At 45.2% G+C, this 288358-nt stretch overlaps 1 protein-coding gene and 1 long non-coding RNA gene across 4 annotated transcripts; both read left to right on the top strand.

The window, feature by feature from the left end:
- The first annotated feature begins 34565 nt into the window (after positions 1-34565).
- On the top strand, positions 34566-55940 carry LOC310713261. Of its 2 annotated transcripts, XR_014529159.1 has the most exons (5): positions 34566-34681; positions 36210-36325; positions 37624-37856; positions 50611-50637; positions 55522-55940. It is a non-coding gene; the product is annotated as an uncharacterized lncRNA (long non-coding RNA). The 2 variants fall into 2 exon arrangements; XR_014529160.1 differs by lacking the exon at positions 50611-50637 and having other exon boundaries at positions 37624-37869; positions 55535-55940.
- Positions 55941-162262: 106322 nt separating this feature from the next.
- KHDRBS3 (KH RNA binding domain containing, signal transduction associated 3) lies at positions 162263-283307 on the top strand. 2 transcript variants are annotated; one of them, XR_014529097.1, is made up of 11 exons: positions 162263-162801; positions 210146-210267; positions 221166-221282; positions 227759-227905; positions 231727-231866; positions 244707-244899; positions 247853-247935; positions 269849-269907; positions 276628-276777; positions 278320-278379; positions 283070-283307. XR_014529097.1 is itself a non-coding variant. In XM_083516931.1 (9 exons), the coding sequence occupies exons 1-9, from the start codon at positions 162714-162716 to the stop codon at positions 276717-276719; spliced, it is 1041 nt and encodes a 346-aa protein (XP_083373057.1). In that variant the 5' UTR covers positions 162263-162713; the 3' UTR covers positions 276720-277288. The 2 variants fall into 2 exon arrangements, 1 of the variants encoding a protein (XP_083373057.1); XM_083516931.1 differs by lacking the exons at positions 278320-278379; positions 283070-283307 and having other exon boundaries at positions 276628-277288.
- Positions 283308-288358: the final 5051 nt, after the last annotated feature.

The following is a 288358-nucleotide window of genomic DNA, read 5'->3' as shown; positions in this document are numbered from 1 at the left end:
ATCAGTTATGTCTATGTCTCATCCAGAAAGTATAGCCAGAGATGTTTGGGCAAATTTTAAAAAAATCCACCTGGACAGAAATTCTACCCCCAAAAAAGAGGTCGTGTCCTGGAAAATGAGGACACACGACCACCCTTTGATACCACTTTGATAATAGCTATGGCTTCCCCTAAATGTGAATAGGCGTGGAACTTTCTCTGTGGTTTATTACTGTAGATTATCTTCAGAGACCCTTCTTTGTGTGCCTCTTCCCCCAGAGGTCCAGAGGGTGGCAACACGAGAACAGGGCCTTCTCTGCAGTGGCTCCCCATGTGTGGAATGCTCTCCCCAGGTAGGTTCACTTGGCGCCTTCATTACAGTGGTGCCTCGCAAGACGAAAAGAATCCGTTCTGTGATTCTCTTCGTCTGCAGTTTTTTCGTCTTGCAAAGCAAGCCCATTGAAGGATTAGCGGATTAGCGCTATTAGCGCTATTAGCGGCTTATCTGCTGATCGGATCAGCTGATAAGTGGCTTAGCGGCTTAGAAAAAGGGGGGAGGAAAAAAACCCAGCAGGAACTCGCAAGACATTGTCGTCTTGCGAAGCAAGCCCATAGGAAATTCGTTTTGCGAAGCACCTCCAAAACGGAAAACTCTTTCGTCTAGCGAGTTTTCCGTCTTGCGAGGCATTTGTCTTGCGGGGCACCACTGTATACTCTTTTAGGCGCCAGGCAAAAATGTTCCTCATTAACCAGGCCTTTGGCTGAGAGACATCCATACCCTTTCAAAAATTGTTGAGGATGGAGGGTGGGGTTAATTGGCTTGTGCTGGTCTTTATTTTTATCATGTATTTTGTTTTTCTATATTGTGATTTTATCTTGTAACTGCCTCGAGACCTGCAGGTATAGGACAGCATACAAATTTATTTTTGAAGAAGAAGAAGAAGAAGAAGAAGAAGGAGGAGGAGGAGGAGGAGGAGGAGGAGGAGGAGGAGAAGAAGAAGAAAAGGTTGGCTTGCTGGAGCATGTTCCACAGCATACAATTCATACAGGGTGGTAGTCAGGATAGGATGGTTGGGTTTCACTGGGACCCCGAAGGGGTGGAAATATTCCACAGAATATTTCCCATTTCAGGGAGCAGCTGACAGTGGTGAGGAACCTCTGTTTCAAGGAATTGACTGTTGCTGCTGATTTCTATTTGAGGAACTCCTTGGAAGTTTCCAAGAACTCAGAGGGTCCTTTAGAACACAACTGAACAGCCAGTCACACAGAGATTGGATTTCTGTTTTGGGTTGTTGTTGTTTTTGTCAAGAACCGTCTTGATTTCTGCTTCTACTCTTTGTGCAATCTGGCCATACGGGGCTGGGAATTTTCTTTTTTTCTGAAATCTTCTCAATTTCTCTTTGGCAAATGGAGAACAAGAGTCAATCCCTCTCTTCCAGAAGTGTTTTTGAGGCTGACAAGCATGTCCAAATACCAGGCTAATGGAGGTGACGCAGGAGTCAGAACTTAGGCAGTAATTGGCATTGCTTGCCTGACTTGATTGGGGGGGGGTGAGAAAACAGCACAGTATTAATCTTGGCACTTTCCGCTGGAGGCGGAGGTGGGAAGGGAAAAAAGAAAGAGTTTAGTGGAAGGAAGAAGACAAGTCCAAAACACAAATCCAAAATTGCACATCGGGTTGAGGTGATGCGTGGCCTTTGGTTGTTGTTTGTGACAACGTTTGTCCTGACGGGAGCTCTGGGGTTGAATCAGTAAACCTGTATTCTGTGCACCTGCTGAGTCAAGTGGAGATTCAGCCAACTGAGCTATCATGGAACATAGGAAGCATTCTTAGCTCAGGCTTGTTGGAAAAATGTCCTGGGGGTGTCTGCAAGCCCCCAAAACTCTGAGCGTCCTCTGGTACGCGCAGCTCTGGAAAAGGCATTTCCCTTCTTCTCCAGTGCACTCAGTGACATATACTGTTACGGAAAAGCAGCAATGCGAGAGCGAGCTGCAAGTTGCTGGAATGCAAAACAGGATGTTGATGTTTGGGACTGTACCATGGGAGAAAAGGGGCAGTCTATTCACTGTACTGAGCACCGGATGTTAGCTCAGAGTGTCATCTGACCTGTACTGGAAGTACAGGGGTGGAGTTTACTCTCTCTACTGTTGGAGTCTGATGAGTACAGACGCGTTTCTCTGTACTGCTGCAAGAACAGAAATAAAGACATGTAAATACATTTCTGTCTGTCTCTTTCCCCTCCCTGGGGGAGGCAGGGAGGAGGGGAGACTGGTGTGTTCTTCTCACACTTGAGGAGGATCGCCGATAGTGACCTAGCCTGTATCCTGCCGGGAGACGGAGACGGGGAGGTCAACAAGGATCTTAAGCCAAGTGCCTGGAGAGTGGCCAGTTTCCTCTGATAAGGCTTAAGAATCTGACATATACCAGCTGGTATATGCACACTAATCTTCTGGCAGTACACAGCAAGAAGAGCAAGACATCGTAGAGCTAATCTACTACAGTCATACCTCGGGTTACAGACACTTCAGGTTGCGCGTTTTCGGGTTGCGCACCACGCCAAACCTGGAAGTACCAGAACGGGTTACTTCCAGGTTTCGGTGCTCAAGCATGCGCAGAAGTGCTAAATCGCTCTTTGTGCATGTGCAGAAGCACCGACTCATTACCCACGCATGCGCAGATGTGGTGCTGTGGGTTGTGAACGTGCCTACGGATCACATTCGCAACCCAAGCATCAACTGTATTTATTTACACACTATATACAGACAAGGGCATAATGGCGTCTGTTTTCTCCAGCTCCAAGAGAACAAACAGAAATAAATAAAAGCAAAAATACAGTGTAATAGTACCCACAGCAGAAAAGATAAGACATTATTCCTTTCCCAGACTTGTCCCAGACAGGCATGTGATTTACAACAATCTCATCTGCAGCATTGGAGGAGTGAAATTGCTAACAAGTCCATGCCAGGGAATGGGGAATTTCCAGCCCATGAGCATCATTAAAGGTAAAGGGACCCCTGACCATTAGGTCCAGTCATGACCGATTCTGGGGTTGCGGCGCTCATCTCGCTTTATTGGCCGAGGGAGCCGGTGTACAGCTTCTGGGTCATGTGGCCAGCATGACTAAGCCGCTTCTGGCGAACCAGAGCAGTGATGGAAACACCGTTTTCCTTCCTGCCAGAGCAGTACCTATTTATCTACTTGCGCTTTGACGTGCTTTCAAACTGCTAGGTTGGCAGGAGCAGGGACCGAGCAACGGGAGCTCACCCTGTCACTGGGATTCGAACCGCCGACCTTCTGATCGGCAAGTCCTAGGCTCTGTGGTTTAACCCACAGCACCACCCGCGTCCATGAGCATCATTAGGGGGTCCTAATTTGGCCCATGACATTGTTTTCCCCAGACCAAGCCCCACTTCCCCACACCTTACATTGTCTCTGGCATCCAGTACGTGGCAGGTAAATACATGGCTGTGAAGAGGAGACTGAAGCGTGTCTCTGATGGTTTAGTAGGGGTTCCTCTCATGTCAGTGAGAGGCAAACGGGAAAAGATGAAAGGACAGAAACCAGCAGTTATAGAGAGCCTAAAGAGATTATCAGCAGCTTGTCGTCTGAAAGGGGGTCTGACGTAGAGGGGGAGGAGGATGAGCCTGGCACAAGTCAGTCGGTACACAGAGGAAGTAAGGGGAGGAGTTTTCGCAGACTTGCATGCTGGATGCGGAAAAGGAAGAAGAAAGATTAGAGGCAGCAACTGCGCACAAGGGGAAGGACGCTAACTGAAATGCTGGAGAACTTGTCAAATAAATCAAATTGTTTGGAACTGGCTGGGAGCCCGGAGTCTTATCTATGGCCAGCTGGACAGCATTAAGCCTCTGACATCTCAGTACCAAACAGCTGATTGGTGCTGAAAGGGAGCCTCACTGGGATTGGCTACAATGGGGAGCTCCCCATCAGAAACTCCCTAGTGCAGCCTGTTGAGGCTTTAGTGCTGATCAGCTGATAGGCACTGAGACCGTTTACTTTGCAGCCCACATCCAAGAGGTTTGAATATGAACAGCTTGCAAATCGACACAGATCCTCCAAGTGTTCCTATTTTCCAGGGGCAGCCCCATATTTACAGAAGCCGTCCCTGTTTCTGCTTTGATCCCAGAATGTCCCGCTTTTCCTTAGGATGTCCCTATTTTCATTGGATAAATGTTGGAGGGTATGGAGTTATGTGACCCCTGAGTCATCTTTATGGGGAAGGTCTTTTTTTTAATGTTTAATGTTTTATTATATGACTGGTGAGACCCAGTCAGATGGGTGGGGTATAAATAGTAAAATGATGGTGATGGAATAGGTTGTCCCTATTTCCATTGGAGAAATGTTGGAGGGTATGGAGTGGTTCTTAGTACCCAATTCTTAAGAGTTGTTTAGCAGTTGATCGCTCTTCTCAGGGAACTCTGTGTAATGATCTCTGGCAGGCAGGCAAGCCCCTGATAAGAAGTAATGACTCTCTGACAGTTTTATGTATGTTTGCAGTGGTACCTCGGGCTAAGAACTTAATTTGTTTTGGAGGTCAGTTCTTAACCTGAAACTGTTCTTAACCTGAGGTACCACTTTAGCTAATGGGGCCTCCCATTGCCGCCCTGCCACCGCCACACAATTTCTGTTCCCATTCTGAAGCAAAGTTCTTAACACGAGGTACTAGAAGAGTTTGGATTTGATATCCTGCTTTATCACTACCCGAAGGAGTCTCAAAACGGCTAACATTCTCCTTTTCCTCCCTGCCCCACAACAAACACTCTTTGAGGTGAGTGGGGCTGAGAGACTTCACAGAAGTGTGACTGGCCCAAGGTCACCTAGCAGCTGTATGTGGAGGAGCAGAGATGCGAACCCAGTTCCCCAGATTACAACTCTATCGCTCTTAACCACTACACCACTGGGTTAGCGGAGTCTGTAACCTGAAGCTTTTGTAACCTGAAGCATCTGTAACCCAAGGTACCACTGTATTTACAAAAAGACAGATTCAGAGCACAGCTTCTCACCTGCTCACATTTACAGTAGTTGGTCAGTCTGAATTTTCGCCCCTCCCACAACAGGAAAGATGCCAAATTTCCGCCTTTCACCTCTTGCCCTTCCATTGCCATTTGATCTTATCCAGACGCCTAGAATGGGGACTGAGAGGATGGCCTGCCTCCTCCCCACTTCTACTCAACACAGACTCATACCTCTGCTTATCTGATGATTGCCTAGCAATGCTCTGGCTGTCCTCCAACTCCTCCTCTTCTTGAGAGCTAACAGGGTCTTCCCCAGAAAGGGGGGTCAAACTGCCCTTTCTCGACTCTGCCAGACAGCTCTCATCTGCAGAGTCAGCCCCTTGTTCACTTTGTTCGATTTCTGAGTCTAACTCTTCCCCTGCACTCTGGGGGGCCACATTCCTCTGTGAGGGGGATGAGAGGGGTCTCCTAGCACCTCTTAGCACCATTAGCAAACTACACTTCCCAGGATTCTTTGGAGGAAGCTATTACTGTTCAAAGTGGTATGATATGGCTTTATATGTGTAGTGCACCTGGGGCCTTATTTCATCACTCTTCCTTACCTTTTCTCGCTTCAGGTGGCAAAAGAATCTCTGAGTTCTGTGCAACGGTTTTCCCAGAAGCCGCCGCTATTGACTCTGTTCAAGGACGCAACCTTCAGACATTGGGCTTGTCTACGTGTGGATAAAATGCCGCAAGAGCACTGGCTGTGTATCCAGCTAAAATAAACAGAAATTAGGGATGCTGAAAGCCTTATTAATTCCCTGTAATGCTCCTGGGCTCTCAAGCCAGAAGAAGGCAAACAGTATTGAGGGGCCGGGGAGGCTGCAGTCATCTGTGAGGCTGATGCTGGCAGCAGTGGTTAAAACGAGGGAAACCTGGGCCAAAAGAGAAAAGTGGAGGGAAAAGAAATCCAGCTAATTCAGCAGCCACATATGTGTGATCTCCTGACTGCCATTTGGCTTCTTGCAGAAGACACAGGAGCCAGCTGGGTCTAGAAAGCAGAGTGTAGAGAGGAAATGACAGGTACTGTGTCTTTCCCATCCTCCATCCCATAAAGAGCTTGGAGTAGGAGCTGATCCCAGAGGGACTGCCGACAGATACTGCTTTAGTATCTCCTGGGTCATTTCTCCTGGGTCTTGTTGTGCTGCTCATCGCTGTTATCAGTATGTAGTGGTCTAGGTGTTGGACTCAGGCATTGGAGTTGTTTAGTCGTGTCCGACTCTTCGTGACCCCCTGGACCAGAGCACGCCAGGCACTCCTGTCTTCCATTGCCTCCCACAGTTTGGTCAAACTCATGCTGGTAGCTTTGAGAACACTGTCCAAGCATCTCATCCTCTGTCATCCCCTTCTCCTTGTGCCCTCCATCTTTCCCAACATCAGGGTCTTTTTCAGGGAGTCTTCTCTTCTCATGAGGTGGCCAAAGTATTGGAGCCTCAGCTTCAGGATCTGTCCTTCCAGTGAGCACTCAGGGCTGATTTCCTTCAGAATGGATAGGTTTGATCTTCTTGCAGTCCATGGGACTCTCAAGAGTCTCCTCCAGCACCATAATTCAAAGCATCAATTCTTCAGCGACCAGCCTTCTTTATGGTCCAGCTCTCACTTCCATATATCACTACTGGGAAAACCATAGCTTTAACTATACGGACCTTTGTTGGCAAGGTGATGTCTATTTGTAGACCAGGGCTCAAATCTCCACTTATTGAGCGACCTGGGGCCAGTTATTGTTTCTCATCCTATGTGGTGAATCTCTACAATACACACACCATTGTGATGTTGGAGACAACATCACTCGTCACTTAGTCAGAACAATAATAGGCACTTGGCATATTACTACTACTACTATTACCCCGCCCATCTGGCTGGGTTTCCCCAGCCACTTTTGGGAGCCCACAAAAGTGGAGTCCACAGGTTTACGAATTACGATTTATTCCTTAGCTTCACACATGTGTAGAAATTAAGTCATGTTCTCAGAGGGAAGGCAAGATTAGAGTCGGCTGCCTAATTCTGCGAGAACAGGGAGAACAGGGTGCCTACTCTCTATCAGACTAGCTTAAGGCTGAGATTTTCCTGCACAGACATTCTTAATACAGTCTGAGTAAGCAGATTCTCCTAATATTATCCTTTCACAGTTTCTCATTTACACTTCTTACATATTTTCTCATGTAGGCTATCAAAGCATATACAGGTGCTCCTCTTACTTAAGAAGAAGAAGAAGAGTTTGGATTTGATATCCCGCTTTATCACTACCTGAAGGAGTCTCAAAGCGGCTAACATTCTCCTTTCCCTTCCTCCCCCACAACAAACACTCTGTGTGGTGAGTGGGGCTGAGAGACTTCAAAGAAGTGTGACTAGCCCAAGGTCACCCAGCAGCTGCATGTGGAGGAGCGGAGACGCGAACCCAGCTCACCAGATTACCGCTCTTAACCACTACACCATACTGGCTCTTAAATGAGAGTCACATTCCACACCCACCTACACCCTCTCTGCTAGTCTCTCTTCAATCCGTACCAAAAAATAATGTCTCCAGAAATATCCACAACTCAAACTGTGGCAGGAGGCTGGTGGATGGGCAGGAAAGTGGCTGTAGCTACTGTGCTGCCCCGTGAATCAGCTGTTAGTCAGGGAGTCTGAGCAGCCTAAACAAAGCTCCTCTTTGTCTCAGGTCTCTTCTCCGCCTTCAATGCTGTCCTCTTCAGGCTCCGGAGAGGGCCTCCTTGCAAACTGTGAGGACTCTCCTGGAGCCACACATATACACGACTTTGCCCAAGTCAATCGCACGTAAGCGGGGGGCTGTAATATAACTTCCACACCCTCTTCACAAGGTTGATGTGAGGATACCTCAACTGCCTTGAGATGGAGCCTGGTGTATGGAAATCCCACAGGTGCCAATCCAAACTTTGAGGCAGAGTTGTTGGCCAGAGACACAGGCTGAGTCAGTGTCATTTTGTGTGTGTGTGTGTTTAAATGGGGCATTTTAATTACATCCCCACAATTAACATCCGATTTAATTCTCTTCTACCTCCCTCCCATCCAAAATGCCTGAGGTATTTTCAGCCAAAATTGGGTGAGAGCAAAAGATGGAATAAACCTGAAAGGTTTTTTTCCTTCCCTAAGATGGAAAATCTGAATGATTTCAAGGAAAACCAAAGAATGACAAGCCAACTCAGGAAATTCCTCTGGGGGTTGTGTGTTTACATGCCTCTTTAGGTTGTCACTGGATTTCTCTCATGTGCAAATTGCAAAGCTTATTTGGTGGTTCCTCCTCAGCCAAAATGTCTGAGGAATTTTGATGTGAGCAAAGTAAGAAGTTCAATGAGACTAGAAGAAATTTCTCAGAGGGGGCTTCACTCCTATACATCTGGATTCCCAAGCCCTGAGAGATGTTAATTCAGAACAACAAACCCCATTGAGGCAGCCTATGAACTGAAGGGTACCATCCAGCCAAAGAGAAATATTTTTCATTCTCTTTGATTTCAGTGAGATTTACAAAGGGCCTCGTTGGATCAGACCTAAGGCTTATCGACTCCAGCTTCCTCTTTCCCACAGTGGCCAATTAGATACTTAGGGCAACTGTTAAAGCAGAACATGAGGGAAATAACTTAGGTCCGGCATACCTTAAGGACAATCTTAACCTGTACACCTCAAATCGATCACTAGGATCAACAAGGGGAGTATTATTAGTGGTTCCCTATGGGTGAGAAGCACAGCTCATGTCAATGAAAAGTTGTCTCTTTGGTGGGGCCAATTCTATGGAACTTCCTCCCTCAACAAGTTAGACAGGTACCATCCCTCCTGAGTCTCAGATGCCCAGCCCAAATTTTTGTTTCAGGAGACCTTTGTACCCTGAATGCTTCTTCTGTGTTTTTTCCTTGTTTTTCGTTTTTCTTTTGAGACTTTTAAATTCTTGAGGTTTTAAATTTTGTACACTACACTGTTGTAAGTTGCTCTGAGACTTACATGGTGAAAATCTCTCTCTCTCTCTCTCTCTCTCTCTCTCTCTCTCTCTCTCTCTGTGTGTGTGTGTGTGTGTGTGTGTGTGTGTGAGAGAGAGAGAGAGAGAGAGAGAATATAGACCTCTCATTCTGTTGTTCAGAGGGATGCAGAGTTTAAAACACCATCTCTTGCAACATTTACGTGGAAACTTTGGGACTAGGCTGTGTAGCCTTCTTTCAATATACCCAGGCTGTGGTAACAGACTGGATTTCCCCCTTTCCCCTCTTCATTAAAATAATTGCACAACAGACTGCAGATTAAGCATAAAAATAGTCTTTACTTACATAAAGTATTGCACTTGATTCCAGCAGTAACAGTAACAAAAACAAGGCAGGAAAATTCTACTTCCAGATTACAAAATACATAGGTAGGGATAAAATAGGGTCTCCAACGTTAAGTTCAGCCAGCATTGCTATTGGAAGTAAAGAAACATAGGGCCAAATATTACAGACTACTTTATCTTTCTTTCTTTTTTGGGATATTTTTTATTGGTTTTACAAAATAAATATCTCCCCCCACCCCGTTTTATTTATGCTTTGTTGTAAACACCAATAAAAATCGAAAAGAAAAACCATACATCTACAAAATAAATCTCACAATTAACACAATTAAATTTTAAAATAAAACAAGATTCTTCCAAATCTTAGAACTTCCCTCCTCCCTTCTGTGGGTCCTTTAAATATCTTAATCATCCAAATTGTAGTCCTTCAATATATCCAAAGTCTTTGTAACATTGCAAGATTTGTTCGAAGCCTGCCCGAGAGTTCAAGTGATTACACTGTTCTTTTAAATACAGTCTATATTTGCCCACAAGAGACGTGGGTGGCGCTGTGGTCTAAACCACAGAGCCAAGGGCTTGCCAATCATCCCCGCGACGGGGGTGAGCTCCCATTGCTCCATCCCAGCTCCTGCCAACCTAGCAGTTTGAAAGCACGTCAAAGTGCAAGTAGATAAATAGGTACCACTCCGGCGGGAAGGTAAACGGTGTTTCCGTGTGCTGCTCTGGTTCGCCAGAAGTGGCTTAGTCATGCTGGCCACATGACCCGGAAGCTGTCTGCAGACTAACACTGGCTCCCTCGCCTGTAGAACTAGATGAGTGCGCAACCCCAGAGTCGTCCATGACTGGACCTAACGGTCAGGGGTACCTGTACCTTATATTTGCCCCATTCTCTATTGAAGTTTTTTGGGGGAAACATACTACTTTATCTTTATCTGCTTGGTGGCAGAGTCTTCAAAAGGGAAATAGTTGGGTGGCAAATGTATAATATTTGATGCATACTTTCCTTGCATTCTTGGCTGATAAAGGAAGGCAGAATTCTTTGCAATGGACTAGATGCTGGCTCTGTAACAGGAAAATAAAATTAAAGTTGAAAGCAATTTGAAAGCAACAGCACCACACAATGATTTTTTTAAAGGTGTTAGCGGAGATGATGAGAGAACAATCAGAATTGGGCTTAATTGTCTTCTGCCAACCTGTTGCTGAAGCTGCCTCAGCACAATTTGGCTGGATAATCCTTGCGCAGCCTGTCGAGCTGCAAGCTAGCTTGCCAAAGCGCTCTCGAGCAAAGGGGGTCTGGGGTCATTTGTATATCTTCCCAATTATAGAAGGGATGTTAAACCCAGATAATGCACGAAATAAAGTTAAGGGTGTGTGTGTGGATTTTGCCGGAATCATAATTAGGTGCAAAGACATTACATGGGGTTAATGGCTTAGAGTTATATTTAGCTTGCAGGGTAATAAATTGACCATCCTTATCTGGATCTCTCCCTCTCTCTTTTAAAAAGCTTAATTGGAAATTTTCTTCTCCAGCAATTAAGACTGAAACCTTTCACTGTCCCCCTGAGCTAAGTGCTTAAAACTGAGACTACTACACAAGACAGCACATTTTGTGATAGTATGCTCATACCCCACAGCAACACCCCCCAAAAGGTAAAGGGACCCCTGACAGTTAAGTCCAGACGCAGACGACTTTGGGGTTGCGGCGCTCATCTCGCTTTACTGGCCGAGGGAGCCGACATTTGTCCGCAGACAGTTTTTCCAGGTCATGCGGCCAGCATGACTAAACCGCTTCTGGGGAAACCAGAACAGTGCGCAGAAACACCATTTACCTTCCCACTGGAGCGGTACCTATTTATCTACTTGCACTGGTGTGCTTTCAAACTGCTAGGTTTGCAGGAGCTGGGACCAAGCAACGGGAGCTCACCCCATCGCGGGGATTCAAACCGCCAACCTTCTGATCTGCAAGCCCAAGAGGCTCAGTGGTTTAGATAATGCCAGTATTTCTGTGCAGCAGTGTAGGCAACAACCCGGGGCCGTATCCTGAGGGCAGAACACTTGTTTTCCACAGAAAAGGTCTCACATTCTGCCCTCGACATTCAGTGTTGCCAGACGGAAGGAAGAGGCAGCTAGTGGAAGGCTGTACTGCCAGCAAACCTTGAGTAAAAAGAGGCAGCCTCGGTTTTGCATCTGGGGAATGGGAATTAGAAAAAGAGCTAACCAGAAGCACCCAGCTGGAGCAGACCAAAGGCCCATCATCAGTTCCCACATCCTGTGCCAAAAATGGCCACCAGATGCCAACATGAAAACCACAAGTAGAACCTGAACACAATGGGTTGTCCTGCTGGAGGTGTAGTCAGAGTACTACATAGGTCTGGGTCAATACTGTCAGAATCAGTGGCGTAGCGTGGGGGGTGCCGGGGGGGTCGGCCGCACCGGGCGCAACATCTGGGGGGGCGCTCGCACTCGCAGCTCTCTGCCCCTACCTGGCTCACTCACTCTCTCTCACTGCAGTGCTGGCTGTGCGAATCCGATCCGAGCCGCTGGGTCGCCGCCCACTGTGGAGGGAGTGGGTGCCAGGAGTGCGGTGCAGAGAGAGAGCGAGGGACTATCTGGGGGAGGGACAGTGCAGTGGCCGCCCAGTGCAGCACTGAGTGCGGGAGAGAACAACACCAGACCAGGCAGCAGCAAGAAGAAGCTGGCAGCGGCGGCAGGTTAGGGGTTAGGTGGCGCAAATTACTTGCCTTGCCCCGGGTGCTGACAACCCACGCTACGCCGCTGGTCGGAATCTCCACTCGGCCAAGCCAATAAGGCCTCATCTTCCTCCCAGCCGAGCCTTTGAAATCGCCTCCGACGAATAATTAATAACCTCGAGTCTTTGATAAGGCTCCAAGGCACATTCTTCAATCAGCAGAGTTCCCAGCAGCATGCGGAAGAGATGAGAGGTTTGGGCTACATTGTAAAGAGTTTTATTTCTAAACTATGCAGAACAGAAAAGACATCCTCTCTCTATAGAAGCAGAGAGCAACTGAAAACAAAGGAACAAAGGAAACAGGAAACCACTATCGTCATATCCCGTCTCCCTTTCCCATGAGACTGCAAGGTCTCTGGAATGTAAACAGAGTCCTGTGACTCCACGCAGCTGCACAGTGATAACAGAAACTAACAAATACAACTGAGATTAAGACTTACTTTTTTTTATTGACTTAAGAAAATTAGACAGCAAAACGAAGAAGTCTAAACATTGCTTTCTACCGATAAGAAATAATAATAACTATTACAATAATGAAAATACCAAAAATGCATTTACTTCCCCTTTTGAACTTCTATTCTGCTTACAATTTATTAATATTCTATAAGAATCTATTATATCCTTTGCAGTCCCATATATTATTTTATTTCCCAAATTCAACCTAACCCTCCCCTCCTCCCCACTGCTTCCCTTCACCTGTGTGAGATCTTCCCATCATAATATTTTTTCTAGTTGCTTTAATAAAATAGAATAACATGAAAACTGTTAAATTATAATTACTTCTTTTGTCCTTACACGCTTAACAATTGCCTATTAAGAGTTCTCCTTTAACACCATGTTTCCTCATGTATTCCCCTATTCATTCCCATTCTGTATAGAATTTTTGATTGGAGCAGCTCCTGATACAGTCATTTTTGCCATTAAGACTTACTTGAGGTGATAATATTTAGAACATACTGGACCCCATTACGTTTGTTTAAAAAAGGGCTATCTAAGGTATCTAACTGTTGGAGATGAAATAGGGATAATGCTTCTCTAAAACATACATTTTTTCATTGTCCTATATTGCAATTTTTTTGGCAGAAGGTAACTGAAACCATCAACAGAACTGTATGGTACAACCTTACATTTACAGAGCAAAGTATCCTCCTGAATTATATACCCAGCATGGGGAACCTTACGAAAGGACAATAGGAGTGGACCTCTTCGTGCATTTACCATTGCAAAAAGACTGATACTGATGAAAATGTGGCTCCCTTCTACCATTGGATTGAAGACTTATACAAACTTGCAATGTATGAACAACTTGCATATAAACACAGACTTGCCATGGAGAAATTCAATGATATTTGGAATCCATTCCTACAAATACTGTAATAGGTTAAGAGATCTACTTCTAAAGTATATAGTTTTGGGTCCCCCCTTCCCCCCTTTATTTTCCCTTCTACCCAAGTTCTGTTTCTCTTTCTCTTTCTTTTATTTGTGTCTCACAGTGTTTGTATGTGATAGACAACGCAATGATATGTACAATTTTACAACATGCAGAGAATAATATGTATAAACAAATCAGAGAGGGGAGCTGAGGGAAGTCTGTGGAGGGTGGAAAATGTAATTGGTTATATTGATTTATAAATTGATTTGTTAAAAGTGATTAATAAAATATATATTTTTAAAAAGATATATATTTGTAAAGTATCTAGTTTTGGCCCCCCTTTCCCCCCCCTTCTACGCGAGTTCTGTTTCTCTTTCTCTTTTTCTTTCTCTTTTTCTCTTTCTCTTTCTCTTTTTCTCTTGTGTGTTTAGCGCACATATAATTATGTACTTTTGGAACTTTTAATATAATAAAGATTTTAATAATAATAATAATAATAATAATAATAATAATAATAATAATTTTAAAAAACCTTACCTGTGGATAGAGGGAAGTTTCAGTATTTGTGCACTGTTTTGTTTTTTTAAAATATATATTTTGGATACCCAGGTGCAGATTTTCTCCACCCTTCTTTTATATGCTGCCTCTCTTTTTAGACTCTGCAATTTATTATGTATCACTTATTTTAAGAATTGTATTTATATAATCATTTTGACCTTTCTATTGTAAAGGTATAATGTTGTGTATTGACATTTGTGTTCTGTGCTGTAATCTGCCCTGTGGTCTTTTGACAGAGGGTGGTATATACAGTACATTTGAATACGAATGCTAATACTGTAATATGAAGGTTTCCAATGCCAATTGGTTAGGGCTCAGGACCCCCAAATCACCTCATAAAAATAATAGAATCGTACAGTTGGAAAGGACCAATCGGGTCATCTAGTCCAACCCCCTGCCTTGCAGGAATCTTTTGCCCATTGTGGGGCTCAAACCCACAACCCCGAGATTAAGAGTCTCATGCTATAATCAGGGGTCAGCAAACTTTTTCTGCAGGGGGCTGGTCTACTGCCCATCAGACCTTGTGGGGGGCCTGACTATATTGGAGGGTGGTGAACGAATTTCTATGCCCCACAAATAACCCAGAGATGCATTTTAAATAAAAGCACACATTCTACTCATGTAAAAACACGCTGATTCCCGGACCGTCTGCAGGCTGGATTTAGAAGGCGATTGGGCCAGATTCGGCCCCCAGACCTTAGATTACCTAACCATGTGCTATATTGACTTAGCTATCCCACAGGCATCTGATATGATAAGATAGCCACTTCCACCTTAAGGAGGAGGTGGGGTTGCAGGCTTCACGGCCTCTCCACGCGCGCAGTGGGTGGAGGCCAGCCCTGCGCGATTGGGGAGATTCCCTGCCGTGTCACACCCTAGCTGGCCAATTGGCTGGCTTGGGGGCGTGGCCTGCCCTATATAGGCGGGACATGGCCGGGGATCTCCCTCTTTGCCGCCCGCCAGCTGTTCCTTGTTTTCCCACCCTCCCACCCTATAAGGTTTTGTTCTTTGACCTTGCTGTGGACCTTGGTTGGTCACCATTGAGGGGCCTGGTAGGAATTTTTCCACTTGGCAAATTGGTACCAGCCACTTGGTTTTTGCCTACCTCGTAGCAAATCGTTACAACTTTCTGGGTATTGGCGGTTAGGCAATGGTATTGATCTGTAGATGGAAGAGGGGAGGTAGCGCCATCACCTCTCCTGCATATTGAAGGGTAGTCCATTAAAGGATTCTTGGGGGGGGGTGGCCCTGTCCAAAACCTAGGGAGGTTCGGGCCTAAGGCACACCCCCGAGTGGTGATCGCGGGGGAGTTCCTAGTTGATGTGCAACAGGAAGACTCCCCCGACTGGTGGTTAACCCTTCCTGGACTTCAAGCAGATGGGCTGGAATTGGATATAGTCGGTTAGGACCAATGCCCAAGCCAATACCGCTCATCACCTGTAACCAATAAAGTTGCGGCCTTTTTTAGCCCATTAAAGTTAATAATTGCGCCATGTGTCATTATATCCACCTGGGGGGGTCGGGAACTCGCCACGCAAATGAGCCTACCCTTAGATCTTCTGCTAAGGCCCTTTTCCAGACCCTCAGAGGGTTGTAACAAGGGAGAGGGCCTTTTCAATTGGAGTTCTCCATCTATGGAATGCTCTCCCCAGTGAGACCCACCTGGCACCTTCACTGACATCTTTCAGTAGCAGGGCAATAGTTACATTTTCTTCTATACTTTTGATAGATTTGTATGGTGGTGTTTGGTTACTAGCATGTGGCCAAAGCTTCTTGTGATGTTATGGTGAAGTCTCTATCTCTATCTCTTATAGGTACATCTCCTCCAACATTTCTCCAATGAAAATAGGGATGCCCCATTCCATAATGATAATTTTACTATTTATACCCCACACATCATACTGGGTTGACCCGGCCACTCTGGGCAGCTTCTAACATATATAAAAATATTTTTTAAAAAACATAAAGAACACTTCCCTATACAGGATTGCCTTCAGATGGCTCAGGGATCAGATAACTCCATACCCTCCAACATTTCTCCAATGAAAACAAGGACGTCCTAAGGAAAAGTGGGACAATTCGGACTCAAATCAGAAACCGGGACAGCATCTTTAAATCAGGGATGCCCCCGGAAAATAGAGACACTTGGAGGGTTTATAACTATAGCCAAATAGCCAAATAAATGGTAGATGTTTCTATGGATTCTTTTAATGGTATAACATATTTATGTTATTAAATGTGTTGTGATTTGCTTGGAGACCTTTCAGTAGCAAGGAACTATCACAAGTCGAATAATCATCATCATCACCATCATCTTATTTGAGAGGTGATGCTTTTGAAAAGAAAATGATAAACCTTCTTGCACTTTGCAGGCACTGCAGCTTGAGAGGCAGTAGAGTGCAGTGGTTAGAGTGTTAGACATAAGTGGGAGAGACATGGTTTCTAATTGCTCTTCAGCTGTCAATTTAACACAGTGCCCTGTTCCCGTCTCTCAGCAGGGTTGCCATGAGGATTAAGTAAAATAAACCCAATGTATACCATCTTGAGCAACACGGCAGAAAGGTGGGAAATAAATTAAATGTGATATGATGGAGACATAATTATCTGTGATGCTCACACTTATTTTCCCTTACTTAAAATATTTCTAGCCTGCTTCTCAGTATGAAAGCATATACACTCCCAGAGCAGCTAACAGCAAAAATGAAATAGCCAATTAAAATGTAAAATAAAGAACAAAAACCAGGAAGCAGGTTTTTAAAAATATTTTTTAAAGGAAGCCGGTCATAAAAGAATGAACAGCCATAGATGGGTAGTCAGCACTAGTGGGCACAGCACTGAAATCATCCATTAAAAACTCATGAGTATCAAATCGTCTTCAGCTAATAGTCTAAAAATGAGTGCCCCCAGAGAAGGATCTGCTGCAATGGCAATTCATCTGGGGCAGGCATAGTCCCAAAACATCTGGAGGGCCGAGTTTGCCTATGCCTGATCTGGGCTTTCCAGATGTTGCTCAGTTAAAACTCCCTGGTATGGTCAATGAATGGTCAGGAATGATGCAAGTTGCAGCCAAACAACATTGTGAGGCCCATAGGTTAGTCACCTCCAATCTATTGCAATTAGGGTGCCACCACTGAGAAGGCCAAGCTTTGGTCAACACCATCTTAACTTCTGAAGTAGAGAGGGGGCAATGGCAGCTCAAGGCACTCTGCCTCCTCCTCACCTACACTGTTAACATACTCAATACCCATCGGCTAGACCAGGGGTCTGCAACCTTTAAGACAAAAAGAGCCACTTGGACCTGTTTCCGAAGGAAAAAAAAACTGGGAGCCGCAAAACCATTGCGACATTTAAAACAAATATATCTCCGGAGCCGCGATCTGACAGCGGGCGGGAAGGTGACGTCGGGACGGTGCATGACTAATGCACGCACCGCCCCCATGCGACGTCACAGCCAGTACAACGCCCGCCACAGTGGGGAGTGTTGGGTCGTACAATGCGCCTCCTCCCCTCGCTAGTATCTGCACCGGAGCCGTAGCAAAGGTGTAAAAGAGCCACATGCGGCTCCGGAGCCGTGGGTTGCAGACCCCTGGGCTAGACTATGGGATGCAAACCTTTTTCTGGCCATCTGGCACATTTTGAAATCAGAGGAAGTGTTGTGGGCCACAGCCACAAAATGGTCACCATGGGGTACAGTCTAACAATAAATGCATACCAAAGAGCAGAAAAAAGAGAAAATATGATGGGGATGCCCTGCCCCCAATCAGCTGCCCATCAATGGGGGATATTGCACCTACACCAGCTACCACATGGCCCTGGGCACAAAATTTTGAGGAGGTGCAACCAGGAGCTCCCACCCAGGCACCAGCTTCTACAAGGATTCCCACCACGTCCTGGTGAAGGCGGCAGAGCAGCTCAGGCCGACAGTGAGAGGGTGTGATGGCCTGGGATCCCAGCCTGCACAGGATTCCCCGCTTCCAGAACAAGCTGAGCCAGGGCTGGGGCATGAGCCTGAAGGGTCCTCACCTGTGCTGGATCCTCAGGTGCAGGCATCAGCTGAGTCTGCTCTGGCTCCTGAGGTGATGGAGGACCCATTGGCTGCAGGTGCTCCACTCTCAGCCCCGTCAGAGGAAGCTGAGGTTGCCTCTGGGTCTGGTAACCCTCCAGCCTCTCCTGAGCTGCAGAGGCTCAGGGCAGAGAGGTGGAAGGAACTAAGTTCCCACAGGAGGAGTGCTCGCCTCCAGGCCAGGAGAGGCGAGTCACCGGAGGATCGGGGCCGCCTTACGCCTCGGGGCAGATAAAAGCCAGCCAGCCCCAGTCCCAAGTTGCGGGAGCAACATTGTTGGTTCCTGCCTGAACCCTGTCCTGCTTTCCTGCCTGAGCTCCTGACCCGCCCTGGCTCCCTGCTTGCAAACCTGTTCTTGACTTCACCCAACTCCCTGCCCTGCACCCAGCTTCAGCTACTACAGACTGCCTCCACGTTGCACCTTGACCATGGACCGGACTCGGAACTTGCCTCTTGGGTAACCCATGGGACCAGCACAGTGGGCATGAATGGAGGGTGGTGGGCAAGGGGCAACCACAGCCCAGCCCAGCACTCTTCTCAACAGGAGTCGGAAGGATTCGCTCACCAAGGGACACGTTGGCCAGCCAGGCTCCCCCCTGCATGGACAGGTGGTGAGACGCAGCCCTGCTTGGCTCTGTTGTGCGGGGGCTGTGTTGTCGTCAGCAGCTTGCCTGCCCCGGGTGCCGGCAACCCACGCTACGCTGCTGCTTGCACCCCTTCTCTGTTCCAAACCGGTGGGAGGGTGGACACCGAGTCCTGGCTTCCAATGATAGGTGGGTTGCATGTTTCATGTAGGAGAGGCCGAGTTAGTGCAAAGAGGAACTGATTTTCCCAAGCCCAACCCAGAAGGGCGGACAATGTTCAACAGTGGCACAGATGACTTCGGAAGGTGGAGGACTCTCCTCCATTGGTGGGTTTTAAAGGCTGGATGGCCATCTGTCACAGATTCTTAGCTGTGGTTCCTGTGGGATGTAAACCACTGAGAGCAGTCAAGTACAACATTCCCTTTTTTCCCTAGAGTGGACCTGCAAGGGAATGTTTGATCCAGCCAGTCGAAACTTCCTCCTGGCCTGGAGCATCCTTCCTTGCATGTGACTAGTGGGTGGGTGTGACCTTTCCAGACCTGGTAAAAGGACTAGGCTGTTAGGATATAGTTCCATTCCACCTTTAGAACAGTTGTTGTATGTCACATGTCTGTTTGCTTCCAGCACAGTCTGCTGGGAGCTTCTGTTATATATAGCTTTTGCCTATAATGTTTGCTTGGACACGAAGGGAAGCAGACATGTTTTCCTTTGTCCTGATGCTGAATAAATATGCTTACATATGCCTCTGTCTGCTACTTCTGTTGCAAAGAGTTCTTATCTCTGCTGGCTTGCGTGCTCAGTCTCTAAAGGTCTCTGAGGCTTGAGTCGCAGTTTTGATGCGGTTCTGAGAACCAGAGTTCGCTTGGCTGCCGGCCGGTGGGCAGGAGCCAGCCGGGGGCCTGCCAATTGTCCCTGTCTCCCCGGACGCATCCCAACATAGGCATGCTACCACTCTCCCTCTTTTCCATCTTCCTTTCGTCCTGCGAACTTCCTGGAACGAACTGCTAGCTGCCAGCCAAGCAGTCCCCCAGCTCATCTCCCTTATAAACCTGTTAGTATAAGTTTGTAACTTTAAGCCGAAAGCCTGCCTTCAGGGATCACACTGTGCTCTGCCTGATCATGAGTAAACTTTCTTTTTATTGCTTATGAATAAGACTGTGGTGTCTCTATTCTTTTAGGAGGGATTCAAGGGGTCCCACCAGGAAAATATTAGAAAACATTTCAATCTGGACAAGCCAGATTGAACTGTGCATTGTCTTAAGAAACTCACATGAGTTTGCAACTGGTTTTTTGCTGTGTAAAGGGGAATGCACTCTGCTAAGTAAAGGAACTTGATAGCACAAGTTAGGAAGGATATTAATAAACAATATATCCTCTCCTGCCACCCTGAACATTCCCACAATTCCTACATTGCAGGGGATTGGACTTCATGGTTGATGAGGTCCCTTGCGACCTTACAATTCCCTGATTCCATGGCACAGTGTGTGGAGGTTTCTGTGTTTTGCCTGCTCATTTACCTGGAGAGACCAAGGTGAAGAGGGAGCAACAGCTAAAGGCAGCAGGGGTAGTAAGATAGGTAGCTCCAGGGATTGGCACAGTGGGGCATGGTCCTCAGCAGATACCTGGTGATGCTGATGTTTTTTTCTGGTCCAGCAGGTTTGTGCGTAGGGCTTCCATATGTTGCGTTCACAAAGTAAAGGAAGGAACTCTGATTAATAAGAATACACACAGAGACTTGAACCAGCAAGACTCTGGGAAGGGTGCGTATAATTGTGTCTCTCTCTGCTTGTCCGTTGTCTGCAACCCCTCTGGCCCAGGCCGTTTTATTCACAAAAGAACTTTTTACAGAGTGTTCGTAAGAACCAATCAGATTTCTTCTGAGCATTTCACAAACCCACGTGGGGAGAAAGTTAAACACTAGTTATCCATGCATACTTTTGGGGTAAATAAGTTGAGAACTACAAAGGGGAGCATCTGGCAACCCCAGTGGTAATAAACAAGCAATACACATGATAAGGAGGATGGCCAGGAGGACAGTGAGCATTATCACCTTAATGTGAGATCTGTTTCCTGGCCCTAAGATTAACATCCTACATCAGAGAAACTTGCCCACTGTCTTTGATGACCCAGGACGCCTGCCTGTCTAAGTGTGTACGTGATTTGTGAAGAGCAAGGAGAAATGGGCAGCAGAGGCAAAAGGGCATCAAAAGGGCATGAATGTAGAATCTTATGGGATTTAATCAGAAATTATCGTCAACATATCAAACCCAGTCAACACAATGCTTTCATCGTGGACACGATGGCTTGATGTATATTTTATAATTCCTCATGGTAATCCCACCCGATCACTACATCTCTGGATATTTGCACTCCTACACCATACACAAAAGTGGGACAAGAGGAATACATGCCTGCTACGCAGGCATTAAAAAAGCAACGTCTCATCACTCCAACTTTTATTCTGTTGGAATAAATATATATATCTCAGTCTTCAGCTTCGGAGTCTTAAAGAACTTTTCTTAAAACTGTGCAAGTTTCTTTTTTCCACAAGGAAGAAAGAACCCCCAGCCACAACCCACAAACAATCCGAGCCCCCTCTGGACCGTTTTTGAGCTGGAAATTTTATTTATTAATTTCCATCTACATTCTCCCCCCCCTCCCCAAATCAACCTCACCCTCCATCAGCCATCAAAATGCTTTTTAGACATGACAGGTCTACTTCTCTCTCCCCCAAGCCTATCAATCTCCATTTTAGACAATGTTACTTGGGGGGGAAAGGAAAAAGATTTATGCTTCCTCTCCAACGATATTTCAAAGGGGAATTACTAAATCATAACCGCTCTTGTCTCCCTGCGTACTGACAGGCTTGCGGCTTCTCAGTTAAATCAAGTAAATGGGTTTCTACTTTTTTTATTTTATTTCTTAGATTAAAGGGACTGCTTTGAATCTTCCTTAGTTTAATGTGGGGCAGAAGGCCCACTTTGCTGAACCATTGATTTGACCAAGAGTCGCATGATACATTAGGAACTGGGGAAATTAAAATCGGATTTCTTGGCTCCCCTCTCTTGAGCTGAGCTGTTTTGGTGTCAGGAGGATTGTTAATATTTCACTTGTAATGTGACTTTCATGCTGTTAGTATTACGGGAGAGGGGGAGAGATCTAGGAATGGGGTTCATCCTGAATTTGGGGTGTTGATGGTGGGGACAGGTCAGTGATTAATATCAAGCCACAGTTTAAATCATACTTCATTCAGCACATGTTGATCTCTCTCTCTCTCTCTCTCTCTCTCTCTCTCTCTCTCTCTCTCTCGATCTCTCTCTCGGTGGGTAACTGGAACATTTATTTATAGAATGAAAAATTCTCCCCCAATGGCCAACCCTCCGTCATTCTCTTATGTCCGGAATGCCAATGCAAGCACTAAACGAGTGTTTCCTATTTGTTTGACACTCCTACGTAACCAGACATCGCACTAACTTCTCCTTGGCTGCACTTGAACGTTTGAAGGTGCCTTTTGCAGAGTTAAACCCAGGGGCCAGTACCAGTGGTTGGCATCGGGGGGGGGGGATTGCCAAGGTCTGCATCCCATTGGGGCCCCCACAGTTGGCTGCTGATGGAGTTCGATTATGTGGATGTCCTTCCTGTTTGCTATTGTTGTCTTTTCACCTGACTTTATTTGGACAAGTGAGTGGAGTAGAGAAGGATCAGTAACCTGAACATACCTCATCTCCTTTCTCTGGGAGGTGCTGTTGTTTGGGATCAGATAGAGGGGGGGATTCATGGTGTTTATTCAGATGTTTAAAGCCCAAAGCAGCTTGGGTCCCAGTACGTTTCTGAGCACGATTCAAAGTGTTGGTGCTGACCTTTAAAGCCCTAAACGGCCTTGGTCCAGTATACCTGAAGAAGCATCTCCATCCCCATCACTCAGCCTGGACACTGAGGTCCAGCTCTGAGGGCCTTATGGCAGTTTCCTCACTCCAAGAAGTGAGGTTACAGGGAACCAGGCAGGGGGCCTTCTCGGTAGTGGCGCCCTCCCTGTGGAACGCTCTCCCATCAAATGTCAAGCAAATAAACAATTATCTGACTTTTAGAAGACATCTGAAGGCAGCCCTATTTAGGGAAGTTTTTAATGTTTGATATTGTTGTTGTTTAGTCATTTAGTCGTGTCCGACTCTTCGTGACTCCATGGACCAGAGCAGGCCAGGCACTCCTGTCTTCCACTGCCTCCCACAGTTTGGTCAGGCTCATGTTTGTAGCTTCAAGAACACTGTTCAACCATCTCGTCCTCTGTCGTCCCCTTCTCCTTGTGCCCTCCATCTTTCCCAACATCAGGGGCTTTTCCAGGAAGTCTTCTCTTCTCATGAGGTGGCAAAAGTATTGGAGCCTCAACTTCAGGATCTGCCCTTCCAGTGAGCACTCACGGCTGATTTCCTTAAGAATGGATACATTTGATCTTCTTGCAGTCCATGGGACTCTCAAGAGTCTCCTCCAGCACCATAATTCAAAAGCATCAATTCTTTGGCGGTCTTCTTTATGGTCCAGCTCTTACTTCCATTCATCACTACTGGGAAAACCATGGCTTTAACTATATGGACCTTTGTTGGCAAGGTGATGTCTCTGCTTTTTAAGATGCTGTCTAGGTTTGCCATCGCCTTTCTCCCAAGCCACAGGCGTCTTTTAATCTCGTGGCTGTTGTCACCATCTGCAGTGATCATGGAGCCCAAGAAAGTAAAATCTCTCACTGCCTCTATTTATTCCCCTTCTATTTGCCAGGAGGTGATGGGACCAGTGGCCATGATCTTCGCTTTTTTGATATTGCGCTTCAGACCATATTTTGCACTCTTCCCTTTCATCCTCATTAAAAGGTTCTTTAATTCCTCCTCACTTTCTGCCATCAAGGTTGTGTCATCTGAATATCTGAGGCTGTTATTTCTTCCGGTGATCTTAATTCCTGCTTGGGATTCATCTAGCCCAGCCTTTCACATGATGAATTCTGCATATAAGTTAAATAACCAGGGAGACAATATACAGCCTTGCCGTACTCCTTTCTTAATTTTGAACCAATCAGTTGTTCCATATCCAGTTCTAATGTTTGAAGTACTTATTGTGTTTTTAATATTCTATTTGGAGTGGCTGGGGAAACCCAGATGGGCGGGGTATAAATAATAATAATAATAATAATAATAATAACAACAACAACTACTACTACCCAAATGTCTGCAAGAACACCTCCTCCCATATCAACCATGCTTTGAAATCAGCAGATGAGGCCCTCCTGGTGGTCTTTATGCAATATGAGGTACAAAGCAAACTGGAAATGTGGAGGTCTGAACATGAGTTCAGGAAAATGAGAAGCTGAGAGACACTGAACTTGACCGGTGCTCCCATTCTTGGTCTCAGTATGCCAGTGGCCCAATGCATTGTGAAGGGCAGGCCATTGATTTGGCCTTTGTACCACATCAAGAAATGGGTGGTTTAGAAGTGGCTGTGCCATGGTCAGACAAACTCTGAGTGAGGTTTGGACTAATGATTGCTCCCCCCCCCATGCAAGGGTTGTAGGGGATCCATTAAGATGGTCTGCCCCAACAGACCTACCGAGTCCAGTTCATTCCTGAATAGTCTGGGGAAAATTTCTGGGCAAAATGACTAGTGACCCTTTGGAAGCCCTAGTGAAAAGATACCTTCTATGTCAGTGGTAACCAAACTTGGTCTTCAAGCTGTTTTGGGACTACAATTCCCATCAGCCCTGGCCACTGGTCCTGTTAGCTAGGGATGATGGGAGTTGTAGTACAAAAAACAGCTGGAGGGCCAAGTTTGGCCACCACTGTTCTATGGGGTGGCTCTGGAGTCAGCTTTGCCTGCTGAACAGCAGGCAGAAGGTAGAGGAGGCAGAAGGACTCTACCTGCAGCTGATCAGCCTTCACAGAGGAGAAGGCACTGAGGAGAACCAGCTGGCTTCAGCCTTCTTAAACAGAGCTCTCAGCAGCAGTCAGATGCTGGAAACAAGGCATGTAGTTTCAGACCCTTGGTGTTTCCTGTGTTCCATCTGAACCCTTGGTTCTGTGACCATCTAGATTCCCTGACCTTTGGACTGTATATGGATTCTGCTCTCGGGTAAGCATTCATTGGAGACCCCTAGCCCCTGCTTTCTTGGCAACGAGACTCAGAGCTACAACACCATGAAACACGCCCATGGAAAGGAGGAGGCAATTTTGGTAATCCATCTTTCCATGGGCAGCCCTTTGTGCCTTCCAAAAATATTCTCTAGAGCAGTGATGGCTAAACTTGGCCCTCCAGCTGTTTTGGGACTACAACTCCCATCATCTCTATCTAACAGGACCAGAGGTCAGGGATGATGGGAACTGTAGTCCCAAAACAGCTGGAGAGCCAGGTTTGGCCATCACTGCTCTAGAGGGTTGGGGAAGCATCTGGAGAAGTGTGGGAGGTGGTTTGGGGTAGGGGACATTGATCAAAATCTCCACCCCCATTCCAAGAAGGGCAAGTCTGGATCCAACCTGCTAACTGCCCCCACATTCTCCCCAAAGGATGTTGCAATAAAATGTAAACACTACTTTGGGTTTTGCAACACGTTCTGATAGAGGGAATTGTTTTTGCTAAATGCGGACGGTGATTGTGTTTTAATACATCTTTTAATTTTTATAAACACTGCAACACACGCACGTAAACACACGCAATCTACCTGACATTTCACGGAAAGGTTGGAGGGGAGCAACATTCCAGCATCCTTAACTTGGTGCTCAGCTGACAGAGAGCTGATATTTAAAAATTAATTGAGCTGAATATATTCCCTCTGTTTGTTTCAATAAGAGAGCGTTTTTCAGTTTGTGATGATAATCACTTCCCTTATGTTCAGCTCTCTTTGTTGACTGAGATTTTGGAGTGGGGCGTGTGTTGTGGGGGGGATTTAATTTGCTGAGGTTTAAGACATTCAAAACTTCACTAAAGGTGGCCATTAGGATAAAGTCTATTATATTCCCTGCAATGAATTCCATTCTGATAAGGGCACCGCATGCAGCCTTCATGAAAAAGCTGTGTAAAATGAGTGTTGGGACTAGATAACATACTTTAAACAAATCCTGATTGCTTTAGAAAACTGGCCATAGGGTTTTTTTCTCTCTCCCCTAACTAAGGGGTTTCCGAAGTTGATGATGGGTACTGAGATTTCATTTTATTATGCGCCAGCCAGCCAGCCAGCCAGCCAGACTTCTTGGGTGGGATTATGCAAACTTCGTCTGATACAGTGGAACCTTGATTCTCAAACTTAATCCATTCCAGAAGTCTTTTCGACTCCTGAAACTGTTCAAAAACCAAGGCACAGCTCCCAATTGGCTGCAGGAGCTTCCTGCACTCAAACGGAAGTCGCTTCTGAAAAACATTAGAAAACCAGAACACTTATTTCCGGGTTTTCGGCGTTCAGGAGCCGTTCGAGAATCAAGGTTCCACTGTACATATTTCTGGTAGCCTCCTTGGGTCAAGCCATTGGGCGTTCCACAGGGTGGGTGCCACTACCAAGAAGGCCCTCTGCCTGGTTCCCTGTAACTTGACTTCTTGCAGTGAGGGAACCGCAAGGGAATATAATAGACTTTATCCTAATGCCCACCTTTAGTGAAGTTTTGAATGTCTTAAATCTCAGCAAATTACAGTATTTTTCGCTCCATTGGATGCAGTTTTCCCCCTCCAAATATTGAGGGGAAATGCGTGTGCGTCTTATGGAGTGAATGCAGGCTTGTGCCAACGGCAGGGAGAGGTCACGGGGCTATGGCTTCTTTAGCCCTGCACAGCTTCTCCCGGGAGGGAGAGGTTGCATGGGGCTAAAGAGGAAGCCAAAGCTGCCAGCGGGATCCATCCCGCTCACTGCCTTGGCTTGTGCCATAGCTGCGCGCAACCACTCCGGCAGGGAGAGGTTGTGGGCGGCCTGTACGCTGCTCTTTGGGGCTGGGGGGGGGGAGATCTTTTTTTATTGATTTCCCCATCTAAAAACTAGGTGCGCCCTATGGTCCGGTGCGCCCTATGGTGCGAAAAATACGGTAAATCCCCCCCAACACATGCCCCACTCCAAAATCTCAGTCAACAAAGAGAGCAAAACATAAGGGAAGTGATTATCATCAGAAACTGAAAAATGCTCTCTTATTGAAACAAACAGAGGGAATATATTCAGCTCAGTTCATCTAGCCCAGCCTGTCCACTTTGATTGACTCTTCTTCCTCATTAGCTATACGAAATATTTTTGATAGGAGAAGGGACATAGCTCGGGGACAGAGATCTGTTTTGCATGCAGAAGGTTCCAGGTTCAATCTCTGGCATCTCCAGGTTGGGCTGTGAAAGGCTGCTGGTCTGAAATCCTGGAGATCCGCTTCCTGTCTGTGTACCATGGATAGCACCCATCTGTCTTGAGAGACAATGAAGCATGCCTCCAGGGGTGAAGTTAGCAGCACTGAAGCGACCTTCTCAGGGTGCAAGCCTGGGAGTCTGCATGGAGCACAATTCAAAGTGTTGGTGCTGACCTTTAAAGCCCTAAACAGCCTCGGTCCAGTATATCTGAAGGAGCATCTCCACCCCCATCATTCTACCTGGACACAGAGGTCCAGCGCTGAGGGCCTTCTGGCGGTTCCCTCACTGCGAGAAGCCAAGTTACAGGGAACCAGGCAGAGGGCCTTCTTGGTGGTGGCGCCCTCCCTGTGGAACGCCCTCCCACCAGATGTCAAAGAGAACAACTACCTGACATTTAGAAGACATCTGAAGGCAGCCCTATTTAGGGAAGCTTTTAATGTTTGATGCATTACAGTATTTTAATATTTTGTTGGAAGCAGCCCAGAGTGGCTAGGGAAGCCCAGCCAGATGGGTGAGGTATAAATAATAAATTATTATTATTATTATGGAGGTCCTGGGCTGCCTAGATGACAAGACCCCACCTCTCAGCCTCATTGATGTTGTCCAAAGGAAAGGAAAGTAATAGCTTTGGCACCAGCTTAGTGGCAGGAGTTGCTGGAAGGAGAAGAGGAAACTGTCTTAGGGACTCCACACTGGATTTGTATAGGGTTTACTCTTTAGTCTTTTGTTTTCCCAAAGGTATCCTGCAAAGTTTAGGAAACGAGCTTCCCTTCTCCAAGATGGACTCTCTTCCCAGGCTGATGAACCCCATCTGCTCCTCATTTCTCTCTACATCTTGTGCAGAAACCACCTTCTTGACTGTTGGGCCCACTATTGGTCTCATCTGCTCATTCCACCAGAGCCTGTCTTCACATGCAGGGGAAGAGTCCCCAACTCATGGAGGGTTTGAGACCCATCGGCTACCCTCACCTGGTTTTGCCAGCCAGTTGAAGCCATTTCCCAGGCTTTACATGCTGTCCTGACTCATTTGGAGAAGCAAGGGAACTATGAAAGACTGTTATTTGTAGACTTTAGTTCTGCATTTAATACTATTCTTCCGCATAGATTGGTGCCCAAATTATTAGACCTGGGACTTCCACCGTGTTTGTGCAGGTGGATATTAGATTTTCTATCAAACTGTTCCCAATGGGTCAGGATGGGTTCCCACGTCTCTGCGGATCTCATCATGAATACGGAGATGCCGCAGGGGTGCATGTTGAGCCCGCTTTTATATATGCTCTATACAGCTGACTGTGCCCCCAAATACCCCAGTAATAAGATCATTAAGTTTGCAGATGATACAACAGTGGTTGGTTTAATCACGGCTGCAGAGGGGGAGGCGGCCTATAGGAAGGAAGTTGAGCAGTTGGGGGAGTGGTGCAGGAAAAACAGCTTACTCCCTAACTTAAAGAAAACAAAAGAGATTATTGTGGACTTTAGGAAATGTAAATTGAATATTCAGCCTCTTATTATTGAGGGGAAGTATGTGGAACAGGTCTCGGTGTTTCGATTTCTTTGGGAATGGAGTTGAGAGACGACCTAACCTGGGGAGAAAACAGCAAAGACCTGATGAATAGAGCACAGCAGGGGTTATATTTTCTGAGAATCCTCCAGAAAAACAATCTCTCAAGGGACCTGTTGATGGCATTTTACCATTGTACTGTTGAGAGTGTATTAACTTATGGCCTGTGTGTGTGGTTTGGGAGCTGCACGGCCAGGAAAAAAACAATGCTGTCCAGGGTTGTAAAGACTGTGGAGAGAATAACTGGGTGCACTCTTCCCACCTTAGATCAAATCTATGCTTCCAGGTGCCATAAGAAAGCTGCAGAGATAGCGCAGGATAGTGCACACCCCGGAAATGATCTCTTTCAGCTTCTGCCTTCTGGAAGAAGGTCCAGGGTTATAAAGACCAGGATTAGCCGCCTGAGAAACAGTTTCTACCCAAATGCAATTCTGGTTCTAAACGCAGTATAAGGAGTCTCTACAGTATATTGTATTTTAAAATGGGGTTTCAGAGTTTTTAGGGGTTTTTGAATGTCATAGAATCATAGAATCATAGAGTTGGAAGAGACCCCAAGGTCCATCGAGTCCAACCCCCTGCCAAGCAGGAAACACCATCAGAGCACTCCTGACATATGGTTGTCAAGCCTCTGCTTAAAGACCTCCAAAGGAGGAGACTCCACCACACTCCTTGGCAGCAAATTCCACTGTCAAACAGCTCTTACTGTCAGGAAGTTCTTCCTAATGTTTAGGTGGAATCTTCTTTCTTGTAGTTTGGATCCATTGCTCCGTGTCCGCTTCTCTGGAGCAGCAGAAAACAACCTTTCTCCCTCCTCTATGTGACATCCTTTTATATATTTGAACATGGCTATCATATCACCCCTTAACCTCCTCTTCTCCAGGCTAAACATGCCCAGCTCCCTTAGCCGTTCCTCAGAAGGCATCGTTTCCAGGCCTTTGACCATTTTGGTTGCCCTCCTCTGGACACGTTCCAGTTTGTCAGTGTCCTTCTTGAATTGTGGTGTCTTATGTAGATGGTGAGAGCCAAGCACAGGGTGCGGACCAAAGGTGGACAAAATGCCCCAGACGGAGCACGATGTGTCCCCCACCAGAGATGCTACCCCTTCCTGACTGTAAGATGCCAGGGATGAAACCTGGGTCCTTCCACATGCAACATATGTTCTCAGCCATTGAGCTATGCACCCTCCCAAACTAGCAAGCCACTTGTACCTGTGGTTTTGTTTTACTTTTTTGTAAATCATTTTTATTGGTTTCACGAATACAAAATACCAATAAACACCAATTAGTAGAAACATATCCATATAAAGAGATTCTCTGAATCTCAAGACTTCCCCCTATTTCCTCCATGGAGTCTTATTTTAAGAATCTGCAACTGCATATTCATAGGTACTCCAATTTTTATATCAGATCATATTTGCCATAATATTCTTTACACTACAAATGAGTCAAAATCCTGCTTGTTTTGATCTGCTTACAGTGGTTTTCTAGTTAACTTTTAATTTTTTTCTATTCTTTTATAAAGTTTTAATCTTCTCGGTTTCTACGTTTTCCAGTCAGCTTTGCCATCTCAGCATAGCCCATCAGCTTGGTTTGCCATTCTTCTCTGGTAGGGACTTTATCTTCTTTCTAGCTCTGGGCTAATAACTTCCGGATGGCTGCTGTTCCATACATAAAAAGTACTTTCTGAAAACAGATTCAGGTGACATCCTCCCGAGCCCACCAACTTAGTGCATTATCATTCATGCTCCTTTTGCATTTCCTTTTTAATTTCCGATGGCCTAATGAACGAGGAGGCAATCATTCCATCTAACTAATCACAAAGCATGCATATGACTCCGCTCAAAGAACCTGGCGAGTCTGCTAAGCCGAGCCGCACAAAGAAGTGTGTTGTGCAAAGAACTGCATGAGTAATATGTCTTGAGGGGCCGGCACAGTTAACTGCACAGTAAGTAAGGTCAAATTATGTGTGAAGCAAAGACATTTAGCATAAAAACAATATTAATAATTCAGCGGGCGAGCAGGAGTGTGGAATGATAAGATACAGAGATGGAATAATGCAGCCAGCAAACAAGGGGGACGCGAGGAGCTGGGGCGAGGGCACAGGGCAGAAATGCCAGTTGAGGCTCCTCTGATCACGGGGCCACACAGCGCTGGGCTTGCAATAGCCTGCAATGTCACCGTTCCATTCGGCTAACGGTTATCTCCGGCTAAAGGAAAGCAGGAGTCCAAACTTGATCTCATCTGCCAATAATGCAGAACAGAACTCTGTCGGTAGTCTCTCCGTTGGACACTAGCTTCAAAAGCAGTGCTTTTGAGGCAGCCCCCTCCGAATCATGATAGTAATAATAATGGAATAAACATTTCACTTTTGGTGTTCTTGTTTGTGGCTGTTTCGATCCAGTCCAGCGACCTTTCGTTCTCCTGCTTCTGCTTCTGCTTCGCACTGTAAGAGCCAGGGTGTCTAGCAGGGGTCCCGACTCCTAAGGCTGGAGGTGTCTTTTGCCCCCTCCATGATGAGGGCATGGAGGAGCCCAAGCGCACAGCTGAGCATGCCACAGTTCAGTGGTTGGTTCCTCCTGAGCACAAGAGATGAAGCCAAAATAGGGTGGGCTTTGTGCTTGGCCTCCTCCCAACAATGCGATGTCACACACGCATGACGTCACGCATGCACCATGTGCAATGGGGCTCCTCAATCTTGGGCGCAAGACAGAACTGTTAGAATTCCTGCTCCACGATTGCAGTCATGAGATTTTTTGTCTATCACATGACAGTGTATGTTTTGACTCTAAAGAGTGGGAAGTGACGGAGACAGGATGTTTGTGTTACTGTGTTCCGTGAAGTGGGACTATTGTCCTTTGTCCTTTTTCTCTTTGCTGTCTCATGCTAGAGAGAGGGGGAGCCATGTTGCAGTGCTCCGTGTGTGTTTATATGTAAATAAAGTAGATTAGCCAAAATACTGAGCTGCTGAGGTCTGTTACGCAAGCTGCGAAAACCCTGTGGATCCCTAAGTGTGTTGATGTCTGTTGGCATTGGTCGCTGTGATGTTCGGGCTGAAGAAAGCTTTTGCAGCTCCCGAATGATCGGCCAGGAGGGAGGGAACATGCCAGTCAGGCATGTGTCTCTGCCAGGGTCCTACTCAAGAGCAGGACAAGCTCCTGACAAGCTCCTCTGGTCCACAACTTCCCGGGGGAGTCTGTTCCACTGTCAAACAGCTCTTACTGTCAGAAAGTTCTTCCTGATCCAAAACACCCACCCACCTCACTCACACACGAAAACAAGGATCACCACAGCCAATCACAAACAAACAATCACACCCTAGGCCAACCCCAACCTCTCTCACCACCAAAGGAACACAAGTGAACAACACAAGCACGCTGACACCAATAAGCATAGCTTTTGGTATGGGCTCAGCTACACATGGAACTAAGTGTGGAGATGCTGTGCTAGTTTCTTCTTGGCCAAAATATTGGAGGGATTTTGAGGGAACCAAAGAACAGAGACAATAGCAACAGAAATCAAAACCCGCTTTTCAGCTGGACTTGCAAAATGTCTGAAGGGAGTTCCGCAATCTGTAGTTGCGTACACTATGGGGCCATTTATGCTCATGTTTTCCAGAGTGAAAGACCTTCTGTGCTAGACTTGTTTGCTTTCCGCCCACATTTCTGCAAGTTAAGGGCAACGCAACTGCAACCTCTTTCCATTCAACGCCAGCTTCTTCTTATAACACAGGGCAATCAAATTCACAATATTTGAATCATATCCAGTATCTGTTAATATTGGAAAATAGCCTTGTGGCACTGAGTGTGGGTGGACCAAAGTCTACCAATAGGTTTAATATGTGCTGTTTCAAAGAGGCCTGGCCCCATCTGTTACTATTCTTATATTACAATTATAATGATTGTGAGGAGGCAGCTGAGGCCGTTGCTCCCGGCCTCTGTGTTGTCCTGTTTTTGCCCTGGCCAGATTGAATACGTGCAAGCCACATGTGCTGGGTGTGGGCTTAGAGATGCATGCCATGAACTGGCTGTGTCAGGACAATGCAGATGGAGGGTTAAGGACCCCAAGGAGGGGTCCAATGGGATATGCCACAAGTGGGGAAAATCTGCCATCAATGATTTTGGGGAACGGGCTTCCTCGGCTTGTTCTCTTGCTTCATCCATCCTCAAGATGGGAGCTGCAAGCTCAACCCCTCTCTCTGTCCTCCCTTTGCTATCCAGGCTTTCCTGGCTTGGCAGAGTCACCCCCTGACATGTCTGCCTTCACACCGTCAGATACTGGGAGTAACTCTCTTTCCAGAGGGAGTCAGCTCCCTTGTCACCCTGGTCTAGGAGGAATCTACTGACAAGGGGGCACAGGGCATTTTGATGACAACAATGCCATCTGCATGCTGCAAGAAGCTTGCATGCATGAGGAACTCGCATCCCATAATAGACATTTGTCCAGAAGCACCCTAAGAAGTTCAGCCAAAAGCTTCATGGAAAAGGTGGGTTTTGTGGTGGGATATGGATTTGGAATGATGTTCTAGGGTGGACCATGCATAAGAAAGGAAGAGTGGATAATGGGTGGAGTCATTCAAGTGATCAGGAGAACTTTGGATGGCTGAGAATGGTAGAGCAGGAGAAGTGAAGGCCACAGGAATATATGCCCAGAATAGTAGGCCAGAGATGTTTTAACAGAGGTGTAGTGAACTTTTGGCTTTCCAGATGTCATTGGACTGCAACTCCCATCAACCCAGCAAGCGTGGGCAATGGCCAGGGATGGTGGGAGTTGTGGTTCAGCAACAACTAGAAGGCCAGGTGCTCTTCATACCTGATCTCGAGTATTTGGAAGAAGCAACTGTTTCTTCACCTAACTCTTTGTATATTGCTGTAGGCTGTGTACATCTGGTTTAGCAAGTGAGCTAATCACTGCTTCTTCAAAGCTGCTGTTAAGGGGATTATCTCAATTATCAGAGTTTTTTAGCAAGCAGGTTTGTGAGGGCAGCAGGAATGATAATGGGATTAGCAGTCACCTTAGCAGTGCCCTATAAACATGTTAGCTTCCTTGATGAGCATGGAAGAAAATGACATTCAAGAATATGTGTTGAGATGTCTCCCTGTGCATCTGTTGATGGTGATTAAAACATAGCAGAGGGATTTCCCCCCACTATGCCACTCATTTTTATTTTATTTTATTAAAAACCCCAAGTCAGGGTGTATGAACACACACCTTGTATTGTATACAGTTCTGGCCCACCCATAAGGCAGGGTGAAGCAGCTGCCTCAGGCCGCAGCCCCACCCCATCCACTACCAGATAAGGGAGATGTCAGCTGTGGCAGAGCAGGACAAGTTCCCCATCCCACAATAATGCTGAAGACATTCCCACTGGGGCTTATTCTTTGTAGGGGTGTTTATGATCACAGCTACAGTGTTGCAATTCTAGCATTTTAATGTAGATAAGTCACTCCTTTGCAACATGCATATATTAAATTAAGAAACTGGGGAGTGCTAAGTCTCCATTTCTTATCATATTTTGCTAAATGCCCCCCTATTCCTAGCTGTCATGGGCCAGGAGTCAGCTTCACTTGCTGAACAGCAGCCTGAAGGAGGAGAAGGCAGAAGGACTCCACCTGCAGATGATCAGCCTTCAGGGACAGAAGAAGACACTGATGTGGTGCCAGTTCTGGGCACCACAATTCAAGAAGGACACTGACAAACTGGAACGTGTCCAGAGGAGGGCAACCAAAATGGTCAAAGGCCTGGAAACGATGCCTTATGAGGAACGGCTAAGGGAGCTGGGCATGTTTAGCCTGGAGAAGAGGAGGTTAAGGGGTGATATGATAGCCATGTTCAAATATATAAAAGGATGTCACATAGAGGAGGGAGAAAGGTTGTTTTCTGCTGCTCCAGAGAAGCGGACACGGAGCAATGGATCCAAACTACAAGAAAGAAGATTCCACCTAAACATTAGGAAGAACTTCCTGACAGTAAGAGCTGTTTGACAGTGGAATTTGCTGCCAAGGAGTGTGGTGGAGTCTCCTCCTTTGGAGGTCTTTAAGCAGAGGCTTAAGCTCTCAGCAGCAGTCAGATGCTGGAAACAATGCCTGTGCTTCCCGGTCCTAACTTGCTACTCTCCATCCGGCTCTTTTGCTCTGTGATCATCTGGATTCTCTGACTTCGGATGTGGAGCCTGCTCTCAGGTAAGTGTTCCTTGGTTATTCTTAGCCCCTGTTTGCTTGGTAACAGGACTCTGACAGGGCTGTGGCACTAGTCCAGAGAAATGTGTTGAGATGCTGCTGTTACGTTCTCAGTTTGCATTAGCAGTACAGTCATACCTCTGGTTGCAGACGCTTCAGGTTGCATTTTTTCAGGTTACGGATGCACAGAAACCAGGAAGTACTGGAACGAATTACTTCTAGGTTTCGGCGGCCGCGCATGCGCAGAAGGGCCAAATCACAACCCACGCGTGCGCAGATGCGGTGCTGTGGGTTGCGAACATGCCTCCCGCATGGGTCACATTCACAACCTGAGTGTCCACTGTATATGTCAGAAGAGTCACAGCAAACAACAAAGGTATATTTGAAATTTGAAGAGAAGGGGGTAGTTGTAAACATGCCCTCCTAGTTTAAAAGCACCGTATCCCATTCTGAATTTGCTTCAAACTCCTCGGAAGTTAAGGACCAATTCGGAATAATACCAGGACTCCCTGCTGCTAACATCCCCACCTTCCTTCCTTTCCTACACGCATCTACCTGCAAGAGGGGAAGAGGAATATTCTTGACAAGTCTTCAGTGTTGCTCTGTTACATTAACTCAGCAGTGTCCTGGGTACCTGGGGAAATGTAGCATCGGTTTATCTCATATGAATAAAGGTAGAGATGGGAATCTCCAGCCCATGGACTTAATCCAGGCCAAAGGACTTCTCATTTTGCCCCCCCCCCAGACCCTCTACAGGCTGATTTCCCAAGAATCCTGGTCAACAACAGACCCCTCAAGTGTCCTGAATTAATCGGGACACCCCAAATTTTCAGAAGCTGCCCTGGCTCCTGAACTTGATCCGGGATGCCCCGATTTTCCCAGAAGTCACTCTAGGCCATGCTGTGTCTACTGACTTGGCAAGGGCTGGGGCAATCTTCCCAGGGCCGCTCTAGAGCCCTGGGAGAATGTGGTGTAGTGGTTAAGAGCAGTAGACTCATAATCTGGTGAACCGGGTTCGCGTCTCCGCTCCTCCACATGCAGCTGCTGGGTGACCTTGGGCTAGTCACACTTCTCTGAAGTCTCTCAGCCTCACTCACCTCACAGAGTGTTTGTTGTGGGGGAGGAAGGGAAAGGAGAATGTTAGCCACTTTGAGACTCCTTCGGGTAGTGATAAAGCGGGATATCAAATCCAAACTCCTCTTCTTCTCTTCTAGGGCTCGCAGCATCTGGAGCCACAACATCTCATGAGCAGGAGGCTGAAGATGGGGAGGGGAAGAGCAGGTGGGCAAGGAAGGGTTCAGTGGCAGGGAGAGGGCAAGCGACAGTGATGAGGGCTCATGGGGAGGACCCCCGGGTATGAAACAATATACTGCTTTGCAGCATTCTGGGACACAACGGAGGTCCCACAACTCCTCTCCATTGTGCAAGATGCATGTCCATTGCAACCTCAATATGAGTTCTTATTTCAGGGTGGTGTGGTGTTTGTGCTTGGTTTTTGTGGCACTCCTGCAATATCATGTGGTCTATGAAGGAATGAGCTTCAGAATGGCCTCAGAATAAAAATGATGGTTTTCCTTTGGTGTGGGGATGAATAATTTTACCTAATCCCATTCTGAAGTGCAGGAAGAAGTTCACCCACCACTACAGGTATTTGGAAGACAAGTCAGACATATTCTTGCATGATTAATAACCTGAGATTTCCAAGATTTCCCCACTTGACCTTCACCCGTCTGTTCATATTTAATGCTAAGATATCAGATGTTTCCCAATTAACCTTCTAACCAGAGACTTTGCTAAATACGCTAGATATCAAGAGTGGTTCTTGCAAAGATCTTGGAACTCATTCAGTCTGTCATCATTGCACAACAATGCTATAAATGCTATAGCTATGTCATCCATTTAGTCAAATTGTTGTTGATTTTGAACCCCCAGGTTATGAAAGCCATCGCTTTCACCAAAAAATTTCAATATGCCCTCCTTAACACTTCTTGATAATCCAAAAGCAGCTTGCAATGAGATATTCTCCAATGAGATGACTCCTATACCATTAAAGGTAAAGGTACCCCTGACAGTTAGGTCCAGTCGCGAATGACTCTGAGGTTGCGCGCTCATCTCGCTCTATAGGCCGAGGGAGCCGGTGTTTGTCCGCAGACAGCTCATGTGGCCAGCATGACTAAGCTGCTTCTGGCGAAACCAGAGCAGTGCATGGAAACACTCTTTACCTTCCCGCCGGAGTGGTACCTATTTATCAACTTGCACTTGATGTGCTTTCGAACTGCTAGGTGGGCAGGAGCTGGGACCGAACAATGGGAGCTCACCCCATTGCAGGGATTCGAACCGCCGACTTTCTGATCGTCAAGCCCTAGGCTCTGTGGTTTAAGCCACAGTGCCACCCGTGTCCCTTATTTCTTTATTACTTTTCCTTATTTAGTGCAATGCTATGCATGTCTTGGGGGACACGTGTGGCGCTGTGGGTTAAACCACAGAGCCTAGGTCTTGCTGATCAGAAGGTCAGTGGTTTGAATCCCTGCGACAAGGTGAGCTCCCGTTGCTCGTTCCCTGCTCCTGCCAACCTAGCAGTTCGAAAGCATGTCAAAATGCAAGTAGATAAATAGGTACCGCTCCGGCGGGAAGGTAAACAGCGTTTCCGTGCACTGCTCTGGTTCGCCAGAAGTGGCTTAAGTCATGCTGGCCACATGACCCGAAAGCTGTACGCCGGCTCCCTCGGCCAATAGAGTGAGATGAGCGCTGCAACCCCAGAGTCGGCCCTGACTGGACCTAATAATCAGGGGTCCATTTACATTTACCTTTACGCATGTCTATTCAGAACCACAAGTTCAACTGGTCTTACTCCCGAGTAAGCAGATATAGAAATGCAGCTTTATTCTCTGGTGCTCATCACTGGTCTCACCTCCTATATTCCTGGGTTTATTTTTGAGCAACAGTTGCATTTGCCCAAAACAACAAAGCGGCTCGAAAGAAGGTGACAACCTTTCATATGCAATTGAATGAAATCCGCAGTCATCCAACTGGAGAAAACCAGCAGCCAGCAGTGACAAGCATTCATTGTGTCTGCCTTTCAAACAATCAAGAGGACAATAAGGGTTGAGCAATCAGTCAATCAAGAAGACAATTGGAGAAAACCAGTGTCTGGAAATCTCAACATGAGTATTGAAAGGTGGGGTTTGTGTGTGCGAGTATGGAGGGGTGAGAAATGCAAATGTTGGCTCCAAAACCAAATATTTGTGTGGGCAACTCTTAACCAAATTCTGCAGTGAAGAGACAGTTTGTCCCTGCCCCATCTTCTCTGAATAGCAAGAAGTTTCAGAGGTGACCTATTTGAAGAGAGCAGTGATTTATAGTGGATTTTAAATACCTATTTATAAAAGTAAAGTCAGGCTGCTGAGTGCCAATCCATTTGGAAAAAAGGATTCCCTGGAAACAAGGTAGAATTTTCCTGTATGCTTGATGGACTCCTAGATATTTAGAAATTCGACCTTTGGAAATTATGGATGGTATTTTAACTGCTTTGGTTCAGCTGTATTTTTGCATTGTTTTATCTTGTTAGCTGTCAAGGGTTTATATCCATGAGTGGCAGCTTAGAAATGTCTTAGAGGTGGCTAGATATTGGAGGAACACCTGGAATAGAGACCAGGGAAGGACATCATCTCTCTGTGTATCCATTGTCTCATCTGCCTTGGTACCAAATTCTGCTAAGGAAGAGCAATGCTTCATTGTTCTTTCCCATTTGCATTTAGGGGCAGGTTTGAATATATTTTGGGGGTTTCAACATGATGCGAGACGGTAGCAATTTAGAGAGAGAATCTCTTACGTATGTTGGTTTCCAGGCTGTGGAGTGTCAAATTAATCCTGACCTGGGGAGAACATGGTGACAGGAATTCCCCCCTTGACGTTCTGCTTTGTTTCCAATCAGCCTAGTAAATAGTTTTCAGCAGATGCATTTGCATGGAAGTGGCTGGGTCTGATAAATCAGCCAGGCTGGAGTCAGATTTGCTTCCTGGCTTCCCACTCCTTCCCTCCCTCCTTGCCTTTCTATTTCCCTCCATCCAGTACATTAATATTGATTACTTGGAAGTAATTCCATCTCTGAGTGTGAAGGGTTACACCTCATTGGCTCCAACAAACCTTTAATCTCTGTTAAGATAGTCTATGGTAAATTAAGTATGTGTGTGTAGACATCATAGAGATTTGGCAATGTGGCATTTGTGGGCTTTCTTGTAAGAACCTGAAAAACAAAACTTCCTGAATCAGGCCAATGGCTCATGTAGTCCAGTATCCTGTTCTCACAGTGACCAACTAGATGCTTATTTTCATTTTATTATTACATTTTATTAAGAGAATTTCATTTATAAAAAGAGTAAGGGGGGAATGAAAGAAGAAAGTGGGGAAGAAAAGAAAAAAAGTTACATTACTATGCATTAATATACAGATGTGTATATTATTCTAATACACATATAATTGTCAATAACCTAATGTATTCTGTGCAAACTCATTCCAAATATCACTGTGTTTATCCAAAGAAAGTTTGCATCTATAATCTAGCAACGTATGAACAGACAATGTTGTCATGTCACCAAGCCATTGATTAAAGTGAATTGTATCTCTATTCTTCCAATTCATCAGTATCACTAGCAGTTTCTTGGCCACCTTTAGAGCACATAAAATTTATTTTCGTTGTCCTGTTGTCAGTATCCATACAATGGGTATGCAGTTCAAGAGCATATAGTGTTATCTCGGGTTAAGAACTTAATTTGTTCTGGAGGCCCGTTCTTACCCTGAAATTTTTCTTAAACTGAGGTACTACTTTAGCTAATGGGGTCTACCCAGATACCTGGGACGCGGGTGGTGCTATGGGTTAAACCACAGAGCGTAGGGCTTGCTGATTAGAGGGTTGGCGGTTCAAATCCCCACGATAGGGTGAGCTCCCATTGTTCGGTCCCAGCTCCTGCTCACCTAGCAGTTCGAAAGCACGTCAAAGTGCAAGTAGATAAATAGGTACCGCTCCAGCGGGAAGGTAAATGGTGTTTCAGTGTGCTGCTCTGGTTCGCCAGAAGTGGCTTAGTCATGCTGGCCACATGACCCAGAAGCTGTACTTGGCCCTTGGCCAGTAAAGCGAGATGAGTGCTGCAACCCCAGAGTCGGTCACGACTGGACTTAATGGTCAGGGGTCCCTTTACCTTTACCTTTTACCCAGATACCTAGAATGCTGATGCATATTCAGTTTATTGCTGGTTTTCATTTTTTTAAAGTGTCTTCATACTTTTTCATAATTTTGTTTTACTCTTTTCATAAAACACTTTGAGGTTTTTCACACTCAAGCGGTATATAGTTTCAATGAAATAAATACATTGCTTAATTTTAAAAGGCTGGTGATACCTGCTATATAATGTAAATAAAGGGTAATAACCTCATAAGACAGTTTATTTCTTATCTTTACAATACTTTAGTTTATGGTTGCCATCAATTTTGATTTTAATTAATTCTTATGATGTTTTTATAATGTTGCACTATTTTAGTGTTGTTAGCCGCCCTGAGCCCGGCTTCGGCTGGGGAGGGCGGGATATAAATAAAATTTATTATTATTATTATTATTATTATTATTATTATTATTATTATTATTATTTAAAACCTCACCGGGCACAGCTTTCTTGGAAACAAAACATCCATTTCCCAAAACCCTTTGGCAGTTGGAAGTGGGCATCTAGGTTGAACCTCTGTATAGAATCATAGAGTTGGAAGAGACCACAAGGGCCATCGAGTCCAACCCCGTGCCAAGCAGGAAACACCATCAGAGTACTCCTGACATATGGTTGTCAAGCCTCTGCTTAAAGACCTCCAAAGTAGGAGACTCCACCACACTCCTTGGCAGCAAATTCCACTGTCGAACAGCTCTTACTGTCAGGAAGTTCTTCCTAATGTTTAGGTGGAATCTTCTTGTAGTTTGGATCCATTGCTCCGTGTCCGCTTCTCTGGAGCAGCAGAAAACAACCTTTCTCCCTCCTCTATGTGACATCCTTTTATATATTTGAACATGGCTATCATATCACCCCTTAACCTCCTCTTCTCCAGGCTAAACATGCCCAGCTCCCTTAGCCGTTCCTCATAAGGCATCATTTCCAGGCCTTTGACCATTTTGGTTGCCCTCCTCTGGACACGTTCCAGCATTATGTGGGAGGGATGGTAGTTTTTAAGCAGAATTTAAGAAATGGGAATTCACTCTGTTCCTTTATGTTCCAGCTTCCTTGTATCTTTTTAAAGGCAGAATCCCTTCTGAATCATGTCCCTAAGGTGAAGCCTCTTACATCAGCCATGATGGACAGTACAATTTTCCCCACAACTCCCCCCAAGTAATATTTTGACTTGTTGTTAAAAAGAGAGAGATTGCTTTACAAATATGGGAATGGTTAAGCAGGTCTTTGAAAAAAAGTTGCGGAAGGTCAGGTCTTTCAGTGGGGAAGCAGCTGTGAGAGAAAAGCAAGGGAGTCACCTGGCAATTTTAGCTTCTTTAGGTATTGTAAAGGCAAAGGGACCCCTGACCATTAGGTCCAGTTGTGGCCGACTCTGGGGTTGCGGCGCTCATCTCGCTTAATTGGCCGAGGGAGCCGGCGTACAGCTTCCAGGTCATGTAGCCAGCATGACTAAACCACTTCTGGCGAACCAGAGCAGCGCATGGAAATGCCATTTACCTTCCCACTGGAGCGGTACCTATTTATCTACTTGCACTTTGATGCACCTTGATGCACTTTGATGTGCTTTCGAACTGCTAGGTTGGCAGGAACAGGGACCAAGCAACAGGAGCTCACCCAGTCGCAGGGATTCAAACCGCCAACCTTCTGATCGGCAAGTCCTAGGCTCTGTGGTTTAACCCACAGTGCCACCAGCGTCCCTTTAGGTATTGTAGGAAACAGCTGAAAACCTGACCTGAGCAGATTTGAATGTCATTATGTTAGGTCTTCTTGCCATTTGCAGCTTTCTTTAAAAGAATGGTGTAAAGGGATCCGAGAGAAATCCAGTAGTACATGGGTTATTTTGGTGTGTGTGTGTGTGTGTGTGTGTTATTTGTACGCCACCTTTCTATAATTCAAACCATGCCCAAGGCAGCTTACAGCATGAAAAAATACAAACATAACAAAAGTAGTTATGAACAATAAATAAAACGCCCAAAGTATACAACCAAATTAAACAATTTCCACATAAGATCTGAATTAAAGATAAAAAGCTTAATATTAATAATGGCAACAGCCTCTGCCTGCACCCAACAATGCCCTCTAAACAATTCCCCAACCGAAGGTCTGTTCAGCAGCCTCAGCTTTTGTAGCTGGAGACAGTCCGGGCCAGGTGGAAAAACGCCTGGGAGGCAGAGAGCAGATCTCACAGCCAAGATGGTCTCTGGCCTCTACAGCGGCCTCAGCTTTTGAGGCTGGAGTCAGTCAGGGCCCAACCCTCCCAGGCCAGGTAGAAAAAGGCCTGGAAAGCAGAGAGCAGGCCTTCAATGACTCACAAACAATATGGTTTCCACAGATTAAAATTTGGGCTCAGCAGAACCCTATTTCTCCTCTCCCTTTCTCAGTCCATATGTTCAGCACCTGCGTCTGGTAAATGGGAGGGATAGGGATATGGATGATGGGAACTGGAGTCCTGGAGAGTGACAGGTTCATCACCCCTGCTGTTCTCCATCTATCCATGCTTGTATATTGGACCCATGCAAGAAATTGCTGAAGCAGAGCATGCATAATGATGCGAGCAAGCCATTCATTACCTGCTGGCCAATAGTGCGTTCAGCAGAGTCGAATAAGTATTGGTGGCATATAAGGAAGGCCTGGCAATTAATCTCTATTTAACATTAACATATGCTCATTGACCCTGATACTGATTAAATTAAACATGCTTCTTCTGGCACCTACTTTCCAAATGAAATATTCAGTATCCCAGCCTTGCTACATCTTATTTATTTAAATAGCTGATTAATTAAGTGGTTTTTCCTAAAGATGAAAGAATGGGGGCGGGGTGATGGATAATAATCATGGTGAAACCCGTTGTGTAGGATGAAGGCCATTTTTTAAATTATTTTTTGCATAGACTGTAAAATCAAAGTTGAAATTAAATCTGGATCTGTAGGCTGCTACACACACATGCGTGTAAAGACACACACACACACACACCTCATAACTCTCAGAAACCGACAAGGGCATGATTAATAACTCTGACCTTTTAATGCAACAGGGCTTATTCGTCTAGTCTTTCTGCAGTTCCCTCCTGTCGGGAAAGGAGCTATAGCTCAATGGTAGAGCTCCTGTTCTTTCATGCAGAAGGTCCCCAGTTCAGTTCCTGGAATCTCCAGCTGAAAGGCTAAGCTGGAAAATGGCCATTGCCTAAGTTCTTGGCTGCCAGCTGGGGCAGCGAATACTGCCTGGTGCTCCTTGGAACTGGCAGGGTGGAAAATGGGAAGCCCAAGAGCAGGTGCAACCAGCGCCATTGATAAGTCTAGTTTCTGTCCCATCTTCCACCCAGTTCTACAAGGGTGATAGTAGACTGAGAAGGAGGAAGCTGCCTGAAGTTGACGGGGCAGTGCCACGTTTGCCCCAATAGATCAGCCTTTTGTTTTTATCTCATATTTTTATGCTGTGAAAATTATATGTGTGTTAGAACAATATACACATTTGTATATTAATGCAAAGGACGCGGGTGGCGCTGTGGGTTAAACCACAGAGCCTAGGACTTGCTGATCAGAAGGTCGCGGTTCGAATCCCCGCAACAGGGTGAGCTCCCGTTGCTCGGTCCCTGCTCCTGCCAACCTAGCAGTTCGAAAGCACGTCCAAGTGCAAGTAGATAAATAGGTACCGCTCTGGCGGGAAGGTAAACGGCGTTTCCGTGCGCTGCTCTGGTTTGCCAGAAGTGGCTTAGTCATGCTGGCCACATGGCTCCCTCGGCCAATAAAGCGAGATGGGCACTGCAACCCCAGAGTTGGCCACGACTGGACCTAATGGTCAGAGGCCCCTTTACCTTTACCTTTATATTAATGCATGGTAATGTAACAGTATTTTTTTTCCCTCTCACTTTCTTCTTCTTCTTTCATTCCCCCTTACTCTTTTTATAAATGAAATTCTCTTAATAAAATGTAATAATAAAATAAAAATAAATAAAGAGCGTAAGGATTTGCTGAACCAACAAATTGAACTGGAATACAAAAAAGGGAGGCGTGAGGAGGTCCGGGAAATAAGCTAATGAAAAATAAGTAATGGAAAGAATGAGGTTTTTTTAACCATTTTTATTTTGTACTTTCTTATTTTTTTAATTTTTACTTTGTAATACTTTGAAAATCTTAATAAATATCTTATAAAAAATAATAATAATAAAATAAAAATAAGCATCTAGCTGGTCACTGTGAGAACAGGATACTGGACTAGATGAGCTATTGGCCTGATTTAGGAAGCTTTTTTTCCCATGTTCTTACAAGGATGCCCACAAATGGCACATTGCCAAATCCCTATGATGTCTACACACATACTTAATTAATTATGGATGAAGGGCAGTACAGTGGTACCTTGGGTTAAGTACTTAATTCGTTCCGGAGGTCTGTTCTTAACCTGAAGCACCACTTAATCTAATGGGGCCTCCTGCTGCTGCCGCGCCGCCAGAGCACAATTTCTGTTCTTACCCTGAAACAAAGTTCTTAACCTGAAGCACTATTTCTGGGTTGGTGGAGTCTGTAACCTGAAGCGTATGTAACCCGAGGTACCACTGTATACAAATTTAACAAATAATAGCTCAGTTGGTTATGGTGTGATGCTGCTAACACGAAGGTCTCAGGTGTCCATGAGGGACAGCTGCATATTCCTGCATTGCAGAGAGGTTGGACTCTAGTCTCTAGATGATCCTTGGGGTCCCTTCCAACTCCACGAATCTATGGTAAAAGTAACTTGACTTCTCTGTGGGATGATAGGCCATTCAAGCCATGCAAGGAGGTCAGAGGAGCTGTCCAGCACTGTCAGCAGCCAGGAAGCCTCATACAGAGTAGGACAGAAATTTTCCTGAAGGTACAGTAACTAGACTACCAGCAGGCTTATGAAGACTCTCACACCAGTAGCTCCCCAACAAAAACTGAATGCTCATCTGGACATCCTCCACTTCCTGGTTTATTAGACGAACCCTGATCCTTCATATGACCGTGCTTCCTCTAATTATTAGGATTCTGATATAGGATGCTTTGTGCTGCCAGGCAAGGGGTGCACTGGTGGGACTGAGTATTGGCTCAGACCGATTGCCACCTCCTCCTTCAATATCTAGTGGTGGTTCTGGAGCTCCAGAACAGAGAGATTATGTATCCAGCTGGGTACATAAGTTCTCCTGGTTCTCTGGCTGAAGTGATGTCCTGGAGTACCCCATCTCCTCCTGGATCTGTTTGGTGCTGGGGCCCATAGTGGAGTCCTATTCATAAGGAAGTGAGAGCTGGACCATAAAGAAGGCTGATCACCGAAGAATTGATGCTTTTGAATTATGGTGCTGGAGGAGACTCTTGAGAGTCCCATGGACTGCAAGAAGATCAGACCTATCCATTCTGAATGAAATCAGCCCTGAGTGCTCACTGGAAGGACAGATCCTGAAGCTGAGGCTCCAATACTTTGGCCACCTCCTGAGAAGAGAAGATTCCCTGGAAAAGACCCTGATGTTGGTAAAGATGGAGGGCACAAGGAGAAGGGGACGACAGAGGACGAGATGGTTGGACAGTGTTCTCGAAGCTACAAACCAAACTGACCAAACTGCGGGAGGCAGTGGAAGACAGGAGTGCCTGGCGTGCTCTGGTCCATGGGGTCAGGAAGAGTCGGACACGACTAAACGACTAAACAACAACAAATTCATAAGGAGGTCTTGCCCAGTTCCAACTCAAGGTCCTGACAACTCCCAGCAGTAGGCTGGTTGCCACACTGCAAAAGGAATAATCAATATGTGTCTATTAATCTGGGCAGATGAAAGGAACATGGTAAGATTCTTGTTGGGGGGGGGGATGAATGGGAAGACAGCTGAGGGTTAGGGTCACATTGCAACATTTGCTCCTGCAAGTCATCAGGAGACTCATAATTTAATGATGTGTTGACTTATATTGCAAAGAAACCAGTAATTGGAGCACTAATTAAGGAAGAAAGTGCGATGAGGTACAAAAGGTTTTCACTGACCAATGCTGGGGGGAAATGAAGCTGCTACAGTTAGATGTTTATGCATCCGTTGTGCAGACTTAGTTGACCATGGGGCTGAGGGACAGGGTGGAGATGGCATTTCTGCATTTGCAATGCTACTCTTTTGGGTTTTGCAAACTGGATATATTAGACGTGTACAGAGACCTGGATGATAAGGCTATATTCTATTTCAAGTGTCAGAGAAAGTATGTCTCTGAATTCCCATTTCCGGGAATCAGAGGTCGGAAAGTGCTGTTCCCCTCAGATAGGCTTGCTAGACTAGATGAGACTTTGGCCCAATCTAGCAGGACTCTTCTTAAGAAGTTATGGGAGAAGAACTAACGCAGTGAAAATAAGAGTTGGTGGATACGTAGCTTTTGGGTGGAAAAATCGGCATTTTCAAGTCTGGTTTTAAAATTCTTTCTGCATATCTAGCTTGGGCTTAATTGTGTGAGAATCTAAATCCAATGATTGATGGGGTCCTAAGGTGATTTAGGTTTTTATTTCCTTCCTTCATTTCTAATTACTAGTTTGGATGCAATCCAAACCAAGTGAGTGATGAGATAAATAATCCCATTTATTCTGAAAACATGAAATAGCTTTCATTACACCGTGTGTGTTTCTTTTGCTTTTGTTTGATATTGCAGGTATTGTTAACTCTTGTTCTGGTACTGTACTCATAATTAAAGCAACAATGGGCATTTCCATTAAAGAAACAAAAACCTACAGAATTGTGGAAACAGAAAATTATGTCTTGCTGGGCTGAAATTCTGTGCTCACTGCATCAGTACAAGAGCAAATATTTCCCTGAAGTTGAATGCAGATTACTTTAGAAAAACACAAAGCATCTGCATCCAGATATTAAAAACAGATTTCTGCAGATGTATCTCCAGTTACAAGCAAGAAGGAACCTGCTGTGTGTTGGGCAAAGGACTGTATATAGTTATTTGGTAGGGCCTGAATCACTCCACCGAGATGCGCCGAATTTCTTAATCAAAACATATGGTGCAGCCACATTTACAGAGTACAGTTAAACCAAAGGCTGTCACTCAGTTGGAATATGGTTGGGAAAGGGCAGACTAAAATGATCCAGGGAGCCTCAGGTTCACCCACCCTGGGGATTTTTTGAATGGTTTTTCACCCTGGCTGTCTGTCCTTCCTGCCTAATGTCCAACCCCCTGACAGCCACAGTTTGTGCTAGCGCATCTGAGACCCTCTGATTATGTCCACTTTGTTTTGGCCCTCAGATAAATCCATTGCACAGCCTTAAAATATATATTCGTTAATGCTTCCATTCTCTCTGTCACCTACTATTCTCAAACTAATAAGAGCGATTTCATTACGTATTCGAGGAGGAGGGTGGGGGAAGGGAAGAAAGAAGGAGGAAGCCAAGCTTTTGTGTGAAGTTAATAATTCCCACTGATTAATCAAAGGTAATTACATTATGAGAAGTTATGTCTTCGCGTATCCCGAACCATAAAATGAAATTCTCATTAAAATTATATTACATTCATTACCTGTGTATACCCAGATTCCCCGAGATATACATTATATAAGAATCTCCACTCCAATATTGTTCAGAAAAACTCATTACTATGATTCAAGACAAGATCTTGTTTGGAGGAACCATGGAGATTAGTGTAGGTGAAGCCCCCTCGTTGTTCTGCTTTGAATATAATTTTGCAAAGGCCACAAAGTTCCTTCATCTACAAGTCAACGCTCTACAGATTTCTGTCCAGGATTCCCCCCCCCTCAAAAGACTATTATATTTTCATTCACCGAAGAACAGAAGAAGCTGTCCATGCAGCTCAGTACTGCCTACACCAGCAGGAAGCAACATCTCAGGCCAGGGTCTCTCCCAGTCCTGCCTGGAGATGCCAAGGTTTGAACCTGGGACCTTCTGAATACGAAGCAGAAACTGAGCTATTGAGCCAGAGCCTTTCTTCTTCACCTATGTATTGTATTGCTTTTATACAGCACACCTCTATAGGCGCAACATTTCAGGAGCCCAGCAAAAACTAAATGGTACATATTCCAGTTTAGGGAGAATGTCCAAAAATGTGTGTGTAGGTGTTTCTGTTATTCTTCAGAAGGAGGGTATAATTCTTTTGCGAATTTGTGACATTTGAGTGTGTGGTGTTGATATCCACAGGTAAATATTGGCAATCCCAGTTGGGTTTGTGAATGCCTGGAAACCAGCAAGACCTCCTACTTTTTGAATGCTGCGCTGGCAAATGCTGACAATTATGAGTAGCTGCAGTGCTTTTTTCCCTAGGAGGTTGCAGGTGTACGCATACCGCTAAACATTTTGTGAATCTTTGTACTTTTGTCCATTTACTGTATTTATTTTCCCTGATTTGAACTGTAAAATGGTGATTTTCTTGAGCCAAAATGAAAATAACATTTGACCCATAACATTTCTTTTAAGAAAAAAAGCACTGAGTAGGTGACATGCTCAGTTGTGTCCCATCTCATTGAGTTGTCTCCCTAGACTTGTGCTCTTGGTCCCATGGACGGTGTCCACTAATTGAGGAGGCCGTTTTTGCTGATTCCCTGAAAATTGGTTCTTGGAGGTCCCCTAAGCTTTTGGAACTGACTCCTGGGGAGCACTGAGGAGGGAGAGGGAGCTAGCTGGTATCACTACCTCTCCCATTAGTGGGTGCGTCCTATCGAAGCAACAGCACTAGGAGGACCATTTTGGCAAATTCACAGAAACATGGGGTTATCTTTAAAATAATATTTATTGAGATTTTACAAACATTAAAAAGTTTCAAAGTTTAGACTTAACAAATAAGAACAAAAAATAACCTTAAAAAAGAAAAGAAGGGGAAAAAGTACAAAAGTACAAAAACAGAACGCATGAAAAATACAAAATAGAAAACAGTTAACAAAAAGAAAAAAAAGAAAAGTAAAAGATCAATAATTTCATATCTTATACTTCATTTACTAGTTTCCTGACCTCCTCACACCTCCCTTTTTGTATTCCAGTTCAGATATTTAATTCAGCAAATCCTTACCCTCTGTCATTTATCTTTACTCAGTATCTTAACCTATTATAACCATTTACAGATAGGTAGCCGTGTCGGTCTGCCATAGTCAAAATAAAAAATTCCTTCCAGTAGCACCTTAAAGACCAACTAAGTTAGTTCTTGGTATGAGCTTTCGTGTGCATGCACACGTATCTGAAGAAGTGTGCATGCACACGAAAGCTCATACCAAGAACTAACTTAGTTGGTCTTTAAGGTGCTACTGGAAGAATTTTTTTATTTTTATTATAACCATGTGTTTATAACCATTGTCAATCCATATTTACATATTCTTGATAATCTTTTTACCACTTAGTTTCCATCCAACATCATTTTAACATTCCTTAATTTTACAGTATTTCTGCAAGTAGTCTTTAAATTTCTTCCAGTCTTCTTCCATCTACTCTTCTCCCTGGTCATGGATTCTGCCGGTCATTTCTGCCAATTCCGAAACATGGGGTTATCAAAGACTGCCTTCTGCAAAATCAAACCCATCGTCCACCTATCAATCTTGTCAACACAGACAGGCGGCAGCTCTTTGAAGTTGTTGCTGTAAAGAGCAGAGAGTAACTCCACACACACACACACACTCACACACACACACACACACAAACGTGTACCCTGAACAGAACTGTGTAGGTACGTCCCCTTTAAAATGTAAATGGCACCCCTAAAAAATAATAATAGCTTGACATTAAGGAAAGATAGATCTCGCAAGATGTTAATGGTTACAATGAAGTTCTAGAAATATCACGCTTGCTAAAGCCATTATGTTTTTGTCAGAAATTAGCAAAAGAACATTCTGATCTGACATTCTCCTTTTATGCCCCAATCTCTTTGCAGCTAGACACTTGTAACTTTATAGATGATAGCTTATAATTATCCGGTGTGTACCTGTTGGTTTCTTTAAAATATAATTGCCAGGTTAGCACTTTACATTCTCCTTTCTCACCGGATCATTTCACTAATAAAGTCTCAAAGTGTTTTTTTGTGAAGAAGATTGCAAGCACCAGGCTCATCGTTATTATCTGGATGACATCTTCTGCAAATACATCTACAGGGGCAGATAAAATTGTTGGGGTGATGTGGGGGGTGGCAAATCTGCTTCCTAGAATGCCAGTTAGCTCTTCAGACTTCACATAATCTCCCTGGGATTTTGTTGTTGTTGTTCTGTTATTGTTTTTCTTAAATTGTATGGGGAATTCAAATTTCCTTTGCAACTGCTTTATTCTCTGGGAAGAAAGGAGAAATCAGTTTTGAGATGACGTAGCTGAAAGACAGCGAGCAAATGAATGTATGGAACAGATGAGTGTAGCTTAAGAAATCCCAAGAGGACCCACTAATTATACTTCACACAGAATTGTTAAGATTATTGTCCTCCTCCATCTCAGCTAGAGAATCGTGCCACAAAATGATTGACGGAGGAGAACCCATTTCTCTGCACCGCAGAGACACAAACAGGCTCCAGAGTTGCTGCTCGATTGCAGAATTTATAGTAGTACCACTCATGCAACACGTTGGCCACTAATATAGACACAATAATTACCAAAATAATTATATATTCTTTATCAATCTTCTGAGAAAAATACAAAACCTTGTGCAAAGCCACAGAAACTTGCGAACTACCCAGCCTAAGATGAACTTATGATGTCTGATTTCAATAGATTTTTCAAATGCTGAACTCAGTCTTTTGTTTTCTTTATCTTTTTAGGTAAGTTCATGAAGATACCAACAAAAGGTAAGTTTGGTGTTGTTCACAATACTGAGGGATGCCAGTGAAGTTGTAAAGGTAAAGGTAAAGGGAACCCTGACCATTAGGTCCAGTCGTGGCCGACTCTGGGGTTGCGGCACTCATCTCGCTTTACTGGCCATGGGAGCCGGCGTACAGCTTCTGGGTCATGTGGCCAGCATGACTAAGCTGCTTCTGGCGAACCAGAGCAGTGCACGGAAATGCCATTTCCCTTCCCGCCGGAGTGGTACCTATTTATCTACTTGCACTCTGATGTGCTTTCGAACTGCTAGGTGGGCAGGAGCAGGGACCGAGCAACGGGAGCTCACCCCGTCATCGGGATTCGAACCGCCGACCACCTGATCAGCAAGGCCTAGGCTCTGTGGTTTAACCCACAGCGCCACCCGCGTCCCACTAATGACTATACTTAGGCCCATTACCAAGATGCTGGTCTGGCTACTTTAAGAATTGAATCCTCCATAAGATTTTAACCCTTACTGGTTCCAAGGGATTAGAAGGGATTCGGGCATCATACAACCCAGCCCAGCCCCCAAACTCACAACAATATTTAAAGTGAAATATCAGAAATTTATAAGTTTTAACAAGAAAATAATCTGTATGAAACACTGCCCCTCAAAAGATAGTATTGCACCCCTCTGAGGTTCTGCGCCCTGGGTAGTGATAATAAAATGTTACTCATGCTTATAAAAAGTTGCTTCCCTGTTGGCAGCCAGAGCTGGGCCTCTGCAGCAGAAGTTCTTTGAGGTGTTTCCTGGCAGAATGAGACTGAGACGAAGCCTCTGGGAATGTTGTGTTTGTTGTTTGGGCTGAACTTGTACAACCAATAAAGAGAGGTTTCCAGTCTCCTCGGTTGTTAATCTCAGAGCTTGGCACAAACAGCCAGCATTTTTACTGTGCACAAATTCTCTTTCTTCTTTAAAGTCATGTTCGACTTGCTTGAGGTTACTTTTTACGTGCCCCTGGAGTGTGTGGCAGGAGAGGCCTAATGAGTGAGAAGCAATGTGAAACCTTTTTTATTGCCGTGTGTGAAGGCTTACAGACTGACGTGCTGTGGCAGGGGATATGGGACCTGTGGCCCCGCAGACGTTGATGGGTTTCTATTCCCATCAGCTCCAGCTCCCAGCATGGCCAGTGGTCAAGGCTGATGGAAGCCATAGTCCGACAACATCTGATGTTCCCCACTCCTGTGCTTCAGGAAACATAATCCTGGTGGTGTTTACCTCTGAAATCTCAAATGCCACAAATCTACTGATGGAACTCCAGGTTGGGCTGTGTTACTCACAGATTCTATGTCCAGTTCTGGGTACCACAGTTCAAGAAGACACTGACAAACTGGAACGTGTCCAGAGGAGGGCAACCAAAATGGTCAAAGGCCTGGAAACGATGCCTTATGAGGAACGGCTAAGGGAGCTGGGCATGTTTAGCCTGGAGAAGAGGAGGTTAAGGGGTGATATGATAGCCATGTTCAAATATATAAAAGGATGTCACATAGAGGAGGGAGAAAGGTTGTTTTCTGCTGCTCCAGAGAAGCGGACACGGAGCAATGGATCCAAACTACAAGAAAGAAGATTCCACCTAAACATTAGGAAGGACTTCCTGACAGTAAGAGCTGTTTGACAGTGGAATTTGCTGCCAAGGAGTGTGGTGGAGTCTCCTACTTTGGAGGTCTTTAAGCAGAGGCTTGACAACCATCTGTCAGGAGTGCTCTGATGGTGTTTCCTGCTTGGCAGGGGGTTGGACTCGATGGCCCTTGTGGTCTATTCCAACTCTATGATTCTATGATTCTACTTAGACAGCATTAGAAGTCATGTGGCTGCCAATTAAGTGCATGGTCAGGTGACCCAGGGAACCAATAAAGTCCACGGCTATCTGATGCATGGATGAAAACTAGAAAAGATTGGGGAAGGGCCTGACCACAGTGCAGAGGTACCAGCTTGCAAGGGAGATTGTGGGGAGGGGTGCTAATGACATGTGTAATGTTGTGCACAGCATCAGGATGTTGGGACTCATAGAACTGTAGAGTTGGAAGGGACCCTGAGGGTCACCTGGTCCAACTCCCTGCAATGTAGGAATATAACAAAATAATAATAATAATAATACATTTTTATTTATACCCTGCCCTTCCTGGTTCAAAAACCAGGCTCAGGGCGGCTAACAACAAATTTAAAACACTTAATTATAAAAGCAGCATAAAATATAGTATAAAAACATGAGTAACAATAAAATTCAAAAATTCAAAAATCAATTAGATAATCCCCAGGGCTAGCTGGCTGAATTGGTCCTACTTGGGCCAGCGAGGAGGCCAGGGGAGAATTAGCTGTGGGGTCTCAGAGCGGGTGATCTTCATAAAAGGGGAGGGAAGAGAAAGGAAATAAAAGATCATGCTGAATTCAAATTAAAGGCCAGGTGGAATAGCTCTGTCTTAAAGGCCTGACGGAAGGAGGTTAAATCCTGAAGGGCCCTAGTCTCATGGGATAGAGCATTCCACCAGGTCGGAGTCATCACTGAGAAGACCCTGGCCCTGGTGGAGGATAGTCTGACTTCCTTAGGGCCCAGGACCTCTAAACTATGGTTATTCATGGACCTCAAGGTCCTCTGTGGGACATACCAAGAGAATATGTAGCTGTCCCCAAAAGGGATTGAACCTGCAGCCTTGGTGTTATCAGCACCATGCTCTAACCAGCTGAGCTATCCAGTATGGCTCTTTCCGGCACTTGGCCTCTTCCTCCTCCTGCTGCTGCCATCACTGGCCAGGGGCCACTTCCCTTCTCTTTCCCTTACACAGCAGGAGGAGGAGCTGTTGGCCACTGGGCTGAAGCCATGCTGCTCTCAACTCCATGCTTGCCCTTCTCTGCCCCCTGATTTTATTTTGCTTTTTGCCAATTAATTTTCATTGCTTTTCAAAAACGTTAACCAATTTAACATCGCATTAATTCAAACTGAATGCAAATTTTAAAATGACTTCCTACCCCGCCATCTTGATGTTTCAGTTTCCACCCTTATTAGCTGCTCTGTATGACATACCTTTTCAAATGACATTTCAAAAACTTAAAATATTTTATTTTTGATTTGTTCAGTTTTCGTCATCTTCATTTCCCATCGGCTGCTCATTTTCGATTCCTGCTAGACTTAACTATAACGTATTTGCTAATGTCCCTGTTTTGAACATTGGTGGGGCCTGCCCCCTCCCCCCCAAAAAAATACCGGAGGGGCCAAAAGAGCTGGGCCCCAAGGATTTGGTCCTTATCCCTCAGTGAACAAGCTTCTGATTTGCACCCAGAACTTCCTTGTTACCTGCTATCTTAGATCATTTTAATGGGAGATGCCACTGGTGAAACCTATGGCCTTCTGCAAACAGAACATGCAGCCACACAATCATGCATTTTCCTAAACTAGCAGACCACTTGGGTCCTAGGGTTTCCACCTGGCAACTAAAAGATTTCCCTCCTCCCATTAACTTCAAATGTGCTGCCAAATCATGAGATGGGGGCCCTGTAGTTTGCATGGGGAAGAGGCCATAGCTTAGTGGTAGAGCATCTTCTTTGTGTACAGAAGGTCCCAGATTCAACCCCCAGCCTGTCCTCGTTGGGCTGGGGAAGAGTCCCTGCTTGAAACCCTGGAGAGCGACGTAGATGGACCAATGGCTTGACTCAGTAGAAAACAGCTTCCTATGTCCCTGTGTTCCAGTTGACTTTAAAAGGAACTTAGATTGCTAGAGGATATATCTATCACTAGCTCTTAGTCACAATGACTAAATGCATTTTCCAGATTCAGAGGCAGTATTGACACTGAATGGTTGGCTATTGGGGAGAAGTAGAATAAGCGTTCTAAGCCACTATGTCTCATTTGAGAGGTTCTCAGATGTTTCTGAGAACATTTGGCCATTGTGGTAAGTGATACAGTGGTGTCTTGGTTCTCGAACTTAATATGTTCCGGAAGTCCGTTCGACTCCTGAAACCATTTGAAAACCAAAGTGCAGTTTTCGATTGGCTACAGGAGCTTCCTGCACTCAAGCAGAAGCCACGTTGGACGTTCGGCTTCCAAAAAACGTTCGGAAACCAGAACACTTACTTCTGGGTTTTGGGAGCCAATTTGTTTGTCAACTAAGCTGTTCAAGAACCAAGGTATGATTGTACGTTGGACAAGATGGCTCTCTGGTCTGATCCAGAAGGTTCTTCTCAAGTATTCTTGTACATTCCTGATGGCTGCACATGGCCATGGGTGACTAACATGATTTTATCTAAGTTCCCTTTACTCTCACAGGTCATGAAAAGGCTGCCTGTGTCTGACCTTGCAGGTCTGGGGCAGAATCAGTGCAAAGGCAATTTTAGCCGAGAGGTATTCAGCATCAACATATGCATTTCTGATGTTTGTTTATTTAAAATTTATAGACCATTGCTCTGCTCCATCAAAGCTTCCACGGCACTTCACAGTTCAAACAAAAAACAAATGTGGTATTAAAATCAGTTCTACAATCAAAGCCATGAATACTAAAGTGTTTGGAATTAGATGAACTTCTGTTTATTGTTCTGTTCTCCTAAACGAGTTATTGTTGCATATTGTGTAATGCTACATTTTAATAAGCGCTTGATGGTTCAAGTGTTTATATGAACCTGTAACTTAATTTCTTGAGGGGGGTTGTAAATTGACTTAAGGAAAGGCAGGATATCAGCACAGAAAAGTAAAGTAGCAGTCATCACTTGAAGTTATAGTCATCAGCTGATAAATATTCTGGTTGAACATATCCTTGTTTCGGACTGAACAACCTGTTGGTTTCAAATTCAGCCATTTGGCCAGCATTTGCATCAATGAAACAAAAAATGCTGGTATGAGTAGCTGGGCCAAATACTGAGTTTTTTCTCTTCCACTTAGGTCCTCCAAGCAGAAGTTTCCTAACTAAGCCAAGTGGTTTAGGATCCAGGGATCATGTCAGGCGGTGCTTGCAAAGAGCAAGGGGAGTACTCACAGGTGATCTTGAAAAGTTTGGTCATCCATTTTTGCTAGAATGTGTTTAAAAATAGGAATGGCCTGATGAATCGATCTGACATCACTGCCTCATCCATCAATTGTTTGTTGACTTAGAAGGAAAGGCAGCAGCGACTGTCATTTATCATTGGAGAGGATCTTTGGCCATAATGAAGGTCAAGGAATAGGAAAATGTGTTTATATGGATCCCTATAAATGGGTTTTGAATTGTTAAGTCCTTGGACTTTGCTTGGAACTCAGAGTAATGCATCTGCCCTTTGCAGCCTTTGACTTATTTCCCCATCAGTCCTGTCTAGCTCCCTTCATTGTCTCACAGCTATTTGCTTATTAATTAAAATATTTTTTTCGAACACCCACAACCATAAAACAGGAGAATCTCGTCCAGTTTCCTGTTCTCACAGTGGCCAGCCAGATGGAAGCTTCTTCCATTCAAACCTTGTCTGAGGAAGCTGCACTTCCTGAGCTCTGGCCTATTCCTGTATCCTTGGCTATTCCTCAGTCTTGACTTTGCCCTCTTCACTTATGATTTGATGCATGCCTAAGATCCTCGTACCTACGGGACCGCCTCTCCCGGTATGCCCCGCGTAGGACCTTAAGGTCCATAAATAGCAACACCCCAGAGGTCCCGAGCCCTAAGGAAGTCAGATTAGCCTCAGCCAGAACCAGGGCCTTTTCAACTCTGGCTCCAGCCAGGTGGAATGCTCTGCCTCATAAGACCAGGACCCAGCAGGATCTGATTTCTTTCCACAGGGCCTGTAAGACAGAGTTGTTCCGCCTGGCCTTTGGCTTGGAGCCAATTTGATTCCCTCCCCTCTTTCTTTTTTCTTTTCCTTTCTCCTCCTGCGATGAGGCTACATTTTAATATTTTAATGTTTTAATATTTTAATGTTGTATTTTAATTTTGTTTTTAAGTTGTAATCATTCAACTTATTTTTATTATTGCTTGTTAGCCGCCCTGAGCCCAGCCTTGGCTGGGGAGGGCGGGGTATAAATAAATATTATTATTCTGACTTCTCGCTCGACTCAGACCACAGAGCCTGGCAGGTGCTCATCTAGCAACCCCTCAGCACAATTGCTGAATTCTCCTACCGTTACCTATACTCCTAGACACACAGTAGACCAAGGATAAGAACTTTCCCCCAACTGAGGGCCATATTCCCTCCTTGGCAGCCTTCTGGAAACCAGATACCAGGGATGAGTGCGGCCAAAAGCAAAGCATGAGTAGAACCAGGAATGTGACTCTTGTACAGTAGGCAACATTCCAGGCATGTGAAATATACTCGGAGTCGAGAGTGGATTTCATGCTGTTTATTCAGCTCATAGTGGTGATGAGGAATGGAAGTTCCCTCGAAATGTCTGCTTTATATACATTATTTACACAATGGGCCCCACGTGATTGGCTAATTCCGAGATTCTTCTGTAGGCCAGTCAGGTTGCGGATTCACTTCCACCTGGAGCTGGATTGGGTGGCCCCTGTGGACCAATCAGACGGCTGCATTCTAAATCCTATTGTTCTAGGACCAATCAGACTGCTGCATTCTGAATCCTATTGTTCTAGGACCAATCAGACTGCTGCATTTTGGATCCTATTCAACCCAGTACATAACACCATGCAAATGTCAAAGCTTTCTATGAACACACAGCTATCTTTCCACCCTCTGTCCGGGCAAGCAAGAAGCATTAGTAAGGTTTAAGAACACATTCCAGTCTGGCACAAACACTGAAGGTGGTGTGGAGCAAGGACAATGAGGGGCGTGGTCTGGAGGGGAGGTGTGGCCCAGGAGAGTCCCAAGGGCCAGGAAGAGAGGTCTGGAGGGCTGCATGAGCCCCTAGACCTGAGTTTCTCCACCTCTGCTGAATACAGAGTAGAAACAGATGTCCTACGGCCTCGCTAACATTTTGGGAGAGGGTAACATCCTGTCCCGGACTCAGGAGAGTCTTCTCTTATAGGAACTCTACACCACAGTCAGGAAAAATGGCACCTCTCCCCAATTTTGAGACATGGAAAACACAGCAAAGCAGAGGCTCATGTGCAGTAACTGGGAAGCTGTAGATTTAGCGGACGGGTCACATTTTTAACCTCCAAAATAATGTCTTGCAGCACTAGGGAGAATAAGGATCTTGATACATCCCGATTAATGGGTGATAAATGATTTAGAATCCACTGAAAATGTAGCTGCAGGCGATCTTGAAGTCTCTAGAGAGGATTATCCAACAAAGATATTTCATTTATCACTTCCCCCTCCCATTCCATACAGGACTGAGAATGAATTCTTTTTATAAAGTAAAGCAGCCAAGTTGTTAACTGGGATCTGCTGGACTGAGCATCAGTGAGCATCTCTGGTCAGTCCTTAAAGATTTCCATTGGCTCCCAGTTTGTTTCCCAGTGAAATTCAAAGAATCTGGGGTCAGGGTATCTGAAGGAGTATCTTGTGGACTTTCCAGTCCACTGAAATTGTCACCAGAAGTCTAATTCTGGGTGCACCCACCTTCCTTGGTAAGATGGGAAGGGGTCATCAGAGACATCATCTTTTCTGCACCTCAATTGTGGAGCATACATTATTTACTTACTAGATTTAGATCCTGCTTTTCAACCAGATCCCTCAAAATGGCCAAGAACATTTTAAAAACACAACAGATACACCAAGAACCACATGTTCACAAATGTTCCTTCCCATAGGGCAGATTATGTCCACTGGCCTGTGATGGCAAGGAGGGCAGTCTGCTAAACATATTTACTCAGGAGTAAGCCCCATTAAACCCAATGGGTGTTTCTGCCAAGTTGACATGCATAGGAATGCACTCTTTGCTTTTGCCAGAACTTCTCCATGATATACTTCAGTCTGATTAGTTTAATTGGGTTTAATTGTTTATTTTGACTGCTTTCTGGAACTGCTGGCTAAACCACTTAGAACTACCTATGGTGGAAAGGAAGGGCAGAAAGAAAAAGAAGAAGAGGAGTTTGGATTTGATATCCCGCCTTTCACTCCCCTTCAGGAGTCTCAAAGCGGCTAACAATCTCCTTTCCCTTCCTCCCCCACAGAGACTTCAGAGAAGTGTGACGAGCCCAAGGTCACCCAGCAGCTGCATGTGGAGGAGCGGAGACGCGAACCCGGTTCCCCAGATTACGTGACTACCGCTCTTAACCACTACACCACACTGGTTTTATATTCCATTGACTGTTGGTTAGAGCATGGTGCTGAGAACACCAAGGTCACAGGTTCGATCCCCATACAGGACAGGTGCGTATTCCTGCATTAAAAGACTAGATAATCCTCAGGGTCTCTTTCTGCTCTGCAGTTCTATGATTCTATAGGGTACCACTGCCCATGATGAAGGATGTTGCTTTCTTTTTCTGTATCTGTTTGGTGTTTGTTTTTTTTTTTTTTAAAAAAAACCAACAACATCAGAAGCTTCCTCTCCACACTGAGAGTCAGTATGGTGTAGTGGTTAAGAGTGGTAGACTCGTAATCTGGTGAACTGGGTTCGCGTCTCCACTCCTCCACATGCAGCTGCTGGGTGACCTTAAAGGTAAAGGGACCCATGACCATTAGGTCCGGTTGCAGGCGACTCTGGGGTTGCGGCGCTCATCTCGCTTTACTGGCCGATGGAGCCGGCGTACAGCTTCCAGGTCATGTGGCCAGCATGACTAAGCCGCTTCTGGCGAAACAGTGCACAGAAACACCATTTACCTTCCCACCGGAGCAGTACCTATTTATCTTCTTGCACTTTGACGTGCTTTCGAATTGCTAGGTGAGCAGGAGCTGGGACCGAGCAATGGGAGCTCACCCCATCTCGGGGATTCGAACCGCCGACCTTCTGATCAGCAAGTTCTAGGCTCTGTGGTTTAACCCACAGCACCACCCGGGTCACTTGCGACTCCTTAGGGTAGTGATAAAGTGGGATATCAAATCCAAAGTCATCGTTGTCGTCGTCTTCTTATCTCAGATCAGACTCGGGTCCAATATTGTCTATAGCATAGCATTGGTGGTTCGGAGATGTTGTCTTTAGCCAGCATCAGTAGTAGGTGTATAGCAGTCTAGGAAACAAACCTGGGGGCTCTAGATGTTGTTGAATGATATTTCCCATAATCTCTGGCCACTGCCTACGCTCACTGGGGATGGTGGGAGTTGAATCCAGCTACTTCTGGAGGGGCCCCAGTTTTCCACTCATGGCCTAAAACACTAGCAACTTCTCCCCAGGAGGATCTTACCCCGTCCTGCCTGGTTATGCCAAGGGTTGAACCTGGAACTGTCACCATATGAACCATGTGCTTCACCACCAAGATGCTTTTAATGCCATTTTTGTGATCTCCATGTTGATGAAAATTTCTGCATTGCCAGAGTGTGTGAAACAAACACTAAAACCTTTTGTGATGCAATTGTCTTTTGAATACAGTCTTTATGAAAAATTCACAAGGAGTTTATGTTTTGTATGTTTAGTGATGAATCTCGTTTGAAGATCAAGGAAGATTTTGGGGGGTTGGTAGGCAGACAAGATCCTTCTAAAGTGACTATGGATTTGTCCTGTCTGTTCATGTACTGCAATATTTTTCCCCCGCCCATTTTTTATTCAGGTTCTCATTTATGATGAAATATTATTTCATTTTTAATTTCCTAAATATAATATCACACACACGCACACAATTCTAATCTCTAATGTCATACACAGGAGTATTGGGGGGGGAAAACAAATGTTATGAGCAAAATGAATGCTTTCTTGAGGATTGCCTGTAATATATTATTTAGCTTGATATCTCCCATGATGGCAGAGGGAATATCACGGTACGCTTAATTCCTGAAGACAATTTATACATTAAAAATAAATTGCGAAAACCCCAGTGGCTTCCAGCATGTTGACACATTTTAAATTAAGGATAGTAATGGGAATGACTGCTACCTCTTTAAATGAGAAAAGAGCAATCATTAGCAAGGACTCATTTCGATAGTGCAAGGGGAAGAAACATCTTTGTAAAAAGTATCCCCTGCAAAAAAAAATTTAAAAAAATTCACCTGTCAAATTACACCACTGCTCTTTTGTCTTTGTAGTGTGGAGTCTTGATGCTGACAACAAATCTCTCAGCTCTTTCTCCTTTTGCTAAAAAATAAATAAAAATGCTATGTCTTCTTTTGACACATAATCAGCACGCCTGCTTCCACATCTTCATAGCTTGATCAGTGGTTATAATAACTGATATAATAACATATCGGAAGAGTACCTGGGCAAGATCAATGGGCTGCCCAGCTGATAACCCTATCTGTGCCAAAATTATTTGGGAGGAAGTCGTTAAAGTGGTATCATTGCACTTCAGTCGTGTGATGTGAAATTTGGCCAAAGAAAAGCTGCACAGGAAAGATCAGGATAACGGGGGGGGGGAGATTGGGGACAAGTAAGCCACTTCCCTCCACCCCCAACCCCCATCTCCACTACCCCTCGGCTGAATTTGACCTGGAGAAATATGCCTTGCAAATCACTCAAAGAGGACAGTGGTCCCACTCCCCCTGGAGTGCTGTGAATTAGACGAGTTGCATGAGATGAGGACCACGCAGTAGCTGTCACCATCAGCATACCCCGAGGCCTTGTATGCAAACAGAGTTCAGCCAGAGCTCTGCTGGGAGAGACACAGGTGGGACTCCTCGCTCAATTATTCCTTTTTCCTGGCTTGGAGGCAATAGAGGCAGAGAAAGGTAAGGATGCTTTGCAACAGGAACGAATAACCTTTTCCCTGCTTGTGGGTCTCATTGCCCTCCACGGAGCCCTCTGAGGGCCAGACACCTGCAGCACACAAAGACGAGTGAGATGAAACCTCTCAGCCGGGTACAGCAACAGGGAAGGAAATCTCCCCTCTCTACTCATCTGATAAGCAAGAAAGGGGCCATATGCATCCCAATTTGGGCAGATGAGGAATGAGTCCATTGAAAAGGCAACAGCTGGATTTTGTAATCTCCACAAACATCAACACCTCACCCATTGCTATTGCACATGGGCTGTTGGCAAAGTTTATTTGTCTCAGGCACAAATAATGGTTGGGGGTCCAGAACTGGTCTACTGACTAGAGCAGGCATCCCCAAACTCTGCCCTCCAGATGTTATGGGACTACAACTCCCATCATCCCTAGCTAACAGGACCAGTGGTCAGGGATGATGAGAATTGTAGTCCCTAAACATCTGGAGGGCCGAGTTTGGGGATGCCTGGACTAGAGGTTCTCCACCTCTCCTTTTCAATCTAACCTCCCTTCCTCCAGGCTCTTTGAAAACTTTCCTTGAAAAATAATAAAGTTTCTGCTAAGGTTAAGACCCTGCCTCACGGCCGCCAGCTTCCTCCTCTGCTCCTCAAACCAGCAGGTCTGCTGTACAACGTCTAGCCTTGATGAAGAGGTGCTCATGGAGATGGTAGCTGTGGTGAGTTGCTTGAGGTGGAAGAAGAGAGGACAGCTAGGGTTCAGTCAGTATCAGGATTCTTAAAAACAAGGGCAGTCAGAGGCAGGTCTTTCAGGACCCTGGACAGAGCTAGGAGATCAGGCAACCTGTTCCAAAAAAGAGAGCCCATTCTCAACTGAACACAGGAAACTGCCTCATGCCACCTCAGACAGTTAGTCCAAGTAGCTTGGTACTGTAAATATTAACTGGCAGCAGCTCTGTGGAGTTTCAGGCAGGGAGTTTTTCCCAGCCCAGCCAGGAGATGCTGGGAATTGAACCTGAGAATATCTGCACATTTCTACAGCTGAACAACGCTCCTTCCCCTCAAATACTGTCGTTGGTATCCATCTGTCTCAAGAGGAAATGGAATGTGTCTCTGTGGGTGAAGTCAAACCGCAATGTTGGAAGCACCAAAGTGACTTCCCCTGGGCAGTGTGTATGGAAGTCGTGGCCTCACTGATGGGCTCCAAAGGAAAGAAGAACAATACATTTGGCACTAGCTTGGCTACTGGAGTTGCAGGAAGGAGCCGTCCAAGGCACCATCCAACCGTCTTGGATTTGTGTAGGCCGCTTCCTCCTCACTCTTTTATTCTCCTGCAAGGCAGCAGTGGTTTGGGATCAAAGTTTCCTTTTCCGATTCTAAACTGCTAAAAACTGGAAAAAAGGAACTGTGCCAACAAAAAAGGAATGGTAAGACAAACTGTTAGAGTACATCAAACTGGCTAGAATAACAGAGGCAATTAGAGATCACACTAGACAAGAGTTTCAAAAAGCATGGGGGAAATACAGAGAACATTTCACAAAACAGTGCTCTAAAATACATACCTGGACTTGTTTCGATTAATGTCTGCAGAAGACTTTGTGGATATTTAGGTTATAATTAGAAAAATCATAATAATTATTCATAAAGGAAACAGCTTATAAGAAGTAAATAAGGAGGGCAGATAGAGGATAAAGGAAGTCTTTTATTTGGTTGTTTGTATTGTTGTATGTTATGCTCATTGTATGTTATGTTCACGTTTAATGAGGGTGGATTTCTGTATTGGGGGATGGGGGTTTATGTTATGTTGTAAATAAAATTTCCAATAAAAATTAAAACAAACAAACAAAGTTTCCTTTCCCTAGATGAGCTGCCAACCCAGACAGATGAGCCCCATCTGCCTCTCTCTTCCCTCTACAGTGGGCAAAGGCAACCTCAGCCCTCCAGATGTTTTGGGACTACACCTCCCATCATCCCTGACCACTGGTCCTGTTAGCTAGGGATGATGGGAGTTGTAGTCCCAAAACATCTGGAGGGCCGAGGTTGCCTATGCCTGCTCTACAGCATGAGCAGAAACCACCTTCTTGACTGTGGGGCCCCCTATTGGTCTTGTCCATTCATTCTGCTGGAGCCCATCTCCATATGCAGGGTATGTCCCTAACTCAGAGGGTTCGAGACCCATTGGCTACCCTCACCTGGTTTCCCAGGGTCTGGTTGCTGTCACATGTTGACTGCTTCTAGGACCCACAGGTGAGAGCTGAGTGGAGGGTGGGGGCTAAAGGTGAACAAAGGGCCCCAGGTGGAGCACGGTATGCCCCCATACCCTCCATATATATATATATATATATATATATATATATATATATATATGAAAAGCCTTTCATTCCTAAGACAAGTATGACAACCCCTCCACTACAAAAACTTTGTTGTCGTTGTTTAGTCTTGTCCGACCCTTTGTGACCCATGGACCAGAGCACACCAGGCACTCCTGTCTTCCACTGCCTCCCGCAGTTTGGTCAAACTCATGCTGGTAGCTTCAAGAACACTGTCCAACCATCTCATCCTCTGTCATCCCCTTCTCCTTGTGCCCTCCATCTTTCCCAACATCAGGGTCTTTTCCAGGGAGTCTTCTCTTCTCATGAGGTGGCCAAAGTACTGGAGTCTCAGCTTCATGATCTGTCCTTCCAGTGAGCACTCAGGGCTAATTTCCTTCAGAATGAAAAGCCTTTCACTCATAAGACAAGTATGACAACCCCTCCACTACAAAAACTAGGGAGACCAATAAATCCCAGCACCGCCTTCGTTGTCGTAACTGCAGTGCAGTTTTCCCTGCCTTGCATTTCCACAGCTTTGGCCTGGATCCTAGCATGACTGAGACCACGCGAACTTACAGCCTCCCCTCCCTTCACCTGCGTTCAAGTAATTCAAGGCCTAGAGTCAGAAAACAATAAAATCTCAGGCAGCTGAGTCAGAGCTTTTGCTGTCACACTGAAATCCCCACATCCCTGATGCAAAGCGGAGGCAGAGGAAAGCGTTTCTCAGCAGTATTTGGAAACTTTCAGGGGGTCTCCCCCCCTTCTGGGTCCTGAAAATGCTTTTAGTAGTCAGGTTTCTATGTGGGGAAATCCGTTGGGGCTTTTATTTGTCAAATTGCATGTACAATATATATCCCAGTGGACTCCAAGCTTGAATTCCCTCAGGAGTTAGCTTTCAAGTTATTAAGTGGGGAAATCTTGCGTTTTCTATGTAGCTTTGTATAATTCAATCTGGGTCTTCATACGACCTTTTTCCTTTTTCTTTTTACACAAGCACCCCAGGTCACTTAGCTTAGCTTTGTCCAGAGACATCGCTTTGCAGGGTCATTTTCTAAAACTAATTCCGGCCTTTTGCTACATGGAGAGAAGGTTGAGCCATCATTTCTCCCTCCTTCCTTTCCCCCTCATCTCCTTCTGTCGCTAAGCTCACGGAAAACATTGTCCCGTGGAATATATTATTCACGAATTAACCGCAGCTCCCTTAAGTTAACAGCGCCGACGCTGCATGCTGCCTCCGTGATTGTCGGACAGGCAGAAAGACCCGAAAATCCCAATACCCATCATCTTTTTAGTTCATCACCATCACCCTTCATCAACTGCTGTGCCACATATCACAATTCTTCCCTCCACCCCAGAGTGCAGGGCTGGTTTTGCTTCATCTTGATCGCACATTGATTTAGGACTAGCAAGAAATAATACTTAACACACTGGGTTGCTGAGTGAGTCATAACTGCACCTGATTGACTGAATAACTTTTGGGTGGACACCTGCGGGGATTCTCTCTGCAAGGAAATGGAATCCTTCCTCACATCCCAGGTATTTTCAAGCTGCCAGGACAACCGTTGTATATTTTATTCTTCGCTTCCTCTCTAGCAATGTTAAAATGAGAGTTGTGCTGAAATTTTTGTTTCAGAATTCTGAGCTTCCAAATGGATAGAATTGGGGATGGCTCCAGGTATTTTGCAGGAGGTAGGGGACTCGAGAAAGATGCTTTCATTAAAAGGAGTCGGGGAGATAATTGCTCAGTTAGCATTTTAATGCAGATTTACAAGTTCCTGAACTACAACGTGCAAACTGAAACATAGCTATCCTTCGAATTCTGTAGTGTGGTTCTCCAACCTGAAATGCAGATATGACCTCGCCCCCCCCCCCCAAAAAGGAAGTAAAGGTAAGGGTAAAGGGACCCCTGACCATTAGGTCCAGTCGCGGACGACTCTGGGGTTGTGGTGCTCATCTCACTCTATTGGCTGAGGGAGCCGGCGTACAGCTTCCGGGTCATGTGGCCATCATGACTAAGCCGCTTCTGGCGAACCAAAGCAGCTGGAGTGGTACCTATTTATCTACTTGCACTGTGTGCTTTCAAACTGCTAGGTTGGCAGGAGCAGGGACCGAGGAACAGGAGCTCACCCCATTGCGGAGATTCGAACCACTGACCTTTTGATTGGCAAGCCCTAGGCTCTGTGGTTTAACCCACAGTGCCACCTGCATCCTTAAAGTACTTTGGGGTAAAGAGTGCCATTGATTCCTATGGTGTATAAATTTAAAATTTAAAATAAATACATAATTTACAGTGTGCATGTTAGTAAAAATATCACCTGGCGTGCATAATGCTGAGGGGGAAATGCTTGAGGAAATGTGTATATTAGGCAAAGGTTGAGGCACAATTAGGAGAGATATGCACACTGGTGCATGTGAATTTGCATTTGGAGTTGTTTTAAAAAAATAATAATCACAAACTGGGGTAGTAATGAGGTGGACTGAGTTTCAGACTGGAAAATGAGAAACTGATAACAGTTTCTCAAAATAAGCTGTGTGGATATTTGGAATTTGCTAAAATGACAGCGGTAATCAGGCAACAATCAAACAAAAACTTTAAAAAGAGTGGAGAAGTGGGGAAGAATATATGATCAAACATTGTTCCCAAATCAAACCCTTGATATGCACTGACTTAATTTCACAAAGTAAAAATTCAGATAGATAAGTTATTTATTGTGTGTAAATGAGATAACGCGGGTGGCGCTGTGGGTTAAACCACAGAGCCTAGGACTTGCCAATCAGAAGGTCGGCAGTTTGAATCCCCGTGACGGGGTGAGCTCCCGTTGCTCGGTCCCAGCTCCTGCCAACCTAGCAGTTCAAAAGCACGTCAAAGTGCATGTAGATAAATAGGTACCGCTCTGGCGGGAAGGTAAATGGCATTTTCATGCACTGCTCTTGTTCGCCAGAAGAGGCTTGGTCATGCTGGCCACATGACCCGGAAGCTGTACGCCGGCTCCCTCGGCCAATAAAGCGAGATGAGTGCCGCAACCCCAGAGTCGGTCACGACTGGACCTAATGGTCAGGGGTCCCTTTACCTTTAAATGAGATAACAAAGGTAATCAACACAATTGAAAGAAAATAGAAAAGAAGTAGCTGTAATGGGCTGGTGGGAAGTCATGGGCGAAGAAATGCGGATATTTATTATTTAGATTAGTTTTACACTTAACATATGTTGAAGTATACATGCAATTGTGTAACAACAGAAAATCAAATAAAAAGCATAATGGGGGAGGTACTGCTTTGATCGCTGGAACTGGCAGTTCGATGGGTGTCTCGTTATACCCGCATTACGTTGGTAAGAACTCAATTGTTTAGTGTGGCAGCCCCGACACTTTGGAACTCCCTGCCAATTGATATCAGGCAGGCGCCTTCATGGGCAATTTGAGCTCATTCCCAGCATCCTATGAATTGTTGGAATTGGCTTGCCAGATCAGGTCAAAGAAACGCCACCCAATCCGTCATCTGGCACATCTATACTTGTGGCCAGCCATATGCTCCTGGGAATGTCGCTGGCAAGCCATGTCACGGGTAACTGATTGCTCCCTGAGCATGGCAGCCCAGGGTTCTGCTGTTGTGAACGCCACATTGCTCTTTCATGCTGCGATAGTCTCTTCTGTTCCCTAGGCTTGCTGCCGTTTGGCCTTTGGCACCACACTCTGAAAGAGCTGTTTGGCAGCTCCTTGTCTGAGTTGCTTTGCAGTCCACCAGAATCACCCGCCTACCTAAAGGGCACTGGCAATCTGCTTGGGCCTGGTTCTGGGGAAGGCATGTGAAGGGCATTTGCCAAGAGAGCTGCAGAGAACAATCTGAGTCTGTAGTAACTGGGCTGCAAGCGAAACAAACAAACAAAAAAATTCCTTCCAGTAGCACCTTAGAGACCAACTCAGTTTGTTATTGGTATGAGCTTTCGTGTGCAGACCAACATGGCTACCTACCTGTAACTGGGCTGCAAGTGTTGCTGAGAGGATGGCCACATTTTGGGGTGCTAAGATTTCTCTAGAAGCGGTGCAGCTTGCAGTGCGCTTACTTCTGCTGCCCTAAGATCCCGTGTACACATTCATTTACAAACACGCCATCTAATAACATGCCTATCCTCCAAGGAGTTTTAGGTGGCATTCACGGCTCTCTTCCTCACCAATTTACCTTTACGACAACCCTATGAGGTAGATTAGGCTGAGAGGCAGTGAGTGACCCAGAATCACCCAATGGACTCCATGGCGAAGTGGAGATTTGAACCCTGGTCTCCCAAAGTAGGGATGTGGGTGACGCTGTGGTCTAAACCACAGAGCCTAGCACTTGCCGATCAGAAGGTTGGCGGTTCGAATCCCCACGACAGGGTGAGCTCCCGTTGCTCGGTCCCTGCTCCTGCCAACCTAGCAGTTCGAAAGCACGTCAAAAGTGCAAGTAGATAAATAGGTACCACTCCGGCGGGAAGATAAACTGTGTTTCCGTGTGCTGCTCTGGTTCGCCAGAAGCGGCTTAGTCTTGTTGGCCACATGACCCAGAAGCTGTACGCCGGCTCCCTCGGCCAGTAAAGCAAGATGAGCGCCGCAACTCCAGAGTCGGCCACAACTGGACCTAATGGTCAGGGGTCCCTTTACCTTTACCTCCCAGACTTTAGTCCATCCCGCTAACCTCCAAGCTACATCACCCCCTCCAACATTTCTCCAATGAAATAGGGATGTCCTATTCAACAACAACAACAACAACTTTTATTATTTATACCCCACCCATCTTCCTGGGTTGCCCCAGCCACTCTGGGAAGCTTCCAGCATATATATAAAAACATAATAAAACATTAAACATTTTTTAAAAAAACTTCCCTATGCAGGGCTGCCTCAGAGGTTGTATCATTACTTATCTCCTTGGCTCGTGGGTCGCATAACTCCCTACCCTCCACCATTTCTCTGATGAAAATAGGGACTTCCTATTTATAATGAGGACATTCCAGGATCAAATCATAACCCAGAATGGCTTCTGCAAATCCGGGACTGTCCCTGGAAAATAGGGACACTTGGAGGATCTGCTACATTGGCTTCAAAGAACACACACACATATTACTGATCCATTTTACCTATTACTTGGTAAGAAAGCCCAGTGGGGACCCCTTCACAGGTGCCATTTTTCCTGGAGCCTCAAACTTGGCTCTGAAGTTGGCAGTCATCGTGCTGCTTCTAAACATGTTTCCAAAGCAGAAGATCTTTGTGGCCTTGCTATGAGAGAAAACAGGAGTGTTGGAGTAGGTTACAGGCAAACTCTCTTCCGTCACCCTTCTAAGATTCCTGAATGAAAAATGTGAATGGCGAGGATTTGAACAAGGAATCTAGGATGATAATTGGGAATGGCTGCTAAGGAGAGCTCTGCGCACATCACCAGACTGTAGCTTAAATTGGTTTCACTCTTGTTTCTGCCTCTGAAGGACCTTGAGAGTTATTGTTCTGGGCTGCGGAGAAATCTGGGGGAAAGTTATTATCATGCCGCAAACCCCAGGATAAATTGGGGGAGTGGGCAGAGACGACAGTTAAAGTGCTATGCTGGGTGTAAGTTGGGCTGGAGGGACTTGAGCTTCCTTACTTGTGGGGAATTGGAGTTGGCAGAATACTTTCCTCCTGGCTGTGAGGCGTGTCTGACTCTGTCCCAGGAGGAAATAGAGAAACGTCCCCTCACACAACCAGGAGGCAGATATTGACAGTAGGCTAGTCTATTCACAGCATATTTCAAGGTGGGGAACTTTGGGCCTATGAATGTAGCCCCCTATACATCTCTGTGTGGCCCTCAGCACTCTCTCTCTGCCTTGCCCCCACCTCAGGTCATGCCCCTTCCTGACCATATCCTGACACTTCCCCAGAGAGCTTTTGACTGACTGGAATGTGGAGCGTCTCCACCCCCATCGCTCAGTCTGGACACTGAGGTCCTCCTCCGAGGGTCTTCTGGTGGTTCCCTCACTGCGAGAAGTGAAGTTACAGTGAACCAGTCCAAGGGTCTTCTTGGGAGTAGCGCCCTCCCTATGGAACACCCTCCCTTCAGATGAGATAAAGGAGATAAAGAATGAACCAACTTTTAGACTACACCTGAAGGCAGCCCTGTATCGGGAGGTTTTTTTAATGCTTGATGTTTTTATTATGTTTTTAGATATGCTGTAAGCCACCCAGAGTGGCTGGGGAAACCCAGCGAGATGTGTGGGGTATTAATAATAATAATAATAATAATAATAATAATAATAATAATAATTCTGTAATAAAGTATCTTGCTGGCCTGAATAAGAGTCAATGTTGTGCAGTGGCTAGAGTGAACTTGGGTGAGGAGCCTGCCTCAGGCTGCAGGATCTACAGGGCAGCAAATCTGGCCTCCAAGGAATGCATCACCTGCCACTGCTTCTGCTGCGGTGACAATGGCTGTGGCACACACCTTGGAGGCTGGATCTGCTGCTTCCTCGGTACCCCTCCCCCAACGCCGCTTCTACAGTGGCCTGTTGTTGAATAGGATGCTCTGCGAGGACATGGTGGGGTCTGTCCTCTGTGTTTTCCTGGTCCCTGCACCCACATGACATGACTCAGAGCAGGGGCATCACAAGGGGGATGTGGTCTGCCCCGGGTGTCATGCCTGGGGGGTGACAAAATCCCCCCGGGCGGATTGGTGTGGCGGCACTCGCACCCCCAGTGGGTGGATTTTCACGATTGTCACCGTGAAAATCTGCCCGTTGATCAGCCTGGCACCCCCTGGTGGGCGGCATATCTGTTTCGTGGCCAACCCTCCATAAAAAAGGTCAACTTTGGGTGGGCAATGTTCCCAAAAATTGCAATGGGGGGCAAAAAAAAAATGTACCGGGGACCACCTAACCTTGCTACACCTCTGACTCCTTCCCTCCCTGCACAATGGCCTTTGATTCCCACTTCAACCATTTGATTTGATTCCCCACTTGGTTTCTTCGCTCACCCCTTCTCATAGCTGTCAACTTTCAGATTTGAAAATAAGGGATCAGCAGCCTCGAAAATAAGGGATCAGCAGCCTCACCTGTCCCGGGGACAGTCTATGGGATATCTAACAATCCGGGATAGCAGCAGGAAGCAGCGGGAAACTGCGCTGGAATAAGGGAATTTCCCACAGAAAAAGGGAAGGTTGACAGCTATGCCCCTTCTTCCTTGGCAGGGAGGGAGAGCACCATTTTGTGGTTGGTCTCAGGTGCCAAAATGTATTGGGACGGCCCTGCCTGAGACCTTCTGCTGCCTTGCCACTCAGCTACGAATTTTGTTTGAATGCCCCCGCAGTGAAAAATGGAAAGCATCCGCTTCCAAAGGAGAAGCCATGTAGCCACAATTGTAGCTTTAAAAATATGGAAATGGATGCAATACACAGTATGTTCCACGGAAGTTGCTACTTCACGACATCAACTTGGATATACATCGCCAGCAAAGAAGGAGTGGGGTGGCGGCGGAGGGGGGGGGGAGAAGAGAAACTAGTGGAAATGTCAGCCATGACCCAAATAAGCAGTGTTTTGCTGAGATGAAAATGAAATATGAATGCAAAGTGGGACCTCCATGTTCATAGCCCTGAGCTCTGCAGAGCCACAAATGGAGGTCGTCACTTTGAATTTCCAAATCAAAGTTGCTCCTTAAAGAGAGCAAAGGAATAATAGGAGCTGAAAAAGTTGCTTCTCTCTTTATGGGGCCTCTCTGCGAGCGAAATGCTTGGGAACGAGGCAGTAAACACCGTACAGCGAAGTTTGAGAGGGAAAGTGGGTGATGAGACGGAAAACATTTCAGAGTCTGCATAGCTTTGTGTGTGGGTGGGTGTGGGGAGAGCGACTTTCCTTCCCAGTTCTCTTCCTCTGTGTCTGGTGTCTGCTCATTCTAGGAATGAGAACACATCCCAGAGGAAGAAAGAGACTGTACACAATTAGGGATATGGCATGCCCTTTTTGGACCATGCATTATGATTCGGTACAGTGTACCTTGGGTTACAGATGCTTCAGGTTACAGACGCTTCAGGTTACAGACTCTGCTAACCCAGAAATAGTACCTCGGGTTAAGAACTTTGCTTCAGGATGAGAACAGAAATTGTGCGGCGGGAGGCCCCATTAGCTAAAGTGGTACCTCAGATTAAGAACAGTTTCAGGTTAAGAACGGACCTCCGGAATGAATTAAGTTCTTAACCCGAGGTACCACTGTATCTGGGATTGGGGAGTTTAGAAGAGCTTAGCTGTCAGGGGGAGACATCACCTTGCCAACAAAGGTCCGTAAAGTTAAAGCTAGGGTTTTCCCAGTAGTGATGTATGGAAGTGAGAGCTGGACCATAAAGAAGGCTGATCACCGAAGAATTGATGCTTTTTAATTATGGTGCTGGAGGAGACTCTTGAGAGTCCCACGGACTGCAAGAAGATCCAACCTATCCATTCTGAAGGAAATCAGCCCTGAGTGCTCACTGGAAGGACAGATCGTGAAGCTGAGGCTCCAAGACTTTGCCCACTTCATGAGAAGAGAAGACTCCCTGGAAAAGACCCTGATGTTGGGAAAGATGGAGGGCACAAGGAGAAGGGGACAACAGAGGACGAGATGGTGGGACAGTCTTCTCGAAGCTACCAGCATGAGTTTGACTAAACTGCAGGAAGCAGTGGAAGACAGAAGTGCCTGGCGTGCTCCGGTCCATGGGGTCACGAAGAGTCGGACACGACTAAATGACTAAACAACAACAAGCTGTCAGGGACTGGGCAGAGAAGGAATGGTAGAGGCCGCCTCCCCAGCCTGACCCTCCCAGAGGAGAAGACAGTTCAGAATTACAACAGGGGTTTGAGGGAGGTCACAGCTCAGAGGAAGATGAGGGGAGAAACTGGGAAATAATGGGAGGAGGAGGAGGAGGCAGTATTGGTGTCTTGCAACTTTGACGTGTTGTAGGACCTTAGCCAGACCTTAGCAGAGCATACACAGAGTTCCAGAAAGCAATCAGTTGCAGGCAGGATGGATGAAGCAGGAACCAGAACGCTGTTACTAGTAACTTGGTTACTTAGAGGTGTTTATTATTTACAGCAGGCTCTACAAGTTACTATATACATGAACAGAAACGCGGATCTTAACTAGCTCTCTCTTAACAAACTCCAAACGACTCTCAGACTCCACCCTGACCAAAAAACACATTCCAGTCAGTAGGTCATAAATCATGATGCCTGTGAGAGACTTCAACCAATGATAAAGCTGTTTCCAGGCTCCCATATCTCTAGGCAGGTAACTTCTCTCTGCTCAGGCATCCTTGGCTGTCAGCCAACTCTTAATTGACTCTGCGTGAAGCTGCACAGAATTGCGCGTAGTCAAAAATCCCAACAGGCAGAGCTGGAGCAGCTGGCTGACACGTTATCACTAGACAGCATTCCAGACCCACCATCTCCCAGAACCTGGCGAGCCTTAAAAGTAGGAGAGCAAAATGCTCAGAAGCAAAGGGCCCTCAGTGCCTCCCATAGAAGGGATGAAGAATGAGGAAGTGGGAGAGAAGGGGGATGGAATATTTACTCGGGACAATGCCATTATTCCAAGAGACTGCATTCCCAAGCTTCTCTCTGTGAATACTGAATAAAAGCAGATGGTAAGGACTTTTCCTTGCCTTATCCGTTCCTGGCAACCTGCCACTGGGGTTGGTTCACCTGCCACCTGCCGCCAGCTAACAATGAATGGGTCCTACCAATTCTGTGTCACTGCTACTCTGTCATTCTGAAATCACTTGGATCCCAACCTGACAGGCATCCAGCAAGGCTAGCAGATACCAGATTGCTGAAAATGAATATGTGCACATACCCCAGCTTTTAGATTGTAAGCTCTTTGGGGCAGGGATCTTCCTCCTCGTTACTCTGTAAAGGGCTATGAGCACTGATGGCAGTATAGCAAATAATCCTAGAATCATAGACCCAAGGGGTCCAGCTCCCTGCAATGAAACTTGATACATTCCAAAAACATTTTTTTAAAAAAACCCTTAAGAGTGCAATTGCACTCCTGTAGGAGGAAATAAATAAACAAACCCCACATTTCAGTACTGTTAGGAAACCAAACTTCTGGCAACCTGTCTCCCATTTTGCCCACCCATGTGAAGGCCACAACACAAGCAGAATATATTAGTGAAATAGCTATCTCTGGGCATAGTTTTGAAGGAACTGGCACTCAGAGACATGTGGCTTCTGATACAGGGAGTAGTGCATAGCCACTGTGACTGGCAACCATTGATGGCCACAACCTTCATTGATCTCCTTCGTTGGCCACCAGCACGTTCTTGTGGCCATGAGTTCCATAAATTAACTTTTTTACTGCATGGCAATGTGCTTTTTTTGGTCATCTTCTAGCATTCGGGTTAATCCCAGACCCCCCCCCCTCAGTTTCTATCCCCTCCCATCCATAACTTGACACATCTCTATCATGTCCACCTTTGCTTGTTTTAGCCACCCCACAGGATAGGAAAGCCCACAGATTGTATATTTTCCTCTTAGGGGAATTGCTCCAGCACTCTGATTATTTGGGCTGCCTTTTTCTAAACCCTTTCCACCTTTACAAGATTCTCCCCCACATTATTCTAAATGCAATCACACTGTTAATTTGTGTAAAGGATTTCCAATATTGGCAGTGCTACTTTTGAACACTCTCCTAATGGTCCTTAACATAGAACCGCCAACTCCCTACCCCGTTTTCTGCAACCAAAGCATTCTAGGTCACAATTTTCACTGAACTATCCAGAGAATCCAGAGAATCCCAAGATTTCTTTTGTAGTAAGTCATCATCACTAGTTGAGACCCCTCCACCCCCATCAGCGTATATATGGTTAGGAATTTTTGCCCCGGCGTCCATCATATCACACTTACTTAAACTTGATTTGCCCATTCACCCAGTTGCTCACTGCAGAGACTTGAGATGGTTTTACATTTTATTTCCCCCCCCCCCCACCTTCCTGCAGGAACTCAGTTGCAATCTTGGAGGCTGGCTTGCTTAACGGAACTGGTCTGCAGAGGGCACTTGTACTCCTGCAGTAAGAAAAATACCAAAACATTAAAATACCAAGAGTTGGCATTCCTTAATTGCTGAGACAAGGGCGTTTAATTTTCATTTTTTTTAATCATCCATCAATTGCACTTTTGTAAGTCTCTGCTTTTCAAGTCCAGGAAGTTTTTGATTTTGTTTTCTGGAAGAGGTTCAAAGCTATAGCCGCACAAGGCATATGTTCTAGATATACAGCTCTGGAAGAAACACAGATTTTGATGTGCATTGCTTCCAGTATGGGCAGGTAAAGCATGAAACAACATGACTGGGGGAGGAATCTGGCAAAGGTGCATCCTATAAGATAGATCAGGAAAAATAACACTGCTTCTGTCCCCAGTCCCCATGTGTTCCATAGAGATCACGTGTTCATTTACACACGTGTGCTGCCTCCTTTTGTGAGCTGGTACTCTGTGTGATACAAGGTACCACATTGTGCCTAAGTTAGCTTGGCCCTGACTGACTCCAGCTACAAAAACTGCTGTTCGTGCCGAAGGGGTCAGAGACCATCTGACCTGTGAGCCCTGTGAGATCATCAGGGGGTTTGGGCTGGGTGTTCATCAGTATGCGGATGATACCCAGCTCTACTTCTCTTTTAAATCAGAACCAGTGAAGGCGGTGAAGGTCCTGTGTGAGTGTCTGGAGGCGGTTGGAGGATGGATGGTGGCTAACAGATTGAGGTTGAATCTTGACAAGACAGAAGTACTGTTTTGGGGTGACAGGGGGCGGGCAGGTGTGGAGGACTCCCTGGTCCTGAATGGGGTAACTGTGGCCTTGAAGGTGAGCAGCCTGGGAGTCATTTTGGACTCACAGCTGTCCATGGAGGCACACATCAATTCTGTGTCCAGGGCAGCTGTCTACCAGCTCCATCTGGTACGCAGGCTGAGACCCTACCTGACCGCAGACTGTCTGGCCAGAGTGGTGCATGCTCTGGTTATCTCCCGCTTGGACTACTGCAACACGCTCTACGTGGGGCTACTTTTGAAGGTGACCCGGAAACTGCAACTAATCCAGAATACGGCAGCTAGACTGGTGACTGGGAGCGGCTGCCGAGACCATATAACACCAATCCTGAGAGATCTGCATTGGCTCCTGGTACGTTTCTGAGCACAGTTCAAAGTGTTGGTGCTGACCTTTAAAGACTTAAACGGCCTCGGCCCAGTAAACCTGAAGGAGCGTCTCCACCCCCATCGTTCAGCCTAGACACTGAGGTCCAGCTCCGAGGGTCTTCTGGCGGTTCCCTCATGCAATAAGTAAGGTTACAGGGAACCAGGCAGAGGGCCTTCTTGGCAGTGGTGCCTGCCCAGTGGAACTCCCTCCCACCAGATGTCAAGGAAATAAACAACTATCTGACTTTTAGAAAACATCTGAAGGCAGCCCTGTTTAGGGAACTTTTTAATGTTTGATAATTTATTGTGTTTTTAATATTCTGTTGGGAGCCACCCACAGTGGCTGGGGTATAAGTAATATATGATGATGATGATGATGATGAACCTGCTCCTCGGACTATCAGGCTCTTCAGGAGCTTCTGTTGAATTTTGAAGTTGCTGAATTTTTGCTGTTATTGCACTGCGTTTTTTAGACAGTTCTTTCCTGATGTTTTCATGGGGGGCATCAGAAGCACACGTGTGGAAAGTGGGCAGGGGGGAACCATGATGTTGTCCGATGACATTCATTGTTGTGTCACATCACTTCCACTGGAGTGACTGTAACTTAGTGAGACACGCCGATAAATTGGTCAAAAACTCTTCAGTTCCACAATACAGCAGGTACTGTAGGCATTATCATCCAATATTCGCCAAATCTGAAGACTTGAGGGACTCTGAAATAATCTATTGAGCTGGTACATACTTCGGGGCAATACATCCAGACACCTGACTCCTGAACATGTTGGCTGGGACTGACAAGAGTTGGAGCATCTAGAGCAGGCACCCCCAAACTCAGGCCTCCAGCTGTTTTGGGACTACAATTCCCATCATCCCTGACCACTGGTCCTGTTAGCTAGGGACGATGGGAGTTGTAGTCCCGAAACATCTGGAGGGCCGAGTTTGGCTATGCCTGATCTAGAGGGCCACAGGGTTAAACTAAAGGATGAGTTGTGGTCAAATCATAAAATTTACCTAAGAACTGAGTTATACGGGGGGGGGGGAGAGATAGGTCTCAGGATTTGGTCTGACAAGGTGCTTATGGTTTGGTGAGGCGGGGGGAGGTGAGAAGGAGCAAAGGGAATATCTGCTGCTACAAGACATCCTTATCTCTCTGCTCCCTCTGGACTGGAGTCATGCCATTGGGGACATTTCTTTCCTTTGGCCTTTGATTTTTGCTGCCGTCATATTTTCCCCTGCTGTGCTTTGACGGCATACCGCTGCTGGCACAGCTGAGCTCATGCTGGGATGAGATTCCTTACAGTTGGTAGCAGGTAGCTCTGTGAAGGCTGACTTACCCCTGGAGGGCAGCAAGGTGAGGGTTTGTTTTTCTCTCTCTCCTTCTTCCTCTCCTCTCCTATCCCTTTAGAACCGTCTAACTTGGGAGCGCTGCTCTTGACCGCATCAAAACCTTTGATTTCTTTAAATTAATAGCAGACGAGACACGCCAAGCTTCAAAGCCTAGCCCTGAGGTTATCTATATATTTAAATGGAGAAGCCAGGTTTTTCAGAGGATGGGATGTTAAGGCACTTCAGGAAGCTCACATAGCCAGGGCTGCACACCTTGTGAAAGACTATGGCAAAATTGCAGTACACCATCCATGTATTGTGACCTGTGTGATGCTTTGTGTCACCAGACTCAGCGTCAAGATTAGGCATCATCAGGCACCTACATGTGGGAGACGCACTGAGGATTAAATTTGCACATTAAAATTTAAACCTTTTATCCCACATGTGTGGGAGAAATACAAAAAGTAAAGAGGCCGTGTAGCCTTTTTTAAAAGAATAAAACACTTATACATTTTACAGCTCGCTAAAGCTTAGGAATAAAGAAGTACACCATTTTATCCCCTTTATTTGTGGTCTGCTGAACTCCCCCTCTTCCCTCCCATTGCAGAGAATGAACCACGCATTTTTAGTAAGCTAAACAAAAAAAGGTTTACTTACAATTCCATGCAGGCAGCAAATATAATACAGCTAAGAAAAATTCTCAGGTACAAAATGAAAAAAGTTGGCTTCAACATGCCTGATCTGTCTGAAAGCATGGTGGAAGGTTATGCCTTGCCTAAACTGGATTTTTCTCTGCAATTGCCACCTGTCTGAAAGGGTTGTCCCAGCCACCCTTGGCAGCTCCCAACAGAATATTAAGACCACAATAAAACATCAAATATTAAAAAGATCCCAATACAGGGCTGCCTTCAGATGTCTTCTAAAAGTCTGTTAGTTGTTTGTTTCCTTGACATCTGATGAGAAGCCGTTCCACAGGGAAGGCATCACTGCCAAGAAGGCCCTCTGCCTGGTTCACAGTGAGGGAACTTCCAGAAGGCCTTTGGTGCTGGACCTCAGTGTCTGAGCTGAACAATGGGGGTGGAGATGCTCCTTTAGGTATACAGGACCAAGGCCATTTAGGGCTTTAAAGGTCAGCACCAATGCTTTGAATTGTGCTCTGAAACATACTGGGAGCCGATGTAGGTCTTTCAGGACCGGTGTTATATGGTCTTGTCTGCCACTCCCAGTCACCAGTCTAGCTGCCACATTCTGGATTAGCTGTAGTTTCCAAGTCACCTTCTAAGGTAGTCCCATGTTGCAGTAATCCAAGCGAGAAATAACCAGAGATATTGCTTCTTGTATTCTGTTATTGCTTCTTGCTTGTGTGGATGGAAGGACAGAGAGGGGAGTTTGAGTTGGTGTGGAAAACCAGTCTACTGTACAAAGATAGAAGCAATGCATTCATTGCTCCACCCACTTTTCCTTCTGGCTCCACCCACTACTGGCTTTTGATCCCAGGAAAGTTGCCCAGAGGGAAAGCATTCCCTGGGCTGGAAAAATGCCCCCGTTGGGCATCTTCAAATGGAATCTGTAATTTAAGACGTGTGATGATCAGCATGGAGGAATTTCATCTCTAGTGAGAAGTACTGATGGTATTTGTTTGTTTGTTTGTTTTCTCCCTTGCTAGTCCTTGGGAATTATCAATAAGTCTCTCTTTGGGGTTAATGGGACATTGGCGTGTGCTTTTGCCCATTCCTGTTGCCAGGAAACCAGGCCATTAAAGACTCAGGAGGAGTTTGGGTGATGAACTGAATAGGGAAGGCACGTCTCAATGTGAAGCCTTGCTTATTTACAGGTACAGCTTCCTGTGCTTTAAATCATATTGACATGCAGGTAACATTTTTTTTTTTTAAAAAAAACTATTTCTATAAATTAGCCCTGATATGACACCTGCTAACTTCTGCCCCCATTCTGAGCCCAGGCAACAGAACAAAAATACGAGTTAAAATATTAATCTATCTGCAGACAGCCAAACAGATCAAGAATGAGCAGTTTTCTGGATTAAAAGGGAGGGAATGCATTTAAATTGGGCAGAATCTCGATCTTGGCTGCAGCAGGTTCTGCCAATAATAATAATAATAATAATAATAATAATAATAATAATAATAATTTATTTGTACCCCACCCATCTGGCTGGGTTTCCCCAGCCACTCTGGGCAGCTTCCAACAAAGATTAAAAATACATTAAAATGTCACACATTTAAAACTTCTCTTCTTTGCCAGAACAAAGGTGGCAACCCTAGCTTCACAGTAGAAGGGGGGATTTGAACTCTGGTCTCCCAGTCTTAGGGACGCGGGTGGCACTGTGGGTAAAACCTCAGTGCCTAGGACTTGCCGATCGTATGGTCGGCGGTTCAAATCCCTGCGGCGGGATGAGCTCCCGTCGTTCGGTCCCAGCTCCTGCCCACCTAGCAGTTCGAAAGCACCCTTAAGTGCAAGTAGATAAATAGGTACCGCTTTATAGCAGGAAGGTAACGGCGTTTCCGTGTCCAGCGCTGGTGCTGGCTCGCCAGCTGCAGCTTCGTCACACTGGCCACGTGACCCGGAAGTGTCTTCGGACGGCACCGGCTCCCGGTCTCTTAAGCGAGATGAGCACGCAACCCTAGAGTCGGACACAACTGGCCCGTACGGGCAGGGGTACCTTTACCTTTACCTCCCACTCTTACATCTAACCACTACACCACACTGATTCTAGATGCCTGTCATCCTGCCCTCACCATCATTCCCACTCCTCCCCCTTTCCAAAATTTGTCTCACCCCTTGTCCCCCAGAGGTGTGTTTTTCTGGTTCCTTTAAAAGCTGCAATACCACACAAGTATCACCTTGGGGGAGAGCATGGGGGACTTCATAAATATTGAGAGCCAGTTTAATCTGCAGCCTTTACACATGAAGCCATGAATCAGACTTGACTCTTTTTTTCTTTTTCCTATGGACCACTAAAATAAACAGACCTTCTGTCTCCAGCACAAGATGTCTTCTTTTCAAGCCAGCCATGGGTTTGGAAATACGAGACAAAAGTGGAGTGTGCAGAAAGGAAAAGGTGCTGGAATGAATTGGTATGGGCCTGCAAGATCTTCTTTGTATTCATATTTTCACATGATTCTTTCCTTTTGTAAAGTGCCTGAAAGGCTTGACGCCTCATTGCCTCTGCTGAATTCAGGAAGACTCTCTATGCAGACAATAGATTATTGTGTGTGTGTGTGTGTGTGTTAAACCAACATGGAAAGAGACAATTACCTTCCAGGTAAATCTAAACAGACAAAATGTGCCTTTCTATGACAATGGGCACAATAAGTTCCATTAAACCTTAAGGGCAGGGGAAGTTAGAAATATGTTCGGAACTGCATAAAATAGTCTCAGCTGTTTCCCCAACACATCACTTGTTTGTTGCTTGGTTTTTCATTCTACTGAGATATATTAATTTACAACATTGAGGGTGCAATCCTACACCCAATTTCCTGTGTGTAAACCCACTTGGACTTTCAGAGACCCTCCAAGTGTCCCTATTTTCCAGGGACATTCCTAATTTAGAGACAGCACCCTGGTTTCTGATCTGATCCCATAACGTCCCGCTTTTCCTTAGGATGTCCCTATTTCCATTGGAGAAATGTTGGAGTTTTATGGAGTTATCCAACCCCCAAGCCATCTGATGGCAATCCTATATAGGAAAGTATTTTACATGTGCAATGTTTTATTATATTTTTTTATATGTTGGAAGCTGCCCAGAGTGGCTGGGGCAACCCAGTGAGATGTGTGGGGTATAAATAGTAAAATTATCATTATGGAATGGGACATCCCTATTTCCATTGGAGAAATGTTGGAGGGTATGCTTTCAAACGGGTGGCGCTGTGGGTAAAACCTCAGTGCCTAGGATTTGCTGATCGTAAGGTCGGCGGTTCAAATCCCCGCGGCGGGGTGAGCTCCCGTCGTTCGGTCCCAGCTCCTGCCTACCTAGCAGTTCGAAAGCACCCCTAAGTGCAAGCAGATAAATAGGTACCGCTTTATAGCGGGAAGGTAAACGGCATTTCCGTGTGCGGCGCTGGTGCTGGCTCGCCAGCTGCAGCTTCGTCACGCTGGCCACGTGACCCGGAAGTGTCTTCGGACGGCGCCGGCTCCCGGCCTCTTGAGCGAGATGAGCGCCCAAGCCTAGAGTCGGTCACGACTGGCCCGTACGGGCAGGGGTACCTTTACCTTTACCTTTTATGCTTTCAAAAGGTATATAAGAGAGGCAGGGAACCTGCGGCCAGGCAGATGTTGTTGGACTCGAATTCCCATCAGCCTAAGCAAGCATGGCTGGTGGCCAGGGATGATGGGAGTTGTAGTCCTTCAACACCCAGAGTGCCACTTGGAGATTGGGATGGCATGAAACACTAGGTTCAATCCCTGGCGTCTCCAGGTAGGGCTAGGAGCATCCCTTATATGAAACCCTCAAGGCAGTAGGCAGGACTACTAATGTAGTCCTGTCAAGTTTGATGGCTCTCCTTCTCCTTCTCCTCCTCCTCCTCCTCCTCTTTCTCCTTCTCCTTCTCCTTCTCCTTCTTCATATCTCACCCATCTAATTGGGTGGGCCCTTTTCCTTTACATAACGGTTGTTGATTTCTGCTATAACCATTGGTTTAGGATGATTTGATTCCCCACTTGGTTCCTGATGTAGATCTTCACTTGCCTCTTCTTCCTTCTTCCTCTTCTTCCTTGGTGGGGGAGGGCATTTTTGTCGACATGCACAGGGCCGGGAGGCCAGCTGGCTAGCCCCGGCTGGGCCGTCTCCTTCTAGCTATCCCGCTAGAAGACCCATCGGCTTCTGCTCTGACGTAAATCAGCAACCCGGGCTTCAAAGCCAGGACACACTATCAGCAGATCGAACTGTGCACAGAGAATAGGCTTGAGGCTTGTGGAAGCATACTACAACTACAGATTTATTAATCATAAATCAGGACGAAGAAACATGTCCTCTCTCTCTCTCTCTCTCTCTCTCTCTCTCTCTCTCTCTCTCTCTCATCTTCTCAGAGAGAGTGTGAAAAGCAAAAGCTATACACAAAGGAAGTTCCCAGCAAGCTGTGCTGGAATGTAAACAGACATGTGACACACAACAGTTCCACACGTCTGCTCCTTAAGGTGGAATGGAAATCTCAACAATTTTATGGTTCCCCTCAGTTGCCCAAATGTCTTGAGCTAGCCCTTCTCCATCTCTGTCAGTCTGCCTATCTCCCCCAATGCCATTCTAAATCACTGCTGCATATTTCACAAGCTACTGGATTATCACACAACAACTTCTGCTTCTCATGGCTGCTCCACACACACTAACAAATCTGCAGCGGGGGAAAAATCACAAGTTCTTTGACGGGGGTGGAATGCTTATCTGCAGAAGCAAATATCAGAAGTGGGATGTGTGTGTGTGTGTCAGATAATCCTGACACCCCTAATTATTAGCAACCGCTGACATGCAGATCGTCGAGCGCCGTCTCCTTCCAGACAATGCAAAGCAGAATGTGTGGAAAAGTTTACCTACAGATATGAGAAGAAGCAAATGAGCTCCTGCAGATGGAGACGACTCTTGCAAGTCTATATTTGTACTTGTCTACCAAGACAGGGCAGATAAAGTAGCTTTTTACTAGATCAACAAATACCATAACAGACATTAAAGGTCAAAATGGATAAATATCAAGCTCCACATATCTCATCCTTAGCTGAAGGGAACTGGAGAGGATGGTGCTGTTTTTTCCTATGACGACCCGTATTTTGATGTGTCGTGGCTGTTGTTGCAAACCCATCACAGGGAGACTGCAGGAATTCTGTATATCGGAGCCTTATCCCCCAAACTATTAATAAGGCAGCACAAGGAGGAACCCAACAGTGTTTTTCAACCATTCTTCATTCTTTTATTCCTGAGGCCGACTGAATTAAGCTTCTATTGATTTCCCCGTTAGATACAATCTGATCCATTTTTACCGCATTGACCGGGGAATGAAATCGCAAGAGGGGACGCGCGATGTTAGGAGGCCTTTCTAACAAATGGATTGGGCTTGTAGATTTTGTTTATTTAAATGTTATGAGCATTGATTTGACAATTCCTATTTCTGAGAGGAGGCTGCTTTTAGGACTCGAAGCAAGAGTGGACAGCACGCAGGTGATTTCCTTGTGGTCTGATAGTGACAATATGCCATTGTTTCCATAGTCACCATGGCGTACCTTTCATAGAAGAAGTACACCTGTGTCTGAGCTATCCCAATTCAGACTGCAGGAAGGGCTCACATGACATGTTTAGCCTGGAGAAGAGGAGGTTAAGGGGTGATATGATAGCCATGTTCAAATATATAAAAGGAAGTCACATAGAGGAGGGAGAAAGGTTTCTTCTCCCATTAGATTCACAAAATGTTTAGGGGTATGCGTACCCCTGCATACCCCTCAGGAAAAAAGCACTGCTCATGCTTATTTTTATTTGAGTTTATTTTATTGCATTAGCTGTGTGGCCATAGCATGATATACATTGAGATAACAACATAAAATAGGGGTGGGGAGGTAAAGGTAGATATCGTCCTGGGCGATTACTTAAACAAAGAAAAAATAATAAAAAATAATAATCCCTTCACAGAGAATCCTAACATCATTGCAAAGGATTCTAGTCTCATTTTCCTTGACGTAATAGTTTTCTATGTGCGGGGATTTTTGTTTTCAGAGGACCAGTCAATCATGTAAGGCATTTACCTGTAGAATTAAACAGAACCCTAAACTCAGATGAGAGCCACCTATTGCTATGAAGATGGATGAGGCATGAAGGGTTCTCTAAGTTATGTGTGGAATATGCCATGAATGTCACTGACACCTTTAGTAAGACTCTTACGCTACTTTAACAGCCCTGCAGAGAATCCCAGAAATTGTAGTTTTCTTTTCCTCCCAGAGCGCTGAGTGTTGTTTTGTTTTGATTTATTACAGTTCTATGCCACTTTTCATTCAAATGCATTTCATAATGACTTAAAAACAAAAAACAAAACAAAATAAACATGATGGAACATCACAAATACAGCATAAAACATATAGAATAATTGGCAAATCATCAGTGAAACAATTACAATCCGCAAAGCACTGTTAACAAAGCAACAACTGAAAAATAAGCAAAAGTCATATTATACGATTAACAAATCAATACAGGATTTTAACCCATAAAACAATATTAACAACATTAACAACATAGCAACCCAAAAATTAACCATGCCCTGTTAAGTTCATACACACACTCTCTGCACTCCCGTGACTCCTAATCTTTTATTTCATTCAGTTCATTAAAATACGCATCCATCTAATTGCCTGTGGCAGCAACCCCTGTCTGAAGGTTTCTTGGGCAGCACAGGCAAAACCAATCACCCCCTGATGGCAAGCAGAGACCCTCTCCCCTCACAGTTCTTCCCATGGAAATAGCTCTGTTATGAAGGCTCCTAGGAGACCCCTCCCAGAGCCACAATTCCCAGCACCCCCAGAAAAGCACCTCATAATTATTTGTCGCTGTTCAAGTGGTTCAGGCGGTATAAGAGTGCTTTACATGCTCGCTCTCTCTCTCTCTCTCTCTCTCTCTCTCTCTCTCTCTCTCTGTGTGTGTGTGTGTGTGTGTGTACGTTTAAAAGACATCCATAACATCTTCCCAAATGATTAAATAAGGACTGCAATAGACCAGAGAACAGATAACAGAATAAATGGACCATCCCCCACTCAACAGAGGCTATTTAATTGTACAGTTTACAGATAGGAGGGGACTGAAATGTGTTGGATTCCAGCAATTTGCTCCCTGCCATCACAGGGGGCAATACTTGAACTGCAATCACTTTGCCCTGGGAAGAGGATGACTAGAGTCGCTTGCAAGCTGACTCTGTGCTGCTCATCCTGCCTTGAAAACCGCATTGTTGTTTCTGAGACCTTACTAAACTTTTAAATATGGATGAGCACAGTTCATTCATACGTGTCTGCAAAGGAAATCAAAACTGTGTTTCAGCCTCGCAGTCGCCCGGACCCAAAGGTCAGTGACGTTGCGCCTCATCGCTGGGATGCTCAATCTCCCTGGCTTTTGCCTTCTCTGTTCTTGCTTTGTTTAATAAAGCGAGTTTTAAGTGACTCCCAGGCCCCCCCCCCACTCTTCTTATAGCCAGATGACCTTTCTTGGCTCCTAAAATTTTGATATTGCATATTTATTATGGGAAGCAATAACTCACAATGCTGTTGCTCGCTGATACATTCCTTTGGCACACCCAGATGCCTATTAGACTATGGAGGCTAAACTCATCGAATGCAAACACAAGGGCTATTTCATTCAACTGCGGCAGACTCAAGCAGAGGAAAGGTGATTTTTCCCACAATGAAAATTAGGGATAGGTAACCTGAGGGCTTGATTTCTTTCCCCGCTCCCCACAGTGTCTTCCCATCTAGCCTTCAAAACCAAACCCAGATTTCTTGTGCACCTTAGGCTGCATTCACACAACTGTTCATTCCATCTTCCTGACGTTCCCCTAGCTGTTAATTTCCACAGTATATTTGAGCTTTCCCAAGGCATAAAATGCTTTTGAATTATGGTGCTGGAGGAGACTCTTGAGATTCCCATGGACTGCAAGAAGATCAAACCTCTCCATTCTGAAGGAAATCAGTCCTGAGTGCTCACTGGAAGGACAGATCCTGAAGCTGAGGCTCCAATACTTTGGCCACCTAATGAGAAGAGAAGACTCCCTGGAAAAGACCCTGATGTTGGGAAAGATGGAGGGCACAAGGAGAAGGGGACGACAGAGGACGAGATGGCTGGACAGTGTTCTCGAAGCTACCAGCATGAGTTTGACCAAGCTGCGGGAGGCAGTGGAAGACAGGAGTGCCTGGCATGCTCTGGTCCATGGGGTCACGAAGAGTCGGACACGACTAAACAACAAAGGCATAAAAGCTGGGACCAGAAGATCTCATATTCAGTGACCAAATACATCCAGTTTGTGTTGAACATTTGCAAGCTGCAATCCTACTGCCCTAGTATGTCCATTCAGTTTATACCAACACAGCCTCTGTATGGTTCTAGAGTCCTCCCCTTATGTTCTTCATCCGCTCTCTGGGTCACGCAGAGGAATTAGCAACTGACATGTACAGGGACGGAATTGCGACACATCCTCTCTTCCTATTCATATGGAGAGGAAAGTGAATTGCAAAGCTCTTTGCCTGCTTGGAAACATCTTTTATTTCATTTCCTCTCCCCTGGACTGCCCACATTAGGCTGCTTGGAAACTCACTTGTTCACAAACACACTTAGGGGGGGGGGAATCCTATGGCAAGATCCACCAGGATGAGCAGTTTAAATAGGCAGCGGATCTCCAGCTCTGGCAGGAGCTTCCCAGCTTAGCTGGTGTTACATCCCCAACCCCATCTTAGCTGAAGACATGCCAGCACAACTTGCACATCCCAGCTCAGTCTGGGCTGGTGTAAATCTCCCAAAGTGGGTATTCTGGGGGCTGGAGCAGGCAAGCAGGACTTAAGCTGGATCTAATTTCTGGTAGTTGCATCAGAGGTGGGTTTGGGCAGAAGGATCCGTTTCCCCCCCCCCCCACTGGGTGCTGAGCCAAGGTGTTGGGAGGTGCCACAGGGTGCTGCAGATACAATGTAGTGCATGCACAGAAAGGAAGGCAAGCGGCAGGGAGTACAAATTTTTGGCCTTGCACAGGGCGCCGCTGAAATTGAAAGGACCCAAGTCCGCCCCTGATTGCATGGCCAGGAGAAAATGGCAGTGTGGGTCAAACTGTATTTTAAAGGCTTGTTTTCCCACTGACAGACTAAGGATGGCTTGGCAAGCAGTGCCCTGGCTCCTACACACTCTCCAACATCTCTCTGACGAAAATAGGGATGTCCTGTCCCATAATAATGCTGGCTGGCAACAGCGTATTTATTTATTTTGCACTGGTTGCAAAATTTGCCTTGGCTGCAAGTAAGTTGAGAGCTAGGCACCAAGACAAGAATGATAAGGGGGAGTGTGAGATGTGGAGTGCTTAAGTTATACAGGTGTGATTTTTGCATTTTTGTATGTTTGCTTTGCTGCTGTTGTTCAGTTTTAAAACAATTATTTGTATTTTATGCATTGTGATCAATTGTGATGGCTTATAGCTTTTCGCAATAAAGATTTCATTGATTCATTCATCATCATCATAATTTTATTTTTTTATAATCCACCCAACATAGGTGACTTCCAACATATATAAAAACAAAATAAAACATTAAACATTAAAAAAAGAAACCTTCCCTATACAGGGCTGCCTTCAGATGTCTTCTAAAGGTTGTATGGTTATTTATCTCCTTGCCTCGGGGGTCGCACAACTCCAACCCTCCGATGAAAATAGGGACATCCTATCATACCCTCCAACATTTATCTGATTAAAATAGGAACGTCCTTAGGAAAAGAGGGACATTCCGGGATCCAATCAATCAATCAATCAATCAATCAATCTTTATTACGGTCCAGAGACCCAACAAATCATTACAAAGCAATGCACAATTCAGACAGCCTACCTTCAGGTTTGGGACGTGGGTGGCGCTGTGGGTTAAACCACTGAGCCTAGGGCTTGCCGATCAGAAGGTCGGTGGTTCGAATCCCCACGATGGGGTGAGCTCCCGTTGCTCGGTCCCTGCTCCTGCCAACCTAGCAGTTCGAAAGCACACCAGTGCAAGTAGATAAATAGGTACCGCTCCGGCGGGAAGGTAAATGGCGTTTCCGTGCGCTGCTCTGGTTCACCAGAAGAGGCTTAGTCATGCTTGCTTCACATCAGCTTGCTTCACACCAGCTTTTTGAGTATAGGATTGCTCCCATTTTTGTTTATTTTCTAAGTGACTATATAGCAAATCGGGGGGAGAACTTACCTGAAGCTTTTGATGTGATGTGTTAGGTTTGTGTGTGCGGAGAGCTTTAGCATTTACGCAAGGGAAACAAGCCATCTAATTGTGAAGGCTCTGCCATTGCCTGTCAAATGACCTAAAAAAGCAAGAGAATTGTTCGGAGGCCGACATAAATGTCCTTCTGGCCAAAACTATTCTGCATCTGCCGTCAATAAAAGATTCAGGAGCAGTGAAGGACTTTAAAGCTGGGGAAAGCAAAGCCCAGACTGATCCGTAATGGAATTCGATTCACTGCCACAGAAGGACCATTACTAGTGTCTTATTGTAGCATTGATGGCTTTGGGGTAACCACCGTGTGTGCACAGCCCCAGAGGAGAGCAAGTTTTTCCTCCTTGATGAAAAGGACATTCCAGCTAAGGAGTGAAAGGACAGCAAGGGAACGCCATAGCAAGTGGTTCTTTTTATTGCCAGCAGATCAATATGTCATAGTCCGTGGCATTTCTAAAAACAGAGAGCAGGAAAACACCGAGGCAGCAACAAGGAACAGAGGAAGCTGCCTTATCTACTGAGTCTGAGCATTGGTCCATCTATCTCAGTATTGTCTACACTGACTGACAGCAGTTCTCCGGGGTTTCAGGCAAACAGGAGATTGTGGAGAATGAACCAGCTGGGTGGCTCAGCTGGTTAGACCATGGTGCTGATCATGCCAAGGTTGCAGGATCGATCCCTGTGTGAGACAGCTGCATATTCCTGCATTGCAGCAGATGATGCTCAGGGTCCTACAAGTCTATGATTCTGTGATTCTAACCTATGGAGTGCAAAGCAGATGCTTTATCACTGAGCTTTGCAACAGAACCATTGAAATAGGAGAGACTTGTAGTTATTTTACTGAGACACAGTTCTCTTCCCCACCCCACCCCTCCTTGTGTGTGGGTGGCGCTGTGGTCTAAACCATTGAGCCTCTTGGGCTTGCCGATCGGAAGGTTGGCAGTTCGAATCTGTGTGATGGGGTGAGCTCCCGTTGCTCTGTCCCAGCTCCTGCCAACCTAGCCGTTCAAAAGCATACCCACGTGAGTAGATAAATAGGTACCACTGCGGCGGGAAGGTAAATGACGTTTCCTTGTGCTCTGGTTTTCACAGTGTTCCATTGCGCCAGAAGCAGTTTAGTCATACTGGCCACATGACCTGAAAAGCTATCTGTAGACAAACGCCAGCTCCCTCGGCCTGAAAGCGAGATGAGTGCCACCACCCCATAGTCGCCTTTGACTGGACTTATCCACCCAGGGGTCCTTTACCTTTTACCTTTTTTGTGTGCATGCAATTGCCAAAAATCGACAAGGAGTCCAAATAAGGTTTCTCATCACACGTGTTGGACTAGAATTACTGGCCATCATGTTTTTTCCAAACCCCCAATTGATGCTTTTCATGGCAAAACCAGAAGAGAGGTATTTGCAGCAGAGAACCATCAATCAGCTGGAGGGTTACTTGACCCTTCCCTCACTTGTTACCTTAGTCATGCAACTCCCTCCACCCCAGCAATCTTTTTTCACTAGGTCAGAGGTGGGGAAAGTACACTGCTCACAGCTAAACTATGACACTCGCTCACACAGGAGGCAGTGACACTCACCAGTGGCAGACCTTGGAGTCTCAAATTTCAGCGGCGCCCTGTGCGGCACCAAAATTTGGGGCCCCCACACTGCTTCTTGCCTTCCATTCTACATCTCCGTTGGTCACCCTCCCCTAAATCTGCCTCTGCAACCACTCACTTTCATGGCTTTAAAAGAGGATCGGACCAATTCATGGAAGATAAGGCCATCAATGGCTGCCAGGCATGATGGCTCTGCGTTGCATTCATGGCAGGAAACAGCAATACTTCTGAATACCAGTTGCCAGAAGCTGCAAGAGGGCAGAGGGTTCTTGTGTTCAGGTCCTGTGTACAGGTTGATCAGAGACATCTGTTTAGCCTCCGTGAGAGTGGGGTGCTGATGTTAGAATTCCTGCTCCATGATTGCAGTCATGGGATTTTTGTCTTTCACATGACGTGATATGTTTTGACTCCACAGAGTGGGAAGTGATGGAAGCAGGATGTTTGTGTTACTGTGTTCCATGAAGTGGGACTATTGTCCCCCCCCCCCTTTGCTGTCTGATGCTAGAGAGAGAGGGAGCCATGTTGCAGTGCTCCGTGTGTGTTTATATGTAAATAAAGTAGATTAGCCAAAATGCTGAGTTGCTGAGGTCTGTTGCGCGCATGCTGCGCACACTCTGCGGATCCCTAAGTGTGCCGATGTCTGTTGGCATCGGTCGCTATGATGTTCGGGCTCAAGCTTTTGAAGCTCCCGAACGAAAGACCAGGAGGGAGAGAACATGCCAGTCGGGCATGTGTCTCTGCCAGGGTCCTACTCGAGTGTAGGCCAAACTTCTGACAGCTGAGAACTAGATAAGCCATTGCCTTGACCTCACAGCCTCTTCCTATGTGCTTTTTAATGCGCACCTCCCACACTGCTGTAGAGGAAACCTTCACAGAATGTTATTCCAGGGGGTGAGCAGCAAGGAGAGAGAAACCCATTTGCTATGTTGGTACATCGACTTCAGATTGGGATGGATTGATTGCTCTGATCACTCATTACATTGACAGAGATGTGATCAATACATTCCACCACCACCCACCACAAATCGCTCCCGATATTCATTCCCTATAGTATGTCTGATGTGAGCTTTCCTTGCCGTTTGACGCTTGCAAAGTGTTTTGCTGCAAGTGATCAGATTAGACCTGAAATGTTTACTATTTGCAAGCTAATTTCAGTTCCCTCGCAGAGCATACGCCGGGGGTAAGCTTGATTAAAATAGACAATTGACTTTTTGATTTATGCTGTACTTTGAGGGGCAACGTAACGGCCCCCGACGGATAATTAGATGAAGCGTGCAGAGCTCGGCATGCAGGAGGGAAGGAGTCCTCCTGGCCAGTCTGCCACCTAACATTATGGAGCTGAGCAGAGTATGAAGGGAACTGTCACCAAGCAAGGCTTTGAAGTCAAAAGGCACAGAGGTAACATGCCCAGTCTCCGGGTGCTGGAATATGACCTTGAGACATCTCCTGTAAATGCTAAGCAATCTGGCTATATCCACCAACTTATATGGCTTGCTATATTCTCTGCATTGTAAAATGCAGCTCTTGAAATATTGCTCCTGGACTGCAGTGCCTCTATTAAAAGAAAGAAAGAAATCCATCAGCAAGGGGGATTTTACACACTTTACACACACACACACACACACAATAATTTTCAAGCCTTATGCACAGGGCTGAGTGTGTTCAGCAGTATCAGATCACTTCAATGCCATATTTCCATGCCAAAAGTTTTGCTAAGGAGATCCATTACATAAATTAAGTATATCTTTTACGATGGCTCCAATTTATAAGGTGCATAGCACTTTAAATATGCAACATGCAGGTGAGAAATTGGAGGGCTTGGTATATTGTATCCTTTATTGCATTCACCTTCCTAATACCCTTGTTATGTTGGCCACTACTTCCATTCTATACATGGGAAACAGAGGCAGGCAAAGTGTGTGTGACATGGGCAAGCCAACACACTTCAGTGGCAGAGGTGCAATCTGAACACGAGTCTCCCAGATCAACATCCAGGTGTTTAGCTTCTGGGTGACACATTTATGCCTTTTTGTTGCCTCTGGCAATAGTACTTTAAAACAAAACCCAACCATATTGGAAGATACAAACCATGGAGATTTCAGTATTAAATCATGGTTACAAGGTTGGGTGATGGACATGATCAGAGATGCCTTTGAAAAAAAGATGATGCTTCAACATCCCTCTCTCATAATACAGTGGTACCTCGGGTTAAGAACTTAATTCATTCTGGAGATCCATTCTTAACCTGAAACTGTTCTTAACCTGAGGCACCATTTTAGCTAATGGGGCCTCCCGCTGCCACCGTGCAATTTCTGTTGTCATCCTGAAGCAAAGTTCTTAACCCAAGGTACTATTTCTGGGTTAGCGGACTCTTTAACCTGAAGCGTCTGTAACCTGAAGCGTCTATAACCCGAGGTACCACTGTACTAGAACCTGGGGTGATCCAGTGAATCTGAATATTGAAAGATTCAGGAGATACACAAGGAAGTTCTTCATGCAGCACATAGTGCGGAGTTCTCTCCCAAAAGTGATGTCTACCAACCTCAATGGCTTTAAACGAGGATTGGACAAAATTATGGAGCATAAGGCTATCAATTGCTTCTAGACGCAATGGTTGTGTTCTACCTCCAGTGTTGAAGTGCTATGCTTCTGAATAACAGCTTGCAGACTTCCGATAATCACCAGGTTGGCCAAGGCCGTCTTTACCTGAGGTGTAAGGGGTGCGGGGCACCTGGGCGCTGAATTCTGGGGGGTGCCGAAACTGCCTAAGCTCTTAACGATCTACCTGTTATGAAATAATAAATGATTTTGATCACTGCTGCCTCCACTCTGGTGGCTTTCTCCTCCCCGGAGTCCCACCCTGCATGGAGAGGCGTTGCGGCTGCTGCGTCCCTCTTCTTCTCCTTCCTCCTCCTAGGAAGCTTTTAAAAGTGCCTGGATGTGAAGCCGCGCGCCTTTGCAGAGCTCAGGCACCCGGTTCTTAAGGGGCGAAGGCAGCAAGACTCGGAAGAGCAGGCCACTGCCACCACCACCATGACCTTGCCTGCAACTATGGAGAAGTATATCTTAGGTGTAGGTGTGGACAGCACTAAATTTGGGGGTGCTGGGTGGCTCTTTGCACCTCAGCGGTACATAAGCTAAAGACGGCCTGAGGTGGGCCATTATGAGAACAGTGTTCTGGGCTACATGGACCTTTGACGTTGATCCAGCAGACTTCTGAACTTTAACAGCAATTAGCCATAACTGCCACAAATGGAATAGCCATATTGTATTCTCCTCTGATAAATTAACACAAGGGCAAACTCACAGCCTGTCTGCAGTAATACATATATTGGTAGCACATTGTTTGATTACCGTAATGCATTATAATCAATGCATTGCATAATGTGCAAACCAAGAAACATCAGTAGTTAGGAAATACAGCTTCTTGATTCTTGACTGAGCTCTGGAAACATGAAGCAGTTTAGTTTTTATCTCCACTTTTTTAAAACAACAACAGCAACAGCAGCAGCAGCAGCAGCAGCAACAACAACAACAACAACACTATACTGGTTCCAGTAGTAGATAGGTAGCCGTGTTGGTCTGCCATAGTCAAAATAAAAAATTCCTTCCAGTAGCACCTTAAAGACCAACTAAGTTAGTTCTTGGTATGAGCTTTCGTGTGCATGCACACTTCTTCAGATATACAGTGTATCTGAAGAAGTGTGCATGCACACGAAAGCTCATACCAAGAACTAACTTAGTTGGTCTTTAAGGTGCTACTGGAAGGAATTTTTTATTAACACTATACTGCTTCTCCTTTTCCATTTCTGAGGCGAGTTTACCTCCCACAGACCTATAGTTCCCAGCAACTTTAATAAACTACAGTTCCCAATATAACTTGGGAATTATAGCAACAGAACCACCTAAACTGTATAGAAATTTATTCATGTATGCTACTACAGGGGCAATAATGATACTCGCCCCAAAAAGGAAAGAAGCAGAAGTCCCAGCAAAGGAAGAATGGATATGAAAACTTATGGAATATGCAGAAATGGCGAAACTTACCAGAAAAATAAGAAATCATGATAACAATTTTTTTAAAAAAAGAATGGAAATGGTTTATTGAAGATTTACAGATAAATTGTAAACGGTTATTGTAATAACCTGCAGTTTTATAAGAGTATATATTTAAAGTAGATGAATAAATGAGCAAATTAAGTTAATTTGGATGTGCAGAAGATATTAAAAATAATTTTAAGGAACTGCAAAAAGAGGGTGAAGGAAGTCGAGATTTGAAATGTTGAATGATTGTAAAATTTGTGAAATGTATAAACCTGAAAAGCATAAATAAAATTTAAAAAAAACCAAGCAAAATTATTTGGTGGAAGTCAGGTGCTTTAAATGGATGGTGTTTATGCAGCCATAGCTTCAGTGGATGACTCTGGGTTCTGGTGGTGACCCTTGTCTGACTCTCAGCGTTGTTGGAAACATAAAGTTCTGAGCTTTCTGCTTTCAATATGTGGTGCTAATCATTTTGGAATGGCTCCTAATAGAGCCCGCAAATACTACACATCTGATAGCACAAGTCGTTCTCTCTATTTGCAAAGGGGCTGTCACAGAACATTTTGCTAGCTGATAGCAATGACTCCCTGGCCACATTCTCCTTGAAAAATGCCACTCTTGCCTTCAACACTTTGGGGATCTAAAAGTCTGTGGGATTTCCAATGGGCTGTCCCTGGGTTCTTCGGTTTACTGCCTCCATTATTATTCATTTGTTTGGCCGCCTCCTTCCTTTTCTCCTTTCATAATAATCAACAGCAGCCGGTTTCTTGATAGAGATGGGAGATCCGTATTGGCAGCTGCAACAATTGGATCACAAAACAGTTTGATTAGTGCATAATGAGAGTCGCCGGTAACTGATAAACAGCTCATTCTTGTGTATGAAGGATGGTGCCATCTGGGAGTTTTTACTCCCTCTTTCTTTTTTCTGCACACCCCCCCCCCTGAATTTCATAAATGAAGCAGTCATAGCATTTGACTAAGAAGAAATGTGTTGACAACTTATTAAGACTCTGCAAGTTTCTCCTTCCCCTTTTCTTATGTCATTACAAATTAAGGTGGGGAGGGTTGCATCAGTTAGAGAGGTACAAATAACCCAGGGGAAAACATTGGCGATCCTTTCATGGAAAGCGAAAAGAATCTTGTTAAGACTGATAACATTTGCTGGGGAAGGAGGTCAAGGCCTCTTTTGCAGCAAGATGTCAAACCACCTAGGCCAGTGGTTCCCATTTGGTGGTCTGTTGATGGTTCCCGCAGGGTGTCCGAAGCACCATTCCCATAACAAAAACTACCATAGAGATATGGTAGGGTGACCATGGTGTGGCTTTTGAAAAACAGGGGGTCCACTGTACTTGGCTAATTGGGAATCCCTGACCTAGGCTGTATCACTTCAGGCAAAAAGTCAGAGGTTCACAAGTCTGGATTCTCAGTACAAAACGAGTCCCTGCAGATAAGAATATCATCATCATCATCATGAAGTGTGCAACCTGGGAAGAGGGTCCCAGAGCCCAGATAAAGGCACCAGGAGAGAATCACCCAGTCCCCACCGCTCGCCTACAGTCACTATCAGAGAAAGAGGTGGGAACTTATATCCCACAAAAACTGGCCTGTGTAGCAAAACCAAACATCCTAACTCTTTGACCCGATGCTCCTTTGTGATTTAGGTAAGACGCTCAACTTCCCTGGCTCAAGGTAGAGGGCTGCCAGATACCACCTGCTTAACGTAGCTCCTGGCACCATTTCCACAGTGTCTTTAAGCTCTCCTGGCTTTTAACCAGCTCACTGGGATAACAGCAGGTGCAATCGCCTGATGCCATGAATCTGCAGTAGAGCCAGGTTGAAAATTCAAGTATCCCTGGCTCTCGCTGCGTTTTGATTCCAGATGTCTGTCTGGGGTGGCCCCAGGAGCTCTATTTTCTCTTAATCAGAATCTAGCAACAGTCCTGGCTTAGGGGGAGAAAAAACACACAGAACCATATATATCCACCATTTGGATTCAATTTGGGAGAAACTCCCAAATACTAAGTGCCTCTCCAGACATAATGAGCCACTAGAGGCTGAAAAATTGGAGCAGAGATTTAGCACACGCAGAAGTTTTGTGGGAGAGTTTTGAGCCATTAGGTCTCTCTTGCAGACCGGCTCATATCAAGATCAGGGGGACGTTTAGCAGCTGTGCGGTGTATTCTGATCCCTGCCTAGTTAGAAAGAGAAAGGCAAAAAATACTGAATAGACTGGCAGTGGAGGGGAAGGCAGGATTCCTGGACTTTTCATGGAGGAAAGGGCTACCAGCCATGGCGTCTATGTTCTGCCTCCGCAGTTGGATGCAGCAATGCTTCTGAACTCCAGCTGCTGGAAACCACAGGAGGGAAGAGTGTTCAAATCCTACTTGCGGGTTTCCCAATGGCATCTGGTTGGCCGCTGTGAGAACAGGATGCTGGACTAGATAGCCCTATAGCTGTCAACCGTCCCTTATTTGGCGGGAAACTCCCTTATCCCAGCGCTGTGTCCCGCTGCTGTCCCTTATTGATGATGTCCGTTAAATTTCCCGGGTTTCATGCTCGCCCGGCTCGGGAGGAAAGCAGCGGCTCGGGGTCCTCCACCGTGAGAGAGAGAGCGCACACAAGCTGCCATTTCTCTGTCTCTCCCTTTTCCCCCTGAGGGGCGCGTCGTGAGGAGATGGGTGGCGGCGGGCGGGCAGGCAGCCAGCCCCTCTCTTACGAGACTTCCACCGTGTTGCCAGGGGAAGCCGGAGGCAGCAGCGGCGGTGGCGGCTGAGGAGGCGGCCTGGGGTAGGAGGAAGAGGAGGGGATGGGGAGGGACGCAGAAGGGCGCCTCATGCCAGGCTCGCAGACGGCGTGGGCGAGAGTCTCTCTCCCTCCCTCTCTCTCGGACAGGGAAGGGCTGATGGAACTCCTCGTGCCAGGACGATGGCAGCCCCGATGTGCTGCTTAGCATCCCCTCCAACCAGTGCAGCATCTTAATGTAGTAATTTCCCCCTCTGCATCCCTTTCATAACTCTATTTTTATAAATCATTTGTCTATCCATAGTTCAAATTTTTACTACAAGTTTTCTGTCAATCCTACCAATGTATGTAACTCTTTACAATAGCTTTTCAATTAAATTATAATCTTTCCCCATTCTTTATTAAAGAGGTCCTCTTCCTGGTTTCTAATTCTGCCTGTAAGGTTTGCCATCGCAACGTCGTTCATCAGTTTTGTCTGCCACTCTTCTTTGGTCAGAGTTGTAGACCCTTAGGATCATCTAGTCCAACCCCCTGCAAAACACAGTCAGTGGCAGCAAAAGCAGCATGGCTCCATGAGTGCCGGATTTATGTACAAGCTAAGCAAAATCCCTTATTTTGGCTGCTGGTCCCTTATTTTCAAATCTGCAAGTTGACAGCTATGTATGATAGCCCATTAGCCTGATCCAGTAGGTTCTTCTTACACTCTTATGCTGAGTGAACCCACTTCCTCCCATGTGAACCTCCCTACCTATTAAGTCAGGGGTCACAAACGTGGCACTATGCCCACCAGAACTGTCCATGGCTTCTGAAAAGGTCTTAGAATAAATCCCGTTAACAATCCAAAATGCACGAGAAACTTTTGCTCTTCCTGATCAGATCCTGACACAACATCCCCTACATTGAACACACACCCCCTTAAGCATGTCCACGTTTCACTGGGTGCAAGGATTGGGTGCCCACCTTTGCCTTCTGTTCTGAACAGAGGACAGATACATAGAGCTGTTGCCTGATGTAGTTGCCTTACCTCCCTCTGAAAGGGTGTCCACTGGCCCCAAAAGACCGATGGTCCCTATTTTGACATCATTATTGGAGACTGTTTTCTAAGACCATTTCCATGTTAAACTGAGCAGATGCAGTTGCTAAGAAAGGCCAATATAATCTTAGGCTACCTTAACAGAAGCATAACATCTAAATCGCAAGAAGTAATAGTTCTGCTGTATTGTGAGTTTTTGTTGTTGTTGTTTAGTCGTTTAGTTGTGTCCAGCTCTTCGTGACCCCATGGAACAGAGCACACCAGGCACTCCTGTCTTCCACTGCCTCCCACAGTTTGGTCAAACTCATATTGAAAGCTTCGAGAACACTGTCCAACCGTCTCGTCCTCTGTCGTCCCCTTCTCCTTGTGCCCTCCATCTTTCCCAGCATCAGGGTCTTTTCCGGGGAGCCTTCTATTCTCATGAGGTGGCCAAAGTATTGGAGCCTCAGCTTCAGGATCTGTCCTTCCAGTGAGCACTCAGGGCTGATTTCCTTCAGAATGCAAATGTTTGATGTTCTTGCAGTCCATGGGACTCTCAAGAGTCTCCTCCAGCACCAGAATTCAAAAGCATCAATTCTTCGGCAATCAGCCTTCTTTATGGTCCAGCTCTCACTTCCATACATCACTACTGGGAAAACCATAGCTTTAACTATACGGACCTTTGTTGGCAAGGTGATGTCTCTGCTTTTTGCTTGTGAGTTTTAGAATACTGATATTCCAAGGTTCTAAAGCACAATCCATAACTACAGAAAGCTCTTTGCTTCAGACTTTCACTTCCCAAGAACTAGAAGGTGAGAGGAATGGCAGCAGAGGGGCTGGAGCTAGCACACTGTCCACCTTGCATTGAATCAAAGAGGGCTTTAGTCTTTTCATCTGGTCACCCACTACATTTGAGCCAAGTCATATAACTGGTGGGAAACCTGCAACCTGTGGGCCTAATCAGGCCCACCAGTCCTCCTCATTTGGCCCATGAGGCCATTTTTGCCAAGCCATATCCACACACCCCTGCCCCCCTGAGTGATATATACAGCTGATTGTCAATGCCTCCAAAGCAAGTTTTCAACTGAGCCACATCTTTACCTGCCCCACACTTTGTGGCGTTTAGAACAAGTGGTATGGCTTGGCCAAACTGTCCACCAACCTGCTCGTTGACACTGGGGCATTACAGCCAATGATCCCAAAGGAAAGGGGCTTGGCACACAGTGCCCATCAGTTGATCAGAGGAGTTTGCATAGGGCACTTCACCTGCCCACACAATTTGACGTAAAACTGTGCAGTGTAGTGTCACATTCTGGTCTGATTCCAGCACCTCCAGGGAAAGCAGCAAGGCTGCAGGACCATGGACAGCTCCAAATGAGCTCTGACAAAGCTTGGGTGTGGACTGAGGTATTTTATGCGTCTGTCTCTAGACCACCTCCTTCAGGCTCCAACCACTTGATAGAACCTCAAAGCCTTAAAACGCCAGCCCTCTGGCCTGAAGATGGGTGCTCCTCCTGCTTTCCATAGCCTCCCTCCTGGTGTGCTCCTGGACTGATGATGTGTTATTCATCTGGTTATTCAGGTGCAGGAAAGAGTGTCCATGGCAGTCCAGGCTCTGTCCCCATAGGCCCTGGGATTATGGGAGGTTCTTGTGGTAGCTCTTCTCCAACTGACTCAGGTGCAATGGTCACCCTATCTTCTGCAGTCAGCTCCGAACCCTGATCCAGACATGACCCCCATCTGGTACCCCAGCAGTCCCTGGCTCTATGTCCAGATCACAGCTGGATAGAGGGGCAAAGGAAAGTGGGTCATGTGCCATCACTGTGACATCAGGGGATTGGCAAGCAAACAGCCTGTCAAACTTGACTCACATGTCAAACCAGGCTCAAGGTCGTGAGGAGGGGAGGTAAGGTTCCGGGCCACAATCCCAATCTAGTTCCCTGCCCATATTTTAAGTGAAGGGGAATAAGGTGGAAATATTACTTCTCACCAACTTTTATCTCCTCAGAGCAATTTTGCAGAGAAAACATTTTTTTTAAAAAACAAAGTCTTTCCGCAAAGTCTTACATAACAATCAACTGATTATATGAATAACCATATTTTTTCAGACACTTTCATGCAATTATGAATAAATCAATTAATGAGCTCAGCTGTGCATCCACATTTACATGTCGATCACTTACCTGATTATGTCAAATTCTTAGCTGGAGAAGATTTAATAATGGGAATCATCGGAAATTTTGACAAAGGGTCGGGCCTGTTGGTTTTTATATATTAGTAATGTGTTCTATTAGATTTGCCCCAGCTTTTCACCAAGGAGGGTCCCTTATTTTACCCTAGCAAAGGGTGAGATGTGGCAACTGTCTCAGGGTAATCCAGTGAGCTTTGTGGCTAAGCAAGCCTTTGAATCTAGGCATTGTTAGAAGATCTCTGTTCCCCTCATGGAGCTACAGTTTCCACAGTGGTATAACCACCATTCCCTCTTCCAGGGGAACTTTTGAAACTCTTAGTGGGGGGAACCATGACTGTGGTAAGATACTGCTTTAAATGAATAGTGCCAATGAGGCCTTAGGTAAAGGCAAAGGGACCCCAGACCATTAGGTCCAGTCGTGGCCGACTCTGGAGTTGTGGCACTCATCTCGCTTTATTGGCCGAGGGAGCCGGCATACAGCTTCCAGGTCATGTGGCCAGCATGACTAAGCCGCTTCTGGTGAACCAGAGCAGCGCACAGAAACGCCGTTTACCTTCTCGCTGGAGTGGTACCTATTTATCTACTTGCATTTTGACGTGCTTTCGAACTGCTGGTTGGCAGGAGCAGGGACTGAGCAACGGGACCTCACCCCATCGCGGGGATTCAAACCGCCAACCTTCTGATCAGCAAGTCCTAGGCTCTTTGGTTTAACCCACAGCACCACCCACATCCCTAATGAGGCCTTAGTTGTTGTATTAGAAAGCTGCCAAGATGCCACCTGGCCCAGACCCTGGAGAGACTTATTTGGAAGAAGAACCTTGTAGCTCATGGAGAACCATATCCCACCAAAAGACCTGGAGGAACCTAAAGTAGCCCCAAGGAAGGCTGAAGTGCCCCATCTCAGGCATGCTTCATATGGGGCCCCCAATAACCCTTTCAAAGACATCCTGAGACCTGCCTTGATACATTATTGTGCCCCAAGATAGAAACCAGTAGCGGACCCAACAAAAATCACCGATTTGCCAGATGAGTGCGTATTTGGCTGCCAGGCAACACTCTCACAATGAATCTACAGGTTGACTGGTTCTGATTGTAACTTAGTAGGGCAGGGAGACTAACAGCAGGTGGAGCAGTAGGCAATGACAGACAGAGCCAGGTAATTCTAGATTTGCCCACATCTTCCTCCCTGCTGAATTCTACAAGGGCAACGCTGAAAGTTGGATGTAAGTAAGAAGACAGGCAGGTGGAGGTGATGAGCAGCACCCTAGTTAACCTGCTGCACCAACCTCCACTGGCCAACTTCAGAAGAGGTAGAAGACCATGGGTTGAGAAACTAAGGCCCGGGGGCCAGATCCAGCCCAATCACCTTCTAAATCCAGCCAGCAGACAGTCCGGGAATCAGCATGTTTTTACATAAGTAGAATGTGTCCTTTTATTTAAAATGCATCTCTGGGTTATTTGTGGGGCATAGGAATTGGTTCATTCCCCCTCAAAAAATATAGTCCTGCCCCCCACAAGGTCTGAGGGACAGTGGACTGGCCCCCTGCTGAAAAAGTTTGCTGACCCCTGTAGAAGACGAAGTTGCAAGGAATGACCCAAAAGAGGACCAGATAGAGGAGGCTCTGGCGGTGACTATATAGAGACTCATCTGAACCTTTGCTGGGCAAATAGTTCCCTTCTGAGCTCACTAGCCCAGAAGTTCTTCCAGGTTCAATTTGCCCTTCAGTCTCCACACCAGATGCTGATCACAGGCCAGGTGGTCAGAGAATGACTGAATGAGCAGCGGTGCTCCTATTTTACAATGGCCCTGCTCCCAGGCTCATTACAGTAGCCACTGGGCTAGAAGAATGACCTTCTATATCACAGCTTTTTATCTTCCTAAAACATAGGCCACTTCTAGAATGGCAGTATTTTGTGGGAGGGATATTTAAGCTTGGATCGGAAACTGAGGTTGGCTCAATTAAAGTGGAATAATGTACTCTGTTGTTCAGGAGTAGCAAGGCCACCTTTTTTTAAAAAATAAACATTTTGCTGTTAGGAAAGCGATGGAGGAAATGCTCTGAAGTGTGGACAAATGATTAATGAGAAGACATCTAAGCACCATACAAGCAAATCAGGATGCTTGTTGATTGTCATACAACCTGTCTGCAAGCAAAACAAAGACCAGACATAGTCTAACCTCTGCAGAAACTTTGTGCAAAGAAATTTGGATGAATGCTCAATAAGCAGGTTTTCTGAAAGAGATCATGAGAGAGAGAGAGAGATCATGAGAGAGAGAGATCATGAGAGAGAGGGAGAGAGCGCACTGTTGACTGTACTTTTGTACAGTTCCTACTACACTGTTTTGTAAATAAAATATGATGATAATGTCTGGCGCAAACCATTTCTGGACTAAATCAGACATTATTTCAGATGAGATTTGGATCAGGGCTATGGATGCAAGATTTGGGGGGGGGGGCGTTTAAACCTTGTTCCACTGCCAATCCAAGTCACTCCCCACCCCCACCCTGCAATGCATTTAGCAAAAAAGAGAGAAGATAATTCACACACTTCCAACATCTCCTCTGGTTTGGCCTCTGTATAAACAAGGATGTGCCCTTTTTGCCGAATGAAACAAATTGCTCAGATGTTTGGGCTACATTTGAAAAGCAATTGTTTAATTTTGGATTTATTTCATGGGGTGTTTGTTCTCTCTCTCTCTCCTGGCTGAGAGTGCCATTGCAGCCAGGCTGTTCCAAAGGACGCTGAGGATTTGACAACAAGGACATTTAAATGTCAATTCATTACTGCATGCAAATAGTTGAGGCTTGTGATCCACTTCCCTAAATTAATCTGAATTGGTTAAATGCAATCCAATGGCCAGAAGACAGTTTACTGATTGCAAATTGATAATTACAAAACCAGGAGATCGACGGTGGGCCTGGTGTGTCCATTTCTGGGGGAAAGCAAAAGGGGAAGAGACTTTGCCATTTGTTTAATGAACTGCTAACGTGCCCTTGCAAGGGATTCTTTGGTAATACAGGGGGAATCTGTGTGTTTAATCTTGTAGACAAATTATATGAGCTGCTGCTGCAACAGGGATCTGAATGGAGCACAATGCCCATTACTCTGGAATGCTGAACTAGCCGAATTCTTAGTCATACCATATACCGTAATTTTCTCTCCATAAGACGCACCTGACTATAAAACACACCTTGTTTTTTGAGGAGAAAAGGGGGAAAGCCCTGTTTTTTTGGGATCAGCTCAGAGTTGTGCAGCTTCTTTTGCAAAGCGGAAAAGCCCCCCTTTTTTGAGGATCAGCTCAAAGTTGTTGAGCTTACTTTGCAAAGGGAAAAAATCCTGTTTTTATGGGGTTCAACTCACAGTTTTGCAGCTTCTTTAGGAAAGGGAGCCATTTCTACAGTTTCCAGACAGATAATCAGATCAGCCACTGGGGAAACAAACAGCCTCCATCTGCAGAACATTCAACAATGGAGGCCCGGGCAAGGTGGCGGGGCCGGAAAGGGAGCCAGACATATAAAACGCTCCATAAGACACACAGACATTTCCCCTTCCTTTTTAGGAGGAAAAAAGTGTGTCTTATGGAGCGAAAAATACAGTATATAGCTCAGCATTGCCAACACCAGTCACCTGAACCTGGTGCCTTCCAGTTGTTGTGGACTATAAATCTCATCTTCCCTAACCAGTGGCTGTGCTGCCTGAGGCTGATGGGAGCTGCAGTCCCAAACTTCTGGAGGATATCAGATTGGAGGAAGATGCTTTAAGGTTTCTAACCTTAACGTCAGGGACTCCCTGGATGAAGCGGGAGGGAAGGCACCAATCAAAGAACCCCCAAGGGAAACCCCAGAGGAGGAAGGCTCAGAGCCAGGGGTTTGGTGGTGGGACACTGAAACATCAGACTGGGAGGAGGTGCCGGAAGCTGAAAGGGAAGCAGGGTTTAGAGAGCAGGAAGCACTTGTGACAGGGAGCAGTTCAGATTCTGAGGCTGAAGCAGAGGAGGGGCGTGAAGAGGCTGCTGAAGAATCCAGGGAGGGTCCCTCACCCCACTGATCTCCAACGACACACAGGATTGTGAGAAGAGCAGGACAGAAGCCAGAAATGCACAGACGCAGTATGCTTGGGAAATATCTGGGAGAGGAGGAGCCTTAGCGAGGGTAGAAGGCAGGAACCCTCAGTCCTGGCAACTGCCCCATAGGGCCAAGACCTACTGAAAAGTGTTGCTGAGACCACTAGGCTGAGCTTCCTTTTCCTTAACTTCACTGACAAGGGAGATCTGCTTCCTTTATTGCTAACCTGCATCTGACTCCAGCCCTGACATTTACCTGCAGATGTTGGAATCGGAACTTGAAACTTTTGTGTGCAAAATAGATGCTCTACCTTGGAGCTATAATCATTACCCTCCAGCTCTGTATCATCTGCACCGATCAACAGTGGACTTCCAGGGTTTTAGACATTGGTCTTCGCCAGACCTACCTGGAGATTATGTCGATTGAACCTGAAACCGTTTGCATGCATAGCAAATGCTCCACTGCTGAGACTTTCTGCTGCTTTCTGAGACTCTCCTCGTCCCCTTCAACCGACATGGAGAGATACATTCTTCAGCTTTCCTTCTGAAGATTTGGAGGGCTCAAAACCCTTGTCCTCGCTCTCAACCCACTTCATTTCCTCGTCCTCTGCTCGCTTCACTGTCCCCCCTGATAAAAATCCAGCCTCAGCCTGAAGTCATGATGTGCCTTAAAAATCAAGACATTGGAACGTGCACCTTTGCCGTAGATGATGTGCTCCTCATCGCATCTCCAGACATTGCAGGGGGTCGGGGGCTGACAGGATGGATATCAAATCAAACTGCTTCTCTTAAGTTTCGTCCTTGGCTTCATCCTCCCCAAGTGCAAAGGTAGCAAGTGCTGGAAGAGCAAATATCAGAGAGAAAGCTTGAAGGGAGCCTTTATTTATGGGGATTAAACTGCCATCACATCATTCTCTCTCGCTCCCCCCCCCTCTCTCTCTTTTTCAGCCTGTACTTTAAAGAGCAAGATGTCCTATTTTGGTAATCCCCTTAATTTTGAGCAACACACGCACATTATCTCTCCCCCCCACTGCCCTTTCTCGTCGCCTTAACAAATTATGCCTCTCTGTCCTACTAGAAAGGCCAAACACCGCACAACAACCGCTGTTCACAATCCCCATTTAAATGGAAATATTTTTTGAAACTATATATATATATATATATATATATATATATATATACACACACACACACACACACACACACACACACAAACACACACACATATATATATATATATTGTTTCTTTTCTTTGAACAGGTACCAGAATGGTAATTTCAAATGAACCTAGGAATACACGATCGACATGAACAAAGCCCTTGCATCTTCAGTCGGGAAGAATATATAGAAGGCTTTTACACAAAACCATACTCAAAGGAGAAATTTAAAGGGAGCAAAGGCACCGGAACAAGCTTTGTTTCCCTGTGTTTCCTGCTGAGACATGTCATGCACTTTTGTACTCTTAATTATAATAATAGCTTTCTACTGATTTGGCTTCCTTCCACTGCAAAGTTTAAATCAGGGATGGGGAACCTGGCAATCTCCAGGTGTTGTTGGACTCCAGTTCCCATGAGTCTCTTCCAGCATGGCCAATAGTCATCACTGATGGGAATTGGAGTCCAACAACATCTAGAGCAGGGGTGAGGAACATTTTCATCTCCAGCAAGTGTGGGGAACCTTTGGTCCTCCGGGTGTTGCTGAACTAGAACTCCCAGCAGTGCCAGCAAGCATGACCATTGGCCCAGACCAAAGGCTCCCCACACCTCATTGAGAGGGTCAGCATGGCGTAGTGCTTAGAGATACTAGGGGTGAGTGTTATGATATGGATGCAATGCGGCAGCGAGCTGCAGCTAGCTGGAAAGCAAAACATGATGGGAATGTTGGGACTGTACCGTGGGAACAGAGGGGCAGTCTATTCACAGTGCTGAGCACCGGATTTAGCTCAGAGTGTAATTTGAGCTGTACAGGAAGTACAGGAGGTGGAGTTTGTCTCTCTGCTGTTGGAGTTTGAAGAGAGCAGACATGTTTCTCTGTAATGCTGCAAAGACAGAAATAAAGGCATGTAAATACATTTCTGTCTATCTCTTTCCCCTGCCTGGGGGGGCAGGGAAGAGTGGTGTGTTCTTCTCACGCTTGAGGAGGATCACCGATCGTGACCTAGCCTGGATCCTGCTCGGGAATGCAGACAGGGAGGTCAACAGGAGATCAAGCCGGGTACCTGGAGAGTGGCCAGTTTCTCCTGTGAGGCAAGATTTCATGACAGTGAGGACATTTGGGATCAAATCTCCATTCAGCTGTGAAACTGAGGGGCCTTGGGCCAGTCACCATTTCTCAGCCATACATACCTCACAGGGTTGTTCAAAGAATGAAAGCAGAGGGAGGAAAAAACCACAATCTTGAGCTCCTTGGAGGAACGGCGGGATGGAATTATAACAGATAATGCTAGTCCAGTATTGCCTACTTGACAGGCAGTGAGTCTCCTGCATCCCATGAGCCATTTCGAAAAAGCATCCGTGCAAGCCGAGCTCCCCTTTGATATTCTGAAACCAAAGGGTGCTTTCTCTGATCTGGAGTGAGTTTGTTTGCAAGCTGCTGATTTTGCAGGGTCCAGGGCTTAACACACACACACACACACCCCGTGGAATTTGCAGGTGTATATAATAACAAAATATGGTCTGAAGCTCAACATCAGAAGAACGAAGATCATGGCCACTGGTCCCATCACCTCCTGGCAAATAGAAGGGGAAGAAACGGAGGCAGTGCTACACCAGTGTAGCAGCTTCACAAGGACATCATTCACCCAGGGCTGACCCATGATATTTTGCTGCCCATGGAGGACAGAGGACATGATGTTCCCATCTCCCCACTTGACATATAGAAGCTGGGTGAAGTGGTGGCTGAATGTGACTCCAGCACTGATGGTGGGATAGGGTCCTCCACTACATCTGAAACAGCACACTCCTGGTCAGGCTGTGTGGCGAGCACAGCTCTGTCCTCCAAGGGGAGCAACAGCCAAGGAGATGGGTCCAGCTGATGAAGGGGCATGGGTATCTCCCTGTACTCCAGTGATGAGTTTTCCTCCCCCCCCCCATTCTCCCAGAACCAGGAGAGGCATGAAAAGGGCAGACAAGAAGTTAGCTTCATGCAGGCACAGTCTCTGATTGCTTCAGAAAAGCCCTGGAGAGTAAGGGACTTAGGCAGCTGTGGGGAGGCGGTAGCCTTCAGCCTCAGCAACTGCTTCATGGGGAGGGCAAGACCTGCTGGAGTTGAGTTCCTGTGCTCATTAGGCCTGACACTCCTGTGCAGTTCCTGTTTTTGCTAATAGTTAACTCCACTTGCTCAGTGAGATTTACTGTTGGTTTGCTCTGGTCACACCACCTGTCAGTGACATGTGACCTTCCAGGAGATTGCCCACAAAGGAATGAAGCTCTGGGGCTGAAAAGAAAAAGGATGCCCCGTTCCTGCTTTATACAATGCGTAAACAAACTTGTACAATTTATTGGCATGTGGAAGCATGGAAGGGGAAGAAAAAAAGAGGAATCATGGGATTCTCAAAACCTGGCCCCGTTAAATGCCGTGCTCTCCGTTTAATTTATTTTAAGTAAATTTTGCTTAGACAAGTGGATTCGCTCTGCCCTGAGACTTGCATTAGTTCATCAGCGGTAGAAAATAGTGCTGAGAATTTAATCTGGATCTATTGACTGTAAGGGAATTTACAACGCTGCCGGCTTTGTGCACTTGTTATGGAGGCCCAAGCCATCAATCATCTTTTGGCGCTCTTGCCAACAAGGTGAAGTGCCCAGATGTCTTATTTTAGCAACTTCATTGTGCTTTTTCTGAACAAAAGAGCAGCCTTCTTCCGTCTTCTTGTTATAAAAGGTGCCCTCTTCGATTGCAGTGATGGAAACTGGTGGTAGCACCAGGGCCCCTCTCCCCAAGCTCCTTCACTTCTGATGTCCAATTCCCAAGAGAACCAGGCACATCATTTTCTTGACTGCAAGCTGGTGATTAAGGAGAGACGGAGCTCCGTCAATGAATCTTGTTAACGGCTTTGTGAATGGAGCGCAACCATTCATCAGCTCCTAATACCTTGTGGGCTGGCAAGTGAGGTGGGGGGAACAGGAGTGAGCAAGACACCTCCCCCACACTGCTGTCCCCCTCTCTGTTTTGTGATTCCATTCATTGTCATTCTTGCAAATGTAATTCATGCCATTAGGCGTTCATTTAAAGAAAAATCACATTTGTTTCACATTATTCATTTGCTTTGTTTCATTGCTCACAATGAGGATTTGGAATAATCCAGCTTGCCCAAGCCCAGAGCCTCAATTGCTACACCCAGACCCTGGCATTTGCAGCTAATACGTTTATGACTAGATAGATGATAGATAGATAGATAGATAGATAGATAGATAGATAGATAGATAGATAGATGATAGATAGATAGAGATAGATAGATAGATGATAGATAGATGATAGATAGATAGATAGATAGATAGATAGATGATAGATAGATAGATAGATAGATGATAGATAGATAGATAGATAGATAGATAGATAGATAGATGATAGATAGATAGATAGATAGATAGATGATAGATAGATAGATAGAAAGATAGATAGATAGATAGATAGATGATAGATAGATAGATAGATAGATAGATAGATAGTAGGTAGGTAGATAGATGATAGATAGATAGATAGATAGATAGATAGATAGATAGATAGATGATAGATGATAGATAGATAGATAGATAGATAGATAGATAGATAGATAGATAGATAGTAGGTAGGTAGATAGATGATAGATAGATAGATAGATAGATAGATAGATAGATAGATAGATAGTAGGTAGGTAGATAGTTGGATAGATCTCAATCTAAGAGCAAGATGAGCGCTACAACCCCAGCCTTTGACTGGACAATAGATAGATAGACAGATGATAGATACCTTGATAGATGATAGATAGATAGATAGATAGATATGGATATGGATATGGATATGGATATGGAGATGGAGATGGAGATGGAGATGGAGATGGAGATGGAGATGGAGATGGAGATGGAGATGGAGATGGAGATGGAGATAGAGATAGAGATAGAGATAGAGATAGAGATAGAGATAGAGATAGATAGATGATAGATAATAGATAGATTAGATGATAGATAGATAAGGAATCGTGAGTTCTAGAAACTTGCAGATTTTTCTTTTTAAGAGGGATTTTGGAAATCTAGAATTCCAGGCAAATATTCATATGTGGGAAATCTCTGAAGGACACCTGTCCCTTTTCATAGTTTGCTGATACCCACAAACATGGACTTCTTTATTAACCTAGGGAGTTTAGATATTTCCCCCTTTTCTCAAGCAGAGAGAAAAGAGTGAAAGAACAAACTGTCCCACTGAGATCCCAGAGACTCGTCTGCTGAGTGTGCATATTCTTGCACATCAGTGGGCCTGTGCAAGGGCTGCGATTTTCAGTCGCCTCCACTAAACCTTTACTTTGCCTGTTGACACCCCACACCCCCACACACACCATGCATTTTCCTTATCCCATGCCTTTCTAGAAAGAAAGAAAGAAAGAAAGAAAGAAAGAAAGAAAGAAAGAAAGAAAGAAAGATCGAGCAGGGGGGTGGGGACCTTATCATGTATCAAACACAGGTCATGCCTGTTCTTTTTATTTTCACCTGACATCTTCCTTTGTTATGATTGCAAGGCTCTGTTTTCCCTAGCAACATCTCAAGAGCTTTGTTTTATTTGGGCACAGGGGACGCACCATCTCCTGGCTCCATCACTTGTGGCAGAGTGACTGATCAAACCAAGTGTTCCAAAACTGCATTGCTTTAATATGGTTCATTGCATCCAGGTTATAATTTGGAACAAAAAAAAAATCAGATTGATGGAGGAAGAATGTCCTGGTTCCTCTCCTGATTCCTGCGACAGAATTCAGGATATCGAAGATCTAAGGTTGCTACCGTATTTTTTGCTCTATAAGACTCACTTTTTCCCTCCTAAAAAATAAGGGGAAATGTGTGTGCGTCTTATGGAGCGAATGCAGGCTGCGCAGCTATCCCAGAAGCCAGAACAACAAGAGGGATTGCTGCTTTCACTGCGTAGTGATCCCTCTTGTTGTTCTGGCTTCTGAGATTCAGAATATTTTTTTTCTTGTTTTCCCCCTCCAAAAACTAGGTGCGTCTTGTGGTCTGGTGCGTCTTATAGAGCGAAAAATACGGTACTTTGTTTTAAAGAAAGGTTTCTAGACCTTGTGTCATTTGCTTGAAAATGCTTGAATGGAGACTGGGAAAATTTTAGGAGGAGGGGATCAATAGTTGCCGTGTGGGATTTCACATTCCTAAGCCTCTCCCTGCTTCCCTCTCACCCACCCTGACAAGCAAAATAAATTATGTAAAATAAGTAAATATTGGCAGTGGTGCTCAATTTGCATAATGTATTCTGGCCACAGATGTTTGTCTTTATGGTGACACAGAATTTCCATTGTCTTTTGGTTTATCGACCTATTTGTTAGCACAGAAAACTCACCGCCCTGACATGAGTGGCAGATTCACAGCCTAAATGTGTTTCTTAGGGCTGTGCCAAATGTTCCCCAGATTTCTATTTCTGGGTTGAAAACAGTGGTTTTGGGTGGAGTAAAAATGTGTCCTCTTTTTTCTTTTAATACTAAGGTTGTCTGATAGAAATGTTTAGATAAATAAAATGAACACCTACATCTCTCCCTGCAAGTTGGTGTCTTATACCTGGTCAGACTGAGGCTGCAGACACACAAGAGCCAGTGTGGTGTAGTGGTTAAGAGCAGTAGACTCCTAATCTGGGGAGCCGGGTTCGCATCTCCGCTCCTCCACATGCAGCTGCTTGGTGACCTTGGGCTAGTCACACTTCTCTGAAGTCTCTCAGCCCCACTCACCCCACAGAGTGTTTGTTGTGGGAGAGGAAGAGAAAGGAGAATGTTAGCTGCTTTGAGACTCCTTCAGGTAGTGATAAAGTGGGATATCAAATCCAAACTCCTCCTCCTCCTCCTCCTCTTCTTCTTCTTCTTCTTCTTCTTCTTCTTCTTCTTCTTCTTCTTCTAGTGAGGGCTCTGTGTTTTCTTTACTCTTTCTCGCTCTGTTTTTGTTTCTATTTAGATTAGTTTCTTTTATCTTGTTGTATTATGAAAAGGTTTTAATAAAATCTATTTTTTTAAAGAAGAAGGAGGAGGAGGAGGAGGAGGAGGAGGAGGAGGGGAGCAATAGTCCAGTCACATCAGGAAGGCCACACATTGCCCATTCGTGACTTAATCATAAGCATGGTAATTTGTGACTCCTCACTGCATTCTGCAAAGCAGGAAATGTAGCCAATTTGGGAATGCAGAAAAATATAAACAACTTCAAACTCCTTTTTTATATAAAAAACCCTAGCAATAACCCCCCTGCTGATAGCACAGCCTTCCATTTTCCCCTAGATAATCTGTATTTAATTCTGCACTTCACCTCTTTCCTGACCTTTGGATATATTCCTCATGACTACCAATCAAAACACTCCATAAATTAGAAATTCTCTTAGATCTTGCTGGAGCCTTAATCATTTTACATTTCCAAAATATTCAGCCGAGGCTCTTGCAGTTAGCTGATTTACCAAAATCACATGAAGATAATGTTTGCATACTTAAAGTGGAGAAATCAGCAGAAATGACAAGCTGAATTATCCCGTTTTTCCCCCCTTGCAGTTGAAAATACATGAATATTTCATTGGAAAAGATGCACCTCATCACACACCCCTTTCCCCCCACTTGCAAAGTTTAAGAAAAGCTGAGCTAATTATGCTGTATATTCTACAGTTAAGGAGTAACTGTGACTGAGTTTAAGAAAGAGTTGATATTCAGAAGCTGTAAGGAGTGAGATAATGAGAAATATGATAATGATAATTAAAGCCTCGATGCACAGCTTTCCTACTTTGGAGCAATCACGTTGTTTTTAATAGCATTACTTTAGTGAAGCAGGAGGGGAGCATATTCTTGAAGACCACTCGGTTCTTTAGACAGTGATTCAGGGAGGCAGAAGAGAAATTTGCGGTGGCTGAATCCCATTCCATTCATCCAGAATCTGTAGTAAACTGAGGGGAATTGTGGGTTGGCCAAATGTTCACAAAATGGAGCAACACAGGTGTAGCCAGGTATTTTAAGTGAATTTTGTGGATACTTGAAACTCATGGAAGGCTCGTCAGACCCAAAAACGACCTATCCTGGAGAAATTTTGAGGAAGAGATGTCCAACTGCATACCCTCCAAGTGTCCCTATTTTCTAGGGACAGTCCCGGACTTACAAAAGGCATCCTGACCCCAGAATGTCCCTATTTCACCCCCCAATCCTGCAGCCACTGAGCTCGGGGAGGAGGAGAGGCTACCACTTCTGCTGAGCGGAAGACGCAGTGGCAGCTGCAAGGGAGCAGCCTATTGCCTCTCCATGTCCTCTCCATGGCCGCCGCCACTGGCCTCTTCCCTTGGGCAGCTCATAGCAGCTGCTGGACAGCAGGCAAGGAGGAAGAGAGGCTGCCACCACCCAGTGGGGGAGTACTGTCAAAAGTGGGTGCAGGAGCCAGGCCCTGTGACCAGTAGGGCTTCGCAGGACTGGGGCCTTCCTAAGTTTATTCTGGAGAGGCAAGGTGCAGCCGCACAGGTGAGGCCAATTGGTAACTCACAGCACCTGGTGCCTAGAGCCAGAAGGGATATAAGGTCAGCATTTCCCTTCGGCTCTTTGTCACGGCAACACTTTTCCTGCCTTGTTGTGTTTGGCTTCTTGCTTCCTGATCCTCGGACCCTTGACTCCTTGCTTCTCGGCCCTTGGACCCTTGACTTTGTAACTCCTTGCTTCTTTGCCCTTGGACCCTTGAATCCTGACTCCTTTCTTCTTGACCCTCAGACCCTTGACTTCCTGACTCCTTTCTTCTTGACCCTCGGACCCTTGACTTCCTGACTCCTTTCTTCTTGACCCTCGGACCCTTGACTTCCTGACTCCTTTCTTCTTGACCCTCGGACCCTTGACTTCCTGACTCCTTTCTTCTTGACCCTCGGACCCTTGACTTCCTGACTCCTTTCTTCTTGACCCTCGGACCCTTGACTTCCTGACTCCTTTCTTCTTGACCCTCAGACCCTTGACTTCCTGACTCCTTGTTTCCTGACCCTCGGACCCGTGGCTTCTGGATTCTCGTTCCTGCTCCCACCCCGCCATCTTGCCCCTGGTCCCGACGTCCTCAGCTGGGACTTTGATCGCCCATAGACCAAACCGTGACAGGGAGCTTCATGCTCCGGCACCGGGGGGCAGAGAGCAGGCGGGGGCAGGGCTGGCCCATGTCCTGGGGGTGTGGTGCCCAGCATGGGCGGGGAGGCAGCCACGATGGCACCCCACCGGGATTGTGCTGCCGGGGCAGTGCACTCCCCCCACACTGCTCTTCCTCCGCCAGTGCCACCATCAAGGCACAGACTCATGTGATACACCAGCTCTGAGGGGCAGGCAGAGGGCAGGGCTCCCCTGGGCAGGAAGAGAAGTGGAGCCAAATTCAAGGAGCCTTGAATTTAAAGAAGAAATGCTCTGTGCATCTGCATCCAATCTTGCCCCTTTTCTAAAATTTATTTATTGGTGTGTGTCTTTTTCTTTTTGTAAACCTACTGAAGAACAACATAAAATAAAACCAGGATTAAGGGTTTTTTTTCAGGACAGTGGAGGGTGTATGTGCTGTGTCCCGTTAGTGTCATTGTGGTGGCACTCTCACTTTTTCTGATAGGAAATGCTCTGAGGGACGGGGACAAAGATGGGAGGTCAAGGAGGGTCAGCTGAGGGAGTGAGAAATGCCCCTATTTTCACCTGAGGAGTGTTGGAAGGTATGCAACTGAGAGCTATAGATAAAAACTTGGGGGGGGGACTGTTGTTGGATTGTTCTTGTTTTTATTTTGAGTATGTATTTTGTGTTTTTACATTGTGGTAGATTATTGAAGACAGGAGTGCCTGGCATGCTCTGGTCCATGGAGTCACGAAGTTGGACATGACTAAACAACTAAACAACTAAACAACAAAATTACTGTAATGTGTTATATGCAGGGCTTCCCTTGAAGATGAACCAGAAGATTCCATTAGTTCAGAATTGAATTGCTAGGCTGCTTAATCCAGATCAGGAACAGGTAATCAGATGCTGTTGAAAAACAGCTGCCATCATCCCCATCCATTGCCATTCTGGCTGAGGCTGATGCGAGTTGGCATTCAACAACAGCACTCTGCTCATATGCAATTTCCAGCACCTGAATTAGGTTTCATTTTCAGGTCAGGAAGGAGAGAGGCAGGTTTTTCACCTGCTCCTATAAAAACCCTACAAACTTTTTGCTAAGTTTGGAAACTTGTTCAAGATCCTCACAACTCTTGCGCTTTCGTGACTTGCTGCTTGACCATTGGGCACAGGTGCTGCCTGAAAGAACCGATACTGAGGTCTCTCACAATGCCACAAAGTCTTCTAAGGTTAAAGGAACCTGTGTCACAAGCTGTGTGGGGCCGGAAACCTTCTTATCTCTTTCTTACAACTTCATGCTCACTGTGACGATATTTGATGCTAAAACTGTTCTGCTGGCACAAAACGTACATTTGAAGATTGAGCGGCTGCCATTTGTCAAGGTCTCCGTTTCATTGCAAAGTTATGGGAAGGTGACCTGCTTATCTCCACATTTGTGCTTGCTTAGAGGAGATGTGCTCTTTCTAATGCTGTGCTGGGAAATTCTCCTGCATTTCCTCCATGACCAACATTGCCATTCTCTATCCACAAATCTCTTTATTACAGTCAATGGCCGGTATTCAAAGAGAAACTCTGTCCAAATATCCAAAATAGTACCAAATGGAACAAAATAGAGAACCAAAACAATAAAATTAGTAATTCGCTGTGTCATGCTCCAGAACACCAGACCTACATAGCAAAATTAAAAGTTTGCTGAAATCAGTGGCCGGTGAGTTTTAAATGCAGCAGCAAACTAGCCACCCTTGAGAAGGTGGTGCATTATGATCTGAAAGGAGCGAAAAAGCATAAAATGCATATGGTCATTGTGGGAATTTTTGTAGAATGCATTTAGTAATAAATCTTAGGTATATCATTATAAAAGGAACAGTACATAATTATATAAAATAAAAAAATTCCTTCCTGTAGCACCTTAAAGACCAACTAAGTTAGTTCTTGGTATAAGCTTTCGTGTGCATGCACACTTCTTCAGATACACTTCTGTGTATCTGAAGAAGTGTGCATGCACACGAAAGCTTATACCAAGAACTAACTTAGTTGGTCTTTAAGGTGCTACAGGAAGGAATTTTTTTATTTTGACTATGGCAGACCAACACGGCTACCCATCTGTAACTATAATTATATAAGTTATTGATTCAAATTCCTCAGATTCACAAGGTCATTGATGTTGATAAGTGGAGATCCTTTTTTGGGAACTCCACTGATGGAAGAACATTTAAACGCACTGGGGTAAAGGCTATATGAAGTTTCTGAATAGAAAGCACAAATTAATTAATCAATTAAGGCATGTGATGGTTGTGCTTTGCCTCCAGTGTTGGAGGTACCAATACCAGTTCCTGGAAACCACAGGGAGAGTGCCTTTGTGGTCGAATCCGGCCTAAAGGTTCCCCATGGCAGATGGTTAGAGCATGGTGCTGATAATGCCTTCTGACTACTATTCTATGATCTCTATGATCTAGTTGGCCACTGTGGTGGGCCTATACGTTATCCTAGATGGGCCATTGGCCTGATCCAACAAAAACAAAATGAGAAAAGTAGTTGTGAAAAGCAGCAATGCCATATTGTTCCTGCTGATGTGTTTTCACCGCAATGACCTCACAGCTACCTTTCCCCGCTTTCTATACCTCTCAGGAGGAGGAGGAGGAAGAAGAAGAAGTTTGGACTTGATATCCCACCTTTCACTCCCCATAAGGAGTCTCAAAGCAGCTAACAATCTTCTTTCCCTTCCTCCCCCACAACAAACACTTTGCGGGGTGAGTGAGGCTGAGAGACTTCAGAGAAGTGTGACTGGTCCAAGGTCACCCAGCAGCTGCATGTGGAGGAGCGGGGAATCGAACCCGGTTCACCAGATTACGAGTCCACTGCTCTTAACCACTACACCATGCTGGCTCTGCAATGCAACCAACCAGAGGTTAGATGAGCAGAGATTGCCCACCACTCCATGCATTCCTGCTGTGAACTATGGGGCACCGTAACGTTTAACCTCAAACAAATTGCATCATAAACATTTCTTACACAAAAACACTCCGGAAGATGTGCTCTACCACGGATGCTTTAGCTGAGATGGCTGCCTTGCAGGGGGTTGGACTAGATGACCCGTGATTCCATGTATGTGAAATGTTCCCCTGAAACCGGAGCCCAGGAAATTCCTCTGCCTCTTTGAAACATGCCTTCATTGCTTTCCCCCTCTCACTCTTCTATGCATACAACTCAATATCTCTTGATATAATTAAGACAGAAGAATGAATCACAGACAATCTGGAAGAGCATGTCTCGCACTTCAGGTTGATGCATAATGCTTTGAAATTTCTCCAATTTATTCTCTCACAGAAAATTAAGTCTCCATCGCACCTTTGCTCGTGGCAAATGTTCAGGAGCCGACTCCCCAGATCCAAATAACATGCCTGATATTGAGGAACGTAAATGTGATGGAGATGAATGAGGATAACAGAGACAATGGCATATTGTACTAGGCAGCTTCAGTGGAGATATCAGTATTTATATTCCTAACAAAACATGAACATGAATTTGACTGCTTTAATATAAAAAATGGTCAAGCCAGGAGTTTAAATAATGATTTGAAAACAACTTGGAGACAATTCAGCTGCAATTATGCCCTTTAGAATAGGGGTATGGGAGAAATTGAGTTTGTGCAAATCTGATTAACACTTCCCAAAGGAATATGTGGACCAAAATGCAGCCATCCTTTGGAATTTGCACTTCTCTGAGTTGTCTGGAGCAAAATATATGTATATTATAGGAAACTAAGCATGAAAAACCTTGCATTAGTGAAAACAGCATGCAAAATGCATTGAATTAGGGAAAATTGCTTTAAAATGTGTCCATTATGCAGAATCACATACACAAATGTGTTTGTTAGGAGAAATGAGATGCTGATAAATTTTCATAATGAATTGTAAAAAACAAACAAAAAAACAAACTGATGCAGAGATGTGGTGAACTGCGAATTTAGGACTGGGAAAATGAGAGAGTGTAATTGACAGATAGCTCCATCCTTCCTTTCAAGTACCATTTGTTTTCAATGAGCGAGATTTAAGCATGTGCACACTCCGGCACATATACCTATATCTGTTGGGGTTTGCCACAGCTACACAGAGCAGATTTGGGGGTGGTGTGGGACATGGCTGGCAAGGGAGAGAAAGCAGGGGGGGGGATCTCCTTGCACTAATCCTTGCACTAGTACAAAAATGCAGCAGAACACCACCCATAAGATACAGTGGTACCTCGTGTTACATACGCTTCAGGTTACATGCGCTTTAGGTTACAGACTCCGCTAACCCAGAAATAGTACCTAAGGTTAAGAACTTTGCTTCAGGATGAGAACAGAAATCGTGCTCGGGCAGAGCGGCGGCAGCAGGAGGCCCCGTAAATTAAAGTGGTGCTTCAGGTTAAGAACGGTTTCAGGTTAAGAATGGACCTCTGGAACGAATTAAGTACTTAACCCGAGGTACCACTGTATTGGCATTATAATCAGAAGAAGAAAAAATGAATGAAATACTTTATTGTCGCTTGATGCTGATGAGAGCCAGTGTGGTGTAGTGGTTAGGAGCGGTAGTCTCGTAATCTGGGGAACCGGGTTCGTATCTCCGCTCCTCCATATGCAGCTGCTGGGTGACCTTGGGCCAGTCACACTTCTTTGAAGTCTCTCAGCCCCACTCACCTCACAGAGTGTTTGTTGTGGGGGAGGAAGGGAAAGGAGAATGTGAGCCGCTTTGAGACTCCTTAAAGGGAGTGAAAGGCGGGATATCAAATCCAAACTCTTCTTCTTCTGCTGCTGCTGCTTGTACAACTTGTATACAGTGAGATTACACGAGCACCCCCCACTCAGCTCTCTTAGTCTTAATTCCCCTCGTTTACTGGTGCACACCCACCAAACCCCAAACTCAGTTGCCCTGTTGTTTTCTTTACCCTGTTGGCGCAACTAATCATGCTTCTATATCTTGTGCCCGAGGGCAGGAGATCAAGAAAGTGCCGGCCAGGGTGTGAATCATCCCTGAGAATTTTCCTCACTCTCCTGAGGCAACTGTTCTTCCGCAATGTCATCCAGCAGATTCACGGGACAGCCCATAATATCTTGTGCTGTATTCACCACCCTCTGTAGGCACTTCCTATCAGTTGATGTCAAACCAGCGTACCACACCGTGATGCAGTATGAAAGGACATTTTCTATTGTGGACCGGTAGAAGGAGATCATCAAATGTTGATTGACATCGTTCTTTCGCAATACTCTGAGGAGATGGAGTTAACACATTAGAACCATCTATGTGAATTAGATTGTATTAAGTTTTTTCTTTGTTTCACAGTTGGCAAATCTGTGCTTACCACTCCCTGAAATGTGCTGAGCCTCCTTTTTCTCTCCTTCCACTATCCATGAAAACCCACCGCTCTGTTATATTTACAACCCATCTAATGGGGTTACTCAAGATGGGGACAGGGTGAAGCATTTGATGTGAAGCTGATAGTTCCTGCAAGCCATCTTAGTCATCATTTGTGAGCTTTATAAACAGCATCACCTTTGCAGCTATTCCTTAATTTATGTTTTGGCTGCCACTAATTGGTGTCTCACTGGGGGATTTTTCTAAACCAGCTGGGTGACCATATGGAGAGGGCCATTTTTATTTTTATTTTTCAAAAAAATTACAAGCCCTGTTGTTTATATACATGGAAAACTAAGTACCTAGGGAAATAAAACATTTCTGGCTATATTTTGCAAGGGGAGTCAAAACAGATGAAGGGAAGGAAGGATTTTGGCAGATTTCATAGATGGCATTTTCAATACATGGTGTTTAAATAGCCCTCCGTCTTGCTGCTTATGTGAACATGGAATCATTGTGCAGGACAGGAAAACAGAGTAGTGGAACTGGTGATATAAACAGTGATTGATTGATTGATTGATTGATTGATTGATTGACTGACTGCTTGCTTGCTTGCTTGCTTGCTTGATTGATTGATTGATAGCATTTTTGCCCCTCTCGTCAGCCAAACAGGCTCTCAGAGAGGCTTAAGTAGTTTAACAGGGAATAGAAGTCCTGCCCTCAGGCTTACAATTTAAAAGATATGGCATAGAAGGAAAAAGGAATGGGGAGGGAAGAGGAGTGAAAGCAAGCTCAGGTTTTTAATGTTATGGTTCTGAATACTGACCAGCTGGGATAGAATTAGTTCAGGTAGAATGATGGAATGGCCACCTCTAGGCAATAGCCAAAGCAATTAATCTCTTTGCAGAGGCAATGAAACAGCCCTGCTTTGCTTTCATCCCTCCACTCTGCAGCTTGGTGAAATGGCTACCACTATCCCATAGCAAGCCCTGTGATTTTTGTTTGTCATTTCTTTGCCAAGAAGACTGTTTTAACAAGGATGGGAAGGAAGGAGGGGGAGGGGGAACGGCAATGAGATCCATATGACCCATGCGACTTCCTCTCTCCAGTGTGGTGCAGTGGTTAAGAGCGGTGGACTCGTAATCTGGGGAACCGGGTTTGCGTCTCCGCTCCTCCACATGCAGCTGTTGGGTGACTATGGGCCAGTCACACTTCTCTGAAGTCTCTCAGCCTCACTCACCTCACAGAGTGCTTGTTGTGGGAGAGGAAGGGAAAGGAGATTGTTAGCCGCTTTGAGACTCCTTAGGGTAGTGATAAAGTGAGATATCAAATCCAAACTACTACTACTACTACTACTACTACTACTACTACTACTCTTCTTCTTCTTCTTCTTCTTCTTCTTCTTCTTCTTCTTCTTCTTCTTCTTCTTCTCCTCCTCCTCCTCCTCCTCCTCCTCCTCCTCCTTGCACTCAGGAGGAGCCAGCTACTGAATCATGCCATGCTCGGCCTCCTCTGCCCCCTCAACATCAAGGGGGCCCAGTTTCCTGCCAGCAGATATTGAGGAGACCAAAGACCCCTTCACCCCTAGGAGTTGGCGTGCCTGAACCACTCTGATAAGTGTAGCTCTCCGAACCCTTAACAAACTATGGTCCCCAGGATTCTTTCGGAGAAGCCAGGACTCGTAAAATGGTATAACACTTCATAAGTGTAAGATGCAAATGTGTCATATGGGTCTGACTGTAGGGGCCGGCCCTTGCCACAGAAAATGCTGCAATGGACCGATAACAAAGAGGGAAGCATTTTGTTCTGGAGTGGACTTTTAAGAGTCTGCCAGATGTTTTCTAAGACATTAATCCATGCTGGTTTGCAGATTTGTCTCCCCACTTCCTTATGGTAGGGCCACAGTGAATCAATGCAAGTTCCTTAGTTTGTAAGGGGGAAGGGAAGGTCTCTTGTAAATATCAAACAATACTCTTATTTGCTTGATTTGTTTGATCAGGCTTTGCTCCCTATTAAAATATGGTAATGGGTCTGAAATCTGAGAGATATTGTATAACGATTATGAATGCTATTTATTCATTAACACTTTAAACTGGGTTTGTGGGATTTTAAGGGCGAGTGGATTTGTTGGTGTGCTGGGATATTTGATGAGGAGCGTTGTGAAGGGAGTTCAGGAGGCTCCTGATTTCTTTCGGAATGGGGAGATGAGCTGAGCAGTGATCCCTGGAGGTTGACCACTAAGGAAAAGCAACCGTCCAACAGAGAGCAAAAGGGAAGCCGGGAGACTTGTGTCTGGTTCTGAGCGCCACGTTTTAAGAAAGGCGTTGGCAAATGGGAGCACAACTGGAGGAAGGCAACGAGAATAGTGAGGAATCTGGAAACTGAGCCTGTAGGAGGCCATTGAAAGAGCTATGTGTGTTTGACCTGGGAAAGGACAGCTAAAGTACGGGGGACATGACAGCTGTCCTCAGATTGCATCTTCATGTTATACACTCTCACCCATAGGAGGCAGTGATGGCCACCAACATGGATGGATCATAGAACTGTAGAACTGGGAGGAATCCCGGTGGTCCTCTAGTCTAATCCCCTGCAACTAGATCATACATGGTAAGTGGTGTGATGGCCTGGGACTCGGGCTTAGACTTGGAACCAGAGGAGTCTCAGTCTGCACCGGATCCTTTGACTCAGGCATCATCTGAACCAAGTCTGGGGCCTGATCCTGAAGAGTCCCAGTCTGCACAGGTTCCCTTGCAACAAGCACCAGCTGGGCTGAGTCAGGGGCCTGAGCCTGCCCTGGCTCCAGATGCGGAGATTACCTCATTGCCTTCAGCTGGGCTATCACTTACAGCTGCTCCATTACCGGTTGTGTCAGGGGAGGCTGAGGTGGCCCCTGGGTCTAGTAACCCACTGACATCTCCCAAGCTGCAGAGACTGAGAGTCTGAGAGAAGGAGAGACCTGAGTACTTGCAGGAGGAGTGCTTGCCTTCGGGCAAAACAGGGAGGTGAGTTGCCGGGGGATCAGGACCGGCCGCTATCCAGACAAAGATAAAAGGCTGTCGGACCCTGCCCCAGGTTGCGGAAGCAAAATTACTGTATGCCAGATCCTGCCTAAGATCCTGTACCTGTCCTTGCCTGGTTTCCTGCCTCGTGTCCTGTCTTGATCCTGTCGGACTCCTAGCGGAACCTTCGGATTCTGGACCGGACCTGGACCACTGTTCTAGGGTTACCCCCGGGCCCAGCACAGGTGGCCATCCAACCTCTGCTTAAAAACCTCAAAGTAAAGACTCTGTTCCACTGTTGAACGGCTCATATACTGTCAGAAAGAAATTCCTGGAGGATAAAGCTATGAGTGGCTACTAGTCATGATGGCTCCGATCTGCTTCCACAGTCATGCGATAATGAATACCAGCTGCTGCAAATCATGGCAGAAGAGAGTGCTTGGGTTTATTTATTTATTTATTTATTTATTTTGTAGGGGCTCTGTGGGGCTCAAGAAGCAGATACTCTGAGTCAGAGGATGGTGACCATGCTGTGTCTTCTTTGGGGGGAAAGCATGAACCTCCTTCTTGGCAGTGTTGTCCATTGCACACGTCAAGATCCCTGGACCATGACACCTCCCGTATCTAGACTCTCAGGCTTTGCAAATTTCAGGATGACTCCTTTACGCAAAGCTCTTCCAAGAAGCATCTGCCACCTTTAAGTTTCAAACTGGTGATCTTGTTGGCATAAGGGAACAAGGTGAACACATTTGAGAAAGAAGTTACGCCAGACAATAACCCCACTGCCCCATATTCCCCATGGTGAATCTAACCTATCAGAAATCCTAGTAATTAGGTGACAATTAGAACCCAACACTGTCCAGAATTTCTGCATAGTTCAAAGCCTCCCATTTATTGTACTTTTGAAGTACTTTGATCTTGAGAGATCTTCATCACTTATAAATGAACCAGTCATTAATGGCTTTTTATGCATCTCCAGAGAGCTATCACCATTCTCATTAATCACAGAGACTAAACAACTCCTTTTCCAAAGCCATATATTATCTAACACTTGTTCTTTGCTACCTTGGCCTTCGGGGTCTTATATATTCCAAATGAATGAATTTAAGATAACAATATTTTTTTAAATAAAAAGTCTTCTGGAGGGTTGCATACCTTATTGTTCCCCTTTAGCTCAAAATTGATCAAATATAGCCTTCAGAATGAGGAAAGGAAGGGACAGCTGCAGGTTTGGATTAATCATGGTGCTGAAGCTAGGGTTGCCATATTTTGAAGAGCAAAAAAGAGGACACATTTGCTGACTTCTACTTTTAACTGTGGATCGCTATGACGATTCTGCCCATGAAGAAGAGGGCATGTCCTGGAAAAAGAGGACATATGGCAAGCTGGACTAAATGAAGAGGGGAGATGCTGGTTCCTCTCCAGTTCCTATAGAAACTCTGCTAATCTACCGTATTTTTCACTCCATAAGACGCACCTGACCATAAGACGCACCTAGTATTTAGAGGAGGAAAACAAGAAAAAAAATATTCTGAATGAAACAGTGGATGTATGATTTTTGTGGTTCATGCTGTGGCCACAGACATGTGATCTGATAGTGAATTTGGGGTGACCCAATGCAAGAATCCTGAGGATCCATGTGTATCCGTGCTTTGTAACCACGTTTTTGCGCCATTGTGGCCCCCACACAACAGTGGGTGCGTGATTTTTTTTTTTTTTTTGGTGCAGGCTGTAGCCATGGACATGCTATGTGATCTGATGGTTAATTTGGGGTGACCCAATGGGCAATTCGGCTCCAGGGACCACACATTCACTCCATAAGACGCACAGACATTTCCCCTTACTTTTTAGGAGGAAAAGGGTGCTTCTTATGCAATGAAAAATACGGTAAATCTAAGGTCTATCCCCCAACATGCTGACATGTCACCCACATAAGTCACTGATAAGATGTTTTATCTAAGAAAGGTCAAAAAATGGTCTGTTCCCTATCAATAAGAAGCTCCCAACCTTTGGCTGGGGTGTTAGGTCATAGAAACATTAGAAGAATTAGAAGATATTCTATCTTCTGAGGTAGATGTTTGGATGGGGACATCCTCATGCCTCATACATAAAGAGGACACCTGATCAACAAATGAGAAGCCGTTCTCTCTTCTGAAAGCTAAGCTACGTAGAAAGGTCCAAAAGCTGGGTCTTCACAAGGACATTTCCGACACTGAGGTCCAGTGCCGAGGGCCTTCTAGTGGTTCCCTCACTGCGAGAAGCCAAGTTACAGGGAACCAGGCAGAGGGCCTTCTCGGTAGTGGTGCCCGCCCTGTGGAACGCCCTCCCACCAGATGTGAAAGAGAAAAACAATTACCAGACTTTTAGAAGACATCTGAAGGCAGCCCTGTTTAGGGAAGCTTTTAATGTTTAATAGACTATTGTATTTTAATATTGTGTTGGAAGCCATCCAGAGTGGCTGGGGAAACCCAGCCAGATGGGTGGGGTATAAATAATAAATTTATTATTATTATTATTATTATTATTATTATTATTATTATTATTGCAGTGACAGTGAACCAGTGACCTCCATATGTTGTTGGACTCCAAAACCCGTCAACCCCACCAGCCTGGTCAGTGGTCAGGAGTGATTGGAGCTGTAGTTCAGCAGCATTTGGAGGACCACAGCTGTCCCATCCCTCTGTTACAAACGTGGTCCAACACCAGTGTAGCATCAGTAATGAGATTTTCGCTGAGATTGCTGCATTGCCGGGGGTTGGAGTAGATGACCCATGGGTCCCTTCCAGCTCTATGATTCTATGATCACTAAGCTGGAGAATCTCCAGGCTCCAGTGGATCAATAAGACTTCATTTGCAGTCTGCTCCTTAATGGGCAGCTGTAATTTTAGGCTAAGATGGTGCTGTAAAGCGGAAGGAGAATATGAGACGGCAGCATCTTCTTGCTATCTGTTTCCAAATCTTTTAAACACTGGGCTACTCCTCCTTCATGTCTGTGTTCCTTGATCCAGAACACCCAGGCACTAGTTCCTTAAGTGACTTGGGGCACAGGACCATGGCACAATTTTTCATTAAAACTGAATATGTTCATTGATGCAAGTTCAGGCCAACTTTCAGAGGGAAAGTCACCCTGTAAGCAAAGGTCCTGTGCTAAGTCTTATGCAGAGTAGACCTCACCTGGAGTACCGTGTCCAGTTCTGGGCACCACAGTTCAAGAAGGACACTGACAAACTGGAACGTGTCCAGAGGAGGGCAACCAAAATGGTCAAAGGCCTGGAAACGATGCCTTATGAGGAACGGCTAAGGGAGCTGGGCATGTTTAGCCTGGAGAAGAGGAGGTTAAGGGGTGATATGATAGCCATGTTCAAATATATAAAAGGATGTCACATAGAGGAGAGAGAAAGGTTGTTTTCTGCTGCTCCAGAGAAGCGGACACGGAGCAATGGATCCAAACTACAAGAAAGAAGATTCCACCTAAACATTAGGAAGAACTTCCTGACAGTAAGAGCTGTTTGACAGTGGAATTTGCTGCCAAGGAGTGTGGTGGAGTCTCCTACTTTGGAGGTCTTTAAGCAGAGGCTTGACAACCATATGTCAGGAGTGCTCTGATGGTGTTTCCTGCTTGGCAGGGGGTTGGACTCGATGGCCCTTGTGGTCTCTTCCAACTCTATGATTCATAGAATCATAGAATCATAGAATCATAGAATCATAGAATCATAGAATCATAGAGTTGGAAGAGACCAGAAGGGCCATCGAGTCCAACCCCCTGCCAAGCAGGAAACACCATCAGAGCACTCCTGACATATGGTTGTCAAGCCTCTGCTTAAAGACCTCCAAAGAAGGAGACTCCACCACACTCCTTGGCAGCAAATTCCACTGTCAAACAGCTCTTACTGTCAGGAGTTTCTTCCTAATGTTTAGGTGGAATCTTCTTTCTTGTAGTTTGGATCCATTGCTCCGTGTACGCTTGTATGGAGCAGCAGAAAACAACCTTTCTATGATTCTAAGTTGATGGGCATGACTAATTTATGTGCATTCATTGCAATGGCCCACTCTGAATAAGAATCCTGCTTGCGAGTTTTTTCAACAGGCATCTGGTCAGCCACTGTGAGAACATTATGCTGAACTTAAGGGGTCACTGGTCTTGTGCTGGTCCCAAGGGGTTACAGTGCAGCGAGGTCCGAGTCCAGTCCGAGGTCGAGGGTGCGGTATTGAGGCTGTCCGTCAAAGCTGAAGCGGGGTCCAAGACAGGGAGTTGGGTGAGGTCAGGAACTCTGGCAGAAGAGCAGGACAGGGTGCAGGCAGGAACAGGCTACCAAAAATGTTGCTCCCGCAACCTGGGACTGGGCTGGCTGGCTTTTATCTGCCGCAAGGCATAGGGCGGCCCTGGTCCACAGGTGACTCGCCTCTCCTGGCCTGGAGGCGAGCACTCCTCCTGCGAGAACTTAGTTCCCTCCACCTCTCTGTCCTGAGCCTCTGCAGCTCAGGAGAGGATGGAGGGTTACCGGACCCAGAGGCAACCTCAGCTCCCCCTGACGGGGCTGAGAGTGGAGCACCTGCAGGCAATGGGTCCTCCATCACCTCAGGAGCCAGAGCAGACTCAGCTGGTGCCTGCACCTGAGGATCCAGCACAGGTGAGGACCCTTCAGGCTCAAGCCCCAGCCCTGGCTCAGCTGGTTTTGGAGGTGGGGACTCCTGTGCAGGCTGGGATTCCTCAGGTTCAGCCTCCAAGTCCGAATCTCAGGCCATCACAGGTCTGATCTTATGTTGTTATGACTTAGCTGAGTATAACACAAAGTATTGTGTGTGTGTTTTTGAAAAATCTGGTGTTGGGGGGGGGGTTAGGTCAAAGGGAAAGGGGACCCCAAAACTTCCCCGGAGAAGCCCCTTAGAGAAGTGAGGCTGCAGTGAGATTTTTTTCGATCTTTGTTTACTTCTTTTGCACCACTCCCCAGTGATAGTCCCCTTCCGTCCTCCTGATCAGAAAGGCTTTACAAAGGACTCCACGCCATCGCCAACTTTGGCAGAAGCCTTGGAAGCACACCTCCCTCTCACCATTCCTTTATTACTTTTACAGCCTTTCCCTACTATCACGGCGCTTTTATGACGAAAGGAGCGATTGCCTCACTCTTGATCAAGTCCAAGAGCAACCCTCGGGGATGCATATAACTTTTCACAATATTCTTAACAGCGGTTTCTCACGTATTCCTGGGTGGGCAGCACTTGCTAGCAACTCCCCCGGTGCCATTTTATGGAAGGAAATGTGCATTCTGGTTTGGGTAAGGGAAAACAAAGAGACAGACACACAGAGAGAGAAAGAGAGAGATCCCTTCTTCATAGCACCTCCCACGCAGCACCACGCACAAATCCTTTCATCCATCTGCCCCCACATGTCTTAACTCTCTGCATTTTGTTTTAGAGACATTTCCCTCCCCCGCCCCCAATGCCCAGGTTCCATCCTGAACCAAGTAAACAAGCTTAAAGCGATACCTTCATTTCCTTCCAGGAATTGTCGGCATGCATTATTGCCTAGAATGCAGTGCTTAATCATGTCTTCTGCACTCCTCTAAGTGTTGTGTGTGTGTGTGTGTGTGTGTGTGAGAGAGAGAGAGAGAGAGAGAGAGAGAGAGAGAGAGAGAGAGAGAGAGAAAGTATTCAGTTCACCCGTGATTTCTGCTCCAATGGAGGTGTGATGCTCCATTTAGGGAGAGTGAGATGAAACGTTGGTCTTGACCAAAGGAAGAGGATTTCGTTAAATGTTGCAAATATTTGAAAAAGGATGAAAACGGGAAATTTTCAGTCTTGAACTGAGGAATACCTGGCAGAGATTCACAATGGACACCTCTACCCAGCCCTTGGCTTACCAGGCAGAGGGACTTCTCGGTAGTGGCGCCCGTCCTGTGGAACACCCTCCCACCAGATGTCAAAGAGAACAACTACTACTAGACTTTTAGAAGACATCTGAAGGCAGCCCTGTTTAGGGAAGCTTTTAATGTTTGATGCATTATTGAAGGAATGACGTACCCCCAGATAAGAGTAGGAAGAGGAAGATCCTTTTATGGTCAGAAGTACAAGAAGGAAGATCCTTTTATGGTTGAGAGTACCAGAGCAGGAACATATGTGATGTCAACCTCCGTATACAATTTGACGTGGCTGGGAAGGGGGAGAGGATGCCTGGAGAGTATATAAACTGCATGAAACCTGTCATTTCTTTGGACTTTGCTGTGGACCCACCACGCAAGTGCCTTCTGCTATCCGGAGAGCAGAATAAACTCTTTCTTTGAACCAACTCGGTGTCGTTTTGACTTCCTTCCTCCCGTCACGGAGCAACGCAGACCCAATCGGTGAACTCCAGTAAGGCTACATTATTGTATTTTAATATTTTGCTGGAAGCCACCAAGAGTGGCTGGGGAAGCCCATCCAGATGGGCAGGATCTAAATTATTATTATTATTATTATTATTATTATTATTATTATTATTATTATCAATGAAAGGCTGCCCGCAGGGGCAGCATATTCCATATTGCCGCTCGAGGTGAAGCAGGAACAGCTGCCCTGCTGGTGCATAAGGTGCTGGACTAAGGAGGAATGGTGGGAGCCGCCCCCTCCCTTTTTCTGAACCTTCCCAAGGGCAGGAGGACAGCATTGATTTAGAACAGTGGTTTGCAGAGGGGCATAGTCCAGAGGGGGGGAAGCTGGGAAATACTGGGTGAGGAACAGCTAAAAGAGGAAACACCAGGAGAGAGACAGCTGGCAGATTCAGTGTCCTTAGACAGCATTCCTGACCCCTTTGCCTAAGACTAGACGGGCTTGGAGAGTAATGGAACAGAAAGTGCAATGGCAACAAGCTCAGATAACGTGCCGTAGGAGTGGCGTAGATTAATGGGGATGGAGGGGGTAGACCTTTACTGGGAGCAACGCCATTTCCAGAAGATATATGCATTCCTTTCTCTCTCGCTGTGATTATTAAAGAAACATACTGGTAAGAATGCTCCTTTCGCTTGATCTGTCTATCCACTGCCACCGGGGGAGGGATCCGATTCCCCGAAGCCTGACACTGTGCCACTGCTGCCAGCATTCCCACTACCACCATACCTGCTGCCTCCAACAGCTGCACTGCCCACTCTGCGGCTGCTGTGCACCTTGCCACATCCACCACTGGAGCAGGGCTGATATCAGGCAAAGGCACACTGATTTTGGGTGAGATTTTGCCCCAAATCGCATGAGGTATCACACGCACTGCAAGATCTCATGGCAAATGGATGGAATCTCGCCCAAAACCAGTGCTGATTGTGGTGGTGCTTGTACGCCACTGGTAGAGGTGGCAGGGCAGACAGGGCACATGCAAAGCGCTGCCTCAGGGACTTCTGCCACCTGAGGCTGTGACCTCACACTGCCTAATGGCTGGGCCAGCTCCAGACACAAGGGACAAATAGCCAGCAAAGATCCCTTGCACCAACAGATTGCAACAGATTATCTGATAATCCCTGACCCATATGAAAGCTTCTGGATTAGGCTAGTTTAGGAAGCCACCTTATACTGAGTCAGACTTTTGGTCCATCCTGCTCAGTATTGGCTACACTGACTGGAAGAGGCTTTCCAGAGATTCAAAACAAGCTATCTTCCAGCCTTACTGGGAGAGGCCAGGGACTGACCCTGAGAACACAAGAATGTAAGACCTTTTGCACGTGATGCAGATGTTCTGCTGTTGAGCCCTGGCCATTTCTACATAGCTTATTGCCCTGATCAATAAGAAGGCAGGTTTTTTGCTGGCCACAAATTGCTTTTGTCCTCTGGGGGGAAAGGATTAGGAAAAAGGAGGCCTGATTAAACCCCGACACTTGGTTGCTACTTCTCTGCAGTTGGGCTCTCAACCATGCTAGCTGTATCTATATCAGGAACCCTGGAGATGGGCATTGTGTATAGGTGTGTGTTTGTGTTACTTCACACGCCTGTACTGATGGGCAAACTGTACACTGTCAGGGGAAGCAACTGGCCACTGAATTGTTATTATTTCCCTGGCCCATGGAAATCTGCCCCTTGAAGTTTGCCTTAAGAAACAGTCGATTTGATCATTACTTTGTTCACAGAGTCAAGTTGTCGTGGTCTTACTTGAACCTTCTCTGTTTTGTGTGACCTAGAACAGCTATTCCTTATGAATCCACTCTTGCAAGCCGGCTAATGCAAATGCAGTGATATGCAGATGTTCTTTGTCTGCATAATGTATGCCATATGTAGCATTTGGATCTCCTTGGTGCAGAAACTAGAACTTCATTTTTGTTGTTGAATGGAATAGATGAGTCTCCAGCATTGAGGGGAGGCCCTGCTGTTTCAGGGGGCCACAAAGCACTGCCGTTCCCTTTGGCTCTGCTTCATTAGCCCGTCTGCATTTCAGCCCTGCGGCAGATAACATTCTCCTTTCTACTGTGCTGAAAAAAGAACAGTCAACTGGGAATACAAGGCTGAGCTCTAAGTATAGATTTGGGTTCCCCTGCCCGGATCTTAATGGAGCAAGGAGTTCGTGGCAGACAATCTTCACGCTCCTACCTGCTGAATCATCAGAACTCTCACACTTCGGTAATTGAGGAAAACATATAAATACTGCATAGAGATCTCCTTGGGCTGTGTTCGTAAAACAGTTATGTTCTGTTAAAGTGCTTTTCTTGTACAGGTTAATCTCTCAAAACAAAAGCTGGGAAATAACAGCAACAAAACCAAGCTGTATTTCTGCTACCCGATAAACCCTCTCTTTGCTTGTCTGCAAATAAATGATTCCCAGAGGCTCTCCTATACAGAAGCAAAGAGAACTTTTTTTTTTTTTTTTAAAGGGAACTGAAACCATAAAATTGGAACAAGAAATTACTCTCAAGCCCCATATCCCCTCCCTTTCAACCTACCAACGGGCACCTATCACCTTCACAGACCTTCCAAGTGTCCCTATTTTCCAGGGACAGTCCTGGATTTACGGAAACCATCCCAGTTTCTGATTTGATCCCAGAATGTCCCGCTTTTCCATGTTGTATTGTTTAGTCATTTAGTCGTGTCCGACTGTTCGTGACCCCATGGACCAGAGCACGCCAGGCCCTCCTGTCTTCCACTGACTCCCACAATTTGGTCAAACTCATGCTGGTAGCTTCGAGAACACTGTCCAACCATCTCGTCCTCTGCCGTCCCCTTCTCCTTGTGCCCTCCATCTTTCCCAGCATCAGGGTCTTTTCCAGGGAGCCTTCTCATCTCATGAGGTGGCCAAAGTATTGGAGCCTCAGCTTCAGGATCTGTCCTTCCAGTGAGCACTCAGGGCTGACTTCCTTAGGAATGGATAGGTTTGATCTTCTTGCAGTCCATGGGACTCTCAAGAGTCTCCTCTAGCACCATAATTCAAAAGCATCAATTCTTCGGAGATCTCTTTTCCATAGGACGTCCCTATTTTCATCAGAGAAATGTTGGGGGGTATGGAGTTATGCAGCTCCCAAACCAAAGAGATAAGTAACTATACAACCTTTAGGAGACATCTGAAGGCAGCCCTGTATAGTTTTATTATGTTTTTAAATATGTTAGAAGCTGCCTAGAGTGGCTGGGGCAAACCAGTCAGATGGGTGGGGTATAAATAGTGTTACGGAAATGACCGGGGGGGGGGGGACATCTTTAAAGTTGTTACATGTTACAATGTTACAAATGTTATGCCTGAATGTATCCTTTCAACTTGACAGCTCAAGGAAGATACCTAGCTTTGTAAATTCGTAGAAAATCCATACTTTAATCGACTCTCCTCATTCCAACGCCATTTTAACCCTTAAAGAAAGGTGAATTTGGGCTCCACCTCCCTCCATGAACCAAGAAGCAGGAAGTCACATAGGCAGCAGGAACAGGGCATCGTGCCATAATTCCCCAAGTGTGAGAGCACATACAGGGCACCCCACAAAGGAGTGACCAAGGGGGCAACAATAGGCATCCGCAGAGGCTGTTTAGCAAGTCAGGTGTTCTGAAAGCCCACCTCCAGACAAGTCTTCTTGAGGGTAATGATATGTAAAGAGTTTTATTGTTCTTTCGGTGATGGGTACTTAAGAGGTGTTGGGAAAGGTGTCTGATAAACTGACCTAATGTTGAACTTGTGTAACCCTTGTATAATAAAGGTAAAGGGACCCTTGACCATTAGGTCCAGTCGCGGAGGACTCTGGGGTTGCTGCGCTCATCTTGCTGTATTGGCTGAGGGAGCCGGCGTACAGTTTCCGGGTCATGTGGCCAGCAGGACTAAGCCGCTTCTGGCGAACCAGAGCAGCACACGGAAATGCCATTTACCTTCCCGCCATAGTGGTACCTATTTATCTACTTGCACTTTGACATGCTTTCGAACTGCTAGGTTGGCAGAAGCAGGGAACAAGCAACAGGAGCAGGGATCATCGTGGGGATTTGAACTGCTGATATTCTGATCAGCAGGCCCTAGGCTCTGTGGTTTAACCCACAGGGCCACCCACGTCCCTTGTATACCCCTCCCCATTTGTGACATGCTAGTGATGTAGCAATGATGTATCAATGATGCTGCTCGAAGTGTATTCTGGGGGAAAGAGGGAAATTTTAAAAGATGATGTCACCCTATGCTCGGGGTTCTTACTCCAGGGAGCCAGTGTGGTGTATTGGTTAAGAGCAGTAGATTCGTAATCTGGTGAACCAGGTTTACGTCTCCTCTCCTCCACATGCAGCTGCTGGGTGACCTTGGGCTAGTCACACTTCTCTGAAATCTCTCAGCCCCACTCACCTCACAGAGTGTTTGTTGTGGGGGAGGAAGGGAAAGGAGAATGTTAGCCGCTTTGAGACTCCTTCGGGTAGTGATAAAGGGGGATATCAAATCCAGACTCCTCTTCTTCTTCCTGTGGGGATGTGTTGCACAGCAATAAACATCATGGTCTACTGACCGCTGTTTTGCTCCAAATTACTTGGCTGGAACTTCTTTTACTGACTCCATTGACCTGCGGAGAACTCGCACCCTGATGAGCTGGGCTGTTGAGTAGTCTCTCACCCCAGAATTTCCCCCCTTAACAATAGTAAAACTATTATTGTGGAATAGGACATCCCTAGTTTCATCGAAGAAATGTTGGAGGGTATGCTCTATGCCTTGCCTTTATCCTCTTGAAGGAATGGGTTTCCAAAACCCAAAACTGACTGTGCAGGCAGTTTTTGCTGCACCAAAATCCCCATTTCTCCTTAGCTAAAATGCATAAACTTTAGCCGTTGAGCAAATGCAAAACAAGAACACAGCTCTCTCCCTTATCAGTTTGACGGCAAGACTGGCCTTGACTTTACCAGTAGAACAGACACAGACATATCAAACTGATAAGGGAGAGAGCTGTGTTCTTGTTTTGCATTTGCTCAACGGCTAAAGTTTATGCATTTTAGCTAAGGAGAAATGGGGATTTTGGTGCAGCAAAAACTGCCTGCACAGTCAGTTTTGGGTTTTGGAAACCCATTCCTTCACTCTGTCAGACTGAGCATCACTGGGTGCTGTGCATGCACTTGCCACACTCTGACTTCCAGTCTGACTGGCTCACCTTCCAGTTGGACCTTGGCACGCCAGAGACAAAGCCTTCCTTCCCCCTTCCTCGCAATTACGCCCCTTCGTTAATTTTGTCTCTGTACAAACATGTTTGTGAAAACCTACAATGCTTTGGTGAACATAGACAACTGCAGGCAGAGACCAGGGACAATAGCTGTTGTTTCTTCCCAACTTCACCTCTCCTGGGGGAGGGGAGCTGACTATTGTCTGTCTCCAGTCTTTGGTGAATGAGGCATTTTCCTGCCTCATAGTCGCCTGGCTTTCTGAAATGATTCAGGATCTTTGATGGGATGAAAAGCACTCTATAAATCCCAGTTTATTACTATTAAGCGGGGCTCTGAATGAGCATTGCCCCTGCCTTGGAGGCGACTCCCATCTGCGGGCTGCTTATTTGTCTATAAATCATAGAAACCTACATTTCTGGGGTGTTGTTTTGTTTTTTTCTAGCTTTGTATATGAAATAGGAAGCTTCTGTGACATTCTCTGAATCACCAACAGCTTCCCCACAGTTTCTCAAAGGAAAGTTACCAATATATTCATTTCCTACTGTGAAAATACTTGCAGTCCTGAGGACTAGGAGGAGGGGGGATGGATGGCTTTGAACATACTTTCGCTTTCTTTGTTTTTGTTTTTGCCAAGTTATTCTATAATATCCTCCAGGCATTCTTTTAACAAAAATAAATGCACGCTATTTTCCTCCCATTTTGCAGTGAGCGTCCCTGATGCCCGGCCTCCTTTGCAGCTATACTTTTGCTGAGAAGATCTGGAAGCGTGAATTTTCTTTTATTAGTTCGTTCAGCGGTGTTGCGGTCTTCAGCTAACATATTAATAACTGCAATAACTTCTGTGTAATTATCTTATAAATATGATGCAACCCCATTTGTCTTGATGGCACCAGGATTGGGTTGGCAGGGAGAAACACTGGCTTGCATCGAATGCAGCACTAAGCCAATCCTTCTGTTAGCGTAAGGTTTTATGCTTCTGCATTGGGACTCCCCAAATCTCCTCCCCTGTGCACCCCCTAAATTCATTCTGGGGTTTCCACCAACCCTCTAGAGCAGGCATGTGGTTTCTACAGGTGGAAGAGAGCAGAGAAATTTAATTTCACTGCTCCCATATTTTTTTTGTATAGCTATATTGGTGTAAGAATACTGGCAATGATTGCTGGTGTTCACAAGTCTGGCAAACTCCTCTTCTGGAAGATATTTCCCACAAGTTGAAAGTAGCATTATGGATCCTTTAGTTTAGATTCATGCATTACAGGGGGTTGGACTAGATGGAAGGGGTCTCTTCCAGCTCTATGGTTCTATGATTATAAGACACCATTTTTTTCCACAATATGGCATGACTTTATTTTATTTACAAGTGAAGAAGCCCATGGCCATAGGTTCCCTCCTGTTTATGTCAAGGTGTGGATTATGTGAAAGTACACGTAGGCAGACATAGGCTCTTTATATATAAATCGGATTACTGTTAATTGGGGAGAAAGGGAAACATTCTTTCATTATTATTTTTTTTCATTTAGGGACTCCTTGAGGAAATACCTATTTCCATGGAAAACAGTGTAACTCTTTTGTCTTTTCCTGCTAGATCTTACGTCACGTATTATTTTGGTGCGGGCATTTTTCATTATTTCATTCCATTTGCTTGTAATTTATTTCACCTTTTGTCATAATTTACAAATTCTAATAATAACGAATAGTGGCAATGCTGGTCAGTTTTCTTCACCGGAACCGCTTTCATGAGCAAATCTTTTTCCTTCCTAAAAAATGATGCTCTGTTGTGTGTGTGTGTGTGTGTGTGTGTGTGTGTGTGTTAATTGATGTGGGAATGATAAGCAAAAGCCCCCACTAGGAGTCAGTGTTGTGTCACTGTCTAAAGCAGGCTGCCCTCCCTTCTCCTTCAGCGTGAGTTATCCAGGAGGCAGATGAGAGGAGCAGAGGAGTGCAGCGCGCAGGTCAGCTCCCAAATAAACACATCAAAGCGCCAAAAAACATGCCGCATCCTGATCTTTAGAGGCCGGTTTATCTGAATCTCACTTGAACTGTACTGAAAAGCATTTCCACTGAAGCGGTGAGCTACGCCGCCGCAATTGACCCATGTCTAAGGTGGGCTCTGCTCACCATTCTTCCCCTTCATTTCCTTTTCTTCCAGCGCTGCATTTTCCCTTCATCGGCCTTGGGTCCTAATCAGATGCAGTTCTTGGTCTAATGAAAGCAGAGGTTGCACCTAACAAGCTGCAAGCCTTATCTGCTTTTGGGAAGAGTTCCTTCGTAAGGGTGCCTGGGGAGAAGGAGGGTCTATCAGCAGAACAGGCTTCTCCAACCTGCTGCCCTTCAGAGGTTTTAGATTGCAACTCGTGTCAGACCCCAAACCAGCATAACGTGCTGGTTAAGAACTTATGGAAGCCGCCCAGAGTGGCTGGGGTGGCCCAGCCAGATGGGCGGGTTATAAATAATAAATTATTATTATTATTATTATTATTATTATTATTATTATGAAGAGCACTACTGGATCAGGCCAAAGTCCCAACCAGTCCAGCACTGGTTTCTTAAAAAGGTAAAGGGACCCCTGACCATTAGGTCCAGTTGTGGCTGACTCTGGGGTTGCGGCACTCATGCCAAAGTCCACCTGTGGGCATGTTGCTGGCATCCATCTGCCTCGAAAGACAATGGAGTGCACCTCCGAGGGTGAAGTCAAACCACTGGAGAATCACAGTGCCCACTCTGGCTAATGAGAGTGGTAACGTGTAACTGTTTTTGATGCGTTAAAGGTAAAGGTAAAGGGACCCCTGACCATTAGGTCCAGTCGTGGCCGACTCTGGGGTTGCAGCGCTCATCTCGCTTTATTGGCCAAGGGAGCTGGCGTACAGCTTCCGGATCATGTGGCCAGCATGACTAAGCCGCTTCTGGCGAACCAGAACAGCGCACGGAAACGCTGTTTACCTTCCCGTCGGAGTGGTACCTATTTATCTACTTGCACTTTGACGTGCTTTCGAACTGCTAGGTTGGCAGGAGCAGGGACTGAGCAACGGGAGCTCATCCCGTTGTGGGGATTCAAACCACCGAGCTTCTGATTGGCAAGCCCTAGGTTCTGTTGTTTAACCCACAGCACCACCCACGTCCCTCCATTGGTTTCTTAACAGTGGCCAAATAGATGCTCATGGGAAGCCAAACTGAGTATAACAGTAATCTTTCCATTCACCTGTGATTCCCTGCTACTGGCAGTCTGACATAGAGCATACTCATCATGCTATCAGCCACTGAAAGCCTTAACCTCCACGAATTTGTCTATTCCTCTTTTAAAGCCATCCAGAGTTGGCCACTGTCACTACCTCTTGTGGGAGACAACTACTTCTACTGCCATTGTTGTTGTTGTTTTTGTTGTCAGCTTTCTTCACACATTCTAGCTTGTCAATATCCTTCTTAAACTGTGGCTCCCAGAACTGGACACAATATCCCACATGTGGTAAGGCAGAATAGAGCAGCACTATTACTTCCCTGGTGTTTCCGTGCGCTGCTCTGGTTCGCCAGAAGCGGCTTAGTCATGCTGGCCACATAACCCGGAAGCTGTTCGCCGGCTCCCTCAGCCAATAAAGCGAGATGAGCGCCACAACCCCAGAGTCGGTCACGACTGGACCTAATGGTCAGGAATCCCTTTACCTTTATTACTTCCCTTGATCTGGACAATATACTTACTTCTCTTAATGCAGCCTAGAACCACATTCAATTTTATTTGTTTTGAGTTTGAGTGTTTTGCTGCTGCAGCAGCATTGCACACTGTTCACACATGTTAAGCTTGTGTTCTGCATCCTTTTCACATGTGCTGATGTCAAGCCAGGTGTCCCCCATCCGATATTTATGCACGTGATTAATATTCTTCCCTAAGTGTAGAAGCTTACATTTGTCCCTATTGAAATTCGCTTTTGTTGGTTTTGGAACAGAACAACAAACACATTCATTATTCATGGCATTTTGGGGGGAGGGGGCAGGAGATAAATGAAAACTGAACCAAAGGGACATCATTTGGTTTGATTTCTCATTCTTTCCAGGAGACGTGCATCTCGATACTTTTCCAGAGAGTCAGCGGAGACATTCATCTGCCAGCAATCAATCATAGTGAAACTGAGTAATGTGCGTTCCTGTAGGGGTGAGTGGAAACAGGCAGTGGCAAGATGTTTGGGGCCCTGATTAGTTCTGAGGATAGACTCCTTGGTATATGGCTTTGCTATAGATCACAGAGAAATAATGATTTTAAAAAAATGAGAGAAAGAATCATCTTACTGTCCAGAAAACAAAACAATAGTTCCGCTGTAATAATGATGCTCAGGGGATGCCCAGCCAGTGATACCCCAAATTGGATACCCCAAGATAGGAAGGTGTATTCAGGAAAGATCAGCAGCATGCCTTGTTAACGTCTCACTTGCTGCCTGCATTATATTTGCGGTCCTTTGCTTCTTCATGACATCCTGTCTGTCACTGCGCTCTGTTTTGCTTCCCAGGTGATGGAGGTTTGGGGGCTACAGGTGCATATCATGTACAGTGGTACCTCGGGTTAAGAATGTAATTTGTTCTGGAGGTCCGTTATTAACCTGAAACTGTTCTTAACCTGAGGTACCACTTTAGCTAATGGGGCCTCCCGCTGCTGCTGTGTGATTTCTGTTCTCATCCTGAAGCAAAGTTCTTAACCCGAGGTACTATTTCTGGGTTAGCAGAGTCTGTAACCTGAAGCGTCTATAACCCGAGGTACCACTGTATCTACCAAGAGCTATGGGTTCAGTACAGGGGTACCCTGGTTGTCAAACTTAATCTGTTCCAGAAGTCCGTTTGACTCCCAGAACCATTTGAAAACCAAGTTGCAGCTCCCAATTGGCTGCAGGAGCTTCCTGCACTCAATCAGAAGCCACATCGGACGTTCGTCTTCTGAAAAATGTTCGCAAACCAGAACACTCACTTCCGGTTTTGCGGCGTTGGGGAGCCGATTTGTTCGGGAGCCAAGCCGTTCGATAATCAAGGTACCACTGTATAGTGGTACCTCAGGTTACATACACTTCAGGTTACAGACTCTGCTAACCCAGAAATAGTACCTTGGATTAAGAACTTTGCTTCAGGATGAGAACAAAAATCGTGCTCCGGTGGCGCGGTGGCAGTGGGAGGCCCCCATTAGCTAAAGTGGTGCTTCAGGTTAAGAACAGTTTCAGGTTAAGAACAGACCTCCAGAACAAATTAAGTACTTAACTCGAGGTACCACTGTATTGTGAATCCAGTTCTGTGGGGCTCCCTCCCAGCTGAGATCAGGCAGAGCTCCCCTGTCTTTTGAATGTTCAGCTCCTGGTAAAGCCCTTTCTATTTCAGCAGAGGTAAGTTTTCTGGTTTTATTTTTTATTGCATCTTTTGCAGTCCTATTGCACAGTGCTGAGAGACTCCAGTGTCAAGCAGTGTATAAATTATTGAGATGAAATAAGCTGATGTATTGTAGGACCATATCCTTCTTAGGGATAGGTGCTATGTAGAGTATGGGAATATGCACAGAAATTGCTCTGCTCACCAGGTGCCGCTGCTCTCCTCCGGGTCTGAGTTCCCAGATTAGGGTTGCCATATTTTGAAGAGCAGAAAAGAGGACGCTATGACAACTCTCATTTTAAATACCCCTCTACATGTAGAGGGACATGGGTGCCGCTGTGAGTTAAACCACAGAGCCTAGGACTTGCCGATTAGAAGGTCGGCGGTTTGAATCCCCGCAACGGGGTGAGCTCCCGTCCCTGCTCCTGCCAACCTAGCAGTTCAAAAGCACATCAAAGTGCAAGTAGATAAATAGGTACCGCTCTGGCGGGAAGGTAAACAGAGTTTCCGTGCGCTGCTCTGGTTCGCCAGAAGCGGCTTAGTCATGCTGGCCACATGACCCGGATCGCTGTACGCCGGCTCCCTTGGCCAATAAAGTGAGATGAGCGCCACAACCCCAGAGTCAGCCATGACTGGACCTAATGGTCAGGGGTCCCTTTACCTTTACCTTTACCTTTACATGTAGGCTATAGAAGCTGTGATATATTGCTAAGGGGGGTAGGAGAAGAGAAGAGGAAAGCAAATCTTCAACCACCAGTTATGTCTATGTCTCATCCAGAAAGTATAGCCAGAGACATTTTGGCAAATCTAAAAAATCCACCCGGACAAAAATTCTACCCCTGAAAAAGAGGACGTGTCCTGGAAAAAGAGGACACATGGCAACCCTAGAAGCATATGAATTCAGTCTCAATCCTGGGAGACCAGGGTTCAAATCTGTCACTCAATGGTGCAACACACTGGGTGACCTTGGGTCAGTCTCTCCCTCTCTCAGCCCAACCAACCTCACAGGGTTGTTGTGGTGATCAATGAAGAGGGGTTGAGGGAGAAAGGTGGGATATAAAAGTGATTTTTTAAAAATTAAAAAGAAAACAAGATAGTCCCATGCTCCAGCCTTTGCCGCGGTATCTCACTCGATCTGTCATCCACAACTCCTTGATGTTCAAATTCATTGTTTACCCGGCATGTTGGTGTAATCCTGTGCAAACACCATTTGTGTTTGTCTAATTTTCTGTTTATCTGCCTGCCTTGGACGCCCGCCGAGCCCTTCGGATGTGCGGCGATGTACGGCACTTGCTTCCATTCCCAGAAAGTTAACTTTATACCGTATCCTCATTAATTCAACACAAAAAGGGTCTTTGAAAACAAACAAAGGTCTTAATCCTGTTTGCAATTCTGCCATGTTCCTCTGGCTCGGGGGGGGGGGGGGAGAAGCAACAACATTTCCAAGTATTTCCATTCATTCTTTTAACAAACTAATGGTGTAGCAAATGACCTGGAGCACAGGATTCTGGCTCAATACTACCTACACTGACTGGAAGTGTCTCTCCAAGGTTTGAGTCAGGAGTCTTGCCCCAGCCTTACTTGCACCTGGTCTGATTTCGAAGAAGCAACTCCCTATGGCCATGTCCACACATTACCAGTATACCTGAAGGAGCGTCTCCACCCCCATCGTTCTGCCCGGACACTGAGGTCCAGCGCCGAGGGCCTTCTGGCGGTTCCCTCGCTGTGAGAAGTCAAATTACAGGGAACCAGGCAGAGGGCCTTCTCGGTAGTGGCACCCGTCCTGTGGAACGCCCTCCCACCAGATGTCAAAAAAATAAACAACTACCTGACATTCAGAAGACATCTGAAGGCAGCCCTGTTTAGGGAAGCTTTTAATGTTTAATAGGTTATTGTATTTTAATATTCTGTTGGAAGTCACCCAGAGTGGCTGGGGAAACCCAGCCAGATGGGCAGGGTATAAATAATATATTATTATTATTATTATTATTATTATTATTATTATTATTATTATTATTACACTTACTCTGATTCCAATGGGCTGCCACTGCAGGCATTTGAATCTCAGGCCCTCCAACACAACAAAGGCAAAAAAATAGGGTGGGCCTTCCCTCACTAGCAGCCAGAATTGATTTAGCCCAGGGATGTCCAGCTCCCAAGAGACTGCAATCTACTCCCGGAAAAAAACTGGGGGGGAGGGGGTCCAAAGTTGTTTAGCTTTTTTTAGGGGGCTGGGCCAAATTTGTAGAGCATTTTTTTAAGGGGGGCAGTACTTATTCTGCCACAACTCGCTAAAAAATAATAATTTAGAACTCCACCACTCTCGCCTCTGACGCAGCACTTAGGCAGGCATTCGGCCCTGAGAACGCTCCCGCTCTGTGCTCCTCTTCCCTCGCACCGTCACGGGAAAGGAGAGAATGAGCACTAGGAACGCTGCCCAATCGCATGGGTAGACCAGCACGGCTGGGGATCCACGAAGCCTTCTGCTGCAGTTACCGTATTTTGCGCCCCATAGGACGCTCCGGCCCATAGGACGCACCTAGTTTTTTTGGGGGGGGAAATAAAGAAAAAAAAATTTATTTCCCCCCCAGGTGCGGGGCTGGAAGAACCAGGTCGGGGAACAGTGGGAAGGCACGCTCTGCCTCCCTGCTGTCCCCCGAGCTTGTGGGGCTGGCGATGGGGAGAAGTGTGCTGATCCCGGGACTGCAGGCAGCTCTGCGCCGCCATCCGGAGCGGGGTGGGACTTAGCGCCCCGCTCCCGATGGTCACGCAGAGCTGCGCTGATCCCGGGACTGCAGGCAGCTCTGCGCCGCCATCCGGAGCGGGGCGGGACTTAGCGTCCCGCTCCCGGTGGCCGCGCAGAGCTGCACTGAGCCGGGGACTGCAGGCAGCTCTGCGCAACCCTCGGAGCCGGTCTCCCGAGGGTTGCGCAGAGCTTCCTGAAGCCTGCAGAGCGAGAGGGGTCAGTGCGCACTGACCCCTCTCGCTCTCCAGGCTTCAGCGAAAGCCTGCATTCGCCCCATAGGACGCACCCAGATTTCCCCTTCATTTTTGGAGGGGAAAAAGTGTGTCCTATAGGGCGAAAAATACGGTAACTTGCCTCAGCTTGCCAGCAGGGGCTTCCAAAATGCCCGCGTAACAGGGTGCTGGCAGCCGAGCGCCGGCCAACTCTTGCCAGGTCAGGACAGCATGTGCGTGTATACTCTTTTTCCCCTGCGGAGGAAAATGAGCACGCGATCTACCACTATCACTTGGGGATCGACCTGTCGATCACGGTTGGCCAGTCGGACATCCCTGATCTAGCCTATCTAAGATACTGGCACAGGCTAAATGCCTTCGGGGAACATACTCTTACTAAGCTCTGTTGGTTAGAGCAAGTAAGGACAGGGGGCTGGGCACAAAAGTGCCAAGTTAAGTTTAGGGCTTGTTGTTGTTGTTATTTAGTCGTTTAGTCATGTCTGACTCTTCGTGACCCCCTGGACCAGAGCACGCCAGGCACTTCTGTCTTCCACTGCCTCCCGCAGTTTGGTCAAACTCATGCTGGTAGCTTCAAGAACACTGTCCAACCATCTCGTCCTCTGTTGTCCCCTTCCCCATTGTGCCATCAATCTTTCCCAACATCAGGGTCTTTTCCAGGGAGTCTTCTCTTCTCATGAGGTGGCCAAAGTATTGGTGCCTCTGTTTCAGGATCTGTCCTTCCAGTGAGCACTCAGGGCTGATTTCCTTCAGAATGGATGCGTTTGATCTTCTTGCAGTCCATGGGACTCTCAAGAGTCTCCTCCAGCACCAGAATTCAAAAGCATCAATTCTTCGGCGATCAGCCTTCTTTATGGTCCAGCTCTCACTTCCATACATCACTACTGGGAAAACCATAGCTTTAACTATACGGACCTTTGTTGGCAAGGTGATGTCTCTGCTTTTTAAGACTAGTTCTCTTTCAAATGGAGAACTACTTAGCCCATGTGACCTTAGAAACTGGATTTTTGATGAGGATGCCATCCAAGACAGAACCTCCCCTTACTCTACTTGGTACCCCCAAATTAAGACCACTCACTCAAGGCCCCGTTACCATCAGACTCTGGCCTTCCCACAACTATGCAGAGCCTGTGTAGAATTAAGATTCCAACAGATGCCCTCACAGCATATTTGGAGAGGAGATATTGGAGAATTCCCCATATGGATTGCAAATGTATATATGATGCAATCAGGTATAGGACATCACACACTATCTGCTGATTTGCCCCCTGTATACAACACCCAGATGAAAATTTATATCGCCAATTCTTAATTGGCTTCCCGGTCGATCTGCACAGGAAGTGACAGTTGAACTCCTAGCAGATAAACATCCAAACATTACACACCAGGTAGCCAAATTTGCACTGGCAGTCAAGAAGCTCTGTTCCAGTTGAATTGTAAAGAAAGAAAGATGTTAAGTGATTAAGTTATTTTTTTAAGAATTTAGGTTTTGGAAAACCGTTAAAATGATATACACTGAAATTCAACCAGGGGGATACGAGGAAGTCACTTAACAATGTTATGAAGTTTGGTTTATTTGCGGTTGAGATGTATGTATGTTTGTTTGTTTAAAAAAAATTCTGGAAATTAATTTAAAAAATTGAGAAAAAGAAGCTCTGCTCCAGCTATGTGAATGCGCTCCAATCTTAAATTTGAATGTTGTAAATCTCTTTTAGATGAAAGTTTTCCTTTTATTCTCTGTCGTCCATTGTAAAGGCATTTGGCTGTATACAATAAAATTGACTGAATGGATTAATGAGACCCAGACTAAAAACACATAAAGCATTTTCATAAATAAAAACGAAATGGTTTCATATGTAAAAAGCAATTGAAGCAATTCTGTGTATATAAAACAATTGAAATCTGCTGCATTTACAGACAGGATACTTGTCCGGTTTGCTACTATTTTAGGTACTTTTTCAGAAAAAGAATTTCTGTGCTGGCTCTTCTTTGGAAGACAAGGAGAGGAAATTTGGTTTCTGGCCATGTCTCCCATAATGCAGTGCACTGAGCTATGACACGACAGGCTCTTAATTAAAAAGAAAGCAACAATGTTCAGCTGGCCATTCGGCTGCTTCTCCTTCCCCCAGAAAGCCTGTAATTCTTATGTTAACTTTTCCCACAGTTCCTTGGCTGGGCCTTGACATTTATCGGGAATAAAGACTATTATTGTGCAACAATATTGCAAAAGTCGACCTTAAATAAGAAATTGGACGTCTACCTCCTGCCTCTTTCAGGCTGAAACCAGTTTAATTAGGTGATGCCAGTTGCCATTTGTACTGTGGACTTATTGATGCTTAGTTTTAATGCCATATTATTCTCAGAGGTTTATGAATTCCAGCTGGGGGGAGGGAGGAGCTGCCGGCAGAAACTTTTTCATATTACAAAGCCAATGCCTAAAGGAACAGGGTTTTCTTTTTCCTCTCTCAGTAAAGTTACTTTAATCTTAAATGAGAGTTTTTTTAAAACCCCAACTTCTCTCTGTTTGTCCTGCATTCGCCCATGAAGTCCTGCCTCAATGAGAGTTAGTGCTCTAGACTGTCGTTTCAAATGCCTCATGAAACTTTCTCCTTCAATTTCTTGGTTTTACCTATTTCTTTTCTCTACTACTTTTTTTAATTACTTACAGAATCATAGGACTGTAGAATTGAAAGGGACCCACGGGTCATCTCATTCAACCCCCTGCAATGACTTACAGTCTTACACACTTAAAAGATGGCAGGCAGGGTTGTGCGACTTTATCTTTCTTTTATTTATTACATTTTTATTTTGCATTCCCTAAGGAGTTGGACGCAATGTGCAGGAACATAGGAAGCTGCCCTATACCCCATCAGTCTAAGGCTGTGTACACATTACCATTTATTCCACCTCCAGGGCACAAGGTCGGCGGTTCAAATCCCTGCGACAGAGTGAGCTCTCATTGCTCTATCCCGGCTTCTGCCAACCTAGCAGTTCGAAAGCTTGCCAGTGCAGGTAGATAAATAGGTGGTGGGAAGATAAACAGAGTTTCCATGCGCTCTGGTTTCCATCACGGTGTTCCGTTGTGCCAGAAGCGGTTTAGTCCTGCTGGCCGCATGACCCGGAAAGCTGTCTGTGGACAAACACTGGCTCCCTCGGCCTGAAAGTGAGATGAGCGCTGCCACCCCATAGTTGCCTTTGACTGGACTTAACCGTCCAGGGGTCCTTTACCTTTTACCTTTTGCCCATGGCATTGGTAATGCACCAACACCTGGAAGTCAGTATGTTAGCTACCCCTTGGATAAACAAGGCCAGTGTTCTGACCTGGTATTATGGACTGGTTGGATGCAGAGGAATGCTGGGAAGAACCAGCTGAGGAATCACCAAAGGAAGAAGAAGAAGAAAAGTTTGAATTTGATATCCCACTTTATCACTACCCTAAGGAGTCTCAAAGCGGCTAACAATCTCCTTTCCCTCCCTCTCCCACAACAAACACTCTGTGAGTTGAGTGGGGCTGAGAGACTTTAGAGAAGTGTGACTAGCCCAAGGTCACCCAGCAGCTGCATGTGGAGGAGCGAGGAAGCGAATCCGGTTCACCAAATTACGAGTCTACAGCTCTTAACCACTACAACACACTGGCTCTCAGCCAAGCAAGTGATGGTGGGACATTGATGAGTGGTCAGATGAAGAAGACTGAGAAGAGGAGGTATTTGAAGATGAATGGGTAACATGCAGTGCTGTTTTTCTAGAAAAAGAGGTGCCAAAACTCACTATGAACACCTCCCTTGTTCTCTTATAATGGGAGGTGCCAGAAGTTCCAGCTGGTAACAGGGCTTAGTGAGCTGGGAGAATCAGTGGCAGAAAGAAGTCCAGAATCAGAGGCAGAAGCTGAAGCAGGCAAGTAGGAGGGAGGCCAAGAGACAGAGAAGAAGCAGGCTAGCGAAGAGTCAAGGGGGTCTCCCCCTCCTGCTGTGACAAGCTCCTCCCCCTCTTGTCTCCCAGAACCAAAAGAGGGATGAAACAGGTGGAGCAGCAACAGCAGGCAGCATTCAGACACAGTCTCTGATTGTTTGGAGAAAGCCCTGGAGAGGAGGGGACTTAGACAGCTGTGGAGAGGTGGGGGCTTTCAGTGTCAGCAACTGATTCATGGGGCAAGACCTGCAGCTGACACTTATTAGGCCTGACACTCAGACAAGTCTGTGAAGATTGTGTTTTTGCTAATAGTTAATTCCAACTTGGAACGGTGTGATTTACTGCCGGCTCACTCTTTGACACCTGGTGTGAAGCGTCTCCCAACACATCTAATAAAATGTTGCACTACCATCTCAACCACCGTGAACAGGAGCCTTGCTCTGCCTCAGACCCAATCTCACCCTAGATATGATGCTTCCTACACTTACCTGTCTGGCTATAATCCTGCAGATGCCACTCGCGAGAGCCAATAATCCATCTCTGACATTTTTATCCTGACTTCTCTTTTAAGCAGAGAGGCTATTTTTATCTTGTCTGATCCATAGTAACACTCACCTGCCCACATGAGTGATAAGGATTAGCTAGTGTTTGTAAAGTGCTCTGAACATGCAAAGCACCGCAGAAGTACTTAAATGTTTGGTGTTTTCATTTTGTTTTTGTTTTTTTTAAACAGAATCTAAGCGCATTGTTCAACACATTTGCTTCTTTGGCACTCGCCTGCTCTAGTCAAATAATGACACATTTGTTAACATTACAAGTTGTAAAAGTCATTTATTTATAGTACACCCTGATCCCCAAGCCACTGCGGGTAGAGGAAAGTTAAATCTGCATGGCTTGTTTCAAAGAATGTCTGCAAAGAATTCTGTTTGCAAGGTGAAATCCTCACGAAGGCAAAATCACATTGGGACAGATGTTTTAATGGATCTGGGCTCAATGCTCACTGAAACGTGTTTGGAAGTGCTGGTGTCTGCAGAAGCAGGGAAGGGAAAAAAATCCCAGCATCTCCAGGACTAGTCCATTAATGTGCTTCAAAAATGGAATGGAACAACAATTAAAAAAAAAATGTCATCTCTACAGAAAAATATCCACATCTACTCTATTGTTGGATGCTACTCAAACAGAGAAGAATGCCAATCCCATTAGGAAAGGAGCTGAGTACTAATATTTGAATAAACTTTCTAGCTGTGTATAAATATTGGAATGCTTTCAGTTCCAAAGAGCTACCACGTTGTAAGACTTGAGCTTAATTTATATCAGGCTGCAACACTTGTCCCCCACCAAGCCAAACACAGTCCGCCAGGGGATCAATAAACCTCCTATCATGGTTTTGGTGTTTTCCTGGAAATGCAAAAAAAAGCAGAGGTTATCAGGCAGCTTGTATGGCAGCTGTGGGCCAGCTTTGGTCTGGTGGTCATAAGAAGAGCTCTGCTGAAGAAAGCCAGAGGCTACTCTAGTCCCCCATCTTTTTTTTTTTAAGAAGATATTTATTAAGAGTTTTTAAAGTATAATAAAAAAGTGAAAAATAAAAAAAACATACAAAATAAAAATAGTTAAAAAACACATTAATTTTCCATAACATAACTTCCTTACATTTATTTCCCCGGACCTCCTCATACCTCCCTTCTTTGTATTCCAGTTCAATTTGTTAGTTCAGCAAATCCTTACCATTAAACTTTTACCCATTTGTAAAACCCTTTTTTTTTTTTGATAACTCTTAAAGCATTACAGCTGGAAACCGCTTAGTTTCTTTCCAACATCCTTCTAACATTCATTAATTTTACAATATTTCTGTAAATAGCCTTTAAATTTCTTCCAGCCTTCTTTCCCCGACTCTTCTCCCTGGTCTCGGATTCTGCCAGTCATTTCTGCCAATTCCATGTAGTCGATCACCTTCATCTGCCATTCTTCCAAGCAGCAACTGAGTGCAACAGCACTCAGGATTCCCATGGTGAAGCACACATTGTGTGCAGGCCAGAGGCATATTTTGCTCTCAGAAAGGCACCATGGAGGTACAGACTTCCTATTCATTTCTGGACTCATTTCGAAGTGATGGATTTGATCAATAAAGCACAGCATGGCTTGGGATCTCAGTACCTAACGGAACACCTCCTATTGTATCTCCCTACCCATATCAAAAGGGACGCGGGTGGCGCTGTGGTCTAAAACACTGAGCCTTGGGCTTGCCGATCAGAAGGTCGGCGGTTCGAATCCCCACGACGGGGTGAGCTCCCGTTGCTCGGTCACCTAGCAGTTTGAAAGCATGTCAAAGTGCAAGTAGATAAATAGGGACCGCTCCGGCGGAAAGGTAAACGGCATTTCCGTGTGCTGCTCCGGTTCACCAGAAGCAGCTTAGTCATGCTGGCCACATGACCCGGAAGCTGTCTGTGGACAAACACCGGCTCCCTTGGCCTATAGAGCAGGATGAGCGCCACAACCCCAGAGTCGTCCGCGACTGGACCTAATGGTCAGGGGCCCCTTACCTTTACCCATACCAAAGAGGTCATCTATGGAAGTCCTTCTCTGTGTGCCCCTTCAATCTAATGGGTGGCCATTAAAAAGAGAGCCTTTTCAGTGGTGGTTCATCTAGCTATGAAATGCTTTCCCTAAGAAATCTTGCCTGGTGTCTGCATTGTTGCCCATCTGCTCCCTGGCTAAGAATTAACAGAGAGCTCAGTCAATACAGCATGAGACTTAATCTCAGGGCCATGGATTTGAGCCCCACATTGGGCAAAAGATTCTTGCATTGCAGGGGGTTGGACTAGATGACCCTCATGGTCCCTTCCAACTCTACAATTTTGTCCTTCCAAGGGTGTGTTCTTTTATCCCTGTGGAATGGCTAGTAGGTTTAGCTCAGGGGTTGGCAAGACTTACTGGGCTGGGCTGGATCACTCCCACGGAGATACTCCATGGGCCGGACCAGCACATTGCGATGCCAGAAATTGTATCTGTGCATGTCCGCAGTGCCAGAAATCGCTTCTGCGCATGCCCAGACACCTGCACAGGCATGATTTTTCGCATCTGGGCATGCGCAGAAGCGATTTCCGGTGCTGTGGACATGCGCAGACGCGATTTCTGGAGTCTGGGCATGAGCAGAAGCGATTTCCAAAGCCGTGGAAGAGAGTCCCCATGCTGTGCTGCGCCGGTTTAGCGCAGTGTGCTGGGACTCACCAAGTGGCCGGCTCAGTTTGAGGGTGGCTCATGGGCCGGTTAAGCAACCCTCATGGGCCACTTCCAGCCCATGGGCCTTAGGATGCTGACCTCTAGTTTAGCTCCTATATTTTCTGGTTGTTATTTAACTTCTGTGATTTGTATTTTATTTTACAGTATTGGGTTGGGGTTTTTTTCACCTTTGGGTTTTATGCTTGTTTGGGTTTTTAAGATTCATTGACTGGTCTTCAGCTAACTTTTACTCAAAGTAGAGCCCCACATTGGAATGAATGGACCAAACTTTTTAATAGTCATAGTCACTGATTTCAGCGGATCCCCTAATTAGAGTAAAACTTAGTTGAATACCACCCATTGCCCCATTTTTATTGTATGATTGCTATTTTGAAAACTGATTTTTGCACTGTGGCAGAAGCCTGAGGCCACGTTCGTCAGAAGGAGTGGGAGATCCCCCAAACACCAGCACAAAAACCCTCCCCTGTAAGACCATTAAATTCTGCAGTCTAAAACTACCTAACTGCACCATATTCTCCCCCTGTTCCAGCACATCTGAGGTGTCCACATGCTGCTCAGCTTTCATTTGTAGCCATAAAATTATGTTTGTGCTATTTGCGTAATACAAAACAGCTAAATAAATAGAGCCAAAATGGTATTTTTCAGCATTTGCTGGCAATTGTTTCATAATCCACAGCGGAAATTGTTCCTTCTAATACAGTGCATTAGAAAAGTGAATTGAATGACTATAAAATTATGATTCCCTCTCCATCTCAAAGGGAGGTTTCTCAAGTAATAGGAGCAGAAAACTAACATTAAAATGGCATAATGGGACGTGTCATTTATAGAGTTCTTATTGGCTTTACAGTGTTGTCGGCATCAGAGTGCATTAGTGTGACACGTTCAAATTGCAGAGGAAGAAAAGCATCAGAGGGGGTTGGGGAGGAAGAATGTTAAGTGTTGCATTTTATCATGTGAACAGAACATTTATGGTAAAGCCCCAGACACCAGCTCTGGTAATGAATGCAGAAAGGGAGATGCAGAAAAACTTGCAGCCAGGGACCCATTCTTTTCCTTGGGATTGTTATGCTAATTTTGCAGACTTGCAGCAGCAGCAAAGTTGAGATTTAGGAGGAATGCATCAATTACTAACTACTGATGCTATAAAGATATCCTTAGCTCCTTCAGCTAATTTAAAAGGCTCATTTATATCCTATTTTTCAAGCGCTGCACTTCTGCCGACATTACGTGAAAGGTAAACTGTTCAAAAGTCAATACAGTGGATGGCTTTTTTTTGCTAGGGAGCCTCAAGCCTGAAGCCTGAGAGTGATTTCTTTGGAAAGTTTCATGTTCTAATTTGTTACTAATGCTAAGGAAAAGTGACTAATGGTTTATCAATAGGGCTAAGGATTTGAGGTATTAACTTCTTTCCCTTACAGTTGCTGCAGGAAATGTCCACTTGGTTGGCTTTCATGAGGCAGAGGGCTTGGAGAGAGTCACAGTCATTTATGTGATTCTTGGTCTATATGTTTTATGTTCATCTAGCTTTCCAGACTACAGTGGTACCTCGGGTTAAGAACTTAATTCATTCTGGAGGTCCATTCTTAACCTGAAACTGTTCTTAACCTGAGGTACCACTTTAGCTAATGGGGCCTCCCACTGCCTCCACACAATTTCTGTTCTCATCCTCAAGCAAAGTTCTTAACCCCGAGGTACTATTTCTGGGTTAGCGGAGTCTGTAACCTGAAGCGTCTGTAACCCGAGGTACCACTGTACCTTGTCCCAGAGATCCAGAGAATGGAACAGAATTATGATAATCACTGTCATCGGCAACTGCCTTAAAATATAACTGTAGGGATGCAATCCTTTCAATGCTTTATTTGGACCAAACTCCAATAACTCAGTGGGACTGAAAGAGAAAGGCAGTTTGGTGTAGTGGTTGGAGCAGCCTTTCTCGACCTTGGGTCCTCAGGTGTTGTTAGACTACAACTCCCATCATCCTTAGCTCCTCACTCAGCCATGAAGTTCACTGGGTGAAACCTTGGGCTAGTCACTGCCTCTCGGTCTAACCTACCTCAAGGACTTCCCATGGGCATGAAATTACTGGGAGAACCATGTGTAGCACTTTGGGCTCCTTGTAGGAAAATGTGGGACATAAATGCAAACAAACAGACAAACAAATGTACAAGATGGAGCTGTTAAAGTAGTGAAGGGACACATAACTCATGTTTCGCATACAGAAAAGCCCCACTGCAATTTTATTTTTGAGTTCTTTATGTGCTGGGCCTGGGGGTAACCCGAGAACCGCGGTCCAGGTCTGGTCCAGAATCCGAAGGTTCCGCTAGGAGTCAGTCCAACAGGGTCAAGGCAGGACACGAGGCAGTAAACCAGGCAAGGACAGGTACAGGATCTCGGACAGGGTCTGGCATACAGCAATGTTGCTCTCGCAACCTAGGGCGGGGCCCGACAGCCTTTTATCTTTGTCAGGGTAATGGCCAGTCCTGATCCCCTGGCCACTCACCTCCCTGTTTCGCACAAAGGCGAGCTCTCCTCCTGCGAGTACTCAGATCTCTCCTTCTCTCAGACCTTAGTCTCTGCAGCTCGGGGTCGTCGGTGGGTTACTAGACCCAGGGGCCGCCTCAGCCTCCCCTGACCAAACTGGTAGTGGAGCATCTGTAAGTGATGGCCCTGCTGGAGGCAACGAGGTAATCCCTGCATCTGGAGCCAGGGCAGGCTCAGGCCCCTGACTCGGGCCCAGCTAGTGTTTGTTGCAGGGGAACCTGTGCAGACTGGGACTCTTCAGGATCAGGCCCCAGACTTGGTTCAGTTGATGCCTGTGCAGACTGAGACTCCTCTGGTTCCAAGTCCGAGCCCAAGTCCCAGGCCATCATAATTTAATACATTTATATACCACCTTTGGGACGCGGGTGGCGCTGTGGGTTAAAGCCTCAGCGCCTAGGACTTGCCGATCGAAAGGTCGGCAGTTCGAATCCCCGCGGCAGGGTGCGCTCCCGTCGCTCGGTCCCAGCGCCTGCCAACCTAGCAGTTCGAAAGCACCCTCGGGTGCAAGTAGATAAATAGGGACCGCTTACTAGCGGGAAGGTAAACGGCGTTCCGTGTGGCCATGCTGGCCACGTGACCCAGAAGTGTCTGCGGACAGCGCTGGCTCCCGGCCTATAGAGTGAGATGAGCGCACAACCCTAGAGTCTGGCAAGACTGGCCCGTACGGGCAGGGGTACCTTACCTTTATACCACCTTTATCTTCCAAGGAGCTCAAGTTGGCATACAGGGTTCTCCTCCTCCCCATTTCATCCTCACAGCAGACCTGCAAGGTAAGTTAGGCTAAGAGATGGTGACTGGCCCAGTGAGCTTCATGGCTGAGTGGCGATTCCAACCCTAGTCTCCCAGGGCATAGTCCCAACACTCTAACCATTACTGCATGTTTCAATTAGCCTTGTGGATAGCTTAGTTGGTAGAGCATGATACTCTTAATCTCAGGGTCATGGGTCTGAGCCCCACACTGGGCAAAAGATTCCTGCATTGGACTAGATAAGCCTTGTGGTCCTTTCCAACTCTATAATTCTATGGTTCTTAGTCTACGAGTCTCTACTATACTGCTTCACTGAGCCATCCAGTGTTAGGAATGAGGTATGAGGCTTCATTTATCAGATAAACCTTGCTCTCCGTCATCCTGCCTTCGCTGTCTGCCAAATTGGTGCCATCTCCAGTTAAAAGAAAGGACCAGCTACGAGGTGCTGAGAAAGACCATGAACTGAGAGCAGCTGCCAGTCAGGGTACAGAATACTCACCAGGTGGGCAAATTGCCTGACTGGCTGTAAAACAGCTGTACAGTTTTGTACCTCCAGATGTGTTGGACTACAACAACCATCAGCCATTGGACTTCAGTAATACTTAATAACAATAATAGTATAATAGCATTAACAATAAAGCCGTTTCTGCAATAAAGAAAGCATGTTAAATTGAGCTCCTTTCCCCTTCAAAGGCTCTGATATTAGGGAGAGCACATGGCCAAGGATTTTAAAACAGGAAAGAAGCTCTCCCTAGGCTTGCCATCTCTTGGCACCATCATTTCCACTAACACTGGAGGACCTTGGGTGCAAGAGTGTTTTCTGGGTGGAGATAGATGGTCATTAGCCCAACAGTTCTGGCAAGTGCAGGGGTGAATGGTTCTCAGGACAGAATCTGTCTGTCCACTTGAGAAAGGTTAAGGTGTGGGAGAGAGTGTGCAGAAAGACCTATCTTGCCCTCTTTGTCAGGTGACAGCCCTCAGCTCTGCTGTTCCCACTTGGCCCAGGATGCCAGCATCTGCAGATGCTTGGATCCCTGCTGCTTATATTCCGTGATCTGACAGCGCTTTTACTCAGTCTGATCCCATGGTGAGATTTCACAGGCAAGAAGTGGTTTTATTTTCGACGGTGCAGGTAAGACCTGGGAAATGAATATTGCAAGCCCTGAATCCCACGACTCTAAATTTAAAACTTAAATCAGGTCAGGGCTACACAAAGAAGTATCTTATCTCCGCTGCTTGCTTTTCATATGAGGACCTGGCTTTTCTTTCTTCTGGCTCCCTTCTGAGCATTAAAGTGCACGTTCCCTTGCTTTGACCTTCCTTGCCTTTTCATCTTCACCTTCACTTTTCGAATTCCAGAACTACTTCCAGACTTCTTCTTTTTGCAGCACTCCAGCTCTGTGCCCCCTCAGTCTATCTCCTCACTTTGCATGCGGCCAGCCAAGCCGTAAGCAGTAGCTGGAGGCTGCAGAAGCAGCAGGAGATGGCAGAGGAGGCAGACAGGTGCAGAGGTGACCATAGGAGCAGGTAGGCATGGAGGCAGAGGCGGGTGGGGATGGCATTTTCTGTTTTGCCTGCAGTGGTGAAATGCCCCGTGCCAGCCTTTATTAGGAGACTCCTACTCCCTCCCTAAAATTTCCAGAGTTCCCTGTGAAGAGGGAATCGATTGTTAAATCCCCCTGGAAATTGTAGCTCTGGGAGGGGAATAGCAGGGACTCCTAAAAACTCTTCACAAACTACAGCTCCCAGAATTCTTTGGGGGAACCCATAACTGTTTAAAGTGCTACCATAGTGCTTTAAGTCAAGTGTGATCTAGGGACGTGGGTGGCGCTGTGGTCTAAACCACCAAGCCTCTTGGGTGTGCCAATCATAAGGTCAGCAGTTCAAATCCTGCTGCTCTTCTGTCCCAGCTTCTGCCAACCTAGCAGCTCAAAAGCATACTAGTGCAAGTAGATCAATAGGTACCACTGCGGCGGGAAGTCGTTTTCATGCACTCTGGCACTTGTCATGGTGTTCTGTGTGCCAGAAGTGGTTTTTTCATGCTGGCCACATGACCCGGGAAAGCTGCAGGCAAATGCTGGCTCCCTCGGTCTGAAAGCGGAGATAAGCGCTGCACCCCATAGTTGAATTTGACTGGACTTAACCAGTCCAGGGGTCCTATACTTTTACCTTTAAGTGTTTGTGGCCATTCCAGTCTTTCTCTGCTCATGGTCCTTCGGCCTTCTTGTCCCCGATACCTAATTGCTTTCCAGCTTGCTTGCATTATGGATTCAGACTCCCTTGCATTCCTGATTTTTGTAATAAGCCCTGCTCCTGGACCCCCCTTTTTTTGCAATTCTGCTTCCTAAATCCGGATGAGGGTTCTTCCCATGCTATTGGGATTCATCTAAGAATCATACTTGGATGCTAGCAGCCTTCAAAGGATTCCCCCCCCCCTCCCAAAGTCATAAATAATGTAGAGAAGCCTTTGAGGCTGCCTGTACCCAGTAAAATTGATTGGCAATAAGTACAAAACAGGTAAAAGGAAGCACACAGTGAATACTTAATATGTGGGATTTGTTACAAGGTGCTGTGGTGACAAGCAGCAATCTTCTTTAAAAAATGGGTTAGACAAATTCGTGTTCAGGATAGGTTTGCCAGCAACCGCTAACCATGATAGTTAATTGGAACCTCCAGGAGACCATATCCCTGAGGGTCAAACTCCATGTGGCATTTATGTCCTGACTGCTGCTCAGACCATGACAACAGAAGCTTCATTCATGCAGGAAAAGGCTATCAATGGCTCTTAGTCATGGTGACTATGTTCTGCCTTCAAAGTAATGCTTTGTGCTAGTTGCTGGAAACTGCAGGAGAGGTCCTGCTGGAGGGTTTACCAGAAGTGTTTGGGCAGCCCACTGTGAGGCCAGGGTGCTGGTGGGCCATTGGCCTGATCCAGCACACTCTTAGAATCATTGAACTGTAGATTTGGAAGAGACCCTGAGGATCATTCAGTCCAGCCCCCTGCAATGCAGAAATATGCTGCTGTCCCATATGGGGATCGAACCTGCAACTTTGGCAATATCATCAGCACCACGCTCCCACCAACTGAGCTATCGTCTTATGTTCCAGTTTACACATTGGTCCAAGAGGTGTGGATCAATCCATTTCACGTTGGAATTCACAGATAACCCAATTCCTTAAGCATCTCTTGTTATAACTCAAAACCAGCAGTATTTAAAATTATGCCGAGAAAATGCAATGGGAAGCTTGGTACTGGGGCACTGGTGGAATGCCTTCTCCAGCAGCCATTCCAGCTAAGGGGCAGGTTGAGAGAGTTAGGAAGTGTTACGATATGGAAGCAATGCAGCAGCGAGCTGCAGCAAGCTGGAAAGCAAAACATGATGGGAATGTTGGGACTGTTCCGTGGGAAGCAGAGGGACAGTCTATACACAGTGCGAAGCACCGGAATTAGCTCAGAGTGTAATATGAGCTGTACAGGAAGTACAGAAGGAGGAGTTTTTCTCTCTCGGCTGTTGGAGTTTGATGAGAGCAGACGTGTTTTCTGTAACGCTGCAAGGACAGAAATAAAGACATGTAAATACCTTTCTGTCTATCTCTTTCCCCTGCCTGGGGGGGCAGGGAAGAGTGGTGTGTTCTTCTCACGCTGAGAAGGATCGCCGATCGCGACCTAGCCTATATCCTGCCAGGAAATGCAGACGGGGAGGTCCACCGGAGTTCAAGCCGGGTGCCTGGAGAATGGCCAGTTTCTCCTGATAAAGGCTTGATCCCAACAGGAAGCCCAGGTGTCACCTTTGGTAAAGTGCTTGCCCTGGAGTCCAGGGCAGGAATGTGGGGATCTTAGGCATGGGCAGGGGGAGAGAATGTGGCTATACAGTACTCTCTGTCTGATCCTTTCAAATCTCTTTCACAGGCCATACCCCTCTTCAGCTGCACCCTCTCTCCCTAGGTCACACCTCTTACCATCTCTGCTTTGTCCTCTCCTGAAGTGCCCTTGTCGGGCTGGAATGTGTCCTTTGAAACTGATAATGTTCCTTGCTTGCCTGGATGCAGAATGGAGAGGGATGAGTGAGTGTTTGTAGAAATAAGCCAACTGTGCTGAGGCAAAATCAGCATTTGCTATTCTATTCTATTCTATTCTATTCTATTCTATTCTATTCTATTCTATTCTATTCTATTCTATTCTATTGCCTCTGGCCCTGCCCAACACTGACATGTGTCGCCGCCCCAAAGTTACCCAGAAGGGGATATAGCCCTTAGGCCGGTGGTGGCCAAACTTCGCCCTCCAGCTGTTTTTGGACTACAGCTCCCATCATCCCTAGCTAACAGGACCAGTTGTCAGGGATGATGGGAATTGTAGTCCCAAAACAGCTGGAAAGCCAAGTTTGGCCATCACTGACTAGGCTGAGAAAGGCTCCCCAATGTTGCTAGGATCTAGAATTTATGCCTTCATTTACGGCCACCATCAGTTGGTAGGGCAGAAGACTCTTAATCTCAGGGTTGTGGGTTCAAGTCCCACATTGGGCAAAAGATTCCTGCTTTGCAGGGGGTGGGACTAGATGACCCTCAGGGTCCCTTCCAACTGTACAATTCTATGATTCTGTGTGCTGGCAGGCACTGAAGGGAGCTGTAGTCCAGAACATATGGAGGGTAGCAGGTTAGGGAAGGCTAGCTGCTCATCTCCGTGTTCACTATAACCTATGTCTGCACGGCTTTTCACGAGCTACAAAAAGCTACTGCGAAAGGACGAGAACAGCTGATCCTGCAGCTTCAAATACTTTGCACCAGAAGGCATTACTATTCCAAAGATTGCTGCATATAACATATCTGTGCCCGTGTATTGTTGATAAACCCTCAGATAAATGTTAAAACACATGCTTTTCATAAGCTTTCTTACCGCTTATGGATTACTTTTGGTGTTTATCCTTTGCAGCAGACCACTTAATCTTACCGGAGTACTTTACAATTTAGGCCCTCAGCCTGACCTATTTAAACAACGTTGGATACTGTCAGGAAAGCTGCATGTTTCACGCAGGCAGACAGGTATTTATAACTGCTCAGCAGCAGACAGTGATAGCTATAGCATCATCTGCGCCACAGAAACACCATCAATGTCTTTTATAGCAAGAAATGATGAAGAAGTCTGAAAGCGGCTGAGGAACTAAGATGTGATCAGTTAAATGTTCCAATGTATTGCTATATTAATCTAACATCATACTCTGAACACAAATGTGAGCTGCAAATGCAGGATAGCAATCTACCTAGGCGTTGCAACAAATGGAAACTCAGAAGGGGAAGGGGAAACCAGCAAGCAAGCCCAATTCTTCAGTCTGTAAGTGGAGGGGGAACCCAGGAACTAGGTTAGCGTGTGTAGACACTTGATTACGACTCCTGAGTAAGCTCCATTGAGTTCTGTGGTCCTTATTCCTAGCACAGGACAGATAAATGTAAATAAAAGGATAGAAGGCTACTTCAAAAGACCTATTTATTGAACATTTATTCTGATTTGCTTAGTTAAACTTTACACAGAAGTTAGTTGCATCTGGTCATTACTGAGCATTGGTTCTGATTTGTTTGCAGGGAGGTTATTATGGGCATTCATCCTGCAGTCATCTCAGTTTCCTTGTTGGGTGTTCGTACATCTTCCTGTTAGTTATTCCTTCCACACTTTTCAATCCATTCCCCTATCACTTTCCAAACTGCAAACAGGCTGTTTCTTCTTTAAAATCAATTTGTTGCTAGGGTGACAGAGGGCTTTGATCCGCATTAATTGTGCAAACCTAAATCTCCTGCCTGATATGAATGCCTTTTTTGAACATGCTGACAGTCTGAAGATGCCCTGATTCTCTCGCTGAAGGTTTGTTCTGTGTGGGCCCAACGTGGACTTCAAAAGGAAGGTGTTTTAAGATTGGAGTGTAAGACTCATCTAAATTCAGAAATTTTGGCACCATGCTTCTTAGCAGTTCCAAACAGATTTGGCACTGTGGGAGTAGAGCTCTGTCAGTCAGTTCTGAATTCCGCTGCCCTCACTTTCTGAAGCACGAGAGTTAAGGAACATGCCAGGAACAGCATGCGATGCTCGATCCTCCAGTCCCAGCATGTGCGTCAGGAAAGGTGGATTAATTGAATGATCAAGTCTTAACTCCATCCTCCGCTTCTGTACTTAATGCACAGTAAGGACAGGAATAACCTTCGCGTGCAAGTTTTATCTTTACTAGAAAGGTGGATGCATGGATTTAAAGGAAAAGTCACCACCTGCCTTTGTGTTGAAGAGGATATGCACGTTCTGAGGATTCCTTCCTGTGTTAATAGCAATGTTCTGTTTTTAAACACTCAGAACTTTGATTTTCCATTTCTCAGGGTAGATTAATTGAGTTGCATGCACTGTGCACACTTGAGACTAAAGCTCAGTTTGTTCAACAAGGACATTACAGATGGCATTGCTGTTCTTATACAAGGCGTGTTTGTTCTTGTGCCCTTGGCTGAAGATTATTTCTGTCTCGTACTGCTATTTTTGATATTTTTTTTGGTGTGGTGTGGCACCCCAAAAGATGGCTAACTTGCAGAGAACCAAGTGTGTTAAAGTATATGTGTTAATTATTTTTGTTAGGTATGATTCAGGGATTAAAAATATATGTATTTGCCATCTGTTCCTACCACTGCATGATTTATTTTATTTTAAAAGGCATAGATACTCTGTTTTTCTATAGAGAACACTCAAAACAGTTAACTAGTTCGAACAATCAGTCACATAGCACACAACATTATTTAAAATGATCAAAAAATAAACACAGTTCAATCCTAACACTGAAAACAGATTGTGAGGCTGGGCCTGGCTCAGGTTGGATCCAACGGTTTTATAGCAAATTACTTTGGGACAGTCAATGGGAGAGAGAGGAGAAAGGGACCTGTTGCTACATTTTATAGAGCATACAGGGAAGTCACTGGTGAGCAGGATTTCAGCAGAAGTCTATAGGACATCTCAGCTTTTACACAACCATTTTTGTGCAAAAGCTATGTGCTTCAAGGGTATACAAATGCGTTTTCACTTTGGTGATGCTGGTTGATTGAACCCAGAGTTCCAGAATTTTGCTTAACACTTGGTTTACACAGTAACCCTTGACCTGATGTTTGCAAAGGTCTTAATGAGAGTTTGTTAGAGTTGTAATAGGAATTTTATGCTCTTAAATATATGATAATGTTCATAAGTATACCAACCAAGCACATACATAGATCAGCACAGGAAGGCCAACCTGGAACCATTTTGATTCCTAAACTGAGCAAATGTTTTCTCTGCAAGGTCAAACTGGAAAAGCCTCCCCATTGTCTTTTCCTTCACAAATCGTGTCTTAAGGGTATGTCTCATGTTTGAATAGGGTGTGAGCCTGTGACCTGGACCAGGAACTATTTATTTATCATTACAAAAGACTGGCCAAGCTACCCAGGAAATCCAATCAAGTAACCTGCCAGACAGGAGATAGACAAAAACAGGAGAAAAACAATATTAAAATTTTCTATTTTGGACCGCCTCTTCTGTGATGTAGGTGTGATGTATCTGAGGGGTGGTCTTAGGTTACACCCCTTCTGTGATGTATGTATGATGTTTCTGGGGGTGGTCTTCATCTACAGGGTGGCAATTTCAAAAGTCTTTATAAGGCCTTGCACACCACTTTTCTGGGTCCTTCCTCTCTCCTGCAAGTGAGGGGAGCACCCTGTTGCAACAGATCAATAAAGGCCAAGCCTACAGGCTGCTGTTTTGCTCCAAGTTATTCTGGTTGGTGTTTTTGTTTTTGTCCAAGGGAGCCCTCAGATTTTTCCGTTAACAGAGTTAGCTTTGCAAAACATTTTTCAGTAATCTATTGATTGTTCTAGTTTTGGTAAAGAGATTATAGGAGGTTGGTTTTTCTATGTGAAAGCATACCAACAGGCCCTTTAAAACTTTTTTTTTCCTCCTAGAAGTGTACTTGCATTTTACCTCATGGAGTAGTATTTTCTTTCTGTTTATCAAGTACAGTAGCTGTGTTTACTTTGCAAACATACTTGAAAATCAGAATTATCATAAAAATGCATTTTTTTCTTGCTCTATTGTTAGATCACCCAGAGCACATATATACCATGTAGTGGCTCTGTTTTTGGTTTATAACCATTCACCCAAGTATTTTAACATGCATGAGCATGGTAACAATAATTTAAATATATACATACACGGAGCAATGGAAACATTTGTGAGCAGTGACTTCTGCACACCCAGCACGTTGTGCTCGTGGAAGTTCCCAGTGCCTTTTCCTTGAGTATTTTTCTCCAGCATTATTGCTGTTCTATAGTGTGTAGATATGTCACACAAATTGTTAATTTGTGCAAATCAGGTAAAACTTAATAGTGCTTGTACCTGCTCTTACTGATCACTTTATTTAACGTTGTTGACAACTTTCATCGCTGTTCCAGAAATGTTACTTACAAAGACGTTTGTTTTTAGTTTTCTCTCTCTCTTTGGAACACAGGAAACAGTGATTCATTGATAGAACTCACAAAGGCCAAGGAGAAAGTTATCCAAGGTCTTAAGTAAAAATAGTGCCATAATCTATCAAGTGCCAGATGGGTTTGGTGGAAGCAGTGGAGAGCAGAGTCCATTTGGTCACCTTAGAGTGTTCAATTTCATTGTAAACTTATGTACCTGATAATAGCAGCCTCTTGTTTCTTAATTGCAATTGTATCCCTCCTTTCCCCAAATGAACCCACTGTGGCCTGTATGGGTAACGTTATCTTAAGTTATCTTATTTCCAGTGGCTTCCTTTTGCCGCTTATGAGCAGGACAAACTACTCCTTAAGTAAAGGTAAAGGTACCCCTGCCTGTACGGGCCAGTCGTGTCCGACTCTAGGGTTGTGCGCCCATCTCACTTAAGAGGTCGGGGGCCAGCGCTGTCCGGAGACACTTCCGGGTCACGTGGCCAGCGTGACAAAGTTGCAACTGGCGAGCCGGCACCAGTGCAGCACACGGAAACGCCGTTTACCTTCCCGCTAGAAAGTGGTACCTATTTATCTACTTGCACTTAGGGGTGCTTTTGAACTGCTAGGTGGGCAGGAGCTGGGACCGAACGACGGGAGCTCACCCTGCCGCGGGGATTCGAACCGCTGACCATACGATCGGCAAGTCCTAGGCACTGAGGTTTACCCACAGCGCCATTTTCCTAATTCAAGTTGCCTCTGAAGTGGCCAATGACCTGGTTCACACATAACATTAAACCCAGTCAGATGGGTGGCATATAAACAATAATTTTTACAGTATTGTTATCATAGGAATCTCATATGGAGAAGGGATGATGCAACTGATAGAAAGAAAAAAATTGGTGTCTCCTTTACTTTTCCAGGTCAGCTGGCTTTTAGAACTAAATTTCCTTTTTTCCTCTTCCCTTCCAATCCATCTTCCTTTTGTGTCATTTCTTCTTCTTCCAAGCCTGACTGTCTATTCTGTGTTACTGCTCTAAAGCTTTTTTTTTTTAATCCAAATAAATTTGAGGCAGGGCACTTATTTGGCTTTACCATGAGGTGTAATGCAATTTTTACCCTTTTCATATGTGTAGCTCATTAAAAGCAACAGGTGTCTAGCAAGACTTTGGTTTTGTTACTTAAACTGGCTTACATTCATTCTTTTGGTTTAGATTTTAATCATTCTTCTCTGGGTTTTACTTTTATATAGCATTGCATGTTACTAACTTGTGTGATTTATACTGTTTCAATTTATTGCACGTATGGCTTCATTATTGTGATATATGTGTGTATGTGTGTGTATAGATAGATAGTATTAGGAAGTGTTTATTGATGTCCTGAGGTGCTTTGAGCTCAGCTTGGATGCTGGAAAAGCGGCATACAAGTATTTAAATAGAATGTATGTCCATATGAATTAATGTAGTAGCATTTTATTATAGTCTTGATGACCTTTATTTTGTATCTTTGCTTCAGGAATGCTTTTCCATAATAAGGAAGGGAGGCGCTCTGAAACCATTCCTGTTTAGAAAAAGCTTAGAAAGCTGAGGTGATTTTAACCTGTTTTCGTGATTTTTGTTTTAAAACATGACTGCGGACTTTCCCCTCAGTTTTACTTTTCTGTAAACCGCTTTGAGGTTGCTTTAAAAAATAACAATGAAGCGGCGTATAAATTTTGCGAACTAAATAAATGAGGGAGCGAGCGAGGCGTTTAATGCGCCCTGAGGCGGCTTTGAACGGCTCCACCCACTGTCAATTGGCGTGAGCGCGCCGCTTCAGTGAATGACAGCAGCCTCGCGCGCTATATGCCCGCCCCCTCGCTTCTCTCCGCCCAATCGCCGCAGCGGGAAACCCTCGCACCCAAGCTCCCTTCCCGCCCTTTTGCCGTTGACTTTGGCGCGCGAGTCTCAAAACACCAGCGAGGAGCAGGAGGAGACGCCCCGCTGTCCTCCAGCCGAACGCAGCGGGTTGGGGTGAGGGGGGAATCAACCAATTGGAGGGCGAGTTACGCTTTCTTTCGTAGACAAGCGCGTCTCCTACCCAGTAGGCAACAAAGGTGGGCGGGCTCGAGAAGCTCCTCCTCCGCCTTGTTCCGAGTTGCCTGAGAAGGGAGAGCAGGGGGCGTGGCTTCCTGACAGCCGGGGGCGTGGCCTGCGCGGCTATTTAAAGAGGACTGCGCCGGCGTTCGAACGCTCAGTCGCGGCTCGTAGCCGGTGCGGGCGGCTGCGTCTGGAGAAGGAAGCGGCGCTGCTGCGCTGCTGGTTTGGATAAGCAGGATTTTGGTGGGGAAAGCAGAGGCGCGCGTGGCTTTTCCTGGATGCGCCCGGCTTGGAGGGCGTAACAAGTGTCGCTTCCTCCGCGATTCCCCCCTTTTTTCGTATTTTTGCTGCTTTCCCCTTACCTTGCTCCTTAATTTTTTTTTATTTTGTTTCCGTTTTTCTCCATTCCGAGGCTGCATTGCAAGCGAGGATTTATTTGCTGCGCGGCTGCCGCTGCACCGCCGTTCGTGCGCGCGTGTGTTTTTCCTGTTTTCCTCTGTCTCCTTCCCGCTTTTCCTCCCTCTCCTCTTTTTGTTTTCTTCTGCCTGCGTGTTAGGCGAGCCCGGGTCCCCCCACCTTCCTTCGGGCAGGCGGGCGGGCCATGGAGGAGAAGTACCTGCCGGAGCTGATGGCGGAGAAGGACTCCCTGGATCCGTCCTTCACCCACGCGCTGAGACTGGTTAACCAAGGTGCGGACATAGAAAGCCTGCAACTTGCATTGAGGAGGGAATGGGCGTTTTGCAAAACAAAACGGGGTGGGGGGGGTGTCTTGATTTTTGGGGTGCGGGGAAAAACAAAATGCAAGCTTATTTTCTGGACGAAGCAACGCAAATCGGGTGCAATGTCCGCTCGGAAGTAATTAAATGAGTCGTACGGAAGTAGGATTGCACCGCCCTAAACCATTTGTTTTGTGTTGCATTACTCTGCGCGAATAATGAGAAAGGTAGACAATAGGCGCTCGGTAAGAAAAATAGGGGGCGGTGCCAGGGCACGGCTGCCCACCCTGGAAAGGCGCTGGTTTTGTGTTTGGGGTGTCGTTCCTTGCAAGTGCAGGAGATCCCTTTAAACTGGCTGCCCGCAGACTTTGGAAGCAACTCCGAAGCGTGAACTAGGTATGGGCTTCTGGGTAAGTCTGCACTGGATGGGTAGCTCATGAGCTGCAAAGGCAATCTTTCAGAGTGTGTGTTTGTGTGTGTGAGCTTGCATTTCTCCAGCGTTATCTGGCACCCCGGGGCGCTCAAAAGTGCTTTTTGTTGGGTGTCCTCTCGGTAATCATCTCTGCAAGGTAGCTCTGTGTTGCTTATCCCTATATTGCAAAGGGGGCGGGGAGAGAGAATGGTTGCAACTGTGGCTATGCACCCAATGAGTTCCAACTAGAATTGAGATTTGCAATCAGGGTCTTGCTGCACCTTGCTTTCAGCTGGGCTCTTCCTGCTTCTACAGTTAAGCAGCATAGGATATTGGCTGTTAGTCCTTTGCATCCAGTGGCAGCATGCCTTTAAACACCAGCTGCTGATGGCAACAAGGGGGTGTAGCCTTCCTTGTAAGCTTCCTGTAGGCACTTGGATCCCCACTGCTGGAGGTGAAAGTGGTCCTGGGCTTCCATCTGAGCCTTCTGGTAGGATTTGGCAAGGCTGCCTTTGTTATATTTTGAGATGGATGCAGGAAGCGGTGCTAGAACGGCTTGGGATTTTGTAAAAAGCTGCTTGAGTGAGTGGCTCTCCCAGTGTGAAACAAAAGCGGAGATGGTGTGTTTGGGTTCTGAGCGATAGGCAGCCTCATTCAGGTGCAAGGAGTCTGTATTGTCTGGGACTGGAGGGCTTCTTAAAAAGTATGGGAAATGAGGGCTACGTCGTGAGGGTCCTTACGGGACAGCAGCACACCCTCCTGTTGACAAGTGCCTTTTAGCAGAAGGAGCTGGAGCTTCTTGCATGCATCTGGGAGTTCTCAGACAAAAGTTCCCTCTGTGGAAACTTCATTTTACAGGCTTTGACCAGATGCATCTTAACAGACAACTGTTCATAACAGGCATTTTAGACATGAGGGGTGATCATCTTTCTGGTACTGATTTTGGGGAAGCATCCCTTGGTAAAGAACTGGATGATTATTGCTGAAATTTTGTGTTTCTGGGGCTGACATTATGTATTTACAGGGTTTGGGGCAGGGAATGGAAGAACAAGCACTCTGTAGGAACAAAAGATTTGTAGGCTCCCTCGGGGCAAGGCAAGCAAGCTTATGTTCTAGAAAATCCTTCAGGGGGTGGACAGCAGTGGATAAAAAACTGGTTTCCCCCATCCACACTAGAGGAAATGGGGTTGAGCTCTCTGGGGAGTTGAATGAACATGTGATGCAATAGATTTTTTTGGGGGGAGCAACATAACCTTTTTCTTCACCCAAAGTTCTTGTGGTTAATTGCTAAAGGAGGGAGTACAGTGCCATGATGTTTGGGAGAGGTCATTAGAGTTGTGTTCTAGAAACTGGTGTGCAAGGAAACACAATAAGAATGCATCAGGTGATGATACCTTGCCCCCCCCCCCGAAACTAGGGTCTGTGTGAGTTATTCACTCACTCAAATAGGCTGAGAGATCAGTGATCCACACACCTTCCCTTTTTGCTAGCCTGAGCAGGTACAGTACTTTCATCTTTCCTGCCTTTGATCTCGCATCTGCTTAGGAGAATTTGTCATGGTGGGAATCAAGTGGCATGCTCCAGAGCTTGCCCCCCCCCATTGGTACTGGCCAATTCCCTGGGGGGAGGGAAGCCACTGTGTGCCTGTGACCCTCAAGTGTGTCTCACCGTTGCTGGACCTGGTCCCAGAGGGATGTTCCTGCTGCCTCGGGAATTTTTCCCTCTCTGAATTGACCAGTTTCTTTGGAGTGACACCAAACTCCCCAACCCTATTCCTATAGCATCTTGGAATATGAGGTGCTTTGGCAAACTGTGCAGCTGTGAAGTTGTTATCTTTTTCTATAGTCTGTGTCACCTTCACATTAAAAGGGAATCTGACATCTTCTGGTCAGTAGCTTTTTTAAAAATTTTGGTGGAGAGGGCATCTAAATATCACATATTACCGACATACTTGCACTGCACAACTAAATAGCTCTTTTGACATTTTGCTCTTTCGAGGCATCTTGTATATATACCAAGAAAGGTGTGTCTTGACATTAGAAAGGTTTTTTTTGGGGCGGGGTGGACATGGAATTGCTTACGTTTACTAAGTCTTGATTCTCTTCCTCCCCCCCCCCCCGCTTAAAAAAATAGCAATTTTCAGTTGGATTATTTCTTCCTGACCTTGATGTTTTCATGTTGCTGTTGGGCTGTGTGTTCATGGGAGAAGCATGATGGATGTCTTGATCACCAGCAAAGTGGCCTTCATTAGCTAGGAAGCTGAGAATAACAGATGGGACTTGCAATAAACAATAGGTTGCCAGGACCTGCCAAAGTTTGAAGTGATGCTTTCCTATTGACATCGTGCTCATATTAAAACTAATCCTGCAAATCTGGGCTAATCATATTAAAACTAATCCTGCAAATTCTGAGCTTCTAGTTTTAAGACAAGGCTCTAAAAAATAGGGAAAGGGCTGTAGCTCAGTGGTAGAATATTTGCTGTGCAGACAGAAGGTCCCAAGTTTCAGTCCCATTCATCTATAGATAGAGACTCTGGTCTGAAATCCTCAGGAGCTGCCGCCAGTGTAGATACTGAGGTAGGTGGCCCCATGGATCTGACTTGGTATAAGGCAGCTTCTTCCTATATTCCTAAAAGGGTGCTTTATAACAGTTGGAAGGGAGGGGTATAAATAATAAAATTATTATGTAATAAGGCTGAAAAAGGTCTGTTGAGCATTCCAGACAAACCTTGCGGCCCCATGAGTCCAATGGGGATTGCTTGCTAGCATCTTTAGGATGGTTGCAACCTGTAGGACAGGTTTGCATCTCTGAAAGTCAAATGATGGACAATGGCAATATGTTCTGATGGCTCACACAACTTGGGATTTGCATATCTTTCTGACGCCTCTCAGTAGGAACTGTCAGAAGAGAGGTGTTGCTTCATTGTGTGTGATCTGTCTGGGACATGCTTGTGACAGACAACCAGTTATTTTAAGGTCCATAATGATGTGTGGCTAATACCTGGACATAGCTTGGAAAAGTGGGAAATAGGTCTAGCAGCTTCTGTGATAGCATCTTCAGAGGTGTCAATCCACTGAATAGTCATTGCTGGGGAGCAATGGTTGCTAATGCCGTTTGCCGTTGTGCCCTGATTGTGGGCTTTCCTGAAGCGTTTAGCTAGCCGGTGTTGTGGAAATGGGATGCTGGATTACATATTCTGGGTTGTATCCTGTGCTTGTCTTACTCCAACTAGGCCCACTGATGAACTTAAGGCCATTGATTTCCAGTACATCTATTTCAAGTAAAACTTAGTTGGATACTACGCTTCATTTTCAATTGGCATTGTTTTGACTTCTTTGTGATTGCTACCCTGTGCTGCTTGGGGATTGAGGGAACAGCTGTAGCTCACTGGTAGAGCATCTGTTTCACATGCAGAAGGTCTCGGGTTCAATCTCCAGCGTCTCCAGGTAGGGCTGGGAAAGACTTCTGGTCTGAGATCCTGGAGTCTGAAGAGACAGTTGTCAGTCAATGTAGATAATATTGAGCTTAGATGGTCCAATGGTCTCACCTGGTATAAGGCAGTTTCCTGCGTCCCTGTGAAGGGCAGGATATACATTTAATCAATAAACAATAAACCTTTCGCATGATCTAGTGGGGCTTCTGTTAGACTGATGCCAAAATCTGCTCAGTTATGGGACAGTTCATTCTGATACGGGCTATTAAAACTGCACAAAGCACGGTTTATTTGCGTCACAGAAGACGTCATATCATTCCCTTGAGAGCCAGCGTGGTGTAGTGGTTAAGAGCGGTGGACTCGTAATCTGGGGAACCGGGTTCACGTCTCTGCTCCTCCACATGCAGCTGCTGGGTGACCTTGGGCTAGTCACACTTCTTTGAAGTCTCTCAGCCCCACTCACCTCACAGAGTGTTTGTTGTGGGGGAAGAAGGGAAAGGAGAATGTTAGCCGCTTTGAGAGTCCTGAAGGGGAGTGAAAGATGGGATATCAAATCCAAACTACTACTCCTCCTCCTCCTCCTCCTCCTTCTTCTTCTTCTTCTTCTTCTTCTTCTTCTTCTTCTTCTTCTTCTTCTCAGTGCTAGAACCCCTAGTCTTCATTGATAACATTTGCTATTTAATTTGAACAGTTGGGGAGTTGAAAAAAGGAAGTACCTATGTATCCCCCCCCCAAAACTAATTCAGCTGTAGCTGCTCTGGAAATTAAATCTGCATCTTTTGAAAATTACCTTTGCAAGAGTGAGCAACTTGCAGCAGGTATCCTGTCACAACAGGTAACCTGAGCTGTAGGTTAGTACTGTACATTTTTACTGCTTTCAGTATGACTTGGGCACCAATGAAAACTGCCGTTTTGGTTCTGCTAGAATCTAACCTTAAAAATAAGGTATATTTTTAACACTGTTAACCTCTTCTGTCTCTACACCTTAGAATTTGAGGTTACCCAGTAAAGTTACTGCATGTAGCTTTATGATGGATAGAAGCCAGTACCCTATAAGCACACACTTTAATTTGCGATACTGCTTTTTTAAAAGCAAATGGTGGACTAGGAAGATAACTTAGCAAATCAAGTTTTATCAGGTTGCTTGTGATACTAGGTTAACCTCGGACTACTTTTGCCAGCAATGAACCAAAATGGAATGAAGAGTATGTGTTTGTTGAATGCAGGCTACTGCAACTCTCAGTTTGCACATTGGCTGCATGACATGCCTGTAGAACTCAAAAAGTAGGTTGATTTAGCTGTAGGAGCAATAGGAAATTAAGAATGGAAAAGAGAGATTTAGAGCTGGCAATAACTGGTTACCTTTATCTTTTGGGGGATTAATACAAATCTGAAAAGGTCTTTAAAAAAATGTTGGACAGAATTTCCACATCCAGGCTGCTGAGCCAGAGCCGCATGTACTTGGATCTCTATTAATAATATCAGAATGACACTTCTAATGCCCTCATTGAGGCATGCAGAGTGTGGAGAGCTCTGTTTGTGCATCTGTCTAGGATTCTGCAAGAGCAGTTTTGCAGTGATGAATCACTGAAGATTTTCACCTACTATGTACTGAGCAAAGCACTGTAGCCGCAAATGTACTGTCTCAATTAAAAGGCAGGCTTATGTAACCTTTATAACTGCCTGCCTGCGAGCTGACCCAGAGTACATGTTTCAGATTTAAGAGTGTGAAGCAGCTACTGGGTGAAAAGAAATGACAAGCAAACTCCTTGCATGGTATGTTGTCCCCCCCCCCTTTTTGCACAGAAGAGGATGAGCTCTTCCTAAAGAACAGCATAGCAGTAACATAAAATGCTTGTTTACATTTACAAGCTGTTGGAATAATTGTTGTATTGTTTTGTTGAGGCTTTCACTCCACTGAAGTATCTCAGTCTTGGAGTGGCAATCAGCTTTGTAGCTCCAGGTTTTTGCCAGTATACCCAAGTGGAAGTCACAACTAGACGTGCATTTTATTTATCCTAGAAATTATATCCAATTTTTACATTCAGTAGAAGTCACTCAAAGCTGTTTGCAACGTAAGCAGACAGGCAACAACAACAAAAGATAACTTGTTTTTAATGATGTGATTGTTAACAAGGACCAGTGTGGTGTAGTGGTTAAGAGCGGTAGACTCATAATCTGGTGAACCGGGTTCGCTTCCCTGCTCCACCACATGCAGCTGCTGGGTGACCTTGGGCTAGTCACACTTCTCTGAAGTCTCTCAGCCCCACTCACCTGACAGAGTGTTTGTTGGGGAGGAAGGGAAAGGAGATTGTTAGCCGCTTTGAGTCTCCTTAGGGTAGTGATAAAGTGGGATATCAAATCCATACTACTACTACTACTACTACTACTACTACTCTTCTTCTTCTTCTTCTTCTTCTTCTTCTTCTTCTTCTTCTTCTTCTTCTTCTTAGCAATCCAGCTCCAAAAATAGTACCAATAAAACAAATAGCCAGAACTAACAATAGACTAAATTAGGTCATGTAGTAAACAGGATCAAAGGCTTGTTTCAGACCAAAATGCCTTCCAAACACTGGTGGCACGCGAAGACGGAGATGGCATAGCTTTTTGGGTCAAGGAGTTTCACATCGGGTGCTGCCACATTTAAAGCCCCAGGATAGATTTAAGGGTGTGGGGAAGTGTAAATCATTGCGCTGGTTACTTAACACTGCATGCGATACAAGCCAGAGCCAGGAGCAGGTGCAACTGGCACACCAGCCGAGACTGGGCATAAGTTCTCCTGGCCAGATGTGACACCTGGCCATCTGATGACAAGACTGGGCTCAGAATTCCTCTCTAGCTACGACGATGATCTTTCAAGCGTTGTGCAACCCTTTCTGGAACAGACTGACTTCTTGTCCCTGCACCAGTAGGTGAAATGACCAAGAACACCTTTGCCTTGTTTTGATAGAATTTCAGTACATTAAACCCTCATTCAGCCTATCACTGACTCGGCTTCAGAACTTCCCTGGAATGAGATGACAAGGAGATGCAGAGCTGTGTTTCCTCAGCATGGGGATAAGATTGAACTGGTTTCTGAGCAGTAGTTTCTGAGACACGCGTGCAAGGAAGGACAGCCCAAGCCCCTTCAATTGCGAAGCAGACTGGAGCAACAGGAACATGCTCTGCTCTCTTTCTCCCTGAAAAAAAATAGTCAACTTAGGGCAGCCAAGGCTCTCCACTCCCAAAGCTGGCCTGCAATAACCTGACTGAAGTTCAGAATCTGTTTTGTGTAGGAATTATTGCAGATGGGTTGCTGCTGTGTACCCAAGCACACCAGCCAAAATAAGAAAAGAAAGATAAGAAAGGGAAATTACAAAATCCTCTCTCAAAGTTAAGTCTGCACAACACACAAAAAAGTGAGCCCTCCCAGATGTCACCTGGAAGCTTACCTGTATTTCCCCAGCCTCCCACCCTAGGAGATCATCCCACCTGTTTGTATAGTGAGAGTGCCTCTGTTGTGACCAACCTTAGATCAGGATGTGACCTCGACTCACCGGGGATGTGGATCCTGACTCGCTGGTTGAAGCCGTTTACTCTACAAAATGGTTAAGCAGAACTCAGGATTATAGGACCTATGTTTTTTCTAGAACCATCGGCCAGAGCTGGGGCAGATATTTGCTCAGGTGCAGCCAAATGCAAAATGGTGGCTGAGAGGGTGAACGTTGTATCGCAATGGACATCATGAGTCATTGAGTGGAACCTGTGTATTCAAGTGCAAATCGCATCTTGAGTTACTACTGAACAAGATCTCCAGGACCTTTATTTGGAGCAGGGGAAAGTTGTCTTGATGCTGGCTTTTAAGTAATCAGGAGTCATCATTTACAGTGACCCTACAGTTAACAGATTCCAGTCTACATGGGCTCCTCTTGAAGTCTGCTGTGGGAGGCTGCCTGACTTTAGCTGGTGTGGCTTGGGCGCAACTTTTTAAGGTGCCAAGTTTGAAAACCTAAAATAGCTTGGGCACTGGGTATTTTAGGAAGTGCCATTGCACATTTCCTGTTGTCGTCTAGGGAGGCCTTGTTGTATTTGCTTTCTCAAGGACTGGACCCAAGATAAATAGAACCTTAGGTGGAAATGCCACCTCCTCCCTCACGCAGTGGTCAGTTTTGTGGTGTTGCAAAGTTGTGTGCCTTTTCAAGTTTGCAAGAAACAAAGAAAAACCTGTTAAGCTGTTATGTTTTACAATGTCCATTAAACGTGCACAGAGCTACTTCTCACCTGCACCATAGCTTACCGCAGACAGTACTCTCAAATACTGAGCTTTACTTTGGTGCCCAGGGCAAGTTGCTAGCCCTGGCCTTCACTGTTGGAGGATAGACAGATAATGACAAAACAGGTTCATTCTTGGTGTAATGTTTGGAGCAGACTCCATGCAAAGGCAGGCTAAGCTCCCCCTCCCCTCTAAAAAATGACAATTGAAGATATTATTCCAAAGTTCTGGCGTAGCAGCAACCATGCTGATCATATTCTAACTTATGCCTCTTCTAGAGTTGCATTGGTGGTGGACTATTTCTGGTTTAAAGTCCATTCCATCTCATTTGTATATTAGCTTGCATTTTTTTTTAAGCAACAAACCCACACAAACATTTCCATTTAAATACAGTGGTACCTTGGGTTAAGTACTTAATTCGTTCTGGAGGTCCATTCTTAACCTGAAACTGTACTTAACCTGAAGCACCACTTGTTAGCTAATGAGGCCTCCTGCTGCCACCACGCCGTCAGAGCACAATTTCTGTTCTCATCCCGAGTCAAAGTTCTTAACCTGAGGTACTATTTCTGGGTTAGTGGAGTCTGTAACCTGAAGCGTATATAACCCAAGGTACCACTGTATATGCCTGGTTTTCTCTCAAGATAGACATTTCTAGATAGTTTTGTTAATGGCGTTCTTTGTGTGCGGTGACTTCTGCGAAGTACAAAAGCAAATAGATTCTGAATAGTGATTTGTGCGTTAAACTGGGAGGTTCAGATCAGGCCGGTTCATAGCGTAATTGCCAGATGCTACATTCCTCAAGCACAGAGGTCAGCAAAATTTTTCAGCAGGGGGCTGGTCCACTGTCCCTCAGACCTTGTGGGGGGCCAGACTATATTTTTTTTTTTTGGGGGGGGGGGAGAAACGAACTATTTTCGCCCACCCACAAAGAGGCCTCAAGATGCTTCGCTTTGTCTCAGTTGTCGTCCCAATAGCCACAGTTGGGCTTCAGCCAGCCAGCCAGGCACTGTGGCAGGGTAGGAGGCTGCGTTGGCTGGCGAAGACGGAAGCAGCAGCCCCGGCGGATGAGCCGTGGATGGAGGTAGGGGAAGCGGGGCGTCGCTGGAAAATTTACATACCACCACCTGCTGTTGCTGCTTCCGGAGAGGCACCACGGAGAAGACAGAGCCACCTGCCAACCTGCGGCTGTGGCCACTGCAACAACTCATCTGAATGCCATGGGAGGAATGAGGGAGGCAGGCAGTGCTGAAGAAAGTGTGCGAGGAAGCGGTGTGGAGAAGGAAGGAAGGGCGGACTGAGGGAGAGGGAGAAGGAGCAGGAAGAAAACAGCAGCAGCCAGTGTCACACGCCCGCTTGACAGCGCCGCCCTGCTGAGGTGGGCAGGCTGATTCCCGCCATCAATGGTGCCCGGTGTGGGACAAGATTGCTCCGCCCCTGAGGAGAAAAGCACCACCGTGTGAGGGAGAAGAAAAGAATGTGCACATTGGTGATTCCCGGACTGTCCGCAGGCCGGATGTAGAAGATAGTTGGGCCTGATCCAGCCCGCGGACCTTAGTTTTTCGACCCATGCTCAAGCACCTCTTGTTGGCATGTGGGAAGTCCCAGTGCCAGTCCTTGACATTTTCTAAAAGGATTAGCTGATAGGAAAAACTTCTGCCTGAGACTCTGCCATTTGGGAGTAGACAGAACTGAACCCTGTAAGACCTGGTTTATGCAATTGCATGTTTTATGCAATTATTATGGATTATTATTATTACAGTGGTACTTCTGGTTACGAACTTAATTTGTTCCGGAAGTCTGTTCTTAACCTGAAACCGTTCTTAACCTAAGGTACCACTTTAGCTAATGGGGCCTCCCGCTGCTGCCGTGCAATTTCTGTTCTCATCCTGGGGCAAAGTTCTTAATCCGAGGTACTTCTTCCGGGTTAGTGGAGTCTGTAACCCGAAGTGTTTGTAACCTGAGGTACTACTGTACTTTGTATAGTCTTCCATGTGTCTTTCAAGGCGAGCTTTGTATCTTTAACAGTAAATAACATGTTTAATGATTTATTATGTAGAATTCAAAGAACAGCAGGTTGGATGAAATATTGATTGCAATAGCCAACTTCGGAATGCATTGGTTTGAGGGGTTAAAAGGAAAATTGGGCAGTTTATCTGATGAGGAATATTGGATTAGTTGGGCTGGTGTGCTGTGAATAAACTAGATTCCCCCGCTCCCCCTGATGTACTCTGTATCTTAACGGTTGCATGCATGTAGTTATGTCAGTAGGCAATATTGCTTGAGTAGTTTCTGGGACCAGCACAAACGCCTATGCATATGTAGGACAGGTTTTTAGAAGCCTGATCTGCCAAAGAGTATACTAGAAAACCCTGTCTCTTCTGTGTTGTATTTAGAAGGTCACTTCTGATAATTCACTGGCTTCTCAACTGCAGTGAGACAAACAGAATTGAAAGATTCACAGAGTTACATAGTTAAAGTGCATGCACAAGATCTAGGATTCCACATTCCTGCCTCTTGAGAGAAGCTACTTTTTGATGCTTAAAGGATCTGAAACATTCCCTGCTTGGGTATAAAGTCAGCCTATTTCAGCCACAATAGGGCATCTGGGTCCTATTGATTTCTTCTTGAATTAAGCATTTCATTAAACTGCTCCCATTGAAATCAATGGGAATTAAGAAAACCCAACAACACCTAACTTTGGTGCAGTTGTGTTCCATGTTCACCTTCAGGAGGTGTGAACTATGGTCTTTGTCTGGACTACACATCACATCAGACAATGGTTTGAAACAGTTTTCAGCACCAAGAAAATACTTGCTTCTCATGGTTTCTTAAGAGCTGGGAATTTGTGCCTCTCCAGGTGGTATTGGACTGCAGTTTCCGTTGGCCCCCGCCAGTATGGCTGAAGGTCAAGGATGACAGAAGATCTACAGTTTCTCCACCTCTGGTTTTAAGTAAACAAGTCTAGGTTTGGATAATAAAACAAGCCAGAAACCTTGTTTCGCCTTGTTGGCAGTACCTGGCGAGGAACAGAGCAGGAACTTTAAGCCATGTGTTACTTGTTCACATTAAGCCATTATTTGTTTTAAACTTTAGTTTAACTGGGCCTTTGTTTAAAACGTGGATTGAACAGAAATTCATGCATGCGCATGTAAAAGATTTTCTGAAGTATTGTTAAACACTTGAAACCTGCTGCTGTTAACTTTTTGTAGAACAGTAGGGGTCCAGCAGGAGATAATGAGAAGAGAATAATACACTTTTAAGTTGGATACCTTGCTTTTCTTGAAGAGAGGAAAAAAGAAACCCTTTCAGAAGAAAAAAAAACCACCCTAATTTTATTCGGCTAACTAGCGTAGAAATCACAAAAGGTGCAAACACTGGAGTCTTTTAAGTAGCAGAAATCAGGGGATTAGTTAAAAGCAAGTATTGTCACGGTGCTGAAAAGAATGCCTGGCTAGCATTCTGGAAAGTTAACTGCCAAGAACCTGGTGCAAGTTCAGTTTGAAATGGCTGATTTAATTCAATTTAAAATACTAAGAATCCGTTTCTCACTAAAATTAGTCTCTGCTTCATTGTTCTAATCCTGTGCACGTAATCCTTGATAGTAATTTAGACTTCCCTCTACATAAATCATGCAACAGCTCTGTGGTACCGGCACACCGTGTCCGGTTACTTTGAATAAGCTGTTTGAACTGCTCTAACTCTATTCCTAATGGTAGAAGTCATTCAAGGCAGCTAGAATGGGTTTTTATGCATGCATGGTTACTTGGTGATTTTGGCAAAGGGGTTTGAAGAATTGCACTGCTTGCTTTCTGCCTACATGGCTACGGAAGGTATGTGAAGAGTGATTCTTTCATATGTTCTAAGGAAATTCATGTCGGGCATCCAAAGTTATTTGCCAAATGCTTGGCTGTTTTGTTGGTTTTAGATTGCGCTTTTGGTTTTAATTACATGGTTTGTTGTACTATGCTTTAGAAATTTAAACAAAAATTAAGCAGTTTATAAATTGTTTGTGAGTAATAAGGCTGGGAGAAGAAATGGCATTATCCTCTGGAGGTGTGGAGGAAATTCAAGTGGTGGTAAACGTCAGGCAAAGCTGGTTGGGAAACCTGATGACAAGCAGGTGATGAGTGATTAGAGCTTCTGTCCAAGGAAATAGAAACTAGAGGCAACAAGGACAGAGGGGAAGAAACAAGCATCTTTGAGCACAAATGAAGGTTACTAGTTCTTTTTTCATTGCGTGCAAAAAGTACATGCCTGTGCAAGCAGTCATTTCATGCTATTTGTGTGCTCATTTGTGGCATAAATGCCCTGTTCTTCTGAGGAGCCCGGATAATCTCCTATCCATGAGGCTTCTGAGGTTATATAGGAATAAAACTGTGCCTTTTGACCATTATTCGTTAGTATACATAATCCTGCTGTACCCCTTTCTGTGACGTCTTTGACATTTTGAAATATTCAAGTATTTCGGATGTGTCTAAATTGGTTGTTGCCTGTAAATCAAAATATTTTGAAGTCCTGTCCCAAGTTCACTGGGTTTGTTCATTTAAAACATCATTTTGATTTGCTGGTACAAGGTGATTTTTCAAATCACAAGCTTCCTCCTGAGTAAGCCTACTTAGTGTTTTCCTGAGCAAGAGTTGTTGTACAGTGGTGCCCCGCAAGATGAATGCCTCACAAGACGAAAAACTCGCTAGACGAAAGGGTTTTTCCATTTTTGCGTTGCTTCGCTAGATGAATTTCCCTATGGGCTTGCTTTGCAAGACGAAAATGTCTTGCACTTTTTTTTTAAAGCTGCTTGAAGAGGCGCAGTTGCGACGGACTGTGCTTCACAAGACGAAAAACATCGCAAGACGAAAAGACTCGCGGAACGAATTCTTTTCGTCTTGCGAGGCACCACTGTATCAGTACATATTGAGTGGAGCTAAATAAGTAATATATTTCTGAGGAAAAGAATTAAAAGTGTCTGGTCATTCAGCCCATGTACCTTTTTTGTATTTAAGAGTTACATTTTCTTAGACAAGTGGCTCTTGAAAACTAATTAAAAATATAGCCACAAATTTGTAATTTACCGGTAAGTGCCTGAAATATGTCCAGAACTTTCAAGCAGCAAAGTCACTGTTTTTCCTAGAAAGCAAAATGCCCACATTGTCTTGTTGATATGTCAAATATTCTTCATGGTCTGCAGTAATTGTGTATCATACTTGAATATTTCAACTTGGTTACTGCCTGACTTTTTATTTAAAGGAGCATAGGATGTAATTCATTGTACTAAAGAATTGTGGTGGCAGTATAAAAACTAACTCGTTTGTATTCACTTCATACTTGATTTTAAAACCATTAACACTTAAAAGTGGCATCTTCAAAATTACTGACCTTTTAAAAATCATTGTTCTCCATCATGGCCTTGTACTTGTTTGTGGAATTGCATAACTGTGTTTTTCTGAATTCCTTCCACAATGAACTGGAAGTTTATCAGCTGGCATAGGCTGACTCTAGAGCAGCTTGCGCTGAGGAGAAAGTTGCCAGAGAAGAAAAGTTGTTTTCCTGAAATTCAATCCTCAAATCTGGAATCCATGCGCATTTCAGAAGTTAGGAAGGAGGCTTAAGTGGGTAGCCTGTTCATTCGGTAAATAGTTCAGAGTTCAGACTGTGCAACATTTTTGGGAAAGCTGGGGAGGAGGGCAGTTGGAACTGGAGGCTTCACACAGTTAGTTGTGATGGGTCATATTTATCTGAATCAAGCTTTTGGCACAGAATGTTTCCCAGAGACAAGTTGTTTATCCAGCATTGGCTTGAAGGCTTTTCAGATGAGAATTCCACCCCATAAGTACATTAAAAAAAGAGTAAAGTCAGAATCTTCATTTCCCAAAGTAATGATTTACTAGCCTAGCAAATCTATCCACTTCAAGATATGAAGACAATTACGTCTGCTCAGGCAAGCATCTGACGAAATTTAGCCAAGCAAAGTCGGTAAGCTTGTTCAATGGAAAAGTAGCCTCTCTCTGGGCAGTGACTTCCAGTGTACCCCTTCAGAAAATGACTGTTTAGGTGGCTTACACACAGCTAGAGAAAAGGGGAGAGGCTGGTAGTGTATTAAATACTGCTTTCTGCTGATGAAATGGAGTCATTGAAGGCTTCTATGGTGCCTAAAGCAGCTTTCACCATCCTAGTGCCCTCCGGATGCTTGGGATTACAATTCCCATAGACCAGTTGTGTTTAGTTCCTCTAGTTTAAGCTAAGTCTGAACCCGCAGGCTTGCTATATCCTATTTCAAGGGATACTAGTTAAATATTAGGAGAACTCTGTAGCTTCAGCATTGGGGCAAGCCACTACAGGAGAACGTAATACCTGAACCAACAATGTTTTTGAACATTCTGGTGGTGGTGGTGGTTAGAATTCATTCAGTAGTGCACTTGGGGGGGGGGGTTAAGTATGGCAGGAATACAGTGGTACCTCGGGTTAAGTACTTAATTCGTTCCAGAGGTCCGTACTTAACCCGAAACTGTTAACCTGAAGCACCACTTTAGCTAATGGGGCCTCCTGCTGCTGCCGTGCCGCCGGAGCACGATTTCTGTTCTCATCCTGAAGCAAAGTTCTTAACCTGAGGTACTATTTCTGGGTTAGTGGAGTCTGTAACCTGAAGCATATGTAACCCGAGGTACCACTGTAGAGGCAAAATAGGGCTGCAGAACAACAAGCAACTCCTGAAAAATAGAGCACCAGAAATAATTCTGCACCACCTTAGCCCAGCAAGGGAAGGTCATTGGAAAGGAAATGTGGGCCACTTGATCTTTGATGCCTGGAGCACTGCTCTTGGGGCTTCGGGATACATAGCAACATTTTGTTGGACAACTGTATTCAGTGGACAACGTCATAGATACATCAGAACCCCTCAACTTTCTACCCATGTACTTCAGAGCATTTCTCTAAAGTGGAGTCCTGTCCCTGTTTTATGGATGGAATTATGCCTTTGAGTCCATGCAGGTATTTTCCAGAAAAGTAACTAGTATGTGCGGATGGCAAACACTTCAGATTCGTTTGGTAAGCTTAACTCCACGTACTAAAATCCTAGGTTTTTCTCTCCCGTGAACAAGCTTTTAATCTTAATCCTGTGAGTCATCTAAGCTTGCCTTCATAGGAGTCCCTGAATACCTGTCCACATTCATTTAAGAATAAATCTAGCTGTCTTGAAATGGAATAACGTTGGCAAGAGACTGTCCCATTAAGAGCTTTATGTAAGGGTAGATTAGTTAGCAGATGTTACAGGCCAAAGTGTAATAGAAAAGTCGTACAAATAGACCTGGTTTCCAGATCTCTCTAGAAGTAAATACAGATACTTGTTTCCTCTCCTGTAGGCTGCAAAAATGCATGACTGGTGATGGTAAACACCAAAACCACGTCTCTAGTAAAGGTGCTCCTTTATGCTGGTTCACCTGTACAATTTAGTTCTGGTTTGTTTTGGGTTTTTCTCCTAAATTTCCTTCAGAGAGCTTTTTCTACATGGATTTGTCTGCCTAGATATGCCAGCATAGCACTTTTGTGCAGTGCTGAAGATTTTGGGGTTACTTTCAGACTGGTGACAGTTCCATGCATTCACACATGAGTCTATTGCTCTTTACCTTTTTATTTTTTAACCTATCGTTGCATAGAGAGAGGGGGTGATGTTGGTGGTCCCTCCTCAATAGGCAACAGTTAACGAACTGGTGACAAGAGGCTCTATGAGGGGCTACCTTTGAAGGTGACCTGGAAACTACAACTAATCAAGAACGTGGCAGCTAGACTGGTGACTGGGAGTGGTTGCTGGGACCATATAACACTGGTCCTGAAAGACCTACTTTGGCTCCCAGTGTGTTTCCGAGCACAGTTCAGAGTGTTAGTTCTGACTGTTAAAAGCCCTAAAGGGCCTCAGCCCTGTATGCCTGAAGGAGTGTCTCCACCTCCATGGTCCAGTTCTGAGGGCCTTCTGGTGGTTCCCTCACCGCGAGACGAGAAGCTACAGGAAACCAGGCTGAGGACATTCTAGGCAGTGGCACTTTCCCTATGAAACGCTCTCCCATCAGATGTTACTATATAGCCCAGACATAGGCAAACTCTGGCCCTCCAGATGATTTGGGACTACAATTCCCATCATCCCTGACCACTGGTCCTGTTAGCTAGGGATCATGGGAGTTGTAGTCCCAAGCATCTGGAGGGCTGGAGTTTGCCTATGCCTGATTAGAAGACATCTGAAGGCAGCCCTGTATGGGGAAGCTTTTTAAGGTGTACTGTTTTATGTTTTTATATATGTTGGAAGCCACCCAGAGTGACTGGGGCAGCCCAGTCAGATGTTGCAAATTATTATTTCACTGGAGATGCAGCAAATAACAGTTTGTGTCACCAATGTTTAAACCAGTGATAACTGGTTGCGGGAGGCCTTTCAAATATTTAGGTGTTTTAATTTATAACAATGTTTTTGAGGTTCTTAATTGTTGTGAAATATTCAAAAATGTTTAAAGTTTATTACATTTTATTGCTAATGTGTTGGCTGCCTTGTGCTTCTTTGGGTGGAAGGGCACAGTATGAATTTCATAAGTTTAATGCAAATAAATTATTGAGAAGGAAGGATCACATGGAGCATTTGAACCTATAAGGAGCATGAGGCTGTTGGCCTGAAGAGGGGCTTAATATTCCTGTTCTGTGTGGTGGCGATGGGGAGGGCAGGAGAAAAGGCTTGCTGGGAAGAGTTGTATCCAGCGCCATTCCTTACCTGTGGCTATTGGTCTTTGCCACTGACTCAACCATGGAAGCAAAGTCTCCCCTGCAGCTGATTCAGATTAATGAATGAGTGGTGTGTGGCATCATAGCTTTAGTTCTTGTTGCATTCACATAGACTTTTTGAATGCCAGGAGTACAGGAATGCTGAAGTGTGAAATGCTCTGCTTTAAGGCTTGAGTAGCAGGATGCTGACACAGAAATGTTCATCGGGATGCTGATGCATATGGCTGAAAACTCACAGGATCTACTTCAAGTCTCCTTGCTCTAATGCGTGAAGCTGCAGCTCATGAACAGCCTAGGCAGGCAGAGTCTCAGTTGAAGTGCATGCCTTCTTGATCATGTAATGAGTCATTCTAAAATTAAAGCATTCCAATTATCTTGAAAAGGAAGTGCTTCTAGTCAGTTTTGCAATCGGTGGCGGCGAGGCAAGCATCTAAAATGGGACAACAGTGATCTTGCACTGTTTGCTTCCATTCAACTCTCATCCCACCTCCCAGTTCGGTTGTTGCTATTGCTGCTAGGAGTAGCCCATCAGTGACCAGTTTGCAGCATTGGGAATACATTTCCAGAACATAAAGCACTGCTGCCACCAGACCAGAGCATGGCTGTCACAAAACTGGACTTTAATTCTGTCTATTTCTCCTGTTAGCTGTTTTGAATAGAGGCAGACTGGATCTTTCACTTTCTGCTTCTCGGCTTTTGATTTTTTCAAACTAGAGTTTGCCTGATTTCTCCACCAATTTGCAAATTTTTATAAAAGTGTACACAACATTTCACATTTGTATGTGTATTTCACTCAGTGTATGCACTATTGTGCACAGTTGCGCCTAATTGATTTTTGTACATTTTCAATAATTTTCACAGAGGCTAGAAATACTTTTGAAGTCTTCTAAAAAGCAAGAGCAACCTGCTTAAATTGTAAACCAGATGGAAAGCACAAGTTCAGTACAACCCATATTTAACAATTGCCAGATCATTGTTCCTTAAGTAGGTCTGTCCGGCTTCGTCTCCTGCTTTTTTTAAAAAAAAGTAATTTTCAATTTTACATCTCAAAACAAAAATTTGTACCCAGTGACTTCCCCCTCCTTCCATGGTTCATTCCACTTATCCTTCATTCCTGCGATTTTACTATAATCATGTTAATCAGTTTCCCACTCTTACATCACTTAAACATCAATTACACTGTTGTTTTTATCTTAGTGCTGCCAGAGTTCTCAGCTGTGTACAATTATTTTCCATATACTTAATAAACATTCCCCACTCTTCTTTGAATATATGTTCTTCTTGCTCTCTTATTCTATGTGTTAAACCTGCAGGTTCTGCATATTCTAACATCTTTAGTTGCCAGTCCTCTTTGCCTGGGACCTCCCTCACTTTCCATTTTTTGGGCTAACAAAGCTCAAGCTGTTGCATACTTAAATGAGTTTTTCTGCCACCTAGGAATTTATGTCTGGGTTATTTCCAATAAGGACTCTGGTCTTTTTGGGAAAGTCATTTTAAATATATATATTTTCAGCTCATTATAGATCATTTTCCAATATTCTTTTACATTTTTACATGTCCAGCACAAATGAATAAAGGTTCCCTCTGTTTCTTTACATTTCCAACACATATCTGACTCTGCTTTATACATCTTAGCCAACTTACTCAGAGTTAAATATCTGTGAATCATTTTCATACAGTTCTTTCAATGAGTAACATCGGGTAAATTTCAAATCATTCCTCCAAAGTTTCTCCCAGAGGTTTAAATCTTTGTGTCCTATATCTATTGCCCAGTGTGTCGTTGAAGCTTTGACTAGTTCGTCTTCTGTTTCCCATTCTAGTAAAAAGTTATACGTTTTAGACAATATTTTATCCTTATTCTGTAATAATTCTCTTTCAAATTGTGAGCTTTGGTTCAAAAATCCGTTTCTAAAATCTAATTTAAACACGTCATGTAACTGATGGTACTTTAACCAATCTGTAACAAGGCTCCTTAAGGCTTCCATTGGTTTTAATGTGGATTCACTCCCTGTAAAATCCAACAAGTCCCTGTAAGTTTGGTCTCCTGCTTCTATTCGTCATCTTCAGTCTCTCCACTTCAGAATTTCAAGCAAATCCCTCCCCTCTCCCATCTGTTTGTCTCTCTCGGTTCAGCTAATTAGCTGCATTTTCTGCAGCTAATTCTTGGACTTAAAAATGTAATGCTGCGTTAAAGCAACAGGAGTAACTTAAACAGAAGAACAGTATCCCAGGAAAGCTTTTGTGTGTTGCTGTAAAAAAGGTGCTAGTGTATCCCAGACAGTCAACTCCCTAGTTTTGCCTCAATATACATTTCCTCTGTTCAAATAAGGAAAAATGTGTGGGGCAGTGCATTCATGGTGCATGGGAGCTCCTATTCTTGATAAGTTCCCCATGTCCAGCTAAGTGTGTTTTTTCATTTAAATAGTTTAAAGCTTTTGTTTCTTGTCTATTGCTTCACTTTTGATGGGTGAGAGAGAGAAGGAGAGAAACTACTTATTTTGAATAGCCACCCACATTGTGATAAGTCTTTATGCCTGACTGGGATCATTGATGGCACTGGCAGGTCAGAATGGGATGGTCCCATACTTCTTTGGTGTGGATTGTCAGAACTATATTGCAGTAGTGCTTCAATGTGCGCATTGCTCCCCTATTATTTTCAAGCGCAATGCAGGTAAAATCCTGCCCTTAAATACTAAAGCACCCTGTGCTTTGGATCACCTATAGCTTAACAGCTTTGCTTATTTGCAGGCTGAATCTTGGCAAAGATGACTTTGGGGATCAAGGCATCCCCAACCTTCGGCCCTCCAGATATTTTGGACTACAGTTCCCATCATCCCTGACCACTGGTCCTGCTAGCTAGGGATCATGGGAGTTCTAGGCCAAAACATCTGGAGGGCTGCAGGTTGGGGGTGCCTGAATTAGACAATAATGCAAATTCATATGTTCCCTTTTGATATCAGACTAAATGTTGCCTCTAGCTCACTTAACCTTAGCCCACAGAAATATGCTAGAGTGGCTTAACAGGCGCTGCAGATCTTTACAAATGTGGGTGCCTTATCTCAGTGAAATAGTATCTGGACTTATCTTCATGCTTTATCAGTTGAAAGGCTGAAACAAGAAGGTTTTCTTTACAGAGGATGTAACACATTATTTCCCTCTCTTAGACCACTTTCGAAACCGCTGCCTCTTGTGAGGCGGACTTCTAAATGGTTTCTGCCTCTGCTGGCTGGCAGGAGGCCCAAGCTGTTCCTCTGTCAAATTAGTCTGAATTTAAGCCTACGCTGAAGCTGCAAGGAATGGCATCAACAGATAATAACACTCAGCAGCCCCTTGTTTTCTTGTATTCTATACAGTCATACCTCATGTTACATTTGCTTCAGGTTGTGTGTTTTCAGGTTGTGTCCCGCGGTGACCCGGAAGTACCAGAAAGGGTTACGTCCGGGTTTGGCCGCTTGTGCATGCGCAGACGCGCAAAATGATGTCACATGCATGCGCAGAAGCGGCGAATCACGATGCGCAGATGCAGAGACACAGGTTGCATTCTTTTCAGATTGCAAACGGGCCTCCGGAATGGATCCCATTCACAACCCAGAGGTACCACTGTAGTTCATTTTGGGAATTCTCTCTGGCCTCACTGTGACCTTACTTCCATGAGTAGTAGGCAGAATCATTGAGTTGGAAGGGATCCTGAGGATCATATAGTCCAACCAGGAATATGCAGTTGTCCCATACGGGGATCAAACCTGCAACCTTGGTGTTATCAGCCCCATGCTCTAACCAACCGAGCTCTCCAGTAGCTCGGTGGTGCCCCTGCATTCCTCAGTGGCCTCCTTGATACTTGAAGGAACTCCTATTCAAACCCATGGGATCTTCATCTGCCTTCACTGGTGCTGGGAGTCTTAAAAAGAGAGAGGAGATGAAGGCTGACCGCACTGAGTTGTAATGGATGTCGTGCTGCAGAGCATAATAAAGTGTAACTGGGGGATTTTGTTTCAGTTTTATTGAAAACTAATTAGCCATTTGAGCTGTGGGAAGGTTTAATGCATCAGGTTTCAGTAATAAAATTTTACCTTGCATCAGTCAGGGCAGCTATCCTATGATGGAATTTTTTTTTTAAAAAAAACCGTAATTGAAATATGCCAGGATAGTGAATGTAATCTAGAGTGTGGGGGCATGTGGCGTGTGGGGGAATTAAGAGAGTGGACCAGATGGCCCCTTCAGAAAAATAGATTAGAGAATAGATGCTCATGGCTGTCAACTAAGTCTGCCAATTGCCTGTGATCATGAGAAATACTAAAAGTATAGCTCGCCGTTTGAAAATAATGAAGGGGGTTAGAAGTAGAAGAGAATAAATGATAGAAATTTTCTGCCCTTGTACTTTATGAAGAAACTCAAGGTGGTTAGGTGTTGTCCTTAAGACTTAAAGTTGTATTAAAATGAAGCAAATAGTCTATAAAATTGCTTTTCCAGAGAGATGGAGAAAAAGACACTTCATTTTTTTGCAAGCAGCAGGCAACAGGAATATGAGAGACCCGAGGATACAGCTTTAAATGTACAGTAATGGAGAATCCTTTTTTACAGATGCCACTTATGTTAATAGCTTGTATAGCAAACATTCAACATTAGTGCCTTTGGGGAGTCTTTATTTGCTGTAATTATGGAGTGATTTTTAAAAAGACCGTGGCTGCTGGCCAAAACGACTTTTATCAATCTGTAACCTTGCAAAGGAAGTGGGGGTAAGGTTGCTCTCAAGCAAAGTGCATTGTGTCTGTGTGCTGCTTAAGTGCAGCAAAGAAGCATAGGGGAAGGATACAGATCTTTCCTACAGAATCTCTGCGCGTCCTACTCAATTAAGTGTATTAAAATATTTTCATGTAGATGTTGGACCACATGAGTTGCAGTGGTGGGACAGGAACATCTGGCTGGAGCTTTGCCCATTGAGTGGCATGCAAGCACATAGTTATTGCTGTGTACGCACATGTGGCCACACACAACACTGCTGAATGTAGTGGAGGAGAATGTGCGTGTGTGGTTTGTCAGTTGCCTCTAGTTGAGTCTAGCTGTCTGCAGGTGCTTTGCTGTCTTTGGACCCTCCTGTTTGGGTCAAACTATATGGGATAATCAATATGTGTGCTCTAGGTAACCCTTTACCAACCTGGTGACCCCCAGATGCTGTTGGACTAAAAGATGGGTAAGCAAACTAAGGCCCGGGGGCCGGATCCGGTCCAGTCGCCTTCTAAATCCGGCCCACGGACGGTCCGGGAATCAGCATGTTTTTACCTGAGTAGAATGTGTCCTTTTATTTAAAATGCATCTCTGGGTTATTTGTGGAGCATAGGAATTCGTTCATTTCCCCCCCCAAAATATAGTCTGCCCCCCCCCAAGGTCTGAGGGACAGTGGACTGGCCCCCTGCTGAAAAAGTTTGCTGACCCCTGGACTAAAACAACATTCTTGACAATTGGCCTTTGCGATTGGGGCTTAACGGGAGTTGTAGTTCAAAACATCTAGAGAGGAGCAGCTTGGGGAAGGCTGGCAATAAGGCAAGTTGGAGGAACCTTGCAAACACAATACAACCTACATGCCCAGCTGACTCTTGCAAGTTCCGCGCATATGTTCACTCTTTAATAGGAAAGGGAGGAATCTGTGCTCTCTCTCCCTCCCTCCAGCAGACCTACTTGTATAGTCACCTCGGTGAAGATGCAGAGGTTTGCATCCAAATTACAGGTAGTGTATATAAATGCTGCTAATTAAATTGACTGTACACATTATAAACATAAGCTAGATCTTAATCACGCTGCCTTAGAAGCCCATTTCACCTATTTTAATACACCTGCTTTCCAGTCACCTTAGTTGCAATGAGCAATTGCCAGTAATGAGACTGTTCAGCCATTCCAGTTAATTGAACTAGTTTCGGAGTAATAGGACCTACTCTCAATGCTTAGCGATAGCTCAAACCTCCAGGTTTGTTTCATTTTTTAAAAACTCCCCACTCTGCCAGTTCATTGTTTGGAAGGGCATGTGACTGAGCAAGACAATGCATTTTGCCTGGTACCCTGTGCACGAGTCAGCAACAGCCCCCAGGCCCTTAGACCTCATGAAGTTTGGTTGCTGTACCTCCCAACTGTGAGCACGTAGAATTTGTGCAGTGCGAGTCATGTCCGTTTCTTTCGGTGGGCTTCTGCTACATGCAATGTCATTTCCGTTCCAAAATAACCTCACCCAGTTTCCTACCGTAGAACCCTGCAATTGGTTAGTATGAGGATTTTTCAAAACCTGTATGCGTGCGTACACACTAAGATGATAACATCTAATCAAGCAAGTTCTGAAGGAAATAAGCAAATACAGTGGTACCTCGGGTTACATATGCTTCAGGTTACAGACTCTGCTAACCCAGAAGTAGTGCTTCAGGTTAAGAACTTTGCTTCAGGATGAGAACAGAAATCGTGCTCCCGCGGCGCGGCAGCAGCAGGAGGCCCCATTAGCTAAAGTGGTGCTTCAGGTTAAGAACAGTTTCAGGTTAAGTACGGACCTCCGGAATGAAGTACTTAACCCAGGGTACCACTGTATATGCAACAGGGTTTGAGACAGCTTGGTTTGGTTAACACATACACTGCTTCGGAGACATGCAGTTTGAAGCAAGAATCTGTCTGAGAAGATAAATTGTCTCCGCCTTCCCAGATAGGTCAGTTTTGGAATAGATTCACAAGCACTCTTTCCTCTCTGAACTAATTATTTGCTGGTTATGGAAATATTATAGTTCAAAATAGGACAAGTTGTGGCAATAGAAAAAACGGTACCCATTTCCTTTCCCCTTTTAAAGGGAAAACATTTGCATGCCTGAGGAGAAGATAGATGTGCAAATGCTTCAGGCATGCTAACCTGGTACAGTCCTATACTGAAATCAGTATTTGCTTCTGTGTAAAACATGGATAGGATTTGGCTTTTGGTCACCATAACATTACAGTGGTATCTCGGGTTAAGTACTTAATTCGTTCCGGAGGTCCGTTCTTAACTTGAAACTGTTCTTAACCTGAAGCACCACTTTAGATAATGGGGCCTCCTGCTGCCCCCGCACGATTTCTGTTCTCATCCTGAAGCAAAGTTCTCAACCCGAGGTACTATTTCTGGGTTAGCGGAGTATGTAACCTGAAGCGTATGTAACCCAAGGTACCATTGTATTAGATCAACCATTTGTGTTCCTTACTCTGCCAATGCACTTTTTCTTAGTCCTTTTCAGATAGGATGGCACTAGAGTACAGCAGTTAGAAAGAAAGCTGATTCTTTTGGACAAATGAGCACACCACCCCCTTTTATTTAATTCCGTTCATATAAATGACCTTTAGCAATACATAGCTGCATAGAAAGCAGGGAGGCGTTTTATAAGCAAGGAAACAAAAGGGGATCAACACTTGTAACTTACTATAGACACAAAAGAGACAGCTGCAGGGATTGGTAAGCTCCCACATGTTTTGGCACCGGCATTTTCACTGAAAAACAACCCATATTACTCCATGAAAATAGCTCAACAATTCAATCTTCGTACTGTGTTCAAAGTTATTTCAGTGTGCAGTTTTTGATGGAACTTTTAAAAAAGGGGTAATATGAATGTTTTTGCTTCATAAAAATACTAATTGAAACACATTGAGAATTTACCCATTATTGCAGCTGTCGTATGTGTGTACTTCATAGCTGTCAACTTTTCCCTTTTCTTGCGAGGAATCCTATTCGGAATAAGGGAATTTTCCTTTAAAAAAGGGAAACGTTGACAGCTATGGTGTACTTGTGTGTGTACGCATGTGCATAGTTCTTTAAAAAAACAATTTAAGGCAAATAACCAAAGGACCTTGAAGATGGGCCTTAAACTGCAGCTAGCACAGGCTTCTTCTGTTTGAGTCCTGGGTGCATTTTGGTGCAGAGCTGTTTTGCAGGATCTGCCCTGGCTACATACATAGGTTTTTGATGGGCTTGTCTTTCCCTGTTGTCAGCTAACCTGGACTCAGATACGCAGAGCCAGCCCTTCTCATCCCGCTGGTGAATGTTGCTGTCCGGGAGGATACAAGGGGAAATGCAATCACTAAGAGGACCCTAACTCTGGAATTTCCCCCTCCCTGCCCAGGAAAACATGGATGGCTACACCTTTGATGATCATCATCTGCTGCTACTGCCTGGTTAAAGCATATCTGTGCCCAGGCTTCCTCAAATTCGGCCCTCCAGATGTTTTTGGCCTACAATTCCCATGATCCCTAGCTAGCAGGACCAGTGGTCAGGGATGTTGGGAAGTGTAGTCTCAAAACATCTGGAAGGCCGAGTTTGAGGAAGCCTGTCTCAGGCCAAGTCTGGGCTACTGTCCCGTTAACTGCTGCCTGCAGATCTTTGTTGTGTTGAGTTTTAATTGTCCTGGTTTTATTGTATTTGTAGCTGTTTGGGGACCACACTGTGGTGAAAAAGCATTTTGTGCACTTCATAAATCGGTAAAATACACTTTGCTAAATTACTTTCATTAGTGCAATTTTTATTAGAATCTCCCAAACTTCACTCCTCCTAGATGTATGGTTTATCACTCAGCTTTGAGAACGTGGATATAGGGTTCACTTTATGGCATTTGAAGCAGCAAGGTAACTTGAAGTGTGGGGCCGTGGGTAAAATGCACATAATGACTCATGAAGCATCTCTCATCTATGTATATGCATGCCTATGTACATGCTCACTCTAATAAACCAGGCCTTTGGTTGATTTGGTTAACATCCTATGCCCTTTCAAAATGTGGGGTGTTTTTTTTTGGGGGGGGTATTATTGGGTTGTTATTTTGATTATGGATTTTGTGGCCACGAGACCTGTGGGTGGTATATGAATTCAAATAATAATAAAGCCATAAGTGAACTCGCATTTATTAGAAGGGGGCTATCTTCAACCCAAGAGTCACAGGTTGCACTCTGCCTAATTTCTTGCGGGTGACAAGAGTCATGAAGTGAGGAGGAAATGGAGGGAGGTCATCAGAATTGATGTAGACATGGGAGGAGGGTGGGGAGAGGCATCTGCAAGTGATCAGTTCATATATCGGGGGGGGGGCAGGAAGATGGGGATGTGGTGGCCACATCCACCACTGGCTTCATCCTCACCCATTAAAAACATGCTGCTGCCAATAGGTTTTGTAGAATCATAGGCTTTGTAGAGTTGGAAGGGACCACAAGGGTCATCTAGTCAACCCCTTGCAATGCAGGAATCTTTTGCCCAACGAGGGGCTCAAACCCACGACTTTGATATTAAGTGTTTCATGCCCTACCTACTGAGCTATCCCAGCACTCCACCTCTGGAGGAATTAGACTGCCCAGAGTGGCTGGGTCAACCCAAGTCAGATGGGTGACTAATGATAATAAATTAACAGAATCTCTACTCCAACACTGGATGGTTTTCCTTTCTGCCTGCCCTGAGACTTCTGGGTATAGGTAAAGGTAAAGGGACCCCTGACCATTAGGTCCAGTCGTGACCGACTCTGGGGTTGCGGCGCTCATCTCTATTGGCCGAGGGAGCCGGCGCACAGCTTCTGGGTCATGTGGCCAGCATGACTAAGCTGCTTCTGGCAAACCAGAGCAGTGCACGGAAACACTGTTTACCTTCCCGCCACTTGCACTTTGACATACTTTCGAACTGCTAGGTTGGCAGGAGCTGGGACCAAACAACGGGAACTCACCCCGTCACGGGGATTCAAACCGCCGACCTTCTGATCGGCAAGTCCTAGGCTCTGTGGTTTAACCCACAGCGCCATAGAGCGGTATATAAATTCAATAAATAATAATACCCCTTTCCCGCTGGCGATTTCCCCAGGGAATACCACTCTGCCTGTTTCCTTTGCTGCAGGTTCAGGTACCTTTTCTGAAGGGAGTAGAGAGACTTAGGGAGGGCAATTTTTTGCTGATAGCTTGTGGCAGTGTGTCTGCCCCCCTCCTGCTGTTTCAATCCACTTTGGAACTCATAAGGTCTGTAACAAGGTGGTGGTGTTTTAAAAAAAAGGGAGGGAGAGACCTCCTCCTGCTCACATCTAGCTTGACCCTCAGAAACAAACTACATTTCGCTGCCTTTTCCAGCGTCTCTTCATGTTAAGGCTTCGCTTCCCCGTCTCGATTACTAGCAAATCAAGGCACCACTTCAAAACATCATGGAGTGTACGATTTCTGCCCAGCCTTTTTGTCTCAGTTAAAGGGTTGGCAGTCAACAAATAGGAACCCATTTCTTTAAGGCTCACATGCACTTGGAGTCGCTCCTGTCCAAATATAGTTGATTGCAGATGCGGAACTCCCTGAAGGATCATGGACCAGTGATAGGTCAACGTGTCTCAAGCAATATAACAAGGTAGAAACAAGCTGCTTCTTGCTCTGGGTTTTAAAGCGGAAACAGATACCTATCTTCTTTGCTCCGAAGACAGCTACTTATATGGCTATAAAAAGAACATACATGATTGGCTGAAGTTCTGTGTCGCCTGGGACTTAATTCATTGTCAGGCTGTTTGCTCCCAGCTGCCGCTAAACTCGATAATCTTTACTGCATGATATTAAATTGCAGTTGAAGTTCTTTAACGCCTCAAAGTGCAGAAAAGGTTAATTTTATCCGTATATCAACATGAGTTTTAACACTTTTTTGCAATTCATTTAATTGAGTTTGACCTCTTGCTCGTGCGTGTTCCTAGTTTGCTGATGGTGTTGAGTCCAGCGTATTCTGCTGTTGTTTTATGTTTGTCATTCCTACTGGGGGTGACAGAAGCCTTCCTCAGGTGACCTCTTTATTAACACTGAAAACTACAGCATAAGAGCACACAAGCTGTGTAAGTTAATGAGGGCAATTGGTTTGTAAAGAGCAAACCACATATGTTGAGAAGGCCACACTTACCTTTAAAAGGGCAGAAGACTTTCTTGACCTTCTGTGCACCATGTTGATTGCCCCTGTGTTGTGCAATACTTCTAAAAGAAGGGAAGAGCTCTTTCCTGGATGTTTTGCTTTTTCTTGCAATCACCAGGTGCACAGAAAGAGATGCTTGGGCTGCAGTCCTGTACGTTTCCCTCTGAGCATGTTTAAAAAAAATTCAGTTGTGCTTACTTTTGAGTAAGCATTTGCAGGATTGTGTTATCAGTCACTCAAGCAGATTGGTAGCAACTCTCTTTTGCCCTTTATAATTCTTTTCTGTCACTCTCAGGAGCGAATTTCCTTTGCCCCCAGAGCTGGAAACAGGAATTCAATTTTCAGCTCTGCGACTGCAAAACAACCTCTTCTCCCCCTCATGTGATCAGATGAGCATGCATTTCTGAGCAGCGAAAAAGGAGAGGGAAAATAAAAGAGAAAAATGAGTACAAAAAAGCAAAGGATGTTGTGCTGTGCCCATTGATCTAATCCAGGGGTCAGCAACCTTGTGGGGTGGGGCCGGACTATATTTTGAAAAAATAAATAAAAATGTATGAATTTCTATGCCCCACAAATAACCCAGAGATGCATTTTAAATAAAAGGACACATTCTACTCATGTAAAAGCACGCTGATTCCCAGTCTCTCTGCAGGCCAGATTTAGAAGGCGATTGGGCCGGATCCGGCACCCGGATCTCCCTGTCTGGATTAGGACCCAGTAAGTCTGATGTGTACAGTGGTACCTCAGGTTACAGACACTTCAGGTTACAGACTCCGCTAACCCAGAAATAGTACCTCGGGTTAAGAACTTTGCTTCAGGATGAGAACAGAAATCGCATGGCAATGGCATGGTGGCAGCGGGAGGCCCCATTAGCTAAAGTGGTTCCTTAGGTTAAGAACAGTTTCAGGTTAAGAACGGACTTCCAGAACGAATTAAGTTCTTAACCCGAGGTACCACTGTATTTGGTTAAAGATGTTTATCTATCAGCACAAACAACCATTTCTACAGCTGTGTTTCTTCCCTGGAGCGGGGCATCAACTGGAAGAGGGGCCTGTAGGATGTGATACGCAAAAAGGATATATTTTTCCAGTAATGACACAAGAGCAAAAATTTCTCAGAAATGTTTTTCCTCCCCCTGGTCACCAGCTCCATCCCATAGTAACACAAATATTTTATTTTTTTATTGGCACCCAACCTTGAATTCTGGGTTTAAAAGAGGAATGCTTTCAGGAATGTTAAGTGTGTTGTTGGAGTTTAGCATTTAGTACTCTATCTTGGGCAAGTCAAGGATTGTTAACGGTGCCAGAAAAATAATAATATTTCAAGGCCAGAAGAATCTACGTTCATTTATTTTACCCAGCAAGCTAGACTCATCAGTGCATTTAGGTGCTCAAGGTAACATATAAAAGTACCGACAAATCAAATGCTAAAACAGAGAGCAAACACAAGATACAAAAGACCAAACAAGGTTGCTGATGGTTTGCATCACCTTGGGGCTTAAGTGCCTTTAAGTATCTCTGAGAAGAGGTGGGGTAGGGGGCTGAGTTCTGACTCTTGTGGTCTCCTCAGGGGCTGCTGTTTTGAGCTCCCTCATCTGCTCCTCTCAATGTGTTAGATGCCTTGCAGATTTATTCTGACTATATTTGGGAAGCTCTGGCCATCTGACTTGACCCTGAGCCCCTCTCATTCATCACCACGAGAAGAACAATGAGCCATGCCTACAATTCAGAGTCCCCTCCCCACACCGCTGCCAGCCATGCCCACATCCCTGGTTAGAAAGAAATAGTGAAAGTCAAAGTCTTTTCTCTCGCATCCGGCAATATCTGAATGCCCTCTTGTGCCTCCTCTAGACGACATCCACGCAATCGTACTTCTGTCCCATGGTGAGATAACGCCAGGAGGATAAACAAGACATTGAATCTTCACACAAAGGAAATGGTTTTTATAATGAGTGCAGGCTGAACAGAACTAATCTCTTTTTTGGATCATTACTTCACCTAATCGCGAAGCCTTCTTTTTAATTCCAATCCTTGCAGGGTTCTAATTGGTGACCTCTGGAGTCTGATAATTGTAGAAGATAGCTGGTCTCACACAGTATACCTAAATGGTCTGTGCAATTAAAAGTGAGAAATGTAGCTTAACCCTTATCCTGATCTTGCTAGGAGGAGTTGACTTGGGCCGTAGCATTAATCATCTGTATGCTGTCCTTGGCGACCAGATCATTACGATCGAAAGAGATGGAGCGCTTCCCTTCAGTAACAGCTCGGACTTGAAAACGTTGAGAATATTTCAAGCTTTTGAACTATTGCTGTTACGCCGGGGAACATAACAAGAGCACAGCAATAATTTCCCACTTTCATGGTGCAATGACAGTCTGATCTTAAGAGAACTGTTATCACACTTGCTTGGGACATGCGTGTGGCGCTGTACACATCTGAAACATGTCCATCTTGAGGAAATATACCGTTCCAGAATATGAATGGAAGTGGGTGGGATTCTCTAGTGCCAGTGGACTCTGTGGTCTGGCTCTGTTCTGCTAGAGGACCGGTTGCTGTGCGTCTGCTTGAGCTGGTTCATAAAATAGTGCATCTACGGAGTACAACATAGGTGTATCTTTTGTATCTCCTGCTTTTGTGGTTTCCTATAGACATTTGGTTGACCACTATGAAAACAATGTTAGATTAAATAGACCTCTGGTCTGTTCCACCACAGCTATTCTTCATGCCTTCTGTTGGTTTCTCTGGAGAGCCCTGGGCTTCAAAGCTCATTGTCTAACTTCCTAAGGTGGTTCTTACAGTGGTGCCTCGCAAGACGAAATTAATCCGTTCCGCGAGTCTCTTCGTCTAGTGGTTTAGCGGCTATTAAAGGCTTAGCGGCTATTAAAGGCTTAGCAGATTAGCGGCTAAAAGGCTATTAGCGGCTTAGCGGCTTAGAAAAAGGGGGGGAGCAAAAAAAATCGGAACACTTGCAAGACGTTTTCGTTTTGCAAAGCAAGCCCATAGGGAAAATCGTCTTGCGAAGCAGCTCAAAAACGGAAAACCCTTTCTTCTAGCGGGTTTTCCGTCTTGCGAGGCATTTGTCTTGCGGGGCACCACTGTATTAAGAAAGATACTGAGTACCCATTCTAATGGAGTGCCTTGCCGCTTGCTTTCTCTTAAACCACCCCTTCTCAATGTTGTGTGCCTAGATGTTGTAAAGCCTGCCTTAAGCTCTGTAAGCATGAACTGCTAAAAATAATATCTTCAGTCTGTCACACAATATTGCTACTGGCCACCCCAATCTCTGCTGACCGCCCGGCACAGTATTCCAAGCCATTTGGCACCCAATCAGGCCCTGTGTTCCTTTGGGGAAAATGAGGCACGGCAGAGTCTGCAGGGTCTTTGAAGTATGATTTATTCACACCAAATGTTTTAAGTTGGGAGAAATTTCACAGCATTCGCATCTCAGGAAGACCCCGTCCTTCACAGCATCCCAGCACCGGGTTCCCAGACATCTCCATGCCTCTCTCTCAGCTTCAGCCAGCCTGCCTGCCAAGATGGTTCTGGCTTTCACAGCAGCTGATTGAGTTCTCTCTCCCCACCCTCTAAATTCCAAAAGGACACATTTTTCCTGTGTGACAACTTGGCAACCTCCTCTTCTCACCAGCGGAGCCCCCTGCCTGGTTGATGGTTTCCATTGATGGGTTAATGACTTGCTTCTAGCACCTTTTCTTTCTTACAAAAGTACTTTACTTTCTTATAAAAGTAATTGTATTTCTTACACGTTTGAGGCCCTGACCTGGAAAAGAAGCTTAGCCTGTATTTTTTTTACTGGCCTGGCATTTCCCCTTCAATACTCCAAATATTATCTAAATTCTACCATTTATTAATTTCAAGCAGGGCAGTTAAGGTGCCCTTGCAACCCTCAAACTCTTGTTACCCCAAATCTGTAGCAATATATTTGGTCAGCTCTCTACAGGGGATATTTTTTTCACAATTTTATTTATCTTCTGTTGAAGTAAGCCTGTGGGCACCATCAAAATGCACCTTTCTTTTTTGTGTTTTTTGAAAATATTCATTAAGTACAGTATTCAAATTTCTGAAATGGTGGCATTTCTTTTTTTAGTTAAAAGGGTTTAGTGTGTCAAGCCTCCTCAAACCATGGCACCTGCTGTGTTTGTAAAAGGCAGCTAAGTAGAAAGCTGTTCCTTTTATTATCGTTTCTTCCGTAATGGTCCATCTTTTACTATTATAATTACGGAAAGAATCAATTACATTTCTCATAGCTATTTTTCATATCTCGGAAAATGAGTTCTTTGTGTTGAGCGTGGGAGGCAGGAGACTTCGGAATGGATTCTCTCTGGAACTTGGGCCTTGTTTGGGCATTTAAATCCCCCACAAATAAGGGAGATGATGACCAAGGGCAGTAGCTCTGCTCTCTCCATCCCTTAAGAGGTTTGCATTCCCAAGGCTCAGAGGTTTTCCTGCATTCGGTGTTGGTTGGCATCTGTCTGTCTCGGGAGACAGTGGAAGAGTGTCTTCAGGGGGGAGGTCAAACCTTTGGAGAGTTACAGTGCTTGGTCAATGCTGTGAATACACAACCTGGCACCGCGGTCATCTGCAAGGGATTGGCACACAGCATGGTTAATGTTGCTGGCGTTTATGGCGTGTTTGCCGGCGTTCATGGTGTGTTGGTTCCTGCCCCGACCTGGCCACAGTGATCCATGCGATGGTCACCTCCAGGCTTGACTACTGTAATTCACTCTACCCGGGGCTGCCCTTGAAGCTGTCCCAGAAACTCCAGCGGGTGCAGAATGCTGCAGCGAGGCTCCTCACGGGGTCTCTGCCATGGGAGCATATTCACTCAGTGCTTTTCCAGCTGCACTGGCTCCCAGTGGAGTACAGGGTTAGATTTAAGGTGCTGGTTTTGACCTTTAAAGCCCTTCTCGGCCTAGGACCCTCGTACCTACGGGACCGCCTCTCCCGGTATGCCCCGCGGAGGACCTTAAGGTCCATAAATAGCAACACCCTAGAAGTCCCGGACCCTAAGGAAGTCAGATTAGCCTCAACCACAGAGCCAGGGCCTTTTCAACACTGGCTCCGGCCTGGTGGAACGCTCTTCCTCATGAGACCAGGGCCCTGCAGGATCTGATTTCTTTTCGCAGGGCCTGTAAGACAGAGTTGTTCCGCTTGGCCTTTGGCTTGGAGCCAATTTGATTCCCTCCCCCTCTTCCTTTTCTCTTTTCTCTTTTCTCCTCCTGTGATGCTGCATTTTAATGTTTCAATGTTGTATTTTAATCTTGTTTTTAAGTTGTATTCGTTCAACTTGTTTTTATTATTGCTTGTTAGCTGCCCTGAGCCCGGCCTTGGCTGGGGAGGGCAGGGTATAAATAAAATTTATTATTATTATTATTATCTCTTGTTCTGTCAATATTTTGTTCTGAGCAGTTGTTTTGGCTACTGGCATGTGGTCCTTGTCAGTTGAGCAAAGGTTGGGCCTACTTAAAACAATTGAATCATTGAGAATAAACTGGAAATGGAGTGTAGGGGCCATGTTTGGGTGTGTGCTTGCATAGTCCAGGGGATGTCTAGATTTAGGAAATTCAAAGAATAATGCACAACACTATCTCAGTTCATATATTACAGGCCCCTGCCCTAGACCAGGCATAGGCAAACTCGGCCATTCAGATGTTTTGGGACTACAACTCCCATCATCCCAAGCTAACAGGACCAGTGGGCAGGGATGATGGGAATTTTAGTCTCCAAACGGCTAGAGGGCCAAGTTTGCCAATGCCTGCCCTAGACCATCTCCAGATGCAGAAACACAAGCTCTGTCCGCATTACTTTTTCTTTTAAAAAGTACATATTTATCTGCACAGATAAGTAACCTTTGAGGTGAAACTTAAGTAATTATTGGACTGCATCAAAATGCTGATTCAAAACATCCATTGCTTGTAGTTGGGTTCTGCTGAGTTTGTAGCAGCAGTGCAGGGCAGACTGCGCTGATCTAGCTAATTTACAGGACCTAAACTCTCTCGCTGCCTTGATTTTAGAGGGGGGCGGGGAGCTAATGTCTAGCCTTGATTTTGCATGTCAAAATAACTAAGAAAGATGGAACAGAAACAGACGGGAGCAGGGGAAACATAGTTATGGGGGAATAGAAGAGTGTCTGCATGTGTATAGCAAGCCGTTCCGTTTTTCTGATACTTTTTATCTTGCTGTGTTCTTGTACTGTTTATTCCTGGTATGTCTGTCTTGGGGAAAAGAAAACAAACTCTTCTACTAGGAGAAACTTGAGGAATTCACATTCTGTTAAAAGAATTGAATTTCGCCTTTATTTCCTAATGACTCTTGTTTTGCCAATGTTATGTTCCTCTTACTCTGTTTTGTATATAAATACAGAAAAGTAGAGTATATCAACAGGAGGCAAAATGACTGGCTGTGGTTTGACGATCAAAGCTTATGCTCAGAAATGAACGAGCCCCTTTTGCCCCCATTGTGTGAGGCCTGATAAAAACAGGAAATCCTCAACCATTGTTTCTGACTTCCTCTGAACTGGAAAGCTGGCTAGGAGCTTCCGAACAAGTCAGGATGTTAAACCACAGTCTGAAGTTTGTTTACAAAAGTCGCTTATTCCAAAGCAGATAACTAATTTGTCGGTTCAGATGAGTTGGGAAGCTACGACTAATTAGCGACTGACTGCTTTAATTGTGGTTCACACAGAGGGAAGTTACGGAAGCAGTTTTGTTGAATCGGGTTAAGACCAAGAGAAATCCTCCTTTCCATGTATTATTTTGGCTTGGATTTTTTTAGTTGCATCTGGGTGTGGGTTTTTTTGGGGGGGTGGGGTGGGGGTGAGCAGGCATACACAATATCCTACATGCATCTTGCACAATAACGGTGAAAAGACAGAAAAAGCTTCAGTGTAATCTGTATTGTATTCAGTGGGACTGTTCCTGAATAAGGAGTGTTCAGCAATGCTAAAAATTTGTGAAATCATGAGAAATATGGAGAAAATGGATACGATACTATAATCTTTACAGTGGTACCTCAGGTTAAGAACTTAATTCGTTCTGGAGGTCCGTTCTTAACCTGAAGCACCACTTTAGCTAATGGGGCCTTCCGCTGCCGCCGCACGATTTCTGTTCTCATCCTGAAGCAAAGTTCTTAACCCGAGGTACTATTTCTGGGTTAGTGGAGTCTGTAACCTGAAGTGTATGTAACCCGAAGTGTACGTAACCTGAGGTACCACTGTATTGTCATTGTCCCATACAGAACAACGAAATTGAAAATCTACACCAGACATTCAGAAACAAAAAGCCTGCTATCCCAGCCTGGTTAACTCCCTAAAAACTCTGATACCCCAATATACTCCCATAGAGACTACCTTACACTGCATTTAAAACCAAAATCGCATTTGAATAGAAACTGTTTCTTAGGCGGCTAGTCCTAGTCTTTATATCCCTGTACCTTCTTCCAGGGATGCGGGTGGCGCTGTGGGTTAAACCACGGAGCCTAGGACTTGCTGATCAGAAGGTCGGCGGTTCAAATCCCTGTGACGGGGTGAGCTCCCGTTGCTCGGTCCCTGCTCCTGCCCACCTAGTAGTTCGAAAGCACGTCAAAGTTCAAGTAGATAAATAGGTACCACTCCAGTGGGAAGGTAAACAGTGTTTCCGTGCGCTGCTCTGGTTTGCCAGAAGCGGCTGCGTCATGCTGGCCACATGACCCGGAAGCTTTACGCCGGCTCCCTCGGCCAATAAAGCGAGATGAGCGCCGCAACCCCAGAGTCGGCCACGACTGGACCTAATGGTCAGGGGTCCCTTTACCTTTACCTATGTCTTGAACAGCTCGAATCATTTGAAGTATATTGACAGTACTTTTAAAAAGAAATAGGTGTTACAAAACCTGCTTGTAATTGGTAAAATTCGTGATTTAAATCAAATACATCTGATATAAGCAATGCCTAAGATGTAGAAATTAGGCAATAAACTTCGGCTGTCTTACAAAATACTTGCAGATATGGGCATATATTCTTCTGAGTCCATGATTACTTCAGGCCTTGCTTACTCCAGTTTCCATCGCAAAGAGTTTTTTAGATTTGTTCAGTTTATTAATGGCCTTTAGCAGAATTCTGCAGTCGCTGCCAATGTGCTCCTTAAACCTGTACAGTTTGGAACTTGGATTCCTAAGAGAACAGTTTATCCTGTTCCAGATCTGCTGCAGAGGATTTTTTTTTGGCTATGGTGCCTTTAGTTGCTATCTCCTGCACAGCAAAGTGGGTGAGAGTCTTTTTGGAAGCAGAGCATAACTTTGAAAATCTTCCTCCTCTGAGAATGGCTGACACCTACTCTTATTTGAATATTTTGCACCAGTTGAATACCTGGTTATTCATCCAGGCCTTGGTTGGAGTTTAGTGGCAAGGTTGAGATATACCGTATTTTTCGCTCTATAAGATGCACCAGACCACAAGATGCACCTAGTTTTTGGAGGAGGAAAACAAGAAGAAAAAAAAATTCTGAATCTCAAAAGCCAGAACAGCAAGAGGGATCGCTACGCAGTGAAAGCAGCAATCACTCTTGCTGTTCTGGCTTCTGGGATAGCTGCACAGCCTGCATTCGCTCCATAAGACGCACACACATTTCCCCTTACTTTTTAGGAGGGACAAAGTGAGTCTTATAGAGCAAAAAATACGGTATATAAATTAATAGCTGGTTGTACTTTATCTGCTTCGTTTTCATAAATATTTCATAAATATTTGTTTTCATGTAATCTGCTTTGGAACTGTGTAAATGCAAAGGAGAGAGGGGAAGGAATCTTTGTCTTTTTTTGGAAATGTTCAGTTACCCACGGAAGGACAAGAAATTTGACCTGGCAAAGAAGCAGGCCAGGTGTGCATAGGAGAGACTTGAAGGTTGTGTACCATTTTTGGGGGGAAGGAGAGAGTCCCATCAATGACTTGAGCTTTCTGCAAGAAGAACAGGTTATAAAACAAAGGATTTCTTGAGAAGTTAGTGGAATCCCTTTGAGGGGAAATGGTGCTGAATGTGGAAAGAAGCATAACCGAAAGGGTAGGGAAATAAATGTCTCTGAATTGTGGAACAGATGAAAGCGGGACATGCTGATAGCCATAAAACGAAGAGAATATAGCTAGAAGCTGTTATATAAACCAGCAAGGAGGACTTTAGATACCTAAATTTGGTGGGCTCTTCAGAGGTTAGAGAGAAGAAAGAAATGAAAGCGATGGCTTTAGGTGTATATCAGACATCTAAAGAGCAGGCATTATGAAACAGCAAGGGGAACCAGTAATGCCAAATCAGTTTGCTATTGCATCTACAAAAGGGAGTACCGTATATAACTTGGAACAGGTCACAAATATAGACGCAGCTTGTTTGTTACATACATGATATACATAAAGTATTGCACTTGGGCAAAAAAAAAAATGAGAGGCACAAATACAAGATGGGTGACACCTGGCTTGAGAGCAGTACATGTGAAAAGGATCTAGGAGTCTTGGTTGACCACAAACTTGACATGAGCCAACAGTGTGACGCGGCAGCTAAAAAAGCCAATGCAATTCTGGGCTGCATCAATAGGAGTATAGCATCTAGATCAAGGGAAGTAATAGTGCCACTGTATTCTGCTCTGGTCAGACCTCACCTGGAGTACTGTGTCCAGTTCTGGGCACCACAGTTCAAGAAGGACACTGACAAACTGGAACGTGTCCAGAGGAGGGCAACCAAAATGGTCAAAGGCCTGGAAACGATGCCTTATGAGGAACAGCTAAGGGAGCTGGGCATGTTTAGCCTGGAGAAGAGGAGGTTAAGGGGTGATATGATAGCCATGTTCAAATATATAAAAGGATGTCATATAGAGGAGGGAGAAAGGTTGTTTTCTGCTGCTCCAGAGAAGCGGACACAGAGCAATGGATCCAAACTACAAGAAAGAAGATTCCACCTAAACATTAGGAAGAACCTCCTGACAGTAAGAGCTGTTTGACAGTGGAATTTGCTGCCAAGGAGTGTGGTGGAGTCTCCTACTTTGGAGGTCTTTAAGCAGAGGCTTGACAACCATATGTCAGGAGTGCTCTGATGGTGTTTCCTGCTTGGCAGGGGGTTGGACTCGATGGCCCTTGTGGTCTCTTCCAACTCTATGATTCTATGATATTTCTTCCAGCATACCACTCCAGCATTCATGGCTAACTTGCCCAGATTCTTATCATCTCATTAACTTACCTTCGGCACACATTAAATCCTATATCAAGTAAGTTGTGTCGTTGTGAGTTTTCTGCCCATGTTTGCCATGTAAGTTACAGCCACTTCATACTTGCATGTGAATGGATTTGACTTGATATCCACTTCCCACACTTGCATGCAGGCATTTAACAGTGTAAATATGTCCTTAGCTGGCGTGTCTGAGAGTTGCAAATCCATCTGTTCTGATTTTGTTAATTTTTGCTTGCTAGTCCCAAATTTGACTTGCAGAATATTGATTTATTCATGAAAGCAGGCATGGGAAGGATCCCTTCTTTCCGCAGATATAGTAGCCAGAATTCCCAGAACTGGGGAGCAAAAGAAACTGCTTTTGAAACTTGTAATAGCATGAACCATGGGGGTTTCTTATGCATTTAAATATAGTTTTTGTTCCTTTTTAATCATCCACTGAATTAGTACAAAGCCTGTTGTGTGGGCCCTAAGCAGTGATTTGAATCCTGCCTGGTAACTGTCCCTGAATTACCTTTTTAGCAGGCAGCTCTATAAACAGCATCTTACTGGAAGTGGATTTCTGTAGTCTTCCCATGGTGTGTAGATCTTGTTTGGAACTACAGGCATAGCTCGTTTTATTGCGCTTTGCTTTTTGAACTTCACAGACATTGCTCCTTACAAGGACACAGGTGCAGCAGCAGGCAGCACAGCCACTTCTAGGAAAAAGAAGTCCTCCTCTGCCGCTGCCACTGTTTGAAATTGGCCAGGTGCCAGGCGCATTTTGCACCTGGCTATTGACCACTTGCAGGGACGTGGGTGGCGCTGTGGGTAAAACCTCAGTGCCTAGGACTTGCTGATCGTAAGGTCGGCGGTTCGAATCCCCGTGGCGGGGTGAGCTCCCGTTGTTCGGTCCCAGCTCCTGCCCACCTAGCAGTTTGAAAGCACCCCTAAGTGCAAGTAGATAAATAGGTACCGCTTTATAGCGGGAAGGTAAACTGCGTTTCCGTGTGCGGCACTGGTGCTGGCTCGCCAGTTGCAGCTTCGTCATGCTGGCCACTTGACGGTGCCGGCTCCCAGCCTCTTGAGCGAGATGAGCGCGCAACCGTAGAGTCGGTCATGACCGGCCCGTACGGGCAGGGGCATCTTTACCTTACTATTGACCACTTGCAACCAATTGCAGATGTCCGAGTTCCAGGATGGTGACTGACATCTCCACCATCTGGAGATGTATGCCTGAGGATCATTGGATCTGGACTGTTTTCACACACTAATACCACATCCTGTAGAATTCAGTCAGTTATATTTTATCTGCACAATCAGAATGAATATCTTGAAACAAAATGCTTTTTCTGAGCAGGAACAGTCACCATTAAGAAAAATATGCCAATAAGTATACAGTGGTACCTTGGGTTAAGAACTTAATTTGTTCCGGAGGTCCGTTCTTAACCTGAAACTGTTCTTAATCTGAAGCACTGCTTTAGCTAATGGGGCCTCCTGCTTCTGCCGCACCGCCAGAGCACAATTTCTGTTCTCATCCTGAAGCAAAGTTCTTAACCCGAGGTACTATTTCTAGGTTAGTGGCGTCTGTAACCTGAAGCTTATGTAACCCGAGGTACCACGGTCTCTATCTATATATACAAGGACTGTCCCTGGATCGAGTGACTTTGCTTCTTTAAGTTCTCAAAAGTTCTTAACCGAGCTCAAGGTGGTCATCTGAGCTAGCCAGATGTTTAACTGGGAATCAATCACAGTCAGCCCATCATTTGAAAAATAAGCATTTAGAGCGGTCTTGCCCCAAAATGGCAACTAGACACTCTGTTTTGGCAACTGTAACCTTGGTTTAAGGAGCCATTTTTTTGTCTGTTGTTTCTGAGTTTCTAACACGGACCTCCACCCCTCTACTGGCCATGGGGTAGACCTGGCAAGGGCTGGAGCTGGGGTTTTGCGGGGGCTGGCTTAATAGACTACAGTATAGTGTGAACATAACTTTTATATGAACTGGGAAACCAAAAAAAGTGTGATTGGCTTTATTGCGGCAGTCTGGAACTGAACTTACAGTATCTCCAAGGTATGTCTGTAGTTGTATGTAGAAACCAGCCCATTACGATTGCAGCCCATCACAAGTTAAACTTTAAGATCAAGCTGTAGAGCTTACTGTTGTGATTTAAAGCCCCATTATGAACCCCATTAAATATTTATTTTGTGATAATAACTTTGATAATGTACTAGGCAAAATGAATGTCATAAGCAAAGCTTAAGCTACTCCTTGGGACAGCTTCATTTTCAAACTTCTCATAACTCTCCACTTGGATTTGTCATGCTAAAATAAAAATTAAATAAATAAAACCCACACTGGCAGAGCCCTGAGAAGAGTCTTTGAATGCTGTCAGAACGAAAGGGCGTTGAATATTTGTTCATATTACATTTCTGTCCCAGCTTTCCTCCCAAAGGAACCCAGGGTGACAAACATATAAGTGGTAGAATGAATAATAATAATAATAAATTAATAATAATAATAATAAATTATTTATACCCCGCCCTTCCCGGTTCACAAAACCGGGCTCAGGGTGGCTAACAACAAATTTAAAACACTTAATCGTAGAAGCATACTTGGAACTTGAAATAATTGAAACTCCTAAAAAGATGTAAAACAACCGCATTACCCTCACAGCTAATCATTTCAAGATTGCTGGGAAGAGTATATTTCAGCCATCAAATGCCGGGGTCAGCAGGAATGTTTTCAAAGTCCTCCTGAAAGTTAGTGATGGAGACTGACACACCTCACCAGGGGGAGGGGACTTCCGCAAGTAGGGGGCTGCCACCGAGAAGGCACTGTTGTGGGTTGGCGTCACCCAGGAAGACCCAACCACTGGCACCACCAGTTAGAATATTTTTAACGTGGAGCTCATTTTCGCGGAAATTGTATTTGATAAAGCAGAAGGACGCCTGGTTTTGCAGAAGTGTCTACTTGATCCAAGCGTTTCCTGTTTGGCCTTGGCTACTGATGGAAGTCTATAGAGCAGGAAGTACGTGCGGCAGGAAAAAACAGCAGCACATCACTTTAATAAGGCCCTAAATTCTTTTGCACGCAGCTTTAATAGAAGTAACATAGCCGACAATAATAGTCCTCTCAGAGGAAGATTTAATTCTATCTTTGAGATTAAAGTGAAACAAGTCTACTTTTCCATTATCTAATGCACTCAATTATATTATGGTCTGCCATGTGGCTTCAGTGGGAAGCAATCCTTGCTTAGCCTACTCTGCTCTGAACAAAATCCAGTAATTCCTCCACCGACATGAATTTCTGGACTACTATAAACATTTGGGTCCATGGTTTGGGAACACGGGGATTTTAATCCTTAGCATTATCAGAAACCTTAATCACATGTTCATCTATTATATTTGAGCTAGGAGACGCACAAAGCCTACTAGTAGTACAGAATGTAATCTAGGGATTAAGGGAAGGCAAATCCTCCTGCTCATTCGACCTTGAAAATCTGATTGGATTTCCTCATTGCTCTGGCTTGGCTATCCACTATTAATTTAGCATGCTATATAGTGGAAGCAATCCTGAAGTGAGTTTTGGGGGCTACTTTGATAGCACCTGGGTTTCATGCTTCCTCAGAACAGAAGTGGAAATAAGGAGAATGGACAAGGTCACCTTTGACATTTATTTTGTGGTAGCGAGAAACGGGTCAAAGTGACAGTAGGCAGCTTGCAACTTCTGGTTCTACACGGGGCTCTTCTTAGACTTCATTGTATCATAGATGACCCTTGAATCCCTTTCAACTCTAATATTCTATGATTCTATGTTGGTTTGTCCTCAATTGATAATAAATAAAAGTAAATATTAATATTAATAATTTGTTGTTGTTTAGTCGTTTAGTCATGTCCGACTCTTCGTGACCCCATGGACCAGAGCACGCCAGGCACTTCTGTCTTCCACTGCCTCCTGCAGTTTGGTCAAACTCATGCTGGTAGCTTCGAGAACACTATCCAACCATCTTGTCCTCTGTCGTCCCCTTCTCCTTGTGCCCTCCATCTTTCCCAACATCAGGGTCTTTTCCAGGGAGTCTTCTCTTCTCATGAGGTGGCCAGGTATTGGAGCCTCAGCTTCAGGATCTGTCCTTCCAGTGAGCACTCAGGGCTGATTTCCTTCAGAAAGGATAGGTTTGATCTTCTTGCAGTCCATGGGACTCTCAAGAGTCTCCTCCAGCACCATAATTCAAAAGCATCAATTCTTTGGCGATCAGCCTTCTTTATGGTCCAGCTTTCACTTCCATACATCACTACTGGGAAAACCATAGTTTTAACTAAACAGACCTTTGTTGGCAAGGTGATGTCTCTGCTTTTTAATAATAAATAATATTAATGACAAGAGTTTCCATATTTTTCCGTGTATAAGACGTCCACATGTATAAAACAACCCCTATTTTTTTTACCCAAAATTAAGAAAATGCACTAGGCACTCTCCGTGTATAAGACGACCCCTTATTTTTAACTTCAAAAATTTAGGAAAAAATATAGTCTAATGCACAGAAAAATATGGTAATCGTGATAGCCCTCTATGGCTGCATAGAAGAATTCTGCTGAGTAGCGTAAAATGGGAATGGCAAATTTTCTGTGAATTCCCCACCCCACAGTGCTTCATATATCCGTGGAAAGTTTTCCATTTTTAAAGGTTCACGCCGTAAAATTCTTTAGCCATAATCAATGAATGCTGATGAAGTTGGACCAGTGGGCGGATGCCAATACAGTGTTAGGTAAGCTTGGTAGTTTTTTAAAAATTACATTCGTCTGTCCAGGTTATCATCCCTAGGAAATATAGAAGAGAATGCATACACATTTTACTAATTTGTAAGCAGAGCCCGAGGAGCACAGAACAAAACAACAGATACGCAGAATGATCCAAATCGAAGTCTTGATTCACAGAACTGGTTGTGCAGCTCGCATAAAAACCCAAGCTAAAATACTTGCTTCATATCAAACTTGCATGTGGAACCCAAACTTAAACTAAGCATATTCATTTTTGTTTCACTCTAGCAAATATAAAGAGTTGTGCATCATATCCTTTCTCAAGCTGATAGAAATGAGGATGTTTGCATAAGTTGTGTTGTGTTTTAAGTGTTTTGAGATACTTCGAAGGAGTCGCCATAGTGCCTAAGCCAGGCATAGGCAAACTCTGGCCCTCCAGATGCTTGGGACTACAATTCCCATCACCCCTAGCTAACAGGACCAGTGGTCAGTTATGATGGGTGTTGTAGTCCGAAAACATCTGGAGGGCCGAGTTTGCCTGTGCCTAGCTAAGCGCTGGGCAGGAGCTATGCATGTGTGGCATTGTAGTCAAAACAAGTGCAGGCTATTCTGAAGGCGTATGTGACATTTGATTTGGACCAAGTCTACCTAGGCTAGCCTTCTCCACCCTGATGCCTTCCAGATATTTTGCCTCCTGTTGACCATGCCGGCTGTGACTGACCGGAACAGTAGCCCAAAATGTCTGGAAAAGGGCATTGAATTGGGAAAGACTGACCTAGGCTCAGCCAATCATAACTTAGGCTGTGTACACATCACACCTTGGAAGCACATTCTTCCCCTCAAAGAATTCTGGGCCCTGTAAGTTCACAGAGAATAAAAATGCTAGAATTTGTGGAGTTGGCGAAGCTGACAGGGAGAATCGGGAATCGGCCCGGAGAAAAATATCAAAAGGACTGGAGCAAATTTATTAATTATCTGAAAGAAAATCGTACCCATTTAAAAACGTTTGTAGCATTAACGTGAAATGTTTTGCAATGTGAAATTAAGATGTTGATTTATAAACAAGAATGTGATATTTTAAGGTGATTATAGGATAAAGAAATGATTACGGGAATGCGAAAAATATGTTATAAACTAAAGGGATGTCAGAAAGAGAGATAGAAGGAAGTCTAAGCTCATTTTGAGCAAATATGTTGTGAATATGTGTACTGAATTAAATGAAACATGGAAAATTCACTAAAAATTATGGGGGAAAAAAGAATTATGGGCCCTGTAGGTTACCCTCCTTCACAGAGTTACAGTGTTCGAAACTCCCATCGTTCTAGGCGCATTTTGCGACAGGGAATTTCATTAGCGCGAGCAGTTTCTGAGCTCTGGGCGCAGTACTGCGCCTAAGATTTCAGATTAAAACTGCAGAGTGGAAGGAAAGGAGGACCTATTTTCTGCTTCCTCACTTCCAGCTACTCTCCGAAGACTAAAGAAGAGACCGGGGGCAGCAGACTTTTTCAGCAGGGGGCCAGTTCACTGTCCCTCAGGCCTTGTGGGGGGCCGGACTATATTTTGAAGAAAAAAAAGAACGAATTTCTAGGCCCCACAAATAACCCAGAGATGCATTTTAAATAAAAGGACACATTCTACTCATGTTAAAACACGCTGATTCCTGGACTGTCTGCGGGCCAGATTTAGAAGGCGATTGGGCCGGATCCAGCCCCCGGGCCTTAGCTTGCCTACCCATGAAAGAGACCCTCTTAAGAATATGAGGGGGGTGAGCAGGGGAAGGACTAGACCATGTGAAAAATGAACAATATTTTAGCTGCAGTTCATTCATTTTCAGCTTTGCGTTCTTGTTATTAGAAAAGCGTGCCTAGACATCCCGTTGTTGCGCCCATAACCTAGATTTAAGAGACCATTAAACTCCTAGCTTTCATATCTCAAAATAAAAAAAATTCCTTCCTGTAGCACCTTAAAGACCAACTAAGTTAGTTCTTGGTATAAGCTTTCGTGTGCATGCACACTTCTTCAGATACTCAGTTTCATACCTCAGTTTCTAACACTGTGGAGTTAGTTTCCAGCAGCCCTTTTACTACAGTACCCAGAATTCTTTGAGGGGGGAAATGTGCTTTGAATGTGCTTTAAAGGAATAGTTTGTATGCAGCCTTAGTCTAACCTAACCTAGTGAACAGGTTCTATAGCAGCTGTTCATAGTAGCTCCCAGTATTGTTAGTTCCATATACGGTAGTATTTTTTACTGCAGTTTAACACAATTCTGTCTTTAGTATCTGTAGGGCTATCTCAACTTTAGGATTGCTCTTCTTCCAAGAAAATGCCAGCCCCCCCCCCAGTTTTCCATCATATTCTTGGAAACAAGTTTTCTGCTGCTTTTTTTTTGGGGGGGGGGGGAATGCTGATCCGATACGGATTTTTAAAGTTTAATTGCATACCTGCAGTTGTTTCACCCTTAACGTATTTAGGAACTGGTTTCAGCTTAAGAATTCTTGGGGGGAGAAATAGCTTGATAATGAAGCAAAACAGCAGATGTTTGCACTTTTGCTTATTACATGGCTTTTGTGTGTGTGTGTGCGTGCGTGTGTGTCTATTTCGGTCCTGTTTCCAAAATAATGTTTTCTGGCAAATACAGTTACGTTGGCAGTTGCGGAGGTTGGCAGTCCTAACTTCATTTTAGGAGAGCAGCCTTGCCTGCAAGTTTGACAGTGGGGTTCCAAACCGAAGTTAAATTCCTAACTAAAATAAAGTAGCCAATAAAAACTTTGTGGCCATTTACTTTGCCTCGTCCGTTTTGAGGGGAAATTCTGAATATGTGTGTTACTGTCAGCTGTGTACTTCATTGCCCCGAGGCAGGTTAGCAGTGTCTAACCCCCAGTTTGCAATATGGGGATAATAACAGCCATCTGTCTTAACAGTGCAGTTGCAGGGATTACTACATGAGTCGCACTTTGATCACGACTATGTGCCTTATAAATGCTAAGTTCTGTCATCGGGAATGTGCCTCCATAGGTACAGAATGGGTTTATTTTAAGGCTGCCCTCTTCACATGGGATATTTTACATTCTAGATAAGATACCAAAGCCTCAACAGAGGCCTTTTTGAGTTTAATGAAGAGTTTGGGAGAAAGCGGAACAAATGATGGCTAAATATACTTCTCCGTGATAATGAATATTCATTGTATCGGCGTCATTAATGAGGTACTTAGGAATACTGTGTTCAGGTTTAGCCCTTGTTAAATGGCGAAAAAAACTATTTGAGAATAATTGAAGAGTTGTGTAGGATTAATTCCTTCCTTTCTCAAATCCGCCTGCTTCTAATTTGGAACTGCAAAGTTCTGAACGTGCTGACAACTTTCCTTGCCTCTTTTAGGGTGTATGAAGTCCTAAATGTCTTTAGGCAGCAGCTGATTAAGGCCCAGGAATAGAACACTTTCCTCTTAGGAGAATGAAGAGCGTATGGAAGGAAGTAGTTTTACACAGCATGCATTAAACCTAAAAGAAAGGAACTGTCCCAGAATTTCTTTGTTGGGCTTAATCCAAAGCTTCCCTTCCCATGACAGAAGGCTACTTCCAGATCCGGCCCAGCGCTTTGTAGGAAGTAACAACAACACATAACTTAAGCCAGGGGTCAGCAACCTTTTTCAGTTGTGGGCCGGTCCACTGTCCCTCCGACCTTGTGGGGGGCCGGACTATATTTTTTTGGGGGAAATGAACGAATTCCTATGCCCCACAAATAACCCAGAGATGCATTTTAAATAAAAGGGCACATTCTACTCATGTAAAAACAAGCTGATTCCCGGACCGTCCACGGGCCGGATTGAGAAGGCGATTGGGCCGTATCCGGCTCCCAGGCCTTAGGTTGCCTACCCCTGACCTAAGTGGACAACCCCTTCCAAGAGCCCAGTGAGATCCTGACATTTTTTAGGAGCCATGGGATGTTGAGGGTCATTTGGAAAAGAACAGATATTGGGGAATGGGGAGCTGGAGATTGGAAGGCCCTGATTTTGAGCCCTTTACAGCATGTAGTATTCTTGAACCCCGGACAGGAACAATTGCATTGCAACGCTTCATTGTAGGCTCCACTTGGTAGCTGCTAGATTAGATGACTTCTTAAAAAGGAAAGACAGAGGATTCATTCGTCTCCCTGACTATTAAATTGTGCGAGTTTGAGCAGCAGTGAAGAAACCAACCAGACAGAGGCATATTTCCACCTCCTTTTTTTATATAACCTCAAATCTTTGGCCCATGTGATTTCCATGAGGACAGACAGCCATAAATTGCAGTGAAATCTGGGATTCAACAGCTGTACTTTGCTCTCCATTGCTTAAATCAAGACAATGTACGTAAGGAGAAGGAGCATAGCAAAATGCAGTGGTGCATCCATGCAGATTACATCCACGGCACCCCCTGTTAAAGCGACCAAGTATTAAATGATTTCTGAAGGTGCTTCTGTCAGCCACAGAACAGAGTGCTTGACTTGATAGACAAACAGACCAGATTCCTGTGCTGCGTACTGTGAGATTTTTCAAAATTGCCCTGAAGAAAAACTTTTACGTAAATCAGAAGACAAGTTCAAAGCAATTAGGGGGAAATTAACGCTGAAAACGAATTGTGTTCTCTCTGTTGCAGAAATTGAAAAATTCCAAAAAGGGGAAGAAGGCAAGGAAGAAGAAAAGTACATTGATGTAGTGATTAACAAAAACATGAAATTGGGACAGAAAGTATTAATTCCAGTAAAACAGTTTCCCAAGGTAAGTTCAGTGTCATTAAACACCACCTGTTTTGCTTCTGATCACTTTGGATGTTACGGGCAGTTTTCTTTTTATTTAAAGCAGCAGCATCCAAGTGGACCCACAAGAAGAAGAAAAATCCACCATAGGGCATTTTCTTTATTTGGCAAAAAACTTGTGCAAACGTTCAACTTTTGCAGAACTGTTGTGGGGTGGGTGTGTGAGAAGAGAAAACAGAGCAAGAAAGAGAAAACACGCTTTGCTGATAGTGAAACCCTCTGTGTCTGCATCTTACTTAATAAGATGGTGTGAGAAAGGAAGCAGAGTTAGGTGCAGCTCCAGTGTCAGGTTGCACTGACACCTCTTGGGGCGCACAAAACTACAATGGCTGCACCTGGATCTTTGCAAATACAAAAGCTGGCCATTAGACAGGTAGGTCTGTCCTCGTCCGAAACGCACAGGTTCATTTCCAGGCCCCTCAGAACTGTGGGAGAAATCCTCAAGTTCTGTAGGCTCGAGAAAAAGGCGAACCTGATTTTGGCTGTGTAAAAACTTGCAACGTTAAGATCCAACTCAATACGTTATTATGGGAGTTCTGTAATCTAAACCCAAGAGTGGGGAACCTCCTTATGTTGAGGCCCACTCCTCTTTCTCTCTCCCGTTCCCTACTGGGAAGGGGCAGGTCTGAACTGATTGCTTGCAAAGAGCTCTTTCAACCCCACCCAGTTCCTTTTTGGCTTTTTTGCCACACCCCCCCCCAAAAAGAATTCTCCACTCTTAGACATTAGGCAAAGGGCTGGATGGAATCACTTTGGTACCGTATTTTCCGGTGTATAAGACGACCCCCTAACTTTTCCAGTGAAAATATAGAGTCTGGGATATACTCGCCGTATAAGTCTACCCCTCTTCCAATGCACACCAAATAAAAATTAAAAAACCAGTGTCCAGTCCGGCTCGGAAATCCGCTCTACTTCCCAGTGGCTGGGGGCTTCTGGGGCCAATTTTGAAGCTTATTTCTGCTTCATCTAGAGAGCTTGGTGTCCTCTGATTTCATTTGCTGTTGTTTTATCCTTTGGTGGGGAGTTGCTGCAGGAGCTGCTGCTGTAGCTGGCGTATAAGACGACCCCCGACTTTTGAGAAGATTTTCCTGGGTTAAAAAGTAGTCTTTTACCCCAGAAAATACAGTAAACTTGTAAGGCCACATGCAATCTTTTGCTACTACCTCATTAAAAATATTGTTATTATTATTACTATTTAAATTTCTATACCACCCTTTATCCAAGGATCACAGGGCAGTTTACAATAAAAATAAAATTAAGGTGAAATTATAACATGTATATCTTGATACAACAAAATGAGGCTATTTTGCCTTATACAACCTGATAGGTCACTTTTTATTTTACAGGGGTATTTTGTTGTATCGAGCTGGGTACTGATTCCTTTGTAACGAATAAATTTTTGCATGAATATTAGGTTTTTTTAAAAAAACAACAAACCAGCCTTTTGGACCCTTTTTGCCGACAGTGACTCTGCTTCAGAAATGAGTTTTGTTGAAGTTCCAGTGCCCAGGCTGTTTGCAAGCTCACTTCTGTCGATGAGTGAACACTGCAGATGAATTATGCAGTTGGAATTATTATGAGAGCAGTCCTATAGCAAGGTCAGCAAGGAGCAGAGGGTTAGGATCCAGCAGACCTGAGAGTTGTTAGATCAGAGAGTGGTTTGAACCTAAACCAGCCTTAGAAATTCTCTTTAGCCGTCATTAAATGAAACTCATTCATCCCATCTGTAGCCTGCGTTTCCTCCCGGGAGCTCTAGGTGGCATACATAATTCTCCTCCTCCCCATTTTATCCTCATAACAACCTTGTGAGGTAGACTAGGTTGAGAGTGAGTGGCTGGCCCAAGGGCACCCACTGAGCTTCATGCCTGAAAAGCTATTTGAACCCTGGTCTCCCAGGTTCTCGTCCAACTCTCCACACTGATTCTTCTGCATGGCAGTAGAATTTCCTGATTTGGTTGTTCTTGCCTTGTGATTGAGTATATGAGTTGAAGGCCTGTCCCTTGGCTCTTCTTGGTTCGGGGAATAGATCTCCCAAGAGAATCTCTCATAATGTGGAAACAACCTCCCTATTTGCTGAAGAATTATTTGGGAGCAATTCTCCTGCTAACTAAGGGGCTCCCTCAATTTCCTTCAGTGAGTCATGTCATTCTTCGCGTCTTGCATTTTTAGTCTCTTTTGAGGATGCTGGAATAGATGGGTGGTTTTCACAGTACAGGAAAGCAAAGAACTGGGGTGTCCCAAGGATCTGTAGCACATTTTTATAATAGCAATATGGGACATACATTAAATATTGAGACCGGAGACTATTTACTTATTCATTAACGAACTGGAGTCAGTACTAAGCAGCGAGGCAGCCCAGTAACTGAAACATCTATGCTGAAAAGTTATATCCTTTTTATGCTGGTTTTAACTATTTGGGTTTTCTGCAAAGTAACCTAGCATTAATAGTTTGGTGAGGGCCCATAGAATATTCTCTGTTTGGGATGCTTAGCCCAGAACTGCAGTTCCCAGAGTTCACATTAAACCAGTTTTAAGTCTTTGGCAGCCTTCTCCAACTTGGTTCTTCTAGATGCTTTCGGCTCCACTTCCTTCAGCCCTGAGCCAGCATTACCAAATGGTAAGAGAATATGGGAGTTGGAACTTCAAAACATTTGCAGGGCATCAGGTGGGGTAGCTTGGTCTATGGTACAGATACACCCTAAGAGTTGTTAGGTCTTTAGACATGTTGTAATTGAGCCACCCCAGAAGCTTATTTCAGGTCTCCTTTGTGCCAGTTATTTCTTAGGAATATTGCTGACACCTGAAGAGATGAGTACACAAGATGACTGTTGTTCATTGTTTTAGTGTTATGTGTACTATAGCTCTCCATCATTCTTTGAAGAAGAGTTCCAGCTTCTGTAGCATCTGATGCATCCCAGTAATAAGTATCAAGTGAGCAACATGAACAGGATATCTCTATTGATATCAAAGGGAATGCAAGTTCAACAACTGCAATTAATTATGCATTGAAATCTATATTTTAGATTGTAAACACTATTCACAGGGCTGTGGTTATGTGGGAAGACTGCAAAGAGCAGCATCATTATTGCTGTGTATCTTCAAAAATGAAAAAGAAAAAGTCTTGGCTTTCCAAATTGCTTGCATCAGTAACAGAGCTGAAGTTTAATATTTCCTAATTGATATTTTGGGTCTGTATGAATGTTCTGCCTTCAGATTTATATCTTAAAGTAGCTACTTGACATTGTGATATAGATTTCTTGCATGGTTTACTGTAAATGAATAATTCCTCATTTAGGAATGCATTGAAGATTTATTTATATTGCTTTCCCTTAATAGCATACCTGGCTGTGTATTTCAGACGGCTCTATTACTGCAAAAGAAGCCTTGTAATCATTAAATCATGACAGGGTTTGAAATATATTGACCACTGTTCCATTAAACTAAAAAGCAGATCTTTATGTAAGTTAACTATGGAGCACCATTTTAAGCTATGATTGTTTTCTAATAAAATGAGGGAATTGTTGACAAGGCAATACTGATGTCTGGAGGGTTCCTCCCCCCCCCCGGCTATGGTGCTTTTACTAATTGTTTGAGGCTACATCTACCAAAAATAAAAACCAACAACAGCTTCCCTTACCAAAATGTCATTACTTCCCTCAAAGAATTCTGGGCATGAAGCTTGCTAATCTTGAAGTTTTGTTGGCTCCCCTGTAATTCCTAAAATTCCATGGAGAGGTCATGATAGTTAAGAGCCTGTGCAAATAGAGTAGACTGTGGGATTGGGCCATTCCCTCCCCTAACTGCTCCTTGCTCACACCATGGTAGGCTGTGGTTAATGGTTTATCATGATCATTCAGATCATTCCCTCATCACTCCCCCTGAAGGACCAGGTGCGCAGCCTGGGAGTCATTTTGGACTCACAGCTGTCCAGGGAGGCGCAGATCAATTCTGTGTCCAGGGCAGCTGTCTACCAGCTCCATCTGGTACGCAGGCTGAGACCCTACCTGCCCACAGACTGGTTCACCAGAGTGGTGCACGCTCTGGTTATCCCCCGCTTGGATTACTGCAATGCGCTCTCCGTGGGGCTACCTTTGAAACTAACTAACTAATCCAGAATGCGGCAGCTAGACTGATGACTGGGTCTGGTCGCCGGGACCATATAACACCAGTTCTAAAAGATATTCACTGGCTCCCAGTATGTTTCTGAGCACAATTCAAAGTGTTGGCGCTCACCTTTAAAGCCCTAAACAGCCTTGGCCCAGTATATCTGAAGGAACGTCTCCACGCCAAACGCTCAGCCCGGACACAGAGGTCCTCCTCCAGGGGTTTTCTCCTGGTTCTTTCACTGCAAGAAGCAAAGTTACAGGGAACCAGTAGTGGCGCCCACCCTGTGGAACACCCTCCCGTCAGTTGTCAAGGAGATAAAAGAACTACACAACTTTTAGAAGACATCTGAAGGTGGCCCTGTATCAGGGAGCTTCTAATGCTTCATGTTTTACTATGTTTTTATATATGCGGTAAGCTGCCCAGAGTGGCTGGGGAAACCCAGCCAAATGGGTGAGGTATAATAATAATTATTTATTAGCTCCTTGTGAGAAGCGAACAGGAGCAAGCAAACCACAACCCTTGGCTTGAAGTTGGATTCAAACCAGGGATCATGGTTTGTTTTGCTCCAAAAACACTTGAAGTCAAGGCTGGGTCTTGGCTAAACAAAGGATTTTGTTTGTTCCTGCCTGCTAGCAGGGAAGAAGAATGTGGGAGTGATGCAGGGCCAATCTGCAGCCCTAATTCCTTCTCCCCTTTACCCTGTGTCAGTAGGGCATCTGGTGTTAATGTCAAAACTTTTTTAAAATGAAGAAGCTAGCATTGAGTGACCCTGTAGTTTCATTGGCCAAGGATTAATGTTGGACACATGCAGTACTGATGAAACAGGAAGAAGGGGAACTTGTGAGTGAGCAGTAAGGAGTTAGGGGAAGGAGCCCATGATCCTGCAACCTATTCATGAGCACCTAGTGGCTATGCTAGAATTACATCTGCGTCAGCCTCGCATGAGCTTAAAACTAGTTTAGGTTTATATTATAAAACTGGCTGAAAAGCAAATTCCGCGGGTCATTTTTTGAGACAGTAAAAGTCTTTACTTCTTTACTATCCTGGTGAGCCTTTCTTACAGCTTGTTCCTACATGGTGACAATCGATTCCCCATGTCATGAAATCTCAAAAGAGGGATTCTTACGCAGCCTGGATAGCTCAGTTGGATGTGCTTCTTTACATAACAGTGGATGCTAGTTCAATGTGTTGATGGATAATACTCAGTCTGAGTTCCTCAAGAAACTTGGATACAAGGCGACTTCCTATCGATCTTCCACGGTGTTTACTGATTAGAAGAGCTTAGTAAGAACATAAAGGTCCTTCTGGATTCAACTGAAGATCCACAAAGTCTAGTGTTCCGTTTCCTGAATTGGGCATTGCCCCTCTGATTCTGGGTGTTCATTCAGCTGTCTCAGCTAATGGCCATCAAAGGTCTCCCTCTTGCCACCTGTGAATTTTGTCCCATTCTTCTTGAAACGTGGCATTATCCTGTGGAAGGGTCAACAATCCATAGGGTGAATAAAAAACTTTTCTTTTGTCTATTCTGAAGAGCCATCTGATCAACTTCATTCTAATTTCAAGTATTATATAAGAAGGGGATTCCCTGGCATCAACTCTCTTCAAGCGGTTGTTATTTTTATACCTTAATTATGCCAACCCAACAGTCATATCTTCTAACCTAAAAAGCTTCAAACGTTTTATCCTTTATAGGAAAGGTTCTCTAGCCCTTTGTTTTTGTTGCTCTTTTCTATATATCTTCTGGTGCTGTCATCCTCCCTTGGAGATTTATTCATTTAAAAGATTTCTTACCCAACCTTCACTGTAAGGTTCCAAGGCAGGTGACAGCAATAGAATATACAATTATGAAAACCAGCTAAAACCATTCCAATAATTAAACCCACCCTGAATGGAACAGGACATTAAGAGAGGGGGTGGCCAGAGCTATATATTGTATTCCAAATGCAGTCACACTGTAGATATGAAATCTGTAGAAATAAAAACCTGTTTCATTACATCTTTCACTGCTGGAACGCTGTTGGAGTCGACACTTTCATTGCTCTCTCTACTGTGCCTCAAAGATCTTCTTCGGTAGTCACAGCCAGTTTAGATAACATCATTACATCTATAAAGTTCAATTCCCCCCATCCCACTATGCATCATTTTGCACTTGTTGAACCTCATTTTTCCTCTTCTTGCATCTTCACCCACTTTGAAGACACACTTCTGGAGTCTCGCAGACTGCTTTGGATTTCATGATTTATTTGCTGGCGTCAGAAAATTTGGCTATCCTACCACTCGCCCTTGACTTCACATTGTTTATATCATTGGCCCCAGTACAGAATCTTGGGGGGATTCCTTTGATTACCACTGTGAGAACTGTTTGTCCTTCCCTCTGTCCCTTAACCAGTTACAAACCTATGAGGCCAAGAACAGGAGCAAGAGAATAGGCACAAACAGCTTTTCTTCTTCTTCTTTTTTAATAGTCTTCTTAAAATGGAAACTAGGGTGTGGGTGGAGAGGCTGCAGAGAATATCCTAGACCTGCACGCAGAAGAGAGTTCTTCCATATGCATAGAGTCTTAACAGGAATGCATGTTTCTTAACATAAATGCACAGGTGCATTTCTCACCATAACGATTACTGATAACCAGACTTATATTGACACAGTTTCAAGTAAACTTTTCTGTTAAGAGGTATTGTGTCGTTCAGGTGACGTCTTGCAAATCTTTCCCCTCAATTACTGCCTGTTGGTATGTTGTGATAGGTCATGAGAATACTGTTTTGGCATCAATTTTACACCACTCTTTCTCTGTTTACACTCCATCCTGTTTCAGTTTACCTTAGTTGAGCGTTCCCCCTATTCATTAGCTGCTGATATTCATATGGGCATGGACATCTGAACCAGGGCTTGCACCAAAGGAACTGATGTTCGTTAATTGTATTGTTTTTCCTCCAACTCTAACATTCCCTTTCTGGTTCTTTACTAGCTGAAGCCCCATAATGGTGCATGTGAAGTTAAGATTAATTACTTAATTATTGGCCTTATCAAGCAACACTTTAACTTTCACAACATTGAGCCACATTTCCTATTTTATTGCCCATGCACCCATTTCGGAGAGATCCTTTAGGAGATCTTCACGGTCCCCTTTTGTTTTTTACCCCCTTGAATAAAGTGACTCATCAGCACTGGTCCCAGTACAAGTCTCTTGCGGGAGCACTACCTGTTAATGATGCATTCTCAGAACTCTCCCATTTAGTAGTGATTCTTGTTCTTTAACCAGTTACTAATACACAAAAGGATACGTCCTCTTCTTTCGTTATCATTTTGAGTGACAGACTTTCTGAACTACTTCTTTCAAAGTCCAAGTATATAGTGTCTACCAGGTCACCACTATCCAAATGCTTTTTGATACTCTGAGAAGCAAAACAGCAAAACAACCCATCCTTCCAAAAACAACTCTTAAAATGTTGGTGAGATGGCGTTGACCTTTGCGGAAACTATGCAAATTCCTATTCATCAAGACTTGTTTTTCTATATGTTGGAGACTCCTTTTTCTTCAATACATTTTGAGCCTGTTTCAGACCGTTTACTCCCAGATGGGTATATATTTTCACGGTCTTGTCTTGAAGGATGGTTTAAAATATTCTCGGTTTGGGGGGAAAAGTCAACCAGTGTTAAGATCATGTACTTGCTGTTACCTTATTTGGATTGCGAGAGGAGGTAAGGTGGGCAGATACCACACCAGCTCAACCACCCTGTGTCAGAGGCTTATGCACTGCAAGTACAACACAGTATAAACTGGTTGATACTTGTCTTGACAGAGATGACCTCCCATTTTAATAATGTTCTTTCCACGGTAATTTGGTTACCAGTTAATGTTGCTACCAACCATTGCCTGTGTCTGCAGTTAAGGGACGTTTCCCCTTAATTTTGCATGCCTAAATTGGCCTGATGTGTTAAGAGAGCAGAGCTCTGTCGGTGCTAGCCTTTTTGAGCCCGCTTCCTCTAGGAAGCCTCCAGGGATTAAGTGTATAGTATCTGCAGAGATCTCTTTACTGACTTCTATTATCCACAGAGGCTTTTCCTCTTCCAATCTACTCAGATATTGAAAGGAGTTGAACTCAATCAGTCACTCTTAAAGGCTTGGTGTACAAAACGGCAGAGTAGCTTCATTGCAAGATATCTCCTAATCTTTTAAACTTGATGGAGCGCTTCCAGAAGCTGCTTGGATGTGGGGAACAATTTGAAGAGGCTAGTGCTAATCCTGTATCAGTTGTTAAGAAGTTTCAGGGCTGGATTTCTTGCCAGTGACAAAGGAGTAAGGGACTAACACAAAAGTTACCCTGGTCCCCTTCGTGGTCAAGTTATGTGCTAACCTTTAACAAGCTTAAGGGAAGGAAGCAGGGAGGGCTGTGGTTAAGATTGCTTCCTTATAGTGATGGCAGCAACCTCCAAAGTTTCATGCTTTTGTGTTTTGAGCATGCACACATGTACCCACCCTGAGTTGGGCATTTTTGAATTACGCTTAGCACTGCTGCAGTTCACAGTGAGCATGTGTGCATCGATTTAGTGGGGAAATGTCATGTGGCAGAATGGGTTGGAACGAGTGCCGCAGCTTCCATTCAATTCCAATCTCCTTAAACTTAGCACACTAGTTTGAGGGTAATCGAGGCTGTTTGGGGCTGCTGTAAACACAGGTACTTCAGCCCCAATGTGAACTCTTAAAAACTGTTCTGCAAGCTTCCCATGGAAGGAGGAAGAGCCTTCTGTGAAAGGTATTTCTTGGTTCACACTGTGGTGCCCACAGCCTGTTCCACCCACAGCTCCTTCCGGTCCCTAGAGAAGCTTCACAAACGTGCTTAATTTTTTTGTGTTTTCGTTTCTTAATTTAAAAATGTAAGAGCAGAAATGCACACATTGTTTTGCCAAACAAATGCAGACGCACTTGATAGCCGCAGTGTTGGTTTCACACTTAAGGAATGAGCGTAGGAGCAAGGCTGACTGCTGAGCCAGTTTTAAGTTAATAATAATAATAATAATAATAATAATAATAATAATAATAATAATTTATTATTTATACCCCTCCCATCTGGCTGGGTTTCCCCAGCCACTCTGGGCGGCTTCCAAAAGAATATTAAAATACTGTGATACATCAAACATTAAAAGCTTCCCTAAACAGGGCTGCCTTCAGATGTCTTCTAAAAGTCTGGTAGTTGTTGTTCTCTTTGACATCTGGTGGGAGGGTGTTCCACAGGGAGGGCGCCACTACCGAGAAGGCCCTCTGTCTGGTTCCCTGTAACTTGGCTTCTCGCAGTGAGGGAACCGCCAGAAGGCCCTCGGTGCTGGACCTCAGTGTCCGGTCTGAACGATGGAGGTGGAGACGCTCCTTCAGGTATACTGGACCGAGGCCGTTTAGGGCTTTAAAGGTCAGCACCAACACTTTGAATTGTGCTCGGAAATGTACTGGGAGCCAATGTAGGTCTTTCAAGACCGGTGTTATATGATCTCGGCGGCCGCTCCCAGTCACCAGTCTGGCTGCCGCATTCTGGATTAGTTGTAGTTTCTGGGTCACCTTCAAAGGTAGCCCCACGTAGAGCGCATTGCAGTAGTCCAAGCAGGAGATAACTAGAGCATGCACCACTCTGGCGAGGCAGTCTGCAGGCAGATAGGGTCTCAGCCTACGTACCAGATGGAGCTGGTAAACAGCTGCCCTGGACACGGATTTAACCTGTGCCTCCATGGACAGCTGTGAGTCCAAAATGACTCCCAGGCTGCGCACCTGGTCCTTCAGGGGCACAGTTACCCCATTCAGGACCAGGGAATCCTCCACACCTGCCCGCCTCCTGTCCCCCAGAAACAGTACTTCAGTCTTGTCAGGATTCAATCTCAATCTGTTTGCCGCCATCCATCCTCCAACCGCCTCCAGACACTCACACAGGACCGTCACCGCCTTCACTGGTTCTGATTTGAAAGAGAGGTAGAGCTGGGTATCATCTGCATATTGATGGACACCCAGCCCAAACCCCCTGATGATCTCTCCCAGCGGCTGCATGTAGATGTTGAAAAGCATGGGGGAGAGGACAGACATAGTTTACTGCTTCGTACGTTTGCCAAAGTTCAAAGCTGGAAGGAAGCCGGGTTCGCACAGCTGGAGAAGAACATCGTGGTTTGGAACCTTAACCACAAGTAGAAGGGAGCTCATGGAACTTTCCCACATCAGCTGGAGGCACCTTGCAAAAGCAAAGCCCACCTGTGAGCTGTATCAGCAGCCCTGCACGTTCCAGCTCACCAGTTCTCATGATCCCAGTTCTCATGACCCCAAGACTATGTCTGTCCAACTTCCATAGAAATCCACGAAGCAAAGGGGTGTGAATTGACTAATGCTGTCTGGATTGGGGGCTGTGGTCTTGTATGGATGCTGCTGCTTTTACGTTCCTGTATTTTTCTTCTTCTTGCCTGTGTCAACTGTACTCTTATGCAGTCTTCTCCTCTCCCGAAACTTTTTAACGCAGTTGCTGCTCAGTGTGGAATAACCACAGAAATGATGGTAGCTTTGTTTTCTGTGTCTTGTTCCTCCCTCCCCTTTTCTCTTTTTCCAGTGGCTCTAAAATTTACAACCCAATACCCTTCTTTATTTTGCAGAAACAGCCAAATGCTGTTTTCAGCAACATTTTTCATACCTGGCATGAATCTTAAGTCACTCTTACAGCTCCTCAGCACTGTGGGTAGTTTTTTATTGCCTTTTTTGTTGTTGCTTATTTTGTCTTTCAGTTCAACTTTGTGGGGAAACTTTTGGGCCCACGTGGCAATTCTCTGAAGCGCTTGCAAGAAGAGACATTGACAAAAATGTCAATATTGGGAAAAGGATCCATGAGGGACAAGGCAAAGGTAAAATTGCTAGCTGAAGATCATTAGTGTGCACTGTACTGCTGTGTGTGCCTTTCCTCACTGTTTCTAGTATAGTCTGGGGAGATTCAAAGCAAACACAAATCAAGGTGTATATTATAACCCCTCCTCTTGAGTTCTGCCTACATGCTGGTCCTCCGTCTATGGTATATATTCCTCACTTCAGAGGAAATCCCCTGTGGCAATACCTTCTTTATGGATGCAGGCAGCTGTATCGCTGGAGTATAATGGCAGGCTCATGGTGGTCTCTGAAACCAGCAGCCGCCCTCTTTACCTGATCACATTAGCAAGGAAGTGGGTGATGTGATGTCACTGTGCTGAATGCTTTCCTGTCTACTCCACTTCAAGGTCTGCCACTTGTAAAGGGTGGAGACAGTTGCGTTGCAGCGATGCCTCATTGCACATGTTGTATTAGCGAGCTTTACCAAGGGAGTGAGTGGGGTTGGAAGAGAGGAAATGTAAGGCTGTTATTTTCAGAATGAGGCACGTTACTCCTTCCTGTATCCAGGAGTGAGGAGGCCAGTAAGTTTATTCCGTGGAGTATTGGGGAGAAGAGGTTCTAGTCCAGCCCCCCTGCACAGTTCAAGAAATCCAGAGCTAGAGCTTGTAGCAAAATACAGATGTCTAGCGGATGTGAAAACACCACTACTATTCCGTAGCAGAAAGTGTTAGTAGGAGAAGGGCTATAGCTTAATAGTAGAGCAACATTTCCATATGCATGTGGTCCCAGGTTTAGTCCCCAGCATCTCCAAAGTAGAAGTGGGACTGTCCTCTGTCTAAAACCTCGGGGAGCTGCTAGCTGGATGGATCAGTGGTCTGACTCTGTATAAGGCAGCTTCCTGTGTTCCTATATCATCCACTCTGTTCATTAGGAACCTATCAATCTCAATCTCACCCACCCACTGCCATTTTGTACCATAAAATGGGCGTTCTTGATTTCTTGTGATTGTTCTAAGACACTCTCAGGTGTGTTGAAAGCATTTACACCCCACCCTTCAGCCAAAAGGGATCTTAAGAGTGGCTTATCAGGCTTGCAGTCTGCAACCAGGAGTGAAATTATGCACCATCTATACAAGTTTGCTTAATTTGAATAATTGTTCAATGCCTTCTGAGATCTGCCTTGTTAGTGTCCATACTATGTGTCCATACTATGTGCTTGAATTCTGCACTGATTCAAATTGTAGAGGCTCTGTGCTCGCAGAAGTATATATCAGAAGTACAGTGGTACCTCGGGTTAAGAACTTAATTCATCCTGGAGGTCCTTTCTTAACCTGAATCTGTTCTTAACCTGAGGTACCACTTCAGCTAATGGGGCCTCCCACTGCCACCACACGATTTCTGTTCTCATCCTGAAGCAAAGTTCTTACCCCGAGGTTCTACTTCCGGGTTAGCGGAGTCTGTAACCTGAAGCATCTGTAACCCGAGGTTACCACTGTATAGTGAATTGCCATTATGATTATTAGAGTGTGAGAGTGTCTTAAGCTCTCGATTGTGTTAAGTCCTACTACTCATTTGCTTCTCATGGAAGAGCTCCCCGTTGGATTGGTTGAAAATCCCGAGTGGAATGATGCTTGGAAAGTTCTCTCTTGTATCTATTACTGGTTTGCCACAATTATAGAACCAGATGTCTAAATCCCACTTCATTGGCTGGACATTTCAAATACAATGCTTTTCAGCGATTGTTATGCTTATCCTTCATATGAATAAGCCAAGTGTCTTTGCAGAAAACAAACAAACAAAACCACTCTTTTTTCAATTTACTTGGCCTATGCACATTACCACGACTTTATTATCTTTTTAATGTGCAGTTTTGTTTTGAATTCTGAGTGCTGCTTTCAGATAATATTGGAACATGCAGGATCGTTCACTAGACTTATCTTTTTCCACTGCTTTGTTTAGTCTTAAATTATTCAGGAGATCGGAGCTTGTACAGCTTCCCAAGGGAGATTATTAGAGTCTAACAGATCTCACCGTTAAGAAGGATTTTGTGATAGCTGCCTTAGATTTCTCAATTTTAAATTTCTTCTTGCTGGCCTTACCCCTTCTGCCTTCGGACGTCCTTAAATTACTCATAAGCAAAGAATTAGCTTCATCTTTCAAAAGCTTACGTCATTATATGCAAGCAAGACAACCTGCTGCTAAATCTGTTGAATACAAATATTAAGCATGAAGACTTTACAACTTTATGCTATAAACAGGAGTGGGGAGCAGCCAAAAAAAAAAGGGGGGGTAATATTGAGGGAGGCTTTCATTTATATATGTTTTGCTGTTCCTTTTATTACCAGCTTTGACAAGTTTCAGACAGCTAATTATGGCGTGTTAATTCCCCCTGCTCTGAATTTGCTAATCAACTAATCAGATTGCTTTGCTTTTCCATCCAATTTAGGCAGCCTGAATGCTCTAAATTTTACAACAAAAAGATTAGTGGCAATAAGCTGGTGCTGATTGTCATTTCTAAGTAACTCATAATTACGACACACCGAGAGCAAACACAAGAGCTTTTTAAAAGTCAGTCAGTCAAAACTTCTATTTGTGGACCTATTCAAAGTGAAAGATGCCAGCTCAAGAGTATTTTTAACACTTGCTAAATAGAACAAGGGATACTGTTATGATACCTTAACATGGCACAGACAAACATGCCATTTCTTTGTAAGTTGGAGAGCCACAGCGCATAGTGAAATATGCTCTGCTTAGTATGTCTGGAGTTGTACATGGCCAGCCTTGACCCCACTCTGAAACAGTGTTCAAGACCCGTTTCCCACTTCTCTCAGTTTTATTTCTTAAAATCTACATCCATTTTTGTTGGTGTTGAAATGAAAAATCTACAGGCAGTATGTTACGCCGTTCCCAGTAAAGAAATAAACACTATTGTTGCCTTACCTTGTTCTGACCCAGTGTTTCCCAAACTTGGGTCTCCAGCTGCTTTTAGACTACAATTCCCATCATCCATGACCATTGGTCTTGCTAGCTAGGGATGATGGGAGTTGTAGTCCAAAAACAGCTGGAGACCCAAGTTTGGGAAACACTGTTGTGACCCATGGGTGCAGCAAGAGATTGTAAAAAGATGGACCAGCCCATCTAACTGCCGTTATCTGATAGTGATTTCTAGGACCACGGGAGCATTTTCCCCCTGGTTCTGAGTTTGCTTATTTTGCCTCTCTTCCCTTGCGTAAAAGTGTGGAACAGACAGGGACATAGGGACCCTAACAGACTTAATCTTGCCGCCACCACCCTTTCAGTTCTCCATGGTTCACCTTTTGCTTAACCAGTATGGATTCTGAGGCTCAGGGGCATCTACAAAGCATCTGTGCATCTCCGTTGCCAAGCAACAGAGGCAAAAAAGATGAAGCAGAGCGGAAGTAAAGTACTTGGCAAAATGGAAAGCGGAAGAAAAAAGTTGGAGCAGAATGAAAGCCGCTGGGTGGGGAGTCATCGGCAGCCCAGGAGGAAAATAGGAAAAAGACTTCCCCAGAGCTGCCAGCTTCTTTTTTTTAAGCTCCGTTCCTTGTGGATGAAGCAGAGGGCAGAACCCGGTGGATCAGCGGGTAGAGTCTGGCAGGTTAGCAGCAGAGCCAAGATACAACCTGACAGGTCATGGGTGAAGTGTGTTGCAATCTTGTCTTGGGTGGTAAAGCCTGTATTTCATTCTAGTTGAACTGCCAGAAGAGTAAGATGCTTGGCTGGTTGGCAACTTTATTGGGCAGCAGCAGGGCAGAAGAGAAATACCGTTTAATTTCCATTTCTGATTTCAAGAAAAACAGAATTACTGGTGTTAAAAGTAGAGTGTTTGTTTATATATATATATATATATATATATATATGCTTTCGTAGATTTTCACGGGTACAGGAATGCAGGTTTTGGTGTCTTCGGGTGTCTTCCCGTGTAAGAGTTGGGGTGTCTAGGCGACGTTTCGACGAGGTCTCACTCGTCATCTTCAGGCTGGTGCTTTCGGCTTCTTGTTACTGGAACAGAGCCTCTGGCACAGGGCACAAAACCACAGCTCGCCCCTATACACGAAGCCAAGCCAGAGCACAACTAAGTGCAGTACAGCCATCTTCTCAGAAAAACTCTTCACAAGCTCAAGAAGTCAAGACACGAAAGCTTTAGCAACTAATCCACACTTAATGACCCACCTAAGTGGTACTCAGAATATCACTCAAGAAATCACTCAAGATATCCCTCAAGTAATTAAGGAACAAAAGAAGAAAAGGCACACTAACCTGGGAACTTCCTCTCTGCCCAGAACGTTGGAGGCTATACACCACACCCCCTCAACAGTATTTATAGGAACTCAAACACTGAGATCCTGCTCTGTTCCAGTAACAAGAAGCCGAAAGCACCAGCCTGAAGATGACGAGTGAGACCTCGTCGAAACGTCGCCTAGACACCCCAACTCTTACACGGGAAGACACCCGAAGACACCAAAACCTGCATATATATATATATATATATGTGTGTGTGTGTTTATATATATATATATAAAGTGTTTATATATATATATATATATATATAAAGTATAGATTGGGTTGAGTAATTTAAAAATTTCTTTTTGGGTTGAGTAAATTAAATTGAGTAAATTAAAAATACTGCACTTCTTTTCTAGGAAGCTTCCATCAAAACAAAATATAGTCTTAATTTGATTGGTTCAGCATGTGGTTGGCTACCATCTAACATACTTCTAGAGGTGTGTGATGAAGGGTTAATGGCTGGCCGAGCGCATTGAGAGGCGTGGATTTCTTTTCCAGGATACAAATTTCCCCTTAATTCTACACAGTGAGAGAGAGTCCATGTCTGATCACTTATTGGGGTTGGATGACTTTAATCTACTATTGTTTTTCAGTGCCTTAGGGGTTTTGCACATATGACATGGAAGTGATGACCATACCTTGTATGGGAGTTGTAGTCCAACAACATCTGGGGACCCACAGGTTGAGAACCGCTGGTCTAAACCCTAATCCTTGGTTGCTTCTGGAGTGTATCGATTCCATTTGTTCTGCTTGTTTTGTTTTATGTACCACCCCCTACCTTTCAGAGCTGGGGTGGCTAATAAGCTATATCCCTCCAGATGGAGGTGAACTACATCTTCCACCACCTCTGATTATTTGCCATGCTGGCTGGGACTGGTGGGAGTTGGAAGGCCAGCAGCTTTCTTGAGGGCCACAACTTATCCATCATTGATTTAGACTAGAGGAGGCCTTCATAAGTCAGCTTGCATTAATATGGGGAAAAACAAACAATACAGCTTTAGAAAAATCCAGTAACTCACATATGCACATAATTTAAGTTGGCTTTCGCTAACCCCGTGCTCCTTCAGAAGCTTTGGGCTACAACTGCCATCAGCTGTAGCCAGCGCAACCATGCTGACTACGGCTGATTGGCATTGCAGTCCAGAACATTGGGAGGGTACCACGTTGGCAAAGTTAGTCTAATGTTGTTGTTGTTTTTTCTCATTGAGCTGGATTGTAAGCAGTTAATATAGTTCCCAAACAAGGGAATCCTCACACTGACCCATTGTCCTTGTATTTAATCAAAGCCTTCCACCTTGTCAAATAGTTACTTTCCAAGAAAACTGCTTGGAGGTAGGGAAACCCACAGTTGATGTAATAGATACAGTAGTTCAATGTATACTCATTAATGATTTTCATTGGCCAGCTTGAGCAAATAAATGCAGGATTCCGCTTGTTCGGGGCCTGTTGTTTTGCTTTAGAGATCCAGGAGGTTGCTCGATATTTATTTTCTAATGTCTGCTGCACGTTGGTCGAAAGTCAATGTAGACTCACCGCATTGGACTTGATCTGAAAGATTAGCTGAAGCTACTTGCTTCACATATTGTGGATTAGAGTGTCTTGACTGTGGTTCCTACTAGATGTACATATTTAGGGTAAGACATGTGTGTTTGGTTGCATCAGTCATGCAGATGCATGCACTGTAATGTATAATGTGTGGCCGTGTACGGTGATAGACAGACTTCAAACAGTCAATGCAGAACTGAATTAGAAGAGTCATACAACAATTAATACGGTAGATAAACTGTAGTGCTGAAATGCCTCTTCTGATAGTTGTTGTGTTAGGACAAAATGGAATTTCCACACTTGCTCGTCTTGTTAAGAACAAAATAAACTGCCTTATACCAAGTCAGACCACTGGACCATGTAGCTTAGTATAGTCTGTACTGACAAGAGGTCTCAAATGTTTTAGAAAATAGTTTTTCACATGTGCCTTTCCCTTTGCCTTGAATAAAACAGATCATTAACAGGCCTAGGAACAATCCTTTGATTCAACCATAAGGTGCCAATCCATACTGTAAATTTATTTCCAGCCTCGTTTCGGTTGTACGTTTACAATAAAAAAAAAATGAACTGTCTTGAAAATGGAAACCATTAATGAAAGGTTTGCTCTCTTTTTGCTTTCTTTCCCCCATACGATGAGTTTATATGTAACTTTTCTGTATTCCCAGGAAGAAGAGTTGAGAAAAAGCGGAGAAGCAAAATACTTCCACCTAAACGATGACCTGCATGTGTTAATTGAAGTGTTTGCCCCACCCGCAGAAGCATATGCCAGAATGGGGCATGCGCTGGAAGAAATCAAGAAGTTCCTCATCCCTGTTAGTACATATTGGAACCTCTTTTATGTCAATATTTACTGCACATGAAGAATCACCTTAGCTTTCATGAATTTTTCCTCCCCAACCCACCCCATAAAATTTTCTGGTTGGAATGTAAATTTCAATTTGAAGGACTCCCTTGGCCAAAACTTTGGTGAACATCTTGGACGTCGTATTTCCGCTAGACACTCCTGGTAGAGACGTGATTTCCTTCCATTACAATAGCATAACAATGTTTTCCCCACCAAACCTACAAAGCCCTAAGCTGTCACCAGGAAGAATTCAGGCATGTGTGTTGTGCACCATCTGCTCATGGCTAGAAACATATTAGAGCTGTTCTGCCATCATGGAAGACTAAGAGTAGAAGATACTGCCCTGTGCAAAATCAAAAGCATCCCTTGAAATTTCTGCACGTGCTACTGTTTTCTTTTCAGTAGACAATGTGCCTCATCCCATTGCAGTTTTGGGGGACTTAGCATCTACGTGTCACAGTGCTCCATCTATGTCCCTGTCTGTTCAATGATGGAACATACTAGTGTGGGTTCCGTGGATTTTGGTTAATAATGTCTACCCACATTGGGTGGAATTTCCTGCTCATACAAAGCTTGCACCAGGACCTTAGCATCAATGCGTCAGCTTCCAGATAAGAAATTTATTTGCTACTTAGTAGTGTTTCCTGCCAGGCTTAGTCTTGTTGGAGCTACCCACTTTGTTGGAATAGGATTTCTGTTTTACCAGACTTTGTCTTTCTGATTTTGAAATGATTGATAGGTTAACCAGTTTTTCATTAGGAAGTTCCTGTAAGCTGTCATGATGATGATGATGCTAATAATAATAATAGTAATAAATAATTTTATTATTTATACCCCACCCATCTGGCTGGGTTTCCCCAGCTACTCTTGGCTGTTCTCAACAAAATACTAAAAATACATTAAAATCATGGTTTGGGAAAGCAGACTAGAACTTTTTTAATGAACCTGAGCAAACCTGCTACCAAACATGGACTAGCTGTAGCCCCAAGCCTCAACTTAAAGAAAATTCACAGAAATTTTGCGCATTGGGTATTTGTTATGTGGCATCCTTAAGAGCTTTGTTCCCCTTTAAAATTCATACTCCTAGGTACTATTGGGCAATGCTTATTAATAGCCAACATGCGTGCATCAGTATATTTTGGCAAGCAATAGCTGTGCTTCAGTACTTGGTGTTGTATTAATGCAATTAGTGTGTTGTTGTGGTTTGTGTCTGTGATATATGAGTGCCTACTTCGAGCCATTTTAACACCTGGTGAACATAGCTAAGAGCTTATGATGGGATTGGCACAATTATAATCCCTCCCCCAATGCATTCAGTGAATACTGTATTGAAGGTGTGAAAATGCTTTTGTTTTGTTTTTTAAATTATTATTAGACTAGGATGCGCTGATGAAGTTGTTCATAGGAGATTTGTGTTAGGTCGTGAACCCATCACCAGAATTTCTGGTAATTATCTGTGTAGAGCCTTCAGCTGCAGTTCAGATATTCCATTTGGTAGCATGTAAAGAGGAGGTTCGCACAGACCTGTGTTTGCTCATTTTTTATTTAAAAATGTGCAGTAAACAATGTGTATGCAGCCATACATAGGAAACTAGGGAGATTATTTTAGATCTCTGAATTGCCTTCTCTCTCGGCTTCACCCAATAGTCTTCGAAGACATTTGTTTTAAGAAGAAGGAAAAAAATCCAGTCTGTTCCAGTTGTTTGGTTAATGAACTGTTTAAAACCCTAAATTCTGCCAGGATTACTAGCATTTTGAATAAATCTCTTCAGTGGGAAAGGAAACCCACACAGAGCAAGGTTTGGAGTAAGATGAAAGGAGCTATATTGGACTCGGTCATCCCTGTTACTCCTTCACACAGCGCTATCTAACTCAATTATAGAATCCCCTGGAATAGAAATTGAACTCTGAAGTGCTAACATTAGCTCGCTTATCTTTTTTGTGTGTCCTGGGCAAGGAAGAGTGTGTCCTCTTTGAACATGGAGGAGTGCTCATTGCTTTGAAGTCCTCCATACGGTTGAGAGGAATCCTGTGAACTATGAAATAACTTTGTTTTGGGTTTTGTAATACTCTTTGAAAAGGGAACTCTGTGGAGAGTAGGGAAGTTTACTGCCAGAATCTTATTTATGACTTAGAGCTCCCGGCTGGGAATCTTTTGAGATTTGGGTATTTTAAAGTCAAACCACTCTCAAACTGACAGTTCAGAGGAATATGAGTAAGGAATTCAGGCAGGTTATCCATCTAGAAATAGTTATAGTGATAATAATAATAGTAGTACAGTGGTGCCCTGCAAGACGAAATTAATTCGTTCCGCAAGTTTTGTCGTCTAGCGAATTTTTCGTCTTGCGAATCACGAAATCCCATAGGAATGCATTGAAAATCAATTAATGCGTTCCTATGGTCAAAAAAAGTCCAAACAAAGCCAAATTTGGTACAACAGCAGTTTATTAACTGCTCTTTAAAGTCACACATACTGTAAAGAGCAGTTCAAAAATTGAAGGGAAAATAAATTAACTTTATAAACAAAACATGTCTTTGTTTTTAGACAAAGGAAACAAAGTCGCGAGACGTTTTCGTCTTGCGAAGCAAGCCCATAGGGAAATTCGTCTTGCGAGGCAAATCGAAAACGGAAAAACCTTTCGTCTAGCGAGTTTTTTGTCTTGTGAGGCATTCGTCTTGCGAGGTACCACTGTAGTAGTAATAATAATATTTAACCTTATGCTAAACATGACTACTACCATATTATATTTTCTTTTGGGTAGATTTGTGCTACAGTTTGGGACTTCTTTTAACTTGGTCTGCATATGTGCATGTTTAATTTGTAAATCCGTTGATGCATAGACATTATGTCAAACCCATAGATTCATGAGGGTTCCAGATTCTGTTGACATAACTGTGCTTTTCCTCATACAAGGGTATTTTTTCTTGGGGGGTGTTTGTGTGTAGGGGTATTGGAATTAACGATTCCATCAATAGCAATCGATGATGACAAATAATTGGAAAATCAATCCATTGGTAGAAGCAGTAAAATGGTAAAGGGGACCCCTGATCATTAGGTCCAGTCGTGGCCGACTCAGGGGTTGCGGCGCTCATCTCGCTTTACTGGCCAAGGGAGCCAACGTACAGCTTCCGGGTCATGTGGCCAGCATGACTAAGCCACTTCTGGCAAACCAGAGCAGCGCACAGAAATGCCATTTACCTTTCCACCGGAGCGGTACCTATTTATCTACTTGCACTTTGACGTGCTTTTGAACTGCTAGGTTGGCAGGAGCAGGGACCGAGCAATGGGAGCTCACCCCGTCGCGGGGATTTGATCCGCCGACCTTCTGATCGGCAAGTCCTAGACTCTGTGGTTTAACGACTTCTGCAAAAAAGGAGAAACCCGTCTCTGTCACGCCTTGCCTGTGAATTCTCAAAGGCATGTAGAAAATGCAATGTTGTGCTGGATAGACTTTGATTTGATTCATCAAGACATTTCTTATGTTCTTGACACTTGCCTCAGCTCCCTGACCAAGATTCAAGAGAAGATAGTGCGTCTCAATCTTGGCATCAGTTTAATAAGGCCAGAGATAAAATAATTTAAGTGACTTCTTGCATCCTACGAGGAATGTATTTCAAACTTTCCCATTAAATCAGCTCAGTAAAAGTAAGTCTGTGCCAGTCCTGTGCCCCTGTCTTTAAGACTGTGTATGGAAAATTTGTAGCAGGAACAAATCTAAAATGTCTTAGGTATGTGGTATAAGTATCTGCAGACATGACTGAATACCGTATTTCTTCTTTCCTGTCTAGGACTACAATGATGAAATCAGACAGGCACAATTACAGGAATTAACTTATTTGAATGGTGGCTCAGAAAACGCAGACGTTCCAGTAGTTCGCGGAAAGCCTCCTTTGCGGGCACGGGGAGTGCCAGCTCCAGCATTGGCAAGGTAGCGGGTGTTTAATTTCTGCACCTTTTTGCTTCTGCAGAAATGCTTAAGCAGCTCCATTTTTCAAGTCTCCTCATGCCACTCACTCAAGCCACACTTCCAGGCATATTTATATTCTTGCAGATGGGGAACTGTGGCTGTGTGACCTTGTCTTTAACGCATTGCCAATTGGTGTGTTTGGGGTAGATGCAGGCTTGAACCCAGGTAAACCCATAAGTCATCAGTTTCTGTATTTAAAGAAACAATTAAAAATTGTCTTTTCTTAAAAAAAGTCAGTAGTCACCAACATGGGGATCTTCCAAAATTCGCATCATCCTAAAACTCTTGGAAGACACGAGGTTGCCTGCCCCTGCCCTACACGTTTAGCCACACGCGTGAAACCATTATCTGTGGGACTCTACAGCCTCTCTGTAAGGCTTTTGCAGAAAGAAACCAGGTTTGCTTGTTTATATATACAATGGTGCCTCGCAAGACGAAAAGAATCCGTTCTGTGATTCTCTTCGTCTAGCAGTTTTTTCGTCTTGCGAAGCAAGCCCATTGACGGATTAGCGCTATTAGCAGCTTTTAGCGGCTTTTAGCGGCTTATCGGATCAGCTGATAAGCGGCTTAGCGGCTTAGAAAAAGGGGGGGAGGAAAAAAACCCGCAGGAACTTGCAAGACATTTTCGTCTTGCGAAGCAAGCCCATAGGAGATTCGTTTTGTGAAGCACCTCCAAAACAGAAAACTCTTTCGTCTACCAAGTTTTCCGTCTTGCGAGGCATTCGTCTTGCGGGGCACCACTGTACTAGAAAAAAGCATGGAATGAATGGGGTCATACCTTCCCTACAAAGTGTTTTCCTCTTTACCAGCACTTTGAGTGTGTTAATTTTGGGAGGAAGTGCCAGCTGTGGGGGGTGATGGGGGGTGGGAATGGACAGTTCTCACAATGGAGGAATGTAAGAAGTAGAGTCTTCCAAAGATCTGTATTGGGACCTGTGCTCTTCCTCTTCGTAAATGATTTAGAGCAGGGTTTCCCAAACTTGGGTCTCCAGCTGTTTTTGGATTACAATTCCCATCATCCCTGGCCACTGCTCCAGCAAGGGAGGGGTGGTGGGAGTTGCAGTCCAAAAACAGCTGGAGAGAGACCTGAGTTTGGTAAACTCTGATCTGGAGTTAGAGATGAGCGCTGAGATGCCTATGTTTGCAGATATCCCCAAATTATTCAGGGTGGTAAATACAAAAAGAGAGCGGAAGAGCTCTGAAAGGATTTATCCAAAGTGGCGAATGAGGATTAAAATTGCAAATGTCATTGGTTTGTGAGTGGTGCAGGGAGGGAAGGAATTACTGATTTCACATATGCATTGATCTTTGATTTTTGATTTTATTGTTATTCACGTTTTATACCACATTTTATGCTGTTTGTGTGTTTTTTTGTAGCATCAATTAAGTGCTTTAAATTTGTTGTTAGCAGCCCTGAGCCCGGTTTTCTGAACTGGGAAGGGCAGGGTATAAATAAAAAAATATTATTATTTATTTTATTATTATGGAAGTGGTCTGGGCTGGTGGTGACTGATTCTCTGAAGGAGATTTGGGATTTGTGGTGGAAATATCAAGCCAGGTTGCAACAGCTGTGAGAAATGAAAACTTTGTGCTAGGAGTTATGAAGAAAGGGGTTGTAAAGGAAACTATCAGTGTAACAATGCTTCTATACAAATCTGTAGGGCAGCTATACTTGGAATCTTGTGTTTGTCCAGTTCTTCTTGTTGCATTCCAAAAAGGGGTACTGCAGAGCTGGTAAAACGCGCAGGAAAGGGCAGCCGGAATAACCGGAGCAACATCTTTTACAACAAAAGGTTGCAACTATGTTTGGGGCTCTCTAGTTTAGAGGGAAAAGACACAATATGGGTGTACAGAAAATGGAGGTAGAGAAAGCCCCCCCAGTGATACTTGGAACAACTTCAGATGGCACACAGATAAAAGGTGAAATTCGCTCTCCTAAAATATAGCTATGGTTGCCAACTTGGATCCCTTTCAAGCAGGATTGGACAAATTCATTGGGGATCAGGGGATTAGTGGCTACTGCTCCTGATTCTTTATGCTGCCTTCAGGATCAGAGGCATTGTGCTCCTGAATACTGTATTGTTTGCTGGAGCAGCAGTGAGAACATGCTCTCGTTCTGCTTGTGTTCTTGTTGACCCCATACGAAAGGGACACCTGGTTTGACCACGTACGAAAGAGAATGCTGGACTTAGGCCTTTCATCTGACCCATTTTTATGCCCTTCCATGGACTGTAGTCCTGCATGAATTAGGGATGCCTAGACCCATCGATTTCCATGAATTTAAGCATGCTTATTTGAAAGTGGCCAATTGGCACAGCACACGATGCCAAAAAAGGCTGCCCAAAGTAACATTCTGTATAGGCAGATTCTTTAAATCAACTCCTTCACAAGCTGAAAAAGCAGGCCGGCTTTTTCGGTCTGACTTCTCCTCCTGGTGTACTGTCAGCATCTTGTCATGCTCTGTGACTGCCCTAGTTTACCATTCAGTATGGCCCATCTGGTGTGGACGTCACTCGTTGGAACATGAGGTTTTAGCTGAAATAATCCCAGTTCCAATCTTAGCTTTGCCACAAACTTTTTAAAATGTCCTTAGGAAACTCGGTGTCTCTTTCCATCTATGACATGGGGGATAATGTTAACCTGCTGATGTAGGTTGCTGCCCAACTCCCATGGGATTCTGAGTCCTCTTAAGTCCATGATTGGTCAGAGAAAAATGGATGGAGACTGGAAAGCAAGAAATATGTTTATTTTTCTGTTGCAACAGAGTTCCCTCCCCTACTTCCAAGGAGGGAGAGACCCTGAACAAAGGTGTTCAGGAACTTTTAAAGATTTTGGACATTGCCCAACCCCCTTAGCCGAAGACCACCCCAAAGTCATTATACAAGCATCATAGGAGGTGGGCCACAGCAGAAATCCTGTCTGCCAGGATACCCTGGTAATGGTCGTTGGTTGCATTACTTGGGCAGCCTGGCCATTGTTTTGTGGTGGTTAATACTTTAGTTCCTGAATCCAGGTCACAGGCTCACCCTATCCATACACAAATACGCCTTTAAGACAGGATTTGTAATGGAAAAGACAATGGGAAGGTTATCTCCATTTGCCTCCCATTCTGCAGAGGAATATTTGAGGTCATTGGATGAGTCAAAATGGCTTCAGGTTTGCTCTCCTGCACTATTTCAGACACATGGTTTATATATTTAGATATGTGTGCATTTATGAATATTTATTCTGTATTTGACACCTTGCAGTTCTTATATACAAGGTTGCTCTAAGGATTATTATTTTTTATATAAATGCACTATATCTTGAGTTGAAGGCATTTAGGCTTTCTTCATTAAATGAATGTCAGGGATGTCAAAATTGTTGATGCTGGACTAGACCAGATGATTCTTTGCCTGATGTAGCAGGGTTGTGGTTTTTTTGCACATGTACTTCTGCAAGAGGAAGAAATTTTGAAATTCAGTATGTGCAGACGTGTGTGTATGTGCATGTGTGTGTTCAAAATGCCTTACTGGAAAAGGAAAACCAATTTTATTTTAACACCATCTATGTTTAAATTGCTAATCAGAAATGGCTCTCTGAAACAAAAGATTGCAGCTTTCCCTGATGCATTTCATCATGCAAAACACATGTCAGTCACCATGCATGCAGCTCTTGGTTTTTCCTTTATTGGAACTTCTTATGCTGAACTCTCTACCTTTTCTTACCCCCACCCCAGCTTCCCAGCAAGAACCCAGAAACAGACTATAGCCTCACTGTTTATGCAGAGGTTTGCATGATGAAATAAAGTGGGAAGGGCTGCAATTGGGCATTTGAGATTAGAAGTGTTGTCAACACCTGTTGAGAATGCAGGGATCTCTCTGCACTGTGTGTCTGTTTATATCTACTCCTCGTCTCCGAGATGCTTCTCTGCTAACTTGTTTAGAACTCTTGGCAGATGTAATGCTTCTCTCCTAATGATGGCTACGTAATCGGGAGCACCATTAAGCCTCTCCCCGCCCCCTTCCCACAACATGTTCTGCCCGTCTTTCAGTTTCACACTTATTGTTAATTAGCATTACATCACACAAGCAGTTTCTATCTATCTATATATCTATATTAGTTTTTTTGACATATCATTTCCAACAGTCATACAACATAACTTCTTATCTTATACAATATTTTGACTTCCGTCAACACCTCTGATGATTTTCCGTTCTTATCACTTATTCTGCATTTCTTAAGTTCCCTATTACTCTCAATTATCATTAACTAATAATTCTCACCGTAGTCTTTCTTGTAATATTTCAAATAGTCATCCTTACAAAACTTCTTGCAATCCTACTAGCGTAATCTGCTCATTACTATTACTTTTCAAATAGTTCATATATTTACTCCAGTCTTCTAAGAATCTCTGGTCCCGCAGGTTTCGAATCCTTCCTGTTAATTTATCTAATTCTGCATAGTCCATCAATTTCGTCCTCCATTCTTCTTTCGTCGGTAGTTCTTCTTGCTTCCATGATCACACAAGCAGTTTCGCTAACCATAGTCGGCGACAAGTCGCGATTTGCAGCCATATTCATAACCTTATACAGCAGCAACACACACATTAGCTGTCGCTGTAAGAAGACAGGAAGCGCTCTTTTGCTTTTAGGAGGTCAGTACACCAAACCCAGAGAACTGGGTCTTCCCAATAGGACACCTGGTGCAAACTAATGACTTCCTAAAAATCACTGCAACCCCCACTCCCTGCCCAGAAGGCCTGGGTTGCTGTGCATAAGAGAAACCTGGTGGACAAGCAGTGGCAAGGACAGGCCCACCTGCTTCATCCAACCAAGTCTCTGTTACACATGCCAGGTCAAGTCCTCCATCCATGATCAAATCATGGATGGCAGTGGTCTTATGAATCATTGACCTGGCATTGCACAGCAGCATCTTCAGGCCGTGTGGGTTTGATCAAATGCCCATCTAGTCTAGCATCCTTGTCTATCAGATGCCTATGAAAAAACTACGAGCAGCCCTCATTCAGTAGTAGAGTATCTGCTTTGCAAAAGGAAAGTCTCTGGTTCTATCTCCAGTTAGATAAGGTTGGGAATGTCTCCAGTGTGCTGCCAGTCAGTGCAGACAGTACTAAGCCTCATGGACCAATGGTTTGACTCAATACATTCCTCTGAGCACAATAGCACTTCCTTGCTTGTGATCCCTAGAAACTAGCAGTGAAAGGTATACTGAATCCCTGACAAAATAAGTGTGTCCATTATGGTGCATGATTTTTGTTTGATTTTGTGGTGTGTGTGCATACATAGCATGCTCACCTTGAAAAGGGTATTGTCTGTTTGCAAAGGCTTAACAGCTGTTTAATGGGACGGGTGGCGCTGTGGGTTAAACCACAGAGCCTAGGACTTGCTGATCAGAAGGTCGGCAGTTCGAATCCCCGCGACGGGGTGAGCTCCCGTTGCTCGGTCCCTGCTCCTGCCAACCTAGCAGTTCGAAAGCACGTCAAAGTGCAAGTAGATAAATAGGTACCGCTCCGGCGGGAAGGTAAAAAGCATTTCCGTGCGCTGCTCTGGTTCACCAGAAGCGGATTAGTCATGCTGGCCACATGACCCAGAAGCTGTACGCCGGCTCCCTCGGCCAATAAAGCGAGATGAGCACCGCAACCCCAGAGTCGGTCATGACTGGACCTAATGGTCAGGGGTCCCTTTACCTTTAACAGCTGTTTACGAGGTGAGAGTTATAATGAGTGTTTTGGAGCACAGTTAATACCGTTGCCAAAATGGTAGAGAAAACTACATTTTAGGGCCAGGAACAGAGCGAAGGGAGCGAGTATCTTCCATTTGTTAAATTTGAGGAAAACGTGGACTTAAAACATGGCCATCAAAAGTGTTAAAACATACTTCCCTCCCCAACAAACACACACCTTCCCTTAGATAAAATAAATGTTCTCTTAATATTTCAGCTGCCTTTGCAACCTCGGGGGGGGGGGGGCGGTATGTGAGGAAACTTAATTATTTTTTCTGGTGCTTTAACAAATTAGAATTTGTAAGATCTTTTAAATTTAGTGTCAGAAATGTGTGGCAGATAATCTCTCTTCACAAGTTTCCATTATTGGTTTTAATTGCTCTTCAACTTTTGGTACATTTTGAAATTTGGCTTATATGCCCAGGCTTCATTGTTCATGGCTGCATCTATACAGTGGTACCTCAGGTTAAGTACTTAATTCATTCCGGAGGTCTGTTCTTAACCTGAAACTGTTCTTAACCTGAAGCACCACTTTAGCTAATGGGGCCTCCTGCTGCCGCTGCGCCGCCAGAGCACGATTTCTGTTCTCATCCTGAAGCAAAGTTCTTATCCCGAGGTACTATTTCTGGGTTAGCGGAGTCTGTAACCTGAAGCGTATGTAACCCGAGGTACCACTGTATATGCTTTCCCAGATAGCGTAGTTATATTGAGGAGAGCTTTGCTGCATTTTAGCAGTGGGGATGTGAATGGAGGTGGACGCAATTCTTTAATAGGTCTAAGTTTTATTAGCACAGGAGCTGCGTTGGGTGTGTGTGTGAGAAACACCATAAATTCCCAGAGGAATGAGGAATATTTGAGGAACCCTTGTCCAGCATCTTGGGTGATAGATCTAAAACCAGGATTTTTCCAGCACTTGCAAGCGTTTTGAGTTTGGCAGAACCCTTCATTGGGTGTGATGAATAGATGTACTTGCTACTTGGACTTCCGTGAGGCAATATGAGCTTCTCATTTTGGAACCATTCAAATATTCTCCGCTTTTATTATTCCCCACTAATGCCCTTAGGGCATAGTTTGAGGATTTGATTGATAGAGAGTGTGGTATTGGGCCACTTGACAGTTGCTTCATAAAATCACCATGCTCCCTTGCATTCTTATAAGGTAGCGGCCCACAAATCCTAGCCCCATCAATCCATTTTAGAGCTCCAGAAACCAGGAAGCATCACAGAAGGGAACCTGGGCATTTATTTATTTTTAATCCCAATGCACATCACTTTATGCTTGCTTGCACGTTACCATTTCATTCACCCAGTTTGGAGAGACCATTTTGGAGTTTCTTACAATCCCTTTTTATCCACACCAGCCTGAATAGCAGGCATATAGGAAGCTGCCCAAGTGTCAGTCCGTTCTTCCATCTAGTTCAATATTGTTTATAGTGACTGATAGCAGCTCTTGAATGTGAAGCAGATAGATTTGCATGTCTTCAGGGGTTCACAGACACCTTTGTTGTTGCTGCTGCTGCTCCTTCAGGCTCTGTGACCTCATCCTGTTGTTCAGCTTGGTTCTTGAAAACACAGTCTTCAGAACAAAGGACCGCCCTGAACAGATGGGGCACAGCTTGCCTGGCAACCCTGACAGCAAACTTGGACGCAGACAAAAGTTCCAAGAGCACCTAGGAAAAACAATACAAGAGCCTTGGGGGACGTCAAATGAGTCACAAACTCAAGAGAGCGTCGAGAGCTTTCTCATTGACCCAAGCCACTTTTGCAAGGTGCCAACACCTTGTTTGTGGGGCCAGAAGCACCCTGCATGCGTACTTGCAGCCTTTGCCAGCCTGGTGACCCTGATCTGGTACCTTGGACCACAACTCACATCAGCTCCAGCCAGCTGTGTTGGCTGGAACTGGTATTACAGTGGTGCCTCGCAAGACGAAATTAATTCGTTCCGCAAGTTCTTTCTTCTTGCGAGTTTTTCGTCTTGCGAAGCACGGTTTCCCATAGGAATGCATTGAAAATCAATTAATGCGTTCCTAGGGAAACCGCTTGCCAGGCTGGCGGTGCGGAGAAGGGCTTTTCTCCGCACCGCAAGCCTTCAGGACAGGTACGGGAACAGAGGGGAAGGCGCGCAGCGCGTCTTCCCCACTGTCCTTGGACCTCCTCCCGCCGCCGGACATCGGAACGAAGCATTCTGAATGTTGGCGGTGGGAAGGAAAACCCTCCTCCCACCCCAAGTCTTCAGGACAGCCATCCGATGCCGGGCTGCGGGAGGAGGCGTTCCCCCCCCGCCCGGCATTGGAGCTTCGTTCCGATGTCCGGCGGAGGGAGGAGACGTTCCCCCCCCCCGCCGGACATCGGAGCTTCGTTCCGATGTCCGTTGGAGGGAGGAGACGTCCCCCCCCCCCGCCGGACATCGGAACGAAGCTCCAATGCCGGGCGGGGGGGGGGGGAACGCCTCCTCCCGCAGCCCGGCATCGGATGGCTGTCCTGAAGACTTGGGGTGGGAGGAGGGTTTTCCTTCCCACCGCCAACATTCAGAATGCTTCGTTCCGATGTCCGGCGGCGGGAGGAGGTCCGAGGACAGTGGGGAAGACGCGCTGCGCTTCCCCGCTGTCCCGGAGATTTCCCTATGGGCTGTCGTTTTGCGAAGCAAGCCCATAGGGAAATTCGTTTTGCGAAGCGCCTCCAAAACGGAAAACCCTTTCGTCTAGCGGGTTTTCCGTCTTGCGAGGCGTTCGTCTTGCGGGGTACCACTGTACTTGCACTCCAAAAAACCTGGAGGCATGATTAGGCCTCTAGTGCAAGTTGAACACTCTAGCTGCATCACTGCATGATAAAGGTCACTCAGAAGCATTGCAAACGCCTTTTTAACGGTACATTGATGTCAAAATATGTTGGTCAAGTGGTTTGTCTGTGGTTGGATGTCCCTTGAACCTAAACGAGGGAGAGCAGCAGGAGAGTAATTTTAGGTCAGGGTCTATAACAATGAAGAAGACCCTTTACCCTTGCAGGAAAATAATGGTGGTAGAGAACAACAGCCCACTTTCTTCCTCAAAGTGGAGCAGGGCCCCATGTATAAGGCCAACTGCTCTCAGCCAGTCAGTTCTGGGCATTTGGGTAGGTGATCATAAACAAGTAACCTGCCGCTTGCCTCCATTTTGCTGGACACAAAGCCCCGTGATCACATCCAAAACTACGAAAAGAATGAGTGAGCTTTCTCCTCTCCACTTCAGTCCTGAAGCTGTTGGCGAGGAAGTGGAGCTCTCTGCCCTTCCAAAAGATCCTCGGGGCAGCAACTGGGCCCCTCTCATTTCACCATTTCAAAGATGTTGGGGAGTGTCAGGGAACTGACATCGGAGCAGAGGGGAGAGGCGGTACTTCTCGATTCTGCAGAAGAGGGAACGAGTAAGGGTAGAGAGAGAGAGTCATCTGGGGAAGAATGTCCAGGTGACACCAGGAAGAAGGAAGAGGGGGAAAGCATCTTGGAGGAGAGGCTCCGAGACTCTGGCACTGAAGGCAGTGAAGAGAGTGGAGGACCACCCCTAGGCATTCCCACTCTGCGCAGAAGGGTTTCGCGCAGAGAGGGGAGGCGGAGATTATCCGTCAAGGAGCTTCTATGCTGGAAGAAGTTTAGAAGCCGCCCACTCACAGATTCGTCCAGCGACTGAGCAGCAGCAGCACCTAGGCTGCTCAGTCAGGGAAAGACACCACTAACTTCAAAGCAGTTTGGAACAGCTGGAGGTTTACACACAAGCAACCCCATTTCCTGTGACAGGGAGGTTGTCTGATTTTTCCTCCGTGTCCACACAATACACACATACATACAAACACACGCACACATGCACGTGAATTGTCAAGAGTACCTGATGTTTGTCTCTGTTTTGATAGTTATGCAAGCAGCGATCAGTAGTAATAAGTAGAACATAACATGAATGGTAGGATGCTGTTGTTGTTTTTTGTAATCCTGATGCATTCACAGGAATGAAAGGATAATATCACAGATGTTAACGTCACAGGATTTTAGTATGTGCAGCTGGAGGCCAGTGCTGTTGCTTAAAGGAACGCTTGAATGTTCAAGTCAGTGGAACACCAGATGTATAGCTCATGCTAAATCTATATAGATATTCCCCCACCCTCAAAATGGTGCGTCTGAGAAAACTTACAATGTGGAGGAGGGGATTATGCCACAGATGCTCTACATGTACCACAAAATCCTGACCATGTCACTTCAGGCACCCGAGCCTTCGCCAGGTACACTTCATCTTTCTTTTTGTCACTGTGAGATCTAGGAACTTGTTTTGGTTTGTTTGGGAAGAGAGAGGCGAATTTGCAGAATATAATCCAATGATGACAAGGTTCCATACTGGCCCTGTGAATCTTTCTGGAATGCATCTAAAACAAAGGAGATCTTGAACAGCTGTATCATAACTTGCATAAGCATGCATTAGAAACCTTGAACAAAATAAAAGATTACAGGTAACTGGAAGTTGGATTTGAACATCAAAGGAAACAATATAAAAATAGAACAGATAATGCTGATGTGCATATTAATTAGGACAAATTGTTTAGGTTCAGTTCAGTTTGGGGTTGCTGTTTTTTCCTGTGCTGCATTTATTTACAACCAAAAGCAAAAAGGGCAGATTTCCTTTCTGGTTAAAGGTTAAGGAGGGAGAAAATAGGAGGGGAATGAAAGAGGCATCAGCAATTGATCCAATCAGCTGAAGTGGTTGAAACAAATTGGATTGGTTCCCCAAGTTGTCTTCACCTATTAGAGTTAGAGCCATCTAAGAAGCTGAGCAAAGGAATAGAGTGTGCTATAGACCAGCAAACCAGGGCATTTTCACACACAAGGCTCAAATCCTCATGCATGCTATTTTTAACACCTGATTGTTGCCCATGGAGAAGCAGCCTTTGTGATGCAGTAGTCCTCAAGGTGGCGCTGTGGGTTAAACCACAGAGCCTAGGACTTGCCGATCAGAAGGTCAGCGGTTCGAATCCCCGCAACGGGGTGAGCTCCCATTGCTCGGTCCCTGCTCCTGCCAACCTAGCAGTTCGAAAGCATGTCAAAGTGCAAGTAGATAAATAGGTACCGCTCTGGCGGGAAGGTAAACAGTGTTTCCGTCACTGCTCTGGTTCGCCAGAAGCTGCTTAGTCACGCTGGCCACATGACCTGGAAGCTGTACGCCGGCTCCCTCGGCCAATAAAGCGAGATAAGCACCGCAACCCCAGAGTCGTCCATGACTGGACCTAATGGTCAGGGGTCCCTTTACCTTTTACTAAAGTAGTCCTCTGGCCAATGTCATTGTATAGATTGATGCAAGCATAGGGAACTGGGTCTCCCTCAGCCCCTCTGTAGGCCAATCCATCTACCTGCAGTTCACCTGATGTCATAATGATGTTCAGGGGGTTTGAACCTGTCAAAGTTAAAAGAAGGTAACCGCAACTGCTGCTGATCAACTGTTCCAACATTCGCCTACAGAAACATGCTTGATAAGGTGAAAATGCTTAAATCTCAAACTAGAATTAAAATTAACTCTTGGTCATCTGTGCCATTGCGCTCAAGAGAGGGAACCATATGGTTGCAAGTAGCACACACATAAAACATTATTTGAAATCTGCGAAACATCTTGTATTCATATTGATGTACGTTGCATGCTTGAGGGCTGATGAAGCTGGAGGCTTTCAACTCCCCAAAAGGGTTTTGATGATGATTGCTTATTGAGATTAGGGGGACATTTCACGAGCCCATCACTAGCGTATTTGCATACTAATTCCAAGCAGCATCTCATTATAAAGTGGCCGATTTATCTGCTGGACACTTGCGTGTTAGCAAGTTAGCAGTCAAAACGGGAGAAATGGTCATAAAGATGAGTACCTCTTGCCGACTTACATAATGGCTGTTGATTATTTATTAAATTTGTATACCGACCTTCATCCGAAGATTGCCGAGAGGTTCACAACATGAAAACACAAAATACATCATAAAATACCCCCCAAACCAACCAATAACTCCCACTCCCACAAAACACACTTAATATTATGCTGGTTTGAATTAGAACACATAACAGATACTTGGAAGTGATTGAATATACTCTGTAATGGGAGGAGGGAGAATAAGCACTCTGAAAACAAGGAAAGAACATGAAGGTTGGCCCCCTGCCATTAAGTCTATCCGTGTCTTGCTTGTTGAGCAGTTTCACAGGTACTTGTGTGGCTTCCCTGCTGGAGGAATGTGTGTTCTGTATCTGAATATATGTTTGCATTTTGAATTCCTAAGTGGGAAGAACCTTTGTGCAGAAAATAATACATAATTGCCCTGTGGGCATGCACATCACACCTAAGTGTGCATTTGTGGGTGTGTGTGCACATTGCAAAAACCAAAAACAATGACTTTGTGACTTCTGTTCCATGCACGGCATGGAAAGGGGGAACTCTGCTGCTACAGTAAGCCCATAACTTACATGCATTCAGCTGGTGTGCATTCAACTTGCATCCAGATTTCCACACATGGCAAAAAATTAAAAAGGAGGCAGGGTTCTGGGGAAGATGACTTTGGCAGTCCCACCAACCATTGAACCCAATGAGTCTTGACTACCCAATTTTGGTTTTAGACTCAGTCCCTGGAATGTAACCTCCATATAACTTGTGGACCTACTTTACTTCATTACTGGCTAGTAGGATTTCACAGGGGGAGGAAGCTCCAGAATGCGCCCATCCTACCTACAGGATGTACCCAAGTCTCTGGAAACAGCGTAAGGAGAACTTCATGATGATGAGCAATTCTTAAACAGAGGCATCGTCTACCTAAAAGCAGACCTACTTACCATATCCCTAGTGGCACCTTCACTTGGTTGCAACATGGGCACAAGCTTGCCCACTTAGCACCGTTCATTTATTCCTCCTTTCAAATAAGTCTTGAATTTACTCTTGTTTCCTGCTTCAAATTAAACGCCAGAAAAGTTCTTTAAGCTGGCTCCCAGTTTAGGGGGCTTTGACTGGTTATGATAGTCACGTAATGTTTTTGTGTTTTATGATAGGGAAGAATTGGAACGTGCCATTTTAATATAAGTTACTCTCTTGTTCTTAGAACCCGCGGAGGTGTGCCACCCCCACCTGCAGGCATCCCAAGAGGGGCACCCGCACCCAGAGGAATACCCCCTGGTAGAGGTCCCATCACTCGTGGCCGGGGTCTTCTAACTCCCAGAGCAAGAGGGGTTCCACCATCTGCAGGCTACCGACCCCTTCCTCCTCCTCCAGCACAAGACACCTATGGAGAATACGTAAGTGGAACCCACCTTAAACTGCAGGAAGCTGTCCTGTACTGAAACAGACCAATGGTCCATCTATCTGGTCTCCGGTTTGTTTCCTGGCCCAATTCAAGGTGCTCACATTGAGGTTTAAAGCCCTACATGGCTTGGGCCCCAAATATCCGAAAGACAACCTCTTTCCCTCCAGACCCCCATGGATGTTACAATCAGCGGAAAGGGTCCTCTTAGTAGTTCCACTTCCCTAAGAAGTTTGTTAGGGGCAACTTTTCCATGGGATTATATCGTAGTGATTATATCGTACCTACTCTGCTAGAAGACTCCGGGGAAGCATGATGCTTCAGGGAAGCCCATGGCTGTTCTCCCCAGGGAAGTCGTTTTCAGGATATATCCCCATACCATAAATCTAACCTGCCTTAACATACTGTGTCAAGGTGATCGATGAATATATTTGGATGTTTATTAACGATGCTCAAACCAACTGTTTCTCATTAGATCCATTTTTTACAAAGTGCTCCCATGGCACACTCTGCCTCACTGTTAGCAACATCTGTTGGAAAACAAACCTGTTAGGACTGAACATTAAGACTGAGCATATACCTCACTGTGTTATTAGCCAAATTAAGACTTTCTTAGACGCATAAAGGAAATAACCTGACACAAGAGAGCCTTTGCAAAACAATGACACACACAGATCCTGTTACCACCCTCCTTGCTGGGGCCCAGCACAGCTGTTTATTATAGTTATTATTTGGTTTTTGGTTTGGTTTGCCCTCCCCCCAAGTGCATGGCATCATTTTTGAATGGGAAACAAGCATGGGCATTGCATTTGGGGCAAATTAAAATGGTGGGCAGTTCCAGGAATGGCTCCCCTTAGAAAATGGCACAGCCACTTGCAGTTTACAGAAGTAAATTGACTCATAAGAGAGCATGATTAATTATTATAATATACATGATTATTTTACAGTAGCTAATGAGGACCCAACGTAGCAAAGCTATATATAAAAAAGGACACAGTAGGAAAAATGCAGCAATGGTGTTCCGGTCCTCAAATATATCTGCTCAGGCCAGTTCAGCTCTCCGGTAGTTGGTGGGAACCTGGTCAGGTGACTCATAGAAACCTGAGCATTTATGCAACAGGAACATGGGTCGTTCTAGGTGTAGTTAATAAGAGAAAGGAGCCGACTACCTCATATTCTGATTGGAGGACTGGTTTCTTCTGTTTATAGCTCCCCATCAGCTGAGAAACATTGGGGGGGGGTTGCTATTTATATTTATCACATACAAAGTGGCAAACATTTTCTGAGTGCTGCACAGAGGCCAAACGTACACAGTCAAATAGACATGATGCAAAAGCAACAGGGTGAGGAAGTAGAAAGCAAGCATAGGAATAGTGTTCATCTAGCAGGGAAGAGGAAAGCCAGTTCCCTGCTCCTCTGACCAACAGATGGGATCACACCGGCCTTCCTCTGGTCATGGTATTCTTCTTGCAACACTGGGGAAGTAGCCCTTCAAGTGGCCTTAGGTCCCTATGCCCGGTGGCAGAAGCCCAAGTATGCTTCCCTTCACTTCTGCAAGCCCAGGCAGTCATTATGTGCAATTTCCAGGGCTGTTGTCACACATCGTGCAGCATTAAACCTGGGTTTCCTGAATACAGTGGCGTAATGCATTTCTGAGCTGCTTATCACCATCACACTTTACATTAAGTGTATGTTTAAAAACGGAAGGTGTGAAGCGGCTGTCCCACAGGAGGCTTTCTAAGGAACCTGAAAACCTGTTTTCCCCATAACTCCGCTAACTCAGCTAAAAACAGAAAGAGATTTCCTATTGAGAGCAGCAGCAGGATAGGAGGGAAGCTGCGTGGCACTCCATAAACACAGAATTCCAGCTTCATTGCTATTAGATGACCTGTATTAACACAGCCAAACATTTTCACTTCATTTTCTCTAAGGCATCACAGCAACAGAATTATACAGTTCTCCATTCTTCCAACACATACACCTAACCAGACATAATTCTCTAGGACTGCAGGTGGTTTTGCATTTCAAAAACCCAATGGCGAGTCTAATTTCTCATCAGATTCATATCTCTGGGATACATTTTTAAAAAAATATCAAAGTATATCAATTTATATGCAGAACTGGCCAAATAGGAATAAACGTGCTGCACTTGAAACCTCAAACACAGAAAACATTAACAGGAAGATGTCAAATCTAATTAAGGGCAAACTTGAAAGCATCCTTGAGCTCTACTTGATTGCTGTTTAAAGGGAGTCTGTGAGTTGCAAGATAACGTGAGAGATGAGTTTCTTACATTCTGTTTTGGTGCTGTGTTCAAGAATACCATTAAGATAAATCACCCTCTTACAGAGATGGTTACTTACTGTTCTTGCAGTAAATCCTCTGATAATCCCCAACCCCAAAGTTTAGCGTAACCACCTCACTTTGGCCCTTTCCTCTAAAGGATTAAGCAGAGCACTTCACTACTCTTGACTGAGATCAGCTACAGTGACTTCAATGTCTCCGTTAAAAGGTGTTTTTAGGGAGAGCAGTAAGTATGTGTCTTCAGATTACTCACCAGATTAAACAGGACGGTTGCCCATGGTGAGAAAGTTTGCAGTCCACTATCTGTTCAAGAGCCTTCCATTGTTGAGCCAAAGAACTATTTGGCTTGCCTGGACAAGTTCATGTTGTCTTTTTCTTGGAATGGAAATTCATGTCAACAACAACTTATCTGTTTGCCGTGTTGCATGAAGGAAGAAACAGAAGTCCGGAGACTCCTTTGGTACACAGAACCAGTTGTGGACCTACTTGTGCTCAGGGCCTATTTAACTAAGGTCCAGAACACCTTCAGTAAATTCATATCCCTGGAGATGTCATTTTGACTGGGGAAAAATAGGTGGTGTTTTGAGTTCTGTAGTAGTTCCTTGAATTGTAATGCCGCCTTTGTATTGAAATTGTTTCCCCAGGACTATGATGATGGATATGGCACTTCATACGATGAACAGAGCTACGATTCCTATGATAACAGCTATAGTACTTCAGCACAAAGGTAAGGAAGATGGCTTAATTCATTTAGAATGGTTGCATGAGTCACCATATATTTCTGGGAGTAAGTGGTTTTGATTTGTGATCAGTCTTGAAATACCCATCTTTGATAACAGGCAGAAGATTCACCCCTGGTGTAGGAGTGGAACAGCTGTTTCAGCCACTCAAGACTGTCCATTCAGTACTATATCACAGCCTAATATTGTCTGCTGCCACTGGCAGTGGCTGTTCAGGGTTTCAGGTCTTCCCCTTCGCCAGCTACGGATGGAGGAGAATTTTATTCGGTCCACATTTTAAAGCAAACAGATCCAATTTGCAGTCCCCGCACTTAAACACTGTTTGGAATGCAGTTGTTACCTGGACTACACAGTTCTCATAATTTTATGGTGCAGTTCAAGCTCAAAAAACATTTACATTTAAATTGGGGGGGGATGCATATGAAAGCAATTTAAAAAACCTTATTTTTTAGAAAGATGCACACAATGTGAATATTTGTGGGTTCCCCCTTTCCATGCCAACACATGCAAAACTGAAATGAAGTGGAAATCAGCTGATCTATCCATCCCTGTCACCTGCTACCTGGCCCTTTTGGCAGGAGATGTGAAGAACTGAATCTAGGTCCTTTTCCACACAAGAGATGCTGTGATACCTTCATGAGACGAAGTGCTTCCTCTCTAGGTCACATTCTACCCACCTCTGCACGGTCTTGATTGCCATTTATTTTTGACAGGGTTAGGTGTAACGTGCAGCAGCAGCAAATATTCCACTTCCCACATACCTCTCCCACTGGTTGATAGGAGCAGACCATGTTGAGGAGTAGATGGCCACGTGGGGGCTGAGGGTGCGTGGCATTCACTTGACCTCTTTTCGCCCACAGCACTGATGCACACAAGAGGGGCAAGGCAGCAGGGAAGTCAGCAAGATGAAAAGGCACCATTTGAGCCAATTCAGAGCTCTCACAAGTGCATTTGCCCCATGTCAGGCTTGCCCCTGCCTCACCTCTCTCTGTTGCGGCATGCAGCAGTGGTGCAGGTGACTGGATGTCAGATGGAAGCCTCCATCCCCGCAACCAGTAGTGACCACACCTTTGGACAGGAGTGTGATAGTAGGAGACATCCTATTACATAACATGTGGTTTATTTTCAGCAAAAGCAAAAATTTTATACTATTTGAAAGTGAATTAAGTAAATAGATGTGATACCTTATTATACACAAATCTTCAACCTTGCATGGCTTTTGTGCTAGCGGATAGCTGTTAAATTTGGGGTAGTCTCTGGATTTTCACAGAGAAGTTTATTGCAAGCTTTCTTGTCCAACTCAGCTGGAAGACTCTCTGGTTAAATATCCATTCATGTATTCTTAGCTATGGAGATCCCACATTGGTTGGATTGGGATGGCTTGCAAAGTAAGCATCATTCTGGGTTCCTGCAGTCTAGCTATCAGTATGCCTTTTCACGGGCCCTAAGGAAGTAGATTCCCAGCAACATAACTCATGGCAATGGAGTGGACTTCTAAAGGAATTACTTTTGGCAGCTGATTAGAATGCAAATTGGGCCTGCTGTGATTTGTGCTGGCTATAGTCACTCAGCTCCATTGACTAAAGTGAGAAAGATGACGTAACTCTTTAATGTTGAGGGATAACGTTCAGTGGAAATTAGCCGCAACAATTTACACATGTTTAATGAGACAAGCCGGTGCTAAGCCAGTCCAGTGTGCCACAATGAAAGAGGAGAGAACAACAATATTGGTGTAGATTTCGAAGGCTGTACACTACCAGGCACTTGTTTACATTGCTCTCTGGTGATTTGGGACAAGCTGTTTGATTTCCAGACTGTCGAAAGCTATGTTTTCAATACCAGGTTAAGAAAAGCAAAACAGCCAGATGGCTATATGAGAGATTGGCAGTTACGTTTTGTGTGATGGGTTGAGCAAGTCTCATCTTAAACTGTTGTATATAGATGGGTGACTTGGTTTTCTGCAAAATTTAGCTGGCCATTGAACTGGAGAAGTTTAAACGCCCTGTAAACCCTAGCTTCCTCCCCGTGTTGATGCACGCACCCCAAATGCCTTTACGCTGGCTTTGATCACTTCCCTGTGCTCAGTATATTTATAGGGACACCGTGATACTCCTTGATCCCAGTAATGTTACTCAGATTTAGAGTCACAAGAATTCTGTTCTTCAATTGGTCTAATAACCATACTAGAGCAATTTAATCACCAAATCCCTCCTAGAACCAAATGCAAAGTCTGGGTCTCTTTGGTTTGTGTTATATATATATATATATATATATATATATATATATATATATATATATAAATAAATAAAAAACCTGCAAACTGCAATTTAGCACTTTGCAAAGACAAATTGTGCTGAAATGTGGAATCTGTTTAGAAACATTACATTACACAAAATGAGGCCAGCGGTCTATGCGCCTTGAGGGCTTCCCACGTTTTCCACACAAGTGTTTCCAAAGACTGGTAACGGGGCAAATGCAGACTGCTGCTAATAAATCAATTGCCTATGTCTGCTCACTATTTAATGTTCTCCAGAATACATAAGATTTATCACAGAGGAATTGTGGAATAATGGTAGAGTATGGAAACAAAGTCCACCGGGGAGATGTACTACATCATTTGGATTTAGCACTGCCATCTGCTTAATAGCACTGAGATGACTACCGAGGTACTTATGATCAACCATTCATAGCAGTGACAGATGCTGCAGAGAGTTAACATGGCAGAGAATGAGCTTTGTTACTAAAATTTGGATTATGTGACAAGGTTACAGAAAAAGGGAGGGGAAGGAGTGGCTGCGTACCTGCCCATTGCCACTGAAATGCTTCCTTTTCACTGCATTATCACCTGACTGTTGGCTGCCCTCCAGGTTCTCAGTCTGATCCGATATGAGAAAAAGCTTAACAGATTTTACAAAACTGATTGATATTGAGTTAGTCATTTTGCACAAATGCTTACCGATCTAAAGGAATGTACAGACATGTTGACTTTGAGGTTGATTTGTATTCACACTAGCTGCCTGAGTAAACTCAACATGGTAGGACTGTGCTAACACTGTTGCTTCAGGCCAGGTCAGTTACTGATGGAGCAACAGCTAGCTGGCTTTGTAGAGTCTGGGATCTCAACTCATGATGGCTGCAGGATACTAAGGCAGTTTTGGAACCATTTTAAGGTCTGGTCCAAATGACTGAGTGGCGCTGTCTCCAAAGAACAATTTTGGGCCTCATGGAATTGCTAGAATTAATATTTGTGTGTGGTTAGTGTAGCTTTAGGGATGGTAGCTGTTCCTTAACTGCAAATGGAAACCAGGCATTTGGCTGGAATGCATATCACCCAAGTGGCGAGGGCGAAAGGGTGCCTATAAGAGGCCAGCACTGTTTTCTCCAGCACACTCTCCCAAGGCAATTTGCCCAAAGGAGACCAACAGATCACACTCCCAGCCAGGGCGCAAAATGTTCCCCCTCTCCTTTCCTCTCTCTGGTCCAGAGTTTCTCCTGCTCTGGAGGTCAGACGGGCGTTGAGGATTCCTTCAAGGGAGTCCAGGTGACTCTGATGCAGAGACAAGGTTGAGCAGGGAGAAAGAGAGAGATGGGGGCAAACTCACAGCATGGTGCTGAGCATCACAAGGCTTCTGCACCTTCCTGTTGTGTGGGAAGGGAACTTCCAGTAAGAGACATATTTACAGTAGGGAAAACTGGGGCCTCGTCACCGCCTCCTCAGATTTGCTGCCCTGAGCAAGTGCCCCATTTGCCCTCCTGTAAATTTGCCTGTAGATGTACCTTTTATACACACATACATATCACAAAATTTGGTCTCAACAGCTTGCTTGGTGCCAAACAACCTATGCTCTGGGGTATAAAACCCTTCTCTTAATTATCACCCACTCTTTGCAAATGGCGAGTAGAGCTGTGGGTTTTATTTGTTTGTTTGTGGTAGGAGGAATGTGTACAGAATCGTCTTTTTTCTGCAAATGCACCTGTCAGGGCTGCCGCCCAGTCCCAGCTCACATAGGACCAAGTCAGCCAGCGTTCAGTTTCAAAGAGTCTTTATTGGATTACAGGTTCCATTTCCAAACTGCAACGTGCAGCCCTACTTCTTCTAGGTCAGAACGACGAAGACCCGTCTGAGTCTCCGCCTCTAGCGCACCAGCTTAATACCCTAGCCTTGCTCCACCTCCTGCGCCTTTCCTTCCGTCTCTGGGTCCTCCTGCCCCCCTGGGTCTCTCCTTTCCTACTCTCTTCTGACGCGGACCCCCCTGACCCTTCCGCCTCCTTGCGGCGGGCTTTGGGACTCGGTTCACTCTCTGGGCTGCTGGCTGCGCCAGCTTCCGTTACATTTGAACTTGGCGCGCGCGCCCAACTCTCCACTTTCCTCTTGATCGTTTCCTCGCTCCCCGAGGTGGGCGTGACTACTCCTGACTCATGCCCTCCCTCCTTCTGAAAGTCTCCGGAGCCCGATATCTGGTCCCCTTTCTCCCCGCTGCTCCCGGCTGGGAACGTGGGTCCCGATCTCCAACTGCTGCTTTCTGATCCCTCTCTGGACCCTTCTTCCTGGGGTGTCCCCCTGCTCTCCCCCCTTGCTCTGGCTGCTGGCGCTCCCTTCTGGGAATCCTCGGACTCGCTAGACAGGCTCGGTGATCTCGGGTCGTCATCCCCACTCATCCTTCCTTCGTATTCCTCCCCCTCGCTCTCTGTCTCCTCCCTTCTCTGCGTCTCTGCTCCTGAACCCCTGACATCCATCCCCCCCTCGAAGCCCCCCCTTCCCCCCTCCCCGCTTTCAAGGGTGGTTGGTGGGTGCTCCGTCATCACGGGAGTGAATGTCGGATACAGTTCGCTCCCCGTTGCTGGCCGCCAACTGAAGACCTCCGAGTCTTCCTCCCCGCGTTCGTCAACGGTGGTCTCCTCCGCCTCCATCTCGGTGCCGCCGTGCTCGAAACCAAGGTCCTCCCCGCAAACGTCCATGTCCGTCTCTGCGTCTGTCGCTGGACCTGGTGTCTCCTGCCACTTCCGGCGCCACTGCTCCTCTGGCCGATCGTCCCACCAATACGAGTTGTCGGACGCCGAACCCTCCGGTGACCCCTCTGGGGAACGTGTGCGCGGTGCGGGTTCCCCTTCCGAGTCGAAGCCATGGAACGTGCTGGAGGAAAGCGTGGGCGTGAACAACCAGTCGTCGAAGAAGCCCGCTGGCATAGGTCTGTGTGGGAAAAGGGCATGAAACTCATCCTTGAGCAGGGGTTCCTCCAAGGCGTAGTCCGGCACCCAGCTATTAGTACTGGCCCGGGTGCCCTCCCTTGCTAGTAGATATTCTACTCCGTCTTCCCCCCATCTGGAGTCCAAAATCTCCGTGACTTCGTTGATGGGGTCCTGCTGTGGCAATCTTCCCACCTCCGTCCGCTCCGGAGACTGACTCGGTGCCGTTCCTGGTTCCTGGAACCTGTGCGGTGCCCTGTAGGGAGTGAGCACCGACCTGTGGAACACCGGATGCATCCTGGAACCCTCTGGTAGCACCAGCCGGAAAGCCACCGGGTTGATCTGCGCTTCGACTCGGTATGGACCGAGTTGCTTGTGCCCTAGCTTCCTCTTGGCTAACGATCGGGTCGGCACCGCGTGGGCTGCCAACCAGACCCAGTCTCCCACTCGGATCTCCTCGCCAACTCGCCTGTGCTTGTCAGCTTGGACCTTGTATGCGTGCTTCGCCAGCTCCAGCTGCCGTCTGAGTTGATCGTGGACCTCTTGCAACTCAGATGCGAAAGCGTCCGCCGTCTGTGGTTCCCCTTCCCCCACTCTGTCCAGTCCCGGGAAGGTTCTGGGATTCCTCCCATTGTTGGCGAAGAACGGCGTCACCCCTGTGGATACGTGTTTCGTGTTGTTGTAGGCGAATTCGGCGAGCGGCAGGTAATCCACCCACGTCGCCGGCTGTTGATTGGCATAGCATCTCAGGTACTGCTGCATGATGGCATTGACCCTCTCCGCTTGCCCGTTGGTCTGCGGGTGCCTTGCCGATGTCAGGTTGATCTTGACGTTCAGGAAGCCCATCAGCTTTTGCCAGAAATTCGAGATGAACTGGCGTCCGCGGTCGGACAGTATAGACCGTGGCAGCCCGTGCACTTTGAACACGTGATCTATGAACAATTTGGCTGTTTGTTCTGCCGTGGCCACCTTCGCACACGGTATGAAATGTGCCATCTTGGTGAACAAGTCCACCACCACTAGTACAGCTGTCTTGCCTCTCGAGCTGGGTAGATCCGTGACAAAGTCCAGGGCCACCCTCTCCCATGGTTCAAACGGCGTTTGCAGCGGTTCCAGCAGTCCCGCCGGTGGTTTGTGCACCGGCTTGGCCCTCTGGCAGGTGTCGCACCTCGCGACGTAGTCCGCGACTTCCCCCCTCAGTCTGGGCCACCAAAAGTCTCTTGCGACCAATTCCACCGTTTTTTCTGTGCCAAAGTGCCCGGCCGTGGGTGCGTCGTGCAGCTGCTGCAGTACCCGGGCGCGAAGTTCGTCTCCCGGCACGTAGACGGCCCCTTTACGTAAGAGCAAGCCGTCTCGTATCTGGAACTCGTCGCCCTTCGCCGTGCCCTTGTGCACCTCTGCCATCTTCGCCTGCGCGAATGAGTCGTCCGTCAACGCCCTTCGCACCGCATCCAGGTCTACTGTGGCTGAAGCGCACGCCCACGCTGTTGGCGCGAAGATGTGCATGGCCGCCGCTGGCGTCGCCTCTTCGAGGTACTGCGGTTTTCGGGACAGGGCATCCGCCATGATGTTGGTGTCGCCCGGGACGTACTCAATTCGGAAATTGAAGTCAGCAAAGAACTCCGCCCAACGGATCTGCCTCTGGTTCAGGAACCGAGCCGTGCGCCAGTGCTCCAGATTCTTGTGGTCCGTGCAGACCTGCACCGTGTGCTTGGCGCCGATCAGGAAGTGCCTCCACGCCTTGAAAGCTGCATGAATGGCAAGCAGCTCCCTATCCCAGATGGTGTAGTTCTGCTCCGACTTGCTGAGCTTTCTGGAGTAGAACGCCCCCGGCCTCCAGACCCCCTGCGGGTCCTTCTGCAGCAGTACCGCTCCCACTGCTCTATCGGACGCGTCTGTCTCCACCCTCAGCGGTCTGCTGGGGTCGATATGCAGCAGTTGCTCTTCCGACGCGAAGAGACGCTTGAGTGTCTGAAAGGACCGCTCCGCCTGCTCCGTCCAGATGAATTTCTTTTTCTTGGAGCTCAGCGTGTCCGTAATAGCTGCCGTCTGCATCGCGAACCCCTTGATGAACTTGCGATAGAAATTGGCGAATCCGACAAACCTCTGGACCTCTTTCCGGTTGCGCGGGCTCTTCCAATCCAACACCGCACGAACCTTGGCGCTGTCCATGGCTAGCCCCTTGTCCGACAGCTTGTAACCCAAGAAATCCACCTCCGTCGTGTCGAACTGGCACTTCTCCAGTTTGGCATACAGTCTATGCTGCTGCAGCCTCTTCAGCACCTCCCGAACGTCCTGGTCGTGTGCTTGCTGCGAGTCAGAGAATATCAGGATGTCATCCAGAAAGCAGACGCACTTCTTGTAGAGGAGTCCCGCCAACACGTGATGCATAAAAGCTTGAAAAACGTGGGAGCCATTTTGCAATCCAAAAGGCATAACTCTATATTCGTAGGTGCCCAGAGGCGTGAACATGGCTGTCTTCCACTCATCGCCCTCCCTCATACGGATGAGATTGTACGCTCCTCGCAGGTCCAACTTGGTGAACACGCGTCCCTTGCGCACCGTCGCCAGCAGGTCGTCAATCCTGGGCATAGGGAAATCGGAGGGCTTGGTCATTCTGTTTAAGAGGCGGTAATCCACGACCAATCTTTTTTGGGGCGTGTCCTTTTTCTTCACGAAGAAAACAGGACTGCCCCCTACTGCGCTGGACTCCCGGATGAAACCGCGCTGCAAATTGTGATCGATGAACTGTTTGAGTTCCTGTAGTTCGTCCTCAGACATGGAATATAGCTTCCCCTTCGGCAGCGTCGCCCCTGGCAGGAGGTCAATCTTGCAGTCATATTGCCTGTGCGGTGGTAGCTTGTCTGCCTCTTTCTCGCAGAAGACCTCCAGAAAGTCCGCGTATTTGTGGGGAACTGCTTGCAACGTTCCCAACTGCAGTTGTGAGTCCTCCTCCTCCCCCTCCTGCCTGGGCAGGATGCAGTGTTCTGCGCAGTAAGAGGAGCCGAAGATCAGCTGTCTCTGGTACCAAGCCAGCGTTGGACTGTGCCTGTCCAGCCAACTCATGCCCAACACAATGGGCGTGTCCGACAGTCGGGTGACATTAAAACTGATGACTTCCCTGTGGTTACCAAGTTGCATCACCATTGGTGGCGTCTGCTTCACCACCTGCCCCCCTAGCAACTCTCTGCCATCCACTGTGACGACTTGCAGGGGCAGAGTGGCAGGCAGCAGCTTTATAGCGTGCTGCTCCACAAAATCCTGTGCTATAAAGTCTGCGTTGCTTCCAGAATCCACAGAAAGCGGCACTTCGATGGTGACTCCATTGGGTAGCTGGAGAGACGCTGTGAGTTGCACTACTGGTTTGGGTGGGAGGGGGTCCGTGGGTTGCAATATCGCTGGGGACTGCTTCACTGATGCGTCTGGCTGGGCCCCAGTGCCTCTGTCTCCAGCCAGACATCGTCGTTTCCCTGCTGGGCTTCGCTGCATTGTGTGGCCACTTTCACCGTTGCGGAGGCTGCAGTGTGCTTGGAGCTCCTCTGGGGACACTCTTTCGCCAAGTGTTGAGGGCTCTCGCATATGTAACACTTCCTGGTCCCTCTAGGAGGTTTAGTCTTGACTGCTGTCGGTGCAGAGGCTCTGCTAGCTGACTGAGCCCTGGCGCCTCCCACTTCCATAGGTTCCACTCCCCCTCCTGGCGGAGGTGTGGATTGCGCACGCGCTGCTTCCCTTGGAACGAAAGAGAAACTTCTCGCTGCTTCGCGCCCTCCACGTCCTTCATCTCTGCACCATGGACGTTCTTCCAGCCTCACCCCCACAGTCAGCGCCCTTTGGACCACCTCCTGCGTGCTTCGGGGCCTCTCCCCCCTCGCAATTTCATCCTTCACAGCAGAGCTGAGACCCTCCCAGAACAGGTCCCTGACTGGGGGCGAGTCCCGGTCCCATTCCAGTGCACTGACCAGCGCAAAAAAGCGGGCGTGGTACTGTCGGACGCTCGCCCTCCCTTGTTTCAGTCCATGAATCTCCCGTCGGGCAAGATCCACATCAATGGTAGACAAAAAACATGCATCCATCGCTTTGATAAAGGCATCTGCACTCTGAAGCGCCGGATCTTTATCCCTCCACAAATTGCGCAGCCACGCCTTCGCATCCCCATGCAAATGGGACAGTATAAACCCCACTTTCTCTTGCTCATCTCTAAAGTCTTTTGCCAGCAGTTGCAGTGCGCACATCACATCTGCTCGAAAGTTGGGGTACTGTTGTAAATTCCCATCGAAGTGAGCCACCAGCCCTCCTGCTCTCCGTGCCAACCCAACCCCCTCCGGTCTGGGTCCTGGCTGCCCATGCTTAACCCATGCTTCAAACCTGGCGTGGAGATCTCGGTAGGCGGCTGCCACATCCTCCTCCCTTTTCTTGGATGCCAGTACCTCCGCATTCAATTGGGTAACTGCCTGTTGCAGCGCTGAAACTTTCTCTGCTTCCGTCATCTTTGCCAACCGTCGTGAGCTTGCTCCCACACACCGATCCCCTCCTCCAGCTGCTTCTGTCTCCGCTGCGAGGTATCAGGTGTCAGAAGCTTGGGAGACGGGTCTTACTGTCAGGGCTGCCGCCCAGTCCCAGCTCACATAGGACCAAGTCAGCCAGCGTTCAGTTTCAAAGAGTCTTTATTGGATTACAGGTTCCATTTCCAAACTGCAACGTGCAGCCCTACTTCTTCTAGGTCAGAACGACGAAGACCCGTCTGAGTCTCCGCCTCTAGCGCACCAGCTTAATACCCTAGCCTTGCTCCACCTCCTGCGCCTTTCCTTCCGTCTCTGGGTCCTCCTGCCCCCCTGGGTCTCTCCTTTCCTACTCTCTTCTGACGCGGACCCCCCTGACCCTTCCGCCTCCTTGCGGCGGGCTTTGGGACTCGGTTCACTCTCTGGGCTGCTGGCTGCGCCAGCTTCCGTTACATTTGAACTTGGCGCGCGCGCCCAACTCTCCACTTTCCTCTTGATCGTTTCCTCGCTCCCCGAGGTGGGCGTGACTACTCCTGACTCATGCCCTCCCTCCTTCTGAAAGTCTCCGGAGCCCGATATCTGGTCCCCTTTCTCCCCGCTGCTCCCGGCTGGGAACGTGGGTCCCGATCTCCAACTGCTGCTTTCTGATCCCTCTCTGGACCCTTCTTCCTGGGGTGTCCCCCTGCTCTCCCCCCTTGCTCTGGCTGCTGGCGCTCCCTTCTGGGAATCCTCGGACTCGCTAGACAGGCTCGGTGATCTCGGGTCGTCATCCCCACTCATCCTTCCTTCGTATTCCTCCCCCTCGCTCTCTGTCTCCTCCCTTCTCTGCGTCTCTGCTCCTGAACCCCTGACAGCACCTATAAGCAAATGATGTGATTCTGGAGAAGTTTCGAAGCCATGGTGGCTCATACAGTTGAAGGCTAAATTAAGCACCTGAGACCAATAAAGAATGACTGTAGTCTAAAGCAAAACAAGTGTGTTGCAGAGAAATGATTTCACACATGAAAGCCGTAGTACCTTTCTGAGAGGCTGAGAGCACCAAAGCTGTGGTGTTCCACCCCGCAGTTATCAATCACAGGCTGAATGGCCTCGTGCTGCTGCAGAGGCAACCTGCAGCATTCTTCTTGTTTTTGTTTTACTCTGTGTTTAATTAGAAAATTCAACTTTGGAGATACTCATTGGAGGCAGATGTTTAGAAGTGGTAGTGTTGAGATTTAAAAATTGTACTAAAATTTAATTGCTAGCATTGTGCTTCCAGTGTGCTGAATTATATTTAAGTCGACTGTGCACCTTCAGGGCATACCCAAATACTTACTGCACTAAAGCTGCAATCTTGCATGCAGTTACAAGTCCCAGAGCCTTGGTTGCCTAAGAAGAGAGATGTTGAGGCTCAATCCTATCAGAAGAATCTGAGTTCTCTGACCCAAAGGATCTAATCTCAAATCCCAGATCTGTGTGATGATGGAAGGGCCCACTGGACATGCCTAGATATATTGCTTTCATTCTAGGGCTGAATCCTAGTTCTAACTTCAGTGAGACTCAGGCACAACTTAGCTGTGCATAGAACTGTAGCCTTACATGACCCAGTTGTGGTGCTGAACTGAGAAAGAAGGCATGCCATTATACCATGATCTGTGAAATAGCACTGATGAAATGCACTGGCTGATTTGTGCCATTCAGATAAGCAGGGGCGATAATGTCATGCAAGCAACAACACCCCACACCAATTCCTTAAGCCGTTAGCCATTTCAGCAGTGACTTTTGAAGGTGTGGGTAGGCAGTGCAACCGACACTTCTCTTTTCTGTGCCTTGCCATTAATGTGCAAGATAGGTTTGGGACAAAATAGAGTACAGCAAGGAATAGGACTCATAAGCCGGTTGCAATTCCTGCTCCTCTTGCTTGCTATCACATCCAAAATTATAGTTGATGGCCTCCAACTGAGCAGAATGTACTGTAGAATTGGTTGTAGAGCAAAAAGTACCAGGACTGAAACTTGACACAACACACAGGCATTCTGTAGGCATTCTGGTCATCACAAATCTGTACGCATCACTCCTGATACGCCTGGTACTTGGAAATAATAACCTCCTAAGATTGCTCCTGAGAGACAATATAAATGATGTGATGACCAAGCACCTGATTCTGTATACGCTTGTATGAATGAGAGAGCTTTCTGGATGTAGGTATTTGATTTGGATGTTGCCAGCCAGATGAGTTTGCTGCTGAAAGAGCCATTTCCCTGTGGGCAGTCAGCATAGCAAACAGTTAAGACTACCAAGGCCTGCCATAGTTGCGGTAGCTGTTGGCATGTATAGAAGACTAGGGAATTGATGGTGTTTCTTCTCTGGCTTCATACTGAGTTTTGGAGCAGGAAACAGCAAAAGGTTTGGTTGCTCCAAGTACCCCTGAAACCAGTATGAGACCTCCAGCCATCTCTGATCTATTCCACACACTCCTTTCTCACCCACACAACATGAAAAGGAAGACTCTTTCCTACCTCCTCTGATTTCCCTGTCAGGAATAGCTGATGGCTTAGGTCCTAGCTGTCTGTTCAATAAATCATGACACAGTGTCATATGTCATGCGTTGTTGACCCAAGGTTACATTTTCCTAGTTTTGAGACCTGCTAAGTAACAGATTGGGGGCGTGGGTGGCGCTGTGGGTTAAACCACAGAGCCTAGGACTTGCCGATCAGAAGGTCGGCAGTTCGAATCCCTGGGGTGAGCTCCCGTTGCTTTGTCCCTGCTCCTGCCAACCTAGCAGTTCGAAAGCACGTCAAAGTGCAAGTAGATAAATAGGTACTGCTCCGGCGGGAAGGTAAACGGCGTTTCTGTGCGCTGCTCTGGTTTGCCAGAAGTGGCTTAGTCATGCTGGCCACATGACCCAGAAGCTGTCTGTGGACAAACGCCGGCTCCCTCGGCCAATAAAGCGAGATGAGCACTGCAACCCCAGAGTCGGTCACGACTGGACCGAATGGCCCTTTACCTTTTTAAGGAACAGATTATTGTTATTATGTCCTGGTACGTAAAACCGCAACATTCAAATAGGATGTATTTTCTTTTTCCCATGTATAAATTTAGGTATTTGTGAGATGGAGCCGTAAAGATTTAGTTGACATGTGTATGCAAACAGGTGTAGATGTGCCTTTGAAAATCTACTTCTTGGGCCTAGGTTATTGGTTGCCTTTTTCTTTTTACCAGAAAAGTAAGTAATGGAGGTAAGAGCTGGCCTCATTGAGCCATCTGCCTTCTCTATCCTTTGAAAATGTTCTGTTTCCAACAAAGCAGTGCTATATTAAAACCAAAATATGCATTTTGACTTCCTCGGCTCCACGCAGCAGATGCTGTGGATATAAGCTGAATCTGGAAGGCTTGAGTCACAAGAAGTACGTTTGGGCTTCTTCTTTCATGATCACAGGAGGCTCAGGGGAGCAATGCAGGTCTTCACATGTCCTTCCTGGCTAGGCATGCGAGGAAGAAAGACTTGAGATCTAATCCCCTTCCAACACCCAAAAGGCTGATGCTTACAAGACTTACTTTCTTAGAAACATTGTGCATGAGATGCAATAACATTCACACAAAACGGAAGCTTTCCTTTCAATGGTCAAATAAGATTCCAGCCTCTGAGGTAGTGAGGGAGAAGTTTGGGAATTGCAGACTCACTTTCTCTCACCAGAACCTTACCGTATTTTTTGCCCTATAGGACGCCCTTTTTCCCCTCCTATGGGGCGAATGCAGGCTTTCGCTGAAGCCTGGAGAGCGAGAGGGGTCGGTGCGCACCAACCCCTCTCGTTCTCCAGGCTTCAGGAAGCTATCCGCAAGCCTTGGGAGCCCGCGGGAGTTTCCGCCGGGCTCCCTAGGCTTGCGGAGAGCTGCCTGCATCCCGAAGCCTGGGGTGTGCTGAGCTCAGTGCGCCCCAGGCTTCGCGCAGCTCTCCGCAAGCTGTGGGAGCCCGGCGCGATTTGCGGAGAGCTGCCTGCATCCCTGCGGATAGCAGCCTGTTCTGGGGGCTGGGGTCGGGGGAAGCTCGGGCTTCCCCCGCTCCAGCCCCGCGCCTAGGGGGCGAAATAATTTTTTTTTCTTTATCCCCCCCCAAAAAACTAGGTGCGCCCTATGGGGCGAAAAATACGGTAGTTTTATGCATCTTCTCTGCTGCCGTATCAATAGGTGTCTCTTAGCAAGCCACTGTTCACTCTCTTAGCCTTATTCTCTCTCCCCCTCAATGCAGTATACTGCAGTGATAACAAAACTGATACAACATCACACAGTCTTTGTAGAGACCATTGCGGCAATGTTTGTGAAGCATTTTGATCATTTAAAAAGCAATATATAAATACTGTTACATGTCATATAAGGAAGTACGGTATTTCAGCTTATTAGTAGAATCGTAGAGTTGAAAGGGACTATGAGGGTCATCTAGTCCAACCGCCTGTAATGCAGGAATCTTTTTGTCTGACACGGTGTTTGAATCTGCAACGCTGAGATTAAGAGTCTTGTGCTCTACTGACTGAGGCTGAGAAGCCTGTGGCCCCTCCATACAGCAGAGATTAGGTACATTAGGGCAACTGAGGAACTGCCCTACCATTCTCAGGCAGCCCTCACCTTCCCCTTGTAGAATTCAGCAGGGAAGAGGACAAGTGTCATAACTAGAATTAGGTGCCACTGACTCCAACTGCTGTTGTCCTCTTTGCCTTTCACCCTACCAGTCCCAATGAGTACCACCAACCACGACCTCCAGGTTTTACTGGTCTCCAACTCCCATCAAACAAAGTTAGCATGGCCACTTGTTGGGGATGATGGGAGATGGGAGTCTGAAAACATCTCCAGGACCGCAGGTTCCCCGCCACTGCAATAGAGAAACCAGCCCTTCTCTGGACAGTAGAACTTGAGGCAATGGCATCAAGTTACAAGGAATGAGATTCCAACTGGACATCAGGAAGAACTTTCTCACAGTAAGAGCTGTGGAATTGACTCCCTCTGGAAGGGATGGACTCTTCTTCCTTGGGGGTTTATAAGCAGAGGTTGGACCTGCCACGGGTGCATTGCAAGGGGTTGGACTGGATGACCCTTGGAGCCCCTTCCAACTCAATGATTCTCGCACATTCTAGATTGAAGAAGTGTGTGAGATTCTGCTTTTCAGGAGAGAAGAACTTTCCAGTTGCCAGTGTGGTATAGCGGTTGAAGTGTCTGATTAAGACATGGGGGACAAGAGTTCAAATCCTGACCCAGCCATGAGGCTCATTGGTTGATCTAGGGCTGTCACTGTCTCTCAGCCTAACCTACCTCCCAGGGTGACTGTGGGGATAAAATGGGGAGAGGAAAGAACCATGTACACTGCCTTTAGCTCCTTGGTGGAAAGGTGGAATAGAAACATAATAGAAATAAACAAAAATTCACTGCCCATCAAGACCTACAGCCCCAAATCTTTCTGTACCTTGGCACCAATCTGCAGTAATTAATTCAGAATAAAGCAGGCAATTGGAGCAGAATTTTGTCATTTAATTGTGTCGTATTCAACCCTGACAGGTGTACAGTGTATTCAAGTCCACTTCCTCACACTTGATATAGACAGAGCATTTTTGGTGTTTAGCTGAAATAAGATTTAGAACGAACGATCCAAAGAATTACCCACGTTGATGCAACCGTATCGCAGAGGGGGCTGAGGCTTGCAGTTCTCAAAGGAAAAAGGGGAGGGGGGGAGAGAGTAGAATACTCAGTTGGCGGCTGTCCTAATCGCATTCATGTTCATAGCTTGTGGAAGAACCATGGGGAATTGGGGTTTGGTAGAACTGCCAACACAGAGAAGAATCGAAGATCAAGGTTGATGTTATCTCTGGTGCCAGACAAGAGCATCATTAATACTACACAAGCATAAAAGGCAGCAAGCTGAATTAATGGGAAGATCTCTGTGACTGTTAGGTGGAAGTTGCCATGTTTAAGGGCAGGGGAGACTGAAATATCTCTTCATTTGAACAACTTCGGCTGCCTCGTGCATCACTTTTATTTAGGTGTATACCTAAAATATTATAAGTGCGTGCTTGGAAAAAATGCAAAGTTCTAGTGAAGACAGACTTGTCTTTGCAGAAGTGCAGTGGGTTGTTGAAGATTACTTTGTCCAATATAAAGTTGTCTTTAAAAGTCATATTTTTATTATGACTTAATTTGTACTGGATCGGATTGTTACAAGAACTTTGCTGCATATTTTTGTTGGTTCTTCAGCTTGTTGTAGACCGCCTTGTGTATAGAGAGATAGAAAGGCGGTATACAGATTAAAAGTAGAATGAGATTAAACGAAAAAGCCCTTGGGTTGTGTTAGAAAAATGTGTGTTTTCAAGTTTAGCAGAATTCCATTGGGCAGCCAGTACTTTTCCTGGTTTACATCTCAGTGGCTCTTGATGTAACGTGAATAGGCAGTTCTCTTTCTATGTGACTGGATGCTTTGGACTTGAGGCTCTATTCAGCCAGAACTCTGAATATTTTTACCTTGAGCTCCCCAGTAGTACCAAACAAGCTCTCATGTTAAGCACTGCATGGAGGCCTTTGCAAAGGTCAAGCAGATCCACAATAGCTAAACGGCTAGAGCAGTTGACCCAAGGAGCTGAACTTGGTATAATAGCACTCTTACCAACAACCGGATTAGCAGCTGTACAGAAGATGCAGACTGTTTCTTTCTGATAATACGTAAGCAGCGTTGCATTGTCCTGGCTTAGCATTTTCTAAAATCACTGCAGCACAGCTTGCTTCCCAGCCACCCCGGGAAAATGGTTTCCGTTTCTCTTCAGAGGAAGAGTGCTTTAAGTATTGAACTGCTCCCCAGCTGGCACAACCAGTAGTCAGGGATAAGAATAAGAATTTTATTATTTATACCCTGCCATCTGTGTGGGTTGCCCTAGCCACTCTTTGTGGCTTCCAACATATACAAAAACATTACACATTAAATACAGGGCTGCTTTCAGATGTCTTCTAAAGGTTAAGTAGTTACTCGTCTTCTTGACACCTGATGTGAGGGCGCTCCATAGGGAGGGCACCACTACTGAGAAGGTGCTCTGCCTGGTTCCCTGTAGCTTCACTTCTCACAGTGAAGGAACCGCCAGAAGGCCCTCGGAGCTGGACCTCAGTGGCTGGGATGAATGATGAGGATGGAGATGCTCCTTCAGGTATACAGAGCCAAGGCCCTTCAGGGCTTCAAAGGTCAACACCAACACTTTGAATTGTGCTCAGAAAAGTCCTGGGAGCCAGTGTAGATCCTTTAGAACCAGTGTTGATATGGTCCTGACGGCCGTTCCCAGTCACCAGTGTAGCTGCTGCATTCTGGATTAGCTATCGTTTCTGGGTCACCTTCAAAGGTAGCCCCACGTAGAGCACATTGCAGTGGTCCAAGTGGGAAATAACTACTCTGGCAAGACAGTGTGCAGTCAGGTAGGGTCTCAGTTGGCATACCAGATGGAAGTGGTAGACAGCCACCCTGCACACAGAATTGACCTGTGTCTCCATGGACTCCCAGGTTGCGCACCTTGTCCTGGACATTGTGGGATGATGGACGTTGTAGTGTGAAACCTCAGGGGAGTGCCACACTGGGACAGGTGGGACAGGTGCCTTAGAGCATGTCTCTCTTGATGAGTGCAATCTCTAGTTGGAATGTATCTGCCTAATATTGGGTTGGGTAGCCGTCACAGCCCTTCCATAGGTAAAGCAACCAATCTGTCCTCCCAGTGCTCATATTCTTTTAAGCATTGTTCATTCAACTGTTCCTGTGGATTGATTGAGGGAGAACGTTGACTGATCCATGGAGAAAACCGGCCCATTTCAGCCCTGTAGCATTACACTCTCCTCTAAAGCTTGCCTTCTCCTTCGAGGTGGCTTTGCTTTTTGCGGCAGTGTTTTTATTTTGATTTGTCTGCCACCCTGGGCGATGTGTTTGAAAGGCAGAACGCGAGGAGCACGAACAAATAAAATCTCATTGATTCTGACAGCTTGTTTCCAAAGTAGTTTTTAGCATATTTATTATTTTTATACAGAGGCTTCTGATTAGGATGGACGCATTCTGAATTCCCGTACTTCACCGCTATTTCTGCTCGGGCACTTTCTCTGAGGCTGAAACCCTATATGTTATTTAAATAAACAAATGAGCCCTGGATTGCAAAATTCAACACCAAGCAAGTACACAGCTAGTGGGGCATGTTCAGCTTGGCAGGTTGAAAGTTGTTTAGGCCTGCACAGTTTTTTTTAACAAGCAATCGTTCTCCCTCTTTGGCTCATGAATGATTGCGGGACTTGGTTTTTCTTCCCTGCCTAATAGCTTTTCCTCACTGTATAAAACTTGCTATTATTTCTTGAGGTCCAAGGACAAGAACTTGTCATGGGGTAGAAGGGAACCGGTGAAGGTCCCTTGTTGTCTTAAGCAAGTCTCTGAGCACTTTTAAGCCTTGTGCCCAGAAAGAGTGGCTGCGAGCTAGCTGGACGTCTCTTCACAGTGAATGTTTCCTGGCAGGTTAGTTTGGGATAGATGATATTCAATGCCTGATGTCTAGAATGCATGGTCTCTGCATGCTTTCAGTAAAACCTGGTCCAGCACAGTTCCCATTGTGAAAGTGCTACACATTGTGTGACTCTCAAGATTGGCAGCCTACACAACAAGTTTTCCTGAAGCTGCCCACTTCTGTTTTCTGGGACCATGCCTCTTAGCATGTGCAGAGTGCCAGCAATGTTAGAAATTAGCCAGGTGCATTTTGGAACTGGCACGGGTCAGATTGCGACCGTGTGGAGATCTCTGGATGCCAGACAGGCAACTGAGGAAAGCAGAATATCCCTTAGAGAAGGATCTGTAATATTTTCCTTGAAGCCTGTATTCGTTTTATTCTGGATGTTTATATTTGATGTGCCGGCATTTGAGATTTGTTCTTTAAAATACAAAGCAGTATATAAATGAAGTTAACTACAACAACCATACAAACCTCAATGTAAAAAGAAAAAAAGATGCCTAGACATTGCATTGTGGCAACCATAACCTAAGTTTAAGGTGCCATTTAATGATTAGATTATTTATCTGAGTTTCTAACACTGAGTGCCGGATGTTTTAAGGGACCTAATGTCAGCTTGTGCAGAGTGTTTTTCCCCGCTTCTGACAGAAGGCTTAAAAAACAAACAAACAACACTTTTATAGCACCTAGGTAAAGGTAAAGGGACCCCTGACCATTAGTTCCAGTTGTGGCCGACTCTGGGGTTGCAGCGCTCATCTCGCTTTATTGGCCAAGGGAGCCGGCGTACAGCTTCCGGGTCATGTGGCCAGCAGCGCACGGAAACGCCGTTTACCTTCCCGCCGGAGCGGTACCTATTTATCTACTTGCACTTTGATGTGCTTTCGAACGGCTAGGTTGGCAGGAGCTGGGACCGAGCAACGGGAGCTCACCCCGTCGCGGGGATTTGAACCGCCGACCTTCTGATCGGCAAGTCCAAGGCTCTGTGGTTTAACCCACAGCGCCACCCACGTCCCTACATTTGCTATTCAGAATGCATTTTAAAGTGCAATGCAAAATGCCTTTGCTTGTGATAAACACCATCTTGAAAACATACCTCAGGAGAATAATAGACTCATTGAACATCCATTTTTTCCCCTAGGCCTGGTAGGTGAACTCCTGGCCAGGATGCACCCCTTAAATTATCCCTGTGGCCAGCTAGGTATATTTCAGTTGTGCCTCACTTTCTCTTGCCACCTTCCGTAAAGTTTCCCTATTTAAGAAGTAGCCAGGTTCATTTCAATCTGCCTGCAAAATGAAGGCTTACAGGAGCACAATTCAATTACGTGTTGGGTGGGCTGAGAAGGGTACACAGAAATTCAGGCCGCACCCGAGCAAACAGCTCCAGCCACCTCGCGTTATAACTTTCTGATGTGGTTATTGGTGCTGAAGGGTCTGCCTGCTAATAAAGTTTTGAGGATTCCCCCCCCCCTCCAGATACCTTCAATGTAAATAAGTGATTTTTCCCTTCCCACCAAGGATTATTGGTTTTGCTGTTTACATGCCATGAAAGGCAAGTCGCTTTCGGTTTAACAGGCACTTAGGTTTGTAAAATGAAGCCCAGCCAAAGTAATTCTGACAGGATTGACAGGTAAGGGGACGGGGCTCAGCTGCTTTCAGGCCTGCAGACGTGATGAGTCGTACAATAAGTAATCAGATACTGTATGGAACGATAGCAAATGTCAGTATAAAATTCTCTTATCAAAATATGAGTGTGCATTGGGCGGGGGGGGGGGGTTGCTTTCGTGGAATTAAAAAGTGATGCTGCAACGTGCCCTCCTATAAAGATTTTTGGTGGTCCTTTTGATCTGGCTATGTTTCTGGAAACCTTCTTTGGGTTTCCTCAGTGAGGAGATGGCTTGGAGGAAAGATTGTCCACAATTATCAATCACCCTCCATTTAATGCGCATCCTCTAGAGCATGCATGTCCAACTTGAGATCTACTCCCACTATTAAAAAAAACCTGGCAGCTGAGTTTTTCTTTGCAGGGCGAGAAGGTCCCATGATCTACCAGTAGATCACAATCTACCTGTTGGATGGCCTGGCTCTCTTATCTCAATTAGCTGGGTGAAGAGACAGAAAATGTTGCCAGTCAAGGCCAAGTCATAATAGATCAGTTAGCCGCTTGACCCAACAGCATGCAAGAGCCCCTCTGTTTCTTTCTAATGTGCTTTAAACAACTTGCCTTTGTGAACCAATTTGTCCACTAATTGCAGAATAATTCAGATCAGCAAAGCAGGTATAAAAAGGCCTTTCTCTTTTCCTCATTAAGAGGCCAGAGATGGAGGACTTTTGTGCTGTGACCTCCCATCAATGGCACCACCCTCCCATGGTGGTTTGTCTGGCTGCTTCCCATTATGCACCAGATGAAAGCCTTTTCATTCTCCCAGGCTTTTAGAGTATTGCAAAATGTAGCTGATCGCTTCTGTTTCATCTGCTGGTGGTTTTTATCGTGTGTTTTTTGTTATTATCATGTGTTGATACATTAAATTTGTGAACTGCTTTGGACCCAATTCTGGTAAAAAAAAACCAAAAAACACACAAACATATTTCAGCTGACCTGGCTTCGTGTAAAACATCTTGAACCCCTTATGAACATAATACAGTGGTACCTCTGGATGTGAACGGGATCCATTCTGGATCCCCATTCGCATCCAGAGCAGAACTCAACCCGCGTCTGCGTATGCGCGGGTCATGGTCCGCCGCTTCTGAGCATGTGCGTGACTTCATTTTGAGCGTCTGCGCATGCGCGAGCGGTGAAACCCGGAAGTAACGCGTTCCATTACTTCCGGGTCGCCGCAGAGCGTAACCTGAAAACACTCAACCTGAAGCGACTTTAACCCGAGGTATGACGGTAGAGCTATTTTACACTGAGCCACATGATCGCTCCACCCAGGCCAGAACTGTCTGTTCAGCTGGGAAATGGATCTCAGAGGGTAAAATATTCCCAACCCCTGTTCAATGAGACCCCCACTTTGGGATGGTTATGTAGGCAATGGAACCTAGGACTTTCTGTATGCAGTGCAATGGCCCTTATCCCTGAGCGGTGGCCCAAGTTTGGGCCAAGGAACATCCCAGATTATTATTATTTTTTTAAAAAAATGTGTGGCTAGTAATATAATTCAATAGACCCAGGGCAATGTATATTTTAGTTGCATAAATAATTTCTATGCCAGTTTACAATTCTGCAGGGGAAGTGGAGGTTGGGGGGCTGGGGGAAGTTTCTAAGCAATTATTAAAAAAAATTGGTGATGGGCAGGGAAGGGAAGATGTTCCAGGGTGGGAGAGGAAAGGAAAGCTCCCAGGTGGAAACTAGAATGGTCCACCACTCTCTGTGTGAGAGAAGGCTTAAGAGCATTCTGTTTTTATTTAGATTAGTTCATTTTTAATCGTATTACGAAAAGCGTTAATAAAATTTTATGGATTTTTTTTTTATCAGTCACCTCTGTGCAGGGATAGCCAGCATGGTGTCTTGCAGATAGCCATTGGTCAGTGCTGATGGGAGTTGTAGTCCATCCACATATGGAGGGCACCACATAGGGGACCCCTGCCCAGGTAGCAGGTTTGGCATTGGTTTTTGAGTGGGCAGGGGGGACCCGGCTGCAAAAAGCACATTCTCACAAGCTCTTGTGAGCTGTGTTCCTGCTATATCACAATTCTTTTATTAACAGCTGGATTGTTTTTCTCTTTCCAAACAGTGGTGGCGATTACTATGATTACGCCCATGGCCTGAGTGACGACACATACGATTCTTACAGTGAGTAACTTTAATGTTCTGGGAGAAGCGAATTTCATCTAAAAAGAGAACGGTTCTCAGGCATTTTGAATTTGCCGCCTTGCATGAAAAAGAAAAATCTGCTCTCACATCTGCACACTACAAGACACCGTTTCCACCGAAGCTGCAGATTTCATTGTGCATGCCATGGAGGAAGTGGGTAGAGAAACGTTTTTCTCCGTCGTTCATAATACTAGAACCCATCCCAGGATAGGCCAAAGAAGCTGAACATTCAGAATCGCAGGCAGCACACCAGTTGCTGCAGAGTATGAGCGAGAGAGGTCTTTTGCTTTCTTGTTCTGTTGGTGCGCTTCTTGTCAACATCTGGCCAGTCAGTGTGAGAACAGAATGCAGGACCAGACAGGCCTTGGTCTGATCCAGCAGGGCATTTTTGTGTTCTCGCTGTCTGGAGTTCTCCTGTCTTGCAAATGCTTCTTTCACTTTCCCTTGTTGCCATTTGCCGATTGCCCCCCACCCAACATGGTAGTTTCCTACTCGTGCATGAACACACACACAGCAAACAGTCTGGCCTGTGTACAATATCAGCTAGACAAACTTTAGCATAGCCAACAGGTGCCTCCCAATTTATGGTGCTGTGTTTCATTTCATCAGTAGCGCTGAGCCAAGTCAGGTATCCCCGAAAGTCACCAATGAAGAGTTTAACAGAGCTCAGCTCACTGGTTTCTCCTTCCATGTTGCTGCTACTATTCACCTCCTTTTGATCTCCCCAGGAGACTGCAAACATGTGCTAATACAAATAATGTTATTAATACCCACACATACATCCATACGCTGTATATAAAAATGTTTTTAAAGTAGTACAGTGGTACTTCGGGTTACATACACTTCAGGTTACAGACTCCGCTAACCCAGAAATAATACCTTGGGTTAAGAACTTTGCTTCAGGTTAAGAACAGTTTCAGGTTAAGAACAGACCTCCAGAATGAATTAAGTACGTAACTAGAGGTACCACTGTAGAAGCTTTAAAAAAGTGCACAGGGGAGAGAAGCCTCAAGGACTTTTTTATCATCAGGGTTTCCCAAACTTGGGTCTCCAGCTCTTTTTGGGGCTACAACTCCCATGATTCTTAGGTAGCAGGACCAGTGGTCAAGGGATGATGGGAGTTGTAGTTCACAAACAGCTGGAGACCCAAGTTTTGGGAACACCGTTCTAAATCCTGATAGAGGGCAAGGCATAAAGAGAGATGAAAATGTGCAAATTCCGTTCCACATATTTACGCTTCATTTCAGTTGATAGAGGAGGACTTAAGCTAAAGAATACACGTAAGAGGAGCCATTTAAGGTAGGGATTAAGAGAGTAGCTGAATTCTCCCAGTTGTGGAATGAATTGGCCATGGGCATAGACTGGGACGCGGGTGGCGCTGTGGGTTAAACCACAGAGCCTAGGACTTGCCGATCAGAAGGTCGGCGGTTCAAATCCCCACGACGGGGCGAGCTCCCATTTCACAGTCCCAGCTCCTGCCAACCTAGCAGTTCAAAAGCACGTCAAAGTGCAAGTAGATAAATAGGTACTGCTCCAGCGGGAAGGTAAACGGCGTTTCCGTGCACTGCTCTGGTTCGCCAGAAGCAGCTTAGTCATGCTGGCCACATGACCTGGAAGCTGTACGCCGGCTCCCTCGGCCAATAAAGTGAGATGAGCTCCGCAACCCCAGAGTCGGCCACGACTGGACCTAATGGTCAGAGGTCCCTTTACCTTTATAGAACAGGTGTGTCATGATTTCTGAGAACCTAGCTTCTGGGTATACCAAGCCGCTGCCTGAGTCTCCTTGGCTCGAGCTGGTGTGTCTGGATGTATGAAAGCGCCCTTGACCTCATTCTTAACTCAAGTTCCTTGCTGAATATTTTTAACGCTTCTCACTTGGCCTGCGGGGTTTCTCCCCACCCCCAATGCTTTAGCTTTGCTTTTCTGCGCCACTTGAACGAATTCGAGGAGGTAGGTCATTAAACAGAGGTTATATAAAAAAAAGGTGCTTTACGTAGGCACAGAAGGGACAAAGAGGAGCTGGGGTTCTTGTTGGTAAAGAATAATTTCCAGAGCAGAATCCACATGCTACTCGACGGAGATTAATTAAAAACACACACGCACGCGCGCCGGAGTGCAGAGGTGACAGGTTTAATTAAAGAAACCTGTGTCGGATTAGACACACAAAGCATGTTAAGAGACACCTTTGCTTTGGAGATAACGTTAAACCTTTGGCTGGAGATCAGAGGGGCTCAGGATCCGACCTGGCATGAGGCTGGGCACCCCTCCCCGTCTTGCCGCAAATAACACCCTCACGACTTGCCTGCTGTCAGAGCAGGTGCCTCGCAAATTCCTCCACTTAATGGATGTTGCGGCACTTTTTCAGGGACAAGTCTGGAAAACCGTTTCTGGGGATACCTTTGAAGTATGCTTGATGATGCTTAAAATAAATAAATAATATCCACCACACACCTCCCACCTGAAGCAACCGGGCCCCCCGCTTGGGTTTGTTTGTCATAGTAAATCGTTCTACCACACAGGCTGCCTGCGTGTCACAGGCTTAAATGTCCGCAAGTCACCTTGAGGGGGAGCAGCCGATTACACGATAGTATCAAAAGGGAAAGACTGCTTTAAGCCTCCTCCTTACCCCTCTCGCAACATGCTAAATTGGTCTCCACGGACTTGCATAGCTTTGATCGTTTTCATGCTTCGGCATTAAAATGAGCTGCCTGGCAGCAGGAGGCCTGGCTTCAGCTTGCCTCGCGATGGCGAAACATTTCAGCAAAGAAGCCTGCAATGGGCTTAATGCCAACACACAAAGCAATATTTGCCATCTTTCCTTGCTTCCGAAGTGATACCTAAATGAACGGAACAGGGTGGTCTGGAAGCTCCCATTGGTTCAGAATGTCTGCATTCAGATGTAATAATAATAATAATAATAATAATAATAATAATAATAATAATAATAATAATATATATTTAGACCCTGCCCATCTGGCTGGGTTGCCCCAGCAAGTCTTCCAACACATATAAAAACATAATAAAACACCAAGCATTAAAAGCCTCCCGACACAGGACTGCCTTCAGATGTCTTCTAAAAGTTGTACAGTGGTACCTCGGGTTACATACGCTTCAGGTTACAGACTCCGCTAACCCAGAAATTGTACCTCGGGTTAAGAACTTTGCTTCAGGATGAGAACAGAAATCGCAGTGCGGCAGCAGCGGGAGGCCCCATTAGCTAAAGTGGTGCTTCAGGTTAAGAACAGTTTCACGTTAAGAACGGACCTCCAGAACGAATTAAGTACGTAACCAGAGGTACCACTGTATAGATATTTATCTACTTGACATCTGATGGGATGGCTTTCAACAGCGTGGGTGCCACTGCTGAGAAGGCCCTCTGCCTGGTTCCATGTAGCTTCACATCTCGCAGTCAGGGAACCACCAAAAGTCCTTTGGAGCTGGACCTCAGTGTCCAGGCTGAAAGATGGAGGTGGAGACGCTCCTTCAGACACACAGGGCCAAGGCCGTTTAGGGCTTTAAAGGTCAGCACCAACACTTTGAATTGTATTTGGAAACGTACTGGGAGCCAATGTAGATCTTTTAAGACCGGTGTTAATATGGTCCCAGCGGCTGCTCCCAGTCACCAGTCCAGCTCCCACATTCTGGATTAGTTCTAGTTTCCAAGTCACTTTCAAAGGTAGCCCCACAGAGAGTGCATTGCAGTAGTCCAAGCAGAAGATAGTCCATAGCATGTAATCAAAAGCCTTTAACCAACCTTGCCCAGTCCGGTGTCCTGCAGATCTTTTTGAGCATAACTCTCAGCAGCCCCTGCCATCATGGCTGGGGCTGATGGAAGATACAGGCCTGGAAGGCACAAGGTTGAGAAGGTTGCCTTAGCAGGAGTTAAGCATATGCAGTATGGGCACACAGCCCATTTTGCTGCTGCCTTAGCCAAGCAGGGAACCAAACCACAGAATACGTCTGAACCCAGAGCATGGAAAGAAACTATGTGTGCATCTTAATGCATAAGGCTAAGCCCAGCCATGCTGCGATTCATTTCCCTTTTCCAATAAGGGAGGAGTGAAGAGAGAAAGCTCAGGCTATGTGCATAGGATGTTTTTGTTTAATTATAGCGACTGCCTCTTTGTTAATGCAGTCGTCGTAGCTGCCAGCTTTGATCTGAGGCTGATAGAATGGATCTTGGTACACTCATTAATCCTCCCAGTTTCGTTAGTTGCCAGTTCGTCTCCGGGCTCAATTCAAAGTGATGGTTTTGACCTTTAAATGGTCTGGGACCAGAGAATCTCAAGAAACGAACACACACACACACACACACACACACCAAAAACAACCCACCTGAAAGCTACACGCTATCTCTGAGGTTTTTATGTAGCTCCCCAAAAGGTCAAGGGCACATTCAAGACAGGAAAAAATACTGGGGGTGTGAAGCAGGGTTAGAATCATAGAGTTGGAAGGTCCCCGAGGGTCATCTAGTCCAACCCCCTGCAGTGGTGAGGGGCGTGTCCTGAGGAGGGCTTGAAGGCCTGGGAGGCTATATTTCAACACCTAGACCTGAGGTCCCGTAGCCCTCACCTACTCCTTCACACTGAATGGAACAAAAAATTGCCTTACAAAAATAGACACCCCTGCTGTGCTTTCTGGAAACTGGTATTCAGAAGCCTACAGGTAAAACTCGAAAAATTAGAATGTCGTGGAAAAGTTCATTTATTTCAGTAATTCAGCTTAAAAGATGAAACTAATATATGAGATAGACTCATGACATGCAAAGCGAGATATGTCAAGGCTTTATTTGTCATAATTGTGATGATTATGCCATACAGCTGATGAAAACCCCAAATTAACAATCTCTGAAAATTAGAATATTGTGGAAAGGTGTAGTAGCTATTCAATCCATAACACCTGCAATGGGTTCCTGAGCCTTTAATTTTTCGAGTTTCACATGTACTGGCCTCACTCACGGACACAGAGTATATAGCCAAGGCTAGTAGCCATTGATAGGCTTTTCTTCCATGAGTTTGTCTAATCCTCTTTTAAATACCATCCACGTTGGTGGCCATCACTTGGGGGGGGGTGAATGTGTGAAGTACTTTCTTTCATCTGCCTTTGAATCTCCCAACATTTACTAGAGAGGAAGGAAATCTTTGCCTGTTTCCTCCATGTCATGCATAATTTTTGTAAAATTCCATTATGCCGCTTTTCTCAAAACTACAAAGTCCCCAGCGCTGCAAACTCTTTGAGGGAGTCGCTCCACCCCCTCGGATCATTTGGGTTGCCCTTTTCCGGACCCTTCTCCCACTCTGCAATAACCTTTTTGAGGTGAAGCGACCAGTGTGAGCACACCTTGGATTTGTGTAACGTTTGCTGTTTTGCTCAGGGCCGCCTTTAGCAGATGCGGCGCTGGGGTGCAAATATCCGCCCAGCACCCCCAAATTACCACGGATAGTGTTGGGGTGGCCGTAGCTGCGCACTGCCAGCCATCAGGGGGGGGCGCAACTCTCTCCCATGCTGCTGCAGGAGAGCGATTCCCCCAGAGGCTTGGGAGTGAAGTTGCACCCCTCCCAAGCCTCCATGGGAGGAGAGCGCAGCTTCCCTCCCAAGCCTCTGGGAGGATCACTCTTCTCCCGAAGAGGCTTGGGAGGGAAGCCTCACACCCGCCAGCCTTATGGTTGGCGGGGCACAGTTGGCGGGCGTGCAGGGAAAGGGGAGGCCGCCGGCAAAGTCGCGCAACTCCCTCACTTGCTGGGGCACCCCTGAGAGGCCGGCGCCCTGGCGCGACGCACCACTAAGCCTTATGGGAAAGGCGGCTCTGGTTTTGCTGCCCGCTCGCACAGTTTGGATAGGTCCTTTCCTTTCAGCGAGGCTAAGCAGTTTAGTATCATTAGCAAACATCGCCAGCTCACTGCTGACCCCTAACTCTAGACCAGGGTTTCCCAAACTTGGGAGCCTCCAGCTGTTTTTGCACTACGATTCCCTCGGTCCAGTATACCTGAAGGAGCGTCTCTACCTCCATCATTCTGCCCGGACACTGAGGTCCAGCGCAGAGGGCCTTCTGGCGGTTCCCTCGCTGCGAGAAGCCAAGTTACAGGGAACCAGGCAGAGACCTTCTCGGTAGTGGCACCCGCCCTGTGGAATGCCTTCCAACCAGATGTCAAAGAGAAAAATAACTACCAGACTTTTAGAAGACATCTGAAGGCAGCCCTGTTTAGGGAAGCTTTTAATGTTTAATAGGTTATTGTATTTTAGTGTTTCGTTGGAAGCCGCCCAGAGTGGCTGGGGAAACCCAGCCAGATGGGTGGGGTATAAATAATAAATTATTATTATTATTATTATTATTATTATTATTATTATTATTATTATTATCATTATCATCATCATCATCATCCCTGACCACTGGACCTGCTAGCTATGGATGATGGGAATTGTAGTGCAAAAGAAGCTGGAGACTCCCAAGTTTGGGAAACCCTAGTCTTGAAGGTTTATGAACAACTTAAAAAGCACAGGTCCCAATACTGATTTTTTGGGGGGAGGGCTCTACTTTCTGCACCCCTCCTTCAGGAGAGCTATCTGTTTATTCCTCCTCTCTGCCTGCTCCCCTGTCTAGAGTTATGCCACTGAGCCACCCTTTTCCTCCCCCCCAAAAAACAAGCCGCAGATCTATTTAGGAGAAGCCTGAACCATGTTTACGCTTCCTCATTTCAGGACAGGAAGAATGGACCAGTTCAAGACACAAGGCACCTTCAGCAAGGACAACAAAAGGAGGCTACAGAGAACAGCCATATGCCAGATACTGATTACACTGTCTGATGTTGTGAAATACCCAATCTCCACCAGTCCTGTATACTGTTCAAAGTAATTTTTTTCTATGAACAATCCCTTTTTATTAAAATCAAAGTGCTTAATCTGAATGGACGGACTGAGCTTAATCTATTTTTTGCTGAATGAAAAGCCTGGACAGGAAGACACGTTGAAACGCGGAACTTTGTTATTTCCAGATTGTATTCGGGCGGGTGGGGGTGGGGGGAGAACCAATAGGTGATCAAAACAAACAAAAAAGAGAGAGAGAGAGAAAATATAACCTTTGATTAACTAGTGTTAAAAACAGCTAGGTTTATTAAATATGTTAATCCATGATTTTAACCTAAGCGTAACCTTTTATTTTAAAGGTTTTCGACAATTTAGTTCTTCTAGTTTTTATCTTTCAACCATTTTGCTAGTCTTTCTCTTTGCAAACCTACGTAAAAAGGGAGGCAGATCACAGATGCAAATAATGTGGTATTTTGTAACTTGAGTCTTGAAATGTTCTGTAGTGTTAAGCAAAGATTACTCTTGCTTGATACTAAATAAACTTTTGAAAGAAAAATCAGTGTGTGTGAGAGTATGCATTATTTATTTAAAAACCTTCATAAATAGTAGTAACCAGGGAGGGAGTGATTTTTAACAACGATCAATATTAAATTGCTCCTACTAAAACACTGTACAACTACTTGCTTTTTTTAATAAAATGGTATAAACCTAAAGGTGCATTTCATTATATTATAGATATATATATATATATATATATAGATATATACATATATTTATTCACCTATACACAATATAGACTTAAAGGCTTTTAAAGGAGTTATCCAAATGGTATCGATCTACTGGATTTCCACATTTTTTAAAAAACAAATTATTGGTTTAAAATAGTTAATGCTTTTTCTGAAACAATAAATTAAAAAAAAACAACAACACCTGTGACTTAGTTTTCATCTTGTTGAGCATTTCTTCACTTAGTGCAACTTCGGAATTTTTGTTTGTTTTTTGAGAATTTTGGTACCTTAATGACCACCTCACTCCGTGCTGGAAGCAATAAACACAAAGCTTTTAAAGACTTTCTGACTTGACTAATTGAGGTCGCTTTCGTCAGAGGCAGAGGATGTGTAACCCTTAAAACGGTCTTCATTTGCAAAGGTAAATAAATCAAATAAGATTTTAATCTCACTTAATTTATCTTAATATAACCAATAAAAGCAGGGAAGGGTACAAATTAGCAAGTTCTATTTTAGATTATAGAAAAGGGAGGCTTTAAGATCACCACCTAAAATTTCATATTAAAAAGCTTAATTTGTTCTAGTCATCTAAAAAGCCTTAGTTCGGTCAGTTTAATTGGAGGAAATTATTCCCTATTAAACAAATGTAAAACCTCATAACTAGTAACTTGTAATCTATGGACAACTAATGTAACTAAGAACTTAAAACATTACAAATGTGTGTTTTTCCCCCCTAATGCTTTTTCGTAATTGTTGGTTTGATGTCTTTTAATAATGATAACTATGAACTGCTACCTATTTTAGATTTTAGAATTGTGGGGTGTTTTAGTTAGTAAAAAGAAATCTTTTCTCTTGTCAGGAAACACTGAATGCCAGGGGAAGCCAAGAAGATTAAAAACATGTTTCTGTTGACGCATTGGTAGGTACCTGTGCTTATTTTTAAACTTGATTAATGGTATGCTGGGGGAAAATATCTATTAACTAGTAAACAGCATTCCAATCTATTTTGCATCTTTATGCACCCTTACAATGGAAATGAAATAAGCCTACATACCAAATTCTGTTATTCAGGGCTCGGGTGAGATAGTGCATTGGTATCCTGTTTTCGGATAACATGCCAAACTGTCGTTCTTCACCTGAGTCTATTGTAAGCCATGGTTTGGGAGGGAACGCCAAACGAAAATACCACATGACATTTTAGAGCTGGTTTGCAAACCATCGTTACAGCGATTGCTCCGCCTCCAAAATTTGTGCAAGTGGGAACTGAATTTGTGAAGTTGTCTGTACAGATGGAACTGCTTTTTATTTGTTTACCCTGGTTTTATGGTTTGTAGCTGTTTTTTATCTTTGATTGTTCCAATCCACCTTGCGGCTTTTTGGGGAAGGGAGGGTAAGAAAGCCAACGAAGTGTGTGATTTGATGCCTGGCATGGGGCAAGTAATGGCCTGAGTCAGCCAAAATGGAGTTTCCAGGCACCGCCGATCCACTGCTCAGCAGTGACTGCATAGCCCTGTGCAAGGCAGAACCATCAGCTGGTTGTTGGGTCTTGTCCAGGCTCCTGCAATGCACCCTGCAAGATAAGGTAAAGGGACCCCTTACCGTTAAGTCCAGTCACAGACGACTCTGGTTTTGCGGCACTCATCTCGCTTTATTGGCCGAGGGAGCCGGCATACAGCTTCCGGGTCATGTGGCCAGCATGACTAAGCCGCTTCTGGCGAACCAGAGCAGCGCACGGAAACGCTGTTTACCTTCCCGCCGGAGTGGTACCTATTTATCTACTTGCACTTTGATGTGCTTTCGAGCTGCTAGGTTGGCAGGAGCAGGGACTGAGCAACGGGGGCTCACCCCGTCACAGGGATTCGAACCGCTGACCTTCTGATCGGCAAGTCCTAGGCTCTGTGGTTGTTGTTTTTTTAAGATATTTATTAAAGTTTTTAAGATATAACAATGAAAATGAAAAATAAAAAACAAAATACAACATAAAAACAGTTAAAAAACAAATAATTTTCCATAACATATCTTCCTTACGCTTATTTCCCCAGACCTCCTCATACTTCCCTTCTTTGTATTCCACTTCAATTTGTTAGTTCAGCAAATCCTTACCATTAAGCTTTTACCCATTTGTAAACCTTTTTTTCATATCTCCTAAAGCATTACAGCTGGAAACCCCTTAGTTTCTATCCAACATCCTTCTAACATTCATTAATTTTACAATATTTCTGTAAATAGTCTTTAAATTTCTTCCAGTCTTCTTTCACCAACTCTTCTCCCTGGTCTCGGATTCTGCCAGTCATTTCTGCCAATTCCATGTAGTCGATCACCTTCATCTGCCATTCTTCCAGAGTGGGTGTCCTAGGCTCTGTGGTTTAACCCACAGCGCCACCCTGCAAGATAGCACTCTGCAAAAAAAGGTACCTTCCAGTGTGTCAAACTTGGCCCCCAACAGTTAGGGGAGATAACAGTCTGGCTCACTGGCCAGACAAATTTGCCCACCCCTGTTTTGGGCAATCCACCTAGCCAAGCACACTTGGTAGAAATGCACTCATTCCATAAAAATAGGTTGCTGTTAACCAGCTAGCCAGGCCATCTAACGACCTCTTTTCACATCCTATCTCTGTGTTTGTGCTGTGCTTTAAAAATTTACGTACCAAGGAAAGCTTAGTTCTGTGGCTTCTGCTACCTCTTCCTTTTACGTATGCCGTTTCTTCCTTGGGTATCTGCAGGGAAGGAACTATTAATTAATTTATTTCCTGTCCTTCATCCTAGAGTTGAGTTACAACCTTAAAGCGCGCTATTAAAAGAACAGATCAAAACAAAAAATAATAATAAAAATGGGTCCCGACTTCTTTCTCTGGAAGCTGTAGGTGAAAGGCAGTGTTACCATTGACACTTTGGAGAGACAGCTGCAGTGCTAACCGCTGCTAGTGCATTTTGAACAGCCAATATATGTGGTGTTTGCCAAACACCCTGGATTGGTGTTAGTCTAATAGTCAAAGCAGGGACATGGGTGGTGCTGTGGTCTAAACCACAGAGCCTAGGGCTCTGCCGATCGGAAGGTTGGCGGTTCGAATCCCCGCGACGGGGTGAGTTCCTGTTGCTCAGTCCCAGCTCCTGCCAACTTAGCAGTTCGAAAGCACGTCAAAGTGCAAGTAGATAAATAGGTACCGCTCCAGCGGAGAGGTAAACGGCGTTTCCGTGCGCTGCTCTGGTTTCGCCAGAAGCGGCTTAGTCATGCTGGCCACATGACCCAGAAAAACTGTCTGCGGACAAAAGTCGGCTCCCCCGTCCAGTAAAGCGAGATGTGCACCACAACCCCAGAGTCATCTGCGACTGGACTTAACTGTCAGGGGTCCTTTACCTTTACCTTTTTTAATAGTCAAAGCAGACTAATCCTCAGGGAGCATGGCTGTATGGAAACATCCCAAGAAGCTGAGTCGGGAGAGCACGAAACTCTTGATCTCAGAATTCTGGGTTCGAGCCCCATGTTGGGCGAAATATTCCATCATTGCAGGGGGTTTGGGCTGGATGGCCCTTGTGGTCCCTTCCAAATCTACAATTCTACGATTCTACACCAAGGTTCAGATCTCACTTGGGAGACTCTTGTGGGTCCTTTGAATAAGAATGGATTCACCCATGCATGCCTACTTTCCTTATTGCAATAGAACCTGTGAACTGTCTCTGTTTCTGTTCGAGAATCATAGAATTGTAGTATCTAGTCCGACCCCCTGCAATGCAGGAATCTCAGCTAGATCATACATGACAGGTGGCTATCCCACCCTCTGCTTAAAAACCTCTAGGAAGGGAGAGTCCTCCTCTTCGGGGAGTCTGTTCCACTGTCGAACAGCTCTTACTGTCAGACAGTTCTTGATGATGTTTAGTCAGAATCTCCTTTCTTGTAACCAGAAGCCATTGGTCTCCGGAGCCTCTGGAACAGGGGACAACAAGTTTGCTCCTTCTTCCTGGTGACAGCCCTATAGATATTTAAAGAAGAAGCAAAATGATAAGACAACTTGGCATTTGGTGTTTCACCTGGGATGGCTGTTTGCACATGAAAGCCATCACTTGAGGTTGAAGACATGAAATAATGCAAGCATGTGATAACTTGGCCTAAATTCACCCCCATAACCTTAAAAATGCTGGCAGTCACTTGAACCAGACATTGCTCCCCAACCTAAGGAAAAAAAATTAGTCTTGCAGGGTTTGATCTGTTTCTGAATCCTTAAGTGTGTGGAAGATTTACATATAAGCAAACTTTAAATATAAGCAAACTCTCTTGTGGGGAAAAGTCTAGCATTAAAGAAAGCAGGTTTCTTTTCCTTCTTCCTTGAAAAAGATTTTTTGTGTATTTGTGCACCCCAAACAAGATCTTACAGCATCACTTGTGATGGAAACAGTCCGAAGATCAGACTCGATGTTCAGCAAATCTCCATTTCCTCAAAACAGGAATATAGCAACTCTTCGAGACCTAAGAGTTTGAAAGGAGCATGTGAAAAATATATATTCTGTTTTGGCACAACAGAAAGTCAATTCAGGTCTAAGTTTAATGCTCCAGGACTTTGTTCAGTCAACACATAATTGCTAGAGCACAATAATTGCCTTGCCCACCCAGATTCAAGTGTAGCATCCTATTTTCTATCAACAACAAACCTCTAGAAGAACCATGGGCTGTTCTGTGGCCCTCCAGATGTTGCTAGCGTGAATCTCCCATCATCCATTGGTGACGCTGGGACTTGGGGCTGATGGGAGCTGGAGTTTAGCAACATCTGGAGATGCTCAGGTTTTTATCCGTCCAGTTACAGGTTCCCAAGCAGGGCCTGATCATTGCAGTCTTTGCCCCCCAAGCCTGGCTCTCATGGGATTGGTAAACCTGTGCTGGGGCTGCACCACTTCCCACAACCTCAGTAAGAACTGGGTCTTTAATTCCCTGGTGTCTGTGTCTCAGATGCTTCTTGAACATTAAGATTTGCTTTTCCCAAATGCACTCTTGACACTTTCTGTGCACAGAGCAGAATGATGTCTCACTGCAAGTAGAAAACTTGTACATCTCAAACCCCGCTGAGCTTTCTTCCTGAGCTGCTAGACCTTTGTTTTTCTTACATGTCCAGGGAATTAGTTTACACAAGGAGGCAAGGAAAAATGTCACCTTCTACCTGCAACCCAAAGTGAAAGGTTCCCCTCCGCTGCTTCATCCTGTTGCATATGCAGGTCAGGCCTGAGCTGATGGCTGTTAAACACCTCTCTGTAGCATTTGTAGGTTTTGCATTCCCTGATTTATGCCACAGCTGAATGTACGACAGCTGCAGCAAAGATAGGCCTGTCTGTGGGATATCGCTGCTAGTTTTCATCTCCCAAGCGGGTTGTGAAAAGGGTGTGTTGTTCTTCTCGAAATTTATCTTTAGCCTGCCCTTTGCGATTGGTCATCTCTGCTTCACAGGACACCCACTCACTTGTTTTGTTCTCGGATATAAAAGGTTTCCCCGCATAAATCAGTAACATTTCTAATTGGTGCTTTCCACCACCTGCAACGTGAGCGTCCCCAGAGCGTCCCCAATAATTATTGGTTCCAAGAATATATACATATGTGTGTCTTTTGTTCTGCTGTTTTCCAGGGACTTTGCACGCTCTTACGGACAGATTCGAAACACCCCCCTCACCGACGTGCCTCAGAAACAATAGCCAGCAGCTCTTTGAAACTCCACTTTGACTTCCTTTTTATGCTACCTGCTGTACCCTAGACTTGACAAGATGTATAGTTTTTCAGACCTCAGTTTTAACTCTATAATAATGTTTATTCATTTACCGCTGTAACCTTGTGAAGACATTAATAAAATATTTTTTTCCGTTTCATTGTCCCGCACAAAGACATATTGATTCTTTATATAAGCTTGGGGGAGTCTCTTTCAAACTAGCCCATTACTAAAAAGGGCTTATCAGCTGTGTGTGTGTTCACGCAGCAGCTGCTGCTAAGACAAGTAAACCAAAGAATGTTGCAGAAACACTTGTCTAAATGTAAACATACATGCCCAGAGCACAAGCTGGCTAAGGGAGAAGGATTTTGGAATGGGAGGGGGAGCCACACCTGATTTCCTTGCAGCCAGGCGACCTAAAATTCTTTTGATTTCCGCATTATGCATGCAAAATGTGCCCGACATATGAGTGCATGCAGCCCCCTGCAAAACATGAGCACATGACAGTTCCTAACTCAAGGCGAGCAGTTTGCGAGAAGTCTCTGCCACACGCTAAGCCTGCATAATTGCAATTCACCAGCATAGGCTTTCTTCCTGCTCTCCCATTCAGTGGCAGACCTCACTCACGCTGTAACGTGCATTACTCTTCCTGCAAGCTGTCATCTCCCTTTGCCAAACTCCTCTGCCGATCTTCTTCCTTCTCGTTCCAACCTCTCTCCACATCGGCAAAGTTGCCTAGTTTCACTGTGGCTCCTCACTGCCCATTCCGCTTTTTATTCTCTGAAACCAGTTCCGATACAGTGGTACCTCAGGTTAAGAGCTTAATTTGTTCCAGAGGTCCGTTCTTAACCTGAAACTGTTCTTAACCTGAAGCACCACTTTAGCTAATGGAGCCTCCTGCTGCCGCCGGAGCACGATTTCTGTTCTCATCCTGAAGCAAAGTTCTTAACCCGAGGTACTATTTCTGGGTTAGCGGAGTCTGTAACCTGAAGCGTATGTAACCCGAGGTACCACTGTATTTCTCTTCCCCATAATGCCGACCTTCTCGGCAGGCCCTTTGCTATCTTTGGCACAGCAGACAACATGTCAGCGTTAATTTCTTAAATCTGAAAAGCTGAAGGGTGTTTTGCAACTTCTACACAACATACTATTCATAGTTGGACTCCAGGGGTGCAGAGTAGACTTTGCAACAGTCTACCTTTCTGCATCAGATTCTTGAGCGATTTACCCCTTTTACTTTTGAGTCAGCCACACCGCCACCCTTCTGCCCTCCATGTTGTAAAGGGGGGACACCCCCCCCCCAATCCACTTGTTTGTGCTAAGCTACTTCAGGGCAGCCAGAACGAAAGCACGGTGGCGTAGCAGAGAGTGATAATTATTTGACACCGTTAATCCAGTCGGTGCAAGCAATCTTGAGGATTTTCCAGCCCTCAGGAGCAGCTTTCTGGAGAAGACGCTGCAGCAGGAAGAAGAAAGTATGGGAACTGCCCATGCCTCTTACTGATTTTAGCATCTCATTCATCGTAGGGGTGATATTTCCAGTGTCAGAATCGTGTCTCCAGGTGTAGCTTTGCATTGGTGTTTTGAAGCTAGGCCTAAGTGTTCTTAACTTGAATTAGATGCACATTACCCTACTATTTGCCCTTCTTCACTTTTTTGAATGACCTCTCCAGCGTTTGAATTTTAAATTGTAAGCTCCTTGGGGCAGATACATTCCCCCCCATTGCTCTAAATAGCGTGCACCTTGATGGTACAATTTAAACAATAATTACTAGGCCTGTAACATTTAATTGATTTCTTTTTTAAAAAGGGAGGGGGGAATCACCCAACAGGTTCCTCGATTACTCAGGCTGCAACACGCATGTATTTTTAATGCAAGCAGTTATTAAAAGAGTCCTTTACTCTTTTCTCACATAGAAGGGGAAAACACACCTCCTATAATGTGTCGGCTGCAACACGCACATGCATCATCCAGACGCGAAAAATAATTAGAATGATTATTTTAATCATGCAAATGTATGCACTTGGGTGACAGCCCTAATGATTGCAACCTCCTAGCGGCTCACAAATCTCAAGTTTTAAGAACCACTTTAGATGTTAGTCTGTGGTTAGTGCTGAAAAGTCTTTCCTCATACAGAGAATCCATGTAATGGAATGTTTTAGCAGCGCAGTCTACTCAAAAGTAAGTCCCGTTGAGTTCAATGGAGCTTATGCCCCAGGTAAACACACAGGATTGGAGCCCCACATCTCCTGTGAGGATCATTCTAAGGTCATAGACCAGGCAGGAAGGACCTGTGGTTCTCCAGGTCTTGTTGGGAAACCAATTTCCATCATCCCAAACTGCATGTCCAATGATCAGAGGTGATGGAGGTTGGAGACAGCAGCAACATCTGACAGGACATAGGTTCCCTGGCCCAATCACACACCACCACCAATAGAGCTTTGACCCGTGCAGTATTGGTGGTTGACGGTTCCACGTTTAGACCACAACTGGACCTACGTCAGTAGCTTTTAAACTATGTGGGAGGCAAAGCTTAAGGCAGCCCTAATTCTCTGAAGGAATATAAGCTGATTTGCTGCAGCACTTCAATATACACAAAGCAGTTCCAGGCAGTACAAAATGATTGTATGTATTTATGGCAGCCGTGCGCACGTGTGAAGTGTGAACAGACACACATCCTTAGCACATCCAAATAGATGCACAAGGGAACCAATAAACATGAGTGTTTAAGCCTGTATGCCTTCATTTACACCAGGCATGGCCAAACTTGGCCCTCCAGATGTTTTGGGACTACAACTCCCATCACCCCTAGCTAACAGGACCAGTGGTCAGGGAGGATGGGAATTGTAGTCCCAAAACATCTGGAGGGCCAAGTTTGGCCACGCCTGATTTACGCTGTTTGCTGTTGGTCCCCCACAGTTTCCCAAAAGCAATCACAATTGCAGTGTACACCTCTTTGAATGTAACAAGCAATTTAGGTGGGCAAGAATGTAAGGGATATGTTTTCTCTGACACCAGTAAAAAATGCACATGCTCTTTTTTCATTTGTACAGTGTTTGGGGGGAAGGTTACAGCAGGCCTGCAACTTATGGCAGGCTATTAACCAAAGTAGTTAAATAAAGCCTACGTGTTCAATGACTGTGTAAGGTAAAGGTAAAGCTACCCCTGACCATTAGGTCCAGTCAGGGCTCTATAGGCCGAGGGAGCCGGCGTTTGTCCACAGACAGCTTCTGGGTCATGTGGCCAGCATGGCGAACCAGAGCAGCACACAGAAACGCCGTTTACCTTCCTGCCGGAGTGATACCTATTTATCTACTTGCACTTGACGTGCTTTTGAACTGCTAGGTGGGCAGGAGCAGGGACCGAGCAACAGGAGCTCCCCCCATCGCTGGGATTCGAACCGCTGACCTTCTGATTGGCAAGCCCTATGCTCTGTGGTTTAGACCACAGCACCACCCGCGTCCCTGTGAGTGACTGTGTACCAGACCACAAAATATGTACACCTTTGGTTTTTCTAGAATGGCAATCAGGAGAAGGCAAGGCTCGGGAGTAAGCTCTACACAAATCCAGAGCGGAGTCCCTAAGGCAGTTGGATGGCACCTTGCACATTTTCTTCCAGCAACTTTTGCAGCCAAGCTGGTGCAAAATGCATTGCTCTGATTTCCTTTGGACCACATCAGCAAGGCAAAGAGGAGGGTCTTGTCATCTGGGCAGCCCAGGGCCTCCAGACACATTGCCCTGGCTTGCGCCCCTGAGAAGGTCTCTTCGGTGCAGCCTTTTATATTTTTATTGGTGGGCAAGCTGGAAAGATTTGTGCTGCCCCTTCTCCACCGTTCAGCAAGGCATGCCTAGCAGTTTGTTCTCTGCTCTCCACCCCAAAGTAGAAAATGCAAAGTGAGAAAAGGACCCTGGGGAGAACAGATCAGAAATAGTTTTTTTCCTTTAAAGCACTGTTAAGGAATTTGTTAAACTGAAATAACTTGTGTCTGCAAGCACGGCCCTATAGAGATCTATGGAGGCACTGTGTTCAGAAATAAGTCCGGCTGTCTCTTATTATCACCACTGGATTCGTGATACTCTGGAAGAAAGAAGTTCTTAAAAGGCAGCTTATCAGGCCTGAGGATCTTGTCCTCAGCTGGGCCTCCCAAGTGCCTACAGTAAGGCTAGTTAAGGAACTCAAGCCATTCTTCCTTCGGGCAAATGCTTCTAATCTGGCTCAGAGAGGATTATAGAACCCTTGCCTCCTAAAGCTATTAGTCCCTGATGGTGCAGTCTGATGTCAAAAAAGACCAGGAGTTTTCTTTGGGTCCAGTGTAAGTTGGCCTGAAAAAGTAGGCTTGCTCTGGTTGTAACTAGGGATGGATAGATCTTTTTATTTCAGTTTCTCATGGTTCCTTATTTTTCAAGTCATAGAATGGTAGAGTTGGTTTGTCACACTTCAGCATCAAATTGCAATTTATATTTTTTAAAGAAAGTCGTCATGAAAACCCACCAACATTTTAGTGCATGTTTCTTTTAATATACTCATTTTTAATGCAGTTTTGCCTATTATGTACGTATTTTTGCAAGCCATTTCCCCTAATACAATGCATGTTTACTGTTGTTTTCACTCGTACGTGCATTTTAATGCTCCATCTTTATTTTTAATGCACTTTTATTTTTTAAAAAATTACACTGAAAAATTGAGAAAAGTGTGACTTTTGAAGGATCACTATTTGCATATATTTTCAGAAAGAATGAATTAGGCGGGATCGCATTAAAATGCACACTGAACCAAATTTCTAATCCATCCCATAGTAACTGCACTCAGCAGCAACAATTTTCTCAATGTATCTATACAAATGAAGCCAAGTTCCAGCGATCTGCCCAAATCTATAGGAGCGCCCATCCTATGGAATTTGAATGTGAGGCTTTGCGTAAATTTGACACATGGTTAATGTCTGGTAAGAAGCATACAATGAGTTGATAGGAAGAGTGCTTGGAAAACCATAGTATGGGGACATGACACTGGGACAGCTCAGTTGGTAGAGCATCAGACTCTGAATCTCTGGGCTGTGGGTTTGAGTCCCATGTTCCACAATAGCTTCCCTCATTTCAGGTGGTTGAACTAGAGGTAAGGGATCCCTGGACAGTTAAATCCAGTCAAAGGTGACTATGCAGTTGCGGTGCTCATCTCGCTTTCAGGCCAAGGGAGCTGGCGTTTGTCCACA

Source organism: Podarcis liolepis, assembly GCF_965112155.1.
Source record: "Podarcis liolepis genome assembly, chromosome: 8".
Lineage (NCBI taxonomy): Eukaryota > Metazoa > Chordata > Lepidosauria > Squamata > Lacertidae > Podarcis > Podarcis liolepis.
This window is presented reverse-complemented; position numbering and strand designations above follow the sequence as displayed.

Excerpts from the sequence above, each read along its gene's own strand:
- KHDRBS3 (XM_083516931.1), top strand. The coding sequence starts at position 162,714 with ATGGAGGAGAAGTACCTGCCGGAGCTGATGGCGGAGAAGGACTCCCTG. Across the intron at positions 162,802-210,145 it reads GCTGAGACTGGTTAACCAAG|AAATTGAAAAATTCCAAAAA; the intron begins GTGCGGACATAG and ends TCTCTGTTGCAG. Across the intron at positions 221,283-227,758 it reads CCATGAGGGACAAGGCAAAG|GAAGAAGAGTTGAGAAAAAG; the intron begins GTAAAATTGCTA and ends CTGTATTCCCAG.